Below are 288,358 nucleotides of genomic sequence, written 5' to 3'. Positions count from 1 at the left end.
TTCGTGTACATATTGTCAATATATCATTTTATTACTTCAAAAAAAAAAAAAATGTAGAAAATTCAGGGGAGGCAGTTGCCTCCCCTGCCTCATAGGTAGTTACGGCCCTGTATTGTCTTATTCTTTGTTAGCTGTTATTGGGCTTTTAGTTTTTTTGTTATCTGTTATTGTGATAATGTATTTTCTGTTAACTGTTATTGAAAATTGGAATGTTAGCATTTTTTTTTATAGTCAATATTCGGTATAAATTGAAGATCATTGGACATTGGGGTCTACCACTACTAATATGTTTGTCCCGTATTCAGAGAAGGATTCCATTGACATATACCCATCACAGAAGTGAGGTCCAGGACAATTCAAGTATATCTTACGATTATCCTTTGTAATAAATTCCATTTTTTATGAATGTGTATTTAGAATTATCTTAATTTTTTGTATGAGAATAATGTTCCTTGTTGCCCCTACGAACATATTAAATTAAAACAATTCTTAATATGACAAAAAGGAAAACATATGGCCAGGAATATCTGACAAGGATCTCAATTAAGGACTAGGTCCTAACAACCACTTAACCTTTTATATACTATGGTACATAGACTCAGCTCTGTGATTCTTTTCAAAGCAGAACCAAATGCATTGTACAATGAAAGTTCCAATCATGTACTTGCGTCCGAAGCTGCACATAAGTTAACTCATTAAAAACAAAGATTTATTTCGTTTCAAGCCATTGCTCCCTACTAAACTATGTATTCTATTTACTAGTACACTTGGTACATGTACAATCAAAAACCTGATAAAAAATTGTTCAAATTAGGCCTTTGAAAAAGTGGAATAAATTGCTTTTGGAGTGTCAAAATTCGTTCGAAGTACTTGATAAATTGCATGCTTATAATTGGTGCTTTTGATTTTTCTACCCTATATACCACTTTGCCTCATAGTCTTATTAAGAAAAATTCACACACCTCATTAGATGGTCATTTAGAAAAAATCAGAATATTCAAACTCTTTTGGGTCATTTTTTTTTATTAGCAACAAAGGATGCTTCAGTCAATATATATAAACAATACACCAACGTTTCATGAGAACTGCTGAAAGCATTTTATAGTTATTTTTGAAAACTAGAAAATACCACCTTTTTGTAATGAATAAAATCCCTTAACTCAATAACATAAAATCTAAAATTAATAAAAATCGAAAGGGAGTTTACAACAATAGATATAAACATTTCAGCAAAGTTTTATGAGAACTGTTGAAAACATTTTTGTGTTAATGTCTGAAAACTGGAAAATCCCCCCTTTTTAATTAATAAAACCCGTTAACTCGGAAACGTAAAATCTAAAATTTATAAAAATTGAAAGTGACCTCATGTTAATAGATATAAACAATTCACCAAAATTCCTTGCTTTGTGAAAGCATTTTTGAAATATTATCAGAAAACTGGAAAAAAAACACAAATTTTATTGAATAAAAACCCATTACCCAGAAACTTAAAATCTAAAATTTATAAAAAAAAAAAAAAAAAAAAAAAAAAAAAGGAGCTTACGTCAATAGATATAAACAATTTCCCAAAGTTTAATGCAAATTGGTTAAAGAGTTTTTGAGTTAATGTCCTACATGTTGAGAACAGACGGACAACAGTATACCATAATACGTTCCGTTAACGAGCGTATAAAAAATATTATAATATATTGAGTTGTAATTTAAACACATTCTAGATACATAAATTAATACTAAAAACATAGTCATAGAAAATGGAATGCATTACAAAGGATTATAGCCGTAATAAGAAATACTGATTTGTCAAAGACCATATTATTTTAATATTTCATTTACTGTTATCTGTTTTTGTCCATTTTAATTCCTTGTTATCTGTTTTTGTCCATTTTAATTCCTTGTTATCTGTTATGAGCCAAATCAATTTGCTGTTTTGCTGTTATTGGGACCCCCCTTGCCCCCCCTCTTTACTATATGTAATGGTATTTATTGGGTTGGTAGAGGTCAACATGGCTTGCTTTACCTTTCCTTACAAGTTTAATTATCAATGATTATTTTGTATACTTATATATCATTTCTTTTTTGTTTTGTTTTGTTTATAATATGTGTTATTCTTTTTGTAGAGGTCAACATGGTTTGCTCTACACTTTTACTGAAATGCTAAAGTTAAAAAGAGTATATTTTATTCAATTTTGGGTGTTTTTTATTGAGGTCAACATGGCTTGCTCAATTTTCTAATTCTGGAGTTCCTAAGTTGAATACAGAGTCCTCGGTTGGAGATCCCTCTTGGGATTTGTGGCACTTTTTCAACCCCACCTTTGCTTATTAAAGTCATTGTCATTTATGCAGTACTATTATAATTGTTAAGATGTAAGTTGCATTTTAAATTAATTTCTGAATAAATGACATTTTACTCAACTTGTATTTTATTTACAGCAAACATAGCTCAGACTCTTTGATCTTGGTCATTTATACAAGGTTTTCTCGTTGTTATCTGTGTCAAGGAACATTAGCTGACAAAATAACATTTATTGTAAATAAAAAATTTTGGCTGGAATTTCCGATAATATTGATTTTATTAATGCCATGTGTGTAGAAGGCATTTCTTTGTTTAAGTATATCAACATGAGGTCAAGGACTACATCATGTTCAATGCATGATCATCTAATTACATTATCTGATTGGTCAGTTCTTAAAATCGGTAATTAATATCAAATTTCTACATGTGCTTGGACATGCGGTCATTCGCCTTTGTTTTGGGAGAAAGAAAAGATCGTTTTGAATTTATCTGAAAGCCCTCCCATTTCCCTCCCTTTTAAGTGTTATTAAATAGGACATTTATTTTTTTCTTTAAACATGAATTAATTACAATATTCATGTATACTTGTTTATATAACTTGTATATACATATGTTGGTGAGTTAATTTTTCAACTCACTTTTATTTTTGTCATTTTTATGATGTTTATTTTGTTACGGTGTGGCACTTTTTCAACCCCACCTTTGCTTATTAAAGTCATTGTCATTTATGCAGTACTATTATAATTGTTAAGATGTAAGTTGCATTTTAAATTAATTTCTGAATAAATGACATTTTACTCAACTTGTATTTTATTAACAGCAAACATAGCTCAGACTCTTTGATCTTGGTCATTTATACAAGGTTTTCTCGTTGTTATCTGTGTCAAGGAACATTAGCTGACAAAATTCTATTCACTTATACTAAAGTTATGGTGCGAAAACCAAGAATAATGCTTATTTGGGCCCCTTATTCCTAAACTGTTGGGACCTCAACTCCCATAATCAATCCCAACCTTCCTTTTGTGGTCATAAACCTTGTGTTTCAATTTCATTGATTTCTATTTACTTATATTAAAGTTATTGTGCGAAAACCAAGAATAATGCTTATTTGGGCCCTTTATTGGCCCCTAATTCCTAAACTGTTGGGACCAAACTCCCAAAATCAATCCCAACCTTCCTTTTGTGGTTATAAACCTTGTGTCAAAATTTCATAGATTTCTATTTACTTACACTAAAGTTATAGTGCGAAAACCAAGAAAATGCTTATTTGGGCCCTTTTTGGCCCGTAATTCCTAAAATGTTTGGACCAAAACTCCCAAAATCAATCCCAACCTTCCTTTTGTGGTCATAAACCTTGTGTTCAAATTTCAGATTTCTATTCACTTTTACTAAAGTTAAGAGTCGAAAACTAAAAGTATTCGGAAGACGACGACACAGACGACGACGCCAACGTGATAGCAATATATACGACCTTTTCAATTTTTGTGGTCGTATAAAAACTGCAATTAACCCATTGTTCTATTGTTAGCCATGTCGGCCATCTTGTTTTGTATGTGGAGTTGTGGGAAACATTTTTTAAACTAGATAACCCAATAATGATTGTGCACAAGTAGTTGAATTTGGTCCAGTAATTTCAGAGGAGACAATTTTTATAAAATTTAACAAAAACAACCCAGCTGAGCCAAAAAGTGATAACAATACCATAACAATACCTCATGTTTTGGGCACAGTGAGCTTAAAACAGGTTAAACATACAATACATATAATGAAAATGGTTAACAGCGATTTCTTAAGATCATGTCTTAATTAATTCAGCTGGTAACCAATAATTGTGTCGGATGTTACAGGTTGGACTAATCAGGAAGAATGAACAAGGGGAAACTGCCAGCTACTGCTCACTGGATATATCCCTGTTGCAAGTGGATAATTTTAGTAGTGTTAAAATATGAAGTTGTTGAGCATTGAATCTGAAGATGCATTACACTGTATAGCTGACTAATATAAACCTTGAAACCAATTTCAGAAATCCTAATAATGTAGTTCCTGAGAAAGATGGACAACAAATATTCATGAGACAGATGGACTGACAGAGACAGATGTAAAACAGTTTCCCCCAGTTTTGTTAAGCAGGGTACGATTAACTAAACAACATTAAAGGGTATGCTTCATTTCATTGTTGGTCATTATTGTTTAAAATACTTCATCAGAAGATCTCCATTCATTGTTTATTCATAAAGTAAATAGAATTGTGAACCAGGTGCTCCGCAGGGCGCAGCTTTATACGACCGCAGAGGTCGAACCCTGAACAGTTGGGGCAAGTATGGACAAAACATTCAAGCGTGATACAGCTCTGAATTTGGATTGTGATCAAATTTTTGACATTACATGTTTTTTTTTACACAAAACCAATGTCAAGATTTTACAAATCAATTAAAGATTTCTTCTTCAAACTTTTTAAATCTAAAATTAAATAGTTGACACAGCATAGGTTTCTGACACAGAATGAATGTGGTCTAATGAACTTAAAAGTTTTTTTTTGCCTTTGAGCAATTCACTATGCTGTTGAATATTAATCCTCTCAAAAAAATGTTTGAAGAAATTTTCTTTTTATTTATGAAATCTGAAATGAGAAAAATTTAAACCCCCACCCCCTTTTTCACATCCCCGTTTCCCTTTTTCAAAAACTGATATCAATTCAAATTTCTAATGGAGTTTGCAACAATAACTACTCTTTTAAATACATCATAAAATATTAAAATGTAAAATAAAGTGCTTGTTATCACTGAATGGTAAAGATTGGTTGGTAGTAAAAGTGAATATACATTGTTTATTGTATAAAACAATAAAAAAAACTTCATCAGCAACATTTTATCTTGGCAAATTTCCAATGAAGTTATTTACATAAAGTTATTGGCAAATAAAAATAGAAAATGACATCATAGTCATGTCTGGCAAATTTCCAACATATATTATCAACTACTATTCTATACAAAGAAAGATAACTCCAATTGAAAATTAATTGCTATTGCACAATATTGTGCAATTAGATATTTCTTGCTATTGTGCAATATTGTGCAATTGAAGATTTCTTGCTATTGAACAATACTTGATATGGAATCCTGATTTGGACCAACTTGAATGAAAACTGGGCCCATAATCAAAAATCAAAGTACATATTTAGATAAAGCATATCAAATAAGCCCAAGAATTTAATTTTTGTTAAAATCAAACTTAGTTTAATTTTGGACCCTTTGGACCTTAATATAGACCAATTTGAAAACTGGACCAAAAATTAAGAATCTACATACACAGTTAGATTTGGCATATCAAAGAACCCACTTATTCAATTTTTGATGAAATCAAACAAAGTTTAATTTTGGACCCCCATTTGGACCAACTTGAAAACTAGGCCAATAATTAAAAATCTAAGTACATTTTTAAATTCAGCATATCAAAGAACCCCAAGGATTCAATTTTTGTTAAAATCAAACTAAGTTTAATTTTGGACCCTTTGGACCTTAATGTAGACCAATTTGAAAACGGGACCAAAAATTAAGAATCTACATACATAGTTAGATTCGGCATATCAAAGAACCCTAATTATTCTATTTTTGATGAAGTCACACAAAGTTCAATTTTGGACCCTTAGGGCCCCTTATTCCTAAACTGTTTGGACCAAAACTCCCAAAATCAAACCCAACCTTCCTTTTATGGTAATAAACCTTGTGTTTAAATTTCATAGATTTCTATTTACTTATACTAAAGTTATGGTGCAAAAACCAAAAATAATGCTTATTTGGGCCCCTTTTTGGCCCTTAATTCATAAACTGTTGTGACCTCAACTCCAAAAATCAATCCCAACCTTCCTTTTGTGGTCATAAACCTTGTGTTAAAATTTCATTGATTTCTATTTACTTATACTAAAGTTATTGTGCGAAAACCAAGAATAATGCTTATTTGGGCCCTTTTTTGGCCCTTAATTCCTAAACTGTTGGAACCAAAACTCCCAAAATCAATCCCAACCTTCCTTTTGTGGTCATAAACCTTGTGTCAAAATTTCATAGATTTCTATTCACTTAAACTAAAGTTATAGTGCGAAAACCAAGAAAATGCTTATTTGGGCCCTTTTTGGCCTCAATTCCTAAAATGTTGGGACCAAAACTCCCAAAATCAATCCCAACCTTCCTTTTGTGGTCATAAACCTTGTGTTAAAATTTCATTGATTTCTATTCACTTTTACTAAAGTTAGAGTGCGAAAACTAAAAGTATTCGGATGACGACGACGACGCAGATGACAACGTGATAGCAATATACGACCAAAAAATTAAAATTTTGCGGTCGTATAAAAACAGACTATAATTGCTCATTGTTGAAGACTGCACAGTGACCAATAGTTGTTATTTTCTACGTCATAATGACATTTGGTCTCTGGTGAAAAGTTGTCTTATTGGCAATCATACCACATCTTCTTATTTTAACAAGAGTGCACACGCTGAAATGTCTCGCCTTCTATACTAATCATTGATATTATGTTGATAGTCCTAAGTATAAAGCTAAGCTTTATTACAACTGTCACATAAACTTAACATTAACCAAGATAACTAAACAAAGTCCAATGAACCTTGAAAAAGAGGTCCAGGTCAGATGAACCATGCCAGGCAGACAGGTACAGCTAACAATGCTTCTATACAACATATATAGTTGACACATTACTTATAGTTTAAGAAAAATAGACCAAAACACAAAAACTTAACACTGTGCAATGAACCGTGAAAATGAGGTCACGGTTAAATAAAATCAGCTCGACTGACATAAAGATCATAAAATATTTCCATACACCAAATATAGTTGACCTATGGCATATAGCATTAGATAAAAAGACCAAAACTCAAAAACTTAACTTTGACCACTGAACCATGAAAATGAGGTCAAGGTCACATGTCAACTGCCCGCTAGACATGTACACTTAACAATCATTCCATACAACAAATATAGTAGACCTATTGCATATGGTATGAGAAAAACAGACCAAAACACAAAAATTTAACTATAACCACTGAACCATGAAAATGAGGTCAAGGTCAGATGACACCTGCCAATTGGACATGTACACCTTACTGTCCTTCCATACACCGAATATACTAGCCCTATTGCTTATAGTATCTGAGATATGGACTTGACCACCAAAACTTAACCTTGTTCACTGATCCATGAAATGAGGTTGAGGTCAAGTGAAAACTGTCTGACAGACACGAGGACCTTGCAAGGTACGCACATATTAAATATAGTTATCCTATTACTCATAATAAGAGAGAATTCAACATTACAAAAAATTTGAACATTTTTTTCAAGTGGTCACTGAACCATGAAAATGAGGTCAAGGACATTGGACATGTGACTGACGGAAACTTCGTAACATGAAGCATCTATATACAAAGTATGAAGCATCCAGGTCTTCCACCTTCTAAAATATAAAGTTTTTAAGAAGTGAGCTAACACCGCCGCCGTAGCCGCCGTAGCCGCCGCCGCCGGATCACTATCCCTATGTCGAGCTTTCTGCAACAAAAGTTGCAGGCTCGACAATAAAAAGTATGTAAAATCTAAGATCAGATAAAAAAAATCAGCAATCTCTCTTTATTTGACCTTTCAATATAATACAGGCATAACATCACATATAAATAACAACTATCATAATTATACATGTAAAATATCCCACATCTATAACAAATATTAATTTTCTTATATAACAAACATAACAAGACAAATTCACAAATTGTTACAATCATTTGCATTGCTATATTTTAAATTGTCTTTCACTCTTATAAACATCTGTCAACAACAATAAAGACATCATGGTTAAGAACTTAAAAGAATAAGAATAAAATACATGAAAGATTATAACACAGATATACAATCGTAAGCTAATAACATTGTACTTCCATTTAAAATAAAAATAAAAGAATTGTGTATCAATAGGACACATACGATCCAGCTAGTAAATTTGCACATGAGTCGATGTTCAAATTTAAACCTATTGACATTTTGTTTTCTTTGACAATAAATGATATTAACTTTGTTTCTGTATGTTTTTTACATTAAAGTTTGCTCATGGATTTTGTGTCCTCTCATTGTTAAAAAACAAACAGTAATGGACGACTCAAGAACAGCGGAAATGAAGCCACCTTAATTCAAAATAATATCTGTATGCAGCTTTTTACAGAACTGCAATAATTAATCACACTTTTGTCCATTTTTCAAAAATCACAATAAATGCACACAATAATTTCTGAATTAACAGTAAATAGCAATGAGACAGCAGCTCATCAACACAAAGTAAGCATAGTAAAACTAGACATATACAAGTAAACAGACAGTATTCTATGGTGGATAAATCAGATCATGAGATGGCAAGATCCAATTAACCTTTAAAAGTCTAAACAAGGTGTGAATAAATTGAGAAATGGATAAATTTCTAGTTCCAAATATTTTTCTGTCGATACAATTATTGTTTTATTTTTTATAAAATCTTGACAAAATATTTACTTCGACTATTTGACAAAAATACAAAAATTTCAAAAAATTTGAACCACACAATTTGTCTGAAAAATTTCATTGGATACATAGCAATTTGGAAAACACTAATTTTGATCCTTGAGAAGCTTAATATTTCGGTAGCAATAGATTGTGTTTAAAATATTTATCTGATTTTACAGAGTTATCTCCCTGTAGTGTTATGTAACACTTTAAGATATATGTTTTTCTCATCTCTTTATCTATCATTCATTTATCTCTTTTGTTTTGTCTTTCAGCAGTGACCCCTGGTGATCTATTTAGGAAAAGTTGTGTTTATGTGCTGTCATTGCCACCCGTTTTTTTTTTATTTACAAAACTATGAACTATAACATACAACTCTTCATTTCAAACAAATACATGCATATAAATCAAAAACCATATAACAACATAATATATATAACTCTGTCTTCAGCACCAATAAAATTTAAATAAGATAAAAAAAAATAATATACAATTAGTTCTAAAAGTCTATTAAATCATCCCTATACAATTGATATAATTATTTTTACTCCTTAATAATCTCGTATTAGGTGGAATCAAACACCTTGACGAAAGTTAATTTGGTTTGTTTAATTTTCATAATATTTTAACAAAATATCGACTTTTACTCTGACTAAAATATAAAAGTTGAACCACATACTTTATCTGAAAAATTCATTGGATATATAGCAAGTTTGATAAACATTAATTTTGATCATTATTATTTCCTTAAGAATAGAATGTGATTAAAACGTTCAGCTGATTCTTACAGAGTTATCTCCCTGTAGTGTTATTTACCACCTTAAGTCTATACTATATCAAGGGTCTAGAACTTGTATTCACACGATTTCTTTCATTAAAGTGTGATATTCAGGTTCAAAGTTTATGTTTACAAGTGGCTTGGTAGTGAAGCAAAGATGTTTATGTAGTAACTATAAATATGGAATGTTTCAAAAGTGTTTGTTACTATGTAAAATATTGATGTTAGTCTGACAGTCATGAAATTGCTTATCAATCTAACCCCATATGAAAACAAACATTTACTCAGGATACTTCATGAATTATATGTTTTTTAACAAATTACTTTTTAATAAAAGAGATTTTTCATATGACAGTATGCAATGATAATGATGCACTGTCAGACAAACAGGGCACACTCTACTATTGTTTGTGCAACTAAATTAACTGTTTACAAAATATAATTTAAGTAACTGATATTGCAATGCTACAATAATTATATTAAATAACATTTCATTTTATCTATCATTAAAACTCATTCATATTACAAGATTCTCGTTTATCAAATTGTTTATGTAACCAAATGTTACTTATATGTATTGCCTTGATTGATCTATATTATAAACTCCTTACTCAGAATAGTGAGTGTCATGGATATAATCCAGACAGGGTGAAATGTAAAACTTTAACACTCATATTTCTTGCTCAGATTCAGAATAATGTGTCATGGTGGAACAACTTGTCTTCCTGCAGATTTTTACTTGGTTGGCTAGCAGGTTGGATAAATCAATCATTCTACTACAAGAAGTGTTCATCTTCATATTGCAAACATGCTATTCTCCTGAAAATGGCTGAAAATTTGCCCAACTAGATGTGACACATCCACCTATTTCATGACCCAAAACATATAAAAAGTAAATATATTATTATTTCAAAGATCCACTTTCAACAGCTTTGATTAATTCTTTCTTTCTTTTTTCTTCCAATACTGCCTTAGCTGTGTCTTCCTTTGCTTTTTTAAGAATTGCAGCACCCTCTGGTGTCAAGATCTTATTGGCTAATTCAACTCCTGCTGCCATGATAGCATCTAATGCATTGTGGGATATGTCTGTGTGTTCTGCTATTGATATGTATTGGTTTACTCCTTTTGTTGTACGAATCTGAAAAAAGTTTTTAAAAAAATGTATAAGATTTTATACTCTAAATAACTGTACTATATTTACATAAACAAGAAAGGAGTGTGACTTGTAAATGACTAAAAAATTCATTAGTATATGAAAAATAAAACTTAAGATTGATTAATTGGTGTTTGCTTTACGCCACATGAGAACAAAAAGGCTATATTGCGGCGAGAGCTTATTCATATTTATAACTTATGAATAAAAGCATGGATGATTGAAAAAATGCAATGATGCAGTACTACCATAAAGATAATAAATAGTAGTTTATTCACTAACTTATTGAAATTACACCTGCTGTAACATATCATACAGTTGTCATTTTTGTATTAAAGTACAATGTACTATTCTTTATTTTTCACAAGGACCAAATAAATGTCCTTCTTTGTGCATAATTTTAAATTTAAAAAAGTCAACAATCATTTAATATTCTTTTAAGATATACACAATAAAATAAATCCTGGTTACTAGCTACATGTTCATCTTTTCTACTGATATAATAACTAGAATCATGCAAATAAACAGAAGAAAAAGTCTTATATAAGCTCGTCATACAAATATGACACTTTTTTAAGACCACAAAACAGCACTCACAAATTTTCAAAAGTTGGCAGGTATGCACTTGTGTCATTCTAAATGACAACCTCAGTGTTTGCTTTTGAAATAGACTGATACAAATTTCAAACAATTTATATGGAATATATTCATAATTTGAATGATGCATTCTACAGTTGATGATGTCAGTTTTTAATGATAACACTTTACATAAGTAGATAAAAAGTATAATGTGTCCATGAGAAAAGTGAATGACAAATTCAGCATTATTTCCAATTATAAAGGATCACAACTTGAGAATATTGAAAACAACTCCAAATTCAAACTTGATCTGTCTTTGGTCCTAATTAAAATTGCATATGAGTTTCATAACATTTGGTTGAGGCATTATACAGTAAGTGAAAGGAAACCTATTGTGGGACATACAAACCATAACAACATTCTGACAGAATTTTGTGTAGGAGCTTTAAAAAAAATTGTTTAAGACCCTACCATGAAACTTTACATTCAGCTAAGAGTAGATAAAATAACCAATAGTTGGTATACGTATTAGAATAGTATCCTACCTTTTTCTTTGGAGGTTCTATGATTTCAGACAGATCTCTTTCAACACTGTCCTGAACACATTGTGTACCATCAACACTGAATACACCACCTGTTATAGACAACTGAAATAAACAAAGTAGGCATTAAGATAAGATAACCTGTTTTTTTTCTTTTATGAATTGAACTCGTTGTTTATCTGAAATAAGCTACAGATATTTTTGTGTATCTGTGAAATTTGGGTAAAAATTTTGATAACTAATGTAAAAGCAATCATAAATGCAATTATTTCGGCAAATTATTTTCTCCTTTGCTTTCCGTAAATCATATAACAATATAAGTTAAATCAAAGTGCTTAAAAGCACTGAATGTTAAAGATTGTTTCAAATTGTCAGTGGGAAGTACTATTAAAAATTGCTTTGGTTGTAGTTGATTTAACAGCTATTCTAGACCAAGGATGATTTAACAGCTATTCTAGACAAAGGAAGATAACTCTAATTTTTTAAGATGAGGTTAATAATGACATAATTTATATTTTTAGAACATATACTAGATTCCTGCACCTTGGAAAAGTTATGTAATTTTTTTGTCAACAAGTGTAACATCATTTTGTGCCTTCAATATCTGAGCATATATAACATCAATAAATTTCTGGAAATGCTTATGGATAGGATGGATAGGATGTTATAATCAAGGCACTATATTTTGTGTATCAAGAAAGAAGTGATCAGCCTTGGAACTGTTAGATATTAGGTCAGTCCCATAAGGTTTTGATTGCATTTCATGCAATCTTTACCTAAAAAAAATCGTAATGTTATGAATTCAACATAAACTCCAAACAATTTTTTAAAGATAAAAATGCATGTAATATTCTCCAAATAATAACAAATCAAAGTGCTTTTGAACACTTAAAGGTACAGATTGCTATATTTTTAAATTTTTGCGAAATTTGATATTGAATTGTATTTAGCTAGGCAAATTATGAATTTGAAATGGAGTTATCTGCCTTTGCTCACGATTGTACATTTGTAGATAAACCTATTCTAATAGGCGAGCGCCAAAACAAGGATTCGAAGGTTTTTAATGCACCTACCTAACACACGGCTATATGATGTTTCATTTGAAAGGTGTTTTATCGTACATTCAGAATTGCCTGGTCGTCAAATTATGAAATGGTCACATTTTTCTAAAAATGGCAAAAAGGGGGGAAAAATTATAGGTCACAATTTGACGATATTGTTCGAAAAATGCAGTTTAAAAACAAATTCATCTGCAATATAATAGGAAATATATCATTTGATTAACTCTAGTCATTCTATTTTTTTGTTTCTGAAATAAAATTTAAAAAGAAAGTGTTTAAAATGAAAAATTCTCGTATTTTTGTGAAAATCTTAATTTTTACGGGTATTGACGCAAAACACTCCGTGATATTTAATTTTGCATCGAAAACACACAAATTCTATTGATTTTATATATTGATAACATATAACTAGTTTTTTAAGCTCTAATGTCTCTCCTAGCATGTTTTTCATACCGACAAAATATTGATAAAACTATATTAAAACATATCGTAAAACTACTTTAAGCGCATATTCACTATGTTTACAGCACAGTTAAAAATTTATGTTATTTTGGTCTCCTGTTAGTTCGACAGTTATAAATACATTATTAATTAATTTTCTTAAGCTTGAAAACCAATTCAAGGTTGAGCAAGGTATGTTTTACCAATATCATCACATACTGAACTGCTGGTAGAGTTATTACAAAAACACAAAATTAATAATATTATACATATTTACATTGAATAACAGTGAGGCAAATAAAACTTTATGTTGCCCCTTTGCTCAAATGCTCTTTCGCTATTAGTCACTGGTATCGTTTTCATCTTCATCATCGTCATCGTCATTTATTTGATCTTCGAGGTCGATGTCCTCTTTAGAATATATATTTTGGCAGGTATCACTACCCTGACATGGACAACGCTCAGCGCAAGACATCGGCTGCTCTAGGCAAATACATGACTTGCTACATATATATTTCCTCTTGCAAGAACATATTACATCTTGCAGGACATCGAACGTTATCATGCCTAGAAAGAAGGCTGGATTCGGGTCATGAGAACTCTTTTTCCATCCGTATTCATAAGGACACAAAGGATTTGGGTGATCGAGATGTGAGGACATCCAAATTTTCGTTTGAAGAAATGACCGCAAAACATGTTCTTTGAATGAAGATTCGCTTGGTGGCAATCACAACAAACTTGTGTCTTTGCATGTTGCATTTAAGTCGGCCTCATAAATTGACTTACATCTAGAAATTGATAATGAGGGTCGGTTGAAAACAAAACTTTACGATTAAAGAGATGATTTCAGCTTTCCAATTGTGAACTTTCCACTTCTAAGTAGCAACACTCTAGCAGCACCTGCATACGGGGTATATATCTCCACATTGATACAATATTCCCGTGCTTGCATTTCCTATCATGATTTTCTTGATAGAGGGTTGCTGCTCAAAAGGAAGCTTTTAAACCAAGAGTTTCAAATGGTGAAGTTGAAATCATCCCTTCGTAAATTTTACGGCCGCCATGTATTACGAGTTGGTTGACCGTTATGGAATAACCGTTTCACAAATGATATTGGATATTTAGGTTTCGTCGTAACTACAATCCCCTTCCCTTTCGTGAATGTGACCTACCGAATTAGACTATTTACCGGATTTCTTATCACATAAGAAACACGACGGGTGCCACATGTGGAGCAGGATCTGCTTACCCTCCTGGAGCACCTGAGATCACCCCTAGTTTTTGGTAGGGTTCGTGTTGTTTATTCTTTAGTTTTTTATGTTGTGTCATGTGTACTTTTGTTTGTCTGTTTGTCGTTTTCTTTTTTAGCCATGGCGTTGTCAGTTTGTTTTAGATTTATGAGTTTGACTGTCTCTCTGGTATCTTTCGTCCCTCTTTTGCAAGTTTAACACGTTACTGGTATAAGTCAATATGTAATGAAGTGAACTTGTCTTTTGGGTCATACAGGATTGATATAAGCTCTCTGGTTGCTGACAATGTGGAAAATCAATTTTGTCAAAGTTTTGGAGATTTGTAAACTTACTCAGAGATTTTCTCACCAACTTGAATACAGTCTTTTTGCCAAACCCAACTATAGCGGAAATGGTATCATAACCAGTTAAAGCATGAACTGCAGGGAGAATGTTAGCTAGTAAAGGTGAAAGAGATTTACTTTACTCACGGATTGGTATGTACCTTCTACAGTCCCTAAGAGAATTAGTTGACCCCGTCAAAACCCACATTTGTTCAGTCGACACAAGGACCTTGACATAATGAACACAGAGCACAAGCACATCTGTATCAAAACACTTGACTATGATTCGTTCCCTTCTATTCAACTGCTAAATTTTATCAGAGTGTATAACATGAAGCAAGATTCTTGTGTCTGCTTCTTCGTGCGAACAGAAAAGGTCTGGGAGACCGATTTCATGCTCATTAGATAGTTGTCGCACTATTGGGATTGGGAAATGCACCGGCAAGACCTAAACATTTATTTTTCTCCTGGAACATATCAGACAAATTGCTGCTCAGATAATCACCAAGGAAAGTAATCAGAGCTTGCTTGTTTTTGTTGTTTGATAACTGGAACAGTTTGGCCTTCGGCGATATGATAACCTTTTTGTGTAGTGTTGTTGCCGACCGTCTATGTCGCTCTGTTGATTTTATGGAGTGTTCAGTGTCATAGCGATTAAAGACATCAACAACCTTGTCTGAAAATCGGAAGCATGATTGTACCTGCATAATGTAAGATTTGGCCAAGTCTACAAATGTGGAGATCCTTTTAACATCAAATGACTGAACTGAGCTCATGCCATCTCTTATTAGTACCGTATCACTGTGGTCGAATGGAGGAATGTTAGGGACTGATCCTACTACAGTTTCCAATTCATGGGCAAGATCAGACTTATTTGTCTTCTTCATAGTTCCATCGTCATGAAATAATGCAGTGGGACAAATTGGATATGACAACACAGTTTCTACCGATACGTCATCTTTACATTTAGTTAGAGACAGTACACGTCTAAACACAAACTCGGGATTCAAATGACCTTTTACAACTTGCCCAGATTTGCATTTTACTTGTACTTTGGGGTTCATATCTTCAAAGGTCTCTAGTCCTGATCTTTGAATGGGATAGTTAATGCTACTTGCCTTGTCTGTTGATAGAGATGACTCAACAAATATCTTAATTATAGTTCTTCCAGTTTTAACTGATTTTAACAGTGAATCTTCAATATCGTTATTAATGCTTAAAATGATGTTTCGGTAACACATATAGGAATATTTTTTTAGTAATATGTTAAAACACGACTTGTATTTTGGCAACTCAAATGTTCTTGTGCATATTAGATACTCGATTTATATAAATTTTGAGCGTCTGGGATAAACACGATACAGATCCGGAATACCGTTTGATAATGCAGATTTTAGAGAAGTCGGCAAACATTTATTATCCATCATTAATCTTCCATGTGTGTCGCAATCTTTTCAAGGTATATGGAATGTATACAAATAAAACATATTAGAGTTTTAATAAATCATTGACACTGACAATCTGAAAAAATATTGGGTTTTTTTACATTTTAGGGTTGGTCTGACAAATTCCTCTGAATTAACTAATTTTGCATAAAATCTTTTTTTTTTGATTCGATGTCTTTTTAGAATGTAGTCAAAGCTATCTTAGATAAAAATGAATCATATATTTACAACAATATCGATATATTCAATGTTAAATGTCACTGTATAATCCAAAGTATTTCGACATGTCTGTGTTCTCGTGAGATTTGCAAGAAACGTGACCATAGGGAACTTTGACGACCACCCAATTCGTATGCACGAGAAGTTTTTCTTTCGATTGATACAAAAATTAGCTGTGTGTTAGATAGGTGCATTAAAAACCTAAACGAGATGCTTTTTCTCAAATCGGCGCTCGCCTATAATAAAACATTTATACACCATTGATTTCTAATAAAATTATTAATAAAAAAAAATAGTTTTCTTGACAATTACAGTCTTTCATATACACATCACTTGTAAATATCAAGTCAGTACCATAAGGGTTATGATCGCAGTTCATGAAAAAATTCAAAATTGATAAAATTCCAAATAATTTCAACATCATGCATACTGAAAGATATTTTTTTTACTCTCATCCTATAAACTTTAAATATCAAAATGCATACTAAAAGATATTTTTTGTACTCTCATCCTCCAGACTTTAAATATGAAAAATGTTAATGTAACATTTTGTTTAACTGACTAAAATAAGTTTATTAAGTTTTAGGATGAGATATGGAATACAGATTTGTTTTATACTTTATGTGTCATGATTTATTGAGAGTTTTACCTTTGAATCTTTTATTTCTGTACAAACAGCTACAGGTACACTACAACCTCCTTCCTGTAAAACAGAGAACAACTTATCAAAATAATTTCAAACACATAATTGTATTTACTAATAGGATCGCATTACAAATATTTCATTCAACAAATTGTTATTATCATGATTAATCTTAGAAAAAAGTCATCTTTTTTAATATGTTCTTTTATCAGTTCTCTTTTGCATCAGGGCTATTCCAGGAAAAAAATGTATGGGGGGTTGGAAGGCACATTATATTAATAATACATGGGTGATGGGTATCATAGCAACTTTTCACACTATAATTATCAATCACAAATGTCTGGGTGGTGGGTGCTGACAAAAACTGCCTTCCAACACCCCCCCCCCCCCCCCCCCTACATTTTTTTCTGGAATAGCCCTCATTAAAAATCAATGCTTTAAAAATGTAATGGAGAATTTACTTTAAACTTCTTTTTTCTCTTGCTAGGCATCAAACAATGCTTATGTTAACTAATTTTTTTAATAATGGTATATTACAAATGATGAATTTTTCAATACAAACTTTTAATTTGCCATTGAATATTGATTTTTTCAAATGTTAGAAGCTTCAACCTGAACAGCACAAATAAGAAGGAAAAATTATGCATGCATGCTCATTGTTGAAAGCCGAAAACTGTGACCTATAGTTATTAATTTCTGTGTCAATTTTCTCTCGTGTGAAAAATTGTCTCATTTGCAATCATACCACATCTTCATACTTAAAAAGTCTTTTATATGTGAATAGCTGAACATGTTTAAATTTTTCTATTGAGTAGGGAAAAAAGAGGCCTCTTAAAGATGCAAAACATAAATGTGCAATGTCCTATTGTTACTATTAAAAACTATTCTATTGATAATTTATTTACCAGAGTTCTTAGGAAAGCCCTTTCAGCAATACATGCCATGGTTGTATCTGGGTCATGTATATGTGCCAGTAGGTTAAGTGTATCTGTGTCGTCTGCTCTACATTCAACAGCCTTGGCTCCCTGACTTACAGCATACATACAGACATCAGCAGATAAAATCTGTAATCAAAGAAATTAACTTTATATCAACAGAACTATTTTTTTCACAAAAAAATCATTGGTACATGTCACTTCTGACAATTACTGTGCTTCCCATACATATAAATAGGAAGATGTGGTATAATTGCTAATGAAACAACTCTCCACAAGAGTCAAATGAAACAGACATTAACAACTATAGGTCACTGTGCGGCCTTCAACAATGAGCAAAGCCCATATCGCATAGTCAGCTATAAAAGGCAGTTTAGTATCAAAAGTACTGTATAGGATTTGAAAAAATGCCAGTTCAATGCAGATTTAACTGTCTCAAATGCAGTTTTATGGCAGTGTTCTCCCCAGGATTTTTGGATAGCGCTTAATTTTCGACAATTCTCAGTAACTTTGTCGCGGGGCACCGTTTGTTTGTTCTTGATTTGTTATGTGTTTTTCTTAAATTATTCTATTGATGTTTTCTCTTGTAATGATGTCCTCATCATGCTCATGGAAGTTACCCCTTTGTTTGTTAATGTTATTGTCTGGATATAGAAGAGTATTTTTTCTCCATTGTAAATTCATATAATCCTCATATTATCTGTGTATAAACCCAAGGAGAAGTCTTTTTCAATGATGGGTCTAAACCAGACTGCCTATGTGAAGATTTCTTAGCACTAACAGGTGATGTTGCATAACATGTAGGACCAACAATAAAGTCATTGTCAGCTTCTGTGTTTGGTTTTGTAACTCACTGTAGCAGTGTACTGTTAACTTTACAACGTTTGACAGGAATTGATTTTTTTTAGCATAATGACTTCTCATTTTTTTTACCATAACGTTTTATAAATTATAATATTCAAATGGTTTCATCCAAGCTGGACATCAAGAAAGTGAATTTCTCCAGTCGTATCATCTTCAGGTTTGTTTTTCTAATCATATTCTCTCAAATGGTTTTCAAATGGTAAATTTCATTACTGTAGAATTGCTGACTAAACAATTATTAGTTCAAATAGGTGATAATTTTCAGGGTTCGTATGGTTAGTAAACCTGGCAAATTGTAACAAAACCCCTGTAATTGATCATTTTTTTTAAATCATCATTTGTTTAAAGTTCGTAAAACAAGTTTATGAGTGTCGTTGGGAAATGCTGTCAATTTTTTTTTTATCTCATTTCATTTATATATATATGCCTCTATATATTCTTTTAATTAATAAAATTGATGTCACTGTTGAAATCTTTGTTCATTTTGATCTTAAAGTCGCCATTTTGTAAACTTTTTTAGACTGGTCCAGTGGAGTTACTTAATACAATGTAAATAATTCATTCAGAAATAGTAAACCAGTCGATCACGTGATCTGAAGTGAAAAATAAGCAAAAATAAGCTGGAAATTTGAAAAAATAATGTGACGTGCTTGTTTTGGATAGCGCTGCGGTCAGTGCAATAGAACAGCGGGAAATTGTGATAGTGCTGAAAAGCGCAGCGCTTAAACGGCCTGGGGAGAACACTGTATGAGCAATGGTAAGTGTAGACTGTTACTCTATATTCTAACACTCATAAAATCTTCACATATACATGTATCATTAGTACAATCTCAGACAAATGTAAACTTGTTGCTAGTGACTCCAGCAGTTGACTATGAACTTATCGACAGACATAATCAAACCTTACATATCATTTAGAAATACAACATTATATGACCTGTAAGTAAAAAAATTATCAAGTGAGTATGTTTACTTAAATAAAGTTAATAAAACAAAAAGTATTTCTTAGATACATGTAATTAGTTTACTTCCAAACATTCATGCAAAAAAAAAGAAAATAATGTCCAGCACACTTTAAACTTATATTTGCACTCAGGATAAAGTAACATACATATAAATCATTTTTATTTAAATATCCTTTCACATTTAACTTTTAAAATTATTTATTTTAATACCTGTGATACTCTATCTTCCCAGCCCATCCTTACGAGTCCTGCTTCAGCTAAGATAATAGCATCATATTTTCCATCTTCATCTAGCTTTCTTAGTCTAGTATTCAGGTTACCTCTCTTCACAGAAGTTAAGTAAAATTTGATTTTTTGTTCTATTACAAATCTTTCAAAAATGTAAAATTTATTAATTTTTACAAAGAAAATATAGCACTATAGTACATATATATTTTATCACATTTTGGTCAATTTTACAATTTGTAAATTAATTTATTATATTCTTAGTAGTAAATAAAGATAAATTGTATGTGTAATACAATCAATGGCAAGCGTGCTGTATCAGCCACCCGTGATTATATCGATATCAGCAGGATTGCAAAAGCTTTATCACACCTTTAATCTGTATGACGTCACATCATCGATTGCAGTCACTGTTGCAAAAGCTTTATCAAATCCCAAATCTGTATGACGTCATGTCAAACCTATAATCTGTATGACGTAATTTCAAACCTCCTTATCTGTATGACGTTATGTTTCATAAAAAACATCTACTTGAGGTATATGTATACAATAAAGTGTATATGATATGACTTTTTCAATATCACACACCATATCAACCCTCAACCAATATAATCCCTTGAGCAGATCTAGAGCTCTTGGGATTATATTGGTGTCTCGGGTTGATACGGATTCGATATTGAAAAAGCCATATGATATTCTCTATTTATAATCTCTTCAAATAGCATTTCCAAAAATTAAATGTAAATTAGATAAATTTTGCTTCAATCTTCTAGGAAACTATATCTTAAAATGGATTTTACACTTTAATGCTTAACCTGTCAATTATAAATGTCAAAATATGTATACAGTGTAACCTGTTCAAGATAAAAACGATAAACAAAGGATACAATGCTCTCAAATGTCAGTCCTGGATATTTCCTCTGTAGCTGTGATTGTCTTCTTAATGAACTGGTCCCAATCACACTAAAATGATCAAATCAAATTACTGCATAATATTTAACATTTTATTCTAAAAATAAGCTTTTTAATCAGTCTGAACTTTTACTTCCTTCTATTTGAACAGTTACAAGGTATTATTTCTGTGTAACAAAATTAAATGTCTGCATCATATCCGATTATGTCTGCCACCCATATTTCTATCATTAATTACCAATTAATCCTAAAAATACAAAAATGCCCAAAATGTAGAAAAGTTTAAATAAATTATTCCATATATTTTCCAATTTAATTAAATTCAGATTTTGTGTCCATGCTTGTTTTAGGAGGATCTGACAACACCCAATTTCCTGTTTTTAAGGTGGTACTTAACACTACAGGGAGATAACTATGTAAAAATCAGCCAAACAATTTAATCCCCCTGTATTGTTAAGGAAATATTCAGCTTCTCAATGATCAAAATTATCGTTTGTCAAACTGCAATAAAACCAATGAAATTTTTCTTATAAAGTGTGTGGTTCAATTTTTTTGACATTTTTATATTTTTGTCAAAGGGTCAAAGTAAACATTTTGTCAAATTTTAAGAAAATTAATCAAGACAAATCAATTTTAGTCAAGATGTTGGGTACCACCTTAAAGATCTCGCTGAGGGCCTCAGGGAGGATTTGTTTATTGGAACAACTGTTTACCCTTTTTAAATTAGGAATTTATTATCATTATTAGTATTACCAAATTAATAATCCTCTTGCTTTGACGCACCTTTAAAATTTTGGAGGTAGAAATTTCATTGGCTGAGGTAAAAATCACTAGAATAAATAGGAAATTTTGGTTTGTTAGATCCTAGACACAGCTTCTGAATTTTAATTAGATTTGGAAATATATGAAATAATTTAAATTTAACTTTTTTCTAACAGTTTGGAAAATATATGAAATAGGTGAAATATACTTTGAAATCAAACTAAACACATGTCATCTAGTTTTACTTGAAATTCATTACACACCAGATATGTACCAGTATACAAAGAGGGATAACTCAAATATTCTTTGCAGTTAGATATTTACTGATATGCAGCATGCTCAATTTTTAATGTTTGATTATGAAATTCTAAATATTTTTTTTTTATTTCTAAATGATAAGTACTAACCTTCCATCTTTTAAATCTTGTATTTGTTTTCCTTTATGTTTAGGATGCATTACAACAGCATCATAAGGACTGTCTCGTCTGTAAAAAGTTGAAGAGAATGCTATTTAGTCATACTAGTGTACTATTCTCAAGATACTTATTCTTTATTTAACCTTAAAGAATAGGCTATATAATTAAATATCCTGTGATGTTTGTCACATTCTAATATTGTTCTATTAGTTTTATATATAAAACAATAGCAATTGTGGAATATCATACATATTTGGAACTTTCTTTTACAAATTACATGTAGTTGCAATTTTCATATATATTTTGAGAAATGATTCAAACGGAAACTTTGGCTATCTTTAGGTACAAAACTTTCTTTTTTTAAACTTTTTTTTATCATTGACAACATTATCAAGACTTCTGAACTTCCATTTTATTTTTGCCTTTCTCCATGTCACTCCTTCTAACATGTATAACAAGTAAAAAACCATGCATAGCCTACAGCCCAAATAAATGTTCTAAGTGAATCATCCCAAATAAGACATGATTTATATGTTTTACAAAGAATCTTATTTTCTATCTTGTTTAAATTGTTAATGACTTGTTTTACATATATTGTAACTATGCTGAACAAACTCTTTTGAAACTGAAAACTTGTATATGTTAATCTTTGCTGATAAATGTACTGTGATTTTTTAAGAAGTTTCAAAATAAATGCATGCAAAACCCAAATTAAGACTATAAAAAAAATGCCTATTGGTACTCAGACCCCTTGCATATATATTTTTTTCAATGTGTAACAAAATGACTCTTTTATAACTTAATGTCTCTGTTTATAACAGAATAATGAAAAATGCATAAAAATTAAGAATGGGAATGTGTCAAAGAGACAAAACAGAACAGCAGAAAACAGCCTAAGGCCACCAATGCGTCTTTAATACAGCCAGAAAATCCTGCACTCGGAGGTGTGCTTCAGCTTTATGCTACTTTCTATTACTGACTTTGCCCAGACTTACTTGCACACACTTCCTATCATCAATCCCTCAGGCAAGGTAGTGGGCAAGTCTTTCAATGAATGTACAACCATGTCAACTTGCTTGGTTTCTAAGGCAACTTCCAACTCTCTAGTGAAGAGATTCTTTTCTCCGATCTAAAATATAAATGTGAAACGTTACTAACAGAACTTGATGAACCAAAAAAAAAAAACCATCATATTTCTTATATATTTGAATCATTCAAGTCCAGTGGCTGATCAAGAAATTTTCCCACGGGGGATCACTGACTGCCATTTGAGGGGGGTTGCTCCAGTAATGGCTCAGTGTTCCTAGTTTTATTCAACCAAATTTTCCCCACAAAACAGGGGGGGGGGGGGGGCTGGTACCCTGGATCCCCTCCCCTAAATTCGCATCTGATGGTATATGGGCTATTCTAAATAATTTATTTATTTGATGTGCAGGTCTAAAAATACTCCAAACATCATGAACATACAAATTTTAGCTATAAATTTGACAAGAATATTGGTCTTTTATTTTTATATATTCTGTTACGAGTCTAGAATGCCTAGATTTTTTTTTTGTAATTATAACATGTATAAATACCATTTAAATTTTATAGTCATGTAAAAACTGGTTAAAACTGGTTAAGTTTCTTGATGGTTTACAGAGAAAGTATCTTATACATGGAATGTACATATATGAATGGTTCCTGGAGCACTTTATTGCCTTTCAATAATAATTATATATATAATAGATCTATAAATCATAACTGAATGTTTACAAGGAAGATAAACAAAAGTCTTAAATAACCTATATCATCCTGTCAACATAGAAATAAAGTTTGAAAATTAACAACAGCCTTCAGCAATAAAACTTTGACAATGATATTACATATATTCAAAATCAACATTTTTTTCTTCAATTTTCATATCTTACAATTTAATTTTTTCCAGTAACAAGATATTCTTTTATCTGTGCAAAACAATGACATTATAATATTTGAGTTGAAAATCAATGGTATTAATTTTAATGAAAGATTATATGTAACAGGTTTTCAAGAGGTTTCCTACTTTATCAATTTGTTATCTACTACGTCTTTATTGTCCTGATTGTTAACACTTAAATAATGAACCCTGGACCACTTATACATGTATTATAAATCAATTACATATATATATATATATATATATATATATATATATATATATATATATATATATATACATGTACATTTATACCTTTGATAAGGCGATATCCAGTATTTTGTCCCCAGTTGTAGACATGGACACTGAAAAATACGAAAATACAATTTAGTTCAAAACCTCTATATACATGATATAATATGAAGGAGATGTGGTGTAATGGCTAATGAGTTTAATAAATTAGACCATTGATCATCATGATATATGGAATACAAACATGTATGTTAGACAATAAGCTACAATGTATATATAGCATGCCTATTCAACCTTTAAATTCATTCCAAAAACAAGCTAAATGATTTTGTTGAAAAGAACAAGTCTTATATATAGTCTACCAATATGATAAGACAGGTGATTTTCATTAATCTTGATTTAAACTCTTCTGTTAAATTTATGCATGAACTTTTATAAACTAACAATGTAAGTCTGAATCTAAGTGCAATGTACAAAAATGTACATGTACATTGATGATAAATATGGTCCTTGTAAACATTTGGTACACTTTACAAGTTACACCAATAAAACCAAGTGTATCCTTATGTATTTGATATGAACATTTAGTGTGCAAAAAAGTATCAAATAAATGTTACAATTAAAATAAAACCACATTTCAAACGAATAGGTATTTTTGCATCTACTCTGTCAATTGCCATTAAAAAAATCTTTATCGCATAGGTGTAGCCATAAATAGAAAACAAATAACCTAATTCATTTCATTTTTTAAACAATTGTCTATTGGTCTATTCTGATACATAAGTCTACCTTACATTATGATTATGTTAGACTTTCAGATTTTTTCCTTACCTTTGCAGGCAGATTAAAATGGTTTATGTTGCTTTTGTTTTGTTTTTCTCAACAAAAATGAACACGATGAAAAGTTGATTTTGCCAAAGTAAAATCTAAGCATATTACAATTCTGAGCTTTGAAGCTTAAAGAACATACCATAGTAATGGAAATTGACGGAACTTTAATATAACTGTGCAACATCGAAATAAACTACATACATCATGTTCGTACAGTATTTGTTGTTAGATTTCCCCAAAATAATTTGTCAATTTATATATGAGTTACATACATTATGTACATGTGTTATCTTATTCTTAGTAAATATATAAGCAATTGCAGTGAATTATTTTGTTGTTTGTTTTCAGTTTTGTAATTTTTTTCACAAACTAAAAATATATTTTATTCCTTGTACCGTAAACAAAATTCAAATGTACACGTTGCAGATCTATATTTAGATTTAAATGACATTAACTATTGAAAAAGTCCTAGTTTTTAACTGAAATCTTTTTAATTCACATACAAGATTATCTTCTATTGTTAAAGTCGAGTCTTTAAAAGGCTTTCAATTGATACCTTTTACCTCTGAGGTAAATTGATGACGTACTTAAAATAAACAGCCAATATATATCAGTGTATACGTGTATATCCTTGTTTACAGTCCAGTGAATGTTTCAGTAGCTAGAATCAAAACATTTCCTTTAAATTATGCCATTAAATTGAAACTAACGGAAATCATGCTTTGTAACTTTTACACTTAATTTTCATATCACTTAAAATAAGGATATAGAAGTCTAATTTTCATTATACATGTTATATTAAACTTTTAAATTACCTACCAATTTCAAAATCAACATCCTGAGTGACTTTCTTCAAAGCGTCTATTACAGAGTTAGTCTGAATCAGGGCTAACTGAAATGACAGAAAAGTAAACATTTTTATACAAGATGGACATCGACATCACCAGGATGAGTTGATACATGGCCAAACATTCACTTAACATTAATGGCCTAATCTGTATGAAATGTGTGAAAACTTGAGTCTTAAATATAGATATACGAAGATGTGGTATGAGTGTCAATGAGACAACTCTCTATCCACAATGATCAAAGTCACAATTTGTAAAAAGTAAACAATTATAGACCTGTCAAAGTACAGCCTTCAACACCAAGCCTTTGCTCACACGGAACAACAAGCTATAAACATGATGAAGGGCTCCAAAAATGACTAGTGTAAGACCATGTTAGGTTCTTAATTTTGCGGACCTCTATAGCCACATTTTTGTAAATGGTCTATTTAGTTCATCTACAGTGATCATTTTGATCCCTATACAGTTAAAGCTGAGGTTGTGAGTTCAACACCTCTCTTGGTCAGTGGTTTTGATCTTAATCAACTACATGTAAGATTGCAAGTCACTGTGGAAGGTCATGGTTCTCTTGAGTGCTCTGGCTTCCTCTACCAAGAAACACTGGCTTTAATTAATATGAACACCAAGACACTGAATGGGGGCCGGCACTCAAACTTTTCTGCAGAGATTTGTTTATCGTTATGTGGGAAAACTATTATATATAAAACTTATATAACTTTATATACAAGCAAAAATATCAATACGTAACAATATGAATAAAATTGAGAATGGAAATGGGGAATGTGTCAAAGAGACAACAACCCGACCATAGAGAAGACAACAGCAGAAGGTCACCAACAGGTCTTCAATGTAGCAAGAAATATATTATAAACATTTGATATTATAGAAGTAGAAATATACATCATTATAAGGCTTTCCTGAATTAGGAAGTTATTTCTACAATTACTTTTAACCATTCATGCTTGGCTATTGTCAGAAAACTGCAGAAATGTTTTATTTTACATACATTAAAGTATTACTAATGAGATAATGAGTGGGACTTTTTAACAGATTTCAGTTTTTATTGGTAGAGAAAGCCAGAGTCTGTACAGCATGTACAGAAAACCACCAACCTTCTGCAGGAAAACTGACAATCCTCTTCTATAATGCTTAGATTCAAGAACATACATTCCACTTGCAGTGTTTGATTTCACAACCTCAGGCTATATACATGTATGTTAAAAATAAACTATGTAAAAGTTATTTAACATCTTGGAAGAAACTGAAGTATCAAACAATTAACTCTGAAACAGGGAAGCTGAATTATCAATATACCTGCAGTTAATCAATAATCATGATATGTTTTATTTTTTCACCAAACTACATGTAACTTCCATAATCATGATAATACAAGGTTTCAAATTCTGACAATATGACCAGCAATGACCAGATGACAAAATCTTTTTGGTTGGACACACTTTTAAAAAGTAACTGATGTAAATAATAGCCAAGCAACTCTGCCATTTATCAGAAAAAAATGTCTTTTTAACCACCTGATCTCAGATGATTAAAAATGTAACATGCTGCTTACAGATTTTTGTATGTCTTCATGACAGACATGACACACCTACGGAAATCATATACACATGTTAACATGATTACTGTAACATTTTGATACAAACTGGTTAAAATGTTAACTTTACATGAAATACAATTTAACTATGTCATGTACATGATGTATGTATTTTTCTAGCAATTGCCATTTTAAAATAGCAAAAAAAAGTAATTCTTCAAAACTACAAGAATGTTCTTATATGAACATAAATATATAAGACCACTATAAAATGTCAATCAATTATTACAAGTCAAAGAACAACATGTCACATAACAATCAATCAAACACAGAAGTATTGTAAAATATTATACAATTGACCTGCAGCTCTAGGGTTCTTCAATATGTGTGTCATTTACAAATTTTGAAACTGCAGGAAAGAAAGTTAAAAAGGATCCAATAGCATGAAAAACATGTGTCCATGTAGTACTGTAAATTTAGAAATTATTGCATGCATTTATTATTGCAATTTTTTCATTTTTGTCTATAATGCCATTTTTATTTTTGCATCATTGAGAAAAATTATGTTTAATTCTGATAAAAAAATCAATAATAAAAACCTCACAATATTTCTGAATTTACAGTACGTAAATGCATGAATTTGAGTGAGACTACCCCCTCTCAATTACTCAAAATGGGGACCAACTGTCATCATTATTTCTAAAATTTTCTATAACACTTTGCTAATATTTTGAAAAGTTCTGGGCTAGGTCTTTGTCTAGAGGACAAGCTATATATAGCTAGCCACCATTTAATGGTAGACATGGTAGATAAGATTTGATTCAAGCTTATGTTTTTGCTTATTGATAACACTACATGCAAATAATTGTGGACTGAAGCACATATCTTTTGTATGTGTCATTATATAATATGTGGAATGATATCAAGAAATCAAAATAAATACAAACTACAAATGAAATGTAAATTGGTTAAAGGTATATACATGAATGATATAAAAATTCATGTTAAAAATTGATAAATAAATATATTGCACCTGTCCTAAGTCAGGAATCTGATGTACAGTAGTTGTCGTTTGTTTATGTAATATATACGTGTTTCTCGTTTCTCGTTTTGTTTATATAGATTAGACCGTTGGTTTTCCCGTTTGAATGGTTTTACACTAGTAATTTTGGGGCCCTTTATAGCTTGTTGTTCGGTGTGAGCCAAGGCTCCGTGTTGAAGGCCGTACTTTAACCTATAATGGTTTACTTTTTAAATTGTTATTTGTATGGAGAGTTGTCTCATTGGCACTCACACCACATCTTCCTATATCTATATACATGATATAGGAAGATGTGGCTATGAGACTGATGCTCTTCATCCAAATAACAATTAATAAAAGTAACAATATAGGTCAATGTACTGCCTTCAACATAGAGCCTTGGCTCACACCGAACAAAAAGCTATAAAGGGCCTCAAAAATTACTAGTGTAAAACCATTCAAACGGGAAAACCAACGGTCTAATACATTTGAAAACTGCCAATGATACTTGGTATTAAACCTAATGACAAAAGGAATTCCAAAACTTCTTAGGTATTTACATTACTAAAATTGATCAATCATGTCAGTGCCTTTCTTCTACTGTTGCCTTAGTATTTTTAAATTTACAAAACATTAAATACATGTACATTTGTACATGAGCATAATGAGTGAATTACTGGTTTTAAAATGTCTTCAGTGTGCTTCTTTTGAAATCTGTTTTACATTTTTATGATGGTAACCATGGTAACATACATTTTTAGCTTTAAATGTACATAGTATGCAAATCAGGACATTTGAAAGCAGTTTTTTTTTTAAGAAGATGGATGTGGACCTTCATTTGAATAAATGATTGAGATAAAGCGCTTGATCATGACAATTAAGACACAAAAAATTCTTAACACATATATATATTGTATAAACAAGTACTGTAGGTATGTTAGGGAGCTACCATTTGATTTTTAGGGGGGGGGGGGGGGGGGGGGGGGGGGCTAGGATGAAATTTGAAAAAAATAGGCAGAATGAGACACTTGCAAAAAAAAAAAGTCAGGACGACAATTTAGGTAAAAAAAAAGTCAGGATAAACTTTAAAAAAAAAGGCAGGACCGAACAGAGTGAAAAATAAAAAGGCAGGACAGAGATTACAACTAAAAAAAAAAGCAGGACAAAATTTTTCATCCTAGCCCCCTCATAAAAATCAAATGGTAGCTCCCTTAGGTGTTACGTCAGATTTATGGATTTAGTCTTGAATTCATATTAGTGACAAAATGTAAATAAATGTACCAGTATGTACATGTAATTAATACTCTTTTGGTACTTTATACAAGGCTTATGGAATCTTTTTTTCAAAACATCCAAAACAATTTAATGTTTTATTTGTAAACCGCTTTCTGATGCAATTAAAAGGTAATTAGTACACAGTACATGCATATCAAATTGTTAGGGATACAAAAGCAATTAATAATGCATTGGGCTATAAATTACACTAAACAAAAGGAGATGGAGCTTATCATTTTTCTCAAAAATATATATATGTAATCTAAAGCTATGAGATGAGGCTTAAATTAAAATATTGTTTGTTTGCCCTTTACCGACCGACCCTATCAATTCGTTCCGCCTGAAAATCTTTTATTTGTATTTACCAGCAAGATTTTATTTTATTTTATTTTTTCGTTCCTACCAAAAATCTTATATTTGTATTTCCCGCTCAAAACTTTTTTACCGGAATCCTCGGGTTTTATCTTTACGTATAAGGTCCAGTCCGTTTGGTATCACCTGAGCGTTTGACATGAACACTTGTATTTGAAGTTTCAAAGCATTTGTTTGAAATCGATGTTGAACGCTTTCTGAAATCATGATATGAAGTACGTTACTCTGTACCTATAAACTTAAAGAGCAGGGTTCATTTACAAAAAAGTTCGTTTGATACAAAAGTATTAACGTGTGTACAAACTAATTTGTAAACGGACGTTGTATTCTATGTATGGGTGGCCTTTTGTGATCCGCATATCAGAATGATTATGTTAACGATGCCGCTAAATTATTTATATCTGACATGAACCAAAAGTGACAAAACCCTGTAAAGTGGAGAATATCTGGCAGTAAAATCGCCAAGTTTTCCATACAGATCATTTGTAAATGTGATGCAAAATACGTGACAATTGAGTTTTAAGTCTTATAGCATTTTTATTGGAAAAAAAGGCACACACGAAATTTGTAACACTCTAGCCGGGACTTTTCTACTAGTAATATATGTCTGCCCGGACATTATCTTACCAGTACAAAGTTATCTCTTATATTTTTTTTTTCAAAACTAATAGTCCCAGCAGAAAACTTATTTGCAAAAACAAAACGGACAAAAAAATGACATTATGCAGATTTTGTATCTATAAAATAAAATATTTTACCTACCTGCCTACTAATGACAAATAATATACCGAGCCAAGTTATTTTTTTGGGGAAAAAAATAAAATATTTTACCTACCTACCTACCCTGTTTCAAAACATAGGGTCGGAAAAGGGCAAACAAACAATATTTTAATTTAGGCCTGATAGCCATTGGCCCAAGTAAACAACTCTCCGTCAGAATTCCAAAACCTCCATTTTTCTAATAACATGAGTAAGGAGAATATGGAAAGTTAATGTTTACAGAGGCAAAAAACATATTGTAGATTTCTGTACATGTGTAATCCATTTTGATATAATAATTATTACTTTTTGATTTTTAAAAGCATTCCATTTCCTTACATTTAAATTTTTGTACATCAACATGATGAATCTCCAACCAAGAAAAAAATTCTCCATGACATAATTATACAAGAGTGCACACACTGAAATGTCTCGCCTTCTTTACTAATCATTGATATTATGTTGAAAGTCCTAAGTATAAAGCTTTATTACAACTGTCACATAAACTTAAGCTAAACAAAGACCAATGAACCATGAAAATGAGGTCAAGGTCAGATGAACCATGCCAGACAGACATGTACAGCTAACAAAGCTTCCATACAACAAATATAGTTGACCTATTACTTATAGTTTAAGAAAAATAGACCAAAACACAAAAACTTAACACTGTGCAATGAACCGTGCAATTGAGGTCATGGTCAAATAAACCTGCGGGACTGACATATAGATCATAATATATTTCCATACATCAAATATAGCTGACCTTTGGCATATAATATTAGATAAAAAGACCAAAACTTAAAAACTTAACTTTGACCACTGAACCATGAAAATGAGGTCAAGGTCACATGACATCTGCCCACTAGACATGCACACCTTACAATCATTCCATACAACAAATATAGTAGACCTATTGCATAAAGTATGAGAAAAACAGACCAAAACACAAAAACTTAACTATAACCACTGAACCATGAAAATGAGGTCAAGGTCAGATGACACCTGCCAGTTGGACATGTACACCTTCCAGTCCTTCCATACACCAAATATACTAGCCCTATTGCTTATAGTATCTGAGATATGGACTTGACCACCAAAACTTAACCTTGTTCACTGATCCATGAAATGAGGTCGAGGTCAAGTGAAAACTGTCTGACGGGCATGAGGACCTTGCAAGGTACGCACATACCAAATATAGTTATCCTATTACTTATAATAAGAGAGAATTCAACATTACAAAAATTCTTAACTTTTTTTTCAAGTGGTCACTGAACCATGAAAATGAGGTCAAGGACATTGGACATGTGACTGACGGAAACTTCGTAACATGAGGCATCTATATACAAAGTATGAAGCATCCAGGTCTTTCACCTTCTAAAATATAAACCTTTTAAGAAGTTAGCTAACGCCGCCGCCGTAGCCGCCGTAGCCGCCGCCGGATCACTATCCCTATGTCGAGCTTTCTGCAACAAAAGTTGCAGGCTCGACAAAAATACTGTTTTAGTTAACATGCTTAACATATACATGTTTTAAAAACATTTGTAAAAAATTTGATTTTTTTTTTAAACAGACTTCAATAGATATTTTAAAATCCTTATATTACATGTATTAAAACATTTTTACTTGGGTTGATTTTCAATGACACTTTCAAGGTTTTAGAATGGCTGCAAAATCTTGATGTGGAATGAAATCATGTAAATAAAACTTTACTACAGTACATACATGTACAATGTTTATATACATGTATGTCTGTTTACATCTGTTGACAAACACAGAAACAGCTATGGATCAGATGTCTTACACTTTGGAACACTATTCAAGCACTTTAATTACAAAGAACAACACAAACGCTATATAAATATTACAGAGGAATAAAGTGTGTACATTCTGGGAACAGTATATCTAACACAATATATATGTTCCTGGTACATTTGAACATCTGAAAGAGGTGAAAGCATATTCACTGATACATACATGTACATGTATGTACATTTGTACATCCTGTTCACAACCGGTTTTCTTTTATAGTTAAGTAATGTCGAATGCCTAAATGGAGAATGTGTTGATATATGTTGCTTGTTCCACATGTGTTTCTTATGATAAAAAAAATTGGTTATTTCCCTATCAATATCCGTCAATACCGAACAAGTTCACTAAATTCTCCATGACGTAACAAATCGTGACCTCTGAGTCTGAGTCTTAATTTTTCTCTGTGTTATGTAAAATTACTTTTTAATTATCAATTTATTGTCTCAATTCATATGAAAGTCTGATTTCTATCTTAAATATCTAGATCCTTACCTGACTTTTCCTGGAACCAACTCGGAAAGTTTTTCTGTTTGACATATTACAAGACATTCCTCTGATAACGTCTGTTGACATTCAATAACAATACACGTGTGGCTTACTTTGTTGGAAAAGTCCGAGATATTCCGCGGTGAGTAAATTCCGTATATATTGTTAAATTGTGTATCTGAACATTTTCAACTTGTTGTACTTATTTACATGTTCTAAGTGTATATTTGCAGTGATGAGACATATAAAAGTTAACGGATTTCATTATATTAAGATTTGCTTCCATGATAAATGATGACAATGTTAAAAGTCAAATTCAGATTTCTTTTACCGTTACCGATTTTGGTTTAAATTTTATCATTCGGGTTTCTCTGATATTTACCATTCAAAGTAGAATGAGAATTGCGCGAAAGTTTTTTTTCAATAACTTGGTGCAGACTAGTTTCAAACTAATTGTCAGTCGTAATAGTTCATTCCAAATGGAAGCTAAAAACAGAGGAAAAGCCGCTGCAGCAAAGGCAGCTGTTGACAATCACGTGAAGGTTAAATATTTTCTAACTTGGCAATTACTGCAACAACGAAAAATACCTCTCAGTCTCAATAATTATTAGCTTCTTCTGCTTCTGCCAGGTAATGGCCACAATCAACGGAATGATTATACTTCCATGGTTTGGTTTGCATATTCGACCACCCCCCTCCCCCCAAAATTCAGCTTTGTCATCGAGGCTTTAAAGGCCTCCACTGACGCTGCTGATACGAATCCGGGTCCGTCCGCCCTGATTCTGGTTCGCCCTAGTTTCTGTTCGCCCTAATACCTGTTTGCCCTGAGTCCGTTCGCCCTGATTTTATTTTTAAGTATAGTGTTGCGTTGTGTGTATACAATTGAATGTGTTGAAGTCGGTCTACAATTTCGCCGAATATTTACGATGTACAGTGGCGGACACACATTTATTTCCTAAACAAATATTTAAAAGCACTAAATAGAATTACTATTAGTGAAACAAATACCAAAAACACAGTCACATTGCTGTACATTGATCACTTGTCATCAGTGTTTTTACCCATCCTTTTTTTTGTTTTTTTTTCTTTATTTCAAACTGAATTTTACCCATCCATGAAGCTGACTATTTTATTTGAGAAAAATGTTATTCTCATTATTAATCCATCAAAGACAATTTATATAACAATCTGACAGTGATATCAAAGGTTTCAAATGACACCTACTCAGCAATCAAAATTCAATCAACAGTATTATTTAAAGTAATTATAAAATAAAGTGTAACAATTATGCAGCCAAGACTTTTATTTAACATGTTTAATTAATATAAATTTGGCAAATGTCCTGTATTTAACTTTTAATAGATATACATAAATTTTGATAAATTTTAATATATATATATTTCGTTCATTGATGTAACATATGGACCATAATTTGCTATTGGGCTCCGTTTCCTATAACTATAGAAAAGTGATAAAATGTGAATTACTGTAAGAAAAGTTGTAACTACATCTAAAGGTGCCATTATTTTTATCAACATACAAGTGTATGCTACTCTTCCCTAGAAAAAAAAATGAAATATACGAATTTCAAAGATTCTACAACCGTATTTTTGTGACGTTTCTCGCGTTACTTTTTGCTTCCGAAGAGCATAACGCTGACTGATTTATAGATAATCGTCACCGGCAAATTCGTAACTTTTGCTTTCAAATAACAAAGAACATCGACCTATAAGAATAGTGAGAAGAAAATGCCGAGAACTATAAGTATTTATGTAGCAGATGTAAGAACAGTGGCATGATTTTTGTGTCCGATTTCGTAACGCAAATTTTAGATGATGTAATCTGCTTTGTTGTAATAGAATTCTTAAAAACAATATGCAAATATGAACTCTCGCGAGATGTTCAAACAGGTACATCAGAGATGATTTACATTCTTGTTTTGATCTTCGTAATAATTAAGTAAGAAAATGACGTTATCGTTATGCGTTACATTTCACACGAAACAGAAGTACAGTTATTTATTAAAATTGTTTTTGTCCTTAAGTTCTAATCATTTCCGGTCATACGTGAAACATGTGACTAACATGTGATAACTCCATTACGGCCGGATGTACGAAATACTAGGTCTAAACATTGTTTTTGTTTCCAACGGGATGTTAGCAAACATAATCTGTAGACTTGTTTCGTCTTGTGTAAAAGAGGAAAATACAATTGTCAAAGAGATTGCGCCGGTGGTCTGTTATTTTTCCTATGTGCATAATGTTACATACGATCCTGTGTGAAAATAAATGCCCAATGACTTGACAAAATCGATTTCATATTTGACAGACGTTAGAACACACTTCGTTTCCCGATAATGACGTGAAGAGTCCTTGGAAAAATCAATCGAAATTACGTCTCTTATCATTGTACCAATGCTCGTTGGATTGATTTAACTTCAGCAGTAAATATTACTGGATATTTTAGGTGAATAAATATAATTTAATAAAAAATACATGTTAATATACCGTTACACTTGGAATGTACAAAGTTGGCATCTTTGTCACAGTTTTAATTAATATTTTTTATTCATGTTCTGCAAACACTTATCAGAAACGCAATAAACTTGTCAAAGGAGAAGTAAACTTTTACCATGCATGACTTGAAAGGAAGTACTTTATTGATTTTAGCCCACTAAAGTAGGTTAAAATGTGGAAACCATGTAGATGGTGTACAGGTCACAAGTATCACATTGTGCCTATTTTAAAGATTTTAATTCCAAGTTAAAAGTTTTTTTCTTTACTGGGTTTAAAGAATGTTACATTGCCAATGATTTGGAATAAATTGTATATAACTGGAATATCAAAACCAAATATAAATACATTTTTTTGGCTTAAACATCAAGATACAACGATTATGGTATCCTGTATCAATGAAGAAAATATGGAAAATTCTGAATAAATTGTACTAATATTGTTTTCAAAACAAGCACATATTTAGGAGTTTTATAATACTGTTACATTTAAGATGGATTTTAAGAAAAAGTATACTGTTCAGATTATTTTAAGCAGATTTTGCAATAAAATAAAACTAAAAAAATGCTTTCGGTTTCTTATGGTTTCCTGTCAGGTTTAAAAAAAACTTTAATATAACATTGAAAATAGATTTTAAATACTAACATGAAGCAAGTAACACTAGTAATGGTGTTTATTTATGCCTTTTGAATTATATTGTGCAAAATAAAGAAAATAAAGATTGGTTTCCTGTTTGGTTTCATGTCACATAAACGGTGAATCAAAATGTATTAATTTTTTCTCGAAAAACTCAATTGTTCCATTCATACTATTCTAACACCAACACAACCCACAAAATAAAAGTTAAAATTTTAGAACTTATAAAAAAGGATACAAAAAGAAACCAAAGGCCGAATACCAAATTATGGTCCATATACATATCATAAATAAATATAGGGCGAACGAACCCAGGGCGAACGGACTATCAGGGCGAACAAACTCAGTGCAAACGAACCTAGGGTGAACATGTAATCAGGGCGAACGATCCCGATACCTGCTGATACGACCCCATGAGGAAGAGCGTTCCAATCCCGGATGGTTCTTGGGAAGAATGAGTGTTTTTGGTAATCACAGGATACTGATGGTACTTGAAAGGATTTATCATGCATGTTTCGTGTCATTCTTTTCGGTGGTATTAGACTTTCTTCCTTTGCCATTGCCACTTTGTTGTTTTCTATTTTGTATAGCATTGTGAGTCTGGCTTCTTTCCTTATTTGTTCTAAGGATTTTCATTTCAGATGTTGTAGCATCAAGTAAACACTGGAGTGGTTATGATGTTTGTAGGTACGTAGCGAGCTCCTCTTCTTTGTACCAAGTCTGTCAGTCTCTGTCTTAAGGTATGGATCCCATACTGGACTGGCATATTTTACAATTGGACGTACCAATGTTTTATAGGCATTCTCCTTCGCTGTAGTTGATCCTATATTTAAATTTCTTTTTAGGAAACCATTGAATTGTTCGATTTGCCTTACTATACTTGAACAGTTGAAGAACTATCATAATATCTATCCAACAATGTTCTCGTTAAAGCACATAAAGTAAACAGCATGATTTTATGTCTAAACAAGCTTTGCATGAACCTGTGTGTCTAAAGAAAGCTTCATGATGGTAATAACACTAGTTAAGTTTTGTTATCATCATAATTATTAGTCAGAGGTTTTGCCAGACAAGCTGGGGCCATGCATATCCAGCCATTTAAAAAAGGGGGTTCCCAACCCAGGATAAAGGTGGGGTTCCAAACATAGAATCCCATTCAAATCCATTGATCGTCCAAAAAAAGGGGGGTTCCAAGAAAGAAGATACAAGTACATGTAATGATGAAACAACTTGACTAAACAACGAATGACTGTGGTCTATGTGCCATGTCAAGTTAGAATTTTGTTTCAAAATAATGATTTTTTAACTGGTAGGGGACTGTGTATTTCCATGCAATACTCACAGAATTCTTGTTATATTGGCTTCATAGTTATTAAAATAAAATGCATACAGGTATGTATTTACAAGGATTTGTATAGTAGGATTTGTATAGTAAGATCCAAATCCTTGTTATTTTTTTATTATAAAAATAAAACAATGTTATGGTGTTAACCCATCTTTTCAATATTTTGAAATTTGAAACTTAATTTATAAAGAGCAGTTCTTTACAAGGATAACATTTTTCTTTGCAATACACAAGTTGATATATATGTTTTGTTAATGCAATTGCGAGAATGTGTGTGTGTATGTGTGTGTGTATGTGTGTGTGTTTTCTTTTCCCCTTTTTATTATAATGTTAACATGCAAATAATATATATTCACAGTAGAAGAAAAAAAATGTAGTCAATTTTTTGTTGTATATATTAAACCCCTTAACACCATAGTCAGGTGGTGATGTAAAGGGATTGTAAAAGCCTGACTACTGAAAAACAAATAAAAAAAAAAAAAAAAAAATCTTTTCAATATTTTACAGACATCTCAAGTTGTGGGTATAGGAAGTGGATCCACCATTGTATTTGCTGTACAAAGAATAGGTAAGGTCATGAAGGTTGAACCTATGATATCAAAAATAAGATGTGGTATGATTGCCAATGAGACAACTCTGCACAAGAGACCAAATGACACAGAAATCAACAACTATAGGCCCCATACGGCCTTAAACAATGAGTAAAGCCCATACCACATAGTTAGTTATAAACGACCTCAAATGACAAATGTAAAACAATTCAAAACAAGTAAATATAATCATGATAATAGTGGCCTAATTAATGAACAATCAAATGAACAGAAAAAAAACCAAATATGTGACACAGCAACAAAGGACAACATCTAAATTACAGGCTCTTGACTTTGGTCAGGCACATTCATGCATGCAGAATGTGGCAGGATTAAACATGTTGGCTTGATCCCAACCCTTTCCCCACCTAGGACAGTGGTGTAACAGTACAACATAAGAACGAACTATAAAAAATTTCTGAACATTACATGCTGAAAAAAAAATTGTTAGACAGGTAGGAATTTTGTTTAGCCCTAAAATTTGTTTTCATTGAGTCTGGGAACAACATTGTGACTTTAACAGTGTTTAAACAAAAATGGTCAAAAAAACTTTAGGGAAGGGGATAGAAATTAGGGTTGGTAAGGGGTACAGTAAAGACACATACTTTTTTTGCTTGGCCTAAATATTATTGTTCTTAAGAACACACAATAAAAATTTATTCTTATTAGGTACATGTCTCAATTTTTTTCCAGCTGAAAGAGTAAAAGAAGAAGGATTATCAGTTATATGTATACCTACCTCATTCCAGGTTTGTGATTATCATGATTATCAGTTATATGTATACCTACCTCATTCCCGGTTTGTGATTATTATGATTATCAGTTATTTGTATACCTACCTCATTCCAGGTTTGTGATTATCATGATTATCAGTTATATGTATACCTACCTCATTCCAGGTTTGTATTTATTATGATTATCAGTTATTTGTATACCTAACTCATTCCAGGTTTGTGATTATCATGATTATCAGTTATATGTATACCTACCTCATTCCCGGTTTGTGATTATTATGATTATCAGTTATTTGTATACCTACCTCATTCCAGGTTTGTGATTATCATGATTATCAGTTATATGTATACCTACCTCATTCCAGGTTTGTATTTATTATGATTATCAGTTATTTGTATACCTAACTCATTCCAGGTTTGTGATTATCATGATTATCAGTTATATGTTTTCCTACCTCATTCCAGGTTTGTGATTATCAGGCTTATCAGTTATTTGTATACCTACCTCATTCCAGGTTTGTGATTATCATGATTATCAGTTATATGTATACCTACCTCATTCTAGGTTTGTGTTTATTATGATTATCAGTTATTTGTATTCCTACCTCATTCCAGGTTTGTGATTATTATGATTATCAGTTATTTGTATACCTACCTCATTCCAGGTTTGTTATTTATCATGATTAACGGTTATATGTATACCTACCTCATTCCAGGTTTGTGATTATCATGATTATTAGTTATTTGTATACCTACCTCATTCCAGGTTTGTGATTATTATGATTATCAGTTATTTGTTTTCCTACCTCATTCCAGGTTTGTGATTATCAGGCTTATCAGTTATTTGTATACCTACCTCATTCCAGGTTTGTGATTATCATGATTATCAGTTATATGTATACCTACCTCATTCTAGGTTTGTGTTTATTATGATTATCAGTTATTTGTATTCCTACCTCATTCCAGGTTTGTGATTATTATGATTATCAGTTATTTGTATACCTACCTCATTCCAGGTTTGTGATTATCATGATTATCAGTTATTTGTATACCTACCTCATTCCAGGTTTGTGATTACTATGATTATCGGTTATTTGTATACCTACCTCATTCCAGGTTTGTGATTACTATGATTATTGGTTATTTGTATACCTACCTCATTCCAGGTTTGTGATTACTATGATTATCGGTTATTTGTATAACTACCTCATTCCAGGTTTGTTATTACTATGATTATCAGTTATTTGTATACCTACCTCATTCCAGGTTTGTGATTACTATGATTATCGGTTATTTGTATACCTACCTCATTCCAGGTTTGTGATTACTATGATTATCGGTTATTTGTATACCTACCTCATTCCAGATTTGTGATTATCATGATTATCAGTTATTTGTATACCTACCTCATTCCAGGTTTGTGATTATTATGATTATCAGTTATATGTATACCTACCTCATTCCAGGTTTGTGATTACTATGATTATCGGTTATTTGTATACCAACCTCATTCCAGGTTTGTGATTACTATGATTATCGGTTATTTGTATAACTACCTCATTCCAGGTTTGTGATTACTATGATTATCGGTTATTTGTATACCTACCTAATTCCAGGTTTGTGATTATCATGATTATCAGTTATTTGTATACCTACCTCATTCCAGGTTTGTGATTATTATGATTATCAGTTATATGTATACCTACCTCATTCCAGGTTTGTGATTACTATGATTATCAGGTTTGTGATTACTATGATTATCGGTTATTTGTATACCTACCTCATTCCAGGTTTGTTATTATCAGGATTATCAGTTATTTGTATACCTACCTCATTCCAGGTTTGTTATTATCATGATTATCGGTAAAATAAACAGTTTGTATTTCAACAGATATAACCATGATCATAGAACTGAGAATATTTAATCAGTCTTCTTGTTTTTTGAACTTAACATATTCTTTTACTTGAGCAATATTTTAAATTAACTTCAATATTTTAACACTTTAGGACAACACAGTATGAACTAGCCAGTTAAAATAAAATTATTGAAGGCCTATATGTATATATGAGCATGATAATTTTTGGGGCAATTCCAATTTGTATTTTAAATTTTAGTATTACATTTTTTCACCATAGTTGAGAACTAGGTTTGAAATAATAGTATATGGTAAGTTAAGTTAAGTGAGGAAAAATCTCTGCTCTAATGATTTTTATTACTGAGGGTGTGGATGGGTTTACACAATAGAGAGCAATGTGAAACACATATGAAGAAGAGAGAAAAATGGGCAAACAAAATAAACAATAGAGAATAATTGGGTACTGAAATATAAAGAATAACTGCAAATATTAAAGAACTGGGTAAAATATATGTAATGCTTACAGAAAACAACAAGGTCTAGAATAAAATTTGAAGTTTTTGACCGGAACTTACATTATTTTTCTTTTTGCATCTTTTTATTATGATCGATACATTTGAATATGTAACACAAAAAAAACAAAAAATTAAAGCTCTTGAAGCGATTAAGATTTGTTAAAATTAAACTTTTAAAAGGATTATACATTGCAATCAAAAGAAAAGGAAGATTAAAAAGTTTTTATGTTTTAAGTTTCCCTTAATAAAAAAATGAATGATCTCTATAGTTTTAACATGGTTAGGCATTATATTCGTGATTATTTTTGCCCAAGCTATAGTGAGGGCTACATTACAATGAATAAATGCCTAAAAAAAAACTACAAAAAACCTTAGCTTGCATCAATTATTTTGATTCTGATTAGGACAATTACAGTAAGTCTATGTATGATGTGTATAAGTGTAGAGCGTTTGCGTAGGCTCTTCCATAAACCTCCTTGTCAGTTTTTATCTTTTTAGTTAGTTCGAACAACTGGTTAATTGTGCAAAATTGTAATGTTAAAATTCAAAATTTAAAACAGAAATTAACAAATTTATTAACAATAACAATAGTTGTGTCACAATATAACAGAAAGTTCTAATTTAACGTTTTCAACTTTGGAGGTCTAGTTTAATTGAACAGCTAACATGAAACTTTGCTGTATCTAGGTCAAATATGTCAATTGCGAATTGCAACCCATTGTGGTCATTGAATGTGTATAAGTAACAACATGTGCACCATTTTTATTGTTTTAAGTTAATGAAATATATTAAATGCATGCCAATTTGATAAAATTTATTTTTCTGCAGAAAATATACGCAAATATGGGCAAACAAATTTTATTGGATTTTCGAGCCTGGGTTTGTCTACATATCATATTAGAATACTTGATCAAAAACCACAAACAAATTTACCTAATAACATGAATAAAGGCAACTATACAGTATGTTTCCATGTATTTTAAATGCACAGGTGGAAATTTCTGAGCCACAGGAGATTCAGAAAATTTACAAAAAGTGTTCTTATTTCAGTGACCATGAGATTTTAAACTAATTTTCATTTACATAAATGCACACTATCTGGTATATATAAACTGTTATGCCTTTCTTCATGTTCTTATTACAAAATCTTTAATCAAAGATTTGTTTTCAGTGTTGTTTTTTTTTTATTGATAGGCTAGACAGTTGATACAAGAGAATGGCTTAACACTAGGAAGTCTTGATAGAAATCCAAAGGTAAATGTAGGTTCTAGGGTTATGATTTCCTGATTGGATCTGTATGATCTATCTTTGTATGTTTTTGAAAGCGATGAGCTAACTTGGTATATTTTTTCTCAATGAAGGATGTTCAATGTTCAACTAGGTTTTTAAAAGACTGATATATATATTTTTTTTTTTATAGATTCTACCAGTGCATGTATGGTGATAAGATATTTATTCACTTGAGACAGTTTAATTTTCAAATTTAAAATGGGGAGGGGGGAGCTTGCCAAGTGTTTTAAATATTTAAAATTTAACTGTTGAGAGTAGATAAATATCGTATTAAACGAGATTTGGTTGTGGAATTTGTTTCTTCTTTGATTTTCCAACAATAGGCAGTCAAATTTTTTCCTTCTTTTTGAATAATCTGCAAAAAGGTGTGTTCTTCAATGTGACATCATCAGACATGGTGACCTTTTTTTCATGCCGTCACAATAGGAAATTCAGAGGAAAGCAAGAAAATTTGACGTAATAATCGGATTTTAACCAATGAAGTACTGAGATCAAACAAACCACATGTTGATGATTTTTATACGACCGCAAAAATTTTTTGGTCATATATCAGGGCTCATGCTACCTTCGCCCAAGTCGCCTTCCTGACCGTCACTTCGCTTTCCTTGACCCCCAAAAGCGAAAACAAGTTTGCCCTGTTCTTGACGATACTCGCTTTCAGTCACTTCCGTCATCGGACATTTTCAATTTTTACCAAGTTGATAAAACATCAATATTTTATTGATAATTAAAGAAAATTCAGACATACAATTCATTATCTTTAGAAAAGAGGTTGAAGCATTGTCTTCACAGTGTGTAGCAGGTTATTTGATAACCAGATGCTCCACAGGGCGCAGCTTTATACAACCGCAGAGGTTGAACCCTGAACGGTTGGGGCAAGTATGGACACAACATTCATGCTGGATTCAGCTCTAAATTTGGATTGTGATTAAATAGTTGACACAGCATAGGTTTTTGACACAGAATGAATGTGGTCTAATGAACTTAAAATATTTTCTTTGCCTTTGAGCAATTCACTATGCTTTTGAATATTAATCCTCTCAAAAAAATGTTTGAAGAAAGTTTCTTTTTATTTATGAAATCTGAAATGAGAAAAATTTAACCCCCCCCCCCCCCCATTTTTTTTACATCCCCCTTTCCCTTTTTCCAAAACTGATCTCAATTCAAATTTCTAATGGAGTTTGCAACAATAACTACTCATTTAAATACATCATAAAATATTAAAAATGTAAAATAAAGTGCTTTTTATCACTGAATGGTAAAGATTGTTTTAATTTATCAGTTGGTAGTAAAAGTGAATATACATTGTATATTGTATAAAACAATGATTTAAGTTGATTCAACTTCTATTCTGGACAAAGAAAAATAACTCCAATTGAAAATTTCTTGCTATTGCACAATATTGTGCAATTAGATATTTCTTGCTATTGTGCAATACTGTGCAATTGAACATATTTACTATTGCACAATACTGTGCAATTAAAGAATTCTTGCTATTGCGCAATACCGTGCAATTGAAAATTTCTTGCTATTGCACAATACTGTGCAATTGAAGATTTCTTGCTGTTGCTGAATACTGTGCAATTGAAAATTTCTTGCTATTGCACAATACTTAATATAATAATTTTGGATCCTGATTTGAACCAACTTGAAAACTGGGCCCATAATCAATAAATAGCATCAGTAAATCACAGTTATGTCATCCATGTGAATAACGTTTCAACAACTAAGGGAAGAAACTCAGGAATACTGCTTCAACAACTAAGGGAGCAAACTCACGAATACTGCTTCAACAACTAAGGGAGCAAACTTACGAATACTGCTTCAACAACTAAGGGAGCAAACTTACGAATACTGCTTCAACAACTAAGGGAGCAAACTCACGAATACTGCTTCAACAACTAAGGGAGCAAACTCACAAATACTGCTTCAACAACTAAGGGAGCAAACTCACGAATGATGCTTCAACAACTAATGCAGCAAATTCGTTCTATAATGTCACTTGTAGATATTGGTTCAATTATTCCTTAAACATTATAATGAACAGAAACTTGTTTTATTTAAGAATTGAATGCTTCTTTTTGTAACTTCATTGGGGTGTAAAAGCGTTGACCGAAGTACATTTTGTATGAAGCGCGGAAGCGCTTCATACAAAAAATGTGGGCACGGTCAATGCTTTTACAACCCTATGAAGTTACAAAAAGAAGCATTCAATACTTATAATTACATTTTTTTTAGCAATGATCATGAAAACACGAATTTTATTATTGTTTTATTTAATTCACCTGTGCACTTTATTGTGGGATCACGTGTTATCATGAATGAAAAGTTTTATTGAGCAATGCAATTGCTTACGGAATAACACGTGATGTACAGTTAGCCAATCAGAATAAAGTATCATAATGAAACATACATCTAATGTAATTATATCTTATAAGACTTTAACAGAAGTAAATCTTTTGAATCTGTTGATGAAATTTCTTATGGTATGATGGTGGACTGCAAAGATGGATTTTGTGAAGATTGTACCGACATTTTTCTTTATCACTTTTTTACAGATTGACGTAGCTATAGATGGTGCCGATGAAGTAGACAAAGATTTAAATTGTATAAAAGGAGGAGGGGCTTGTCAAACACAGGAAAAAATTGTAGCATCAAATGCCAAAGAATTCTATATTATAGCTGATATTTGGTATGTATTTTATAGAAAGTAGTTATAAATATCCTCATTATCAGGCTGGAAAAAAGGCTTGCATTCAGTATCAAAATCAACACATTATAACATTACCTTTAGGGAGTTCGCTTCTCAGTTTCAAAGTAATTAACTTTTCAAAACACTAGTTTATATAGATAGGGGATTAATAAAGGAATCAAAAGAGCAATACAAATAAATAGGTCACCGTGCTTGTTTTCGAGATAAAAGCCATTGAAATTTTGGCGGGGAAATATTCTCTCTTGACTTTTCATAGCTTTATCATTGACAAGTTGAAGTTCTCAAAAACTGTTAAAAAGTAATTAAAATTTTCGAAGACTTTTACAGATGGCTTATTATACATGTAAAAGATTTACAAAAAGAAAAATGGGGGTCACCGGGCAAATTTTTTTAATGCATTCAAAAAGATCAAAACGGAGGATTCCGAAAATCTGACAAAACATCTAAAATATGACAAGCCAGCTTCCTTAAAGCATTTGTAATTTGTTGAACATTGGACTTCGTTAATCACGGGTATCCAAGAAACCTATGAAAATTGGTATGTGACAAATAATAATGAATCCACAGTACATTGTATAACAACGTCCTATGGACTCTGGTGGATAGTTGTCTTACAGCCATGATAGCTGCGTTCATAGGCAATCATATCTCATCTCCTTATTTTTATTTCTCATATCCAGTGTTAACAGTTGAACCTGTAAAGCAACATGCTTAATGTCATAGGTGGCAATTATTAGATTGATATGTCAAGGCCTCTTAATTTATTGCTTTACTATTCTGTATGATTTTTTTTTTCATCAATAGACTAACAGTGACCTATAGCTGTTTACAGCAACATCCTTTTGGACTGATAGCTGCATTATCTTTTGATCTTAAAGAACAGAGCCTGTTATGACAAGATTATCAACTGACTATGGGAAATCAAATGTTTTTACAACAGATTGACAGAGATCAAATGTTTTTACAACAGATTGACAGAGATCAAATGTTTTTACAACAGATTGGCAGAGATCAAATGTTTTTACAACAGATTGGCAGAGATCAAATGTTTTTACAACAGATTGACAGAGATCAAATGTTTTTATCTGGTGGTGGCTCCATTTCCGAATTCTGTCATGCGTTGGTTGGATGAACCAGGGATGGATCCATCCAATTTTAAATGGGAGGTTCCAACCATATGTTCAACTTCAAAAGCATTGATTGTTGAAAAAAGGATGTGTTCCATATAGCCTCCATTCCTAGAAATAATTACTGTAAATTCAGAAATTATTGCAATGTTTTTATTCATACAAATTTTTCTGATTATCAAAAAATCACAAAAATTAAATCATATTTTACAAATGTTTAAGTCTAAAATGACAAAATCGCAATAATAAATGCATGCATTAATTTCTGAAATTTACAGAAGAAAATGTGAAAAATATTCATATCTATATATTATAACATTCTAGTTTTGAAGAATGGAAGATAAAAATGAGATCTCTGGTATCTTTCGTCCCTCTTTTCCTACTTGTATTCTGTTTTATGATATTATTTCAGTATTCTGTTTTATGATATTATTTCAGTAAACAATCAAAAGAACTAGGTACAACATGGAAACAAGGTATACCAATAGAAGTAATCCCATCAGCTTATAGACCAGTGCAGTTAACACTAGAGGAAAAGTTAGGTGGACAGGCTAATCTTAGAATGGCAGTCAAGAAAGCAGTATGTATTTAGTACTAGCCTACTGATAGAATGAAGGACATGTATTAGTATAGAATAGCACAATGTTTAATGTGACTGTCATACAAGTGAAAGATTGAGCTAGCTATAAAACCAGGTTAAATCAACCATTTTCTACATAAGAAAATGCTGGTACCAAGTCAGAAATATGACAGTTATTATCCATTTGTTCAATGTGTATGAACTTTTGATTTTTCCATTTGATTACAAACTTTCCGTTTTGAATTTTCCTCGAAGTTCATGCATTTTTTAATTCCAAATAAACCAATTATAGATGTAACTGCAAAATGTAGAAAAAACATGTGCTAAAATACACAGTGTTTATCTTTTCCATTGAAGTTATTTTTTCATTTTGAATTTGTTATGCAGATACTTTTACAGCTAACCATACCAAAGAGGATCATATGGGTTTTGCTCATTGTTGAAGACTGAACCTTGATCTTGAGTTTTTGTCACGCCTTGACGGAGTCAAAAAGCAAGACATAGATAGGTATGCTGTTTCCGGCGACAGCAGCGATGGTGTCAACAATGTATTAGTTTGTGATTAGGTCTAGTTTATGGTGAACCACAAGTGATAGGTCAATCATATTTGGCATGCAGTTGTATAAACATTGGAACATTGCATTTCCATGGAGATTATTTGGCCCTGCCACCTCAGTCATGGTCTATTGACTTTGAAACTTTTGCTTATTTTACATGTATTAACCAAAAGTGATAGGTCAATGATATTTAGTATGCAGTTGTATAAGAATTGGCATATCTCATTTCCATGGAGATAATTTGGCCCTCTTAGTCATGGTCTATTGACTTAGAAAATTTTTCTTAGTTATCATGTATTAGTTTGTGATTAGGTCAGTTCAAGAGGAACCATTAGTGGTAGGCCAATGTTAATTGGTATTCAGTTGTATAAGCATTGGCACATCTCATTTCCATGGAGAGTATTTGGCCTCGCCCCTCAGTCACAGTCTATAATGACTTTGAAAATTATCTTAGTTCACATGTATTAGTTTATGATTAAATCAGTTTAAGATAAACTGCTAATGTTAAGTCAATGTCATTTGGTATGCAAATTTATTGGCATTTGCAAGTATTGTTTCCATGGAGATTATATAGCCCCACCCCCTCTTCATGGTTCATTGACTTTGAAACTTTTACAGTTTAAAAGTTAATGTTTGTATTTAGTTTGGGAATGACTTATAATAAGTCAGTGGTATTTGGTATGCAGTTGTATTAGCATTGGCACATCTCATTTACATGAAGATTATTTAGCCATGTAACTCAGTCATGGTTCATTGACTTTGAATATTTGCATAACTTGTGTAAGATGTTAAAGTATTGCTATTTTGATTTCAACATTTGCATAATCAAAATTACAAAAAGGCAAGACATATCTCTGTGATAACAGTTTATTTTACATTTTCATCTATTGGTCTCAGTTTGAAAGTTGTCTCATTGGCAATCCTACCCCATCTCCTTATTCTTTATTCTAAATCAAATTAACTGCACCAGTTGCGATAATATTTCAAATTTTCAGTCAGACAATCTTTATATTAACTTTTAAAAATCTCTTCAAAAATGGGCAAAAAATATAATGTACCCATTTTCATTCATTATATTATTTAAGATGGTACAAAACACCTTCTTGACTAAAGTTAATTTATCTCGTTTAATTTTTATAAAATATTGAAAAAATAATAACTTTGACCCTTTAACAAAAATATAAAAATTTCAAAAGAATTGAGCCACACTCTTTATGGGAAAATTTCGTTGGATATATAGCAGTTGGACAAACACTAATTTTGATCATTGAGAAGCTTAATATTTCCTTTACAATAGAATGTGACTAAAGAATTCAGCTTTTATTTACAGAGCTATCTCCCTGTAGTGTTACGTAGTACACTTTAATGTTCATATTTACAGAAAATAAACTGTTTTTATTTTATTACTTCTAAAGGTATATTTTATTTTGTTGCAGTAATTAAAACACGTGGTCTGGTTAAAGAGGTAGACCTAGGTTAAGGGAAATAACTCTTAAAATCATCAGTATGTTTGTGTCAACCATTTTCACAAATATATTCTAAGCTTCTAGGTTACAGATATTATTTCCAATCTGTTTCAGGTAAATGCTTAAAATACATTGATGAAACTTTACTTTTACAAACGCAAAACTGATAAGAATTATCTCCCTGAACCAAGGTTCACCACTTAATTTATATATTTATTGGTTTCAAACCTGTTATTTTTTAGGGTCCTGTAGTAACAGACAATGGTAACTTTGTGATAGATTGGCAATTCCAATCATTACCACAGGACTGGAATCAAATAAATCAACAAATTGTGCTCATACCAGGTTTGTTGTTTTAGTTATTGTTAACCAACTGATTTTTGGGTATACTTTTACACTTTCTAGTCCACTTCATAGCTATTTAATTTCATGATTTTCTAATTTACTTGTTGTAGTTTAAGGGGGCTTGCGGGTCTAAATCATCTTTGTTGAGCCTGCAACTTTTGTTGCAGAAAGCTCATAGGGATAGTGATCCGGCGGCAGGGGCGACAGCGTAAGTTAACTTCTCAAAAGCTTTATATTTTAGAAGGTAGAAGACCTGGATCCTTATACTATGTATATAGATGCCTCATGTGACAAACTTTCTGTCGGTCACATGTCCCATGTCCTTGACCTCATTTTCAAAAAAGTTAAGATTTTTTGTAATGTTAAATTCTCTTCACTATAAGTAATAGAATAACTATATTTAGTATGTGCGTACCTTGCAAGGTCCTCATGCCCGTCAGACAGTTTTCACTTGATCTTGACCTAATTTCATAGATCAGTGAACAAGGTTAAGTTTTGGTGTTCAAGTCAATATCTAAGATACTATAAGTAATAGGTCTAGTATGTTCAGTGTATGGAAGGGCTGTGAGGTGTACATGTCCAACTGGCAGGTTTCATCTGACCGTGACCTCATTTTCATGGTCCAGTGGTTATAGTTAAGTTTTTGTGTTTTGGTCTGTTTTTCTCATACTATACGCAATAGGTCTACTATATTTGGTTTATAGAATTTAGAACTGTTAGGTGTCATCCGACCTTGACCTCATTTATATGGTTCAGTGGTCAAAGTTAAAAATTTTGAGTTTTGGTCTTTTTTTCTAATACAATATGCAATAGGTCAACTATATTAGGTGTATGGAAATATTTTATGATCTATATGTCAGTCAGGCAGGTTTTATTTCACCTTGACCTGGATCTTTTTCACAGTTCATTGCTAAGTATTTGTGTTTTGGTGTTTCGTGTGCACTCTTGTTTTTATTTAACATGTTTAATATAGGATTTCGCTATATTTTTCTATAAATGAACTTTATCTTATACTTAATAGAAAAATAAAATAAAAAAAATGGGTCACCGTTCATTTACGCTCACAATCTGCCTTCGAAAGAAGCATACATTTTTGTAAAGGTACTTTTTTTCTGTTGAACTAATAGAGGTATATTGAAATAAAAAAGAACTTAATTACAGAAATCACCCAAATTTTACAATAGTTTAGTTTTAGTACAGCTTTTTATACGACCGCAAAATTTGAAAAAATTTTCGTCGTATATTGCTATCAAGTTGGCGTCGGCGTCGTCGTCGTCGTCGTCCGAATACTTTTAGTTTTCGCACTCTAACTTTAGTAAAAGTGAATGGAAATCTATGAAATTTTAACACAAGGTTTATGACCACAAAAGGAAGGTTGGTATTGATTTTGGGAGTTTTGGTCCCAACATTTTAGGAATTAGGGGCCAAAAAGGGCCCAAATAAGCATTTTCTTGGTTTTCGCACTATAACTTTAGATTAAGTTAATAGAAATCTATGAAATTTTGACACAAGGTTTATGACCACAAAAGAACGGTTATGATTGATTGTGGGAGTTTTGGTTTCAACAGTTTAGGAATTAGGGGCCAAAAAAGGGCCCAAATAAGCATTATTCTTGGTTTTCGCACAATAACTTTAGTTTAAGTAAATAAAAATCAATGAAATTTAAACACAATGTTAATGACTACAAAAGGAAGGTTGGTATAGATTTTGGGAGTTTAGGTCCCAACAGTTTAGAATTAGGGGCCAAAAAGGGACCCAAATAAGCATTTTTCTTGGTTTTCGCACCATAACGTTAGTATAAGTAAATAGAAATCTATGAAATTTAAACACAAGGTTTATGACCATAAAAGGAAGGTTGGTATTGATTTTGGGAGTTTTGGTCCCAACAGAATAAGGGGCCCAAAGGGTCCAAAATTAAACTTTGTTTGATTTCATCAAAATTGAATAATTGGGGTTCTTTGATATGCCGAATCTAACTGTCATGACTGTGTATGTAGATTCTTAACTTTTGGTCCCGTTTTCAAATTGGTCTACATTAAGGTCCAAAGGGTCCAAAATTAAACTTAGTTTGATTTTGACAAAAAATGAATCAGTTAGGTTCTTTGATATGCTGAATCTAAAAATGTACTTAGATTCTTGATTATTGGCCCAGTTTTCAAGTTGGTCCAAATCGGGGTCCAAAATTAAACTTTGTTTGATTTCATCAAAAATTGAATAAATGGGGTTCTTTGATATACCAAATCTAACTGTGTATGTAGATTCTTCATTTTTGGTCCTGTTTTCAAATTGGTCTACACTAAAGTCCAAAGGGTACAAAATTAAACTTAGTCTGATTTTAACAAAAATTGAAATCTTGGGGTTCTTTGATATGCTGAATCCAAAAATGTACTTAGATTTTTTATTATGGGCCCAGTTTTCAAGTTGGTCCAAATCAGGATCTAAAATTATTATATTAAGTATTGTGCAATAGCAAGTCTTTTCAATTGCACAGTATTGCGCAATGGCAAGAAATATCTAATTGCACAATATTGTGAAATAGCAATTTTTTTTTTAATTAGAGTTATCTTTCTTTGTCCAGAAAAGTAAGCAAGAAATATCTAATTGCAAAATATTGTGCAATAGCAAGATTTTTTTTTAATTGGAGTTATCTTTCTTTGTCCAGAATCAACTTAAATCTTTGTTATATACAATATACAATGTATATTCACTTTTTACTACCAACTGATAAATTAAAATAATCTTTACCATTCAGTGATAACAAGCAGTTTTTTTACATCTTAATATTTTATGATGTATTTAAATGAGTAGTTATTGTTGCAAACAAACTCCATTAGAAATTTTAATTGAGATTAGTTTTGGAATAAGGGAAAGGGGGATGTGATTAAAAAAATTGGGTTCATTTTTTCTCATTTGAAATTTCATAAATAAAAAAGAAAATTTCTTCAAACATTTTTTTGAGAGGATTAATATTCAACAGCATAGTGAATTGCTCTAAGAGAAAACAAAAATTTTAAGTTCATTAGAACACATTCATTCTGTGTCAGAAACCTATGCTGTGTCAACTATTTAATCACAATCCAAATTTAGAGCTGAATCCAGCTTGAATGTTGTGTCCATACTTGCCCCAACCGTTCAGGGTTCAACCTCTGCGGTCGTATAAAGCTACGCCCTGCGGAGCATCTGGTTGAAAATTATGATGAATAATATAGGTCACCGATGAGTTGAAAAAAAGATATTTCAATTTTAAAGGGAAAATTCACGATTTTTTACTTATGGTTTAAATATGTTCATTATGACATAATATATATATTCACAAAGTTTTATCGCTATATGTGCAGTAATAAAGGAGAAATTCAATAATTAATGAAAAAATATCAACTACTTCCTGTAGGTCGTGACGTTTTCTCCTGATTTTTGCATGCCGGGATTTAAAATACAATCATTAAAAGTCTTGGTTTTTAATCATATTTTAACGTAATCGTAAGCGCGCCGATGACTTATGCTTTATCTAATAACCATCCGATAATAAGAAGATAAAACGCACAGACGTTCAATTGTACTCATTCGTGAGATAAATTATCTATGTTAAACGTATATATTCGAATAATTTTTGTAGACAACACAAAAAGTTATAAATTTATTTTTAATAAATGCATTTTCGGACTGATAAGGTGAACAAATTAAAGTACAATAATCTGTAAAGACAATATGTTGGTGTACTATTATTGACCTTTTACTATCTCTGCTATGGCTAGGTTTATACGATGTGTGTATTCACGGTTCTGTGGCAATACTCGTAGATGGCTTGTTGAAAGGTAAATTGTTATTTGCACTTCGGTATTTAACCACGCCTCTAGGGCACACCTTGCCAGGTGTGACTGTCTATTCGGATCAGTGGTAGCATTTAATACACACATTAAAAATACATATTCAAGTTGGTGACAAATAAAAATTGGTCGCCGTGGAATTATTTAATTACATTTGGTGCTATTATTTATTTGAATTCAAATAAGTTAATTTACTAAGAAATACACAATTTTCGGTTAAAGACGGGAAACTTAATTCATATGTCAGAATGAAATGATATACAAGTCTTGTCCTTGATTTATGTCTCACAAAAAAGGGGGACTTAGAAATTAGAAATAGCTTTACTAAATCATTTTTATTTGTCTTTATTAGGCGAAAAAATGTACGAGAACACTTACATTTAGACTTTTGAAAGCCATGTATTAATTAATATATGAAACTATCTGAAGATAACTCTACCGAAGCGGAATATAATATGTACGAATAAAGAAAAAAATATTTTTGTAATGGAATCGAAAAATTACGAATAGATATTCAAACCAAATTTATTCATAATGGGGAACGTCCTTATTAAAATCTGAGACAACTATAATAATCGTCGTCTCCCAACGTATATATATACTTAAATAACTATTTGATCAACGATGTTTAAAATTAAAAGACAACGAATTTAATGTTATCTTTCCCTATTTTTGAATGTTATTATAAACCCTGTTCAACTTGCAAAAATACCCCTAAAGCGGACAAATATCCGACAAGCAGTTTATTCTTTAAATTGCTGTCATTGAACATCAAGAAAGAAAATAAATCCCGAAATTGATACTCAATAGTTTTCCTAGAAAATATTCACATTCCTTGGGGATTATTAGTGTACGTCCAGTTGCATATATTTTACATGAATGTTGGAACAATTGTGATGATGACGAATTTCGTCCTTTATTCGAGAACAATTTAATTGATATATAAATCTGTGAGTTTACTATGTTCTTAACTTCGATGAACCAAAGCAAGTTATAAATTGACCTGTATTTAAATCAAATTGTTTCTTTTTTTTCTTCTTCTTCTTTTGGTATACAATAGTCTATCGAATTCGTTGATTACATACTGTTGGCATACATGGACTAGTCTATTTACAAAACTTTTACCACAATTTACACAAAATGTATGTTTCTTTCTTATGTTCAATGTATACATGTATACATATTTTAAATTGCGCTACTGACTATAGTTCCGTAACTTTCTACCAGGCGTATGTATACACGAATCGTCGACAAGTGCGCACATTTTTTTAGATCAATAATTCTGGTATGTTCCAATCTGTCCTAAACTATTGACAACGAGTATATATTACATTTTCCCAAATTAACCCTTGGAAAAATATGTAAATAGATTTGTATTTCTTCAATTATTTTTTTTTGTATTATTTTTTTTTTATAAATAATATTCTTTACACCAGAAATGTTACTTATAAACAAGCGTATGAGTTCAGTAATGACTAGTATATTATATCACTTTCGGACACGCAAGACAAAAATGTATATTATACATGCACCTGATAGTTCAAAATGGAAAGTTATAAGTAACGGTCGTGTACACTGATCAATACCTACAGAAGTGAAACGATGCATGAACTTGCAAGCCCGCCGGACAGGAAATCGATTGAATACCTGGACGTGTCACCTTACACCCCTTCCAATACCTTTGGGAGTAATACCTTTAGCCATGCTGGTGATCAGATAAGGGAAGATCCGAATTTATTTAAATAAAGTTTATTACTTGAAAGAATTATGAACGAATTAGATTTTCGAAAACAATTTCCACGGAACACTTATTTATCATTTTATGATTTGAACTTTGACTTTTTAACTAATTACAATATTTTCAGTTTAAAAATAACAGACTATATGGTTATTTAAAAATATAAGACCATTTTCCGTTTCAAGTTAGTCAGTCAGATAAAACAACCGTACGATTGACAAGATATCGACACGCAATTACGACTACATCGTTTACTGTAGTTTTGTTCCTTTGTGGTTTATTGACATATCGGGATTTTTCATCGGAGAAGGTGACAAGATGGCGGAGAGTAGAGAACTGATACTCAAAATTTAAAATCGATGGTGATCTCTTATTAAGCGGAATAAAACTTTAATATCTATAAATTTGAGCATATTTATACAGAATGGACATAATATCAATTTTTGATTTTTTTGCGAAGTTTCCCTTTAATGTTAAAAAATGGCATTTTTGCACCAAAGGGAGATAATTTGGAGTTTTTTCAATGATATCTACATTTTAAAAGTAATCTGGGGCCAACACAAATTGATTTTTTTAAATGATTTTTGTACCATATGATAAAATAACAACTACTAAAGATAAAAAGTAAAATTTGTAATGAAAAATAAACGTTTAATTTTTTTCTGAAATTTCTATACCCTCAAGCCTCCTTATTTGCGTCATTTATCTACTTCGGAAAATTTTATTTCTATTGATTAGGATTGTTATTTTTCCCATCTGACAAAAGTCTTGGTTTTCTCAAGGAACTGTGGATTAATTATTATTCAAGGGATACTAATTTTCCTGGTCTTTGTGGGTAAGAGTGGACAGTGAATTTAAAAGGTTCAAAGAGGCATGAATTATGTACATGCTTGTATGTATGTGCAGACTTTGGCAAAACCATGAAAAAAAAAAATCCTAGAAAATACAAATTTTCCTGAATCCTCAAAAGTTGCTACCCACGAAAAAATGGATGAATTCACAGTACTCCTGCTACCTCTGACTTTCATGATATAATACACAGTAAATTTAACCCATACAATAAATTGATCGAAATTCTGTGCAGCAAGACATATATGTTTTATTTTCTGTTTCCTCTAAAAACATGGCCGCCATGGCTAAAATTGAACATAGGGGTAAAATGCAGCTTAGAGCAAATCTGATATGAAGTAAAAGTGTTCATTAGGTGTCAAGTTCTATCAGCCACTAAATGTGTAATTTTAAGGAAATTTTGAAGTTTTTAGTTATTATCTGGAATATTATTAATGATAAAGATAAACTGTAAACAGCAAAAATGTTCAGCAAAGAAAGGTCTACAAAAGTTCAGATGACCAAAATTGTCAATCGACCCCTTAAGGAGTTACTGCCCTTTAAAGACAATTTTTCTAGTGTGCTTGCTTTAATACTGCTGAATCAATTTCAGCAAAACTTAGGCTGAATGGCTTTCAGAATATCTAGTATAAATTTTGTATTTTATTTCCTTGTACGTCAAGAAACATAGTCACTATGACTAAAATGGAACTTAAGGGGTAAAATACATTTTTTTTTCGCTTTTGAAGAGAATATGACAGATACAAAGAACATTTAAAGGGAATTTTTTAGACACTCTTTGATAAATATTGAAAAAAAAAAATTATCATTGTGAAAAGATTTTAAGCAAAAAGTAACAGGTGAGCGATTCAGGCTCTTTTTAGCTCACCTGGCCCGAAGCGCCAAGTGAGCTTTTCCCATCACTTTGCGTCCGGCGTCGGCGTCCGTCGTCGTTAACTTTTACAAAAATCTTCTCCTCTGAAACTGCTGGGCCAAATTAAACCAAACTTGGCCACAATCATCATTGGGGTATCTAGTTTAAAAAATGTGTGGCGTGACCCCGCCAACCAACCAAGATGGCTGCCATGGCTAAAAATAGAACATAGGGGTAAAATGCAGTTTTTGGCTTATAACTCAAAAACCAAAGCATTAAGAGCAAATCTGACACGGGGTAAAATTGTTTATCAGGTCAAGATCTATCTGCCCTGAAATTTTCAGATGAATCAGACAACCCGTTGTTGGGTTGCTGCCCCTGAATATGTAATTTTAAGGAAATTTTGCTGTTTTTGGTTATTATCTTGAATATTGTTATAGATAAAGATAAACTGTAAACCGCAATAATGTTCAGCAAAGTAAGATTTACAAATAAGTCAACATGACCGAAATGGTCAGTTGACCACTTTAGGAGTTATTGCCCTTTATAGTCTATTTTTAACCATTTTTCGTAAATTTTAGTAATCTTGTAGAAAAATCTTCTCCTCTGAAACTACTGGGCCAAATTTAACCAAACTTGGCCATAATCATCATTGGGGTATCTAGTTTAAAAAATGTGTCCGGTGACCCCGCCAACCAACCAAGATGGCCGCCATGGCTAAAAATAGAACATAGGGGTAAAATGCAGTTTTTGGCTTATAACTCAAAAACCAAAGCATCAAGAGCAAATCTGACACGGAGTAAAATTGTTCATCAGGTTAAGATCTATCTACCCTGACATTTTCAGATGAATCGGACATTCCGTTTGTTGGGTTGCTGCCCCTGAAATGGTAATTTTAAGGAAATTTTGCTGTTTTTAGCTCACCTGGCCTAAAAGGCCATGTGAGCTTTTCTCATCACTTGGCGTCCGTCGTCGTCGTCGTCTGTCGTCGTTAACAATTTTTCAAACATCTTCTCCTCTGAAACTACTGAATGGATTTGAATGAAACTTAAAATGATTGTTCCTAAGATTATCCTGCACAAAGTGTGTGCTTCGATTTTTGATCGGTCAAAAAACATGGCCGCCCTTACTTAAAATAGAACGTAGGGGTCAAATGCAGTTTTTGGCTTATATCTCAAAAACGGACGCATTTAGAGCAAATCTGTCTGGGGTAAAAATGTTCATTAGGTCAAGATCTATCAGCCCAGAAATTTTCAGATGAATCAAACAAACCATTGTTGGGTTGCTGCCACTTAATTGGTAATTTTAAGGAAATTTTGCAGTTTTTGGTCATTATCTTGAATATTATTATAGATGAAGATAAACTGTAAACAGCAAAAATGATCAGCAAAGTAAGATCTACAAATAGGTTAATATGACCAAAATTGTCAATTGACCCCTTAAGGGGTAAATGTCCTTTAAAAATTAATGACAATTTTTCACAATTTGTTCATCATATTTGCTAACTTTAAAAAATCTTCTCCTCTGAAACTACTGAATGGATTTGGATGAAACTTAGCATGGTAGTTCCTTAGATTATCCTGCACAAAGTGTGTGCTTCGATTTTTGATCCGTCAAAAAACATGGCCGCCCTTACTTTTAATAGAACATAGGGGTCAAATGCAGTTTTTGGCTTATATCTCAAAAACGGAAGCATTTAGAGCATGGGGTAAAAATGTTCATTAGGTCAAGATCTATCAGCCCTGAAATTTTCAGACGATTCAAACAAACCATTGTTGGGTTGCTGCCACTTAATTGGTAATTTTAAGGAAATTTTGCAGTTTTTGGTCATTATCTTGAATATCATTATAGATAAAGATAAACTGTAAACAGCAAAAATGATCAGCAAAGTAAGATCTACAAATAGGTTAATATGACCAAAATTGTCAATTGACCCCTTAAGGGGTAAATGTCCTTTAATGACAATTTTTCACAATTTGTTCATCTAACTTCATCATATTTGCTAACTTTAAAAAATCTTCTCCTCTGAAACTACTGAATGGATTTGGATGAAACTTAGCATGATAGTTCCTTAGATTATCCTGCACAAAGTGTATGCTTCGATTTTTTATCCGTCAAAAAACACGGCCGCCCTTACTTTAAATAGAACATAGGGGTCAAATGCAGTTTTTGGCTTATATCTCAAAAATGGAAGCATTTAGAGCAAATCTGACATGGGGTAAAAATGTTCATTAGGTCAAGATCTATCAGCCCTGAAATTTTCAGACGAATCAAACAAACCATTGTTGGGTTGCTGCCACTTAATTGGTAATTTTAAGGAAATTTTGCAGTTTTTGGTCATTATCTTGAATATCATTATAGATAAAGATAAACTGTAAACAGCAAAAATGATCAGCAAAATAAGATCTACAAATAAGTTAAATATGACCAAAATTGTCAATTGACCCCTTAAGTCATATATATTTGTAATATTGAAGAATTGTTAGCTGTACATGTTTGCCTGGCATGGTTCAATATGTTCAATAAGGCATTGTTTACCAGGTGAGCGATTCAGGCTCTTGAGAGCCTCTTGTTGGTTATTATCTTGAATATTATTATAGATAGAGATAAACTGTAAACAGCAATAATGTTCAGCAAAGTAAGATCTACAAATAAGTCAACGAGACCAAAATGGTCAGTTGACCACTTTAGGAGTTATTGCCCTTTATAGTCAATTTTTAACCATTTTTCGTATATCGTAGTAATCTTTTAGAAAAATCTTCTCTGAAACTACTGGGCCAAATTTAACCAAACTTAGCCATAATCATCATTGGGGTATCTAGTTAAAAAAATGTGTCCGGTAAATCGGCCAACAAACCAAGACGGCCGCCATGGCTAAAAATAAAACATGGGGGTAAAATGCAGTTTTTGGCATATAACTCAAAACCCAAAGCATAAAGAGCAAATCTGACAGGAAGTAAAGTTGTTGATCAGGTCACGATCTATCTGCCCTGGAATTTTCAGATGAATCGGATAATCGGTTGTTAGGTTGCTGCCCCTGAATTGGTAATTTTGAGGAAATTTTGCTGTTTTTTTTGTTATTATCTTGAATATTATTATAGATAGAGATAAACTGTTAACAGCAATAATGTACAGCAAAGTAAGAACTAAAAATAAGTCACTTTGACCAAAATAGTCAATTGACACCCTAAGGAGTTATCGCCCTTCATAGTCAATTTTTAACAATTTTCTTAGAATTTGAAGATTTTCAATAACATTTTCCACAGAAAGTACTGTTACAGATAGAGATAATTGTAAGCAGCAAGAATGTTTAGTAAAGTAAGATCTACAAACACATCACCATCACCAAAACACAATTTTGTCATGAATCCATCTGTGTCCATTGTTTAATATTCACATAGACCAAGGTGAGCGACACAGGCTCTTTAGAGCCTCTAGTTATTTATTCCCCTGAGAAGGTACAAGTTAAATGAGTTAAGTTGTATTTGCTTGGTTTATAACTAAACCAAAACATAGCAAGAAGCAGAAATTACAATATTGTAATAATTACCGAATTTTGACTGGATTTGATATTTTTCAACAGGTTTCCTATTTAGTTTTTGACAGGTTACCTAATCTGTGGTAGGACAATATCCGACATCCTCGCACTCTGTCAACTAACAGCAACTTAAAGAAGTGAAATCAAGATTACAATCTGACAGTAAAATTTTTGGGGAAAATTAACTGTTTGGTGTTAATGATACATGACAAGATCAAGAAAAAACAGTAAAGATCAGTAAACTTTCCCCCAAAAGTTGCACTGATTGTTTGTTGGATGTTACTTCCTTTGGTTATTTTTACTTGACCGAGTATCAGGATGTTCTACCACATAGTAGGTAACTTGTCAAAAAATTATATAATCCGGAGTCAAAAGTCGGTAATATGAAAAAACGTCTTTCTTAAGACAAATTTTATGTTTCCTTTGCAAAACCCTTACTCCCATACAAGTGCTACCATTATTGTTAGTACCATTGATGAGGGCCCTCATGGGGTTTTTGATTATGTGATTACTTGGCCGTTTTTTTAATGATTATTTGATTATTAAGCCAAATATTTCATGATTATTTGATTACCTAGGACTGTATTTTTAGTTTATGATTATTTGATTACTAAAGATAAGCAAATATTTAATGATTATGTGATTATATTGCGTAAAAAATGGTGATTATGTGATTACTAGGACCCCCCCCCCCATGAGGGGCCTCATTGATGATCTATATTTTTCAAGTTGCAATCAGCAAATTATAATTTACACAAATGTTGTATGTTTTTCAAACTACATAACAGACTGATTCCAAGACAATGACTCAATACAGAGGGCCGTAAAGGGGGGATCTTTACAGAAGAATGTGAAATAAAATTGCCATTTCACGTTGAATGAACAATTAAAAATTTCTTCCACATTGATGTTTTTTAACCAATGTCACAAAACATGGTGAATAATGAAACATTTTTTCGGCTGCATGTGAAATTTAAATGACAAAACATGTTGCCAAAAATAACCCTTTACCACCCACAATACAGTTACAAGATGTGTAAATTATCATTCTAATATGACATCCTTATTATGCTTTGTAAACAAAGCCGTGTTCTAATGAGCACAAAATATGTTTGACACATGCACACGAACTTACTGTTTATATTAACTTTATTTCCATCGTTATCCTTTAAAATATATACATTTAAGCAGCTAACATAAACTTTTATTATATATTTTTATGAAACAACATATACTCACCCTGCTCACAGTTTTTAAACTTATCAAATATGAACTGCAATGCACAGACTCCTTGTCAAGGAGGAAACAGGAACAGCCAAACATTTTTATGGTAATTTCACATGCTTCGACCTATACAAATACTGTATTTGTCCTATAAGAATTGAAATAATTCCTTCATGTCATGCTCTATGCTCATTTTAACATGGGTAGGCATTATATTTGACCAAATTTTACACCTCGCTAACGCTCAGTGTAAAATATCGACAAATATAATGCCTACCCATGTTAAAATGAGCATAGAGCATGACATGAAGGAATTATTTCTTTAATTAGTTAATTGCCTTTAGTCTTGTAGCTTATTTTTTTTTCCAGGTGTATTAGATACAGGACTATTTATTAACATGGCCAAGAAGGCATATTTTGGTAGAGAAGATGGAAGCTTGGTGGAACAAACAAAATAATATCAAAACATAAAATAATAGGAGATTATAGTGATTATAGATTGAGCTGTTAATTCTTGAAGATTATATTATTATCTAGGCAGTGTTAAACACAAAAACTGTATCAAAATCCTGGCCAGTATGATGCAATACAAATGCACAGTTTTAAACTGTCATCAATGACTAATATTTGTACTAAAAATATGATTTTATAAATAAAAATAATCATGACTAATTAAACACGTCTTGTTGTTCAAGACAGAAATATATCTTTTATGAATGCAGGTATGCAACTACCTATATTTTGTGCTGAAGAATAATAAATTTTATACTATTTAAAGATAACATTGATAGTCTTAATTAATTAAAGGCTGTTCGGTTATTTTTGGGTAAAGATTTCATTAAATGCAATCAAAATCCTATGTTAATGACTTGATATTTAAATCTTTCAAAGCTTATCACTACCTTTTTGATACACAAAAAAAGTGCATTCATCAAAACATTCTATACATATATATATATGCTCAGATGTTCAAGTCACAAAACATTGTAACACCTGTCAAGAGAATGACAGTACATTTGCAAGGTGCAGGAATCTAAATTAATATCTGTTCAAAATATAAATGATGTCACTATTAAAACCATCTTTAAAAATTGGGAGTTATCGCCCATTTTCCAGAATTGAAGTTGAATCAACTACAACCAATGCTTTATGCAATATAATATATATTAATTTTACTTCCCACTGATAAATTAAAACAATCTTTACATTTTTAGCTCACCTGGCCGAAAGGCCAAGTGAGCTTTTCTCATCACTTGGCGTCCGGCGTCCGGCGTCCGGCGTCGTCCTGCGTTAACTTTTACAAAAATCTTCTCCTCTGAAACTACTGGGCCAAATTTAACCAAACTTGGCCATAATCATCATTGGGGTATCTAGTTTTAAAAATGTTTCCGGTAACTTGGCCAACAAACCAAGATGGCCGCCATGGCTAAAAATAGAACATGGGGGTAAAATGCAGTTTTTAGCTTATAACTCAAAAACCAAAGCATTTAGAGCAAATCTGACAGGAATTAAAACTGTTCATCAGGTCAAGATCTATCTGCCTTGAAATTTTCAGATGAATCGGACATTCTGTTGTTGGGTTGCTGCCCCTGAAATGGTAATTTTGAGGAAATTTTGCTGTTTTTGGTTATTATCTTGAATATTATTATAGATAGAGATAAATGTAAACAGCAATAATGTTCAGCAAAGTAAGATCTACAAATAAGTCAACATGACCAAAATGGTCAGTTGACCACTTTAGGAGTTATTGCCCTTTATAGTCAATTTTTAACCATTTTTGGTAAATCTTAGTAATCTTTTAGAAAAATCTTCTCCTCTGAAACTACTGGGCCAAATTTAATCAAACTTAGCCATAATCATCATTTGGGTATTTAGTTAAAAAAATGTGTCCGGTAACTTGGCCAACAAACCAAGATGGCCGCCATGGCTAAAAATAGAACATGGGGGTAAAATGTAGTTTTTGGCTTATAACTCAAAAACCAAAGCATTAAGAGCAAATCTGACAAGGTATTAAAATTGTTCATCAGGTCAAGATCTATCTGCCCTGAAATTTTCAGATGAATCGGACATTCCGTTGTTGGGTTGCTGCCCCTGAAGTGGTAATTTTAAGGAAATTTTGCTGTTTTTGGTTATTATCTTGAATATTATTATAGATAGAGATAAACTGTAAACAGCAATAATGTTCAGAAAAGTAAGATCTACAAATAAGTCAACATGACCTAAATGGTCAGTTGACCAATTTAGAAGTTATTGCCCTTTATAGTCAATTTTTAACCATTTTTTGTAAATCTTAGTAATCTTTTAGAAAAATCTTCTCTGAAACTACTGGGCCAAATTTAACCAAACTTAGCCATAATCATCATTGGGGTATCTAGTTAAAAAAATGTGTCCGGTAACTTGGCCAACAAACCAAGATGGCCGCCATGGCTGAAAATAGAACATGGGGGTAAAATGCAGTTTTTGGCTTATAACTCAAAAACCAAAGCATTAAGAGCAAATCTGACGGGAAGTAAAATTGTTGATCAGGTCACGATCTATCTGCCCTGGAATTTTCAGATGAATCGGAGAATCGGTTGTTAGGTTGCTGCCCCTGAATGGGTAATTTTGAGGAAATTTTGCTGTTTTTTTGTTATTATCTTGAATATTATTATAGATAGAGATAAACTGTAAACAGCAATAATGTACAGCAAAGTAAGAACTAAAAATAAGTCAGTATGACCAAAATAGTCAATTGACCCCCTAAGGAGTTATTGCCCTTCATAGTCAATTTTAACAATTTTCTTAAAATTTGAAGATTTTCAATAACATTTTCCACAGAAAGGACTGTTATAGATAGAGATAATTGTAAGCAGCAAGAATGTTTAGTAAAGTAAGATCTACAAACACATAACCATCACCAAAACACAATTTTGTCATGAATCCATCTGTGTCCATTGTTTAATATGCACATAGACCAAGGTGAGCGACACAGGCTCTTTAGAGCCTCTAGTTCTAAGATGCTACCCCACCCCCGAAATACCTGTTCTGTTAATTGAAGCTAGTCATAATTGATGTCGTTATTAAAGCCATCTTTTAAAATCTACAATGCCTAAGATTTCTTTGGCAACAATTATTTTGACAAATGCTAGGTACATTTACAAGACAAGTTTTATATTATGTGTCTGTAATAGACATGTAAGCACATCCCACCCCCAAAACAAAAAAACAACCCTTTATCGGATCCAAGATATGCAATAATTTAAAAATGTATCCTGCACTCATTCAGTATATTAAAATTTTAGCTCCCCTGGCCTCATCACTTGGTGTCTGACGTTGTCTTCTGTTAACTTTTATGAAAATCTCCTTAAAACTCCTGGGCCAAATTTAACCAAACTTTGCCTCAATCATCATGATATTTTGGTATCTAGTTTTGAAAATGTGACTGTTGATCTCATTTGCCAACCACTGAGATGGCCGACATTGCTAAAAATAGAACATAGGGATAAACTGCAAGTTTTTTCTCTAATTTGAAAACCATTATATATACAGAAAATCTGATAGTGCAAGAATGTTCAGAATGTTTAGCTTTACCAATTGTCCACAAAAATCTTAATTGACTTCTTATAGCAGTTATTTCTATTAAATGACAAACTAAACCATTTTTCAAGTTTGCCTTTTATTTTGAAAGCTATAATAGACAGAGAAAGACTTCAAATTTAAAAAATATTCAAGACAAGTTGTACACAAGTCAAACATGGTCAAAATCATCAGTTGACTCCTTATTAGAGTTATTGCCCTTTGACGACGATTTTTACCGTTTTTAGCTCACCTGGCCCGAAGGGCCAAGTGAGCTTTTCCCATCACTTTGCGTCCGGCGTCCGTCGTCCTGCGTCCGTCGTCGTCCGTCGTCGTCCTGCGTCCGTCGTCGTTAACTTTTACAAAAATCTTCTCCTCTGAAACTACTGGGCCAAATTAAACCAAACTTGGCCACAATCATCATTGGGGTATCTAGTTTAAAAAATGTGTGGCGTGACCCGGTCAACCAACCAAGATGGCCGCCACGGCTAAAAATAGAACATAGGGGTAAAATGCAGTTTTTGGCTTATAACTCAAAAACCAAAGCATTTAGAGCAAATCTGACATGGGGTAAAAATGATTATCAGGTCAAGATCTATCTGCCCTGAAATTTTCAGATGAATCGGTCAATCGGTTGTTGGGTTGCTGCCCCTAAATTGGTAATTTTGAGGAAATTTTGCTGTTTTTGGTTATTATCTTGAATATTATTATAGATAGAGATAAACTGTAAACAGCAATAATGTTCCACCGCTAAAAATAGAACATAGGGGTAAAATGCAGTTTTTGGCTTATAACTCAAAAACCAAAGCATTTTGAGGAAATCTGACATGGGATAAAAATGTTTATCAGGTCAAGATCTATCTGCCCTGAAATTTTCAGATGAATCGGTCAATCGGTTGTTGGGTTGCTGCCCCTGAATTGGTAATTTTGAGGAAATTTTGCTGTTTTTGGTTATTATCTTGAATATTATTATAGATAAAGATAAATTGTAAACAGCAATAATGTTCAGCAAAGTAAGATCTACAAATAAGTCAACATGACCAAAATGGTCAGTTGACCCCTTTAGGAGTTATTGCCCTTTATAGTCAATCTTTAACCATTTTTCATAAATCTAAGTAATCTTTTACAAAATCTCCACTGAAACTACTAGGCCACAATCATCTTTGGGGTATCTAGTTTGAAAAATGTGTCCGATGACCTGGCCATTCAACCAAGATGGCCGCCACGGCTAAAAATAGAACATAGGGGTAAAATGCAGTTTTTGGCTTATAACTATGAATTCAAAGCATCTAGAGCAAATCTGACAAGAAGTTAAATTGTTAATCAAGTCAATATCTATCTGCCCTGAATTTTTCAGATGAATTGGACAACTGGTTGTTGGGTTGCTGCCCTCCAATTGGTAATTTTTAAAGAAATTTTGCCGTTTTTGGTTATCTTGAATACTATTATAGATAGCGATAAACTGTAAACAGCAATAATGTTCAGCAAAGTAAGATCTACAAATAAGTCAACATGACCTAAATGGTCAATTGACCCCTTAAGGAGTTATTGCCCTTTATAGTCAATTTTTAACAATTTTCATTAATTTGGTAAATATATGTAAATTTTTACCAAATATAGTTCTCTGTTACTAATGGGCAAAGTTCATTATAGATATAATTGTAAGAAGCAAAATCGTTCAGTAAAGTAAGAACTTCAAACACATCACCATCACCAAAATACAATTTTGTCATGAATCCATTTGTGTCCTTTGTTTAATATGCACATAGACCAAGGTGAGCGACACAGGCTCTTTAGAGCCTCTAGTTTTATGTGCTTTTACCTTTTAAAAAAAAATTAAAATAGATATTTTGAATTTAAATGAGAAAATTTTAGCAAACCAAGATCTACAATTAAGACAATATGGAGGAAATAGTTGAACTACTCCTTTTTAGCTCACCTGGCCCGAAGGGCCAAGTGAGCTTTTCCCATCACTTGGCGTCCGGCGTCCGGCGTCCAGCGTTAACTTTTACAAAAATCTTCTCCTCTGAAACTACTGGGCCAAATTTAACCAAACTTGGCCACAATCATCATTGGGGTATCTAGTTTAAAAAATGTGTCTGGTGAACCGTCAAACCAACCAAGATGGCCGCCATGGCTAAAAATAGAACATAGGGGTAAAATGTGGTTTTTGGCTTATAACTCAAAAACCAAAGCATTTAGAGCAAATCTGACATGGTGTAATATTGTTCATCAGGTCAAGATCCAGCTGCCCTGAAATTTTCAGATGAATCGGACATTTCGTTGTTGGGTTGCTGCCCCTGAAATGGTAATTTTAAGGAAATTTTGCTGTTTTTGGTTATTATCTTGAATATTGTTATAGATAGAGATAAACTGTAAACAGCAATAATGTTCAGCAAAGTAAGATCTACAAATAAGTCAACATGACCAAAATGGTCAGCTGACCACTTTAGGAGTTATTGCCCTTTATAGTCAATTTTTAACCATTTTTCGTAAATCTTAGTAATCTTTTAGAAAAATCTTCTCCTCTGAAACTACTGGGCCAAATTTAACCAAACTTGGCCATAATCATCATTGGGGTATCTAGTTAAAAAAATGTGTCCGGTGACCCGGCCAACTAACCAAGATGGCCGCCATGGCTAAAAATAGAACATAGGGGTAAAATGCAGTTTTTGGCTTATAACTCAAAAACCAAAGCATTAAGGGGCAATCTGACGGTAGTAAAATTGTTCATCAGGTCACGATCTATCTGCCCTGAAATTTTCAGATTAATCGGACATTCTGTTGTTGGGTTGCTGCCCCTGAAATGGTAATTTTAAGGAAATTTTGCTGTTTTTGGTTATTATCTTGAATATTATTATAGATAGAGATAAACTGTAAACAGCAATAATGTTCAGCAAAGTAAGATCTACAAATAAGTCAACTTGACCAAAATGGTCAGTTGACCACTTTAGGTGTTATTGCCTTTTATAGGCAATTTTTAACCATTTTTCGTAAATCTTAGTAATCTTTTAGAAAAATCTTCTCCTCTGAAACTACTGTGCCAAATTTAACCAAACTTGGCCATAATCATTATTGGGGTATCTTGTTAAAAAAATGTGTCCGGTAACTCGGCCAACAAACCAAGATGGCCGTTATGGCTAAAAATAAAACATTGGGGTAAAATGCAGTTTTTGGCTTATAACTCAAAAACCAAAGCATTAAGAGCAAATCTGAGAGGCAGTGAAATTGTTGATCAGGTCACGATCTATCTGCCCTGGAATTTTCAGATGAATCGGATAATCGGTTGTTAGGTTGCTGCCCCTGAATTGGTAATTTTGAGGAAATTTTGCTGTTTTTTTTGTTATTATCTTGAATATTATTATAGATAGAGATAAACTGTAAACAGCAAGAATGTACAGCAAAGTAAGAACTAAAAATAAGTCAGTATGACCAAAATAGTCAATTGACCCCCTAAGGAGTTATTGCCCTTCATAGTCAATTTTTATACGACCGCAAAATTTGAAAAATTTTTCGTCGTATATTGCTATCACGTTGGCGTCGTCGTCGTCGTCCGGCGTCCGAATACTTTTAGTTTTCGCACTCTAACTTTAGTAAAAGTGAATGGAAATCTATGAAATTTTAACACAAGGTTTATGACCACAAAAGGAAGGTTGGTATTGATTTTGGGAGTTTTGGTCCCAACATTTTAGGAATTAGGGGCCAAAAAGGGCCCAAATAAGCATTTTCTTGGTTTTCGCACTATAACTTTAGTTAAAGTTAATAGAAATCTATGAAATTTTGACACAAGGTTTATGACCACAAAAGAACGGTTGGGATTGATTTTGGGAGTTTAGGTTTCAACAGTTTAGGAATTAGGGGCCAAAAAAGGGCCCAAATAAGCATTATTCTTGGTTTTCGCACAATAACTTTAGTTTAAGTAAATAGAAATCAATGAAATTTAAACACAATGTTAATGACTACAAAAGGAAGGTTGGTATTGATTTTGGGAGTTTAGGTCCCAACAGTTTAGGAATTAGGGGCCAAAAAGGGACCCAAATAAGCATTTTTCTTGGTTTTCGCACCATAACGTTAGTATAAGTAAATAGAAATCTATGAAATTTAAACACAAGGTTTATGACCATAAAAGGAAGGTTGGTATTGATTTTGGGAGTTTTGGTCCCAACAGAATAAGGGGCCCAAAGGGTCCAAAATTAAACTTTGTTTGATTTCATCAAAATTGAATAATTGGGGTTCTTTGATATGCCGAATCTAACTGTCATGACTGTGTATGTAGATTCTTAACTTTTGGTCCTGTTTTCAAATTGGTCTACATTAAGGTCCAAAGGGTCCAAAATTAAACTTAGTTTGATTTTGACAAAAAATGAATCAGTTAGGTTCTTTGATATGCTGAATCTAAAAATGTACTGAGATTCTTGATTATTGGCCCAGTTTTCAAGTTGGTCCAAATCGGGGTCCAAAATTAAACTTTGTTTGATTTCATCAAAAATTGAATAAATGGGGTTCTTTGATATACCAAATCTAACTGTGTATGTAGATTCTTCATTTTTGGTCCTGTTTTCAAATTGGTCTACACTAAAGTCCAAAGGGTCCAAAATTAAACTTAGTCTGATTTCAACAAAAATTGAAATCTTGGGGTTCTTTGATATGCTGAATCCAAAAATGTACTTAGATTTTTTATTATGGCCCCAGTTTTCAAGTTGGTCCAAATCAGGATCTAAAATTATTATATTAAGTATTGTGCAATAGCAAGTCTTTTCAATTGCACAGTATTGCACAATGGCAAGAAATATCTAATTGCACAATATTGTGAAATAGCAAATTTTTTTTTAATTAGAGTTATCTTTCTTTGTCCAGAATAGTAAGCAAGAAATATCTAATTGCAAAATATTGTGCAATAGCAAGATTTTTTTTTAATTGGAGTTATCTTTCTTTGTCCAGAATCAACTTAAATCTTTGTTATATACAATATACAATGTATATTCACTTTTTACTACCAACTGATAAATTATAATAAATAACATTCAGTGATAACAAGCAGTTTTTTTTACATCTTAATATTTTATGATGTATTTAAATGAGTAGTTATTGTTGCAAACTCCATTAGAAATTTTAATTGAGATTAGTTTTGGAATAAGGGAAAGGGGGATGTGATTAAAAAAATTGGGTTCAATTTTTCTCATTTGAAATTTCATAAATATAAAAGAAAATTTCTTCAAACATTTTTATGCCCCACCTACGATAGTAGAGGGGCATTATGTTTTCTGGTCTGTGCGTCCGTCTGTCCGTCCGTCTGTCCGTTCGTTCGTCCGTCCGTTCGTCTGTCCGTCTGTCCCGCTTCAGGTTAAAGTTTTTGGTCAAGGTAGTTTTAGATGAAGTTTAAGTCCAATCGACTTCAAACTTAGTACACATGTCCCCTATGATATGATCTTTCTAATTTTAATGCCAAATTAGAGTTTTTACCCCAATTTCACGGTCCACTGAACATGGAAAATGACAGTGCGAGTGGGGCATTCGTGTACTGAGGACACATTCTTGTTTTGAGAGGATTGATATTCAACAGCATAGTGAATTGCTCTAAGAGAAAACAAAAATTTTAAGTTCATTAGAACACATTCATTCTGTGTCAGAAACCTATGCTGTGTCAACTATTTAATCACAATCCAAATTTAGAGCTGAATCCAGCTTGAATGTTGTGTCCATACTTGCCCCAACCGTTCAGGGTTCAACCTCTGCGGTCGTATAAAGCTACGCCCTGCGGAGCATCTGGTTAACAATTTTCTTAAAATTTGAAGATTTTCAATAACATTTTCCACAGAAAGTACTGTTATAGATAGAGATAATTGTAAGCAGCAAGAATGTTTAGTAAAGTAAGATCTACAAACACATCACCATCACCAAAACACAATTTTGTCATGAATCGATCCGTGTCCATTGTTTAATATTCACATAGACCAAGGTGAGCGACACAGGCTCTTAAGAGCCTCTAGTTTAGCTCACCTGGCCCGAAGGGCCAAGTGAGCTTTTCTCATCACTTGGCATCCGTCGTCCGTCGTCGTCCGTCGTCCGTCATCCGTCGTCGTCGTCGTCCGTCGTCGTTAACTTTTAGAAAAATCTTCTCCTCTGAAACTACTGGGCCAAATCAAACCAAACTTGGCCACAATCATCATTGGGGTATCTAGTTTAAAAAATGTGTGGCGTGACCCGGTCAACCAACCAAGATGGCCGCCACGGCTAAAAATAGAACATAGGGGTAAAATGCAGTTTTTGGCTTATAACTCAAAAACCAAAGCATTTAGAGCAAATCTGACATGGGGTAAAAATGTTTATCAGGACAAGATCTATCTGCCCTGACATTTTCAGATGAATCGGTCAATCGGTTGTTGGGTTGCTGCCCCTGAATTGGTAATTTTGAGGAAATTTTGCTGTTTTTAGCTCACCTGGCCCGAAGGGCCAAGTGAGCTTTTCCCATCACTTTGCGTCCGTCGTCCGTCGTCGTCCTGCGTCCGTCGTCGTTAACTTTTACAAAAATCTTCTCCTCTGAAACTACTAAGCCAAATTTAATCAAACTTGGCCACAATCATCATTGGGGTATCTAGTTTAAAAAATGTGTCCGGTGACCCCGCCAACCAACCAAGATGGCCGCCATGGCTAAAAATAGAACATAGGGGTAAAATGCAGTTTTTGGCTTATAACTCAAAAACCAAAGCATTTAGAGCAAATCTGACATGGATTAAATTGTTTATCAGGTCAAGATCTATCTGCCCTGAAATTTTCAGATGAATCGGACAACCCGTTGATGGGTTGCTGCCCCTGAATTGGTAATTTTATGGAAATTTTGCTGTTTTTGGTTATTATCTTGAATGTTATTATAGATAGAGATAAACTGTAAACAGCAATAATGTTCAGCAAAGTAAGATTTACAAATAAGTCAACATGACCGAAATGGTCAGTTGACCCCTTAAGGAGTTATTGCCCTTTATAGTAAATTTTTAACCATTTTTCGTAAATCTTAGTAATCTTTTACAAAAATCTTCTCCTCTGAAAGTACTGGGCTAAATTAATCCAAACTTGGCCATAATCATCTTTAGGGTATGTAGTTTAAAAAATGTGTCCGGTGACCCGGCCATCCAACCAAGATGGCTGCCACGGCTAAATATAGGACATAGGGGTAAAATGCAGTTTTTGGCTTATAACTCAAAAATCAAAGCATTTAGAGCAAATCTGACAATAATGTTCAGCAAAGTAAGATTTACAAATAAGTCAACATGACTGAAATGGTCAGTTGACCCCTTTAGGAGTTATTGCCCTTTATAGTCAATTTTTAACCATTTTTCGTAAATCTTAGTAATATTTTACAAAAATCTTCTCCTCTGAAACTACTAAGCCAAATTTAATCAACTTGGCCACAATCATCATTGGGGTATCTAGTTTAAAAAATGTGTCCAGTGACCCTACTGAAACTACTGGGCTAAATTAATCCAAACTTGGCCACAATCATCTTTAGGGTATGTAGTTTAAAAAATGTGTCCGGTGACCCGGCCATCCAACCAAGACGGCTGCCACGGCTAAATATAGGACATAGGGGTAAAATGCAGTTTTTGGCTTATAACTCAAAAATCAAAGCATTTAGAGCAAATCTGACAATAATGTTCAGCAAAGTAAGATTTACAAATAAGTCAACATGACTGAAATGGTCAGTTGACCCCTTTAGGAGTTATTGCCCTTTATAGTCAATTTTTAACCATTTTTCGTAAATCTTAGTAATATTTTACAAAAATCTTCTCCTCTGAAACTACTAAGCCAAATTTAATCAACTTGGCCACAATCATCATTGGGGTATCTAGTTTAAAAAATGTGTCCAGTGACCCTACTGAAACTACTGGGCTAAATTAATCCAAACTTGGCCACAATCATCTTTAGGGTATGTAGTTTAAAAAATGTGTCCGGTGACCCGGCCATCCAACCAAGACGGCTGCCACGGCTAAATATAGGACATAGGGGTAAAATGCAGTTTTTGGCTTATAACTCAAAAATCAAAGCATTTAGAGCAAATCTGACAATAATGTTCAGCAAAGTAAGATTTACAAATAAGTCAACATGACTGAAATGGTCAGTTGACCCCTTTAGGAGTTATTGCCCTTTATAGTCAATTTTTAACCATTTTTCGTAAATCTTAGTAATATTTTACAAAAATCTTCTCTGAAACTACTAAGCCAAATTTAATCAAACTTGGCCACAATCATCATTGGGGTATCTAGTTTAAAAAAATGTGTCCGGTGACCCCGCCAACCAACCAAGATGGCCGCCATGGCTAAAAATAGAACATAGGGGTAAAATGCAGTTTTTGGCTTATAACTCAAAACCCAAAGCATTTAGAACAAATCTGACATGGGGTAAAATTGTTTATCAGTTCAAGATCTATCTGCCCTGAAATTTTCAGATGAATCGGACAACCCGTTGTTGGGTTGCTGGCCCTGAATTAGTAATTTTAAGGAAATTTTTCTTTTTTTGGTTATTATCATGAATATTATTATAGACAGAGATAAACTGTAAACAGCAATAATGTTCACCAAAGTAAGATTTACAAATAAGTCAACATGACTGAAATGGTCAGTTGACCCCTTTAGGAGTTATTGCCCTTTATAGTAAATGTTTAACCATTTTTCGTAAATCTTAGTAAACTTTTACAAAAATCTTCTCCTCTGAAACTACTGGGCCAAATTAATCCAAACTTGGCCACAATCATCTTTTGGGTTAGTAGTATTTTGAAAAATGTGTCCGGTGACCCGGCCATCCTACCAAGATGGCCGCTATGGCTAAAAATAGAACATGGGGTAAAATGCAGTTTTTGGCTTATAACTCAAAACCCAAAGCATTTAGAGCAAATCTGACATGGGGTAAAATTGTTTATCAGGTCAACATTTATCTGCTCTGAAATTTTTAGATGAATCGGACAACCCGTTGTTGGGTTGCTGACCCTGAATTGTTAGTTGGAAATTTTGCTGTTTTTGGTCATTATCTTGAATATTATTATTGATAGAGATAAACTGTAAACAACAATAATGTTCAGCAAAGTAAGATTTACAAATTAGTCAACATGACCGAAATGGTCAATTGAACCCCTTAGGAGTTATTGTTCTTTATAGTCAATTTTTAACAATTTTCATAAAATTTGTAAATTTTTACTAACATTTTCCACTGAAACTAATGGGCCAAGTTCATTATAGATAGAGATAATTTTAAGCAGCAAGAATGTTCAGTAAAGTAAGATGTACAAACACATCACCATCACCAAAACACAATTTTGTCATGAATCCATCTGCTTCCTTTAATATTCACATAGACCAAGGTGAGCGACACAGGCTCTTTAGAGCCTCTAGTTGGTTATTATCTTGAATATTGTTATAGATAGAGAGAAACTGTAAACAGCAATAATGTTCAGCAAAGTAAGATCTACAAATAAGTCAACATGACCAAAATGGTCAGTTGACCCGTTTAGGAGTTATTGCCCTTTATAGTCAATTTTTAACCATTTTTCGTTAATTAAAGTAATCTTTTACAAAAATCTTCTCCTCTGAAACTACTGGGCCAAATTAATCCAAACTTGGCCACAATCATCTTTGGGGTATCTAGTTTAAAAAATGTGTGGCGTGACCTGGTCAACCAACCAAGATGGCCGCCACGGCTAAAAATAGAACAAAGGGGTAAAATGCAGTTTTTGGCTTATAACTCAAAAACCAAAGCATTTTGAGGAAATCTGACGGGATAAAAATGTTTATCAGGTCAAGATCTATCTGCCCTGAAATTTTCAGATGAATCAGTCAATCGGTTGTTGGGTTGCTGCCCCTGAATTGGTAATTTTGAGGAAATTTTGCTGTTTTTGGTTATTATCTTGAATATTATTATATTTATAGTGTTTAAAATATAAATTAACTATTAAAAGATGTTTTTTTCATTAAAAATTTATATTTCTTCATTTAATATATATATATTAGAAGTTTAGGATTTTTTTTTTTTAATTTGATCGTATCCCTTGTTCTCATTTCCTAGAATAAACCTACTTTAAAGTATTGGTTTTGAATTAATATTTAAGAAATTTATAAAACTAAAAGTAAAAATATTACTTGATACAAGAATAAAGACCATGTTTTCAGTGTCATGAGTTTCAGTCATCATATTTGTTGGACTTTGTTGTTTAAAAGTTTTTTGTGGTAATAAGATATAGCAAACAGGAAGTCGTCAGAATACTTCCTTTTTTGGTGGGAATCTTGAAGGTACAGTATTAAATGGAAGAGTTTGCTCAAGTTTAAGACTATAATTGGGACACACAAACTGCTTTGTATTTTCAGATATAATATAGATGAATAGGATCAATATAGTTATAGGAAAAATCTGATTAGCCTGCTAGCATTCTAAATTTAGAATGTAAATAAGCCCAAAATAAAAATGACCATGAAAGGGAGGAAAACATTATTTTGCTGTTAATATTTATTTAACTGTGTGATCATACACCTAATTTATCTAATTTGCAAACACTTTTACTCTCAATGTTTTGCATGCATGTTCTCAACAATGATCAATGATGATGTCAAGAAAACATTCTTGTTAAAGAGAAGGATGAAGCTAAAAACAAGTTTTCAATGGAAATATTAAATTCATTAAAAATATTTAAACCATATGTGTTTTGTTTGTTGGAATGAGTACTGATATACTTTATTTGTAGTTCTATAGAATAAAAATTGAAACATTTTATTATTGATTAAATCAGGAACATTTTTATTGACAGGACTCGGAACAACCTATTTATAGCAGATTCTATGTCCTTTCACAGTTAATAAATCATGACAAGAAACTGAAACTGGCGTGTAAAATATGTTCTCTCTATTATCTGAATTATTTCTAAAAATATCAATAAAATGTCATTCAACTTATGTAATAAATGATGCAAGTGTATCTCACTTGAGGGGGGATAGGGGGGTCCTGATCTCGAAATCCCGGGTTTAAAAACACGAAATCCAGGGCTTAAAAATATGGAATCCAAAAAAAAAGAATTCCCGGATCCCGAAAGGGTCAATCCCGAAATCCCGAGCTTAAAAACACCTGATCCCGGAGTCCCGATAAAGGTCCTATCCCCCCCTCTCACTTGTGGTTTGTCACTTCAAATTTGTCATAATAGCATTCATGTCATCAGAATGCAAATGGGGAAATAAAAAAATTGTGCCTATGTCATTGCCAATTTCTCAAACCATTAAAAGTGGGTCTCACTCTGGTCTAAGCATGACACAGGATTGACATTTTTTTGTAAGCGTGACAAATGAATGGCAATTAAATTCAACAATTGTGGTTTTTACCCACCATTTTTATGGCCCCGTAACGAAGTCTGTAATTTTGTCTTTCTGTAATTCCATCATTCCGCAACAAACCATTATACGTTTTGTTTTGCTCCACTAATTTTTTGCCGAAATTTCAGGCTTTGGACTTTGAGAAATTGTTGAAAATCACAGTTATGCTGACTGTTTTTCTAAACGCCTTCAGATATGGGGCTGATTTTTGGTATGTTAGTTAACTATGACAGTTACAGATCACGTTTAAGTTTCGCTCTGCTCCACTAATTTTTGTTGAAAAAATGGGCTGTGGACTTTGAGAAATTGTTGAAAATCACAGTTCTACAGACTTTTATTCTAAACGCCTTCAGATATTTGGCTGATTTTTGGTATGTGAGTTACTCATGATGAGTTACAGATCTATTTTAAGTTTTGTTCTGCTCCACTAGTTTTTGCCGAAACTACGGGCTTTGGACTTTGAGAAATTGTTCAAAATCACTGTTATACAAACTTTTTTTCTAAACAACTTCAGATATGGGGCTGATTTTTGGTACATGTATGTTAGTTAACTATGATAAGTAACAGATCAAGTATAAGTTTCGCTCCGCTCCACTAATATTTGCGAAATTATGGGCTTTAGACTTTGAGAAATTGTTGAAAATCACAGATATACAGACTTTTTTTCTAAACGCCTTCAGATATGGGGCTGATTTTTGGTATGTGAGTTACATGTAACCATGATGAGTTACAAAAATGTAGAGGTCAAGCTCAAGTTTTGTTCCGCGCTGCTAAGTTTTGCTGAAATTACGGGCTTTGGACTTTGATAGATTATTGAAAATCACAGTTATACAGATTTTTTCTCCATTCCCCTCCAAATTTTGAGCTGAATTTTGGTATGTGAGGCTACCATCATGTTTGTGTCCACATGTGTTTATATTGAAATTGCAGATTTTTCAACTTTTTGGGACGAGGCCATTCGTGTTGCTTTGACACATCTGCTATCAGTTAATACAAGTTTGGTGACTATTTTTAGGCTCTGCCCCTTGGTCATGGTCCAGTGACTTTGAATGAAGTAGCAATTTATATTAAGTTAGTTTGATAAGAGCTACATGTGATAGATCAAATTCAATGATATTTTGTATGAGGTTGCAAATCTATCATTACACAATGCTATTATGACAAGACTTTGAATTAGTAAAATTTGAAGTGTAACTTAATTAGATTAAACAAATTTACAAGAACAAAACTGTCTTGATCACAAATTTGTATTGCTTATTTAAGATGTCAACTTCAAACTTATGTATACATACATATGAATGAAGAATTTTTAAAGGTTTAAACTGAGTTTTACTCTTTATTAGTGTAAGTGCATAAGTGTTATCTCATTTAATTGAAACTTTGTTTACTTAATTTAAAAAGATAGTTATGATAAATTACATGTACATGGTAGATGGAATTTTCAACAATACTGCTATATTAAATATATAGGAATGCACCAGTAGTATCAATTTCTCAAACCTTTTTATAAGACCCCAAAAATTTTAAGTTTTTGGTCGTATATTGCTATCACGTTGGCATCGTCGTTGTCGTCGTCATCCGAATACTTTTAGTCTTCGCACTCTAACTGTAGTAAAAGTGAATAGAAATATATGAAATTTAAACTGAAGGTTTATGACCACACAAGGAAGGTTGGGATTGATTTTGAGAGTTTTGTTCCCAATAAATAGGAATTAGGGGCCAAAAAGGGCCCAAATAAGCATTTTCTTGGTTTTCGCACTATAACTTTAGTTTAAGTATATATAAAATAGAAATTATGAAATTTTGACACAAGGTTTATGACCACAAAAGGCAGGTAGGGATTGATTTTGGGAGTTTTTGTTCTAATTGTTTAGGAAAAAGGGGCCAAAAAAGGGCCCAGATAAGCATTATTCTTGGTTTTTGCACAATAACTTTTGTATAAGTGTATAGAAATCAATGAAATTTAAAAACAAGGTTTATGAACACAAAAGGAAGGTTGGGAGTTAAGATCCCAACAGTTTAGGAATGAGGGGCCAAAAAGGGGCCCAAATAAGCATTTTTCTTGGTTTTCGCAACATAACTTTAGTATAAGTTAATAGAAATCTATGAAATTTAAACACAAGGTTTATGACCATAAGAGGAAGGTTGGGATTGATTTTTGGAGTTTTGGTTTAACAGTTTGGGAATAAGGGGCCCAAAGGGTCCAAAACTAAACTTTGTTTGATTCATTAAAAATTGAATAATTGGGGTTCTTTAATATGCTGAATCTAACTGTGTATGTAGATTCTTAAATTTTGGTCCCGTTTTCAAATTGGTCTACATTAAGGTCCAAAGGGTCCAAAATTAAACTTAGTTTGATTTTAACAAAAATTGAATCCTTGGGGTTCTTTGATTTGCTGAATCTAAAAATGTACTTAGATTTTTTATTATTGGCCCAGTTTTCAAGTTGGTCCAGATCAGGGTCCAAAATTTAACTTTGTTTGATTTCATCAAAAATTGAATAATTGGGGTTCTTTGATATGCCAAATCTAACTGTGTTAGTAGATTCTTAATTTTTGGTCCCGTTTTCAAATTGGTCTTCATTAAGGTTCAAAGGGTTCAAAATTAAACTAAGTTTGATTTTAACAAAAAATAAATTCGTGGGCTTCTTTGATATGCTGAATCTAAACATGTACTTAGATTTTTGATTATGAGCAAAGTTTTCAAGTCCAAATCAGGATTCAAAATTATTATATTAAGTATTGTGCAATAGCAAGAAATTTTCAATTGCACAGTATTCAGCAATAGCAAGAAACTTCAATTGTACAGTATTGTGCAATAGCAAGATATTTTCAATTGCACCGTATTGTTCAATAGCAAGAAATCTTCAATTGACAGTATTGGGCAATAGCAAGAAATATCTAATTGCACAATATTTCGCAATAGCAATCAATTTTCAATTGGAGTTATCTTTCTTTGTCCAGAATAGATATTTGTGCAATAGCAAGATATTTTCAATATTCTTTGAAAATGTGAGTTATCTTTCTTTGTCCAGAATAGAAGTTGAATCAACTTAAATCATTGTTTTATACAATATACAATGTATTTTCACTTTTACTACCAACTGATAAATTAAAACAATCTTTACCATTCAGTGATAACAAGCACTTTTTTTTACATTTTAATATTTTATGATGTATTTAAATAAGCAGTTATTGTTGCAAACTCCATTAGAAGTTTGAATTGAGATCAGTTTCGGAATAAGGGAAAGGGGGATGTGAAAACAAAATTGGGGGGGGGGTCAATTTTTCTCATTTCAGATTTCATAAATAAAAAAGAAAATTTCTTCAAACATTTTTTTGAGAGGATTAATATTCAACAGCATAGTGAATTGCTCAAAGGCAAAATTTTTTTTTTAAGTGCATTAGACCACATTCATTCTGTGTCAGAAACCTATGCTGTGTGAACTATTTAATCACAATCCAAATTTAGAGCTGAATCCAGCTTGAATGTTGTGTCCATACTTTCCCCAACCGTTCAGGGTTCAACCTCTGCAGTCGTATAAAGCTGCGCCCTGAGCATCTGGTTTGTTATATGCAAATAAAAACACACCACATCAATATTGATCATGATTTAAAAAAAAGGGCATAACAACTTTCCCTTATTTAACCAAAGGCAACATGTTTATCAATTAACTATTATTGCACTTTGATATATTATTTTATCCAACTCCACTGTAAATGAAGCATATATATATAAGTATATCTATAAAAAAAAACAAGTGACTACTTTACGACAGAAAACACATATGATAATCATGATATATATAAAGGTACTTATGTCTACGGTACCCCAATCATATTAGCTCTCATTATGTAATTATTAATGTAGTCTTTCTTTTTTCACATTATGCAATTTATAACATTTTGTCCTCATTATTGTACATTGTTTGCATATGTATTTATAGATTTTTAAAGATGCCAAGAAGAAAAAATTGGAGGGCAGCTGAGGCTAAACGTGGTGTGAAAAACCCAAAGAAACAGAGACTGACGGACTTGACTGGGGATACTGGCCCCATTAACAGTACTAGAATTGACCTTGACATGGGTGATACTGACACCCTCAACAACAGTATCTCAAATAACATGGGGGATACTGACCTCCACTCAATAATAAACAACAGTAACGCAAATAACATGGGGGATACTGACCTCCACACAAATATAAACAACAGTAACTTGAATCTACTTGAACAATGTGAATTGAATGAACTTGAAATATCTGAACTGAATATATCTGAATTGAATAAACTTGAAAAATCTGAATTGAATAAACATGAACAATCTCAATTGAATAAACATGAACAATCTGAATTGAATCAAAACAGTAACAATAACTGTGCAAATCAAAACAGTAACAATAACTGTGCAAATCAAAACAGTAACAACAACTGTGCAAATCAAAACAGTGACAATAACTGTGTTAAAGAAACTTGTCACATACAAACAGATATTCTGTCAAATGAATCAAACAATAGTTATGCCAAAAAAGATTCTCATTGTTTTATCCAAACTAATCTGTTACAAGACCGAAATGACCAATTTAAAACTAATTCAGAACAAGGAGTATCAAAATATTACAATTCTTTTAATGCAAACTTTATTAAATTTGGAACTTTATCCCAGTATGCCACAAAATTTGCTGATCAAAGCAGGGGAAACCAATGTACTTGTAATTGCTTAGTTTTCTTATCACTCTCTACTTTAAATTTTGATTCAAACACACTGAACCTGGATTACATTTTGAATAAAGGTGATGAAATTTACAAGAAGCATGTTCAAGAATTAACAACACAGGGATTATTTAAAAATATGCTCTTAAATTTTGATGAAATTCCTTTCAAAATAGAAATTCCTGAAGGGATTTTTATAATTAACAAACAAAATATTCTGTTTGGAATAGCTTTACAGTACCAAGAGTTGACTGGATTTCTCTCATTACAAGAAGCAATTCAAAATTGTATTAAGCAGTCAAACAAATTTCTTATAATGATTGGAGCCATATGTTCAGCAGTTTATTATTATAATCATACATACTATTTTTTTGACACTCATTCTCATTCAGAATGTGCACTGAATAATCCATTAGATTCCTCTGGCAAAAGTATTTTGATTGGATTTGCTGACTTACATGACCTCCTCAGTTACTTGTATGCTTTTTACACAAGTTTACAAATTGATTTAGACTCTCAGTATGAAATTTTACCTGTGTGTATCAGTAGTAAAGATACCGACAAAGATGTGACCAAGCAGATTAAGAATTACTTTGAGGATCAGAAACTAAGGAACACAAAACAAAAAAAAGTTTCCTACCAGTATATGAAAGTACCCAAGTTTGTATATATGAAATACTACATGCAAAAAAGAAAAAAAAAAAAACAATTCAAGGAAAAAGAATTAAATGCAAAAAGATATTCAAGAAAAGATAAGAATTATAGAAAAGCAGAAGCACATAGAAAGAAGTCTCAGAGAGATGATTCTGATATAAGACAGAAAGAGAGACAAAGAGAACTTGCTTCTAAAAGAGAGGCTAGAAAGAATGAAGATTTCAAAAAAACAGAACTTGCTGCTAAAAGAGAGGCTAGAAAGAATGAAGATTTCAAAAAAACAGAACTTGCTGCTAAAAGAGAGGCTAGAAAGAATGAAGATTTCCAAAAAACAGAACTTGCTGCTAAAAGAGAAGCTAGAAAGGATAAAAATTATAGAACGGCTGAAGCAGAAAGTAAAAAGTCTCAAAGAGACAATCCTGACATAAGACAAATGGAAAGACAAAGAGAAACTGCTGCTAAACGAGAAGTAAGAAAGGATACAAGTTATAGAAGGGCTGAAGCAGAAAGTAAGAAGTCTCAAAGAAATAATCCTGACATAAGACAAATGGAAAGACAAAGAGAAACTGCTGCTAAACGAGAAGTAAGAAAGGATACAAATTATAGAAGGGCTGAAGCAGAAAGTAAGAAGTCTCAAAGAGATAATCCTGATTTAAGACGAATGGAAAGACAAAGAGAATTTGTTGCTAAAAGAGAGGCTAGAAAGAATGAAGATTTCAATAGAAGAGAACTTGCTGCTAAAAGAGAGGCTAGAAAGAATGAAAATTTCAAAAGAAATGAAACAGAAAAGAAAAAAATTGTGAGACAAGATGAAAACTACAGAAAACAGGAGTCAAAACGAGACTTCCACAGAAAACAAGAATATAGATCACATCCAGAAAATTTAGAAAATGAGCGTTTGAAGAAACAAAGTTCAAGACAGAAAAACCGAGATATAGACAGATGTTATGAAAAGACAGTCAAAAGTACTAAAAGAAAAAACATTGATTTTACAGATCATGAAAAAGACCTCAAAAAGAAAAGAACTCACGGTATAACCCTTGATACCTGCATAAGAAATTTTAAAACAAAAATTAATCAAGGTCCTACATATATATGTACTTCATGTCATCAAACTTGGTTTTGTGATTCTGTAGTTAATGCTAAAACTATTAAAATGAATACTCCTGCTAACATGTCTCATTGTTTTACTAATTTTAAATCTGTACAGCACATAGAATGGATATGCCACACTTGTCTAAATGCAATTAAAAGACAAAAAATACCTCGCGTTTTGCAATAGCAAATAAGATGGGATTTCCTCAAAAACCAAAAGAATTAAATTTATATCCTTTAGAAGAGAGACTGTTATCATTAAGAATTCCTTTTATGCAGATTCGACAGTTGCCTAGAGGTGGACAGTTATCAGTTAAAGGCAATGTTGTAAATGTGCCTGTTGAAGTTCAACCTACAATAAATTCTCTTCCACATACAATAGAGAAATCAGGTACAATATCAGTTAAATTGAAGAAAAAGCTTGAATTCAAAAAATGTGATTTTAGTGAAAATGTCAGACCATTTGCTGTCATTTGTGCATTACATTATTTAATGAGAACAAGTGAGTTGTACAAGTCTTCTGGGATTGAAATAAATGATGATTGGATTACCGAAATAGCAAAAATAAATGAAGAAGAAACACAAAATTTAAACAATAGTACAGAACAAGAGGATAACCAAGATGAAAATGATTCAGACGATGACTCCGATCATTTCAGTGAAGTAGATGAAAGTGAAACACATGTTGGAAACACAGATACACTGTTAGATCACATTCCAGACGACAATCCACTATGTGATTCAGGTTTAACTTTTGCTCCTGGTGAAGGTCAACGACCAATTAGTCTCTACAGTGATCCTGATGCAGAGTACTTATCTTTTCCAACTATATTTTGTGGTCAAAGGAGACCAGATAACAAAGAAAGGTCTGTTTCTGTTCACTATACTGATATTGTTAAATGGGAACTAAGGTCCATGGATAGGAGAGTAGAACAGTCTGTACCAAACATTTTTTTTAAGTTAAAGAAAATTCAGTTAAAAAACATAAGTGATAAGGTCAATCTTGCTCTGAGAAGGTGTCAATCAGAAGGAAAACAATGGACAGCAAAAGATGTACTGAATCCTAACACTGTGAATGATCTTGTAAGATTGGATGAAGGTTATTATATCTTTAGAAGTTTAAGAAATTCTCCAGTATACCTTGAAAAGAGGAAGAAAGATTTGTTTGCAATGATCAGACAGTTGGGACTTCCAACATGGTTTGGCTCTCTTTCATCTGCAGACACTAATTGGAAAGATTTGTTACGAATTCTTGGCAAATTAAATGATGGCAAAGAATATACTGACAATGAATTGGAAAAAATGGATTGGCATCAGAAATCTAAACTTGTTCAGAAAGACCCTGTGACATGCTCTAGATATTTTGATTATCGTGTCCAACAGTTTATTAACTTGGTGTTGAAAAGTGATCATGATCCTATTGGAAAATTGACAGATTTTTTTTATAGAGTTGAATTTCAACAGAGAGGTTCACCACATATTCATATCTTGATTTGGATTGAAAATGCACCAGTATATGAAAGTAATTCAAATGAAGATGTTGTAGCATTTATTGATAGATATGTCTCCTGTTCACTTTCAGAAAATGACACTAGTTTAGTCAATTTACAAGTTCATAAACATTCTAAAACATGCAGAAAAAAAGGTCACCCAATTTGTCGTTTTGGTTTTCCCATTCCACCTATGAAAGCAACAGTAATGTTAGAGCCTTTGAAAGAAAATGATGACATAGAAAAGTACAAAGCTATATATAAAGAAATACAAAACGAAATTAATACACTTCACAATTCTGAAGATATAGACCAGATGACATATGACATGTTTTTAGATGATGTGTTACACATGAATGATGAAAATTACATTAAGGCCATAAGAAGCAACTTGAGTGGTCCAAAAGTTTTTCTCAAACGAAAACCATCTGAAGTCCGTGTTAATGGTTACATGAAAACTGTGTTGATAGCCTGGCAAGCAAATCATGATTTACAGTTTGTTTTAGATGCATTTGCATGTGCAGTGTATATTGTTTCATATATAAGCAAGTCACAAAAAGGTATGAGTGCATTACTAAACCAAGCAGCAAAAGAAGCACGACAGGGAAATTTAGACTTGAAGCATCAAGTAAGGCATATCGGGAATTACTTTTCAAATTCTGTTGAAACAAGTGCACAAGAAGCAACATACTTAACACTACAGATGCCTTTAACAAAAGCTACAAGACAAGTTGTCTTCATTAACACATCTCCACAACACAAAAGAACTTTCCTCCTCAAGCAATCATCAGCCCTAGAAAAACTAGACCCAGACTCTACTGAAATAGAATCAGACAATGATATTAAAAGATACTCGCATAGATCAAAACAACTGGAGAACTGGTGTCTAGCAGACTATGTATCTCAGCTTGAATTGCAGTATCCTAAAACTTCAGAGTCCTCAGATGATCATGAAACAGAACAGCAAGATCATGAATCTGAAAGTGAAAATGAAGAGGCAAATGCAGATGTTATAGAAGAAATCAATAACAAAATCGACATAACCCTGAAGAATGGTATTCGAATATATCAAAGAAAAACACACAAGGTTATAAGATATGTTAAATACAATTACAAGACTGACTCTGAAAACTTCTACAGAGAACGCTTAATGTTATTTTATCCATGGAGAAATGAACTTTCAGATTTGCAATGTGGACATGAAACATTCGAAAAAATGTACTTGACTGTTGCAAGACTATTAGAAAAGAAAGCTAAGCAATATGAAGGAAAAGTAATGGATCTAGAGAAAGCTATAGAAGAGGCAGAAAATGATTGTAATGAGAATGATCAAATAGCACCTGCCATACAGCAAGTAGAAATGGAAGATGCTGAAATAGGCCCAACAGAATCTGAACAATATGTTCATTTCAATCCTGATAGACCAACAGAACATAGACTGTATGATATGTCACGTGAAGTTGGAATAGAAGCAAGAACAGTAGAATTGACAAATCATGCCAACAGAATAAGTGAGAGTGATTATTTTGCATTGATAAGATCCTTGAATAAGAAACAGTGGGAATTTTTCAAACATGTTGTCACATGGGTTAAAACAAAACATGAACCATTTTATACATTTTTGACAGGTGGAGCAGGATGTGGAAAATCTGTAGTTGTCAGAACAATATTTCAAGCTTTACACAGACACTTATGTTCTATTGAAGGTGAGGACCCTGACGATATAAGAATTCTTCTTTGTGCTCCTACTGGAAAGGCAGCTTACAATATAAATGGTCTGACCATTCACAATGCTTTCCAGATACAACCAAATAAAGGACTTGACCAGTCACTGTCATGTGATGTTCTCAATACACTCAGAATGAAATACAGAAATTTGTCTCTGATTTTGATTGATGAAATTTTAATGGTTGGAAACAAAATGTTCTCTTTACTGGAGAGAAGGCTGAAAAAAATCAAGGGAAGCAACTGTTCATTTGGTGGCGTGAGTATCATAGCTATTGGGGACTTTTTCCAACTCCAACTTGTATTTGACAGCTGGATTTTCAATGATCTAAGCAAAGGATTAACAGCATTAGCTCCTAATTACTGGAAATTATTATTTTCTTTTCATGAACTAACTGAAATAATGAGACAAAAAGATGATTTGGAATTTGCTCAATTACTAAATAGGGTGAGACAAAATCAGCTGACTGAAAATGATTTTGCAGTTTTAAATACAAGAACTGTTTCAATCAGTGATCCAAGATACAGATCTAATGCTACTCATTTGTTTGTTGAAAATGCTTTAGTGGATAATTTTAATTTGCAATACATATCTAAATTAGGCTCACAAGGTTAAAGTTACAGCAGTTGACACAGTTTGTGGGGATTTACCAGCATCTGTAAAAACAAAATTACTTAGTTCTTTACCAGAAAAACAGTCTGATACAGCAAACCTTGCAAAGGAAGTAGTATTAGCAATTGGGATGAAATATGATCTTACAGCTAATATTGAAGTCACTGATGGTCTCACAAATGGTTCAACTTGTGAACTTAAATTGATAGAGTGCAAAACGAAATCTATAAGACCAAGTATCATATGGGTTAAATTTGAGGATGCCAGAATTGGTGCTAACAATAGAAGAAAATATTCACACTTGTTTGGAAAAGATGTTGAAATTACATGGACTCCAATGTTTGACATCAAAAGGTCATTTACTTATAAATATAAGACCTTTGAAAGAATTCAATTTCCTCTTCGTCCAGCAGCCGGAAAAACAATTCATAAATCGCAAGGAGATACATTACAAGAAGTTGTTGTTAGTCTGAAATCAAAACGTAAAGGGAAAATTCCACATATTCACTATGTTGCGCTAAGCAGAGTAACATCTTTAACTGGATTACAGATATTAGATCTCAATCAACAAGCAATAGCTGTAGCAGAGTGTGTTCGACAAGAATTACACAGACTAAGGACAGATGCAACTCTACAGTTGTGCTTTAAGCCATTGTATAATTTATCAAGTAACTATTTAAAGTCGTTTTCAACAACTCAAGGTCATTGCATGCTCACTTTAATGATATAAAATCAGACCCTAACATCTTGGATGCTGATGTTATTGGTATTGCTGAATCAAGACTTGTATCAACAGATGAAAATGAGGATTTTCATGTACCTGGTTTTGAACCACCAGTTCGATTAGACCAAAAGCAAACAAACTTTAATACAAGACCACCTCATGGATTGGTATTATATTATCGAAATAATTGTATTCTTCACAATACAGTCACTTTCTCAACTCCATCGTTAGAGTTTGTTATAGCAGACATAATATCACCCAGCAAAGGTCTTTTTCAGATTGTCTTTGTTTACAAGGCACCAAACTGCAAATTGCAACAACTAAAAGATACTTTCCTTGCAAACCTTCTTCCTGATGTGTATTTAAGACTTCCAAAAATTATCATAATGGGAGACTTTAATATTGATTTAAACACTGGGAACACTTCTTTTTTAAAGTTCATGAGAGATTCATTTTGCTGTTCACAAATTGTGTCTAAACCTACTACATCTTCTGGTACATTGTTGGACTTAATTTTCCTAAATTTTGATATTAAGGTAAACTTTGAAACAGATGTTCTTGATTCCTATTGGTCAGATCATAAAGTTATATATGTAGCCATTGAAACACAATGATTCAGTATAATGATTATTTTATATGCCAAAACCAGCTTTGTTTGAAACAATGAAAATTAAACCCGCTTAAAAACATGACACATTTGCGGTTGCTGAAAATGCAACCTCAAATGTGCAGGAGTGGTTTTAAAGGAAAATGGGTTTCCACACTCCAACATATTTGCCTTTTCACAAGTAGGAATAGAAATGAGATGGCTTCAAGACTCCTGATATCCAGTTTTACCTGTATAGAAGAAAGCTTCTTTACAAAGCTTTCTTCTTTATAGGTACACTGGATTAACGGTAGCAGAGGTAAATAAATTTGAAACTGTGTTGCTTTGACTTCCATAAAGCAGAAAGGCCCTTGGTGATTGGTCAACCATTTTGCTATGGAAGAAAAGTAGAATTCCATTCATTTCAAGTCAGTAATGATTGGAGACATCAAATTTTAGATCCTCTACTACCTGAATGCTCATTGTATCAGTGGAGAGTTGTGTGCACTTCGCATGTGAACACTCCTGATATTTACTTGTTATTAACATGATTAATGTATATGTATATAATTCTTGAAATATTTGTTTTTGAATACAATCAAAAGCCATTGCTTAAATATAGATATAAAAGGGAGTTTTGAAGACCACAAGTTCCATGCCTCATTTCTCTTCCTAGAAATAATTAGATTTAACTGGCTGTTTGATGAACTAAGATTAAATAATCAAAATGTTTATGAATGTTGAGATCCTTGCTGTTATTTCAATTATGTCTTATTCTAAGTACAGGTTTACCAAAATGTGTAAATCATTAATTTATGCAAAGGGTTAAATGTTGTAAAAAAATATCAAATATTGCATTAATTTGTCATTCTACTCAACTATGTGGTTGCTTATCCATTTGATAAATATGTAGAAGTCATTTATAAAACAGAAACTAATGAACAATTCATGATAACATTTGCTTCATAGAGATGAAATTTGTGAACATTTGATTAATAGAGAAAAAATTTGTGACATTTGCCTATTAGAGAAGAATTTGTGAACATTTGCTTAATAGAGCAGAAATTTGTGACATTTGCCTGTTAGAGAAGAATTTGTGAACATTTGCTTAATAGAGCAGAAATTTGCGACAATTGCCTATTAGAAAAGAATTTGTGAACATTTGCTTAATAGAGCAGAAATTTGTGACAATTGCCTATTAGAGAAGAATTTGTGAACACTTGCATAATAGAGCAGAAATTTGTGAACATTTGCTTAATAGAGCAAAAATTTTTGAACATTTGCTTAAAAGAGCAGAAATTTGTGAAAATTTGCTTAATAGAGAAGAAATTTGAGAACATTTAATGATGGTTTTATAATAAGCCAATGTAAAGAAATTCAGTAAACTCACTGCTGAAGAAAAGAATTATATAGATTGTTTCAGTTGTTCTTATATTAACATCATACAACAATTAATAAACATATGGAGTAAACTCTAGAATCTTACATTAAAGCAAATCCACCAGAACTGATCTGAATAAAGTTTAAAACAGAAATACTATGGACTATAACTCAGTATACCATGAATAGAAAGGAAACATAAATGACAATTACTTTGACATATAGTTGTTAAATGCTCAAGAGAAAATAAATTATATATAGAATCTAGACTCTTAAATTGAAAAAAACTGTTGAATATTCTTCTTGACAAGTCTTTACAAATTAACTTCAAGTCATTTTGAAGGTCAAGCTATGGAAACAATAATCATATCATGATATAATTGCTGTGTTGCTTTTTATATATACTGTTTTTACTGTCATATTTTGACTTTGAAAATGTGTTGTTATAGAATGTAAATATTGTGCTATAAGTGAACTGTTTTAATGCACATATATATAAAAAAAAAATGTATAAGACAATGAATATTATAATGCATTATCGAAGTATTTGATGTGTTCAAATTTTTCATAATAAACAATTAAATTTGATGTCTTTCAATATTTTTCACACCCCATTCATTTTTTTAATTGATAAGAACAAAACCTTCAGTCAAAAAGAGAAAAAAAAATGAGTTGGAGACAAACATGGTCACAACCCAAAATGACAAACAAATAGCAGCTTCACACATGTTAGAACTACTATAAAGGTATTCTCTATTTAAGCTAGCAAAAACTTAGTTCTCTGTGTCTACCTTCTTGTTCAATTCAAGTAATACCTATTCATTTTGAATCTTAATTTAAAGGTCAGGTCACCACTCATAAAGGATTATAATCTTGGGTCCAGTAAAAAGATTGATCTGTTGTCCTTCTACATAATGATCAGTAACTTTGCTGTCATAACCAATTGAACAACTTATATATGATGAACATGTCAAAATCAATTTTAAGTTTCCTTGATGATTCTTGACCAGTAATAATAGCGTCTGGGGTATATACAAAATGTAGTCCTGGTATCGATGATGAGTTTATATAGAACAAATATATAGATATGTATATCAATGAGCATGATGAGAAAACAACACAATACTTGAAAAGTATGTTTTAGACTTCAAAACTGAAAATAACAAACTAGTTGAAAGTAGTTCAATCACAAAAACGATTAGATTTTGGTTCACAAAGTTTTCTTTAACAAAAAGTTATTTCATGCAACAATTGTCAACAAAAAATTTAAGGTGAGCGACACAGGGTCCTTGGACCCTCTAGTTGGAGTTATTGCCCTTTAATGACAATTGTTTTACCATTTTTGGGTATCTTTACCTAATATGATAAATTTTGCTTTCAAATAAGAGACAAAACTTGCATTTTACCCCTATGTTATAATAGATAAATAGACAGATAGATGATCAGCGAGGCAGATATTTTTAGGCTGCAGTCTTGTAATTGACTGCTCCATAGGCTTGCATGCAAAACAGCTGATCTTTGAAAATAAAAAAATAAAAAATGCTACATAGAAAAACAATTTCATGTTCATATCATGTATGCACTAATGTAAAATTGTGATTTAATCGGAAAAAAGGGGTCTTGCCACGAAGAATAAAAAGTTACGCAATCCTGAAGTCAAAACATTTTTTTTCTACTTTCTGTTTGCTATTTTTACTAGGCCGCACCACTTTCAGTAAACATGATATCCTTACACTTTCCTGGATTGATATCCCCAAAAAGATGCAAGATTTTTTTTAAAGTCTATATATATATGTTTCAATTCAGCATAATCCTATAATCAAACAGAAAAAATTGAGTTCAGAAAAAAATTCAGAAAAAAATGTACTATTTTGTTTCCCTCCATGTTTTGAGTTGTAATGCAAGACTGGTACCTTTAGTCAAATTTAGCTTATATACATGTATTATTAGAAGACTGTCACTCTGTATAAGAGTGATTGCCATTGACCTCTTGTGTTTTGAGCAAACACTAAAGAAGATGGAGAGAAACTAAACCGACTAAAGATCAGCAATCCAAAATCAACAGAAAAGAGATTTTTGTAATGGATCATATTCTTGTCTACAATGTTAATGAGCCTCTAGTTAAAATATGCACATGGACCAAGATGAGCGACACATGATCTTTATAGCCTCTGGTTTCTTCAAAAAAGGATAATGTCGAAAATTTATAGAGGAACTATAAGGACAAACTATGTTAAATGGGGTCTTAAATTTTTAAAGAAGAAACTAGATGGACATATCATTTCAATTACAATTAATATTTTGTGAAAAGCACAACATTGGAATTAACGCATCCTGATATAATAAATAAAAATAGTGGCAATTTACAAAGGTAATAGCTTTAAACATTAGGAGCAGTTTGCAGAAGACCTGGACAGTTAATAATGTATTTTATACTGCACTCGTTCTATATATTTCTATGTCATATACAGTCACTGACCTGATATCACTTTTCCTCATGAATATTTAAATAGAAATTGTCGAAATTATGTTTAATTATTCATACGACCTCTTCAACCTGTTCTTGTTTTCAATGTAAACAATGATGCGTTTAACGACGCAAACTTGTTTCTTTTGCAATTTCCGGGAAAAACATATTTCACTTTTTAATTATTTTTTGTTTGCAACCTATAAATCATTATGTTTTATGTTTATTGTTGATATTTTAGTCTGCAACGAATTCGTTCACCATTGATTGCGGTAATGATGTACATTTCACTGTTTCATCGTGTTTTATATTTCTCCGTCTGTGTGATGAGGCCTTTTTAAATGGTTTTTTTCCCCAATATTTAAATCAAAAAAATAAAATTAACACAATAAACAACAATTGAAAATGTTTTTTTTTAGATTGCAGTATAAAGACAATAATAGTGCATTGACTTGACATATCAACGATATAAGGATATTTATACTGCAATCAGCTATTTTACTATATAGATAAAGCTATACGTATTTATATAAACGTTAGCTTTATACGTCAATGACCTCAACTCACCTATAAGCCCCGCCTACTTACAACGTCACGTCACAACCATGACAACGTGTAGTAACAATGGTCAAACTTTTCTGAATTTAAACCTGTTATGTCTTCAAATTGGTAATTTATATGTACCATGTTTATCAAATGTAATTAATTAAATTCATTTTCCCTTTCTAATTCCTTAAATTGTCAATGCTTACCGCCTAGACTACGCTCATAAGGAAATACCCCAAAATGGTACCCCAAGGGGGAAATTCCAAACACTTTTTTTTAATAATATTTGTTTCATATTTTTATTATTTTTTTAATTTTTTTATCGATTTCAGTATAAAAACAATAAACGTATAGTGTCTTGAAATATGAAGTTTATTTGTATTCGACACGAAACGGGAAAATACTCGGTAGAACCTCGCATTTTCCCGTTTCTAAGCCTCATACAAATAAATTTCATAAATTTAAGACACTATACGTATATTGTCTAAATAATACTTCCATTTTTACACAAGGTTTATGACCATAAAAGGAAGGTTGGGTTTGATTTTGGGAGTTTTGGTCCCAACAGTTTAGGAATAAGGGGCCCAAAGGGTCCAAAATTAAACTTTATTTGATTTCATCAAAAATTGAAAAATTGGGGTTCTTTGATATGCCAAATCTAACTGTGTATGTAGATTCTTAATTTTTGGTCCCGTTTTCAAATTGGTCTACATTAAAGTCCAAAGGGTCCAAAATTAAACTAAGTTTGATTTTAACAAAAATTGAATTCTTGGGCTTTTTTGATATGCTGAATCTAAACATGTACTTAGATTTTTGATTATGGGCCCAGTTTTCAAGTTGGTTTAAATCAGGATCCAAAAGTATTATATTAAGTATTGTGCAATAGCAAGACATTTTCCATTGCTCAGTATTCAGCAATAGCAAGAAATCTTCAATTGCACATTATTGTGCAATAGCAAGAAATCTTCAATTGCACAGTATTGTGCAATAGCAAATATTTTCAATAGCACAGTATTGCGCAATAGCAAGAAAAATCTAATTGCACACTATTGGGCAATAGCAAGAAATTTTCAATTGGAGTTATCTTTCTTTTTCCAGAATAGTAGTTGAATCAACTTAAATCATTGTTTTAAACAATATACAATGTATATTCACTTTTACTACCAACTGATAAATTAAAACAATCTTTACCATTCAGTGATAACAAGCACTTTATTTTACATTTTAAAATTTTATGATGTATTTAAATGAGTAGTTATTGTTGCAAACTCCATTAGAAATTTGAATTGAGATCAGTTAAAGGGGGGGGGGAGGTGGGGGGTTAAACATTTCTCATTTCAGATTTCCTAAATAGAAAGAAAATTTCTTCAAACATTTTTTTGAGAGGATTAAGATATTGCTCAAAGGCAAAAAAAATATTTTAAGTTCATTAGACCACATTCATTATGTGTCAGAAACGTATGATGTGTCAACTATTTAATCACAATCCAAATTTAGGGCTGAATCCAGCTTGAATGTTGTGTCCATACTTGCCCCAATCGTTCAGGGTTCAACCTCTGCGGTCGTATAAAGAAAATATGATCCTTTCTATAAATAAAGTGGGATTCTGTCAAACGTTTTATTTTGTGTTGAATAACTCTTAATCATGTTTTGGTTAGTGTATAGCTATAACTTTGTTTCATTGACTTGTTTCAAAACAACTAAGTGAGATTCTGACTACGTTTTTTTTTTGGTGTGTTGAATAAATTTCATCATGTTTTGGTTATAATAGAATGAAATTCAAAACAGTGTGGCTGTGGCCATTGATTGACACATTAAATTCATCCATTGACTGGGACAATTTAGGTGAACGTTTGTATGTAACGACCATTGCTTACTGTGTACTTTTTAAAGACACTTAAACTATGGGGTCACCAAAGGTCCTCAACACCTTAATAAAGTATTTCGAAAAATTAATCGGGAATAACACGATGTTTTGATTTATATCAATTGTATAAATCAAAACATAAAGGTTATTCCTGATTAATTTTTCGAATTATTTTATAATTAAAGGCGTTAAGAAACCTTTGGTGACCCCACAGTTTAAATGTCTATCGTAGGTACGTCGTGAACAGTGGTCGTTACAGACACATGTTCACGTAAATTGTCCCAGTCAATGCGGGATGAATTTAATGTGTCAATCAATGGCCACAGCCACACTGTTTTGAATTTCATTCTAGTGTATTGCTATACATGTACGTATTTTATTGTTTAATTGTTTCAGATCAAAGTTACCAAGCTGTCAAAAACAATTATCTTTTTGTGTTTTTCCTTTAAAATCTTCAATACTCATACCAAGCTATATATACATTCAATATTTACACCAAAGCAATTTAAAACAACAATCATGATTTCCAATTATTCAACTGGAATGTGAATTAAAATTGGGCGCGAACGTGTAGAGTGCGAACGGACCTTGGGTGCGAACGTGCGAGGTGCGAAAGTGTATTGGGCGCGAACGGACCTGATACCCGCCCGACGGAGCATCTGGTTTTTAAACCGTTATAAATAGAGAAAATCTGAAAGAAAAAAATATGTTCAGAATAATGAGCTCTACCAATTGTCCATATATATATCAAAACTGTTAGACAAATTCTTATAGGAGTAATTGCCCATAAAGCCCCGGGCACAACAGATCGTACGATTTTTGGTCGTGGAAGATTTATAAAATAATTGTCGTGTAAAACGTCAAAAAAATATTTCGAGCGGTCACATCAGCTACGACATGTTCACGAACGTTCCACGATGAGTACAAGACAGAAAAAAAATTGTAATTGTACTGTCGTGGGTTTGTCCCAAGGCGGTCGTGTGACAGTCGTGCGATAATCGTACGACAATCGTGAGTTGTTTGGGGCTATTTTTTTAGGTTTTCATGTCATGGAATGCGCGTATTACTGTCGTGCCACTGTGGTGCGACTCTCAGCAAAAGCTCTTGAAACAGTCCAGGCTCCATCCTCATGAATCCAACAAAATCACCGGTAGATTCCCGCTCTAACTCTTGCATCAGTGTACTATACTTCCCAAACATCAGGCGCCGTTCGATCTTGGCCTAACCCACCAACGTTGGGCGTTTTGTTGGTTCCTTTACTGTTCATGGGCTCGAATCAACACTAACAAGACCATATTTTGCTCTTGTTCGAGTCCGGCAAGGCGCCTATTCAGCAGAGATAAGCATAATCGTTCTGACGGAATAGCCATCATCTTTAAACGGTTGACGGTATGTTTTTCCAAACATTCATTCCCGCCGAATTGTATCCTTCTAAATAAAACGAAAACATGTTGCCCGACAACGGAACCACTGTCGTACGACAGACAATCAATGTTGTACGAGCATCGTACGAAATTTGGTATTCGTGAGACAATCGTGCGACTGTATCACGAGTGTCTTGCGACAGTTGTAAGATTGTCGCACGACAGTCATGTGACGCCGATTATTCGATTAAAATGGTTTATGTTGATACCCACGACAATATGTTTATCGCAAGACAGTAGCACCACGACGGTTGTAAGACACCTTCACGACAGCCACAAGACAGTGACACGACAAAATATCGTAGAGCCAAAAAGGTGCATGTCAAATTTTCGTTCAACGACACACGACAGCGCCACGATGTTCAAAATATCGTACGACTGTCGTGCGATTGTCGTACGACGACCACAGATGACCCGCGATTTGACTAAATTCCATGTCGTGGCTCTGCATAGATGTGTCGTGGGTTCGTTGTGACCAGGGCTTAAATGACTTTTACGAAAAAAAAATCATTTTTGCTGTTTATCATGAAAACAATGATATTTAGAGAGACATTTTTTCTGTTTTGTCTCATTATGATAGATAAAAAAACACTCTAAATCACAAAAATGATCAGCAAGGCAAGATCTATTAATAAGTCACAGAAACTGAACAGACTAAAAGATCAGTAATACAAGATCAACAAAATAGAGAGTTTTGTCATGGTCTATGCTCGTCTACAATGTTTGAAAGTGTGCCTGGTTTGATAATCCCATAGACCAAGGTAAGCGACACAGGCTCTTTAAAGCCTTTAGTTTTCATTGCTGCTATTTTCAATATAAAAGGCTTTATAAATCACTATCTTCATACATTCATGAATCTGATTTAACTCTAGACTATTGTAGTCGATTTCACAAAAAAAAACTTGTTTAAGTCATGAACAAATCAGTATACTTACGATCAATCTTAGTCGTAAGGTTTTTTCGTGAAATCGACTCCTGGGTACGACATAAAAAAGATTCCAGTATCATCAAACACTGGAACTAATTAGATATAGGAAGATGAGTGGTATGAGTGCCAATGAGACAACTCTCTATCCAAGTCACAATTTATAAAAGTAAACCATAAAAGATCAAGATACGGTTTTCAACACAGAGCCTTGGCTCACACCGAAAAGCTAACTATAAAGGGCCCCAAAAAATACTAGTGTAAAACCATTCGAACGGGAAAACCAACAGTCTAATCTATATAAAAACGAGATTGAAAAACTTATGAACCACATCAACAAACGACAACTATACTGAACATCACATTCCTGACTTAGGACAGGTGCAAACAATTGCAGTGGGATTAAACATTTTAATGGTACCAAACCTTCTCACTTATCTGAAACAATAGTGTAACATCACAACATAGAAAGATACACTATAAAATATCAACTGGAATGACTTAACTCAATAAAAAAAAAACGTAGTAACATAAACGAAACCTTGATGTAGAAGATGTGAAGTAACTCTCATCCATTGCAACGTGCACGTGCATCGATATTTCGGGTAATCTCGTTTAACAGTAAAACACCACTAAACATCGACATAGACATCAAGACAGAATTAACACGAACACGTATGGAACGCCAAAGCTGCCTTACATGTACTTATTTCTATATATGCACATACTTGTCTATATATGCACATACTTTTTCTATATATGCACATACTTTTTCCATATATGCACATACTTGTCTATATATGCACATGCTTTGTCTATATATGCACATGCTTTGTCTACATATGCATATACTTTTTCTTTATACTTTGTCTATAAATGCCCATATTTTTTCTTCATACTTTTTCTATATATGCACATACTTTTTTAAATTATCATACCCCACCCCCTCCCATTTACGGTATAGATCGCAACTTTTACCTTACATTGTGTTTTGTGTTACATGTATTTTATTCAATGTTTCGGGTTATTTTAGGAGATTTTTCAGGGCAACCCTCCTCAGATCTAGGCCATCCCGTAGGTCAACCGAGTTTGTCGATTCCAGATATATTTGTTTAAAACCAGGGTACAGGTTTAGGAATGAGGGGCCAAAATAAGCATTTTTGTCGTTTTCAGTCAATAACTTGATTTTAAGTTTATAAATCTCTCTGAAATTATACCACAAGTTTCCATACTACGAAGGGATGGTTACGGGGGCTTATGGCTCAAATCATTTAGCAATTAGGGGCAAAAAAGGGGGAAACAAGGGTTTTTCTGGGTAAAGGACAATTTAGACCATTTAAAGCAGTGTAAGGGAGGTAATCCAATTACAATTCAAAGAATCTGTTATATATGTTTGATTACCTCCCTTACACTCCCTGAGCATTATGTATTAAGAAATGATGATTGTCTATAAATGTGTAGCTGTAAATTAATTTTGAGAGGTTACTATTAATTAATATTAATTTTAACCATGACTGTATGTCATTTTATATCTTAATATGTTATGATGTATTTAATTAGTTATCAAAGGTACCAGGATTATAATTTAAAACGCCAGACGCGTGTTTCGTCTACACAAGACTCGTCAGTGACGCTCATATCAAAATAGTTGTAAAGCCAAACAAGTACAAAGTTGAAGAGCACTGAGGACCAAAAATTCCCCAAAGTTGTGCCAAATACGGCTAAGGTAATCTATTCCTGGGATCAAAAAATCCTTATGTAGTTTTTCGAAAAAATCAAAGTTTTGTAACAGGAAATTTATAAAAATGACCATATAATTGATATTCATGTCAACACCAAAGTGCTGACTACTGGGCTGGTGATACCCTCGGGGACGAAACGTCTACCAGCAGTGGCATCGACCCAGTGGTGTAAATAGTTATCAAAGGTACCAGGATTATAATTTGAAACGCCAGACGCGCGTTTCGTCTACATAAGACTCATCAGTAACGCTCAGATCAAAATAGTTGTAAAGCCAAACAAGTATAAAGTTGAAGAGCACTGAGGACCAAAAATTCCAAAAAGTTGTGCCAAATACGGCTAAGGTAATCTATTCCTGGGATAAGAAAATCCTTAGTTTTTCGAAAAATTCAAAGTTGTGTAACAGGTAATTCATAAAAATGACCATAATTGATATTCATGTCAACATCGAAGTGCTGGCTACTGGGCTGGTGATGAGTAGTTATTGTGGCCAACTCCATTAGAAATTTGAATTGAGATTATTTTTGGAATAAGGGAAAGAGGGAGGTGGGTGTAAAATATTTCTCATTTTTCAGATTTCAGAAATTAAAAAGAATTTTCTTCAAAGATTTTTGGGGGAGATTAATATTCAACAGCAAAGTGTATTGCTCAAAAGCGCAATATTTTTTTTAGTTTATTAGACGACATTCATTCTGTGTCAGAAACCTTTTCTGTGTCAACTATTTAATCACAATCCAAATTCAGAGCTGTGGCAATCTTGAATGGTGTGTCAATACTTGCCGCAACTGTTCAGGGTTCGACCTCTGCGGTCGTATAAAGCTGTGCACTGCGGATCATCTGGTTTTTATTTGTTTTTAATCTTTTACAAAATCTTCTCCTCTGAAACTACTAGACCAAATTTAACCATACTTGGCCACAATCATTACTAGGGTATATAGTTTTTAAAATATATTTAATGACCCCGAGTGCCAACCATGATGGCCGATATGGCTGAAAATAGAACATATGGTAAAATGCAGATTTTTGGCTTACATCTCTGAAACTAAAGTATTTAGAGCAAATCAGACATGGGTAAAAATGTTCATCAGGTTAAGATCTATCTGTCCTGAAATTTTCAAATAAATCAGACAAGTCGTTGTAGGGTTGCTGCCTCTGAATTGGTATTTTTAAGGAAATTTTGCAGTTTTTGGTTATTATCTTGAATACTAAATTATAGATAGATATAAACTGTAAACATCAATAATGTTCAGCAAAGTAGGATCTTCAAATAAGTCAGCTTGACCAAAATGGTCAATTGACCTCATAAGGAGTTGCCCTTTAAAATCAAATTTTTACAAAATATAAAAAAGATGTGGTATGATTGCCAATGAGACAACTATCCACAAAAGACCAAAATGACACAGACATTAACAACTATAGGTCACCGTACGGCCTTCAACAATGAGCAAAGCCCATACCGCATAGTCAGCTATAATAGGCCCCGATAAGACAATGTAAAACAATTCAAACGAGAAAACTAACGGCCTTATATGACTTATATATGTAAAAAAATGAAAAGTCTTCTATAACAACTGAGAAAAATTTAAGCAAACTTGGCCACAATCAGCACTGTGATATCTAGTTTAAAAAATGTGTCCGATGACCCTGCCTGCCAATCAATATGGCAGACATGGTTAAAAATAAAACTTAGGGGGAAAATGCAGTTTTTTTTTCATTTTTATCTCTAAACCTAAAGCAAAAGTATTACGAAATATTTCATGCATCAATTGATTTTTTTTTAATTTACTGCAAACATTAACCGTTTTCACAAATCAGTTTCAAATGCTTGTAATGCGGTAATCTTGATGATAAATGATGAACAAATCACGTGGGGTTGTTATTTAATACAAGACGCATTTGGAGTATTTAGTCAAATAGATTCTTTGATTGGCGACTTGCCAGAGGAAAGTAAACGATGGTGTTCCTGCTCCGTTCATCCAGAGACATATAATACATATATTATATGTCTATATGTCTCTGGTTCATCTAATAACCGCACGCTTTGCCAAAAAAAAAAACCAAAAAAAACGAAAAAGTATTGCCTATAAACTAGTTTACGCCCGCCACAACCTGTATTTGACTGTCCCAGAATGTGATAGTCTCGATCATCCAGACGCTCCATATGCATATGTAGTGTTGGCTGTAAGAACGATAACTCTGGTGCATCGAGACTAAGAATGTGACTGTCCCAAGTTTAGGAACCTGTAATTTAGTGGTGATGGTTGTTTGTTGTGTTACATTTGTTTTTCGTTCATTATTTTGTACATAAATAATACCGTTTATTTTCTCGTTTGAATTGTTTTACATTTGTCATTTCGAGGCTAAAAGTACATAAAACACATGAACACAAAACTGGAGTAAACTCAGGTGCATTTAAAAGGTGAGCGTTTCCTGCTCAATTCAGATAGAACAATCAATTACCTTAAGGTTCATCATAAGGAATTGAAAAATATGGCCGTGTTTACACCTCCAAAATTACTATGAGTACAGACAAACTGGTACATCCAGGAAAGTTTTAAGGCATGGCAGGAACAAGATATATAAAAGTTATATGAAGTCTACGTTTCAGAAAATTAAAACCTTACCTGGATTTTGATGTTCATTTTTTTCCAGTCTGCAGAAGATAGCAAAATAAACAAACACCCGAGTTTCATTTGATACGGTCCACTAAGTTACACAGTTTAAACCTGTTAAATCACCTATTGTTTACAGGTGTCTATTGTCCATCTATTGTCCATTTAAATCAATACTACTCACAACATTGATTATATGAGGGGAGCTTCTCAATCGTTTTCACTACTTAGTTAATTTTTGCACCTTCTGCAGGAACGAAAAAAAATGAATAGCAAAATCTAGAAAAGTTTATAATTTTCTAAAACACAAAATGCATTTAAAATTTATATATCTAGTTCCTGCCATCCCTAAAAACTGTTGCAGGTGTATAGGTTAGTCTGTACTCAGAGTAAAATCTGGGGTGTAAATACGGCCATTTTAGCCAAAAGGTTATGATGAACCTTAACATGTTGTTTTTTTTATTTTTCAATATGATTTTTAAGTGCTATTTAAGTTTTACAACACTGATATCTGTTATGAAATCAAAGTTTGTGTTAACTATTATCAGAACTTAATTTTGCTTTTTTCTGTTTTTGCCAAAATCGAAAAACGAGAAACACTTATGAACTACATCAACAAACGATAACTGTATATATCTATAAACAAATACACGTACACGTGCTTAAAATACATGAATCACATGGTCCATCATGTGTATTTGTTGATGTCTTTTAACAAAACATTTACCATTGTCCCGAATTAAACCCTACTATTGTTATACCGGTATAACAGGTTTAAAGTTAAAACTTATGCTGCACGATTTTTAAACGCGGGAAAGTTTTCTTTTGTTTAATTCGGTATATATAACATTGAATCTCACATTTGAAATTCATTTGAATTGGGGGAGACGCAGCTTTATTTGCAAACGAACCAACGAACGTTTGAAATTTAAAGTTGTCTTGGCAAACAGAAAACAGAATGGTGAAGATTAGCATGGGTAATTACGAAAATAGACTTTTTAATTTGTATCCATGTGATAGTTTTCGCTTTTTACAAGTGAATTTAATAGTTCGTTCTTATATTGTTCTTTTACACTATGCTTCCTGTTTAGGGGAGGGTTGAAATCCCGCTTAGGCAGTAACCATTTGATTTTCGGGGGGGGGGGGGGGGGGGGGGGCTATGGGTTTTTTTTTCTGGACAAATTTTTCTTTTTCGCCTACGCCGAAAAACAAGCTATTTTTTTCGCGACAGGTCAAAAACAATTTTTTTCTTTCAATTTTAGCATTACATATAGTGGCAGCTGAGGGTGAAACAAACAATTTTTTTTTCTCAGAATCAAAAACAAATTATTTTTTTCTCAAAAAACTGGAAACGAACTTTTTTTTCCAAAAAAAAACCATAGCCCCCCCCCCCCCCCCCTCAGAAAATCAAATGGTTGCTGCCTTACATGTTTAACCCGCCATATTATGTTTGCATGTGCCTGTCCCAAGTTAGGAGCCTGTAATTCAGTGGTTGCCATTTGTTGCTGTGTTACATATTTATTTTTGTAATAATTTTTTGTACATTTAAGATTTATGTACCATTGTGTATATTCAGCAGTAATATATGAAAAATTTATAGAAAATGTACCGCCTTTCACTTTGTACTTCCATATTTGGCAATTCGGTGCTTAAACGGTAGAGAATTATTGCATTCAGCGCCAGCAATGATTTCCTTGGAACAAGTTTACAACTCTCGAGGCCTGTTTTTTTTTATACTCAAACTAGACTAGTAACTGGTTAAAATCAACATGCATTAACATATTATAGCTTAAACCTTAAACACGTTAAAAGGGAGAACAAAAACGCAACGGTTAAAGAAAATGTTTAGGCTATAAACCATTTTGAAAATATACTGAGTGCCAATGAAAACGCAACACTTTTGTTTTTCAAAAAAGTCCGATAATTTTTATTTATTTTATATTAGAACTTTGTAAAGTTGGTTGGAAATGACTTTAAAGACAATTGTCGACAACTTTACGGTTGGGTAATTTTTGGAACAAATGCGAAGTAAGGGTTATTTTGAACGGACATAAACCGAGTTCACCGCTTTTCAATATACGCACCATTTTCACGATTTTGTCATTTAAATCTTGGCTAATGTCATGAATTTTCCCGCCCTTATTGTAAGGAAACTGAAATAAACATCTGAGTAAATGCCAGGACTTTCTGACAACCAGCGACATGCAGTTTCCGGCATGATCCAATGAAGCCTTTCACAGCATACAATTTCGAGAAGACTGTAGCCTCTACAATAACCAAAATCATCCACAAATTCAACAAAAATGGATCAGTTAATGATAAGCCACATCCCGGGGTTCAAAAAGCAAGAAACACTCAGCAAAACCGATACATTTGGTCTTTAACATATCCGATATCGACTCTGATGGATGTCCAAAGGTCACGAGAGTTCAATGGTAGTCACGGTAGATTCTCTGAAGCAATTTCAGTAAAGCACCATTTGCGCAGAAATTCAACAGTTAAAGAGCACCACAGCCGACATCTTAACGGCCGTGTGGCGTAAACATCGAATTCTGTAGACCAAAAATCATTCATTATGTACCAAAAATCGTCAGTGGTGGTTACATACACGTTTGGCACCCGCCTTGGCCAAAAGTCATGCGTTTCGCCAGATTTAGGTCCGATAGAGCAAATTTTGCATCAGATTTGACATGGTTTAGACGATGAAAACCACCACCAATATCAAAAAGTCAGCTTGAGTTTGCTTTGCAGGATAAGTGGAATAACATTCCTCGAGATCACATTAAACGTCCGGGATGATCAATTCCGCGGCGCTGTCGAGATTGCGCTGCACAACAGGGTTGTAACATTTTTTGTTAGGACTGTGATTTGATGATTCGACATTGGATGTTTCGTTTATCTATTGCGCCCGAAAGATGACAATGAAACATTTTTGTTTGATATCGATCTATTGTTAGAATTGTTAATTTTCAAGAACAATTCATTTTGAAAGATCATGATTTCTAATATAAATTTTATTTTTCAAAAACCAAGTGTTGCGTTTTCATTGGCACTCAGTATTGGTTAAAACAGAACGAGTTTTTTCTTCAAAAAGTAGTAATTTAAAAGTAGTTTAGCAGTTTTTGAATACTGCACTAAGGCTGTGCTTCGAATGGCCAAGCTATGGAAATGTATTTTCAATGTAAAACTTTTACCGCGAATGACCAGTATAAAGAACTTTAAACTCTTAACTTTGTTAAGGTTCCTTATCGTTATGTAAAAATAATTTAAATATTATTGTAAACATGAACACATGTTCACAATATAACAACAAACCCATGTGCTACCGATAGTTTATAAGTACATAGAGATGGATCATTTTATACATATACCAAGGGGAAACTTCGTGCAAACTTTTATTCTTTTCTTTTTTCATTGCATTCAACAGAAATGAGTTTTGTGGCAAATAGAATAAATAAAATAACGATCTGTAGAAAAAATAAAGCTTTACGAAACAATATATGTATGTACAAAAGGCCCATCTCTATCATTAGTTATCTTTACCGTTTTTATACTATTGTATTTTGTAATTTCGTAATGCACATGGCTACAGAAGAGGTCATTAACCTTAATTATATCGTTAGTTTTCCGCCTTTAAATTGTTTTACATTTGTGATTTCTGAGCCTTCTATATCTGACTATGTGGTATGTGCTTTGTTCATTGTTGAAGACCGTATGGTGATTTCGCCACCCGCTGCAAGGAAACAAAAAAAATTTTTAGTAGATAAATCCACAAATTGTTTTTTTTTTATCTTATCAAGACACAAAATGAAATTTGTATATATCTAGGTGCTGCCATGCTTTAAAACTGCTATCGCTCAGGGTAAAATCAGTGATTATATATTCAAGCCCTAACGAATTATTTCTTAATTAACGGCCTGTTTATCGCGGACTACGCGTTAGACCCCAACATAAACTGTCGCACAAAAAGAAATATTCACATAAACATTTCATCAATATACAAGCAACTACTAATTTGAAATTAGTTGGCTGATTGCAGGATAAAAGCTTATTTTTAACTGACCTGGTCAATTAAGCTTTTCTCATCACTTTGCGTCCGTCGTCGTCTGTCGTAAACTTTTTAAAAAATCTTCTCTGAAACACTTATGTGCCAAATTTAAGCAAACTTTACCACAATCATCATTGGGGTATCTTGATTAAAAGTGTGTCCGATGACCCGACCAACCAAGCAAGATGGCTAAAAATAGAACCTAGGGGTAAAATGTAGATTTTGGCTTATATATATATACACCTGGAAAAAAGTGTTGCAACACCAAATTGAAATTGAAATTAAAAAAACATTTTTTATTTTTTTGTGATATAATTTGGTAAAATAGAACTACTTAAACATTATTTAAGTATCACCTGAGTTTAATCAATAAATATCGACTCGGTAAGTTTTTATTCGCACATGCAGTTACTGTACCCGTAAACAGCAAAACAGATGTTTTCATCCTCATTGTTTTCAACACTTTAAATAACCAAGTTGTTAAAGTTATGTGATTGACACCTTGTAATGGGTCCTCGACAACTCTAAACTGCAGCAAGATGACAGATTATCAGCATGAGAGAAGCAAGGATGTCGCTGTAACAACTGCAATCATTGTTGGTCATCACCATTCCACTATAAGTCGTTTTAAGAATAAAAAATGGCACTAAACGATGTTAAAGATCTTCCGAGATAAAGAAGACCCCCTATACCATTTACTAGGGAAAATCAAGCATAATAAAGGTTGGTCATAAGGAAATCCATTGCATACAATACAATCCCAAAAAGAGAGTGGTGGGCATACAGAAGCCTTTTAGCAAGAACTGTTCGAGATCGACTCATCGCTACTGGTTATCGTGCGATAAGACCATTTCGGAGACCTTTGCTAACGAACAGACACACAGTTTTCCGTATCCAATGCAGTGCAAAGCTCGCTTAAGTTGAAAATTAGCATCGTGGAGGAAGATTCATTGTTCCAATAGAATTCGGGTCATCTTCCTTAGACGGATTGTAGCCCAGATTTGAACCATATCGAGCATATATTGGACACTATTGGGCGGAAAGTGCGCGAAAGGACACCCCAGTTTAAACACATCATGAAATAAACAATGCACTTCATCAGAAATTGTTGCTGCTACCTTAGCAACAAATTAGTGGATTTTTGGCAGGAATCAAAAGACGTTAAGATGCAGTTATCCGTTTGAATGGAGCCTGCGCACAAAGTACTATTTTTTTGGCGTATAACGACCAACCATGATGTGAACAGTCATCTGAAGATTAATTTTGAAATGTCTGACATTGAAAAGTTCGACAACAGCCAAAGTTGTAAAATGCATTTTTTTGCACAAAAAACACTTCATTTTGTTATTAAAATTGTGGTTATGTAAATCATTTTTTTTCAAACATTTTTTGTTCGTTTCAATGCCAATGTTATCATAAACTATGTTTCAATAATATTATACAAATATCTTATTATATATCATCCAACAAAAGAGGCTGATTTTTCAAATTTTGAAAAATCAAGGTGTTGCAATACTTTTTTCCATGTGTATATATCTGAAACCGAAGCATTAGAGCTTTCTTACAAATTGACGAAAGGTACGAACGAACGTAAAGGGAGCACGTATTTCATTTCCACAATAACAGTTAAAAGAGTCTTTGTTTTATCCAGTAAAACAACATTCTTTTCTAAATCAAGTTTATTTTTCAAAAATAATGATATCGTAAATAATACACGATTTTAATATAATCAAACAGAGAAAAATAATGTCAAATACACTTACGTCCGATACGTTACTGACGTAAACCACGAGTACACACATTTCCGCGGGATTTTTTTTAAGCACGAGTTTCACGATTAACATTTCAATGGCATTATTGAAGTACGTTAGTCTAAATTTAACGACAAGATTCAAATCTATTTTTATTTTTTATAGTAAACTTTCAGCAAATTGTCAAAGTTGAATATCGAGATTTGCTAAAATAAATTATGCTACAATGTTTTTAAAAAGAAATGTTAAATAAATCTAGAAAAACAGATTTTGTATATCAAGAAAATAAATCTACAATTTTGTTGATTTTATAATGACGATTTAACAGTACACATGTTTGGAAGATAGACGCAAAGTTGTCACTTATCGTCCAGTGGCTAATATTTCATGAATGTTCAGGACAATAGGCAAAACGTAATTATACACTAAAACAACCCTTCCATTGCTCCGGTGTATCATATATACACATTAAGGGGGGAGCAATGAATATTACCAGGGGAGAGGCAATGATTCAAAAGTTATTAAACGAGCACCAGCATATGGCATAGTTTGAAGATCATCTTATTTTCTTCATTTTCATTTTATTATTTTGAGCGTTGTAAATTTTGAATCAAGGAAGTATTTGTGCTTTGATTTTTCTCATTTTCTGTAAGGGAAAAAGACAATGTATTTGCTTTGACATTTTTTTTTAAGGTTAAACAGTGCAACATTGTAATATTGAAGAGGGCCGGTTTTTAGTCTATTAGGGGAAATGCTTTCGTCTGACTACTCTATATTTAGGATATTTTGAAGTGTTATCTCCTCCGACCTGGTGGTATCTATTATAACCTATCGTACGTCCCGAAATCCTAAATATATCCCAAGAAAAACTCAATTTAATAAGTGTCGTTGCATGTAGGATAATTGTCCGAAGTTCCAAGACTATTATTTAAATATGTCAAAAGAAAGGATCCCTTAAACGAATCTTACGTATGATTCGTCAAGCATACGTACCTTTCGTCAATTTGTAAGAAAGCTCTACTAAGAGCAAATCTGACATGGGGGTAAACGTGTATCAGGTCACGATCTATCGGTCCTGAAATTTTCATACAAATCGGACAATCCGTTGGTGGGTTACTTAGTGCCCCTAAATTGGCCATTTTAAGGAAATTTAGCAGTTTTTGGTTATCTTGAATATTATTATAAATAGAGATAGAATGAAATTCAAAACAGTGTGGCTGTGGCCATTGATTGACACATTAAATTCATCCATTGACTGGGACAATTTAGTGAACGTTTGTATGTAACAACTACTGCTCACTATGTACTTTTTAAAGACACCTAAACTATGGGGTCACCAAAGATTCTCAACACCTTAATAAAGTAATTCGAAAAACTAATCAGAAATAACACTATGTTTTGATTTATATCAATTATATAAATCAAAACATAAAGGTTATTCCTGATTAATTTTTTGAATTATTTTATAATTAAAGGCGTTAAGAAATCTTTGGTGACCCCACAGTTTAAATGTCTATCGATGGTACGTCGTGAACAGTGGTCGTTACAGACAAACGTTCACATAAATTGTCCCAGTCAATGGATGAATTTAATGTGTCAATCAATGGCCACAGCCACACTGTTTTGAATTTCATTCTAAACTGAACAGTGAGAATGTTCAGCAAAGTAAATTCTACAAAAGTCATAAAGACCAAAATGGTCAATTGACCCCTTAAAGGAGCACTAGCTACGAGATGTATAAAAAATCCAATGTCTTTTTTTATTTGCCCAATCAGTAATGAAATGCAAATAGTGAAATAATATTTAGCTTTTAGCAGCCAGTATGGTTCAATTTTGTCAAAATAAGCAAAAAAAACCATTGATTTTGAATTATTCACTTGCAACCCTTATTGAATCCGCATTCATGTGAACTTCAATTTAACCCCTTAGATTGAGATGGATAACACGTGAATTGTATGTGTATAGTTATTTAAATGAAAAGAATGTCAACATTGAAAGTGAAACAAAGGTAAATCATTTGATTGACTGATTCGATCCACAAAATATCATGCTTATGCAGGTAAAACGATGATAAATATTTATTTTTCATCTAGAAAATGAAATTCAATAGACATAAAATAATCCAACAGCACGAGTTTGTTTAATCTATTTATATCTTTGTTTATGTTTACAACGCTTATTTGGTCATCGGATGAAATTAAAGGTCAACTCGATAAATAGTTAGATGGCGTCTTGACTAAATTACACACGAAACGAAGCTACGTCTTTTCATGCACGTTGTTTATTTTAGACTTGATAGTTTGGATGAATGTTTTACATTGTTATAAATAAAATATATGAATTTGATGAAAATCGGTGAACATGAATTTGACAGCTAGTCATTTATTATCCTTTATAGTAACTGTAAATTTTTATAATCTTATAATTACAATATCTTCTCCTCTGAAACTACCAAGACAAATTTAACCATGACCCGACCAAGCAAGATGGCTAAAAATGGAACCTAGGGGTAAAATGTAGATTTTGGCTTATATATATATATATCTGAAACCAAAGCATTTAGAGCAAATCTGACATGGGGGGGGGGGGGGGGGGGGGTAAACGTGTATCAGGTCACGTTCTATCGGTCCTGAAATTTTCATACAAATCGGACAAACCTTGGGCCCTGTATTAGTAATTTTACGGAAAGAAATTTTGCAGTTTTTGGTTATTTATCTTGAATTTTATTACAGATAGTTGATCTCTATGTTCAGCAAAGTAAGATCTCAATCTACAAATAAGCCAAATTGACCCTATTAAGGAGTTATTGCCCTTAGTCAAAAATTTTCATAAATCTTTGTTATCTTTAACAAAAGACTTCTCCTGAAACAACTGAGCCAAATTAGATAAACTTTGTCACAATAATGGTATAGAGTTTTAAAAATGTGCCAAATTAAATAAACTTGGTCACAATAATGGTATCGAGTTTAAAAAATGTGTCTGATGACCCTACATGCCAACCAACTTAGGGGGAAAATGTCTGAAACTAAAGCAAAAGTATAACGGTTGCATTGTTTCATGCATCAATTGTAAATTAAAATATCATTTGAGCGACACAGGCTACTTGGAGCCTCTAGTTTTTGTATGCCCCACCTACGATAGTAGAGGGGCATTATGTTTTCTGGTCTGTGCCTCCGTCCGTCTGTGCGTCCGTGCGTCCGTTCGTCCGTTCAGGTTAAAGTTTTTGGTCAAGGTAGTTTTTGATGAAGCTGAAGTCCAATCAACTAGTAACTTAGTACACTTGTTGCTTATGATATGATCTTTCTAATTTTAAAGCCAAATTAGACTTTTGACCCCAATTTCACGGTCCACTGAACATAGAAAATGAAAGTGGGAGTTTCAGGTTAAAGTTTTTGGTCAAGGTAGTTTTTGATGAAGCTGAAGTCCAATCAATTTGAAACTTAGTACACATGTTCCTTATGATATGATCTTTCTTATTTTAAAACAAAATTAAACTTTTGACCCCATTTTCATGGTCCACTGAACATAGAAATTAAAAGTGCGAGTTTCAGGTTAAAGTTTTTAGTCAAGGTAGTTTTTGATGAAGCTGAAGTCCAATCAACTTGTTTATTCCTAAATCATTTATTCATTTAATCAAATTCATTTTACTTATATCATTTCAGAGTTGGTATCCAAATGGTCTTTCTTGGTAACTCTATTGATGTTATTTTCCTCACCTAGCCACAGCCTTTCTCCGGATCAAAAACAACAAGTTACTGCTGGCCTTGAACTCGGAAAAGGGATAGCGGAAATGCTTGAAAAGAAGGAATTCAGAAACTCTTTAACAAAGATCGCAAAAAATATTGGTCCCTACCTTGGCGCATTGGGTCCATTTATAGGGGTCGTCATGGCGTTCATTCCATCAGAGTCTGATGAGTTGGCTTACATGAAAACTATGATGAGGAATATCGACAATCGTTTGGATCAATTTGATAATCGATTTGACGACGTCGAACGATTGATTCAGTGGAATACCGTTGAAATCAACTTTGGGCAACTAGAACAAAGGATCAAGGCAGTTTCGCACCAGTTAGAATATGTATATTCTGTTCCGTCGGCTGCTGTGCCAAACCGGAAGCTAATATTTATTGATAATTATGATAGTGATTATCAGAATAGTGGCTTAAAATTATATCAAGCCATCGTCGAACAGCATGAAATCCAAAAACAATTAGGTACTCAAGTTTTGAGTTATACCGAAAATGACCGAGCGAAGACGCAAATATTTCTACTCGGTGTAATGCAACTTCTCTTGCAAGCTGTAAAAGTTGAATTGGGCTATCTTCTAGTAAAACAATTTACACACAATGCAAATTTTATGACGGCTGATTGGGAAAATAAAATAAAACAAGTGAAAGTAAAGTTCGATCAAATAGACAACCAGTGCACAAATGCATATCACTCCCAATCCGGAAAGGATATCGACGCATACGCTGCTTCTAATAGTGGTCAGACAAGTAGTCAATTTGCCGCTGGACTATTCAATCTCCTTGCCGGGAAATACTACTGGAGGCACTGGATTGTTCTCGCCTATAACCCCATAAGTGGTAGTAACCTTCATTATGTAGGGGTTAGTGGAGGACACATAAAATTTAGAAAAAATGGAAGAAACATTGTAGTGGGTAGTGTGGACAAGAGCCGTGCAGTCATGGGTAAAACACAAGCTGAGAATAATATGAAGGGTCAAGCCGAGACGAAAAGAGTTTGTAATTTTTGGAATCGATGCTGGTATACACTTAAATCTGCATCAGAAATTTTTAATTCCATAAGTAGAAGCGGTTCCTCATTTTTTAGTGTCGTAAGAAATTCGAATAATGCTAATTTTCATTACCACTCTAGCAGAGCAAAATTCGTCCAAAGATCTTATTTTCATCTCATGATGTGGGGTTGAAAGATTTAAGGTTGAACTCACGGCAAAGTGCTATTGTCACTCCCTGATCAAATAAATATTTAGAATTCAATTTATTGTTTGTTATAACCATGTCCATAATTTTGAAATGACCAGGTATGTTTTGGTATGCATTGCCACGTGTGAATTTACTGAAAAGTTAACATTTCTCGTTTTTTATTGAATTATAAGACCGATGGTTTTCCTGTTTGAACTGTTTAACACGAGTCAGTTTGGGGCACTTCTATAGCTTGCTGTTCAATGTGAGCCAAGACTCACTGTTGATGGTCGTTCTTTGACCTATAATGGTTTACTTTTTACACAACGTTACTTGGATGGAGAATTGTCTCATTGGCACTCATACCCCATCTGATTTCTGTTTGTAGGATATGAAAAAAGGGAGCTGAGTTATGATCGCCAATGAGACAATATCCACTAGTCTACAATACCATTATTTATATTTTTTTAAAATTCTCCTTATATAGTTTTGAAAATTCATTCATAAAATTAGGCTTGTGTACAATAGAATGAAATTCAAAACAGTGTGGCTGTGGCCATTGATTGACACATTAAATTTATCCATTGACTGGGACAATTTACGTGAACGTTTGTCTGTAACGACCAATGCTCACTATGTACTTTTTAAAGACACTTAAACAAGTGAGAGTCCGTAAAAGATATATAAAGAGATGTGATATTATTGCCAATGAGACAACTACCCGCCAGAGTCGAAATGACCTAGATGTATGCAAAAAAAGTTCACAACACGGATTCAACAATGAGCAAAATCCATGCCGTATAGTCGCTGACAGTCAGTCGATCGAGGTTTGTGTTTTCACTTGTTTATAGAAATATGTGGCACAATTGCCAATGAGAACTAAACAACAGAGTCCATGACGATGATTTAAGTAATGGGTTGAGATACTTGTTTATAGAAATATGTGGTACAATTGCCAATGAGAACTAAGCAAGAGTCCATGACGATGATATAAGTAATGGGTTGAGATACCATTTTGGTCAACACAGGCTTGCTCTGTTTGATGGGATGAAGGAATGACAAACAAATATGTATGAATTGAAAACCGTCATTTATTATTTCAGTTCCAAAATGTTCCTATCACTTTCTATCTGCAAAATGAAGCGCCTAATAGAGCTTTCTTACAATTTGACGAAAGGTACGAACGAACGTAAAGGGAGCACGTATTTCATTTCTACAATAACAATTTAGAGTCTTTGTTTTATCCGGTAAAACAGCGTTCTTTTCTAGATCAAATTTATCTTTCAAAAATAAGCATATCGCAAATAATATACGCTTTAAATTAAGAAAACAAAGAAAAATAGTGTCAAATACACTTACGTCCGATACGTTACTTGCGTATAAAACCACGAGTACACGCATTTCTGCGGGAATAGTTTAAGCACGAGTTTCACAATTAAAATTTTAATTGCATTATTGAAGTACGTTAGTCTATATTTAACGACAAGATTCACATTTATTTTTATTTTTTATATTACACTATCAGCAAATTGTCAACGTGGGATATCGAGATTTGCAAAACAATGATGTTTTTTTTTCCTTTTCTTAGTTTTTCAATCGCAATCTATCACACCTTAGGTCACAGTTGTGGCCCTTTCTATAGTACCGCCTAGTTTACCAAAAAATATTTTTTAATAAAAATTAGCATATACTGTAATATACTGTACTCACATCGCCACCGAAAATAATGTACCATTGGCCTGGTTCTCTGTTTCTTTTCTTTGAAATAATATATAACTGCATACTAACATTGAGTTATCTACGTTTGCACTAAAGAAGTACTAGTTGTACATTTGCATTTAGAGTTAACAGAACTAAACATATTATAAAATTAAATGGTCATATTCCAGTTAGTGGAAGTTAGTTTAAAGTTTTAAAAAAACATTTTTTTTCACTTCCCTTCATCCGATAGTTTATTCTAAAAAAAAAATCAAAAATCTTAGAACTTAATGAATGGAACCATTTCTAATAAAATGTGAAGGTTGTTCCCATTGGAACTTTTAAAATACAGCTTGGTTAGTAATGAATAAGTATACGACCGCAATTATTTTTTTTGTAATCGTATAATGATATGATGTCGTCGTCTGCGTCATCAGAATACCCATTTGGTGTCCGGACAATAACTTTAGTTTAAGTGAATGGATCTCTATGAAATTTAAGAAGGTTCAATACCACAAAAGGAAGGTTGGGATTGATTTTTGGGTTATGGTCCCAAAGATTTCGGAATAATAGGCCCAAATAAGCATTGTTGTAGTTTCGAGTCAATAACTTGTGATTAAGTGTATCAAGCCAATTATAAATTTAAATGTGCAGTTATAACCGATTCGATTGGTCATCCTGATCAACATGAAGTTCGATTTGTCATCCTGATCAACATGAAGTTCGATTGGTCATCCTTGTCGACATTAAGTTCGATTGGTCATCCTAATCGACATTAAGTTCGATTGGTCATCCTAATCGACAGTTCGATTGGTCATCCTAATCGACATGAAGTTCGATTGGTCATCCTAATCGACATGAAGTTCGATTGGTCATCCTAATCGACATGAAGTTCGATTGGTCATCCTAATCGACATGAAGTTCGATTGGTCATCCTAATCGACATGAAGTTCGATTGGTCATCCTAATCGACACGAAGTTCGATTGGTCATCCTGATCGACATGAAGTTCGATTGGTCATCCTGATCGACATGAAGTTCGATTGGTCATCCTAATCGACATGAAGTTCGATTGGTCATCCTGATCGATATGAAGCAAAAACGACAAAACAAAAAGTATTAGCATTAACTTAAAGCAAGTACAATTCCAGTAGACTCGCCGTTTGGTGAAGATTATTTTTTCTTAAAATTAAGAATGAAAATGGGGAATGTGTCGATAGACAATACCCTAACCTACGCGCAGAAACAGTCCCAAGGCGACCAATTGGTCTTTCATACAGGGTTTCAACTGCTCCATAAACAAAAATTTGAACTAGTTTGATAAAAATGAACGTCACGCTAAAATCGAAAGGATTTAAATGAACTAAAATTTAAAAAAAACTAAAGTAAAAGACTTTTAAAACAGGCCATTTATCTGCATGTATGCTTCAAAAAGTTAGTTTAGTGTTAATTAAATTTGCACATTTAGATGAAATACCGAATTGTAGTAAACGTCTTATCTATAAAACCATATTAATCCAACATTTTCTACATAAACCTGACTTGGTACAAGCATTTTCATATAACAGTTGTATCCATTCGTTTGTGTTTGGGTTTTTAATATTGCCCGTTGCTTACCATTTATAATTTTCCGCGGAGTTCTGGGTTTTTATTTTTACTATTAAAGAAAGTAAATGATTATATCGTGCAAACATAATGACGATTGTTGACCTTTTTATATTTTTAATTTTATGCCGTTTGGTCATTTAGCTCTTTTTGACCTCTGATGAAGTTGGCTATGTACTGGGCGTTTTTGATGAAGGTTTATACAGAAAAGGGTTTTACAGGCGCATGAAATCAATTAAGTGTTCATTTTTTGAAGGAAATTCAAATGGTGCATTAAAAAACATACCAATTATTTTTAATTTACAGTTCTTCATATGGGATAGTCATACATGCTAATGTAAGATGCCTATTGCTGTTCATGTCCATACATCGAGGTCTAAATTGCAAACAATAAACTTAACATGGTCTTGGGTAAAAATAATGGTACCCGAAAACGAATTTTTATAATGGTTGTCATATTTAGCTCACCTGGCCCGAGGGCCAAGTGAGCTTTTCTCATCACTTTGCGTCTGTCGTCGTCGTCCGTCGTCGTCAACTTTTACAAAAATCTTCTCCTCTGAAACTACTTGGCCACAATCATCATTGGGGTATCTAGTTTAAAAAATTTGTCCGGTGATCCGCATTTAGAAGAATCTAACTGAGAAAAATTGTTTATCAGGTCAAGATCTATCTGCTCTGAAATTTTCAGATGAATCGGAGAACCCGTTGTTGGGTTGCTGCCCCTAAATTGGTAATTTTAAGGAAATTTTGCTCTTTTTGGTTATTATTTTGAATATTATTATAGATAGTGGTAAACTGTGAACAGCAAAATTGTTCAGCAAAGTAAGATCTACAAATTAGTCAACATGATCAAAATGGTCAATTGACCCCTTAAGGAGTTATTGCCCTTTATATTCATTTTTTTACAATTTTTCGTAAATTTTTGTAATCTTTTACAAAAACCTTCTCCTCTGAAAATACTAAGGCAAATTTAACCAAACTTGTCCACAATCATAATTAGGGTATGTAGTTTCAAAAATGTGCCCGATGACCCGGCCAGCCAACCAAGATGGCCGCCATGGCTAAAAATAGAACATAGCGGTAAAATATAGATTTTGGCTTATAACTCTGAAACCAAAGCATTTAGAGCAAATCTGACATCGGTTAAAATGTTTATCAAATCGAGATCTATCTGTCCTGCAATTTTCAGATGAATCGGACAAGCCGTTGTTGGGTTACTACCCCTTAATTGGTAATGTTAAGGAAATTTTGCCGTTTTTGGTTATTATCTTGAATATTATTATAGATAGAGATATATGGGTAAATTCAGTTTAAAATCTCCCATTGACTTTAATGGTAATCTATAGATGGAATTAAATTCATACCTGATTTACCTTTAGAAATTGGAAACTTTCATATAACATTCATGAAAGTACAAATGTAGCCCTATCTTTTGCACTAATAAAAACATAGGGTCATGCGGCATTTTTGGGCATTCACATGGCCTTGTTTACAAACAATGTAGATTCGCACTGAATTCCTATACTGACCCCCATTACTTTTCAACCCTGTAGGAAAAAAATTTAGTACATTCAGCATTTATTTTTTTATTTTTTTCAACTCTAGTTTTGACCCATCTGTCAAAAAATATTTATTACAAACATTATCAACCAATCAGAAGAGCATATGACTTCAGTGTTATACAGAAAGCTCCCCTAAATGGGCGGTCCCTGATGACGTATATTTATTTACTGAATTTCCCCTAAACTGTACAGCAAAGTAAGATCTACAAATAAGTCAAATGACCAAAATGGTCAGTTGATCCCTTCAGGAGTTATTGCCCTTTATAGTCAATTTTACCAATTTTTCTTAAATTTTTGTACCTTTTACAAAAATCTTCTCTGGAACTATTAAGACAAAATGTAACCAAACTTCTCCACAATCGTCATAAGAGTATCTAGTTTAAAAAATGTGTCCGATGACCCTGCCCGCGAACCAAGATGGCAGACATGGCTAAAAATAGTACATAGGGTAAAATGCAGTTTTTGGTTTAATATATCTCTGAAACTGAAGCATTTAGAGCAAATCTGACTGGTGGCAAAATGTTTATCACTTGTAGATATATCTGCCTTGAAATTTTCAGACAAATCCGACAACCAGTTGTTGGGTTGCTGCCCCTGAGTTAGTAATTTTATGGAAATTTTGCAGTTTTTTGCTATTATCTTAGATATCATTATAGTATCTAATGATATCTTATACTATAAATTATGATTTAACCTTATTTTACATGATTTCCAAAGCATTAGTCAATTCAGGTGAGCGACACAGGCTCTTTAGAGCCTCTGCTGTGTTACATAGATATAGGAAGATGTGGTATGAGTGCCAATGAGACAGCTCTCTATCCAAGTTACAATTTATAAAAGTAAATCATTGATGATCAATGTACGGTCTTCAACACGGAGCCTTGGCTCACACCGAACATCAAGCTTAAAAGAGCCACAAAATTACTAATGTACGAAAACAATTTAAATGGGAAACACAACGGTCTAATCTACTAGTCTATATAAAAAAATAGAACCTAGAAATGCGTATGAACCACATCAACAAACGACAACTAGTGAACATCAGATTCCTGACTTGGGACAGGTGCAAACAATTGCGGCGGGTTGTAATGGTACCAAACCCTCACCCTTATCTGAAACAATAGTGTAACATCACGACATAGAAAGACACACTATAATAATCAATTGGAATATATTTGTTTTCGTTCAATTTTTTTTACATTTATTAGGCCATACGTTTTCTTGTTTGAATTGTTTTACATCTGTGACCATGGACCCTTTTATATAGCCGACTATGCTATGTGAGCTTTGCTCATTGTTGAAGACCCTAATTTCCGCACAAAAAAAACAAAAAGAGGTTGATATTTTTAGAGCATTAATTTGCATCTCTGCCCTTGGCGACTGCTGTTGTAGGGAAAACTCCTAAAATTGGCATTATTTTCCTCGAAAAGGGAACGTTAAGTACATTTTTTTTTATGTTCAGGCGTGTTTCAGTTGACTTATTTATCTTTATATTAAAATTCAAAATAGTTTTTGCGTGTAATATACGGTTATTGGTCTCCATCCTCTGAAAACTTTAAGTCTGCCCTTTCACGAAATATTTCATCAGATTTTTTTCTTTTAGTGGTTTTGTAATTTCGAAAGTTCCCCTAGACAACCAAAAAAAACAGTAGTTTTAAGTCGACTAAAGGCCTAAACGTTCATCAAATTATACTTGATAGCTAGAAGATACGTTTGTCTTTTAACAAAACTAATAAATGAACGTAATGATGCTTTGTGGATACTTTATCGGGTTTTAAAATAGTTTCATGGTATAAGAATAACGAAAAATTACCAAGCAAGATCTATTGTACCACACATGCACTTTTCTCTGAAAATTTCAATGTTACACCATGAGCTGCGTTAGATAGAAATTGACCTCATGCAAATTAATATCAATGCACATGTCGGTTAACTTATATCCGGTTGAAAAAATCTCAATGTATAGTCTGCACTGTTTTAACATTGAGTTAACATAAAAAAACAAAACTTCAAACAGACCTAACTTCAAACAGACCTAACTTCAAACACACCTAACTTCAAACAGACCAAACTTTAAACAGACTAAACTTCAAACAGACCTAACTTCAAACAGACCAAACTTCATACAGACCCAACTTCAAACAGACCTAACTTCTATCTTTTATTTCATATTTGAACGTTCCAAAATTAATCAAAGATACATGTATACATGTACTTGAATAAGGTCGAGTTCTATCAGACTCAGCCCAAGTCATTTAGCATATACATATATAAAATAATGGAATCTGAAGCGATATGTTGTGACAATTACTTTTTATTTATACGTTTTCAAGCCTCTAATCATAAATTGAAAACTTATGCAAATGGTGTTTTTAAATGAAACACTTCGTAATTGAAAAGAAAATTGTCGTTTTATTTGTTTCTACTAACTTTTAAAATTTTTGTTACTATAGTAAACATTACATTAAGCATATATCGCCTTCTCTAACTAAGAGCTTCGATTCTTTTGTTCTATTTCAACTGGGTTTCCGCCTGATTGCTTGTCATACAAGTGAAGTTCCCCATTATTTCACTAATATATCTAACATTTAATACACGCAGGCTTGACAATGTAGATAATCTAGTAAATTGAAACATTCCTCCAATGATGGAGAGAGTCTATTGTTGAAAAAAGAGGGACGAAAGATACCAAAGGGACAGTAAAACTCATAAATCTTCTCAAAAGTCGGTAATTTAAACCTTACAAATTTCTATAATTTGAATGTTTGAATGGTTTTGCATAACTTTACATGTATACATGTACATTGTATGTTTCAGTTCACTTTTCGCTGTTGATTTTAACCTGCTAGCTACTTTCAATTTGATAATAAGTTTTTCTTACCTTAGTTTTGTTTTAAAATGTAAGAACTGTATGCCTTGTTCCACTTATTTATACGTGCACATGTGTATTCCTATTATCATCAATGCCTCTCCCAAGGACATTTTACTTATGGGGGCATGAAATTAATCAGAAAACATTGGAAGCAAAACGCTGTACCTTAGTCATAGAAGGAGGTTTGAGATCTCACAAAACATATTTTACAACGCCGCATTATTTTGCCTGTCCCAAGTTAGGAGTCTCTTGCCTTTGTTATAAAGTGCCACGCGGGTTATTCAGTGTGCAACCACTTTCTGATGTTATTTCTTCATAGACAGAAAAAAATATTACAGTCATTCCTTGAATGAGTACTTTGTAAAATAACTTATTCTGTCAGCATGCATTAATAGTTTTATGCGATTTTAAATGATGTATTTCGACAATATTTTAATTGTCAGAATTTGTACATGTTATGTTGAAGCTGTTTCTTTTTTCGCGTGCAAGTCAGTTAATCTTTTTGTACAAGGTAACATTATCATAAAATGCAGAATAGATGCCATCAAAAACATTCCTCCTCCAAGATAAAAAGATGCGTCATAATTTCCTGTGGCTTGCAGAATCATTCCTGAAAAATTTCCAAATAAGAATGAGTTATTGTATCATTGCGTGTTTTCTCCCAAGTCTGTTAATATCAATGTAGCGTCATTAAAAAATTATAACAATTCAATAATATTTTTATCAAATTTGTAGGTGCGTAGGGTTTGATATCTTTTTTATTTTGTGTTTTGTCCAGTGTGATGTATTGTGTGTCCAATTGGATTGGTTGCTTTCACGATGCTGTTACGTCCTCATTACGCTTCTACGACGATCCCGCTACGATTATACCTCGTTCTCACCGCGTTTATTCTGCGACCTCACTACGCTTATCAAGATCTCTCTACGCTCATCACGTTCTCACTACGACCATACCACGAGTTATCCGATTGCAACACAATCTTACCACGCGTCTACTGCGATTGTAGCACGTTCTAACCACGATTATACTATGTTCATACCGCGATCTTACTAAGTTCTCAGCAAAAACATGTTCCATATAAATACAGATCAATTCCTTCTATTTCTGATTAATACATAGATTTAGGGAGCTACCATTTGATTTTTATGGGGGGGGGGGCTAGGATGAAAATTTTTGTCCTGCATTTTTTTTAGTTGTAATCTCTGTCCTGCATTTTTATTTTTCACTCTATTCGGTCCTGCTTTTTTTTTTTTTTTTTAGTTTATCCTGACTTTTTTTACATAAATTGTCATCCTGACTTTTTTTTTTCCAAGTGTCTCATCCTGCCTTTTTTTTTTACTCAAAACTCCTGTCCTGCCTATTTTTTTCAAATTTTATCCTAGCCCCCCTATAAAAATCAAATGGTAGCTCCCTTAGCGGAAACAATACAGTCATGCCACGAAAATCTACTAAAATACGTGGGCGTGGTGGTAGGGGTTGATGTTATAGCCGGGTAAAATGGCTATTCGACTAAATGTAAATCAAGAAGGAAGATTCGCTCCCTAAACTTTTATTTCAGCAGTCCGGCAAGACCGAACAACAAACTCCAAACTAAATGTAATGTAACATACAAACAATAACAATATATAAGCACAATCAATTAAAGGATTAAGAAAATTAACAGATGACAAATAAGAAATGACAATAGATTAAAAGCGTAATTAGTGTCCGACACGTATTTGTAAATTGTAGTCCAAACTGTCACAGAGAATAAATAATGAAATAAATAGAGTAAATGCATTTAAGACCTTTGTCCAAGATTATGACACATAATCCGTGTAAAACACTTATGCCTAAATTTACGACAAAGTCTAGAATAATAAAATAAATGCAAAACCTAAATATAGATTAAAACAATTAAATATTGTCTAAAAAACTAATTTCATTGCACTGTCCAAATTGTCCGGTCATATATTCCCGCGGCCTCTGAAGACACGTCCCGGGTCTTAATATCATATTCAACTGAAATTGTTCCTAAAGTTTCTTCTGTGATTGTAGCGTCCTCTGTAACGATAGTTTTGATTTGAATTATCTTCTCTTGTATTTTTCCGAATATTGTCCAGTTCGTCTTCTAGTGTTGTAATGCGATTCAACATACGTTCTTTGTCGCGCTGTAATTGATATTGCTGGTCGATGGCTTTACATCTTTGATCGTATATCCGAGAATAAGCTTCTTTAAGATCCGTATTGCGTTCCTGTAATTTTTCCATTTCTTTTTGGTCATCTGCGTTTTGTTTTTTAAGTTTTTCTAAATTGCTAACGACACTGGAATGCTTTTGATTTATATCTTTGAACTTTTTCTCATAATGCACACTTTTAATTTCAAATTTAACTCTCTCTGAATGCACTCGGTCGTGCCTGAGTCTTACGTTGTCAATGAATTCTTTATCATAATTTAAGGTTGGAAAGAAATCCATCAGTTCTATTGTATTCAGTTCCGCATAAGGAAATATCGACATAGCTTTCTGTTCTTTGAATAGTCTCATTCTTTCTGCGTCACGACGTAATTTCGATTTCGATTTAACTTTGACTACTTTCACGTCCGGTTGTCTGTGAAAATCACACATTCTGGCGTAATGTCCAAAATTTCTGCACTTATAGCAAAATGACGTTTTTGCTATTATACATTGTTCAAAATGAAATTGGTTGTTAATAGTTTTTCCACAAAACTTACATAGGCAGTTGTCCATATGTTGAAAGTTTCTTGTCTGACAGGTAGTTCCATGATCAGGCATCTGGTATCTCCAGTCGCGGTCAAAATTTCTGGTTCTCCGAATATCAATTTTTTTCTGTTTGCTGGGGGATCAGCTTCACAGGTAGAACAAGGTATCCGAAAGATGCGTTGCCCGTACGTCCTAACACCAGATATAGCCGGGTAAAATGGCTATTCGACTAAATGTAAATCAAGAAGGAAGATTCGCTCCTTAAACTTTTATTTCAGCAGTCCGGCAAGACCGAACAACAAACTCCAAACTAAATGTAATGTAACATACAAACAATAACAATATATATATAAGCACAATCAATTAAAGGATTAAGAAAATTAACAGATGACAAATAAGAAATGACAATAGATTAAAAGCGTAATTAGTGTCCGACACGTATTTGTAAATTGTAGTCCAAACTGTCACAGAGAATAAATAATGAAATAAATAGAGAAAATGCATTTAAGACCTTTGTCCAAGATTATGACACATAATCCGTGTAAAACACTTATGCCTAAATTTACGACAAAGTCTAGAATAATAAAATAATTGCAAAACCTAAATATACATTAAAACAATTAAATATTGTCTAAAAAACTAATTTCATTGCACTGTCCAAATTGTCCGGTCATAATGTCATGAGAGGCAGAGGGAGCTCTGATAGTAACGAATCCTGATCAAGCAGAGATGTCGGACCGACCAATCCAACCTAAATTACAATCTATGATCGCTGGTCCCTAAAGCTCAAATGACGATATTTTAGTGAACAATTTATAAAAGTGAACCATTTTAGGCTATGGTATGGCCTTCAACACGGAGCCTTGGCTCACACCGAACACAAGCTATAAAGGGCCCCAAAAATACTAGTGTAAAACCATTCAAACGGGAAAACCAACGGTCTAATCTATATAAAAACGAGAAGCATGGTTGTGCCGTTAGAGAAAATGGACAAGAAGTCTAATTAAATACAGACAAACAAAACCTGGAGAGATTTTATATATTTTATGTGAAAATGACGATTAGAATGATGGTCGTAGTATGAACGTAGTCAGGACGTAAGAAGGGCGTGATGAGGACGGCAAGGGCGTGCTAGAATCGTATTATAGTCTTCAACAGCGTGGTGTTAACGTGGTATAGTCGTAGTGGAAGCGTAGTTGGGTCGCGGTGAGAGCGTGATGGTCGTAGTGAGGTCGTAATAACGTCGCTGTGAGATCGTAGCGCAGTCTTTTGGAAAAGAATCACGCTTTCGCTACGCTCTCGCTACGACGGTACAGTGACCTTTGCGATCTTATTACGACCTTACTGCGCTCTCACTACGCTCCTACTACGACCTGATTTCGCCACGACCGCACCACGATGTTCAAAGTTGGCCACGCTCATCACGATCTTGAAGACCTCACCACGACCGTGATACGACCTTACTGCGATCTACACGATCTTACTACGATTTCTCAAAATTTTCATTTTTTTTCACAGATCGTAGTGTGATCGTGGCCTAGTGGGACTGCGGTATTACATGTAGCATTAACAATTGGTTCATGCATTCTTCCATTTGCTTTCGATAATTGTTTTGACTATGCTACATGTATGAACACAATCTAAAGGACTATGGGTAGTTTTATTGTACGTAAACCAAAATGAAAATGACTTTTTGTCATTGGTTGAAATTCCATTGTTATAGACGTTTTTAACCAATAGACCACTTTCGAGTTCATCCGTCACCGGAAAAAACTCGTCAATTAGGCGCGCCTTTGTGACGTCATTTACCAGATAGAGGGGGTCGCCTGTATCCCTGCACTATCAACGTTCATCAAGCGTCTAAGTGATCGTCATTATGCAGGGTAAACTAGAAGTAATTTTTGTTTCGTAGGTACTTAAGCACAATTCCCTAATGACAGCAGTGCTGATTGTCAATTATGAGAATTTAGTTTGTCGAATAAATCGTGCAATATAGCATTATAATTTTCCAACCACTCGCTAAACATTGGAATGGAAGTGACGATGCCTCTAAACGCACGAATGATGTTCACTAAAACCAGAGTATTTGACGGAAATGCATCGAACTCGAAAGTTGTCTATTACGACGTTTTGGTGTACACTTTTGAATTTTTTTTCAGAATGCATTAGATTCTGAAACATATGATAATCTTCCATTTATCACATGGAAGATAAGATTTGTTAACCCTTTTTTTCAATCTCCCATCCAGAGTCATCGGTCCTTGATCTCTCAGATAACTCTGCATGGGAGATTGTACATATAGCAGAGATTGAGAGAGAGAGAGCAAGGACCGATAGCTCTGCGTGGGAGATTGCCCCTTTTCAGGATTCAGATGAAAGAATTCGTTTTGCATATGAACTTTTTTCTCAGTTTTTTTCGGTTGCTGATCAGATGCAATTTCATTTCTTTTTCTGTTTAAGTACTTTTGAAAATGACAAGAGCTTTGCTCATTGTTGAAGCTGTACGGTGACATATAGCTGTAAATTTCTGTGTCATTTTGGTCTCCTGTGAAGAGTTGTCTCATTGACAATCATACCACATCTTTATTTATATATATGTATATAAATCAAAATAACATTATAACATCTTTAATATATTTCAAGATACTGTGAATTCATTATTTTTCGTTGGATACCAATGTTCGTGGATTCCCGTGAGTATAACTTATTACGAATTTTCTATAGGAATGTATACAGTCTTTGCCAAAACAACGAAATTAAATATCCACGAAACTGCAATTTTTCCTCAAATCACGAAAATTGGTACCCACGATTTTTTTTGGTCCTACCTGCTAATAGAGGTCCAATAACTGATGCTATTCCTCGAGCCACACCTAGTAATCCGAATGAGTTAGCTAATCGTTCAACCCCCAGTAAATCACACAGTATTATAGGTGCAAGTGATACATATGTAGCTGAAAATATCATAAAACACTGCATTGAATTATAGTTAAACGGTTCATTCCATGATAAGGCGTCGGTATACTAGTATATCTAGTAGTGATATATCAAATTCATGTATGATATAATTTACTACTGTGACGATACATACTTTATAAATATAATGATTGCAACACATAGATTATTGGAACATTATTTTCACCTTAAGCATCACTGGAGAGCGATTAATTGTCCAAACAGCTCCCGATGTGGTAAACGTGGTATCATTAATATTGTTAGATAAGGAACAAGCCTATAGTAGTGTCAAAAGCCATCGTAAATCAGCCATACACTAGAAGCAACAAGATGGTACTATCGCTCACATTGCATCTTTGCATTTAATTCTGAAAATGCAAAACTATGTTCTCTAGTGAAATACTACATCGTTCATATATATTTTTTTGAAACAGGATAGATCTTTGATGATTCAGTTCTTGTCAAAAGATACCTTAGTTTTTGAAACAGAACATTATTATTTAGTATTACACTATGTTTTTTGAAACAGGACACATATTTGATGATACAGTCCTTTTCAAAAGATACCTCATGTTTTTGAAACAGAACATTTTTATTTAGTAATACAATGATATGTGTTTTGAAACAGGATACGTATTTGATGATTCAGGCCTTGTCAAAAGATACCTTAGTTTTGAAACAGAACATTATTAATTAGTAATACAATGATATGTGTTTTGAAACAGGCCTTGTTTTTTTTGTACTGGTATGGATAGAAACCCCATATTGACAGAAACAAGTGCCTGTGAATATATCGCTTTAATAAACTGCGCATGTATGTAGAAGGAATGATGAAGGAAGTGATCATCATAAGCTCTTCAATTTCGCCTTTGGTTGGTCATACAACCTTTTATATTCGAGCGTTTAATTGTACACTGAATACACTTTAAATGACCAGTTGTTTTTTTTATATTTATAAACCTTTACTTCATATATATTCATCTGAGCTCATGTTTTTAAAACTAGAATTTTTGCAAATCTTCTCTTTTTAACATTTTGAATTATTTCAGCCATTATAAAGCTTTTCCTTCACCAAGACATTGGTGGCCTAAGTCGTATTATGCACAAATTGTCGGAATTTCGACTTGCAATGCTCTTTAACTTCGTGCTTGATTTGGCCTTCCATTTTATCTATTCGTGCGCTACTGACGAGTGTTATGTAGACGAAAAGTGCGTTTGGCCAAAGCAGTGTGCCTTATCAAACATGTAGTTGTAACGAATTTCCAGTTGAAATCAATAACTTTCATGCGTTGAAAAAAAATGTTTAAATATAGTAACATAAAATTATTCAACATACCTACACATAACCCAAATACTACTCCGAATACCACCAGGAGAGAATATTTTGTACAAAGAGGCTGCAAAAATAGTGCTACGGCCGCTATAAAAAGAGCAATATTATTTAACACCAGAGCATTGACCTTCTTCATGTTAGCTAAAACTCCGGACAGTATTCGACCAATTATGTTCATGACACCTAAATAATTAAAAAAAAAACCAATTTATGGAATATACATAATTATAACATAAATTGAACGTATAATTTATGTAATTTATAAAACACATTTGATATTAGGAAATATTACTAGATGCTGAGACAAATGCTGTTATCAATCTCGTGTTGTTATCTTTATACATCGAAGAAATACATTTTTTTTAATTTAATTTCATATTTAAGGTGGTATGGGAGTCTAAAATAAAAATGATAGAATTTGTTCATACTTTGCCAAAACGTTGTATCTATTGATACATGTTGAAAAATATAATAAAAATGATAGGTCACCGCGCATTTTCTCAAGCTACAGGACGGGACAAAATGACACATTTTGTATGGATTATACAGGAAAAAACACCATTTTGTGATTAGAAACTAAACAAAATGATAGAATTGTGAAATACTTCAGGAATAGATAGCTTTCAGACACTGCTTTGAGAATATCAAAAGAAAAGATAGGGTCACCGTACGTCTTTTCCGGCTAAAATACAAAATAGGAAAATTCCATACAGAATTCTCCAAAAAATGCACTTTATTAGAGTTACCTCCCCTTAAAATGCCAATTTAAAAATAAAATAAAAACAACCAAAAATAATTAACATTTGCAAATATATCAATATTTAGAAGTTATATTCTTATAAATTGGTACTTTTAAATGAAAATGTACATTAAACATCTGCATTCCTGCATCAAATTTTGCTAACTTGATTGAAAATCTGGACCTTTGATTCTCTGTTTTTTACAATCTAAGATGGAGAAAGACACCCATACCACCTTAAGACTATATCGATATGGTTTATAAAAAACCTTCATTCGCCTTCATTTTGTATAGAAAATGCTATTCGTGTATATCAATGAATTATCAGTCTTTAATTTGTCTTTGCTGGTTTAGTGTACTGTATTTTTGTATTTTAGTCTTTTGTTCTATTGCCATGGCATTGTCGGTTTATTTTCGACTTATGAGTTTTATTGTCCGTTTGATATGTTTCGCCTCTCTTTTATAAAATCATGGTCCTAAACTTATTCTACGTTCGTTACAGAAAACCATTAACGTACTGATGTTTACTTCCCGGCTCATGACTAGAAAATGTTTCCAAATAAATTGATATGGAATTTTCTTTTATCGAAGCATATAAAAAAACGTTTAATGTTTTTATAACCTTTTGTTTCTTCATATATTTTTGTATTTTCAATTTTTCTTTGTTTTTAGTTTATACATTTTTTTAAAATATTTTTATTTAAGATCTTTACAAATAAACTCATCATAGATAGATGCCAGGATTAAAATTTTATATTTACGCCAGACGCGCGTTTCGTCTACAAAAGACTCATCAGTGACGCTCGAATCAAAAAATGTTTAAAAGGCAAAAATAAAGTACGAAGTTGAAGAGCATTGAACACCAAAAGTCTTATTTCCGAACAACTAAACTACTTACCTATCACAGAAAGTAATATTGCAGCTTCTGTACTTGGTATTCCTAACATTAGAGCTCTATCCACTAGGTACATAAACGGGATATAATATGCCGCAGCGCCGAATATATTACCTATACATATCAACACAAATGAAGCGTTGCCTAAAAGTGAAAAGTCAAAAACTTCAGTGAACACTTCTGTTATACAAGACGTAAGAACATAACATTTACTTGAATACGTTTTTTGTTGAAGAAAAGTAGAAAGGATTGACGTATTGCTGTGCATTATATTTGGCAAGGATCTGAATGGTTTATTATATGTCACACTCCCCTCACCAATTTCATCACCTGCTATAATTGAATTATTATCATATTGCGTCATGTCATCCAAAGATTTCGTAATTCGTCCGTTTTTCGGTGTTTTCTGCTCCTTTTTGCTTTGAGGTTGCGCGACTTGAAGAAAAGGTCTAGATTCCTCTCCCAACTTTCCTCTTTCATTTTCTTCAACTACCTCAACTACTTCATCGTAAATATGATCCGAGTCACATTCGACTTCTTTTTGTTTCAGTTTAAGTGGTCTTATAAGCATTCCACAAACAGCGCCATTTAAAATTATACCCGCCATTATCATCAATATGTTTCTCCAATCATAAATTTCTGATAGAAATTCCAAGAAAGGTGAAAATATAAAAGTTCCTATCCCGGAACCACAAACGGCAATGCCCGTTGCTATAGGTCTCTTTTTGTCAAAGTATAAACCCACACTTACAATTGAAGGTAGATACATCATTCCAAAACCTAAACCTGAAGAAAAAAATGTATGAGTTATTTCAAAATATTTTCCTAAGAAAAAAAGCAAAGTTATATCTTATTACACAAATGTATGATGGATACTTATTTGCAACTCCCCCTTACCATTTTGTTACCCAAAACAAGCAGACTAAAAAGTCAAGTCAGTTTTATGACTGACCCATATGAAATGTGTAAAGTGCTAAACAAATTATAAACGATACTTGAGACAGTCCCAATATTCAGTCTTGAAAGATTGCAACTAATACATTGTACGTATGATGTTGATTTGTATATAATATCTATTATTTACTTCATGCAATCGGTAACTGTTTTAGATGTTCTAATGGTACATGTACATTGAACATGTTGTATGTATGTTTGGTTTTTTTTTTTTTTTGCTTTTTTACTTTGAAAGTCTGCTATATACTTATATACACTGAATGATTTAACTAGTTTTTATTTGGATGCATTTACTGTATAATTTTCACGTATCATATTTTTTAAAGTAGCAATTTTTACAAAATAACACCACCAAATTATGAAACTCCAAATGTTGGCTTCGCTCTCATCTCATATCGAATTTAAAGACCCCATATATATCGTATTAGGTCACTTACCTACTTTGTAACTTATAGTACTTAATTAATATCATTAGCCGTACAATTTACCTCCAATAACACCATATGTTACTATCAATATATCTAGGTTTGGACTAAAGGATCCTATGATAACACCAGCTGCAGCTATAAGACTTCCTGCTATAGAAACCATGCGGCATCCAAACTTGTTCACTAATCCACTTGCAAATGGGCCTAAAATGACAACGCGAAAAGTACTAATTCTCTATAACCTTCATCTGGATACTTGTTACTATAGATCTGTCATATTAATAGTTATCAAAGGTACCAGGAATATAATTAAATACGCCAGACGTGCGTTTCGTCTTTAAAAGACTCACGCTCAGTTCAAAATAGTTATACAGCCAAACAAGTACAAAGTTGAAGAATATTCATGGGTTTCATCTTCTTCAATACCTTTAAAAACTGCAAACTTCACGATGAAAAAGGGGATTTTTTCACAAATTTTAATTCATAAATTTTCCATGATGATGTCTTTGTCCAGGGTTTTTGTGTTGTAACTCTTGTTTTGTTTATCTATACTTTTGTGTTATAGTTATTGTATGCTATTTTGTTTTTTCGCTCTTTATTTCTTTCATCTTTAGATGTAACATTTAAATGAATTAAAACAAAAGCATCAAAACATTACAAAACATATTTGCTTCACAACAGATATGTTTTACTTGCCATCGAATTCTGCTTTTATTTGTGTTTGCGTACACGACTACTATTTTTGTTTGTTTGTTATTTTTCATTATGATTGTTAAGATTGAGTCCTTAATATTATGACTGTAACTGAACTATTGACCTATTCCAGTGATTGTATATTGTCTTCATGATAGTTGAGGTCCATGTGTTCTTCTTAACTGGGTTGTTCACACACCAACTTGCCTCCTGCAGGTCATACTATCGTAGCATATGCTTAAGTATTGGTAGATTTCTATCAATTAGCTAAGAAACTCGAACCTTAGACGAGGTGTACGCAGTACTCTACAAACCAAAACCACTGCAATATTTTTCCAGACAGATATTGATGAGTTACATCTTGCATAAATAGCTGGTGGTAGCTACTTTAAAACACCTCTGCTATTTGCCACCCAAACAAAGATTGAAACATAGATGTTTCGGTATCGTTCTATTTGCTTTTTTTTTTAGATAAATTTCCCCAAATGTCTAAGGGAGGATTTCCATGAGAAATCATGGAAATCATAACTAATATTTCCGTCAAAGTAGTCTTCTTATGATTAGTATATATACCTACCCGTACACATGTACGTGCCAATCATTACCGATCCAACTAGAGACACTTTACTCTTGGAGGCCTGGAAGTAATCTGCAAATTTTGGTAGTAATACACCATAAGCTAATCCTATCCCGTCCACTAGAATATTGCACATGAGTGAACTGGATACCACGACCCATCCCCACCCACCGTCGGGGGACTTCGGCAATGTCTTCATCTTCTTGCTGTTCAGGTTTAAAATGTTCTCCTTGTCAGATAAACATAAACCTTGAATCACGTAATATATTAAGTGTACACAAAATGAAAGACCATACTAATAATACAGGTAAGTCAATTTGTTTGGTTTAAATTTTTATCATAGAGATAGTACAATACTGTCTACCCTTAGTTAACCTGTTTAAAACGAATATGAAAACATAATGACACTTACCTATATTTACTGTTGAGAACTATATTATTCAAGGCAGACGAATCCGATGTTTAAAATTGAGATAAGGAATGCAAAATTTTAAGTCGTAGAAAGACGAGCATCGATATATAGCATTAAGAAGGAAAAAGAACCTCAACAGTTTCCACAACTTAAATAAAAAATTGAAAACAACACGTTTGATAATTTCTTGCCTCCGAAGCGCTATATTGGATTTACCTTCATCAGGAACGCTCAAAGCCAAACATTTGAAATCCAAAGATGTATAAATACCGAAACCGTTGAAGAGCTATATGTCAAAAAACCTAAAATAAATAGCCAAATCCATCTAAAGCCAACTTTGCTTGAGGGAGTTGAAACCTTAGTTTCTTAATAATATCAATTTTATAAACGGACAATTTTAGTAAAGTTTGTTATATCACTACTGAGCTGATGATACCCTCGGGGACTGATAGTCCACCAGCATAGGTATCGACCCAGTGGTGACAACACGTTTAATAATTTCTTGCGTCCGAAGCGCTTTTCTGGATTTGCCTTCATCAGGAACGCTCAAAGCCAAACATTTGAAATCCGAAGATGTATAAGTACCGAAACCGTTGAAGAGCTATATGTCAAAAATAATGTAATAAATGACACAATCGAAATCCATCAACGACTAGATGTAAATTATGTTGCCATAGAAGAACAAACAATTGCTGCTTACCTAGTTGTTTAAGTCATATCATTAATGAGAAGAAAAATTTAACGAAAAGTAGCGTCCGCAAAATACATTTAAAAAAGAGAGGACTTTATCTTGTCAATTATAAATACTTAGTTCAATATCCAAAACCATAATTCAAGAATAATTACGAAAGCCCTGGAATATCGTTTCATCGGCAGATATATAGTCAATTAGCATGTGTATTTTTACATTTTTTGTATCTTCGCTAGCCAAGGGTTACGATCCACTCCCGTTCTCAAGAAGAGAACGGGAGTGGATCGTAATCTTTAGCTAGCGAATATGCAATTTTTTGTCACAATAACAAAATTGAAATAATATCATTTGTCGTTTACTGATTCCTTGTCCGGATTTGGTTATACTTTTTTTTTTATCCTTTTTGGTTTATAGCACTTCGTATTTCAATAAGCTTTGGATATCTAAATATTTTGGCTTCGGGGTAACTGACGATTTAATGATTGTCGAAATGCGCATCTGGTGCAGAACAACTAGCATTGTTTATGGTATTGCTATTATTGGGTCGATACCTCTGCTGGTGTACTATCACCAGCCTAATAGTCAGTACTTCGGTACTGGCATGAAAATTCGGATTTTATCTATAAATTTGCTGTTATAAAATTTAGAAATTATTTTAAACCAAGGAATATATAATTCCCTCAAGCAAAGCTTTTATTCCATGTCCAGCTTCGGCTATACTTTTGTTTTAATCCTTTTCTTAGTTATAGTTCTTCGTCTTTTTAATAAGTTTTGGATTTTCAAATATTTTGGACTCCAGTATCACTGAAGGGACATTTATCAAGGAGACATTGAATTTCAAATGCGCGCGCATCTGGTGCAGGTAAAACCTGTGAACCTATTATGTTGTAAAGCATATTTTTTTTATCCTGTCTGTTCTTAAAACAATTTCACATCTTTATATCACAAAATAATGTTGAAAGTAAGTACACAGTATTAATGAAAAGAATGAGGGGGGATAGGACCTTTATCGGGACTCCGGGATCGGGTGTTTTTAAGCTAGGGATTTCGGGATTGACCCTTTCGGGATCCAGGATTTTTTTTTCTCGAATTTCGGGACCTCGGGATTTCCTGTTTTTAAGCTCGGGATTTCGGGATTTCTTGTTTTTAAGCCTGGGATTTCGGGATCAGGACCCCTCCTATCCCCCCTCAAGAATGCAATTATCTGTATTACACTGTATAATTAGAGAAGAAGATGCCAATAACATCAACGGTAGCAATTGTACTGTACCAGATGCGTATTTTGACAGTTGATGTCTCTTGTGTGAAGCTAGAGGCCATACCATTTATTTGAAAACCAAAACATAATTCAAACGTTGAAAGAGCTTATTTAACAAAAACAGACTAAGTATATTCGAGTACCGATAGGGGACCTGAGTTTTACATGTGAGATACACGTTCCAAACTTTCATAACAAATTTTGATCAAGCAATATCTGTACTGGTTACTGTGTTGGTTACACTCATTGACAAATCGAACGGCACAGATAAAGACCCAGTGGTAGAAATAACATTAACAAAACCTATTTTACAGCATCAGATGAAAATAAATGGATTTTCTTTGGTGTATTCGGGGCTTAACAATTAAAAGTCATCAACCTAAAACAAACCGTGAAAAGGATATCCAACCAAAAAGATATCCGGACAAACTTAGTGAGCTTCGTGAATGAGAAATATTCTTTAATGAGAAGCACTCAAAAAAGTATATACTTCTCACATTTTTCTCTTTTTTGAAAGTCACTTTCATTGTAAATTTAACTTAATTTTTTTCCTTTTTTTTTTCATTATGTAGAAAATTTCAAGAATTCTATGTTTTTCTTTACCTCTATGTAAATGTCTTGGTAGCTTTTATTCCTTGGATTTTTCGTCTGTAATTACATAATTAACACAAATTTAAACCAAGTACTTAAACTTGATTATTACATTACAAAACTACGGTGGCAGAATGCGGCCATGAAAGAAAAAAAAATTATGTTGTTCCCTCAAGATACTATGTCGTTCCCTCAAGATGCTATGTCGTTCCAACAAGATAGTTATCTCGTTCCCTCAAGATACTATGTCGTTCCCTCAAGATACTATGTCGTTCCCTCAAGATAGTTATCTCGTTCCCTCAAGATACTATGTCGTTCCATCAAGATGTTATGTTGTTCCCTCAAGATAGTTATCTCGTTCCCTCAAGATGCTATGTCGTTCCCTCAAGATATTATGTCGTTCCCTCAAGATGTTATGTTGTTCCATCAAGATAGTTATCTCGTTCCCTCAAGATACTATGTCGTTCCCTCAAGATGTTATGTTGTTCCCTCAAGATGTTATGACGTTCCCTCAAGACACTATGTTGTTCCCTCAAGATAATTATCTCGTTCCCTCAAGATTTTAAAATTGTATTGATATATTATTCATTTCGCCCTTCGAAGCGGAACTGTAGACGTGGCCAGATCCCAAAAGTAGAATATTTGCATAATAATAATGATATAATAATTCTGTATTTAAAGAGAATAACTGAGAGGGGATAGGAGGGGTCCTGATCCAGAAATCCCGGGCTTAAAAACACGAAATCTCGAAATCCCGAATTTAAATAAAGTAAATCCCGACGCCCCGTAATCCGAAAAAAAGAATTCCCGGATCCGAAAGGGCCAATCCCGAAATCCCGAGCTTAAAAACACCCGATCCCGGAGTCCCAGTAAAGGTAGCACTCCACAGTTAGATGTGTAGTTTCGCATTTTGGCCCCTGAGGATTTTTCAAATATAAGAGCTAGTGTGCAATAAAATTCATTTTTGGATAGCTGAGTATTGAAATAGCCTTCGTATTGGGTTTATATGAACATCAAGATCATATAATGTATGTAATATAGGCTGTTTTCTGTATGACAGTCCGTATTTGTATGTCCATACCATACATTGGTCCGGCAATTTTGTAATGTTTTTTTCCAACTTTTTGTCGCACGAACTTTGTGATTAGATTTTACGAAAAAATTAGGCGAAAGACATCCATTTTTTATTAGATCATTAGGAAGATTTATGAAAACATTGTCTAAAAAGGTATCACTCAAAGGCATTGAAATTCTAGTTTGATCAAAATTTTGGGGGGATATGTGACATGCATGTTTACCCCCTTTTTGCAATATTTTATGGTAAATAAATGCAGAATGTTGCCATGGATACACAGAAAAGGAATTATTTTTCACCCTTTTAACATTTAAAAATTAAATCTAAGGAAGATACTGATTACATACATATGCACATGTACAACACAAACAGTTAGGTTAATGTATTAGAAATCCAGGAATAGGAGATGATAAAACATTTTGTGGCTCATTTTTAATTTAATTTTCCTGCATTGTTCCGCATTTGATAAAAAAAAAAAGTGAATTGAAAGTAACTCCACGTCTTTACTCCACCGTTTCGAAGTTGGAAATAAAGAATAAATCAATATAATTGTATTGCTATGTTGAGGGAACGAGATAACTATCTTGAGGGAACGACATAGTATCTTGAGGGAACGAGATAACTATCTTGAGGGAACGACATAGTATCTTGAGGGAACGAGATAACTATCTTGTGGGAACGACATATCATCTTGAGGGAACGACATAGTATCTTGAGGGAACAACATAACATCTTGAGGGAACGACATAGTATCTTGAGGGAACGAGATAACTATCTTGTGGGAACGACATATCATCTTGAGGGAACGACATAGTATCTTGAGGGAACAACATAACATCTTGAGGGAACGACATAGTATCTTGAGGGAACGAGATAATTATCTTGAGGGAACGAGATAACTATCTTGAGGGAACGACATAGTATCTTGAGGGAACGACATAGTATCTTGAGGGAACGAGATAACTATCTTGAGGGAACTACATAGTATCTTGAGGGAACGAGATAACTATCTTGTGGGAACGACATAGCATCTTGAGGGAACGACATAGTATCTTGAGGGAACAACATATTTTTTTTTCTTTCATGGCCGCATTCTGCCACCGTACAAAACTACGGTGGCAGAATGCGGCCATGAAAGAAAAAAAAATTATGTTGTTCCCTCAAGATACTATGTCGTTCCCTCAAGATGCTATGTCGTTCCCACAAGATAGTTATCTCGTTCCCTCAAGATACTATGTCGTTCCCTCAAAATAATTATCTCGTTCCCTCGAGATAGTTATCTCGTTCCCTCAAGATACTATGTCGTTCCCTCAAGATGTTATGTTCTTCCCTCAAGATAGTTATCTCGTTCCCTCAAGATACTATGTCGTTCCCTCAAGATGCTATGTCGTTCCCACAAGATAGTTATCTCGTTCCCTCAAGATACTATGTCGTTCCCTCAAGATAGTTATCTCGTTCCCTCAAGATACTATGTCGTTCCCTCAAGATACTATGTCGTTCCCTCAAGATGTTATGTTGTTCCCTCAAGATAGTTATCTCGTTCCCTCAAGATACTATGTCGTTCCCTCAAGATGTTATGTTGTTCCCTCAAGATAGTTATCTCGTTCCATCAAGATACTATGTCGTTCCGTCAAGATGTTATGTTGTTCCCTCAAGATAGTTATCTCGTTCCGTCAAGATATTATGTCGTTCCCTCAAGATACTATGTCGTTCTCTCAAGATGTTATGTTGTTCCCTCAAGATAGTTATCTCGTTCCCTCAAGATACTATGTCGTTCCCTCAAGATGTTATGTTTTTCCCGCAAGATAGTTATCTCGTTCCCTCAAGATACTATGTCGTTCCCTCAAGATGTTATGTTGTTTCCTCAAGATAGTTATCTCGTTCCGTCAAGGTACCATGTCGTTCCCTCAAGATACTATGTCGTTCCCTCAAGATGTTATGTTGTTCCCTCAAGATAGTTATCTCGTTCCCTCAAGATACTATGTCGTTCCCTCAAGATGTTATGTTGTTCCCTCAAGATAGTTATCTCGTTCCCTCAAGATAGTTATTTCGTTTCCTCAAGATAGTTATCGAAATGAATCATATATCAATACAATTTTAAAATATTGAGGGAACGAGATAACTATCTTTAGGGAACAACATAACATTTTGAGGGAACGACATAGTATCTTGAGGGAACGACATAGTGTCTTGATGGAACGAGATAACTATCTTGTGGGAACGACATAGCATATTGAGGGAACGACATAGTATCTTGAGGGAACAACATAATTTTTTTTTCTTTCATGGCCGCATTCTGCCACCGTATCATTACGGTGGCAGAATGCGGCCATGAAAGAAAAAAAAATTATGTTGTTCCCTCAAGATACTATGTCGTTCCCTCAAGATGCTATGTCGTTCCCACAAGATAGTTATCTCGTTCCCTCAAGATACTATGTCGTTCCCTCAAGATACAATGTCGTTCCCTCAAGATAGTTATCTCGTTCCCTCAAGATACTATGTCGTTCCCTCAAGATGTTATGTTGTTCCCTCAAGATAGTTATCTCGTTCCCTCAAGATACTATGTCGTTCCCTCAAGATACTATGTCGTTCCCTCAAGATACTATGTCGTTCCCTCAAGATAGTTATCTCGTTCCCTCAAGATACTATGTCGTTCCCTCAAGATGTTATGTTGTTCCCTCAAGATAGTTATCTCGTTCCCTCAAGATACTATGTCGTTCACTCAAGATGTTATGTTGTTCCCTCAAGATGCTATGTTGTTCCCTCAAGATACTACGTTGTTCCCTCAAGATAGTTATCTCGTTCCCTCAAGATTTTAAAATTGTATTGATATATGATTCATTTCGCCCTTCGAAGCGGAACTGTAGACGTGGCCAGATCCCAAAAGTAGAATATTTGCATAATAATAATGATATAATAATTCTGTTTTTAAAGAGAATAACTGAGTGGGGATAGGAGGGGTCCTGATCCAGAAATCCCGGGCTTAAAAACACGAAATCTCGAAATCTCGAATTTAAATTAAGTAAATCCCGACGTCCCGTAATCCGAAAAAAAGAATTCCCGGATCCGAAAGGGTCAATCCCGAAATCCCGAGCTTAAAAACACCCGATCCCGGAGTCCCAGTAAAGGTAGCACTCCACAGTTAGATGTGTAGTTTCGCATTTTGGCCCTTGAGGATTTTTCAAATATAAGAGCTAGTGTGCAATAAAATTCATTTTTGGATAGCTGAGTATTAAAATAGCCTTCGTATTGGGTTTATATGAACATCAAGATGATATAATGTATTTAATATAAGCTTTTTTCTGTATGACAGCCCGTATTTGTATGTCCATACCATACATTGGTCCGGCAATTTTTGTAATGTTTTTCCAACTTTTTGTCGCACGAACTTTGTGATTAGATTTTACGAAAAAATTAGGCGAAAGACAACCATTTTTTATTTAATCATTAGGAAGATTTATGAAAACAGTGTCTAACAAGAATGTGTCCTCAGTACACGAATGCCCCACTCGCACTATCATTTTCCATGTTCAGTGGACCGTGAAATTTGGGTAAAAAACTCTAATTTGGCATTAAAATTAGAAAGATCATATCATAGGGGACATGTGTACTAAGTTTGAAGTCGATTGGACTTAAACTTCATCAAAAACTACCTTGACCAAAAACTTTTACCTGAAGCGGGACAGACGGACGGACGAACGGACAGACGGACGGACGGACGCACAGACCAGAAAACATAATGCCCCTCTACTATCGTAGGTGGGGCATAAAAAGGTATCACTCAAAAGCATTGAAATTCTAGTTTGATCCAAATTTTGGGGGGATATGTGACATGCATGTTTATCCCTTTTTGCAATATTTTATTTTAATGCAATATTTTATTTCAATGCAGAAATTCATTATCACTGGACTAGTATATATTTGTTTAGGGGCCAGCTGAAGGACGCCTCCGGGTGCGGGAATTTCTCGCTACATTGAAGACCTGTTGGTGACCCTCTGCTGTTGTTTTTTATTTGGTCGGGTTGTTGTCTCTTTGACACATTCCCCATTTCCATTCTCAATTTTAGAATATGCCATGGATACACAGAAAAGGAATTATTTTTCACCCTTTTAACATTTGAAAATTAAATCTAAGGAAGAAACTGATTACATACATATGCACATGTACAACACAAACAGTTAGGTTAATGTATTAGAAATCCAGGAATAGGAGATGATAAAACATTTTATGGCTCATTTTTAATTTTATTTTCTAAGAGGGTGGTAAAGGGTTATTTTCGTGCAACGTTTTCGGCCTTTTCATTTTACGTATTTTCGTGATTTGGTGTTTTATTTCTCGTTTTCTCGTGTTTGGTTCGATGTGCGTGCTTCGTATTTCCCCTTATTTATTTTCCGTGTTTCGTGTCGGTGCTCTTAATTTCTCGTTCTTGCATTGTTCCGCATTTGATTAAAAAGTGAATTGGAAGTAACTCCACGTCTTTACTCCACCGTTTCGAAGTTGGGAATAAAGAATAAATCAATATAATTGTATTGCTATGTTGAGGGAACGAGATAAATATCTTGAGGGAACGACATAGTATCTTGAGGGAACGAGATAACTATCTTGAGGGAACGACATAGTATCTTGAGGGAACGAGATAACTATCTTGTGGGAACGACATATCATCTTGAGGGAACGACATAGTATCTTGAGGGAACAACATAACATCTTGAGGGAACGAGATAATTATCTTGAGGGAACGAGATAACTATCTTGAGGGAACGACATAGTATCTTGAGGGAACGAGATAACTATCTTGAGGGAACGACATAGTATCTTGAGGGAACGAGATAACTATCTTGTGGGAACGACATAGCATCTTGAGGGAACGACATAGTATCTTGAGGGAACAACATAAAATTTTTTTCTTTCATGGCCGCATTCTGCCACCGTACAAAACTAACACACGGCTCCGGGTGCGGAATTTTTTCGTTGTTGTTCCATTGGTGGCCTTCGGCTGCTTTCTGCTCTTTGTTCAGGTTGTTGTCTTTTTGACACATTCCCCATTTCCATTCAAAAAAAAATTATTTGCTAAAAGGAAATGTACTTTCCACCAAATTCTGATTTATTTATGTTTGCATACACGACTTTTGCTGGTTGAATATTTTTGCTATTCATTAATATGGCAGAACAAATATTGGTAGTGTTTCATGATTCAGCATGAGAACAACTCGAAACGTACAAGATGTGTAAGCAGTATTCCTTAAGTGAGCTACCATTTGATTTTTATGGGGGGGCTAGGATGAAAAATTTTGTCCTGCATTTTTTTTTAGCTGTAATCTCTGTCCTGCCTTTTTATTTTTCACTCTAATCGGTCCTGCCTTTTTTTTTTTAGTTTATCCTGACTTTTTTTTACCTAAATTGTCGTCATGACTTTTTTTTTGCAACTGTCACATCCTGCCTTTTTTTTTACTCAAAACTCCTGTCCTGCCTATTTTTTTCAAATTTCATCCTAGCCCCCTCATAAAAATCAAATGGTAGCTCTCTAAATCATCGACTACTGCACTATTATTTAAGATATATATTGGCGAGTAACATATTGCACAAGTAGCTGGTGTTATCTGCATCCGATTTTTCATGACAGTACCGAATTACTGGTCACTGGGATGGAGACACTAACTAGCAAGTAGACCAGCATAGGTATCAACATAGTGGTTGTAATAACATCAAGGCTACCAATTGTCACTGCAGCAGATGCCAATGAATTTCTTCAATGATGCCCGGACCCACAAACAATTAAAAGTCCTAAAATTAATACAAATGTTAAACGCATATTAAACCAGGAAGGACTAAACGTGTAGCCAAATCCGGAAACGGAATAAGCACTTCGCGAGAGAGAGAGATACATTCCTAAATAGGTGGAAAACAAAAACAATTTATGTTCAATATAACTAACCGATGAAAACAACAACAAACAAACTACAGATTATATTCAGGTTAAGTGACAGCTATATATATTTAATGAAAACGTGATGCTGAAATTGGTATAACAGACAGGTGGACGCATTACTGGACCCCACCCCACAATTGTGTCTAAATGGAAGTTGGATAGCAAATAAAATAAAATTGGTTTTATTAAAAAAAAAAAAAAGATAACGATGTAGTAAAATGTTTACAAATATCAATATAAATAATAACAAATATTAGCATTCTTCGTCTTCCTCGTATGTCTCTTTTACAACTGCTTCCGGTTTGCCAGCGTCGTTACGACGTTTTATAAAAGGTAAATGTAACATTAAATGTAATAATGCTCCAACGAAAAACATTCCACCACCAAAATAGAACGAGGCATCATAATTTCCAGTAGCTTGAAAAACAGCTCCTGAAATAGAAAATTTATTCATATCGCAATTAAGTTAAGAATACATATGCATATTTTTAGAAGCTGTTTTAGTATACCAAACCATCATAAATAGTTGTTGTTGAAACTATGTCATATGATGACCATCATGGGAATTAAACTATAAATTCTACAATTAACACCCCTCGTTTTCCAACAAATAGTACGGCTTTGATGGTACATTTTTGAAATGGGGGAATAACTCATTTGGATAAATATAACAATCGATTCATAACTAGAGCATAAAAGAAATGAAACAGCTTTTATCAATAAAGAATCGAACAAAAGTGCAAAAATTAGCACGCCGCATTAACTCTTATCGCTGTTTTTGTCCTTGAAAATTGTGTTATCTGTAATACTATACATATATTTTCCTTGTCTAGTTTCGAGGTCTATTATCAAGTCTTTGTTTACATAAAGTATTTGTTTTAAGGACATTAATATCTCGTTTGCACTGATGTTGAGTTTTATATCTACCTTTAGAATCACCAAAACTATCGCGTACAAATATAACAATAGTCATAATACCGCGGTAGTCCCTGATAGAATAGCCCTAAGCTCTCTGCTCTTGGCAATAATTGTCCAAACTTTTCAAAGTCATTCTACGAATCGAGCAGTCCTAAATGACTCAAATAAAAACAATGTGTGTTATATACACTTAAGAATTGTTTAGTCCTATATGAATTCAGGAAAGGTTCACTAAATTTTATACCGTAACGGTGTAAATGCATTGACCTTATGATCTTTGAGAATGTGTTTTTGTCGAGTTTTATCTGTTGTGTCGTGAAAGAAAATGCTCCTGAAATATACCCTTGAAATTTATTCCTTCGCTTCAATCAATAATTGTTGATTTGTACCCAAAATATTTCATTCGACACCGAGTTTGAGCGTTCTTTATGAGGGTTTATTGGGGAAAGAACTTCGGACACATCATCAACACATACACGTGATTTGTACTCGGCTCAAAAAAATGTAACAGTTTCTAAACCTTGAACGAATAGCTGCTATGTTATTAGACAATGTATAGTTATATTTCATGTAAGAGATATTTAGATACAAGTATCGATAAGTAAAAGTAAACGTTAAAGTAGGACAAGGATGCATATGTATAATAGGTCTGTTATTTTTTCATGTTTGATTTTTTTATAAACAAAAATATTTTTATTTTCAAATCAGAACACATTTGCAGTAGATAAATATAATTATAATATTTCAGAACGTTTTATAGAAAATAATACATGTTGTCTTTAACAAACGACAACCAGAACATATCTTTGGTGAGTTTTTTAACCACTGCTCGATGCCACCCCTGTTTGACGAGTCATCCCGAGGGTATCAACAGCCTGTTTGTGCTGACCAGTGATTTTTTAAACAGATTTTCTATTCAATAAAGTGTAAATGCTCTTCTAACGCCAGACATACATATCTTAAACTTGATTTTTTTTAGAATTTAGAGTTTGTAAGGCTCTCTGATTGATTTGACCTACTAACTGTTTTGTAGAGTATTACAGCCGATTACATTGAGTGTGTAGGCAAAGGTAATATCTTTTGTTAACTTGCTTGCTAGCTGAACCGTAAAGTCATTATTAGGTTAGGTAAACTACCCTCCTTTAAGAGTAGACGAGTCCGATAGATAATCAATCTATCTGTCTGTTGGACTAGGCTATTTCGAAAAAATGACTTCACGGTTCAGCTAACAAGCAAGCTAACCAAAGATTTTAGCTTTGCCTACACACTCAATGAAATCGTCTGTAATGACTTGTATTGCGTACATAAAAAGGAAAAGGTCAGATAACAAAAGTATAAGCTTTGTGTCTTGAACTAGTACATATATTAAACGGCTATTATAGTAGAAAAATGTATATAATTTTTTAACCGATATGCATTTTTTTGGTTTATATTTTGAGAGTTTTTTGTATGCAACTCGTACAATTCAAGATATGATCAGAAGACAGATCATGCGTTTTCAAAGAGGCATAACTCAGATCCTTATAAGTGAAAAAGGTTTACTAGTATTGTTAGTCGGCTGTTCTCTTTGTAACAGGCACCAAATAAAAAAACCAAAGACGAGAATGAAAATGAATAAAAATGATGCCTGAATGATATTCAAATTGAACAGGGTAATACATTGAATTCAATCATTATGTATTCCTGCTGCAGAATTTATTAAGACAGTTTTCCTATTCCCTTTCAAACAGTTTAAAGCATATTCTGAATTCCTATATAACGAGCATATCAATTTCCAATGTAGTGTTTTTTATAACTGTACTTACTTGAAATGATACAACCCTATGTACTGATAGATATGTAGTTTAGTTTTATTATGTAATTTTTTGGTATACAACAGTTCCAAAACTTATAAACCGACAACTGTTGGGACATATTTAATTCAGTACCATAGGTAATAAAGAAAGAACGAAAGAAAGAAAGACAAAGAAAGAACGAAAGAAAGAAAGAAAGAAAGAAAGAAAGAAAGAACGAAAGAAAGAAAGAAAACTGAGATATACTGCACTAGATATTAGATATCTATCAGAATCAGTTCTAGGATAGAACTGTCAAAGGTTTGGTAAACAGTTCGTAAACTTATAAACCGACAACAAAAATAAAACGGAATTAGCCCAGTAGTCAGCACTAAATCAGCACTTTTTGTGCTGACGTGCATTATCATTGATATGGTTATATTTATAAATTACCTGTTTACAAAATTTTGAATTTTTGAAATACTAAGGCTTTTCTACCTCAGGCATAGATTACCTTAGCTGTATGTGGCAAAACTTTTAGGAACTTTAGTCCTTAATGCTCTTCAACTTCGTAGTGTACTTATTTGACCTTTTTAATTTTTTTTGGATTCGAGCGTCACTGATGAGTCTTTTGTAGACGAAACGCGCGTCTGGCGTATATACAAAATTTAGTTCTGTTATCTATGATGAGTTTATTTACTAACAATTTGATAAATAAAAGCACCAGTAGTATACCGCTGTTCGAAAGTCATAAATCGATTGAGAGAAAACAAATCCAGGTTACAACACTAGCAAATCCGGGTTACAATATTAACAAATCCGGGTTACAACATTAACAATACTACATAATCCTAAAAATTTAATAACAATATCCGATGATATTTTGTTTGAAATGATGAAGATATAATCGAAAACATGAAGCAAACATAAAGACGAAGAAAGAAAGTCTTTAACCGTGTTTGATTTACATCTTTAGAGTTTTCCCATGCAGTTTGCAAAGACAAAAAAAGAAATATTGAAGATATATACATATTGTAATTAATCTAACAATCTGAACAGTTGTGCAAAGATATGTTGAGGATATAGAGCCGACAAAAGAAGTAAAAAAAAAGATTTTCCGTTTAAGGTTTAGCTATTTGAAGTGTTTATTGTCGGGAATGAATAAAGAAAGAAAGAAAGAAAGAAAGAAAACTGAACAATACTGCTCTAGATATCAGAATCAGTTATAGAATAGAACTGTTAGAATTGTCCTAGTTTAGATTTTTAGAATGTGACAAAAACGTTTATACATACTATTTTGAAACACTTCTCCTTACATTTCATTAACAAATTTAAGGACTGATTTAATTGTGTTTATATGTCATCATTATGTGCAGTTTCTGAGGGTTTCTGCTGACCTGTTTTTAATTGAACTTTTCATGCATGCAACGACAGAGGATGCAATTTAAAGATTTAACTTTAAGTTCTTTACTTTTAAACCAATGTAATATCCTGATTTTAAGAAAGATAAATTAATTGTTGGTTCATGTTTGTCATATTTGTTTATTTAAGGACAATATTTGCTGAAACTCCTTCGAAATAACGACTTGAATAAGTGAACAACATATTTCAGATTTCTTATTCATATATTTGTCTATACCTGCTGCTGGTGGTCCTGCTATGCCAGCTATTCCACGAGCAAGAGTTAACAGACCAAAAGCATTAGCAAGTCGATGTAGTCCCAGTAAATCACACAGTATGATAGATGTTAAAGATATAAATGCAGCTGCAATAATAAAGAAATATTTAAATAGTTTTTTAGGCTTGACTTTTCAAGCTATAAAATGCAAACTTTTTTCAAAAACAAATGAAACCTTTAACAAATATAAATTACAACTTATCAGTAGTGTTTATGTCGATTTATACATGACCACATTGAAGTACATCTGATTAAGAATTGCAACATATTTCGAAATAAATTTAAAGCTAAACTATTTATTGTTCAATATATGATCGAGGTATAAAAACAAACCACATTTAACAAATAGACATGAAATTTGGTCCATACAGCGACGAGATCTTGCATATACCGCATTGTATACTTTAATGAAACAACAGACCAACAACAAAATCTCTGCTCCGATTACTTAAATTACTTTAGTCATCTTAGATATCTTAAAAGCATGATCTTACCTACACTCAAACCGAATATAACACTGAAGGCTACCAGTGCAGGATATACTGTACACAGTGGCTGCAGAAATAAAGTCACAGATGCTATCAAAAGGGCTATATTATTTACAACTAAAGCATCGACGTTCTTCAGATTGGCTATCATTCCTGACAGAAGTCGTCCAATTGTATTAGTAATGCCTATGAAATAAACAAGTAAGAGTAATTCCAAGTATTTTATCAGCTTTTTTAGTTGTTTTAAGTAAAAACAAGTAAGAGTTATTACAACCTATTTATCAGCTTTTTTAGTTGTTTTAAGTAAAAACAAGTACTAAGAAATAATTAAAACAAAATTCAACAAGAAAATATGTACAATCATGTTTGTATTTTTGCGGTCTTCCTAGCGTTTATTTACCTTCTCTACACTTTATTTTTCTCAGTTTTGTGAATTCAAATTTGTTAACTTTGAATTAACTTTGCTAGTATAAAATCTATTTCATCTTTTTTTTTAAACAAAATCAGAAGCTACTTATAAGTACAATTACACTTCGATAATCGAAAAACAGATTGTACTTACATATGTTTTTGTAAAAGCAAAATACATACTGTATGGCACAATCATAAGCAATTAAAGTTCGTTTACTGTGCTCACTCGTCAAACAAAGCTTTATATTATTATTCCCAACTCAAGAAATATTTTACAATGGAAAAAAAACCAGAAATGAACGACCCGCATTTAGACGTCACATATTGTTATATCAATTATCTGTTTTTTGACATTGTGAAATATCATTTGGAGAAAAAATAATATGAAGACTTGTTCGGCGAGAGAGCACAGCAAACGAACTAAAACTGCTTATAACAATATTTGAGGTCTCAATGCTGGTCGTTGATTTCTTTATTCTTTAATATTTAGACCATTTTTCTCTTTTCTTTATCTATTTTGCCCAATATTCTGTATAGTATATATGTTAACACCCCATTATTCTTTTTTCTTAATTTATTTGTCTTCATTCTCTTTTTGGATTATTCTCTATTCTGTAAACCCCATCCAGAAACTCATCAGGGATACCTTTTTAACATGCGGAATATAAATATTTTAAACAAAATACAGAATAACGTGACAACATGAACATCTCCCTTTTCAGAAATCGTCATACAATTCGAGAAACAGCTATAATCTTTTGTCATTGATTTTGAACTACTGGTATGTCTGGTATGTAAATTACCTACCAATTATAGAAAGAAGAAAAGCTGCCTGTGTATTCGATATTCCTAATATAAGTGCTCTATCGACCAAGAAATAAAATGGAATAAAAAATCCAGTACATGCAAATATATTTCCGATACAAAGCAATAAAAATGGAATGTTTAGCAATAAAGAGAAATCTAACATTTCTTTAAATATCTTGAGAATGGAGTCTGGCAAACAAGTACATCTGTCCCAGAATGTGACTCTTTGTGAGTACGTTGATTGGATCGAATATACTGAATGTGCATGTAAAAGATTCGGATGTGAGTGGAACTGTGGAATGTACAACATACTCCCACTGTATATAATGTCATGTACTTTAACTTGCTTCATTCGATCGCGATAAGCCGTGTGTTCAGACCTCTGAAACTGTGACAAATCATTCAATGAACTTGATCGTCTATTCATCCGAGGAACATTTTGATTCCGTTCAACCTGAATAAAGGGTTGGACTTCCCGAATGTGAATTCCTTCTTTAGAAAACTCTTCGTTTACAGTATCACTATAGATGTCTGTTTCGATTTCAGGTTTTTTCTCGTCGAATTTCGTTACATCGGAGTTAGCATCAGAACTTGAGTCAAGCCTTTTCTTGTCAAGTTTAATTCCTGAATCTGAGCTAATATCAGATGAACTTTCCAACATATTTTGGTTATTCTTTGGTTTAATTGGTCTCATCAACATCCCACAAACTGCCCCATTTAGGATTATTCCAGCCATAATTCGAAGCAAGTTTCGCCAGTCGTAAACTTCTGACAAATATTCCAATAACGGCGAGAATATGAAAGTACCTATCCCGGAACCACACACGGCAATACCTGTTGCAAGGGGGCGCCTTTTGTCAAAGTAATATCCCACACTTACAATTGAGGGTAGGTACACCATTCCAAAACCGAACCCTGAAAATATAATTCCAAATTAGTCAAATAAATATTACAGGCATTTTTTTGTGCAATTGTTGTGTATCCCTTATCCCTTTTGTCGTTTTTTCTTGTAATTACTATTGTTTATTGCTTCAATTATAAGTCTATTTGTTTGATTTTTGTATGCCTATGTTCTCTATTGTTTTCTGATCTTTTCTAATTTCATAAATGGTATAGTGGTAAAGCTACAGTGTTTTTATTTATAGAAATAGAGTTGTCTGAACATGTAAACATTGGCTTTTACCCTTAAGAACTAACACTCTTTCCTCCGATAACCCCACAAGTCAGAATGCGTATATTGAGAACCTTTTTAGCGACAACACCATTAGTCAGTGCGTTTAAATGGAGAATCTTACCTCCAATTATACTACATATTAGTATAAATACATCGAGACTCTTACTTCTAATAAAACCATATATTAGTATGAGTATATCGAGATTCTAACTTCAAATAATAACATATATATTAGTATAAGTATATCGAGACTCTAACTTCCAATAAAACCCTATATAAGTATGAGTATATCGAAACTCCAACTTCCAATTGAATAAAACCATACATTAGTATAGGTATATCGAGACTCTTACTTTCACAACAAAACCATATATTAATATGAGTATATCTCGACTCTAATCTCATATATAACCATACATTAGTATAGTATATCGAGACTCTAACCTGAGATATAACAATATATTAGCATGAGTATATCAAGACTCTAACCTCAGATATAACCATATATTAGTAGGAGTATATCAAGACTTTAACCTCAGATATAACCATACACTAGTTTGAGTATATCGAGACTCTAACTTTCAATAAAACCATATATTAGTATAAATATATCGAGACTCTAAGTTTCAATAAAACCATATATTGGTATATATATCGAGACTCTAACTTCCAATAAAACCATATATAAGTATAAGTATACCGAAACTCTAACTTCCAACAAAACCATCTAATCGTAATTCTAACCTCCCATTACACCATAGGTCTTTATAAGTATATCGAGATTCTAACTTCACCGGTGTGACTTACCTCCAATAACACCATATGTCAAAATAAGTACATCAAGATTTGGACTGAATGATCCGACAATAAAACCAACGGCAGCCACTATACTTCCTGCGATTGTAACAGGACGACATCCAAACTTGTTCACCAACGCACTGACTATTGGACCTGAATTTGAAATATATAATTAAATTGTATTATACTTCTTGATATTCCATAAAAAATAAGATCTTTTAAGTACAGAACTCCATTGCAAAGTTACATTTTAGTGTTGTGTTTCTGATGTGTGGTAGTTATCCTCTTATATTTTATGTGTTTCCCTCAGTTTTAGTTTGTAACTAAGACTTGGTTTTTTTTTCAACTGATTTTTGAATTTCGAACAGCGGTTTACTACTGTTGCCTTCATATATTTCCTATTTGTATTTTCTTTTATAATTTGTTTTGGGGTAAGTGTGATCTTTTTTAATTTACATTTTCCTGTTTACTTCATCCATTTTCACTCTCAAGCAGCGGACAAAATTTGATTGGAGTTTATTAATTCTTTGTATATTTTTTTCCCCGATAATTCAAATATGATGCGCTGTTCTTTTTACACAATGCACCTTGATTTTTTGTCTTTTAAAAATGACGAAAGAGTGCTATACATATTTTTTTTATGTAAAGGTATCAGTAATTTGTTTTGAAATCTCTGCAAAATATATCATTGCTTATATATGTGTTCTTGTTTTTATTTGTACTGTATTCGTTATTTAGGGTTGTTTTTTTTTAACATTGTCATATAATCGGGATGTTTTACTAACCGTAAACAAGGATCAACCAACCATGATTCTTTTATAAATGTACAGTATCATGGCCGTTATTAACACATAGTCCATTTTTATGTATGTTGGCGTTTGTTTTTTTGTAAAAAGTCAGTGTTTCTGTAGTTCCGGTTATTTCCTCTTGTTAGTTGATGTGTTTCCCTCGGTTTTTGTTTGTGACCCAACTATGTTTCAGTTGAATCGATTTATGAATATCGAACAGCGGTATACTAGTACTAATATTGTCCTTATCGAAAGTATAGGGACGAACTATTGACTGCGCGTAAATTCGTGCGAGATATTCATGGTGTTATGTCAAACAACTTTATTAGGGACGTTAGCCAATCAAAAAAGTGAGTCACATGCTTATAGGCTTTACTTATATAGTTTATCATTGTCCGATATCAGGGTTATTCACACCATTTGTAAACAAATAACTGAATTGAGAAGTAATATGGTCATTGGCTATTCAGATAAAAATAGGATTATTTCATAATCATATGATTAATCAAAGCTGATATGTCTCATTTATTTTCATATAATGGATATTTTATTTTTATATATGTTTATGTTGACCATTTTATATGATTAATTCTAGCTGAAGGACGCCCACGGGTGCGGGAATTTCTCGCTACATTGAAGACCTGTTGGTGACCTTCTGCTGCTGTTTTTTTCTATGGTCGGGTTGTTGTCTCTTTGGCACATTCCCCATTTCCATTCTCAATTTTATTGTATTATTAAACGCAGATTTGGAATGAGAATAGAGTACACGTAAGTGTAAATATTATGAATTTCTAAATACTCATCAAATATTTTATAATAAACGCGCGCTTTATGCTTGCATATGACTCACCATTGATGTTAAGATTCAAACAGTTTGAATTTTAAATCAAATCAAAGTCATAGAGCATTAAAACCTATAATCAAAAGTTGTGATAAATACGGTTTCAGGAATATTCAGCTTGGGAAAGGTGGGGTAGAAAACGTTAGTGATTCAAATAATTCATGAAATTATAAACAGTAAATTTACAGAAATATGAGCATATCAACACATAAGTATTCTTATTTTGATATTTCGATATGCGCGTCACTGATGAGTCTTATGTAGACGAAACGCGCGTCTGGCGTACTAAATTATAATCCTGGTACCTTTGATAACTATTGGGCTTACATATCTTAAATCATTCAGTAGCGCAGATCTTTGCACGTATGTTTTTAAATATTTCTATACTAACTTATATTCCCTTTCATGGATAAAAATTCCTATTAGTCACTAGCAATGATTGTATAGTAAGATAAGTTTTCAAATGATGCCCAATAAACTTCATCTCATTAATATTATCTAATCCACCTTTATCTTAATTTTTTAAATTCTATATGCATTTGATCTAGATCTGATCAGTTTGACCAAGCGTTCATTTTGACTATATGTAATTTCCAGTCATATCCAGTCATAGGTCAATCTTCTGATTTTCTATTTAAAGTTACACAGAAACAGATTCGATGACTACCTTGTCGATTAAGAAAGTATATCACTCCCTATATTGATGTTTTTGTTGCTTTAAAATACACTAACAGTCAATGGCCATATAACAAAACAAACCAAGTAGCGATAACTTAAATTATAACAGTGTGTTATTTTTCGTTTGATGTGTTTAAGCGTATGTTTTTGTCGTTTAAATTTTTCTCAGAGTTCAGTATTTTTGTGATATTAGTTTCTACTTCATATTTTCGTTCTTAAACATCTTTTCTGCATCTGAAATTTGGATTTCAATTGAAACCGATGAGTTACATTTAAGTAGAAAAAGACACAGGTCATTTAGCTGCTAGAATTATTTATGCAATAATAGATAAATTAAATACAGTTTAATAAAAAGAAACAGATGTCCCAAATCTTTAAAAATACTACCAAGATATATTTAGCAAATGCTTCATATAAATACACATTGGCATTCCAAACTATACAGAAATTTAGTATACAGAACGAAACAAATATTAAGAAGGTTTAATATCTAAGATAAAATGATAAAAAAAAAACCTCTTTAATATCAAGAGTATTTCAAGAAAAATGAAGCTGCTGTAATAATGAAACATTATACCTGCACATAAATACATTCCTATCAGCAACGATCCAACCAGGGATACTTTACTCTTGGAGGTCTGGAAGTATTCTGCAAATTTAGGTAACAGTACACCATAGGCAAGTCCTATACCGTCTACTAGAATGTTGCACATCAGTGAACTGAACACCACGACCCAACCCCATCCTCCGTCCGGAGGCTTAGCAGTTATAGGTTCGTCTACTTTTTTTCTATTCAGATTTGTTCCTTCATTCTTCTCTCCTTTAGAGATTTTATCCATGTAGTGTTCTTATTTACTGAAAGAAAATGTATACCAGTTTTGATAACCTCTGTTTAAAGTTTCATAAATTTCATACAATTTATATACGGATAGAAAGTAAATAGTTTATGATGTACTTATGGGTGCAATAGTCGTGATAACGTGAACATTTATAGATAACCGTTTTCTGTCATAGCCATATCACAACCACCGATTAAGCTGTCATAGTTTCATCCCATGAATTGTTTATTTGATGACAAAGAATATTGCAGTCTCTAAACACCAACCTCAAGAATTCCAAGTAATTAAAAGAATAAACAAAATTTACAATTGTATTGTACGATGTTGTTTAATATAGTTTACATGTTTAAGCTATGAAATTGTCAAAGGTTTTCGAAAATTGGAAAATAAAGAGGGAATTACATGTCTCAAATGAATTGTTTTGAGCATCAATTGCTATGTTTGTAATTTTCCTGTGCATATAATATATAATGGTTATCATTAAAAAAAAAGTTGACATAATATGGCTTGCTATGTTTGTTTCTTAACTTTTTTGGCTCTGATTTTATAATATTTTGACTTTCCAAACTTTGAATTCAGTCTCACGCAAGCCTGGTAATGTATATCTGGAAAATATGAATACTCCGAACATAAAACGTTTCCATAAGTGCATACATCTAAATTCAAATGAATGCAAAGAATTCAAAATTCAATTCACGTATATCGGAGTGTATGATAAACAAAATATCCTTTGAATTTCGTTTTTGTCAAAGACGTGTTGGATTTAAGCTACAATCAACCATATAATATTGTTTATTTTTATTATTACTTTATCATTTTTAAATGCAAACGTATATCCGAATAAGTCGAATGCGTTTTCAAGAACTTGCTTACCTTGTGGTCGCAGTCGTTTAGAATGATATAAAGTTCACTAATGATGTAGACACCATAAATATGTTACAATTTTGATTGTCATGAGGGCTACCTTAAAATAAACCCATTGAGATAGATACATAAACTTAGACGACGCAAGACCGAAAACCAAACAGTTTCTGCTGTGCATGTATCCACGAATCTACAAGAATCAAATTATGAACATTGCGTAAGACAGCTGTTTTCCAGTTGGTCCGTTGATTGATATAGTCGAACGTTTGGTTTTACCAGGTTTTATGGACTTCGTCCATTTCTAATTTATAGTATTTCTATTACCTTGTGGTCGCAGTCGTTTATATATATCTACATTCAAATGAATACAAACTAACAAAGAATTAAAAATTCAAATTCACCTACATCGGAGTGTATCGTTTGAATTTCGTATTTGTCAAAGACGTGGTGTTCGTTTGTTTTCTCTTATTTTTGAGTGTAAATTGACATTGCAATAAGACGTGTCACGGTACTTGTCTATCCCAAATTCGTGTATTTGGTTTTGATGTTATATTTGTTATTCTCGTGGGATTTTGTCTGATGCTTGGTCCGTTTCTGTGTGTGTTAGTTACATTGTAGTTTTGTGTCGTTATTCTCCTCTTATATTTATGCGTTTCCGTCAGTTTTAGTTTGTTACCCCGATTTTGTTTTTATCCATGGATTTATGAGTTTGAACAGCGGTATACTACTGTTGCCTTTATTTACCGCTGAATTCGATACTTTTGTAAACACATCTTGTACTTGTATTATATCATAGTTCTTTTACAACTTTAAACTAAAAATGAATGGTCTAATTTTATGATTTATTAAAAAAAATTAATTGCTTTTTAGAACACGGTATTTCAAATCGTAATTTTTCTTTACCTTTTCGTAACAACTATAGATAATACCACCATGAACAGTGATGTGTATTCCAATATAACATGCAGTAATAATGCTACATCATAGATTGTATCAGATACGCTGATAATATACACACCGAGATACTTTGTCCAGAACAAATACTTCAATTATGTGTTGTTATCCATTTCACTTTCCAAATCGTAAAAAAATAACAGGTTTCGTTTTCATAAAAACATATTTGGTTATATTACTAACAATACGTTTTCCTAGTAAAAATTAAACACACAGGTGCAATATCCTTTTTCTGTCAAATTCATTTAATTTGTTTAATGTACATCAATAACATTACGTTGAGTATCTGTGAAAAACATCTTCCGTAAAACATACATGTATCATATGAATAAAACTAAATGAAAACATGATATCCTCTTTTGTAGTAAAATTTGTTTTGAATCATAAGATTTAATTAATCTAAGTACATAAGTAGATTATTATGAAAACCAACAAACTGTAAGTCACTGACTCCGTTTCATGCTTATTAATATATATATAAATACGACCATTTAACCAACTGACTATGAATTATGACCGATTGCACATTACAATACTAGATTCTCTATAATTCTTCATATCTTAAAACTGACTTAAGTAGATACTTTTCTCTGCTGCATATACATATCCAAAAGATTAATTACATACATGTATATTTATATCATCTTTATTTTACGGATGTTCTGGGCCGACACGCTTCACTTTATGGTTATTTGGTTGATTGAATGTCTTGAGTCTTAAAAGGTTGCATAGTTTATCATGTTTTGTATTGTTGACCATAACAACAATAATATAATTTCAAATCGGTAAAAATGAGAAGTTGATCGGACGACCCTGTAAACGTTGAACAGGAGTTTAATTTTGACTAGTACAAAAAACGTAAAAATACTAAACTCCGAGGAAAATTCAAGACAGAATGTCCCTAATCAAATGGCAAAAATTAAAAGCACAAACACATCAAACGAATGTACAATATACATGTATATTGCACACTATTTTAAAAGTGTTTTTGTTCACATAACTTAAGGGCATACGATACAGTTTTGAACCTGTATTTACAAGTTGATGAAAATTTGCATATAGGCTATTTTTTACCTGATTAAATCAAATATGTCATAAGAAATATACCTGCCACTTTTTGAGTAAAATGAGGTCGAAATTTTGTATATTTGCTCAAAATTCAGATTTGTGTCCGTATTTTCTTTTTCGAAAGAACGACGTAATTTTTTGCTTTAAAAGATAAACACAAATTGTTTTTTGTTAAATAATCGGTAATTTCTGTATTTTATAAGTATCATTAAAAATTATGCAATTTTAATTCCGAAATAACTCTATATTTATCAAATGTTCATGAATAGAGGAAAAAATGTCAATTTTTGCTGCATGTTTATTAAAATTTAAAAAAATGCGCTATTTACAGTTTTATAAAATTTGGGTCACATAATCTCCTTGCAAAATGAAACAAATTGCTATTTTAAAAAATAGGGGTCCATGCACTCGTTTTCAAATTAAATCAGTTTGAATGATAAAAATCAGTCGAAAATGTATCTTTTCCCGATATGTCATAGTTTGACGTCGAAAAAATAACATTTTACGTTAGCAACGTCATTACCTTCCCTGTAACTGTATCGTATGCCCTTAAGATCAAGGTACAGTAAATAGGCTTCATTTTGGATACAACTTTGGCTTTTTAAACTAAAACTGAAAACCATTAAAGAAAAACGTTATCTCTTTTTTTTCTCAAAATTTTATACTATATGAATATATATAAATAGTTTGAAAACATTTGAATAGATCAGATATCGGCGAAATACCTTCGTAGTTCTCTTCAAATGAGATCTTCAATTTAAATCTATAAATTTTCATCTTCGTTCTTCGTTTGGCCTTTTTAATATTTTATTCGCTCGTTACTGATAAGTGTTTTGCGATACGAAACGAGCTTCTGGTGTACAAAATGTAATCCTTGTATGTACGATGAGATTATAGTCATAGGGTCAGCGAAAAACGAAGTTGGTGACCCCATGATTATCATTATGATTGAAAGGGGGAAAAAAACCTATGTATCTGAATTAAGATACTATTACTGTATTACCAAAACAAGCGAACCTACTTATCTATCTACTGATTGTCGTTAATGTATGTTTTTAAATAAACGATCCTTTCTAAAACAATAACCATGGTAAAAGAACTTGACAGAGTTTACAATATAATTAAACAGTGCATGGACTTTGATTAAAATTTAACTAATACTATGAAGATATAACATAGAATGAATCAAATTATAAGACAACTTAGTCAGTATAAGCATCATGGAATAACTGTAGCTGTTCAAAGTAACCACATAACAATAATGTCATGGTTAATGAACACTTCTTATCAAAGTTTTGGAATTCTGTACTGATTCGTCTGACAGTTATATTGACGGCTTCCATCGTCGAAGTCTTAGGCTTATACCATATATGAAAAGAGGAGTTGTTTACAGTTTTACATATTCAGTTCAAAATACGTGTATCCGGCCAGATGGTAAGAAACTGTCAAATGAAAACCTACCTGTTGCATTCAAATATAATTTTCTTCGTTATATTATTCCCAAATGGAGCAAATATTCTAAAATATTATTTCCACTCCAACAAATATCACAGTATTTGTCACGAACTGAATAGTATAGAATAATTGTTTCGACAGAAACAACTATTATGGCATTATTTATAACAAAGCTTCCAGGGGAACAGAATTGTGAATAAAAGCTTAGTCCAGGTTAAATGCAGGTCATTATAAGACGTTCAAAAAGTAATATATGGAAAGAAAGTTGCATTTGCAAAAACTAGACGTTATAAACTAATTAATAATCAATGTCCGCAAACACGAACATTAGATTTGTGGAATTAAATGACAGTCAACACAAAGAAAACAGATGGTTTATTACAGCAAATGTTAAAACTGGCATATGCATGTAGGCAAGATGAAATTTGAATGGGAAAAAGTATTATTACAAAATTACCAGCTCCAAGGAAATATCAGAACGGAAAGTCCCTTATCAAATGGAAAAATCAAAGGCCAAAACACAGCTAACGAATGGAAAACAACTGTCATAACTGACTTGCAAAATGGATACCATAATCAATCAAAAACGAAAGTGTTAAATCCAAATTAAAACTGTATTCCCTTCCCTTAAGTCAACTCGAGATATCACGAGATATGCTCCGACATTGATTTTTCATCAACGAAAATAAAAAAAAAACATACCAAGAAGACATTGAAAAACATCATTCGAAGAAAGAAAGATAATTCCCGTATAAAAGAAAAAACGACGAATAGAAAAGCAACAGCTCACAAGATACTACATAGAAAACTAAGGATACATAGGATACTTAGGCATACAAGTGTTGTTTGCTTAACTTACGAAATTATGAAGAAGGAAAAGCTTAATTTAATCTCGCCAATCGCTAGAAAGCACATGATGTTGCTACACATGAGAAGTAAACTATGGAAGTGTAAAACATTTGGGTCAGATTGAAACGTTAAGCTTGAACATATACACAATATATCGACTTCATTTGAATTGAGCTCCTTTCACAAAACTGCTCCACAGAGTTCTGAGGAAAACGACTGGAATTGTAAGGTTTACAATCTCCACGATTATCTGATACAATATGTCTCACAGCTTTTCCATGTTCAACTCACATCTGACATGCTTTCACAGTCTTATATTATTAAGTACTAGAAAAGGGTTCTTATCTGTAATTTTACAGGTTGTATCTGATTCCCTTTTGTTACATTTTGACTGCGTGTGGATTTTTAAGACGGTTGATACATGTATTACATGACAATTCTACCCCGTCAACGCCTCCGCTGTAGCTCCTTTTTGAATTGCCTGACATTTTGTCTGTTATCTTGATCTGAATTTAGCTTCTTGATTGATTTATGAAAACATCGGTAAACAGCTGTCGACAAAATTTATGTCATTCATTATGTTATATACTTATGTTCAAAAGTAAAATAACAAAAATACCGGGCTCCGATAAAAATTAAAACGGAATGGCCGTAATCATTTGCCAAAATTAAAAGCCAACTAATTCAAACGAATGGATAACAACTGTCATATTCCTGACTTGGTACAAGCATTTTTTATGCAGAAAATGGTGGCTTAAGACTGTAAAATGCAGATCTTTGACATTCTTCAGAAGAAAAATTCAAAATGGTATTTTACCTTACACAGTTTATACACCTTCAAGTTTTTGATTCACTAACAAACTTTTCAGATTGTACAAACACTTGTAATTTTATTTATTTGCTTCATTATAAGACCGTTTTATATATTAAATATGCAAAACAAAAATATGAAAAAGGTCGAATTTAGTAGTTTGTTTGTTATTGCTAAGGTTGTATCAGTGTCGTTTTTAAACCAGACCTTAATTTTTAGAACCCTTTTATATGACCTCCCCGACAGGCGCTTTACTTAAAGCCGAAATAGCATTCTCATTTATATAAAAATATGAAAGAACATGTAACTCTACTGGACGAAAATGAAACTATATTTCAGAAACAGCATTTTGTTTTACCCTGATCTTGATACCACAGAGAAATGTTCTCCCAGCCTCATCCCTTTTAGATAAAAATGCTTAATATTTCAGTTATTTCTCCTATCTTCATCCTACCTTATTTAAGTCCAATTTCAAGTCAGTAAACTGATAAACTAATATTACAAATGATTAAATAAATTTTATTTGCAGTGTCTATATTTATAACCTATTCATACTTAACTTTATTTGGTTTTCCATGTATACATGTCGTATTGATTTGGAGAAAATGATTGCTTTACACAATTACAGTTATATAAAGTTAAAATTAAAATACATGTAATACTAGAAAAAGAAATAAACGGAGAACAAAGACACCAATGTTATGACTTAACAAAACACAATACACATAAAAGGTACCTGATCAATCAGGTCAACATGTATGACAAGAGCTTTACAAATGGTTTTAAAGTGCATTTAGGTCATGGCTGTCTTGTTCTGATTATTTTTCTTTCAATTCGTATTTGAAGAAGTATTGCAACGGGAATTTTCAACAGTTCAAAAGCCAAAGAGCTACATTGTTGATACAATTTTGGATAAATTTTAAACCAGGTTCAACCCACCATTTTTTCTTTAAAATGTCCTGTACCAAGTCAAGAATATGGCAGTTGTTATCAATTAGTTCGTATCTGTTGTGTTTGTTTTTGTTGTACTTCAGTGTTCCTGTTGTTCTTTTATTTTTCTCTTATAATTGATGGGTTACCCTCGGTTTTAGTTTGTAACTCAGATTTGTCTTGTCTCAATATTTTTATGACTTTTGAACACTTGTATACTACTGTTGCCTTTATTTTTGCATGTTTTAAAAATTGTCTGCTTTCCATTTTCCCAAAGGGAAAGGTTCGTATGCCATTTGAATAATGCCATATAAGTACAGCTTATTTGTTTAAATCATAAAACATATCATTTTGTTGTAAAATAAATTCAAATCACTCACCGGCTGGATGTCACACTAATAGAAAAAAAGATCATCAAAGATACTCGGCCAGTAATTTTTAAGGTCAAACGAACGTTTGGTAAAAAAAAACTTTCTCATCGGTGGCACTAGAATAAAAATGTCAAAATGCCAGGTAAAGTATGACGTTTAAGAGCACTGATGGCCACAAATTTCGAAAGGAAGAGGCATAACAAACTCTTTTGGAGTATAGGGTCTAAATCCCTCTATAAAATGGAATTCTTCTCAAGTGGGTGCCACATCATGTTAATTAATGTTTTGATGTATTCAATTTACCAATATTAATATCAAATAATATAAGGAAATTTCATTCGAATTTAAGCTATGATAGGGAAATCATCAACTGTTCAATAGCATTACCAAATAGTTACAGATTAATATGGAAAATGCATTAAAGCCACCAAAAAGAGTTTTGGCTAAGAATAAAAATTATAATCCAGTGAATAATTTTGAAAAAGGATGGTTGAACTGGTCAGCTTATTGACAAAGCGTTGTATTCTATCGATTTGACCTCAGATGACCATATAAGCGATGTAAACATAAATAAAGATATGAATAGATTAAACCAACACGTGCAATTGGATTTTTATAGGTCTGTTTGATTTTATTTTATAGATTAAAAATAGATGTTTCTCATTGCTTTTAACCGTATAAGGATGATTTTATGTGCATCGAATTAGTAATCAAATGATTTACCGTAGTTTCACTTTCATTGTTGACATTCTTTTTTTTTTACATAACTTGTACACTTACAATGCATGCGTTGTCAATCTCTAGCTAGGGGTTAAATTGAAGTTCACATGAATATGGATTTAAAGAAGTCGACTCATTCACTTGCAAGTGAATAACTAATTAGCAATGTTTCTTAGCGTAATTTGACAAAATTGAACTTTTTTTGCTGCAAAAAGCGAATTGTTATTTCACTATTTCACTTTCATTATTGATTGAACAAAAAAAATCTAACTTTAGATTTTTTATATATCTCGTGGCTAGTGCCCCTTTAAGAAAGAAAGTAATAAGAATAACAGATGAGTTATAACGATCTTTAATGCAATTGCAAGTGTGATAGTGTATCATGAACTTCTAAAGGCTGGTTTGGTTAAACGTATTTAAAAATTACACACAAACATATATACTAATTCAGGGGCGTAGCTAGAAAGAAACGATGTGCAAGCAACTACCGCAAAATTTTGGGACCCTTTTATGCAGGAAAATGTTGTTTTTTTTTTGGTTTTCGGTCATAGGACAGTTGAAAGAGGAGCTACATGTAGATAGGACTTATAAACAATTTATGAATATAAAACTATCCATAAAGCTTCTGAATAGAGTAAATCATGATTAATTGAAAACATAAACTACACATTTTTTTTATACAGAATTTACTCAAAATTGTCCAAAGTCTGCTCTTCGGGTCTAGGCAGAAACGAGCTTCTCTATTTATTTGTCAATATTCACACTGCAATCCCGATGAATATGCAGTAATGCTAGCGATGATAACCTGCCATTGTTCATTGTTGATCGTACATTTGATTTGAACAGACGTAGTACACTGATAAATCTCCACGGTAGCACTCGCGAGATGTTATAAACCAGTGTACGTGCTCGCCATCGAGCGACCTCCAAATTGAATTCGTCAAAATTACATACCAGGTCAGTTTCGTATGTCTCAGACAATGTTGAGATTTGTTCGTTTGTTATATTTCCTACAACACGAGGTCCTCGGAGGAAGCAGATACGGCACAAAGAAGCAATTTTCTGAAAATACCAGACGCGACTCCACTCTCCAGTTCCATTATCATATGGTCTATAAACGCAAAATATAATGAGTCTTTCCAAAACTGTTTTGGCGTGTTTGCAGGATGCGTGGCTCTAGTTGTCCGTCGAACACATCGCCGTGGCATAATTTCAACGATATCGAAGGGTTCTGATACATTTAACGCCGATTGGTACATCTCATTCCAAACAGATAAACCGTACTCTGTAAAATGTGATCCGAAACTACATGTATTAGACTGAGTATAACAAATTCAAATCTTGTAAAACAGATACAAGTTACTGTCCGATTTGTCATGCATGATCTCCAATGAAACTTCTATTTTGAAACCAAATGCCGTTATTTAATGACATTTCATCAATTAAAAAAGTGACAACATATGTGTTTCCTTTAAAATTTCCTTTATAAATTTTTAATTTTGCAATAATTTTTTTGCATGCCGAACCGATGTGCACACAACTGCGTGTTAGCGTATAGGGAGCTACTATTTAAATGTTTTATCTTTGTTAACATTCATTTGCTTTATGAAATATTTGTCCTAATATGTATTAATAAATATTGAATCATGAATATTTCTGTCTAGACAATGCACATTTAAATGATTTATCAAAATATTACGATCATGTATATATACAACGTACATATTCTATTTATACTATACATATATATAATATTTTTAGAATTAAAAAAACCCATTTATTCCCAAAATAACTTCAAATAATTACACATTTTTCTTTTTATCAAAGACAAGGACAGGTGTCAATCTGAGAGTGACTATTCACAAAAGTGTGTGTTTCTTTGTTAAGTCGAACTATTTTGGCCGTCAGACAAACGTTTCGTCCACAAAAGACTCATCGGTGGCACTCGAATCAAAACGTCAAAATGTAAAATATAGAGTACGACATTTGAGACCATTGAGGACCAAACTTTGATAAATACTCCAGTATGGATTTCCTCGTAAATGTTTGATTATATTTCATCATAAATAGTTGAAGTTTAAATATGAACAAAGTGCATACGATTTTGAAACGTTTTATACAAATGTCTTTTGTTTTATATTTTATGTTTTTAGTGCCAAAACAACGCGGTGATAAATGAACTGAAACTACCGACTCATTTATTCAATAGTTTTTTTTTTATTTCATAAACGTTTGACATAGAATTTAACATTTCTGTTATTCATTGCTTCAGAGAAATAACCCATGTCACAGAATAGAATTGTTGTTTTCGGAAAATCTGCCTTAAAGTTACTCGAATGTACAAAACTGCAACTTAAACAAATAGGAGTAATTTTGATTTACCTCCCTTGGCTAGTTATTATATCGTTTCCATATATAGGTTGATTTATTAGGAATTTATTTGTCTCGGTTTCCAATTTCGAATGTGTCCAATTTCTGATGGAACTTGATATTCCGCTGGATTCGTAGAAGATATACGAAAAGGTATCTATTTGGCCTTTAAAGGTAGCACAACAGAAACACTTTTTTTCACTATGATCATTCATTTTATTTCGGAGACAAAATTAAGTTTCATATTCCTTTGGATGATTCCGTAGGAGTCTTTTTACTCAAAGAACCGTTTCTTCAATTGTAGAAAGTGAAATTTTGTTTTGAAAAGTTTATCTTTGCTGGTTCCTCCTAACAGAAGTTTCAATGAAACTTTGTAATAAACATTGTCATACCATCTATTCCTGTTGGAACAAATATTCTTGACCATTTATTTCGTAAGGAATATATACTGTAATATTTATTCCTGTGGAAATAATATTCCAGAAAATGTTTTGCCTTTTTGAACTTATATTATGAAGGAACTTCTATTCCGTGACAGACGTTTCGTCCCCGAGGGTATAACTAGACTAGTAGTCAGCACTTCGATGTTGACATGAGTATCAATATTATTGTCATTTTCATAATTTACTGTTTACAAAGATACGGACTTTCTTATCCCAGTCATAGATTACCGTAACCGTACTTGGCACATCTTTTAGGAATTTCGGGTCATAAATGTTCTTCAACTTTGTACTTGTTTTGGCTTTCTAAATTTTGATCTGAATGTCCCTGATGAGTCTTGTGTAAATGAAACGCGCGTCTGGCGTATCAAGTTATAAGCCTGGTACCTTTGTTAACCATTTTGGAAAGTCGTATATTTGTGTGAAACCCAGCATACATACCGCTAAGGATTAAAACGTCATATTATAATGATATAACTATTTGGAAACATGACCATTATTTCATAAATAAAAAACACCGCCTGACCTGTGCCTTCTGGATTTACGAGGACATATTCTGTATTGTTTACCATTTATCTTTAATACGATGGTTGGCATTAGTGCACATTGAATCGAAAAGAGTAATAATATATTATATTCATTAATTCATAATACTAAGTTACTTAGAAATTGAAAATATTCCTCTTACTGAAATAACTTTTTTGAAAGCTCTCAGAAAATAAAAATATACATACATACAGACTGCATAAACAATGTGTACTTGCACTAACGACCTTAGAACTTGCATCTATCTCTTATAATAAAGCGTAAATGTTACAAAGTTTATCGACCATTATGAATAATGAATAAATACTATGTGATAGTAACAGGCTGTACGGTCAGTTCGGATTAGTTATTGTAGTATGATTAACTAATGAACAAATAATTTTTAAGAGGTCACATGTATAGCATCGAAAAACAAAAGATAATATACAAATCTGAAGCTAACAATTCATGTTTAAATGGTTTTACACTAGTAATTTTTGGGGCTCTTTATAGCTTGCTGTTCGGTGTGAGTCAAATCTCCGTGTTGAAGACCGTACTTTGACCTTTATGGTTTTTATTTTGCAAATCGTGACTTAGATGGAGAGTTGTCTCATTGGCACTCATACCATATCTTCATATATCCATGAGCAAAAACAACTACATTAATGATTTGTAAATGTGATATTAATCCCTAAAGTAATTATAGAATTGCATCGTATCAAATTTTAAAAACTTTATCTATCTGGTACTAACAATTTGCAACAGTATATTTTTTCATCTTAAAAAAATTCAATTAGGAGCTTCGAGAACAAGAAAAGACTGAAATTCAGAGATTTTCCAAAAATACTCAGTATAAATGGACAAAAAAACTCGAAATATAATAAAATCTTAAGTTTCCGCATACATACTATGTAGACTGTTTTCCAGGCATAGATTACCTTAGCCGTATTTGGCACAACTTTTTGGAATTTTGGATCCTCAATGATTTTCAACTTTGCACTTGTTTGGCTTTATAAATATTTTGATATGAGCGTCACTGATGAGTCTTATGAAGACGAAACGCGCGTCTGGCGTACTAAATTATAATCCTGGTACTTTTGATAACTATTTACACCACTGTGTCGATGTCACTGCTGGTGGACGTCTCGTCCCCGAGGGTATCACCAGCCCAGTAGTCAACACTTCATTGTTGACATGAATATCAATAATGTGGTCATTTTAATAAAATTCCTGTTACAAAACTTTGAATTTTTCGAAAAACTAAGGATTTTCTTATCCCAGGCATAGATTACCTTAGCCGTATTTGGCACAACTTTTTGGAATTTGGATCCTCAATGCTCTTCAATTTTGTACTTGTTTGGCTTTATAAATATTTTGATATGAGCGTCACTGATGAGTCTTATGAAGACGAAACGCGCGTATGGCGTTCTAAATTATAATCCTGGTATCTTTGATAACTATTTGTATGTTTATTTTTCTTCTTTGTCTGTCTTTCTCTGGCTCATTCTTTGTTATTGGCCCTTGATAGGTTCTCTATGTTCATGATTTATAGGTTACACAAACCCACCATCAGCTGATATGATGAGAAAGAGAAAAAGATATATCTCACTGTGTACATTCATTTTATTTCTTATTGTTGAGGCACATTAGCTTTTTTTCTGTCTTTACATCTACAATTGTGAATGATTTTTTAGTCGCATAACGAATGATGCATACATAACTTGACTGTACATTTTCGGGGTTCATTGTATTGTTTTTAATACTTTTACGCTTGTATGTAAATAGATTGATTTAAGTTGATAAAAATGACATTTATATTATGCTACCATATTAATCCATAGAATTATAACATTCAATATGAATTACATTATACAATATTAGATAAGATTTTGCATGATTGCCAATGAGACAAAACTATCGAACACCCGAAATGGCCTTGATTTACACAACTAAAGGTCACCAACTGACATTCAACAGTGAGCAAACCCATGCCGTAAAGTCATGTATAAACGGTCCCAACATGACTAAATGTGACACAACTTCAACGAAAAACCAAATATGTTTATATTCTATCATAATTATGCATAATATATTATACTTCAGTAAAAAAGGTAGAAATCAAAACAGATAATATATAGTAGTCCGTCGTTCAATGGCTTAAGCCAAAGAAGCATAACTTAAACGTTTAGACCTCGGATTTCTTTCTCGCAGGATAACTATATAACGATATTGAGCAAATGTATGTTAGTCACGTGATTCTATAAACACATCACGTGACCTAACAAATGTGATTTACGATGTAAGACTAGAGTTCTAAATTCTCCTTTGTGCAAATAAAGAATATCATTTATCCAGTGTGCTATGCTCATGCTATGTTCAATTCTTTCCTTTGTACGTCCTTTTTAATGCATGGAAAATGTAACACCATGTGACAGACTGCACTCAATAAGTACATTCCTCCCCCAAGGTAAAATGAAGCATCATAGTTATTTGTTGCTTGGAAAACTGCACCTGCAAAACAAGACTACATGTTAACTTTCAAAAATTAATAATTTATACATGTACTGGGATGTGGTATGCCCACATTCACTGAGACAAAAATCCATCAGAATACAAAGTACGTGACATAAGCAATTATAGATCATTGGAATGATCACTGATGCCTTAAAACTGAAAACAATATTTGATATTCTAGTCTTAAATTATGCAAACACTGTCATAGTCTGATTAAACATGTATTTTAATTGCACAGATACAAAACGTGAAATAAATGGCTAAACGGAATTGTATAAATATTTATATTTCAACTATTTTACATAGATGTTTGAAATTTAAAGGGAAAATTTGTTGTTTCAACCACTTGATCATTGCAGCAAATTGTTCGTTAAAATATATAGTCAAATTAAACAAATTTGAAAATACAATGGAATTTTGTAGATGAAATTTTAACCATATGATAAACGAATTGTATTTTGCCTTCTAACTTACCTGCTAAAGGCGGACCGTATATGCCTGACACACCTCTTGCTAATATGAGTAGACCAAAACCATTCGACAGTTTACCAATTCCAAGGAGATCACATATTATAGGAGAAGTCAGGGAAATATATGCAGCTGCAAATACAAAGATAAACTTTTTCGGTCGACCTAATTTTTGTAAACAAACGGACATTCCAAAGTCACGAAAACGACATACCAACGAAGGAAGATAATTCAATCAGTCAATGCAGGGAATAAGTTTTGGTTATCGTTCAAACGATGTGATTCCAAACCCTAGATAAAATTATGCAGGGTATATTAGGTATGTTTTATAACAATCGAAGAATCTTTAACATGGCGGCGATGAATTCAGGTGAAAATGCGGGAAACCTTTAGAAAAATTGTAACAAGAACACCTAACTATACTGAAATAATTTATTGGTCTATACAAATATAATTGAAGTGCGAAACGAGCACCTGACGAGACGACTCTCTAAACATCAGTCGTCGCGTTGTCTCCTAAAGCAGGTGTCTTATGGCGGACAGAGAAGTTATGTTGGCCAAAATGTTATACCTCAGTCAACCGTTGAAGTATGTTAAAAGAAGATAATAAGATAAACACAGTGATCGGCTGACTATAAAGGTGTTAGTTTACACACATATATATGGTTATGTATCTGTATATCTTGGAATGTTTTTTTTTCTCTTACTTATCCTCTTTCAAAATTGGTAAGCAACTTATTGGAAACATTGTATAACGACAGCGCACCAAACTCTAGAAGAACATTTGAAACCACTTATGGGTCCATTTTCTTTTTAAATTGTGAAACAATTTCAATGAAAACCATTAACTTTCATTAGAATGACTGTATGCTCTAATTGTAGATGTGATTTGACATGTACTGATCTAAAAAAAAAAATGTCAACAACATATTATTATCATTATTTAGCCCGGTTTGTCCGAAATGTACCAATCCAAAACAAAGTAAACAATTAAATATTATTAGTGTTGTTATGCTCTGTATGTTCGACATTCTTAAATCTAAAACAATGGAAACAAAACATCATTGTTGTTGAAAACAGCTGTATTACATTAAGCATTGGATATGTTGGAACACTCATTCGAAAAATAGATTCTCTCAGAAATTGTAAGATGTATAAATACAGTTAGGGACAGTTCTTTCAAAAACAATTCTAAAGGCGACGCAGGACTGCTTTCGGTTACTGGCAGTTCATGTCAGATTTGATTTTTAGAAGGGATTGAAGTACGCATCGAGATTTACGTGGATAAAATGGCACACGCTATATTCAAAGATAAATTTCCACTGACCATTAAAATTCCCCATTCACTTCTTCAACTCTTATATAGGCAAGCTTGTTATTGTAAAATTTGTGTTCGTCCTTAATATGTCGGTAATATTGACCACCTCGTGTTTCCATACACTAATCGGTCGACATTATCAAAATAAATGCTATTGATGTTAACTTACCTATACATAAACCATATATGACAGAAAATCCAACCAGCATTGCATAGGTTGTACAAAGTGGCTCCATAAACAAGACGACAGCGCTTAGTACTAGCATTGCATTGTTCAGAATTAATGGATTGACAAAACTGAGATCAGCGAGAAATCCACTCAGGACCCTTCCTATGGTGTTGGTGATTCCTGTATGAAAGATAATTTAGAAAATGGATACTCAATTGTTAATCTCTTTATCCATTTCTATAATTCATAATCAACTTCAGCATTTTAGCTGAAAAACATCTATGGAACAATATAAATAAACATATGCAAGTACTCTCAGATCAGTACTTAGTATCTTTTTGTTGTTTGGATATACAAGTACCCGGCCGCGTCCACTCTGTGTTTTTGTTAGATGTATTTCTATGTGTATCCATCTGTTGAGTTTTTTGTACATAAATTATACCTTTAGTTTTCTCGTTTGAATTGTTTTACATTTGTCATTCCAAGGCCTTTTATAGATGACTATGTGGTATGAGCTTTGCTCATTGTTGAAGGCCGAACGATAAAACCTATTGTTCTTTATTTCTGTGTCATTTGGTCTCTTGTGTAGAGTTTTCTCATTGACAATCATACCACATCTTCTTTTATATATATACGTTATAATCATTTTTCTTTGTTAATATTCCTATTTATTAAACTGTTGTCAACACGTTATATCACGAAACCGGTAGAACTGCTCACAGGGAACACCAGTTTAAGCGCTCCATTTTCAGTGTTAATTTTTCTTTCCCGCATGAGTGTGGATTAGCATTGGGCCATTCCAGTTAATATCTGCTAAAGGGGGATGGATGGTCCTTTCTGAGGTGTGTAAAATTTATACATCTTAGGGGTGTAATTTTTATTTTTTTCATCTGACACGTACACTTATACGCAAAAGGGTCTTGCAGCAGTAAATAATTAAAAACAATTACATCTTAGGGGTTACAAAAATACCTATTTCAGATCTTAGGGGTGCTTTGAAGTGTAGACAGTTTCGTATCATGCATTATCTGGTATTGTATTTAAAATTCTGATAGGTACAATCCTTGCAGTAAAAAATTCTGATAGGTCATTTTTTTCCATGAAAGCCCATCCACCCAATATGAACAGAAACTCTACATCTGATAGGTCTTAATTTATAGATCTGATAGGTAGTTTTTATGATGTTTTTTTCTGATAGGTATGAAAACAAATCTCCCCATCCATCCCAACTGTCAGAAATTAACTGGAATGGCTCATTGCGGTTCAGACACACATAGCAGGAGACGTTCACCCTGTCGAAGCACCCGAACACTGCTTCTTTCAAGTATGTCATGGGATACCCATAGCTATTTTTGTGTGTGTTTTAGCCTCAATTTGAATGATCTTCGTGGTTTGATTATCATGATTATTGTGTAAACAGATTTTTGCTCTAGACTTTTCGATGTGCAATTATGCTTAGTATTTCTGTGAATGTTAAGAAAAAAAGACTTATCATTTTAATCTTAATCATTTGCAGGTTTTGGGCGAAATTATTCTTTAAAGCCAACTTGGTTTTCTAATAGAATAATTAAAAATAATTATTACCCATTATTGAGAGCAGGAAAGCAGCATTAGAACTAGAAATACCCAGTTGTACAGCCCTGTCCACTATGTAACTAAATGGAATAAAATATCCAGTACACGCAAAAACGTTTCCTATAAACAACATGAAAAACGAGAATTTCAACATTAATGAAAAGTCTAACATTTCCTTGAGAATATCAGTCACAGTTTTGGGCAGGCATGTACATTTGTCCCAAAGTGAAGATCTCTCTGGTTCGTCTATTCCCGGAATAGATGTTATACTGGCTACATAACTATGGACATTAGGTTGAGATCTAAATTGTGGTATTCTATCTATACTTCCACTGTAGAAAATATCTTTCTTGTACATTGGTCTTGCAAAGTCTATTCTGTGTTGCATCACTGAGGGTTGCGAATCAGCTCTACTTCGGGTTGTCCTAGGAATAATTTCTTTTATTATCAAAGGCTGGTATGTCTCTTTCATATTTGAATTGCTTTCATTACTTTTAGTGCTTACAAAATGAACTTCCGGTAAAGACCCTCTGTCGTTAGTAATTTCCCTTATAGATGGGTCTTTGCTTAGCAAATCTGTCATTATTTTTCTTTCATAAACATCTGGATCCGATTCTGTCCTTTGACGATTTTCCTCAGACATTTGTTTTGCATGATTATTTAGTGTATCGTTCTTACTTCGCTTTCTGGGTTTTACTTTCAGTGGTCGCATTAACATTCCACACACAACACCGTTTAAAATGATTCCAGAGTGGATAAAAAGTAAGTTTCTCCAACCATACAGCCCCAACAAATAGTCATTTAACGGTGAGAATACAAATGTCCCAATTCCGGAACCACACATTGCGATTCCCGTAGCAAGCGCACGTCTCTTCTCGAAATAAAAACCGACTGTTACAATAGATGGCAAGTAGATCAAACCAAAACCAAGACCTGTAAAACATAAATAATACGTGCACAGAATTACAATTTTACATATACATGTATACTACATTAGTTTACAGAAGGTTTTCATTTTTTTTGCACAATCCGTTTTGTATAATTTGCTAAAATGTATGCCTCGTGCTGTTACAAACTTTCATATCGTAAGTAAATCGATAACCATTTTGAAACGAAAGCAACTATCGATACACTGTAAGTGAAATTTAAATCTGTGTAGTGGTTGAATGAAAGATTTTCATTTTTTTTAAACTTTGCTTTAATAATTAAAATATTGAAAAACGTAATGCTATATAGATTTATTTTGTCTAAATATAAAATTCTAATGCATTTTGTAAGTTTTAAGCAAAAAGAAAGCAGGCGACGTTACTTCTGAATTTGATCGCTAAAGCTTGTTCACTTGTGTTTTGAAACGTACAAACAATCTGGCTCAACCGTGAATGTGAGACCCATACATTTGTACTTATCCACTGGCTTTTTTCAAATCAGGACAGCTAAGGGAGCTACCATTTGATTTTTATGGGGGGGGGGGGGGGGGGGGGGCTCGGATGAAATTTGAAAAAAATAGGCAGGACAGGAGTTTTGAGTAAAAAAAAAAAGGCAGGATGAGACACTTGCAAAAAAAAGAAGTCAGGACGACAATTTAGGTAAAAAAAGTCAGGATAAACTAAAAAAAAAAGGCAGGACCGAACAGAGTGAAAAATAAAAATGCAGGACAGAGATTACAACTAAAAAAAATGCAGGACAACATTTTTCATCCTAGCCCCCCCATAAAAATCAAATGGTAGCTCCCTAATTTCAAAATAAATGTAATCATGGTAATTATCCTTTTCTTTTATATAGATATATATATGTATCAAATGAACTATTTCATAGTTTCTAGACTACTTAAAATTTCAAGATTATGCCATCCATTTATTCTTGAAGATTGTGCTATCCATTTACTTGACTGTGTGTGCATTATAATTTGCCCTTTATTTGTCTTTTGGCGACCGTACTTTCGTCAAAATCTTGAAATGAGTTTCAAACACAGTTCCGATTTGACAACGACAAAACGAGCTGATCCATATATTACTTTTTTACATATAATTATGATACTAGTATCTGATTTCTTTAATTGTTGCAAATATATGCATATTGTCAAAAGCTAATCAAGACATTAATGTTTTCTAATTGTCATATACGTGTAAAAACTATTAGGTTGATGTCTTTGTCTATGCTTTTTAACAGATATAGTGGAACTTTTAATACCAGATTTTTTAAACTATGTTTAAAAGCCAATATATTTAAAAAAAAAATAATAATAAGTGTTAAAAAAGGGTAGAATGATCAAGTTTTGCCAAAGTATGCATATTATTTAGCTCACTGGAGGTTTTTATTTTATAAGGAATCCTTATTACATCTTTCTGAAATTCTATGCAATTATCAAACAAACAGACTATACAGTATGAGTTTTTCTCATTGTTAAAGATCGTATGTTTGCATATAATTGCTAACATCTACTTTACTTGAACTTTGGTGAATATTTGTTTCATTAGAAATCATATCATATCTCATTATTTTTATAAAATTGTGAAAGAAATTGTGTCTTGTAATTTTGTTAAACGATGTGTGTTAGAAATGTTACCTCCAAGAACTCCATATGTTAATATAAGTATGTTTAGGTTAGGAGCGAAGGATCCTAATAAAAACCCAACTGAGGCTATTATACTTCCTGCAATTGTGACCGGACGACAACCAAATTTATTCACAAGACCACTGGCTATGGGACCTACAAACATAACAATATTTTCTATTTGTATGATATTCCGTTTTAGCAAAAATAATGAGCAAAATAAATTATTGCTTAAAAAAAAGTACTATATAGCATTTGCACTTTTATAATTCGATCTATTCTTTTGATTGAGAGTTGCGAAAATGAAGTCTATATCTATCAAAAGTAACGTTATCATAACTGTATTTTTTTATGTTTAAACTTGTAATTCTGGACTGTTGTGACAATACTTTGTCATACTACTATGTCTTTTTTTCTTTACCCATCTGAGTGAAATTTGCAAATAAGATTAGAAAACATTAAATATTTTCATAAAGAAAATCGACTCTATTAATTCAAGTACTAGTAGTTTATATTTTCTCGTGACATGGAAGTACTATGTAAGTCAATATAGTACTTCCATGCTCATGACTATCTATTTTTATGTTATTAACATTTTCTCATCGTTTATTTCTGTAGACGTTTGTACTTAGTACGCATTTTAAAGATCTTTAAAGGTCTGTGAACCATACAGATTAGTACGTGACTCCTTGCAAAAGTATGTGTCCTAGTATAGTAACGTTTTATCAAACATTAAATAGAGTCCTACCTGCACAGGTCAAGGTTGTTAAATCAGAGTGCATTGTCATTTAGTATGCGTAAATATAAAGATGCTAAAATTAATATAATCGAACCAAAAATCGTATTTCGAACAATTGAAATGAAATAGCGTGTATAATAATTCACACTGACAATTTGTTTGTTCGTTTATTGCATTCAACATATATTTACTCGTTTGAATTGTTTTAAATTTGTCATTTCGGGACCTTTTTATAGTTTACTATGTGATATAAGTTTTGCTCATTGTTGAAGGCTGTACAATGACCTATATTTGTTAACCTCTAAGTCAGTTGTTCTCTGACAGAGATCTGTCTAATTGGTAATCATACCACATTTTCGTTTTTTTATTGAAACAACTCCTTTTGATTTGATTTTTTGTTCTTTTGATTAACGTTTTAGTACATGTACAATAATATTTACCTGAACACAAATATACACCAAACAATAGAGAACCAACTAAAGAAACTTTTCCTTTCGATTCCTCAAAATGTTCGGCAAATACTGGCAGCAGAACACCAAAGGTGTAACCAATTCCATCGACAATAAAGCTACAAACTAGCGATGCAAATGTTACCATCCATCCCCACCCCCCGTCTGGGGGTGTCGGGATTAGATCCTCATCATCTAAGTCCTCGTTATAGTTCTTCTCTTTTTCTTCCATATTTGTATGCACAAACTACGTATATTAATTTTGATCACGGCATCTATTTACATACTTGGTCGAGTGAAAGTAAAAACTCTAGTAAAAGGAAAAAATAAAACATGGTTTAAAAAATGACATTAGCTTTCATGACTATGCTTATTTTGTAATAATTGATAATCTTATCAGCCCACCTATCACATACATTTTGATTATTTTTAAACACCCATTATAAATAAAGGTATTTTTCAAATACTTGTGTGCCAATTGAATTATATAACTTATCTGTTATACTTGTGATTGCAAAATAGGTTATAAATTCTTCAGTATCACAGATACATTAAAATCATCCGGAGATATCACACACACAATGCACTCATAAATTAGCTTTTACATTTCAATTGTAATTTTGTATTTACGATCTTCTTATATTTAAAGCACTAATTTTCCCACCATGAACTTAAAAAATGTGTCTGAAATCTGTACCAGGTTAAGGTGACAACATGCCAAGTACAGCTGTCCATATAAGGTTTTCATAATTATTAAATATATACTTAAGTGCCCGGAACGTATTACATAATTCATTTTAGAACACGCTGCACTTGGGAACATTATTTAGATATCATCTATATTCTAAAAGTATCCCATGACTGAATCCAATTATACTATCAACTGCATATATTATAAACAGAACACGTGAGAGGGCTGGCTGTTTACTCTGACTGATTTTAAATTTCAAATTTACCACGTAGAGATTTTGTTTGATTCACTCGTTTTAACAAAGAAACACCCGCAGTGCCTATATAATCTGAAAATCTTGTTTAATATAAAATTTCAGAAGCTTAAAATTGTTTTTTTTAATGGACTGGCTGTAAAGGAAACCGTTTGTGTATTAGTGATGAAGACTTTTAATTTTGTTGACAATTAATGTCAGATGATGGAAAACAATATTTTGCTCACATTTCAATCTATAATAAATTTCTGAAATAACCGAGACCTTAATAGAACAAATTACATGAAAATCAATTGTGGTCTGTTTCGACCCAATGCACGTTACTTGTCAAAGATTGGTAAAGATCTTAATACGAAACTTTCATTTCATTTATTATGCATGATTATTGATCTACTGAACCAAAAATCAACAAAGTCCTTATCTTTTCCTAATAAGCATTTTCAACTAAGTTTATCCATGGTGGACAAGGTTTACAAGATATCATCTGGAAACCAAAGTTCTGACATAGCCCTTTGATTTTTTGACCTAGTGACATCTACAACATTATGGGATTTTTTTCCAGTCATGAAACTACACGGTATGGAAAAAATATTTTGAGTATTAACTTACCCCATTACTTACAGTTAGTTAAAACATATTTAAATCTGTGTATATTCCCTTATATATATATATCCACACTACAGATTATCCGAGTTCAATGATCGTTTATGCTGTTGACTGTATGCATTGTCAATGATATATGAACATAACAGGAAACATAAAAAGCTGGGTGCTTTTATACTGCAATATGTCATTTACCTTAGTAAAAAGGTCAATTGTAATTGTATATTCAAATATTGCATATTATGATTCTCTTTATTATTTAATCCTATTTGGTCTGGTGACATAATTTGACGCGAAATCATATAATCAAATATGATACAAGAGTCGTTTGTGAAGTGATTCATTTAAACACTTCTTTGATGTGTATTGGTAACTTCTAACACGCCATCTTAAAGTAAACCTTTACACAATTAGTAGTTTCAAATTTATAAGTTTTTAAAATGACAAGAAAGAATTTTAACAGACGATATTTGAGATAGATCGTGGTAAACGATAAAACAGCTAGACGAGTGTTCCCATACAAGTACATGATAACTAAAACGTGACATACAAAATAGAGCAATAAGCATAAATTACCCTAGATATGTTTTACTCTTGAAATTGTCTTTTGAAAGATTTTAAAATATTGAGATTAACAAAAAAATATTAATTATAAAATACCCTAGTTAGCACATACCTGCAGCTGTTGGTTTCGACAGTCTTATCAAAATGTGTAGATGTCTACCGTAGCTGAGTCATACCAAAATGTGTAGATGTCAACCGTAGCTGAAAGTAAACATGCATAACCAAGTGACTATGTGCCTTAGAAAATTGTATGGGCTAAGATTATTAGACTTAAAATCCATCAAGTGAAAAGAAATTTAAAGTATAAAATCATTTAAAATAACATATTTAGTCGAACTTGTCTTGAATATTCTCTGAGGAATATTTGATGTACATGCAGCTGTGGTTCTTTCAAGGACATAACCACACTTTTCAACAACACTGATATTTACAACTTTTTTTTAAATATATGTAATTGCGTTGTCACATTTCAACATTTTATCAGCTATCTTTCTTACTTTTTTGCTTTTGGCAGCTAACTAAGTTTCTGTGATTTAGTTTAAAGTAACGTAGGCAGTGGGAACATTATATGACGTTTTTACTAACCAGTAACTCCTTTTACGCCTCAACTTTATCACTTTTACCATTAATTATATTAAAATTTAAATTCTACAGTTTTCGAGAAATAGACATTATAGTTCATAATGTGCATTTATTTGAAAATATGAGGTCGTGTAGCATTTTTCTCTATACCTTCATTTTTTGGCATATCAAGAGTACACTTGCAAGAGATGTTGCATGATTTCCTTGATATTTAGTAGAAAAGGTTTAAACTCTCCCTACACTTAGTGCATATTTATACATCCTGCAAAACCAAACGGACGCACCTCTTCAGTGATGGTTTAATTGTCAGATGTTTAAAAGTCCAAGTGACCATTTTAAAATACTTTAGATTAGAATTGTATTGGGACCATTTAAACTTACAAGCTCAGGTACAAACAGAAATAAATTGACATCGTGAGATGCACGATTTTTATCAATCAGACAGCAACCCAAAAAAATGGGGGGGGGGGGGGGAACAATAATACATCTCAAGTATTCTTGATCAACAACAGAAACATGTCTAAATAAGATGACAAGCTTCAAACAGTTCTGTACATGTAGTGAAAAGAGTTTGCACTGCTTACCAAATATCTGACATTGAAAACAAATTCTTACAGAAAAAAAACATTTAATTAAAAAATTACCTACTGAATAAGCTAAAACTACCATCATTAGAGACTAGACGGGAAATAAAAAGGCTTTGCTTGTTTCACAAAGTTTTGCATATTAATAAAATAGTCATAAATATTCCATATTATGTAGAACAACAAGGCAGGACAACACGGCAATACCACCAAAGTAAATTTAGAATCCTTCAAATTTTAACAAACACCTTTAAATACAGCTTCTTTCCACGTACCATCAAAGACTGGAATACCTTATCAATAAGACTGTTAAATATAGAAGATGCAGAGGCATTCAAGAACAGCCTCACATCTTATTTAACAGAGTAGTCACGCAACAAACATTTGATTTTAATATCACATGTAAATATGTTTTTAATGAGCACCATATTGAATGACTTAATTAGTACTTGCGTGATGGGTCTTAGACCCTTTGCATTTCAACGATGTAGATGTAGATGTACCTAAGACAACCACCAAGGAGGCTCCTGATTGGACCAAAATTACCTAGTAAGTGCATGCTTAATTTTGATGTCAGTGGTTGTCATCACTTTAATGTGGCGGATCCCTTTTTATTCTGCGTTGGACACCCTTTTTTTTAAAATGGCTGGATCCGCCCCTGCTTTACTTTAAGCAAAGCTTTAATTCTATACAATATCTAACATGCTGTTTGTGCAAAGAAAAATATTTCTCGCATTTTCAAGTCGGGAATAAATAGATATAGTTGCTGGAAGGTAGTGTGTAGATCGGGGTAAAAGGCGGGAAATTTGAACTGTCACTGGAATATGAAGTTATGGTGGATAGGGACAGACGTGCTTTGAAAAAACGTGCAACCTAAGCAGGACATATATTGCGATGCTGTTATCATGGTTCTTAAACTGGTAGAATCTCTCTGTTTTCTCATTCTCTCTTATAAAAGACATTGGAATAAACGTCCCCATTCCGATTGGACGTGGCTGTGAACTTATACATCCCGCACAAGTCAAACGAACGTCACTCTTTTTTTTTACCTGAGCACTTTATTGTGATCTATTGTGGAAGCTCGTATCATAATGAATGTTACATTTTATTTTAAAAATAAGGTTAATTTCCAAATGACACGAGATTGCTGTTAGCAAATCAAAAGAACGTTTTGCATGTAATGTTATTATTTAAGAATTGAATGCTTCTTTTTCTAACTTCATTGGGGGTGTAAAAGCGTTGACCGAAGTACATTTTGGAAGCGCTTCATTCTAAAAATGTGCGCACGGTCAACGTTTTTAGAACCCAATGAAGTTACTAAAAGAAGCATTCAATACTTATAATTGCATTTTTTAGCTAGGATCACGAAAACACGATTTTTATTAAGTTTTTATTCACTTTATTGTGGGACCTCGTGTCATCATAAAGGATAAATTTTATTGTGTAATGAAGTTGCTTTACGAATAACGCGAGATTGCAGAGTAGCCAATCAGAATCACGTATTATAATGAAACATACAACTAATGTTATTATTTCAAAATGAAATGTAACTTTCAAGATGACACGAGCTTCCACAATAACCTGCACAGGTAAAAAAAAAATGAAAAACTTGAAAGAAATCGAATTTTCAAGATCATAGCTAAAAAAAAGTAATGATAAGTATTGAATGGTACTTTCAGTAATTTTTAAGGGTTGCAAAAACAGTTGACCGTGCGCACATTTTAATAATGCTTCCGCTCTTCATACAAAATGTAGTGTGGTCAATGGTTTTGCACCCCAAGTATTTACAAAAAGAAACATTCAATTCTTAAGTATTTTAAAGTTTTCCTGTTAAAGCCCAACGTTCTAACAGTTAAAATAATTTGCTGATGTCATTCCTTTCGGTTCTCGTGAAAATGAAACAGATGGTTTATTCTTTCCGGCTTTGTGTACAAAAATTACATGAGTCATCGTTTCTTTTTTTTTTTTAAATAAAAGAAATAACTTATGTACTTAAGTTTTCGACCTTCACCTTGCAATCTTATGTTTTCTAAAAAAAATTAAAAATAGATACACTTGTATGAATGATTTCTTGAAGTCCTTGAAAAATAAAACAAATGACGTATGTACTTAACTTATAAGCCTTCATCTATCTATCGTATGTTTTCTAAAAATGGATACGTGTATTATTAATTTCTTTGATCAAATTAAGTGCACGAGCACAATAATTGTCATAATAATTACAATTGAATGTGTCCGATCTTTGTGAAATTTTAACGTCATATTCTTTTGCGTGTACTGTCCGAAGGTTTGTGTGACCGATTTGGCAGTTTCTGAAAACAGTTTTATTATCAGTTTGGGGGTACAACAACAATTATTTTTCAATTAATTAATATTCAACGTATTGCTATTTGCTTTGAGTTTTAAAGAACCCAATTAAGAGTCGCTCGATAACTCAGTGCACTTAATTTTTAACCGGATTTTTGTGACAAAAATGTCGGTTATTGATTTGGGGATGTACGGCGGGCGGTCGGTCGGTCGGTCGGGCGGGCGGACGACAAACAAATATTGTCCGTGCATTTACTCATGAACCGTTCAACCAAAGCTTCCCAAATTTTAATATGTTGTTACTGACAACAAAATGAAGGTCAAGTTCAAGAATGACGATTTTGACTTTTACCGTTCAGGAGTTATGGTTCTTGAAAGATTGAAAAATGGCGTTTCCAGTTGTGTCCGTGCATTTACGCATAAACTGTTCAACCAAAGCTTCCCAAATTTTAATATGTTGTTACTGATGAAAAAATGGAGGTCAAGTTCAAGAATGACGATTTTGACTTTTACCGTTCAGGAGTTATGGTTCTTGAAAGATTGAAAAATGGCGTTTCCAGTTGTGTCCGTGCATTTACGCATGAACTGTTCAATCAAAGCTTCCCAAATTTTAATATGTTGTTACTGATGACAAAATGGAGGTCAAGTTCAAGAATGACGATTTTGACTTTTACCGTTCAGGAGTTATGGTTCTTGAAAGAATGAAAAATGGCGTTTCCAGTCATGTCCGTGCATTTACTCATGAACTGTTCAACCAAAGCTTTTCAAATATTATTATGTTGTTACCGATGACAAAATGGAGGTCAAGTTTAATAATGTCGATTTTGACTTTTACCGTTCAGGAGTTATGGTTCTTGAAAGATTGCAAAATGGCGTTTCCATTCGTGTCCGTGCATTTATGCATGAACTGTTCAATCAAAGCTTCCCAAATTTTAATATGTTGTTACTGATGACAAAATGGAGGTCAAGTTCAAGAATGACGATTTTGACTTTTACCGTTTAGGAGTTATGGTTCTTGAAAGAATGAAAAATGGCGTTTCCAGTCATGTCCGTGTATTTACTCACGAACTGTTCAACCAAAGCTTTTCAAATTTTATTATGTTGTTACTGATGACAAAATGGAGGTCAAGTTTAATAATGTCGATTTTGACTTTCACCGTTCAGGAGTTATGATTCTTGAAAGATAAAAAAAATGGCGTTTCCATTCATGTTGTTGCATTTACTCATGCACCATTCAACCTTAGCTCTTTCAATTTTTAATATGTTGATACTGATGACAAAATGCAGATCAAATTTGATATTTACGATTTTCACTTTCACTGTTCATCAGTTATGGTTCTTGTGATATTGCCAGGACACAAATAAATGTTAATAAATCCGGTTTGCTGTCGTTGTGACAGCCTCTTGTTAGTTATTTTTGTGATTAAATGTTACGTGAATTTTTTTTTTTAAATCAATCTGTAATTAAAGGGGGGTCTGAGTGGAATAGAGAATAATAGGGGAAAAGTGCAAAATAAAACAAAGAAGAAGAAAATTTGTCAAAAATAAACAAAAAGGAAACAAGGGTGAAAATAAATAAATGATAGAGAATAATGGTCTAAGAATTTCGAAGTTAGTTAAAGAATAGAGAAATGGCGGATCCCTCCTAATTATTCGCCTCATAACGTCCTTTCATGTTTGAAGTACACGCCTATCTTACAAATCTGATGTCAATAAGATATTACCCGTAGTTTGGATTTTTTTTCAAATTTAATTCTGGATACGAAACACGTGGTTGTACAGGTTCATATATTTATATGTGTGTCACATAAATATTGAACACGAAATTTATTTTGATTGACAAATGTTTTGATTTTTTCTCAGCAAGGAATGACAATAACCTGCATGTTCGGATGTTTTAAGCGGATTATTTGGATAATGAATTCAACATTGGCGTCTACTAAAAACTAGTCTGGTTTATTTACATTTTCAAATGTCCATAAAAGGAAAACTTAACCTTTTTATCGACTGAATTAGGGTTGAAATAAATTCATACGTAATTGTTACAGGAATGTTGCATTGCTAATGCTTGTAAATAATACATGTGTTTGACATTTTCATTTAAGAATTGAAGACCTCTGAAAAAAGTGCGCACGGTCAACGCTTTTAAAACCCTATAACGTTACTAAAAGAAGTATTCAATTCAAATTCAAATTCTTATTATTACCTTTTTGCTAGTATCATTAAACCCGATTCCCTTCAAGTTTTTCATCTATTTATATGTGGCCTTTATTTCGGAAGCTCTTGTCAAAATGTATGTTGCATTTAATTTCTGAATGCAGGTTAATTACAGAATGACGCGAAATTGCTGTTAGCTAATCAAAATAACGTATTTTATGAAACATTCATGTAAAGTAAATATTGATATTAACTTAACTAGAAGATGACCGATAGTTTCCCTGCGCTCTAAGACTGTTCATGTTTAAGGGGTACCAGTTGGGCGATAGATATCTCATAGTCAGATCCCTAATATTGTTCAATAATATACCAGTAATAAGTATTACAGATGTGACGTATTCGAGCAGATGAAAATATACAATAAAAAAGTTATGATATTTCAATAATTCGAGAGCAATCAAGAACCTATAAACAAGATTCGTGTGTACTACTTATCCTACCTTTATGTAGATCTCAGCTTCTGTAAGCTCGTCTGTGTAATTATCATTACCACAGTGAAGGATATCCTCACAAAATCTAAACGTATGGGAAAATCATTACATATATATTTTAAGTTCAATATTCAAGGACGCTGATAAATAGATACCAATTACTTTTACAGACATTACGTATAACAGCAATTACCGTGGTGTTATATAACACTCTGATAACATGTTGGGTTTGCTTAAACATATTATTGTTGGGACCTAAATTAGAGAAATTTTAAACAGTGTAGCGTTTCTTTTCTCATAATTGCTAAGGAGTTGTATTATTATTTATACTTAATTCTTTATAACCCAATAAATTTGATTTGCCCGATTGTTGTTGAGCTGCTATCTCATTGACATTTAATCTTATCTCAAAACAATTTACCCCTACCCCCCTAAACCACCACGGGAGGGTGGGGAAATGAATAATTGTAATTTTGAAACTCCTCTGACGTTAAATATAATCCTTGAAAAAAGATGAGCGTCCGGTTGGCTAAGCGGAATGTACAAGTACGCATCCACGACTGGTCACAATGGGGACGTTAAATCTTGGCATTTTGTGAACTCTCGCAACAACTCTTTGTGCGTAGAATTTTGCTAGGAAATTCTGTCTCCATCTAAATTTATCCTAATTTTTAAGTGGCAGCCGAAATTTCCCATACCTTCTTTGTGCAGTGTACTCTGTTACATGAGCTACCCATTGTGCCGAGTTATTGTTAATTTGTTCTCGTCCTGAACATACATAAACTATTTGCCACTAGATATAACGACTAACAATCGATCAGTTATATTAACTTTTGTATAGTGTAGATTAAAACTATAATAAAAAGTGTGTAGGCCTGACAAGGTTATGTAGGCTTTTTCTTGGTTGCCTTTTGGAGAGGATACCATCTACTTTTAAGAAAACTGATAGTTCTGTGGGCTTTGGGGCAGATGGTGCTTTATATGTGTTTACTAATGATGAAATGGTAAATCCAAGGTATTTAGTTTATGTAATATGCTCAAGGTTACGGCCATGTAAAGTGAAATTTTACTAAGATGGACCTCTCTTCTTGGGGTTTTGGGTACGCAACATTTATAAGTATGGAAATTCGTGATCCATATCGATTCCCATTAAGCCAGTTTGCTGTTGTCCCTTTACTAGGTGTGCGGCATCTGATAAGACTGATGTTGTCAAGCAATGAATAGTGTCATCAGCAAACTGTCCTACGGTTGACTGAATCTCCAAAAGCATGTCGTTTATATAAAAAAAAAATAGCTTCAAGGAAAATTCTAATGGGAAAGTCACTCATCAAGTAGCAAAATCAAAAGCTCAGACTCATCAAATGAATTGAAAACAATATGCATAGCCCTTACTTGGTACAGGCAAAAGTAGGGGGTGATAGGACGGAACCTTGTGGTATGCGGGACTCTACAGGTATGGCAAAATGTGTCACCTTCCACTAATTTACTAATGTCGGTGTTCTTTCATTCAGAAAATGCTTGATCTTTTGTAAGGAAATGCTTTATCCACTATTTTAATTTCGTTGTACGTTAACAATTGGCCGTTTCATAGTCTATTGCATCCTGGGTAATATTTTCAAAAGCGTACAACCAAAGTGTTTTGATTGGTTTAAAACGTTATCAACAATGGAAATTCAACCAATGACGTAACGTTATTTTCACTTTGGGGTACGAACAATGAAATTACCCATGATGCTTTAGATTCTGAAACGGCCAATTAACTTCGAATACAAAGTATAAATTACATTTTGACGACATGTGTACAAGAACTGTATTGTAAAAAATAATTGAAAATATATCGAAACATGGAACCTTTGTGCATAAACTTCGTCTGGTCTGATTTGTTAAATATCTGAGATCTATAAACAGATAAATGGGGATAAATAGAAATTGTTCAGAAAACTAAAATCTTTTACGTCTTTAGAAATACGGGTAATCTTTTAAATGTGCAATAAAGGAAGGAAAATTATTAGTCATGTTACAACCAGGTGTATTTTACTGTTAAATCTCTTTAAACCTGGTAAAAAATATAAATAATTTCTTTATTACCTCGGAAACAATGAAGTTTGGTATAACCATTACCCCATTAGATGTTGAAACCAAATACTACAGAGTTGAAGATAATTAAAAACCAAACATTTTAAAATGTGCTGCAAACGGCTATGGAAATATATGCATGAGGTAGAAAAACCCATTTTATAAACAGAAAATCAACGTATCAATGTATTTCTTGTCAACACAAAATTGATGGCGTCAGGGTTTTTGAAACCATTAAGGAATATACATGCATTAGAAGTGGCATCGATCTCATGGCATGGTAGTTAACGCTCATCAAATATACCAGGCTTGCAATAAGGTTCGCCAATAAACTCATCATAGATACCAGGATAAAAAAATTATATTTACGCCAGACGCGCGTTTCTTCTACAAAAGACTCATCAGTGACTCTCGAATCAAAAGATGTTTAAAAGGCCAAATAAGTACAAAGTTGAACATGTTGACGCATCGCACGTTTCGTCTACATTAGTCTTGGTGTCCCTAGAATAAAAACAGTGGGAATGCAAAATCCAATACGAAGTCGAATAGCACCAAAAACCCCAAAACATACAGCTATGGTCATTTATGCCTGTGGGTAAATTTAGGTCTCCAAATATTTGAATATACGTATATGGTAAAAAGCTTTCGTAATACATTGCTAAAATCTACCCTGAAGCAAGTGGAACATCTTTGAGAATCAAACTTCAAACAGTTTTGCCAAATACAGCTATGTTAATCTATTGCTGGGGGTAGGAACTCATTTGATCAACCATGGACTTCAATTGTTTCAAAAAGTAACTTTTTATATGTATTCATGGACAATTTGTTTAAAAAAAAAAGAATATAAGCAAGTGTATAGTTTCTTTCTCATATATATTAAAAATATTTCTAAAAGCATATCATGGAATTGTTATTTTCGAGGTAAAAATGATTGATCGTCAATGAAAACTCCATGTAAATTGGTTCCATGAACCTGACATAATTATTGCTTGATTCATCCTCTTTAGCTGTCTATCATTGCAAAGGTATCATGTTATATAATATGTATTTTTTTAAACAATACTTTATTCTCTTACCAAATTTCGTTGAGCATTCTAATTTCATCGACTCATTAATGTTTTAAATCACATGCAATGTTTTTTCAATAAATTTTTTACCACGTGGTAGATCGTGGTTTGTCATTACGTCGTCTAATCTTTTAATTACCAAACGTGACTTATTCCCGATTGTGACTGTTTTGCTGAGTGTGTATTCGCATTACTATAAGACGTGTTACGGTACTTATCTATCCCAAATTTATGTATTTAGTTTGATGATATATTTGTAATTTTCATCGGATTTTGTCAAATTGGTTGACGTCTTTTCTATTAATTTCATGTGTTATGGTAAAGAAAATTAATCGCCGCCTTCATTCATTAATTTTGATTTTGTTCAACGTAATCTACGATTTTTATGTTTAAAGTTAGATTCAAAACAAACCGGACATATATATTATATAGTTAGTTGCTATCAATTAGTATTGCAATGTGCATTGTGTTTTAATGTAATATCAGTATTTAGTTCTATTATAATCTTAAGTCAATCCTATTTCTATCTTATTTTTTAGATATAATTTTTCAAATATGACGTCATTTTGGTGTTGTTTCAGAAATTCAAATGTCTGCGTAACGTAATATTGTGCCTTTTCACCACTTCGTATGTGACGTCATTGTTATGACTTTTTGCGTTCAGGCCTGGACTGAGTCAGGTGTGTCTATTTTCTGTGTTGGTCTTCAATGTATTATGTATTCGGGTTTTCTTTTCTGTAATTAGTTAAGACGTCAGTTTAATCATGTAAATCTTTTATATTCATTTGATAAAATTTACTGTTTGCAATAGCATAAATTGTTCTATATAATAAGGATGTTCTTATCACAAGCAGAAAACCCTAACAATGCCATCAAAGTGCGAGGTTTGGCATGCCACAAAACCAGGTTCAACCCACCATTTTTTTTCTGAAAAAATGTCCTGTACCAAGTCAGGAAAATGGCCATTGTTATATCATAGTTCGTTTCTGTGTGTTTAATATTTTTACGTTGTGTCGTTTGTTTTCTCCTATATTTGAGTGTGAATTCACATTACTATAAGACGTGTCACGGTACTTTTCTATCCCAAATTCATGTATTTGGTTTTGATGTTATATTGGTTATTCTCATCGGACTTTGTCTAATGCTTAGTCCGTTGCTGTATGTGTTACATTTTAATGTTGTGTCGTTGTTCTCCTCTAATATTTAATGCGTTTCCCTCAGTTTTAGTTTGTTACCCCGATTTTGTTTTTTGTCCATAGATTTATGAGCTTCGAACAACGGTATACTACTGTTGCCTTTATTTATGGTACAACTTTTAAACTAAAGTTGCTACATAAACAACCACCAATGTGTTAAATATGAATTACAAAAGGATCATTAAATCTGTGACCGGAAATAATAAACTTTATAAAAGAGTGAATCAGCTGTGTCCTAACATATTAGCACTACAGACAAATAACTTTGACATTAAACTCCCTTTCATTTATTTCTTGAAGGCAAAAATTAAAATCACAAAAACTCAGAGGAAAATTCACAACGGAGAGTCCCTAATCAAATGATAACACATCAAACGAATGGACAACAACTGTCATATTCCTGACTTGGAACAGGCATTTTCAAATTTAGAAAATTGTGTATCGAACCTGGTCTTAAAGGCTAAACCTCTTACTTGTACGACAGTCGTATCAATTTCCATTATATTGATAATGATGCGTGAACAAAATGTCAAAAAATGTGGTACTAAAACAACAAGGACCCCAACAAAAAATTAACCTTAGACCGATTCAGATATCTTTTACGACCTGTTTGGTTATTTAAGCTATTAACTGTTTCAGTACCTAGACATCCTTGGCTTTCAAATATTCTGCTTAGAGCTTTCCGGATGAATGTAAATACAGAAAAGCTCTTCTTTGAAATTAATTAAGCGCTAGTGATTAAAACTATGCAGCCACCCATGTTTTAAAGACGAACTACTACATGATCATTAAATCAGTGATCTGCAATCATTACATTAAAATCACTTGTGTCCCAACATATTTAACACTGCAGTCAAATAAGTTTGAAATAAAACTCTCTATTAATCATTTCTGATACAAAAAAGTCTGGGAAAAGCAAGCACTTATAAATTATAATATACGAATTACTTACCCTCAATATATACTGATACATGTCGTGTTATCCCTTTCACTAATTCGTCACACTATGTCTTAACTTTTCACTTTCATCCTGTACATGTTACGAAAATTGATTTATTCTGGTTGATATATACATGCAAACATGGCAAATGAAATGAAGAAAATGTAATATATAAAACCTTTATATAATGATCAACGTGCATAGATAATATCAGCTGTTACTTGACAGAACATCCATATCATAATTTTATTTTTGTTCTTAATGCAACACACATTTATGTATATAAAAAGTTTTGTTAATCAATTTTCGTGGTGTTGATCTTTAATATTTTAGGTAACTGTAATATATAGATTTTCCTTGAACTAGATTTAATAATGAAATACAGTCAAACCTGTTTTAAGAGACCACTTAAGGGAGAGCAAAAACTCTTGAGACATGTGGTCTTTTTAATATAGGTTCAATTTATATGAAATATACTACAGGGGGATCTAAAATTGGTGGTCTTTAAACACAGTTTTTTGTTTGTTAATGCAAGTGGTATCTTAATATAAAAAAGAAGATGTGGTATGATTGCCAATGAGACAACTATCCACAAAAGACCAAAATGACACAGACATTAACAACTATAGGTCACCGTACGGCCTTCAAGCAGGTTTGACTGTACATATAAAAAATACTACTTGCAACATACATTTATGTATATTAAGAGAGTATTATTAATGTTGATTTTTACTATTTTAGGAATATTTAATATATATGTTTACCTTAAATTTTATGTAAAAATGGAATCCATATGAAAATACAACGACGAAATACATTAAAAGGTAGTTATAACAGATAAAAGTTAAACATATATCATTTCATTATTCCTTTCACCAATAACATAATGTTCGATTTAAAATAGAGGTTCCATCACTGTTTTAATCACCTTTACTATATGCAAAGGATGAAAAGACATATCATTAATTGAATTGAAACTTAATAAGTGTAGATTTTTTTCTTGAAGCCTTGATATTTACAATTAAAATAGATGAAAAGTAGAGATTTGATGACGATTGACAAAAATCGTTTAAATATATTAGATATTCAGGAGCTTGCAGCAGCTACTGAGACTTTGTAAAACGTTACCAGTGTCTGAGTAGAAAGTTGATGAACCAGGGGTAAATCAAAGAACGTCTTGTCCTTTTAAAATAAAATTATTGGAAGATACCAAGACCTTGTTAATTATTCTGATTCAACTTAACAAATAATACACGAAGGTCTTGAAGTATAGATTCTAGATCCTAACATTGTTTATCGTCTAAATAACGTGTGATATAATATTGTTTTATTTGTCTTCATAAATTATTACTTTCACTGTTTATTCCATTTTTGCCCATATCCATTTCACTCGGAACTTTTATATCCCCGTCACTGTGTTATTGTGCTATACTATTTTTTGTATTCTTGTCTTTCTTTATTGTCTTTATGCCTTTTAGTTTATCTTTGTTGACATATTTGCATGTTTTCATAGTGATTAAGGTTATAAAACAATGCTGACTTTGTACCCCTATTTTTGAAATTTTTACCTATTTTGTCTGTTTATTTTGTTCAAACATCGTTATCAATATAAAGGAATTCAATGCGACTGTCATACAAGATGGTTTAATCCACTATTTTCTACGTTAGGAAAATGCCTGTACCAAAATGTGACAGTTGTTATCAATCCGTTAGAAGTGTTTGAGTTTTTTATTTACCCATATGCTTCAGGACTTTCCGTTTAGAATTTTCCTTTGGGTTCGGTATTTTTTGTTTTCTACTTTTTCGGTTTTCATCGTTTACGACATTATTGCAACCTAAGGGTCATTGTTGGCGACAAAATACTAGCTGTCAACCTTAAAGGGGCACCTTTGTTTCTTTCTTGCATTTTGTAGTATTTCCGTTGCTCAATGTTTCCGTTTGGGGTTTTAATGACTGCTGCGAGTCTTTTGTGTTTTTTTTTTCTTTTTACGAAATCTTGCACACCTTTCTCTAGGTTTTTGTATTTAGGTTGCCCTCTTGGTATATTTTTTTCTCATAGAAAGTGGTATTCCTAAATAATTCCTGTACAAAATAACCTTAGTCGTGAAGGTTACTTAGGTAACTGGCTACGATTCCCTCTTAACAAAATGAGCTGAATATGGTATCTGTTTGATTTACATATTTTTTTTTAAATGTCGGACATTATTTCGGACCGTTTTCTCTATAGCTGTTACACTTATTTCACATAAGTTTTAATTTCAAATATATCTCGTACAAATCATGTTTTTCCTCTACTATTTGCATTTGCAATTATCATGAATTTTTGCACAATTTTTTTCAAACTTGATTGATAGCTTTTCACATAAATCAGGGGTTTCAACTCCATCTTCTATAGCTATCTTACCTCTAGAGTTGTTAGATCTCTAATCTCTTTTGAATGTCAAGAATTAAAAACATTTATACATCGCTGAATGCCATAATAAAATTAACGGTACTAATTTTCTTGCACCAGATGCACATTTCGACAATACATATCTCTTCAGTGATGCTCCTGGCCAAAATATTTGAAATCCAAAGTTTAAATAAAAGATGAAGAGCTATAATCCAAAAGGTCCAAAAAGTATAGCCAAATCCGTTGAAGAAATCAGAGCTTTGCATGAGGGAGATACATTCCTTAATTTATAATAATTTCTATCATTTTGTAACAGCAAATTTTAATAACACAAAAAATCTATAACTCTATACCCTCAACAGTCAAGTTTTAATCAATAACAGAAGCTCTTCGAACAATGAAATTTCGTATGTTTTAGTTTGATTTCATGACTCAACAAAAATCTTTTGACTTTGACTTTTTAGTCATATAGCTCTTGTACTGTTTCAGTTCTTATACATCCTTGCCTTAATACTGTTCGGCTTTGAACGTTTCTGATGAATTCAGATCCTGAGAAGCATTTCGGACGCATAAAATTTATTAAGTTTTTTATACAATTTTCTACCTTTACATCATTCTCACAATTGTCGCGAACAGTTATTGTACCTTGTGAAAAATATATCATACAACTGCTTTCATTTAAAGTCTTTTGAGAAAGCTTTGTTCCTTAAATATAGAGATGATCACAAAACGGATATGTGCTTAACAGCAATATGATATTTTAAGTAGCATTAGTAGATAGATAAATTCTGTTAAAAAGGATATATTTTATTAAAAAGAACGTTTGAAAATATGCAAGATATTTTTCTCCTACATTTTTTATTACAATAATAAAATAAAATATATCGCAAAAGTCAACATTTTATAATTAAAAAAATGTATTTCTTATATTACAAATGACATTTAGTATGATACCAAAGATAAGCTTGGCATTGTTCAATAGCTAAAACTAAACATTTTATAAATATACAAATAGTAGACTTTTCAACATTTAATGCAAAAAATAAGTTTTTTTCTTGTATAAGTCTTTGAATGATGATAAATGTGGATTAAAGATCGTATGCAGTTTTTGTGTAAGCGATGATTAATAAACACAGATATTTCTACGAACTCCTGTATATAAATAATTATTCACTAAAAGTCAAATTCCATTTAAACAAAATATAAGAAATACCAAATGCTCCATATTGTGTACATCATACTAAGACAGTTCTACTGTTCTTTATAATCATATCGACATCTCTTGTAGTCACAGGAAAAAAACATAATGACTACATATCCTGCTCCAATGTGTTTAAATGTTTTATGCATGCCACGCAAGAATATATTAAAACTGGTGATAGATGTATATATCTACGAACTGACCAAATATATAAAAACGCAATAAATATAAGAATTTCAAATATATACATGAACTATAAATAAAGATATACTATATTTGTAAATGCATCATAAATTCAAAGGAAGAAACTTACTAGACGATTTGTCTCATTAAAAAAGCAAGAAATGGATATCACCCGTAATAAAAATGAATCATCATTGTTTTAGTGGGATAAGTGGTCAGACTTAAAATTGATAATTATCAATGAAGCCAATATCTACTTTATAATATGGTATTCATATTCACAGTCGTATACGAGCCGAGAATACATTAGACAATAACTTATATCCAGTCAATTTAAGTACAGATTATAAAACTTTGAACTGTTCGAAATAGTAAGGTTTTTTCTACCCCGGGAATTTATTACCTTAGATATATTTGACAAAACCCTTCGGACTATTGTGATCTAATTGGTCTTTAACTTCGTACTTTATTTAGCCCCTTAACTTTTGTTTGTTTTGAACGTCACTGTCATTGTTTAGAAAACATGCGTCTGACATTCACAATTATATTTCAGATAGTTTTCGATTTATGAGTTGGACTGTCCTTCTGGTATCTTTCGTCCCTCTTTTATAAGCCTGGTGGTATCTTTGATCAGTTTTGTCTACATCCGACTTGAATTTCTACTCTCCACTCCAAGCAATGGTCAGAAGATAAACCAATACTTCTCGTCTTTAAATATTCGAAATAATTCAGTAAAGCATGCATTGTTTATGATATAGTATTGTTTTATGTGACTTATATTTGGTATTTTAAAAAGTCTGAAGAACCAAACTATATATAGTGTACCTATTAAATCGTCTTTTATAATTGATGTTGTATAAATATTGAGTTAACATGATTGACTTAGAAAGTATAGATTTGTTTACATAATCCATAACTATTGAATAATTGTTTTGTTGTCATTTATTTTTCTTTCATTAAATAAAGATTTCATTTCACAGAAGAATAAAAAAAATTGACATATTTATATATAAGATTGGGAAGGAAAACACAGCTATAACAAATAGCTTATAAATAATCATATTGTTAAAAATAATAAAAACACATCATATAGTGTCCTTATAAATAAAAAGCTTTGCAAAAGGAAACAATAAAACACATTTATACAAATGTAAAATGAAAACATCCTTTCGGATAAATATATATACCATATTATTCAAATTCAACATTATATAAATATGTGCATATATACTATTCTTGCTTACATGTTATCCTTCCAATTATCATACAAATTCTAAATAGAATATACACATGCATAACTCAACTCATGTACAAAATACACACAAACATGTATATTTATTTACAATAAAATATATTCATATTCGTATTGTAGTTCTAGCTGAACTAAGGTAAACAACTTAAAAATATTCAATTGAAGAATTATTGCAACTTACAATTATAAAATTAAAAGGAACATTAACTAAGAACTGATATATCTTGATAAAATTTCAAAGTATAGGATCTAAATATGTGAAAAAGATACAAACATCATGATTCAAATAGTATTGTCATTACAATCATGAAGCAAAAACTCATCTTTGATTATAAATAACAAATATGAACATTAATTGGCATTTACTGCATTGCACGGACAAATATGAAAATAATACGAATACATGAAATAATGCTTACTAAAATTGAAACAAAGAACAAACAAATGCAAGTTTCTTAATTGTGAATTGAAGCCTATTTTTAAAACAGATTACATATATTCCAAACGCCTTACACATTTAAAGAATTATATGTGTTACTAATGTAAGGGGGCTCATCTCCTTACTTTAGCAATTCTATTTAAACAATCAGTTCAATTCACATTACTGCCTATTCATCGGAGACAATTATTGTTATCAAATGCATTTAAAACAGGAAAAAGTAATTAATTAAAACATTAATACTGCAAAGCATTGCTCGCTGACATCTGATTGAATGTATGATTGTAAAGCATGTAGGAAACGTGCTTATATAATATAAATAAAGTTAAAAGACAATTCAGCACGAATAAAATAAAAAAAACAAGCTATTCTCTATATCTTCATTTAAACCACATTCTAGTGAAAACTGGATTAATAAAGAAACAATGATAATTATAAAATATCAGTAATAAAATCGTTCCTCGGGAGACAATTGACAAAGAAATTGAGAAAAGTAAAATTAATGAATTGGAATTATAATCTATACCGCCACTGGCTCTTCTGAAGGATCGTCCGCCATAAAGTCCATTTCTGTGTCATGTGTTAATGTATTGTTACGTTTAACACACGGTAAGTGTAACGCTAAATGGAATAAAGTTCCTACTAAAAACATTCCACCTCCAAAATAGAAAGATGCATCATAACTGCCAGTCAATTGAAATACATAGCCTGCAAAATATAATTATTTTGATTCAGAACTTTATAATCGACTTTTTTTACTTTTTAAAAATGCAGTTATCATTGGTAAGGTAAAACCAGGGATTTAATTCTTCCCTTATTTCAACAGGTTTAGTTTTACTTTAAAGTAATTTTGAGATAACAATGTTAATATAAACTCATCATAGATACCAGGACTAAATTTAGTATATGACAAATATTAATGTCATTTGACTTCTAATATCGCTAAAGGAAAAGGAAACTAAATTAAAAAAAAAAAGTAAATAATCATCGCGCTTTCGCTATTCACGCGTGAAAAATAACGAGAAACTAATGCTTTTGTGATTAAACTATAAGACTTAAAATATTCTACCAACCTGCCGAAGGGGGGCCATATATACCAGCAATACCACGGCATAATGTCAGCAAACCAAAAGCATTTGTCAGCTTACTGAGGCCCAGTAGGTCACATAAGATAATCGATGTCAGTGAGATGTAAGCAGCTATAAATAAAACATTTAAATTTGTAGAATATGCACCAAATAAAAACTAGTGTGTCTGCGAGTGTACTTTTGTTCACGTATGGACTCGTGTTGTCGTTTCAGTGTCTTTACAAACTTAACTTCCAATAGAGCCGATAAACACTGGTTTTGTAAAACAATTTCCTCTTAAAAGGCTGTCTCTATCCCACATAAAGGAATGAAAAACTTTATGAGATGCTTTGTTTAAACATATTTTATTGTCCAAAAAAATAACAATAGGATTAGATACAAGGTTTGCAACTTAGAAAGTCTTCTCTGCTGATGACCCCCCCCCTCCCTTCCAAAAAAAAAAGTTGTATGGATAAAACAAACAGAAGTTACAAAATCGCACTCTTTGGTTGAAATGCTGGGAAAATTCCAACAAATTATAATTAGGGGTTTTGAAGAAGTTGCAGATATCAAATGGGTACTCTCAACCAATAAAATATGGTAATACTAATGGAAGATTATCAGATTTTCATCAAATTTAATCAGGGGTAAAAAGATTTGGATTACAAGCCCACGTAATTCTTAAAAAACTCCGAAATAATGAAACATGATGTGCAAATGTTATCCTGTACAGACAGAGATCAAACACATATTAGTCAAGACGTGCTAAGACACTTACTAGCTGGAACAAATTTTTTTCAAACGTTACATCCCTTTTTCATTTATCTGAATTCAACTTAAAAAAACGATAACAATCGAACCTCATTCATAGATTCCTAAATTTTCAACTCCCAACGTGAAATACACCTTAGACGGATTTTGTCTTTATTAATACATGTAATATGTCCCTTTTAGTCATATCGTTCTTCGACTGCTTCGGTTCTTACACATTTTAGGCTTTCAAATATTCGGCTTTGGGCCTTCCTAATGAGGGTAAATCCAGACGAAATTAGATAGAATCATCAATTTTTTTCTATTTGTTCAGAAGTAGTTATGAATACAAAAGTGGAACTCACGTACAAACTTAAAAACCAATAAAAAAAAATCTGTGTCATGTTGGTCTCTTGTGGACAGTTGTCTCATTGGCAATCATACCACATCTTCTTTTTTTCTATATATCATTTCCAGCAAAATGTGTTTAATACAAAATATGACTTACAAACACACAATCCATAGACAACTGAGAATACAATCAACAGTTCATATGTTGTACATAGTGGCTGGAGGAACAGACTGATTGAACTGATAATAAGGGCCACGTTGTTGATTACAAGAGCATCGACGTTCTTCATGTCAGCCAACAGACCTGCTAAAATTCGACCAATGGTATTGGCAATACCTGAAATTAATGTATAACCATATCTATGGAGTAGAAGAAAAAAGTAGTTACTAGTTGAAAGGAAGGATTTGTATAGTAAGTATCAAAGCTTTCGTTCTGTCGAAATATAGAATTGAAAATGGAAATGGAGAAAGAATGAGAAGATAGAGATATTTAGTTTTTGTCGTTGGTTGTTGCCTATCAAAAAAACATTTTCGTTTATTGTTTTGTACATAAATAATACCTTTAGGTTTTTTTAAAATCTTCTTGAGAGGGGAACTCTTAATGCTTATTTAATGGTATAGAATTGATCATTGTTGAAGTTCGTTTGGTGACATATAATTGTTTTGATCTATAATGTGTAGTCGTATCATTAACAAAACAAAATCTTTTTTTGTATTTTATATATGACACGATATTCTTTAAAATAAAATGTTCTATTTCTTACATATTGATAAAATGAGTGTCCTTGTCTAGAAATATCTTTAAAACTAAAAGTTTGAGAGATATTGTGTTGATGGGTTGATTTTTTTAGTAAAAGTTAAATTTTATGACGGTAATATAATTCAATACATTTAAGTTGTGCTCACAATAATGTGTGTATATGTGTCTACGCAAAAACTTCTATATTCATGTAGCTCATTTCAAGAAAAACTTTCTTCAGTCTTTGTGGTAAGTGTTGCCTCATTGCCAACCATACCACATCTTTTTGTTTATTATCAATATTTACTCAGAATGATTATAACTGTTATATTTTGCATACTTACCGATAACTGAAAGAAGGAAAGCTGCTTCTGTACCGGGGACTCCTAAGCGCTGAGCCCGGTCAACGAGGAATGTGAAAGGAACATAAAATCCTGACATGGCAAATAAATTTCCCAGACATAACAAAGCAAAGTTTAAATCTAACAATAAGGAAAAGTCCAACATTTCTTTTAATGTGTCTACGACAGATTTTGGCAAACATGTGCAGTGATCCCATACTGATGTTTTTGGAACCTCTGACACACCTGGAATTGATGTAATACTAGTTACATAGCTATCAATATTGGGTTGAGAACGAAATTGAGGGATATGAACGATACTTCCGCTGTAAAATATGTCTTTTTTATACAATGGTCTAGCAAAGTCGTCTTTATGAGCAACAATATCTCGATATGATCCTATCCTCATTTGTGAACCAGCAGGTGGGTGCAGTTTTGGCTTTTTCTCCTTAACTTTCGTGTAGCCATTTTCTATCAATGGTTGAACTTCGTAAGCAGCAATAGCTATTCCATTGGATGGCCGATTTACTTGTATATCTGGTTGCGATTCTTTTGTATTGTCGTCTACAGAAACTGTCACCTTCTTATCTGTATTAGACGTCTGCGATCTGATGGACGATCTGATGGACGACTCTGCATTGGGCACAGACTCGTTGGGGGATAGTATGATTTTTGGAGTACCGGTTGGACTACTGGGATTGCTTTCTGGGTTTCCTTTGACAAAAAATTCACTCGGAACTGACCAAATGTCTGATTCCTCTTCGTTCAATTTATTTTCTCTCATAAGTTTTGCCTCTCTCAATTTGGCAAATGTTTTGAGGTCTTGAACACTAGACTCTGACTCCGTTGTGATTCTCCTGTTTCTTTGAGCTTTGACCTTGAAATGATGGCGCATTTCATCCTTGTCATCCTCGGTTATCACCTTTTTCACTTTCTTTTTTGGCTCTAACGGTCTCATTAACATTGCACAAACGAGACAATTCAGAATAATTCCGGCTTGTAAGAATAATAAGTTTCTCCAGTCAAAGACTTTCAACAAGTAATCATTCAGCGGAGAGAAAATAAAGGTACCAATACCTGAGCCACATACTGCAATACCTGTAGCTACAGCTCTCCTCTTCTCAAAATAGTAGCCAACACTTACAATAGATGGTAAATATATCATTCCAAAACCAAGACCTGAAAATGTCAAATCAAGTAAGCATAACTAATCTAACAGGCATAATAACATTTTTGAATAACAGCAGGTTAACTCTAGTATCGAAATACAAAAGCGAAAACAATCAAACATTAACCTGTACAGTATAGTTATCTAAAGATGATTATTATAAATAAAAATATAGATATCAAATTCATGCTGAAAATTTGTCCATTGTCTTTTTGCAACTTAAAACAATAGAAAAGTAGTTCCATACTGTAAAACTTCAAAATATTTTTGTAGTATTACTTTTTTTGTTAAATAAACAGTATAACAATCAGGATATAGATTTGTGTATTCAATAAGAAAATAATTGTTTCAGCATCTTTAAAGATAAAACAAATCTATATTAAAATTAACACAATCTTAAGGTTATAGTAACTTGCAGTAATAAGTATTTTTCAATAAAAATAGATTAATAAAAATATCCAATATTAACCTCCAAAAACACCGTAGAATAATATAAGTAAATCTAAATTTGGAGCAAATGATCCCAACATGAATCCTGCACATGCGACAATACTTCCTGTGAAAGCGACTGCTCGGCATCCAAATTTATTGACAAGCCCGCTCACTATCGGTCCTACAAAACAGACAAGAAATTTAAAACTTCCAGAATCGGTTATCTCTTAGTCTGCCTATGCAGTATTGCGACATGAAACATAACAAATATACTACACGACCATATGTGATATCATAGCTGCCTTTAAACCAGTAGTGTTTCTGCTTAAAATAAAGCGTAGAAACTTGATTTGTTATAGGAAAGACTCTTATTTCAGGTTATTATTGCCACATTTGAATCTTTTTATGTAACATTTTATCTTTGGCTGATAGAACCGTTGACAGTTGTGAAAAAAATACATGCTATTCATTTACTTTGTACATAGCCATTGAAAAGTTGGATTGAACAGAAACACTTAGTAGTTGTTTAGATATTATGGAAAACCGAAAAAAAATCTCAACAACAAAAAAGCACCTCTGACGTATATACTAAATTTAGTCCTGGTATCTATGATGAGTTTATCTGCTACTCAGACTTTATTCAACGTCACCAGTGTCTGAGTAGAAAGTTGACGAACCAGAGGTATGTAAAAGAAAGTCTCGTCCTTTTGTAAAAAGGTTCATCTAAAAATACCAGGACCTTTTTGATAATCATTCCGAATAACTTTCATAAATAATACACGATGGGCTTGAAGTATTGGATCTGGGTACTGGCATTGTTAATAGTCTTAAAAACGTGTTATATTATTCTTTTATTTGTCTTTATGAATATTACTTTTACTTTTTTTCTTTGTGACATTTTTCTTTGATTATATTTTCCCCATATAGTGATTAAAATTATAACACAATGTTGACCGATTTACCCCTATTTTTGACATTTTTACCTATAATGTCTGTTTGTTTGGTTCACACATCGTTGTCAATATAATGGAATATATGTGGAAGGATGATATACAAGTGAGAGGTTTAGATAGCTATAAAACCAAGTTTATTCCACCATTTTTTACATAACAAAATAACTATACCAAGTCTGCAATATGATAGTTTCTTTCCGTTCGTTTGGTGTGTTTGAGCTCTTGATTTTGCCATTTGACTACAGACTTTCAGTTTTGAATAATCCTCGGAGTTCGTAATTTTTGTTTTATAACTATTTTTTCAATAAACCTAAAAATCAAAATCCAACTCGAAAGTTAAGATTGAGTCCCTTCTTAATTTTTATAAGAATGTACTAGCATACAATGGCGCTCAACAATATGATTAACAAGACAAACTTTTACATCATCGGATTTCAAATGATTGGATTTCAGCGTTCCTGATGAAGGTTAATCCAGCGCTTCGGACGCAAGAAATTATTAAACGTGTTCCTTTCAATTATTATACATTTTAATTCATTATTAGACCGTAATATCATATTCGAAATTGATATACATAAATGTATTGTCTTGTATCATAAGAATCAATTTAAATTACCTGCACACAGGTAAACTCCACATAACAGGGACCCAACCAAAGCAACTTTGCTGTTGGGTGCTGAGAAATAATCAGCGAATATTGGCAGCAGTACTCCAAAGGCATATCCAATACCGTCCACGATGATGTTACAAACCAACGAAGCTAAGACTATCATCCAGCCCCATCCGCCATCTGGGGGTGTCGGGATGAAATCCTCCAAATCCCCTTCATCAAGAGACTCCTCCGACTCCACTCGCTTAACTTCAAGAACTTTACCATTTTCCGTCATTTTTTTCCTAAGGACTTAATTGTCCTCGCTTATAGATGAATGTCCACTGTGGAAACATAAGAAATATTAACAATAATATATTTTACGACATAAACAAAAACATTATTACCGGCCGAATAGTGTTATTGTCTATATTTACTGTATGAATTACCATGCCAGTGTGAAGGTTGCAAATAATTAAGTACAACCTTCATTGCGATCAAATGATGCGTATATGTATTTATATATTTACTTGTAGTGCTTCTTGGTTCTTAATCTGCTAGTAATTGAGTTTAGCGTTGAGATCTCGAGGTTGAGATAGCTATGAGAGTTTTAATTATTTCTAAACCACGTTAAAAAATATTAGTTATCTTGGTGTAATCAGGGGTGTACAGAATTTTACACCCCTGATTACACCAAGATAACGAATTTATTTCTTATGAACATTTCCTTAACTCATTTTGAAACCAGGATGTAAAATTGAAAAAATGGTAATGAAAAATTTACAGTGTAACATTTTTTTCAATGTCCTTGTTGCTGCGCATTGTAAAATACTTTTTACTTAATTTTTGGAAAAAGTCAGAAACATTTTTTTTCTTTGAGTTTTCCGGGAAAAAAATTTTTAAATATTTTTTAAAATTTTTTGGAAATTTTTTTTTTTTTTTTAAATTTAAACATTTTATTTTGATTATTTTTTTTTTTTGAATTTTTTTTTTTTTTTTTTTTTTTTTATCTTGGCAAAAAAAATAAAAAATTCTGAAATTTTTGGCAAAATTTTATTTATCCCGGGGTGAACCAGGGTAGGGTGTTATTTACACCGGGGTAATTAACCAATCAGATTGCAGTATTTTTGCTGCATAAGAAATAATATCGTTTCCTATACAGTTTACCTGACTAGGAATCAACATTACTATAATGTACTTCTTGCTATCCGTTCTCGCGGGGAAATTGAACAAAATAAAATTCACAACTGACTGACAAATAAATGTTTTATTGATGATGTTATTGGAAACCGATCTAGAAAGGAAATCTGGCGAAAATAGTAAATTATTTTTCAATATTGCCGTGAGAACAGATTGTGATTAGTAAATCAAAACGCGTTAGTTTGTATGCTTCCAATAATATTTTGAAGTGCGGTGTACTAAGACTATATATCTGTGTTGATAGGCATACTAAAAAGCATTCCATCAGCGATAAACTTAATACTCTATTAGCTTTAAACCGAATGTCCTTGAAGGACTAAAAATATATAAAACATAAATCTTATGTAAAATGCATTTAGTATGTCACTGACTTAGATACAAAACAATCTGTCACGTGATTTTATCCTACCACATACCTAAATAAATCTTGTTTTGGTCTGGCGGTCTTCAAGTGCCCTTCATTCTGAATAAATGACCGCAAAACCTCTGAAATAGATAGCAAATGTTTACTGTCCATGTTGTTTACGTATAGTTCCACAGCGGTCAAGGCAAATATATTCATATGTTGACAGTTGTAAAGCATTAAAAGCTTCCTACACATATCAACAACAAGATAATACACCATACTTATATTATGTATATATATTTGTTTATTTATTAACCAAAACTGACAGGCATAAGTTCTTATCTCGGACTTCTGATGATTTTGGACTCTTTAGTCATTGTCCTAGTGTGTACAAACGATCCACAAAAAGAAACTACACTCGGAAGATCCACTTGTATTAAACTAATACACTTGAACATTATCCTATTAATGTGAAGTGCTAGCTATCGAGTGGCATATTACTCAGTCGCTTAATACAATTTTGTAATAATATGTGTCATTACTTTTAAATAAATATTATAATTCATAGTCACATATTTGGATAATCTTTGGACTCCGCCTTCGTAGTAAGCATAGTATTCTAGATCTAATCTACCATACAGGTGCAACTGATAAAATTCTCAATCGAAGAGATGGTTCTCTAATAGAACTATATCTGTTTATATTTTAGTTCAAGGGTGGGGGATGGAAACTCAAACAGATTGCAATGAACGCCAAATTCCCTCAAATATAAAAGAGATGTAGTAGATTGCCAATGAGATGTAACTATTCACCAAAGTCCAAATAAAGTGATGTAAGCAACTATAACAACTATCTCAAAGTGAACCCCAAAAATCATTCAGATAAAGAAATGAAATAGAAGGTACAAAAGTACATCGTGTCAGTAAAAATCGGTGAATGTTTCAAAATATTCTGTCCAGCGATTAGGGATCAGTTGTGGGTAAAAAAATTCGGACGGAAAGGCAAACAGAGGAACGAACGCACGAAAAGACAGACGGACTCCCCGGCGCTATATACATACAACCTGCTTTAAAAAGCGGAAGTAAACTAATATCTCATAAAATCTAACAGTATCTGAAAGTACTTTAACAGAATTAACCACCAAGTCATCATATACTCGAATATCAGTCGAGGTACTTCCGATTAGATTCCATGCAGTAGAATAACGGTAAAATAAATAGTCTTTATCTGTTCCATAAAAAACTACTGAAGTACAGAAATGTGTGTTAGTTGTTCTGATGAATGAATAGTAAGATACAATCTTGACAATTTAGAACAGAAATGTTAGTTGTAATGTTACTATGACTTTTACACATAGTAAATTTGGCAACATTAGATATGAGACAAAAGCCTTACTCTGAAGAAATTTTACCCACATAAAATCTTTGTTTTAGATTATTATTATTCCTTGTTCATTTCCGTTTTTAAATTCCCTTGGAGTTCGATATTGTTGTAATTTTTTAATGGATGTATAATACCTTTGGTTTTCTAATTAAAGTGGTATAAAGAGGAGGTCTCCATTCAACAGAAAAGCGATGTACTAATATACTAAAACCTGATTGGTATTACCCCCCCCCCCCCCCCCCACCCCCAATAATACTATAGACGAAATATTCGAAACATTAACTAGTAATTTAACCTATGTCTTTAAGCTGAAAATAAAGATGTAATTGCATTTCAAGTAGTTATGCCGGGAACAGGTTGCGGCGCATGGTATAGCAGTATACGAAAGGAGATCCTGATAGTCTAAAGATGATATAGTATAATTTGTCAAACAGGACAAATTGCCGAGAGCGAAGGATTGGTATCTGAAAGTGAACGCATTGCCGCAGTCGCATTAACAGGGGCACATCTTAGCGACAAGGAAGAACATTAACTATAGTTTAAACTAAAGAGGTACGTGAAAGTCATATCCATCTTTAAAAATAGTTAAGCAGCATTACATGTCAGTTAACGAGTATGTTTAATGAGGCATGAATTGAAGGAAATGAATTAGCACTATTTATATATATAACAAACGATTCCTTAAAAAAAAAGAACCATTTATTAATTCAACTACGAAGAAACTATTTAGATGGAGCTAAACAAATTAAGCGAAAATCTTTACCTTTGAAATCAATCAGTACCGTTAACGTTCAAAATGCACGCGGGTTTATATGCACATCCTCTCAGATTAAAAATAAAGCAGAAACGCGTAAAAAGATGACATGTGATCGTTGAAATGTAAAATGCCAAGTTCGATCGAACAGATGCAAGGACGAGTGTAGACAAATATTTCAAAATTGATAATCTTCGAGTTTTCTGATAAAATGATAGACAATTGATGAAAATTAAATGAACTCATTTAAGATACTAGTACCAGGCTTAAAATGTTGTACGCGAGATGATCGTTTCATCTACAAAATACTCTTTGGCAAAGCGCGAATCTCAAGTTAAAAAGGCCAAATTAAGTACGAAGAAGAATAGCCTTGAAGACTCAAAATTCAATAAGGTTGCCACATACAGATAGGGGTAAAAAAAAAAAAATTAAGTTATCAATTTAAATGTGGTAATATTTACAAATTCAACAATAACGAAATATATATATATATATATAGACGAGTTAATAGACTCAATTGTTGCAACGTCTGTCAAGCATAATGCAAATTGAAATGTTTTGGGATGGCCAGTGTAGACCAGATTAAGTGAATGCACTCTGAGTTAGTTATCATGGATACTCTGATTTTCCGCGGGAAAAAAATAAGATGCCGGTGTAATTTCGAAGTCGAGAAGTATCTATAAATGCCAGAGGCGGATTTATGGGCGCAGGGTGCCAGCCTCCATCTTTGTTTTTCGTTATTGTATTATATAGGGAATCACTGAGCCATCGCTGGAGTGGCCCCTCTTATGGCAGTGCCCACCCTTTTTTATGAAAATTTCGGGATCCGCCACTGACTGCAGAAAGCTAAAACAACTTTCGACGTTTTCTGTTATATGAAACAAATCTGTACCTCATTTGTATGTCCGCAATTGAATGGTAAACTTCCCTTTTCTCTAGTTTGAACAAGTGTTTTTTGAATTTTTAGAATATGTTCATGTACTCATGCATTTATGTATTTACTGCCAGTTTTTCAAGAAAGTTTGTCAGTTTATTTTAGACTTATGAGATCGAATGTCCCTTTGGTATCGTTTTCCAAGTAATACTATTCGTTTTATTCTTGACGTTCGAGTATCCTTTGAAATACATAATAAGATTTAGATATATTAACATAATGCAGGTTTATATATACATGATAAGGTAAGCTATTAAACATTATAATTGTTGGACGACGATCAGTAAAATAATCATAAATGACAAAGTATTAATAAAATAAATGGAGAATGTGACCATGGGACACAGATGAGGCCTCCGCTTACATTTAACGTTATACATTGACACTACCCAAATTCGAACTTGATCAGTGTGCTGTGGTAATAAGCCTTGTGTATAAGTTTCAAGTATAAGTTGTGGCAAAATTAAGCTAGAGAACAATTGCGTACGGACGGACAGTGGTATCCTCCGGTTACGTCGGGGGCAAACAAAATAATATGTAAATTATGGTTTAAAATGGAAATGTTAACGTTAGAACAAACTATTACTTATGCATTAACAAAAGTCACACGAATTTAAGTCACATGGATTTAATCTGTTGTAATTGTGTAAAAGAAGACCAAACAATTCAATCCAAATTGCGTGTCTAAATTTCATATTTACTGACCCCCTTGTACTTAAAAGGTCATAATGGTCACTTGTCAAGATAGGTGTCGAAAAACGACACTGATTGACGTGTAGTGTATCAGCTATCAATCCGAGGACCTACATCTTTAATTGTATAAGCAGATAACTGTCATATTTGTCCTGAACTAAGTCAAGTTTTAAGGTAAATGTGTACGTTGTAGTGAGATAAGATATGACCGTGTTGTCCTTAGACCTGTAATACATTGATGTAGACCCAGGGGTGTTTGCTTTCTTTAATCTCGTAGGCAGGGCTATTCATGATTATTATTTGAAAGCATAATAGCATTATGTAATTGAAATCGAATACTTATAAATACTTAATTATGTCATTAAATTACAGCGAACTATAAATTAATATAGTTAACCCTGTTTAAATATTACAGTGATTTGTTTGTCGACTTAGTTCGGTAAAATGTTCAATACTAGCATCTTGAAGCATAGGTACTTGGGGACAGGACAATTTTTTTAGCCGTCCCCCTTTTTTCCAAAATCCGTTATGTTTTTGTTTTTCATTAATTTCAATTATTTTCGCGTTTTACTGTCTTAAAAAGAAATTATTTCACAAATTGCTGTGTCTCTTTTTCTACACAAGAGATGAACATGAACAATAAATTCGCTCCGACTTGAGCCTTTTTAATGGATTTTAAGGATGCATATTTTCCACATGTTTCTTTTTAATTTTTGAATCATATGTTTATGTTAAGATATGAACCAGTTTGGGATTCTTCATTTCCAGTGTGTTTATGGAGAATAATTTGTGTACACATTTTGAATAGTTAATGCAATTCCCAGATTGAGATATAAAGAATTTACAAATACAAAAGCAACACTAGGAAAGGCAAATCGGCGAGATGCATCTTTAACCAAAGTCAAAAGCTGACTAAACATATTCATTGCGTCCTTGTATACCTATAATGATATTGCGTACGTTTTAGAAAACGTCATCCATATAGGCCTAAACGTGCATTTTTATAATGTGTATGTACATGTAAATTTAGATTAATAGGACACTGACCCTAATGTGAGACAGTTTGTATCCTTGATGAATTATCAGCAAACTCTGAGTAAATATTTATATATCATAGGTTATCTTTAAATAGATAGAATATATTTCGGACTAGTCTTTAGGTGTGAACAGATATAGATATAGAGCAACTTCACACGTTTCCCCCTTGGAAATTCTTTGCTACGGGCCTGGGGGTCAAAGTTGTTTTCTCTCCTCTTTAACTACAAAATAAGAGAACCACTTTGACCTCTTTGTCCTAAATAGATTAGTACATCCATGTAACCTCACTTGTCCTATTATGCATACATGTACTCGTTTTCCGTGCGTTCTGCTATAAAGGCGCGAGACTTAGTCGAGTGTGTCAATGATTTGATAAACTATGGATAATTCAGAATGAATTTAACTGTTCCATTTATTTGGGGAACAAACCCATAAACGGTTCTTTAGATTCTCAAATGGCACATTAACTCCGGAAATATGCAATCTCTAGACCTTGACATATTATGCAAAAATGTCAATCAATATGCTTAAATTTCGAATATTGAAAAAATAGGGCCTACCTGACAACCAAATGGTCATCCCAATTAATACACGTTAGTCTAATATTAAATCTTGGAATCTTATTCCAAAGCTATGTTTAAAATCTGATCAAGTGAAAGTCAGGTGATTGCACTAACAAACGTGATGCTGTATTAGTCACATTGTAACACCATCAGGAATATTGATTAAATAAGTACGCGTAATAAATTGATCTAGATTAAATCATTATTCGATATTTTTTCATCTACCTCTTCATTATGCAATGTTACCAGGTATCACGCCATCATTGCTTGATGGTATCATGCATGATTCGCTTCAAAAACAAAACTACATACGTAAACTACAAACAGGATATAGCCATCGTTACAGAAAAAAAGACGTCCAAACAATGTGGGACCATAGATATAATAGTCATAGATCTATGGCTAGTATATCTATGGTGGGACTGAAAGGGTTGTTCTGCCGTGTAATTTAAAACAATAGTGCGACATAGTTAGTACGAAAAAAAATCAAACTGAATAATCCGGAAAAAAGTGGATCTGCAACAATAGGTATAACAGGATTTGGATTTAAAAATCATGCTTTTCTTTTCGGTCAACGATTTCAGAATTGTTATGCACTAACAAATAATAGAAAGGGCATCAAGTACTCATTTTTTCTGCAAAATCAAAGTTTATTAAACGTAAAAGCAGTTTAATAATCTAATCTAATAAATTAATATTTTGTGTTCAAACTAATTCAAAAACTAATATTACGCACGATTTATTTAAATACATGTAACTTCAAAACGATTAAAGAAGTTTGGTATTATGTTATTTATGATTACTTCACGCTTAACTTTGATTATTCTTGCTTACTCACGTCATCCAATTATACATTTCACGTTCCGGTCGAGACCAGATTTTGCTGACTATAGAAAATGTCCTAATGGATCTTAATAAATCTTCTTTTTTTTAAATAGAATACAACTACATGTTTTAGTTTAACGCACCTCCGTTTCGTTTGATCCTTTAATTTCTAAAATTAAACAACATGTAACGAACAACAGGACTAAATTACCTAAACTTCTCCGAAAAAAACAAAACTCTAATCCGCATTGAAATTTTGCTTGACTGCATTTTTCGCAAATCTTGACAGAACACCCAACTAACTCTGCAGTTGCCGTTTTATATTAAACATGATTGTCCTTTGTAAAACTCTAATTCAATTTCACGAAGAATCATCACACAAATAAGAAAAGCAACAGTTTTGTAAATTTGTAAAGAAAATAAAAGGTCACAAGTTCATCATCTCTCATCCGTCCCCAAATTAATTTGAATAATGAATGCTTACCAATCCAACAGGAGGGTTATCTCCTTCTGACCACTATAAAGGATTTAGGCCGTGTACAATTTAAGAATATTTTAAAAGTAAATAACCGATTATACGTAAACAAACATATATGCTTTAAAACGACAGACCATTGAAGATTAAAATTTCTACAAACTATTACATGCTATAGTGACGCCACATATAATAAGTCTCTTCGTTCAAAATATCCCAAGACTTTGAACCTATATTAATCGTTAAAAGGGAAGTTTTTAAAATTGATGACACCATTTCTTTTTCAGAATTTTGTTATCACTAATTTGTTATTTTACATACTCAGACTGCAATATTTTTTGAAAGTTTCAATTATTTTTAGTTAAAATTATAATTTCTCCTTGACATTGTGGATACTTTTGAAAAGTACAGTTATACAGTTTATAATTACGGAACACAGACTGGTTGTCAATCTATTAATAAAAGTTGATGACATATATATGGACCAACAAATCAATATTGATAAATTAGTAAGCAAAATCGAATACGATCGAAATATATTATGTAATCAGTACCTGGAATTTCTGCTGACAATCAATATTTGTCAGAATATTTGAAAAGGAAGTAATGTATGCATGTTTGGTCAACATGGTCAAGTGGATATCGATATGGTGTAATCACTTCAAATTCAATAAATTACACAAATTCCGATATGAAATTTGTTTTTGGACCGTTGCCAGGATACAAAATTAATAAACTGTAGCAAATGAATTATTATTAATCTATACCAACAGATAAAAGATCGTTGTTTATTTAAATAAATTATTGCAAACACCTCCATTGAAATGCTTTGAATACATGTACAGTTACCTTTTGAAAAGACGAAAAAAATGTGGCTCAGTGTGTCAAGGCAATGTTAATATTTGTATAACTTTAACTTCTTGTCTTGAATATGTATTTAATTAGCCACTGGACGTTAAACAGCCATCCGTCATCATCATCATCATCCATTGTGAATAATGGTGTTTTCGTGTAAAATATGTGTTTATTTGACCTAAATTCAGCTAACGAAAAAGAAAACAAGAACACATGTTTAAATAAAATTTACAAAATATTTATCCGGTTCAATTAAGACACTATATGCTTACCTTGACTATTTGATCACCAAAATTTAATGACAATGTGTAAAATCTCGGAATAAAGACATTATTCGTACGCTGCATCAGCTGATCAATGATATAAATAGAACAATTGATCTATATTCACACCGAGGCACTTCCGACGGGAAATTCCTCTTTATTCATACCGCCCTTGTTCACAAGATCAATTCTTTTTAAGTGTGATTCATACGGGATACGTAGGTCGTCGAATCAAAGCTTTATGTCCATACAAAAAGAGGGTTTTTGCTTTGTCAACAAAAAGTAAATGTTCATACGTTACTGTCGTATTAAGAGATGACCGTAATTCTTTTGATCTTAACCCTTAATTTATATTTATACTATACAAGTGAGGTTAACGATTTCACACTCATAGGAGTCAAGGTCTCACTGTTGCTGTGTAGTTCAATCTCAGAGAGTTGAACGACCGCGATGTTCAGTTTAAGTTCGAGGGCGAAAAAGAATTTTCATCATTTTAAATTCATATGCAAAAGACATAATTAATGTTAATCTCCAAAATGTACCGTGGCAAAGAAAAGACGGAAAACATAGGCTACAAAAAAAGATGTGATGCTATGATTACCAATGAGACAACTCTCCACAAGAGACCAAATGACACAGGAATTGACAGCTATAGGTCACCGTACTACGGCCTTCAACATGAGTAAAGCCCATACCGCATAGTCAGTCTGTGCCGGAAAGGCCCCGAAATCAAAAATGTAAAATAATTCAAACCAGAAAACTTACGGCTTAAAATTGTACAAAAAAATGAACGAAAACGAAATATGTAACACAGCAACAATTGAACAGCAACGACTGAATTACAAGCTCCTGACTTGGGACAGACACATACATACAGAATGTGGCGGATGTAAGCGGGATCCCAACCATCTCCCTAACTTGGAACAGGGATGTAACTGTACATCATAAGAACGAACTATAAAAGTAAGTTGAAAAAAGCTTAACTCTGTAGATACAAATAGACATACATATAATAAAAACATAGAGAGAACGTGACCTGTAAAGACTAAATGTGCAGACAGTATTAAGAAATTCCAAAATTGCCGCCATTGTCATGGAAACGGGGGAAAGTCGAAACATTTGAGCATATGTGAAATACATATGTAAAAGTTGCATTTTCTAAGAGAATATTTCACCAAACCCAATATAATCTATATGAGTATGTATAAACATGACATGTGCCTATGTGGCATCTGTCTTTAAAAGATGCACCAAACTGAATGAAACTTACAAAACTGTATGTGTGTTGTTTGACTTTTTAATTTTCAACAAAATGACTGCCGTTACCATATGGCAATTAAGGCGAAGAAGGGTGCTATCCGCTTTTACTCCCAGTTGTAAATCTAGGTTCTTTCCTTTTCCTTTTTTATTATTTGGCATTTGACTGTCCATACGAACTCAACATTTATATTGTCTATGCAAATTCGAAATTTGTGAATTAATACCATGAAATGACTATTTTAGATGTGGTATGATTGCCAATGAGACAACTGTCCACAGGAGACCAAAATAACACAGACATTAACAACTATAGGTCACCGTACAGCCTTCAACAATAAGCAACTATGCTGTTTAATGGTTCATTATGGAGATCAAATTAAGACACACATATAAGGGTTGTTTTAGGTCTAGAAATGTATGATCACCCCGAGACTTTAGCACTATCTAGCAAACCCTCATTTTCTAGTGATAGCTCAAATTGATAGCCCGTTATCTCGGTCTAACTTCATCGCAAAACCGAAAAATTGAACATATTAAATGGTTATTTTTATCAAAGGAAAGCCTTTATGGGTGTCAACCAATCAAATTAGGAAAGCCCTTTACCAAAATTAAAATGAATAATAGAAGCATGATAACCTCTAAAAATGTGGTTTTTACACTAGTAATTTTGGGGCCCTTGATAGCTGTTGTTCGGTGTGAGCCAAGGCTCCGCGTTGAAGGCCGTACATTGACCTATAATGGTTTACTTTTATATATTGTTATTTGGATGGAGAGTTGTCTCATTGGCACTCACACCACATCTTCCTATATCTATGTACAGATTTTGTGATTAATTTTGTTAGGAAAGATCATGTATGTTTTGTGCACGACTATTTACATTTACGGGACTTTCCAATTCAGATACATAACAAAATGAAAGGCGAAATCTGCCGAATATGAATAAAGGTACATTTCGTCGAAGAGATGGCTAATATTATAGGAAGGTGAATTGGCTGTCTTTTGAAAAATGTCCTCCAAGCGGGGTAACACACGCCAAGAAATCCTCGCTTAAAAATCCGTTAAACCTCCTACGGCACCCATTAGTAGTTTAAGATTTGATTTCATTCAACAAATTAATTTATGATCTTCATGTATGTGTCGCTTAGAACATGGCCATATACCAAATGACCAATATCAAGCATCATGTAATTTGGTCCATGGGATATTTGCAGAATTCCAACGGAGGCATTTTTATAGCCTATGTTTGAAATTAAATTATAATGTATGAGGTCTGTTTTCCACATTTATGTTTCTTTGTTCTTCGCTAATTTCTTTTTCCTTGTCAAAAATGTGGCAAAGAACTTACCGTAATACATATTTGATGTATTCTTTACCATTAATATTTGGATGTTTTTTTAAGAAATGAACGGCAATATAAGGTACAGTCCGCACCTTTATCACCGTTATAATCCCAAAATAGTGATTAGAACATTTACGGGTGTAAACCCGCTAGACTGAAATATAGGTCAGAAAGATTATCTATAGTTGCAATTCAAGTGATATCAACCAAAAGATGCATTTAAATTATTTAAATACTAAAATGTACTAATACACTCCCATTTTCATTCTATGAGGGTTTTGATGGGGTTTATAGAATAGAGAATAATGGACAAAAAGCACAGAATAAATTACAAAGAATTATTGGGTTTTAAAGTGTGGAGGACAAAGATAATAGGCAAAATGATTAACATTTTTTTTTCTTCTTCTAAATATGAAAAAAAAATATTAAAAGAAATGTGAGACCTTCATCCAGACTCCTCAATTGGCCGTTTCAGAATCTAAAGCATCATGGGTAATTTCATTGTTCGTACCCCAAAGTGAAAATAACGTTACGTCATTGGTTGAATTTCCATTGTTTATAACGTTTTAAACCAATCAAAACGCTTTGGTGTACGCTTTTGAAAATATTACAAGGATGCATTTGATTATGAAACGGCCAAATTGGCACCAGTATGGCATATTAGTCCAGTCAATATATGATTTGACCTCAAAGAAATTGCAACAGAAACTATTTTTGGTGTTTTAGAAAGAAAAATGTTGTAGAAATAAGATCAAATAACATATCAAAAGTCTTCTAAAATCTGATGAGTGGAAAACCTGTAATTTAAGCAAAATCTTAATGCCGTTTTTGTTAATCCTGTGGTGGCACATGCATGTTTTCTAATGCGTGTTTGATATAAAGGAAAGATAAAATTAATGTATTAAAATATTTCAAGGTCATCACGTACATATGTGATTGTGCCTACATCATCATAAATCGAAAGAAAACTTACTTCGGTAGATATGAACAATTAACCAATGTTTTATGAAAATGATAGTGTCCGAAGTGTTAAAGACAGACGGACAGGCAAACAACGGTATACAATGAATACGTCACATATAAACGGCCGTATAAAAAAAACCTTAAGGGCATACGATACAGTTACAGGGGAGGTAATGACGTTGCTAGTCTGTTTCCCGGCCGTTATTGAAATTCTTGACAATATTTGTATATTCCGAAGGCATACTGAATGTTTTACGGAGGGGACCAACCTATGACGTTGCTAACGTAAAATTTTATTTTCGCGACGTCAAACTGTGACATATCGGGAAAAGATGCATTTTTCGACTGATTTTTATCATTCAAACTGATTTAATTTGAAAATGAATGCATGGACCCTTATTTTTGAAAACGACATTTTGTTTCATTTTGCAGGGAGATTATGTGGACCAAATTTCATAAAACTGTAAATAGTGCATTTTTTTTTAATTTTGATAAATATACAGCAAAAGATTACATTTTTTTCTCAATTCATGACCATTTGATAAATATGAGTTATTTCTGAATAAAAAATGCATAAATATTTAGGATACTTATAAAATACAGAAATTACAAATTATTTAACAAAAAAACAATTCGTGTTTATCTTTCAAAACAAGAAAGTTATGACTTTCTTTCGAAAGGAAAAATACGGCCACAAATCCAAATTTTGAGCAAAAAAAAAAATCGACCTCATTTAACTCAAAAAGTAGCACATGAAGGAATATTTTTTATTACATATTTAGTTTAATCAGGCAAAATATAGCCTGTATGGAAATTTTCATTAAACTGTAAATACGGGATAAAAACTGTATCGTATGCCCTTAATATTGAAAATGAGGTCGTGGACAGACATTACCTGCAAGACTGACATGTACCCCTTACAAACATTCCATACACCACATATAGTCGCCATGCAACTTATATAATAGTATCTGAGAAACGGACATAATCAGGCAACTCAACTTTGATCACAGATCAATAAAATGAGGCCGAGGTCAGTTGAGCTCTTTCAGAAGGATATGTAGACGTTGCAAGATTCCCATACACCAAATATAGTAGGAAACTCACATGACAAAATGCCATATTTTTTCCGATGCAGTCACCACTGAACCATGCAAATGAGGCCATTGAGTGACAATAGACATATGACAGACCAAAACTTTGTAACATAGTTTATCTGCATATAACCGTGAAGCAAAGTGTCTTCTACCTCTGAAATATAAAGCTTTATATACAATGTAATTAAATACAATAGTTGACATAGCCACCGTCTTCGCTGGAAAGTAATCCTTATATGTCTCACGTACTACGTACGACAGACAAAAAACTGGAATGAATGATTGAAATCTTCAAAATAATTGGTTGTTGTTATCTTTACATCACGTGTCAAATATTTTATGCTTATCCTGAGCGAGAACAAAATGATTTTAAAGGGTTGGAAATTCAAATAAAGTGAAACATAAAATTATTGTATAAAAATAAGGACAAAAGTGTTGATTTTTTTATAAATGAGTTTAATAAGTATATCGAATACACGTCTCCTTTCCGACCAGACGTGGCTGCTTATTTATACATCCCACATCCAATCTGACGTAGCTACGTATTTATACATCCAACATCCGAACTGACGTAACTACGTATTTATACATGCCACATTCAAACTGACGTAGCTTCGTTTTTATACAGCCCGCATCCACTCTGACGTAGCTATGTATTTAAATATCCCTTATCAATACTGACGTAGCTACGTATTTATACATCTCACATCCATACTGACGTAGCTACGTATTTATATATTCCACATGCGAACTGACGCAGCTAAGTTAATGATGCTGAGAATGGTAAAACAAACTGGGCGTCAAATGTTCGTACCTTGTTAAATGATCTTGTATATAATTTTTTATGGTATAATCAAGAAAATGTAATTTTTCATATCATGTTTTTAAACTACGCCTCTATGATCAGTTTACACAAAGCAAGCGTTCTAGTATGTTGGATTGTGAAAAATGGATATTTTGAAAATGTTCAAAATTGACTTGTTTGGAAAAATATGATTTTCTTTTTGATGTCAATGTTAGACTCTCAACACAACTTAGATGTGGTTCACTTAAACTCAACATTGAAACTGGTAGATATAATAATGTGCCTCGTAATGAGAGACTGTCAATGTTGTAATATGAAAGCTATTGAAAATGAATATCATTTTGTAATGATTTGTCCAGCCTATAGACATTTGCGCTTAAGATTTTTGCCTAAATATTACTGTTCTTGGCCTAATATGTCAAAATATTTATCACTTATTAAAACATGTTCAAGAACTCTGGTATTACAACTTTGTTGTTTGTTAAATGAAAACTGGAAACTACGGTCACAACTGATAAAGTTTATAATATATGGTACTATTTGTTTAATATGTTGGTTTTTTAGCTCACTTGGCCCAAAGGGTCAAGTGAGCTTTTCTCATCACTTGGCGTCCGTCGTCGTCTGTAAACTTTTACAAAAATCTTCTCCTCTGCAAATACTGGACCAAATTTAACCAAACTTGGCCATAATCATTACTGGGGTATCTAGTTCAAAAAATGTGTCCGATGACCCGGCCAGCCAACCAAGATGGCCACCATGGCTTAAACTAGAACAAGGGGTAAAATGTAGATTTTGGCTTATAACTCTGAAACCAAAGCATTTAGAGCAAATCTGACATGGGTAATATAGTTTATCAAATCAAGATTTATCTGCCCTGAAATTTTCAGATGAATCAGACAACTGGTTGATGGGTTGCTGCCCCTGAATTGGTAATTTTAAGGAAATTTTGCCGTTTTTGGTTATTATCTTGAATATTATTATAGATAGAGATAAACTTAAAAAAGCAAGAATGTTCAGCAAAGTAAGATCTACAAATAAGTCAAGATGAGCAAAATGGTCAATTGACCCCTTTAGGAGTTATTGTCCTTTATAGTCAATTTTAACAATTTTCATAAACTTTGTAAATTTTGCTAAATTTTTACAAAATGTTTTTCTCTTTAACTACTGGACAAAGGGCATTGTAGATAGATATATTGATCACAGCGAGTGTTCAGAAAAATATAATCTACAAACACACATCACAATCACCAAAACACAATTTTGTCATGAATCCGTGTCCTGTTTAATATGCACATAGATCAAGGTGAGCGACACAGGCTCTTTAGAGCCACTAGTTCTTTTTTGTTATTTCTTTGCTTTCTGTTTTCATTTATATTATGTCACTTACTATATTATATATGTTGTTGATGCTATAGCATTATATTATATGCTGATTTGCAATAAACTTATTACAATTGTGTGTTCAAAGTCATTGCATGGAAGATAAAGGATTACAAATTTAAGATGCAGTTTTACTTTAATCAAGGTAAAAAGAACCATAATTGTTACTCGTTATTTTAATTTTAATGAAAGAAACTTTTAATTGTCCAAATTTTTTTTAGATTAAAAGATTGATTAGTAGGATGTTAAAAATATGTTTGAAAACTAATTACAAACTATTTAGTTAAATTGGGCGTATTACGTTTCCGCAAATTTAGCAAAAATCCAGTTTTATGTTTCTGCATTTTTGTGCTTTACTTTTCCAATAAAAAATAAATACTACATTTCTGCATTTTTACCTGTACTTCACCTGTAAAAAAATGGTAATAATGATATATAAGACTTTATTTTATTATAGTATTTTTTCTTGACTTATTATGATAATATGATTCCTTCAACATATATATATATATATATACAACTCGTCTAAACCTCAACCCAACAATGTTAGATCTGTTAATTTGCTATCGCAAATTTTTGGTTCTTCCCTCGCCAGGATTCTAACCCATGCTACTGTGATATCATGACACCAAATCGCCTGCACTGCAGCCGTCCCGCTAGACCACACGACCACCTGGGCTCTCAAAAAAGAGCTTTCGCTGGCCGTGTGTTACCTTTCCTCGCCAGTTTTAATCTAGCGGCGTACTACAGTACATGATATATAAGGCATGAAGATGTTATTGTTACAGATCAGCTAAATTATCTATAGTGAAGAATCCTACAATATATATACATGTAGCTGTTAATTCCTGTGTCATTTAGCCTCTTTCGGGAGAGTTGTCTCATTGACATCATACCAAACCCTGTCATTATCTTTACTGTGCCTGTCCCAAGTCAGGAGCCTGTAGTTTAGTGGTTGTTATTGGTACACGTCTCTACTCATATTTGATATTTTGTAAAACGTTTTGTTATGTATAATTTGACATTTTGGTTTTTAGTTTGAATTGTTTTACACTTTTCATGTCGGGACTTTTTAGACGACTTAACAGTATCGTGTTTTGTCATTGATGAAGGCCTGAATGTTGCCTATGATTTCTTACATCCACTTCACACTGATTTGAACTCCTGTGAAATATTTGTGAAGCAGGACAGACGAACAGACCAGATAACATAATGCCCATAAATGAGACATAAAAAACAATATTTCTCATATCTTTTTTTTTTTTTTTTTTTGAACAAAATAGCAAAAACATATTGCCAAAATTAACTTTCCTTAATAATAAAGCAAGCACAGTTTGTTGAGTAAATAATGGGCACTAAAAGTGATTCAAATAAAAGGCTATGTATCTGGACCTCTATACATTACAATTGTACTTATCTGCTATAGTTATAAACTAATACTTTCTTTGCATCTGGTTCAAAAGACACCTTGCCCTACATAACTATATTTCCAGTCTGGTAGGAGAATCAATAAAAACAAAGTAAGTCCATTTTAAATACCATAATTTGTAAATTTTATTTTTAGTATTCAATTGCTAAAGGAGACCATTCATTGTTCGAAAACACAAAAAATATAAAACTATATACAACAAATAAATATATGTGTGTATGTAAATGTATAAAATGTAAACAATGGTAACAGTAGATAGATAATAGCTATGAATGATTGAGGTTTATTTCACATTTCAAGACATCATCTCACAAAGTTTTACATTTCTTAAATTATGAAATAATTTTGCATTGAAAAAATCCTCATTTTATGCATGAAGGACACAGATGATTAGAGGCTAACATGTGGGTTCAAGTCAATCTACATGAAGACTGTTTGACGAAAAATAAAAATACTTTTGAAATTTTATCAAATATAAGGTAAATAATAGTAGTTTACCCTGTAATTTTTTATGGCACAAATACAAATGTTATGGTAACAGTATGAAAACTGACCCTTTAACAAAATATGAATATGTTCCAACCCTTAATGATCAGATATGTTTGTTTATATAATTTTCAGTTTGTTACACATGACCCTGTGAAATGATGTCCTTGTATCAATGAACAATGTAATTATAGCACATCTCTGGTTGCTTTCAACGACTGTACATTTTTACACTTCATCGTGATCGTAATTACATATTTACAATTAAAAATATATTCTGGTAATGTTTTACATCAAAATAACAATTTCCTTTTTTTTTTTTAAATCAAACCTCTTATCCAATCAAAATCTGTTTGTAAATTCATTAAGACTTTTGAATCAAAATTCTAACTTCTAAACAATTAAATACAGAAACCATACTGTCCAGAACTATTAGTAGAACTACTACAACAATTGCATCCTAATATTAGTTTCTACATATATGGTCAGAACATGATTGACAAACAGTCTTTCATTGGGAAATAAACATTTGCAAATTGATTTAGGCGACTGCATAAAATTATTGCATAGAAGTATAATATGTCATGTCACCAGTTTGTTAACAAAAACATGTTTTGTATCATTTTTGGAAACAATCTAATAAATCAAAGACAAAACAAAATATTATCTCTTATCTTCTCAAATATTTTATCTAATCTCATTAGAAGGCCTTTAGTTAATCACATCAAAATGCTCAGTCTTCAAAATCTTTAACACCTCATGGTACCCAAAGTTCAAATATGGTTCTGTAAGTATATTCTGGAACATGATTAGTAACAAATCTTGATTTTATTAATTCAACATAGTTTTTTAAGAGTTATAAATTAAAGAAAAATAATACCCCTTTTTCATATTACAAACCAATTGAATATAGAATTTTATAATATCAATGATACATAGAACACATTGTGGAGATTTGTCAATAATTCTGTTCCAATACAATATTATTTACTCTCTAGATAATATCTCTGTTTCAGAACAATATCACAGTAAGCTAGTTCTATAGGATTTCCTTTTATTTAGTATCATGGCACAATTTTTCTAACATTCCATATTCTGATTAAATTTTTGTTTACGGTCATTCTTGATATTTATTTTATACCAGCTCTAAGTCATGGAGTTATTTTTTCCCGTGGTCAGCAAACAATCGTCCTAGTTCAGATATTTACGGCATTTCTTTGACCCACAAGTACATGGAATTTTGACTTCTTCTATTGGGAACTTGTAGTCATAAGTGAGTTCCTCTCCTTTGTTTATTCTGTAAAATTTAATATATCATTAAGAAGGTGCAACATAATTTTTTTGGGATATTTGTTCATAAATGTGAAATAGATTACATTTTAAAATAGTGATTTAATAGTTGGTACATTTTAAAATAGTGATTTAATAGCCAACTAGAGACAAAATGACATGGATGTGGACAACTTCAGATCACGACAGGGCCTTTAACATACCCATACTACATTGTATATATATAAATGACCATACCTAAAGCAAGCTATAATGAATGCTTTGAATTGTTAAATTCTTGTGTACAATTTGGAAATTAGTATGGCGTTCATTATCACTGGACTAGTATATATTTGTTTAGGGGCCAGCTGAGGGACACCTCCGGGTGCGGGAATTTCTCGCTACATTGAAGACCTGTTGGTGACCCTCTGCTGTTGTTTTTTATTTGGTCGGGTTGTTGTCTCTTTGACACATTCCCCATTTCCATTCTCAATTTTATTATTTGAATTGTTAAAACATAGTAGAGTAAAACACCAAAATATTGGGCATGAAAAAGTTACTTTATCTCTTTGTATAGTGTTATTTTCATTTACAGCAACCACAAAATAACACTTTACACATGAAAAAAGTACTAAACAGTGCAAAATGTCGTTTTTTCACTTTTTTTAGAATTAAAATATGACCTTTTTTGCTAAAATCAACCTATGTGGTTTCCATGGCAACCGGAATATTTCGGAACAATTTGTTGCCTGTTATTGCCTTTAGGTAAGGTACTGACTATTACATAAAAGTTTCATCAAAATCTGAGACCATGTGTGCCAGACCCTATTAGAATTTCTTTGGTGGTTACAGAGAATTGCTCTTAACAAGGACATAATGCATTTACATTATGACCTATAACTAACAAAGTTAGGAAACAACCTTTGAAGGGACATCCTATTTATTTTAAAATTAAGTTGTAGTCTGATAGTGAAACAAATCCCAAGGGTTGAATTGTAATTCAACCTATGCAGTTCTCGTATGTGTAGTACATTCTTCTTTATTATTTCATTTTGAATTAAGCCGTAGCCATTTCAAAATATAGAAATTAACAAATTAAGTAATTTTTGTAATAGCTGGTACCAGATGATATAAAACATAAGTGTCCTTATACTCACTGTCTCATGGCAAAGATAACTATATGTTTCTTCCCTTCAACCTGGATCACTTTGGAATAACAGTTAGGCTGCAAAATAATCATAAAAAATAATTCAATATATAAGGGTATAAGAACATTAGTTGTTCAACCTGCTTGTCAAATGCGTTTTGTTAAAATGTACTTTTTCACTCTTTTGGAAAATTTTGTTTGTGCTGTATTTAGACCCTTCTACAACGAAAATTGTGATTTTTATCCAATGCAATCATAGGTTTGAACATTGTTTTCAATTTAGACTTGTAAATATATATATATATGTTTTTTTAGCATGTCAACTTTTGGAAAATTTCAGAAGAAAAAATTGTAATTATCAATAAACAATTTTTTTGTTTATCTATAAGTCTTGCATTTTTGAGATAACCATATTATATTTACCTCACACGAGTGGTTAATGAATCTTGCTGCACTTCCATGTAGAGTAGCATCAACAACATCAGCATCATCAATACGGAACATGTAACATCCAATACCCTACAAACATAAAAGAATATTACAGAACTCACCACATACTTTCCGCATGTTCAAATACATTATACAAGGACACTGAATCTTTGACATGAATTTAACACACACAATACCTCTTATAGTTGGAAAAAGTTGTGATTGTAGCAAAATTAGAGCTTCCCATATATAACAAATTAAACCAACTTGCAAGATCTCACTTTTACTGTTTTTGTCATTAGTCAATAATTTTTTTCCTGTTTTTGTCATTCATTCAATAGTTAAAATGTGAAAGCAGGAAAAAATCCATCAATTGATTTAAGATGTAATATTTCTGAACTAATGAATTAAGAAACACAGTGAACAAACATACCTTGCCCTCATAATACTTTTCTCTCTTATCTGTCAGTGAACCACGGATTACTTCCCCTGAGTATTCTATTATCATCTCACCAGCATCAATTTTTCTCTTGCAATATAAACCTCTGCCATGGATATGTGATCTAAAATTATAAATCACAAATCAGAGATAAATAATCTTATTGAGATATGTGCCTATATAACGTGACAGTCAGACCAGATGAATTCTCCTAACAAGATATGAAATAAATGGGTCACAGATGATTCCCCCCATGCATATCATAGAGTTATAAAGGGACATAACTCTAGAACAATTATTCACCAAAATTTAAACATGATCTGTCTTATGGGAAAAAGCATTGTGTACAAGTTTCCTTACATTTGGTTGAGACAAACTAAAGTTAGAAAACAGAAACCAACTTTGGTACGTACAGAACGACAAGGGTAAAACTTAATACCCCCTTCGCTACGGCAAGTTCATAAAAAAATATTAAAAGATGAACCTTATTACTGTGAAACTGAATAGTATTTGAATTTAAAGATATCCATTTATATTTGATAGATTTGCTAGATATATTTCACTAATAACTTACCTGTATACTCCAACAGCCTCTCTAGCATGTTCCTTCAGCTTACGGAACCTCATTGCCATTGGCAAGTCCATACTGGTAGCTCTCCTGAAATAATTATATTCATCAACTTTATACATATTATATATAGATTGTTGCATCCAGCGGAAAAACTTTATGCATATTCAGGACGATTTTTTTTTAGATCAAAATATCATAAACCTGTTAATTAGGTTATTTCATCTAGGTATGACCTCATCTGTATTATGCCAATGAAATCTTTCACTCAATCAAATTAATCAATAAGGAATTGTCTCAAATATCAAGTATAAGTTTTCCTTTCCCTTTAAAGTTATATTTGTTTAACAAAGTGGATATTATGAAATCAAATAAAACATTTAATTGCTTTTGATTCAATGAAAGAAAGCAGAAAATATATCTTATTTCATAAACTAGTACATTACCCTGTGAACTTTTAAATTAGAATACATTCTGCCAACTTCATTAATTTCACAAATTAATATTTTTTGGCAATTCGAAATCTTATTCTTTTCCCCATAAGTTTTGCAATGTGTCAGTACTTTATAATATTTAAAACTACTGTGGATTCATTATTATTTGTTGGACACTAATTTTGTTAGTACAGTGAAACCACGATTTTAAATGTTCAACAAATTTCAAATGTTCCATCAGAATAAATACTGACTTATAAAGTAAAACCATGAAATCAAACAGTCAAGAGAATGCAAGTTGTCCTCAATCCATGAAAATAACAAGAATGTGTCCATAGTACACGAATGCCCCACTCGCACTATCATTTTCTATGTTCAGTGGACCGTGAAATTGGGGTCAAAACTTTAATTTGGAATTAAAATTAGAAAGATCATATCATAGGGAACATGTGTACTAAGTTTCAAGTTGATGTAACTTTAACTTCATCAAAAACTACCTTGACCAAAAACTTTAACCTGAACTTCGCACTATCATTTTCTATGTTCAGTGGACCATGAAATTGGGGTCAAAACTATAATTTGGCATTAAAATTAGAAAGATCATATCATGGGGAACAAGTGTACTAAGTTTCAAGTTGATTGGACTTCAACTTCTTCAAAAACTACCTTGACCAAAAACTTTAACCTGAAGCGGACGGATGAACGGAGGCACAGACCAGAAAACATAATGCCCCTCTACTATCGTAGGTGGGGCATAAAAATAGTATCATGAACACCACAAAGATTTAGAAATGCCAATACTTTAACATTTAAACTGAACAAACCTCTGTGATTTAAGATTCATTTCACTGTTAGCATCTGACAAATCCATTTCTGGCAGTCTTCTGTACTGAGACATGAGGAAACTGAAGATATCAAACTCTTTACGTGATTGGTATGGTTCTGATCTGATGGATCCTGTTGGGTTCACTACAGGTTCCTGTAATATAAAAGACATTTAAAAAAAACATCAAAATTATTTTCTTGATCAGTTAACAATAACAACATAAAAACGGGTGGTAAAGGGTTATTTTCGTGCAGCGTGATCGCCGTTTTTGATTTGACATTCAACATGTTTTTACTTTTTGATTTGACGTTCAGTCGTGCAAGACAGATGCCTCGTTCAACATGTTCTGCTTATTTAATTTTACGTGCATCACGATTTTCAAATGCTTATTTTGTGTGCTCGGTATTTTTCAAATTAATTTATAACACTAGACAGGGATTGTCAAGAAAAAATTGATAGAATTTTTTTTTTCAGGCCGAAAGGCCTATGATGTTGTTCCTTTATTTGCATTTTAAAAGTTCAGAAGATTGTTAAATACTTTTCTAAAAGCCATAAATCATTTATATCATAAATGTGTTTACTTTAAAATAGGGAATATTATGTAAAACGAAGTTTATATATACTAGAGGGCAGTGACTCAGTCACAAAAGATTCACATCAAAGTCTTTATTTTTCGTGAAACGTTCATAACAGAAATTATTTCTCTTTCGATGTCTTGTTTCACGATTTTTCCATGGAAGCACCCCACTTTACCACCCTCATAAAAGTCTACAGCATTTGAGGTTATTGATCTGATTCTGCTTACAGACTACCAATCTTCCCCATAACAGCAGTATGACAAATAAATTTTTATTTATATACCACATGAATAGGGTATTATCATACCCAGCTTAATCTCATCTTGAAAGTATCAAATTATTCAAAGACTGGGGGTTCAAAGAGAATTATAAGTAACATTTTTTACAGACTATTCAGTTTAAAAACTTGAATTACATTGTATAGCGCTTAGTTCCCCTCGTGTCTACATAGACACGCATGATGATTCTTTCACAGATTCTTCTTCAAATATATATAACCATCATTTAAAACCACTAAGAACTTTCTCTTAATCTTTTGCTTTATACCTCAAAACAGGAAAAACTATAGAACTATACAATTGTATCAATGTCTACAGCAGGTTACATATATTTATTTCAAAGGACAATTATATTGCTTTAAAGACCTATTACCTCTTCATCCTCAGTGAGAGTATACTGTTGATATCTGAACTTGTAGTTACGACATAACTGTGCTCCATATAACTGTTCTAACAGGTACAGTACAGCATTGTGGTTCACTCCAAACATATTTACTCCATGTACACCTGAAATGGATTTTACAGAGTTACATGATTTTCCTTCGGTCAATATATCTGACGTAACTTTTTGTCAGCGTTGAAAGGCTGATATTTTCATCATATTCCTTCAGATTGATCATTTTTTTTCCATCTTTTAAAACTTCTATCCCTAATAATGGTAAGGTATTTATCTATATTTTTTATATTTCATCACCAGCATATCAATTATATTTGAAAAATAATTTTTTTTCCCCGACGTAGTCAGTATAGTTTCGGTTTGTGCCTTTTGAACTTAAGGACGCTTAACTATGGCAACAGAATACACATGCTCGAAAATCCTTTCTGTGATTGGACAAAATGCTGTCATGGTGGGTGATTTGGTTGTGTTTGAAAAAACGTGAACTATATCGTGAGGGCTATTCCAGTAAAAATTATCCAGGGGGGGTGGAACGCCACTTATTTTTTGACCCCCCACCTATGGAAAAGATTAAAAAAATACACCCCCACCTAGAACATGTATTTTCTTCCAAGACCCCCTACCTAGAGAAAAAAAAATAAAAGTTAGCTAGTTTTTTAAAGTATACAAAAATGTTGCATCCTGTCAAATAAATGTAAAATTTGTTGGTTTATCTATTTCAGTGCATCCAAAAAGGGGGGGCCCCCCCTAAATCCGCCTCTGGTCTCAATGGCAATCATACCACATCTTCTTTTTTATACTAGCTATGTTGCTATTAAAATATAAAATGAAACATGTAACAATGTTATGGAGCAGCAGACGACAGATGTAACATGACGGCAATAGCTCACAGTGACCAAAAAAGGGGGGTGCGATTTTAATTATGGCCAATTTTATTTTTAAAACTGTCAATAACATTTTCAGGTACGACATATTCTTCAGGTGGGGAAACTGGTTGACACCAAACATTTGATGTTTCAGAGTTTAGTTTGAGCCATAAAATATTTTTGGTAGGCACAATGTAATTCTTTTTTTTATTTTTTGTATTTCTTATATACATTTTTTTTTTCAATAGGCAAATGTTAAGGTAGATGATATACTCTCCTGTGTAACAAGGCCATATTTTTCCGCAAAAATTAGGCCATTTTTTTCCTTCAATACCACCCACGCAACATGCGCAATAAAAATCTAATTGTCTGTGCCAAATATAAATATTTTTTTATGGACCGCATAGTTTGGATGTCACCCACACATATTTTTTTGTGGGGAGACGGTATACAAGGGAGAGGGTACTTGAAGTTGTTATAAACTGTATGCAATAAAATATTATTTGGGACAAAAATTGCAAAGAATTGGCCAGTCCACCTTATTAAGGACATATTCTTTGCAAGGAAAGAGATTTAAGTACAACAAATTCTGCCATTCCAATTTCAATGAATATACAATAACTTCTTCCAACCACAACAATATTTAAGTTAACCTTTATTTACAATGTTTAAACTGGTACTGTTGCCTTGTTCATGTTCATGTTGGTTTTTTTTACATTAAATTTGGGTCTTCGTCGATACCATACTTATTCCAGACGTTCCGTATCAGAGGACATTTCAGGCAATTCCTCTGCACTTCTTGTATCATTATATCTTCATCACGGTGACAAGAATAACAGTATAGAGTACCATTAATTCATAGAACAAAACAACAAATCGCTGAAGAAGTCATGTTTACAAAATGTCAAAATGAGCCAAAGACCAAAAAATGACAAGGACAGTTAAGCGTCTTTTATGGAGACAAAAACTATATTCCTAAAAAGTCTTTGGGGTTCTTCAATCGAAATAATAGCAAGCTAAACTAAATGAGATTATTATAAGGGCTAAATCTCGTCTGTACTAGCCAAATTTAACAAATTTAAAGTTGTTTATAAAAAAGATATATATCGTGAATGATGGTTAATTACGTTTTTCGGGTTATCAGTTAGACCGCATTGTTTTATTATTACAAAATAGAAAAACACCCGAGACGTGAAATCGCATGGTTCTATTATCATAGGTAAACATCCGAGACGTCCCAAAAATATATAGGTGCTCCTATTATTGGAGGAACATTACACAGTTGTGTACACACACATGGCGGCATGGAACACGATCGGAAATTCATTTGACGATATCTAAACGTTTCGAAACGAAGTGAAAACTATCGTGCGCCACGTGGGCGCTTACATTTGTCACTGTATGCGCCATTTCTTGTCAATATGCGCTATAGGCGCAGGGGGCACGTCCTTCCCTATCACTGGTTTGACAAGAACACAAACGGACGCTTAAAATTAGTGGTCTGCCAACTTTATTTGCAGTCGGATGACCTTTTCAGGAGAATCTTCCTTCATAACAGGGGGAACAATATGTTTAACCTATCATTCAGAAACCCCCCACCAACAGAAATGAATTTAAATCGGGACCACCAACCTCCAGAATACAATTATGTTGATAACCCCCCACCTATGGAAAAAAATATCATCGGCGTTCCGCCCCTCCTAGGTAAATTTTACTGGAATAGCCCTGATGGAAAGCAAGTGAAAAACTATAAACATTTGAACTAGATCTTACAAAGATTTATATTTTTATTAAAATAATTGTTTCTCCAATAGCTCTTTGCATCCGTGACAGCTGTTTATTCGGGACAATTATATAATGTTTAATGTAAACTTTGTTGTACGAATGTACACGACTTTTAGAACGCACCTACGCATGTGAGATTTCCGCGGGGTTTTGGTGAATGTAAACAGAAAGATACGAGGACCGAGAATACTGAACACAAACATAGAAAAAGTTATTTAAATGGTATCTTTGTGCTTCTGAAGGTTATCGAAATGATAGTTTTAAACATATACCGGTACTCAAATTTAAATATGTTGGATACCTTTTTTAAAGATAGTTCTTGTTTTAAATATTTGTGTAAAAAGTCAAGGACATAAGCATATAAAATTTAATGCATTGTAAAATAAAGTATCCATTTCCTTCCCAAATACTGGAAAAGACCAAACATTTTCCTTAACCAATGCACAACTTAGTAAATGGTACAGAAATCATGTTATCATGTACAAACATATCAAACCTTACTTACTTGCACAAGATAAATGTTTCAACCTTGCAGTCGTTCTAGCATCCTGTACTCTTTCTGTAACTTGCTGCCAAGCTTCTGAAAAACGAAAATGCAAATTGCTTTGAACAGATGATAAAAATTGAACTTGCATGAAGAGTTTCCAAGTTTTATAAAAAATTGAGAATGGAAATAGGGGATGTATCAAAGAGACAACAATCTGATCAGAGCAGAAAAAAGTGTAAGACCACCAATGGGTCTTCAGCACACCGAGAACAATCTCACACCTAGAGTTGGCCGTCAGCTTTAAATATAAGAAAATGTGGTAGGAGTGCCAGTGAGACAACTTTCCATCCAAGTAACAACTTGTAGAAGTAAGAGGTCAAAGTACGATCTTAAACACGGAGCCAACAGTCTAATCTGTATAAAAAAAGAGAAACAAGAACCACTTATAAACCATTTCAACAAACGATTATTACTGAACATTAGATTTCTGATGTTCATTTTAAAATTTAAAGCCACAGTCATGTTTACTCTTCAACAGTCAATCTTTTTACTAACCTTCCATGGTTTCTGCTTTACAACTGAATCCATCATCACTGGTGATCTCAAACATAAGGTGGGCTCCATCTTTATCTTTCCTCTCAGCCTTTTCCTGAACTCGCTGTTGGTGTTCCATAAAGCTAGACATTGAGGATTCTGTCACTTCCTCTTCCAAGGCTGGCTGAGGCAAGGATGTCACCTCTTTTGGACCATGGATAATAGGATGGGCGGATCTTCCTGCAAATTATATTGTAGAGAATAAGTATTTATGTAAGAAGAAAACATATTTCGTCCAGTGATAGATTAAAAGTTCATTAAACCATAAAAGTACATTCAGAAAAAAATAAAATCGGTTGAGAAGACAAATAATTGAGTTAGTTTGGTCTGAAATGCCTTTCCCAAGTCATAGATATTCTGATTTGCATGATGTTTGAGATTTCGATTTTGCCACTTGATATTTCAAGGGACTTTCCATTCTAAATTTTCTTGGAGTTTGGTATTTTTGTAATTTTACGTGTATTCATTATTGGTATTTCATCAGCATGTGAAACAGGAAAATGTTTGCATATGGCAAATTTTGAAGGACATCCACAAAAATATTCTGATACACAGTAAATGTATGCAAGGGTTTAATTTTCTTATGGTTATTCCAGGAAAACATGTATGAGTGTTTTGGAAGCCACAATATTTTTTTTTCTGTGTGAATTAACAGGGATGAAGTCATTCTATTACAATTCAAATATAAACTTTGAGTAGAGTATTAAACACAATTTGTCCATATTGCCTCATACATTTTTTCTTGGTGTATATGTTATTCAACTTACCTCCTGCATGTGGTTTGCTGATGTTAGACTTTCTAGGTGTTTTCTTCTTCAAATTTTTATCCTTGGGTTTTCTCCCTCTTCGTTTGAAGTATTCATGACCAGTTTGTGTAGTCTGCTGCATGCTGTCGGACATCTTTGGTTTAGGGGATCCATCTTTCACCAATTTTCTCATATAAACTTTAGACAGTAGGCCTTGAACAGTCCCATTCTTCTCTTGGTAGGTTGATATCATAGGCTTTTTGAAAGAATTTCCTGACAAGTTGATTGGATTGATGGCAGGTCTTTTGCGATTCACAATCATTGGCTTAACCAATGTCTTTTTCTGAATGGTACCATCAGGTTTTTTCACAAATGAGGTCATGACCTTGGGTTGCACTGATATGGAAGATATTGGTCTGTCTGGTAATGGTAACCTTCTAATCAGCTCCTGCATATTTCTAGGCAATATTGAATTTTTAGAATAGCTATGATGATTTAAGTTTCTCTGCCTGCTTAAGAGAGATGACAATACTTGGTTTGATTTTGAAGGAGAGACCTCATTAGAAGATAGTTTTGATACTAGGTGACTATCCAAAGCATCTTTAATGGCAGATGAAATTGTCATTTGTTTGCCTGAAGAATCAGGAACATTTCCTGGTGCTTTCCATGGAGTGAACTGATCATTTTGGGACATTGGTACTATAGGTTGTATTGCTGGAACTCTTGGTAGCTGGTTGTTCGCACCACTCGTATTCACGGGACTTGAATTGGTCGAGGGAACACGGTGTGCCGATACTGTGACAGAATATGTTCCACTCTGAATCTGACCGCCGCCCAGTTTGTTCAACAATGCTGTATGATCCTGAAGGACTGTTGGATCTGTAGTCAAGGCAACCGGTTTGCCATCCACAAATATGCGTACAATAGTGTTGGGTTTGGCACCCCCTTGTTTCTGTTGAGGTAGAACTAAAGGCAATGTTGACTGGGGGAGACTTACTGGAGATGTTGATGGTGGACGACTTACTGCTAGTGATGAAGATGGACGATTAAGTTGGCTAAGTGGTGATGGCTGCAGACTATCAGGAGATGATGATGCTGATTGAATGGATACTTTTGGTATAATTAATTTAGACTGAAGACCTGCTTCCATCAACTGTGTCAAAGGAATAAGTTTACTATTAGCTGGTGGTTTTTTCACGTGGTCAGTTACAAGAGTTGTTGGCCTTTGTTGGTTTTGTGGAAGGTTATATATAGGAGTTTGCTTAATTCCACACTGACCTACACTGTGGTATGAACCAGGTGATAAATCTGGTGTCCTTGATAATACAGGACTTTTATTTGGTGTAGATACAGGAGTTATTGGACTTTGGTTCTGTGGTTGCGTGGGTAAGTTAAATACTGGAGTATGCTGACCAGAACTGCTGTATGAACCTGATGGAGTTGTGACTGGACTCGGAATAGCTGGTGTATTTATTTGAGAAGTCTGCTGTGTTTCAGGTGTTTTTCCATTGTTAGCAGACTCATTCAATATCATTTGTTGCAGAACCTGTCTCTGATGAATTGGTCCTGCTGCCATTGATGTTTCCATAATCATTCTGTTAATGTGCAGATTCATGTCAAAGGGAGCTGGAACTGGTCTCTCAGCACTTACATGTGATATGTCCATCTGTGCCGACATAGCTTGTGTTAATGGTATTATAGCTGGGGTTGATCTACTATGCATTTGCTGTATTTGTTGTATGGCATGTGGCATGTTCTGTTGAAGTTGTTGGAATGCTGTCAGTGAATGTGCTGGATTACTGACTAAATTAGGATTATGGATACCAATTAATGAGGGTGTCATCAAGGGAGGAGGTCCTCTAACAGATGGCTGCTGAGACTGACCAAACTCTGTCGCAGGTTTTATTGCATTGTAAGAACCACCATTTCCAATATTTAACTTTGGTGGAGAACCCTTGTTTAGCAACTGGAAAATGTTCCTTTCATCAGTAGAATGCCCTGAGGAATGACGAGACCTTGGTGAACTGGTACCTATTCCAACATCTCGACTGTGTTTCAACTCCTCTGAAGCCCTTCTAGCCTGAATTGACTGTTGAGGAGATTCTCTTTTTGTTTCATTCAATGATTTTCTAATTAAGTCATAACGAGGGGCCTGAACATTTGATGGCTTTTCCTTTAATAATTCCTGAAAGGAACTGGCACTTCGCCCAGTTTTTGTGTCAGTCACAGGTTCATTTTTGGGTGGAGTTTTTTCTTTCTGTGCCAAGAACTGAGACAATGCTTTGACTGCAGGAGAAGATTTCAAAGAGGCAACATTACTTTCATCTTCAAATGATTTTCTCGGTGTCTTCTCACGTCTCCTTATTACTTTATTATATTTGGGTTTTGCTTCTCTCACAGGTTGATCATCGTCATCATCATCAATAACAAGAGGTCTTGCAGCAGAACCTAACATTTCAGATACAGTCTTGACAGATGAACTTTGGTCATCTTTACAATGGGAATTGTCAACAGAAACAGATGGAGTTTCAGTTGGCAATACATTTTTCTGTTCAGAATCTTTCACTTCTGGCGGCATTACATCCTTAGTTTCAATGACTTCTTTCTCAGGCTTTGCTTCAGTTGTGTCCATAACATACTCCTCGTCAAGGATTTCTTGTTTGATCTCTTTATCTAAAGCATCCTCTATTTCAGATATATCTTCGCTTTTCATGTCCTGATCTGAGAGAGTTGTAGTATCTGAATTTATTTCTGATTTTCCATCAACCTCTGTATCCAATGTATTTTCAACTTCAGCTTTAGTTTCAATTTTGTTGTCAACCTTACTACATATATCTGACTTAGTATCAGAATCACTTTGGACATCTTTATTGCTGCAGATTTCCTCAGATTTGCTGTCAGTTTCACTTTCTATTTCTTGTTTATTCTTAATTTCTTTCTCATCACTTTTTCTTACTTCTGTGCTATCAAACATGTCACTTTTATCGTCTTCTTTGTCATCTTTACTGCTAATCTTGTCCTCCTTTTCATCACAAACTTCTTCTTTTGATTCAGAATGATCATGCTTCTCTAGATCAACCTCTATATCAGATTTAAAACCTAAAGGCTTCTTCCTTGGTCTACCTCTTTTGCGGTTTATTTGTTTTTCCAGACTAGCTAATTTCTCCATGTTTTCTAACTCTTGATCATTAGCCGACTTGTCTAAATCTTTAGAAGACGATGAAGCACTGCTAACTCTTCTCTTAGAAACAGATTTCATGTTCATAGACTCTGAATCGGTAAAGTGACGTCTCCTTTGAGTCTGAGCTGATGATTTACGAGACATTAATTGCAAAGATCGTCTGGAAATTTTAGAGGAACTGAGTAGACTCTGTTTTGTATTGTAATTGAGGCTTGTTTTCTTGAACAAATATTGCCTTGCATAAGGATTATCAGACACTTCTGAGCTGTCAAGGTGCCTTTTGGTTGCTATTAATCCATCACTTTTGGATCTCTGATGTTTCCTGTACTTGTCTCTAATGTTACTAATTTTAGACTGAACTAAAGATGACTTTGGGGGACGTCCTCTACCTCTAGGTGTAGACTGTTCAGACAACGGTGTACTGTCATTTGAACATTCACTTTTTTCTGTACTCTCCGACAGTTTGTGTAAAGGAGGTCTGCCTCTCTTTCTCTTTTCAGTGTCTTGTTCTGGACATGACAATTCTAGACTTTGCTGTGATGAACCCGACTTTATTTCAGGTGTTTTATGTAAAGGAGGTCTTCCCCTCTTTCTCTTTTCCTTATTTGCATCTGTAGTTAACTCTTCACTCTCCTGCATTGAATCTGAAAGTTCTTCTGTCTGTTCATCATCTTGAGGAGTAACAGCAACTTTTGGAGGTCTTCCTCTTCCTCTTTTAATCACTGTAGATGTGGTTAACTCTTCACTCTCCTGCATTGGATCTGAAAGTTCTTCAGACTGTTTGTCATCTAGAGGAGGAACAGCAACTTTTGGAGGTCTTCCTCTTCCTCTTTTAATCGCTGTAGTCCTTGAGGGGTTCTCTTTCAGATTAGAACTGGATGTCTTTAGTGGAATACTGCATCGTGATGGTGATAAGCGATCCAGTACGACTTTTGGAGACATGTTAAATCTTTGACCAGGCCTGCCAGGTTTCTTAGTGATCAATTTTCGTTCTTGTTCATCAACCTGACTAACGACAGTCTGTGCGATAGTTGTTCCTCTCATTGGGTATCGTCCTTCCCTAGAAGAAGGCTCCGGCTCGTCTTCCTCGTCTGTAGTACTACTAATATCAAAATCACAGCTACTAACATGTGTGTTATAACTCTCTTTTGTTCTATAATGTCGTTTACATGTTGGACATTTGAATGGCCCTTCTTCCCCTGGAGTGCTCTTCGCCAGACTCTCAGCTTTAATCTTTTCACTTAATTTGTCATGCAAAGGTTTCTCTTCCATCTGTGCTTCTTCATCACTGAATATTTGTCTGTGCCGTAATGGATAAGATTTTCGAGGCTGTTTCTCTCGCTTTGGTGAAGGGGTCCTTTCTAATCCTAATCCTTTGAGTATTTCCGTCTTTTGCTTTTCATTTTCGTCAGATTCAACAGATAAATTTAGAACTTCAAATACATTACGATCCTTTGATGGTGCACACTGGTGTGTATCTGTACTTTCAAGCTGAGGTCTACTTTCATTTTTGACATTTTCAACCTCATCTTCAGAACTTAATGAGATAACTTCTTTTATAGGAGAATCTACCTTAGGAATAAAATCACCAGTTTCTTCATGCAGTATATATGTCTCAGAGTTTCTCATAGCAAAATTTTTTGGTGGTTCATAAATGTCTTCTTTCAAGTCTACATTTGATGTACTGGTTTTTAATTTTTCATTTTCTGATACCATGTCTACACTATCAGTTTTCTGACCATCATCTATCTTCAACATTCTCTTAGCATTTTCTGTATCTTCTACGGAAACATTTAACTGTTCTTTCATTGGACTTTCTATGGTGAGAACTGGCATTAGTTCCACATCATCAATATTCTCTAGTGAACTCTCCTCTGAAGAACTATCAACTTTTTCTAGGATGGGACAATCTTTTTTTACTGCTTTATTCATCTTAGCATCTGTCACCATGACTTCTTCATCATCAGAAGCCAAATCTGTATTTGTCTGACATCCTATTTCACTTGACACAAAAGAAATACTTCCACTTTTCTCAGTTTCTGTATGACCGATGTCTTGTAACTCCTGACTGGTGACTTGTGAACCATTATCCTGTTCACTGCATGTCAAACCAGTTACAGGTTCTCCTTTTTCTGAAAAATAAAAAAACAACTGCTTTAATCTAAACATATTATACCCCAAGTATTCTGCCATTAAATATTAGATCACACTATTCAGGGACAAGTTGAAAAAAGTCGCTTTTCCCTGACCATCAAAAGCAATGTCTAGTCACCCGGGTATTTAATAAGTCCCTTTCATCATCATTTTTATGAGGTTGATGAAACAAAGTAAAAGCATTAACTTGGTATACTGCTCATGTTTTTTTTTTCTCCATTGGAACAACTTTTATGCAAGTAAATTGAAGTATTTACTTTCCCTACGTCACTTGTATCAATTTGAATTGGTTTACAATTTGTTGTCAGGCCTATTATAGCTTGGTATGTGTTTGCTCATTGTAGAAGGCTGTACAAGTCAGTAACAAGGTTATTTGCTAACATTTACATCATTTGGTCTCTGTTGGATAGTGGTCTCTTTCACAATCATACCACATCTCTTTTATCTTATATACATGCCTTTACATAGCTAAAGCAGAAGTACAAGCCTAATAGAGGGAAATATCCATTCAACAAGCATTAATACTAATAATAAAAGACAGTTGGATTGGTGATTGCTTTTCACTGCATCAGCAAAATTTTCTTAGTATCTATTATCAAGTACAAGATTGATATCTTTAAACAATATCTATAGGCATAGTTTAACATGTATATATAATATTAAAACAAAGCAAGCAAGCTAACTAAAGTCTTGCTCTACATGCTGTAGGAAATTAGCTGTAATATTAAAACTATCATGATTATGTAACAAGAAAAAATTACATTCTTTAGAGGATTATAGGACCAAATAAAACTAACCTTTTCAAGATATAATAATTTTCAGATTTACTTTTTATCACGGTCATAATTGTACTATTTATTACATTGTATATTGAACTAAATACTGTGGATTCATTAATATTCGTTGGATACCAATTTTCGTGGTTTTCGTGGGTACAGGTGAACCACGAATTCAAAAGTTGAACGAATTACAAATTCTCTACAGTGATATTGTTGTCTTTTTTCAAAACTACCTCTACCGTTTTTTATTGGGAAAAATGCATATTTTTTATTGAAATTGGGAAATATTATTCTAAACACATCTCTGATTTTTTGCTGACCTTTGCTGTCTTTTTTGCACTGTTTTTTCATGTATATTTTGGTTGTCAGACATTTTCAATCTGGTAGGTACTTTTCGGAGAGGGGAAAGAAACAGCAGCAATGATGGTACTTAATGCATTGAAAACCACATGTGTTACAAACACCATGATGATTCTGATCAGAAAACCGGATCTCAAAAGTGCTTTATAATATCAAAATAATAACATGAATACGATATTTACAAACATTACTACCAATGCCAATTACTGTTTGGGGAAAATGTAGACCTTTTTGGGAGGAATTTTAAGCCATTTTTTTTAGTAATTGGGAATTTTCTCTAGGGGAAAAGGCCGAATTTCGGCTATTAATTGAGGCAAACAATATCACTGCTCTATAGGCTTTATATACAGAGATTGGCAAAACCACGAAAATGCTGGTTTTCCTCAATCCACAGTATAAAGTAAAAACACAAAAATACTGAACTCAGAGGAAAATTCAAAAAGGAAAATCAAAAATCAAAAGGCAAAATCAAAAGTCCAAACACATCAAACAAATGGATAACAACTGTCATATTCCTGACTTGGTACAGGCATTTTCTAATGTAGAAAATGGTGGATTGAACCTGGTTTTATAGCTAGCTAAACCTCTCACTTGTATGACAGTCGCATCAAATTCCATTACATTGTCAACGATGCATGAACAAAACAAACATACTCAAAGAGTAAAAATGTCAAAAATAGGGGTACAACAGTCAATATTGTGTTATCATCTTAATATCACTACATAAACAACAAATGTAACAAAGTAGCACAAAAAGGCATACATCAAATTTAACATTCTCATTTTGCTTTTCTTATACGGCTGAATTTATCTATGTAAAGTCTACCCATAAATGAAAGAAGGTTTTCATTAGGCCTAAAAAAAAAAGATATGTGTTTCCAGTAACATCATTTTGAAAAATAGGGTCGGTAGGTCGGAATTCTTTTTTTTTTTTTTTTTTTTTTTTTTTATCATCGTAAATGAAATCCGGAAAATTATCATGGTTTTTCCAAGTCCGGATCCGTAATTAGTTTCAAAAACCGGAAGTGTGCCATTTGCAATGTTTTTGAAGCACGATGTGCAAATTTCTTGGATTTTAACCTGTTTGGAATACCTTTAGACATTAATAAAATGTTTTACTGGTTTTCTATGCAAGTAGAAGCAAGAGAGAAAAAATATTATGTCATCTATCAGAAGCCTGTGTCAAAAACGGGGTCGGTTGATACAATTTTTTTTTTTTTTTTTGAAGATCCAATAAAAAAGTTAGGGTCGGGGCTAAAAAACAGGGTCGGTCGGGTTACCGGAAACATCGATCTTTTTTTTCTCGGCCTTACTGGTGTAAAATTGCGCGTTTGAAATTCGCACAGGTAGACATAAAAATAATTTTGTCGTATGACGGCATACATAAATGCAGACTCACGTAAAGTAGATATAACAAAAAACAGACTTACAGTAAAAATAATAAATAAAATAATGGTGTGGTTCAAAGTATGACGGGACACATAAGTACAGTTTCACGTCAAATACGGCTGAATTTATCTATGTAAAGTCTACCCATATATGATAGAAGGTTTTCATTACTGGTGTAAAATTGCGCATTTGAAATTCGCACAGGTAGACATAAAAATAATTTTGTCGTATGACGGCATACATAAATGCAGACTCACCTAAAGTAGATATAACAAAAAACAGACTTACAGTAAAAATAATAAATAAAATAATGGTGTGGTTCAAAGTATGACGGGACACATAAGTACAGTTTCACGTCAAATATGGCTGAATTTATCTATGTAAAGTCTACCCATATATGATAGAAGGTTTTCATTACTGGTGTAAAATTGCGCGTTTGAAATTCGCACAGGTAGACATAAAAATAATTTTGTCGTATGACGGCATACATAAATGCAGACTCACGTAAAGTAGATATAACAAAACCCAGATTTAACAGTAAAAGTAATAATAATAAATAAAATAATGGTGTGGTTCAAAGTATGACGGGATACATAAGTACAGTTTCACGTCAAATGTATATCATAAAAAACAGACTAAACAGAAAAAGTAGTCTTATTGAATAAAATAGTTTAGTCATTCATAGTATGTCAAAATCCTTAAGTAAAAGTAATATCAATAAATGAAATAATTTTGCCGTTCAAAGTATGTGGTTTTACGTAACCACAGAGTCACTTCAAATGAATATCTAAAAAAGGCATATAAAAGAATACTATAATACGTAATTAAGATGATAACAAACGTCAGTACGCAAAATCTATACTTCAAGACCATCTTGTATTATTTGTGAAGTTGATACGGAATATTTATCAACAAGTTCTGGGTATCTTCCGATGAACTTTTTTTAGAAAAAGGACGAGACGTTCTTTGACATACCCCTGGTTCATCAATTTTGAGTATGAGATAATACTGTTATGTATTGTATTGCTGCATGGTTTGTGTTTAAATAAAAATGTGTACAAAATTTTTAAGGTCTTAATTAGAACAGCAAACAAACATTTGACAAATGAACCAATGCAAACAGGAAAAAGGGGAATTTTTACTACTTTCACAATTTCATAGTCACTGTAATTTGCCCACATGCAGTTTCCTAAATGATAAACAGGGTTATTTTGGGTGATATCTTATTAGTGGTTTATATACTATTAAAGTAAAGTTGAATATTAAATAATATTTTCACCCAATACAAACAACCTGAAGCTGTACATAAAATTACTCATAATGATAATTACCAATATTCTTCACATCGCAACTTGTTGACATTGTGGCTTGCATTTCTCCCGATTTTGATGTTGATTGGTCCAGTAGATTAATAGGCACTTCAGATAATTCTGTCCCAGGTGTATTCACCGTTTTATTCTTATCAGACTGAATTTGTTCATCTGAACTTTTCAACATTGGAACAACCAATGAAGGTTTTGTGATTTGTTGACTATTGTTCTCCACAGGAACTTCTGTGCCTTCAGAAATTGTTTGTACAGATAACTCTTGGCCACTTTTCACAATCTCTATTTTAGATGATAGTTTAATTGACCCGACTGTGCTTCCTGATTCAGATGAAGGCTGGTCATCTTTGAGAAGTTCACTATCAGTGCGACTGTTTCGTGTTACACTTAATTGATCAGCTTGTTTCTCTGGTTCATTGACCTGTTCCGAAATCATTTCAGAGTTTTTATTGACTTCAATTTCAGTGGAAACTTCACTGGAACTATTCTGAATTTCACTGCTATACTCTGCAATCATGGCATAATCCTCTTCAGTTAATTCCTGGCCTTCCTCAGTTATTACAATCAAAGCATTTTCTTCACCAGACAATTCGTTAATAAGAGGTTCTAAACTTTTGTCTAAATCAAAATTGTCAGTTTCCATGGGAGCTTCTTGTTTATCATTATCACAAGTGTCTACAGATTCAGGAACTTGAGGTAGATATTTTGGAGATGAACACAGTCGTGGGGGTGATATGAGACGTTCAGAAGAGTTTGACCTAGATCTTGGTAGCGTGGGAGCACTAGCTGGACGATCAGGAATAACTATTGTTGTCTTTCCACCAATCGTCCTTTCCTCGCTCTTCTGTCTGTTTCTTGCTGCAGCACTATTTAACCTATTTGCAATCTCTGCCAGGGGACTGTCATTGATGACTGCTACAGAAGGTGGACAGATCTTGATGATTGATTTATTTTGGTCTTTTGATTCATTTCTGTACTTTTCTGGATCTTTGTTAAGCAGGCGCAAAGTTGTTGGAGACAGCATTGACAAATTAACAGGCAATGGGTCATTTTTCCGCTTTTTATTTGGCGCTGGCCATGACGAACTTAGTGGACCTTCACTGTCTACCGACATTGATCGTGTCTTGTCAAGACTTGAGACAGATATTGTCCGTGAGGATTCATTGGAGCAAACAGAAGACTCGTCATCAGTCAACTCTATAATGCTAGCCCTCTTCCTAGCTTTTTGTGGAAACAGATCAATGCCTGGAAGATTGAGTTTTGACAAGGGGACATAATTTGGATGATTGACATCGTGAATGATAGTCATATCCATGATTGTGGCCTCAGGAGTCTTTGGAGTTTCAGGTCTGAATTCTGTGATCTTACAGGTATATACACATCTTTTCCTTGAGTGCTTGGTACTCCAATAAACTCTTGTGCAGCTGAAATGAAATACATTTTTTTTTTATTATTATCATTGCAAACAAATGGGCTTAAAAACTTTAAAAAAAACTAGAAGTCATTGTTAAGAAATAAATATGCTTTCAAAAATTTCTTACAAATCAAAGCTATCCAATATCAAATACAATAAAATAATGTTTTATTTATACAGTGCCTTGCAACTGAAAAGATTTAATATTGCTTTGTTGGTTTGCTGTCTAGCAGACAATTATCCCTTTCATAATGTAAATAGTCATGCATTCTTAAACATCTGTTCAAGATAAAACCTTACATACTGATTCCTGTAAATCATTTTCTGCTGTTGAAGACAACCTCTACATGTCTTTTTGATTTTGCTTTATTGTGTTGCAAGATTACTGTGAATAACACAAATATTTTAATGATTTTATTCTTGTGAATTCAGAAAACATCTGTTTTCCCCAAAAGAAAAACTTCAATTTTAAAATTTGTGGTTTGCAGTATTTCCTGAAATTAATCTTGCATTTTTGTTTAATTGTGTAACAACAGAAAGTAATACAAGATGCCAAATTCCTGAAAGCTATTGCAAAGATTATCTAAGATCTCTCTCTATACTTTTATGTTAACATAATTGTTTACACTTTTTAAACTAAAGATAGGTTGCAAACTTCACAGGAAGGTAATTGAACCAAATATAATCTCTTTGTAAGAACTTTTTATAAGCATGCATACCTGAATCCAACAGGAAGAAGTACACCTTTACAGTCAGATAAAGATGTCAAATATCCTAATGACTCTATTGTACAGGACCCTAAAAATAAACATGGTAGTGTTAATGGCTACATTTCAGACTTACAAACATTACAAATCGGATGAATTGCAAAGGTAATGAGAGTTTATATTCGAATGTGTAGACATGTGCTAAAATACTTTTTTTGAAGTCTTTCTTTTTTCTTTAAATTTCATAAAAGTGAATTCTTCCTTTCACCTGAATATGACATTAATAAATTTTGAAGAGACTTAATCTCTCCATCCTTCTCAAAATATTGACCTTGCAAATATGACACTGTGGATAATAAATCAGGTATTCAATAAATTTATCATCTCAAATTGTTATGCTAATTCTTTTATAGATTTTGACGAATGCATATTTACTAAAATACAACTCAAGTAATATAACATTCACTCTCTTAAGCAATAAAGTGAATCAATTTATATAAATAATATTTTATAATTTGAGTTGTTTAATTCACCTATAAGGATATTGATTTCAGCAGTAGTGAGACCCTTTGTCCAACTTTTCTTTGTGAATTTCATGCCTTCTCTATCAACACATACTCTTCTCATTACAGCAAACTCATCTTTCATAACAAGCTACAATTAAACATAAATAAAAATCTATCTGAATAGTAGCTGACAACAATTAACATTGTATACAAATATTCTTTTTCCAAACTCTTGAAGGGGCATTAGCTACTAGATATATAAAAATATCTAATGTATGATTTTTTTTGTTCAATCATTAATGAAAGTGAAATAGTGAAATAATATTTTGCTTTTAACAGCTAAAATGGTTCAATTTTGTTAAATTAAGCTTATAAACATTGATAATGAATTATTCACTTGCAAGTGATTAATTTGACCTCATTAAATCCATATTCATGTGAACTCCAATTTAACCCTGTAGAAATAGATAGAATAACGCATGCATTGCCCATGTATGGTTATTTAAGGGAAAAGAATGTCAACATCGAAAGTGAAACTAAGGTAAATAATTTGATTAATTGATTCGATCCACAAAAATCTTTCTTATAAAGGTAAAAACGACGATAAACATAAATTCATAATTTATAAATCTTAATCTATTTATATCTATGTTTATGTTTACATCGCTTATATGGTCATAGAAGGTCAACTCGATAGTTAAATAGATGGCGTCTAGGCTAAATTTCTTACGAAACAAAGCTATATCTCATTTAGACTATGTCCTGTGAATTGTTTATTTTATACTTTTGATAGTTTGGAAAAATGTTTTACATTGTTATAAATAAAATATTAGAATTTGAGTCAAATTGGTGAACATGAATTTGGCAGCTAGTGCCCCTTTATGTTCTGTCAGCATCAACATTGAAGAATTATTTGGTGTGGGCTGAGCTTAAAGCAATGAAGATAGTGACAGTTATAGCCAATCTATATCTTTTGGGTTCTTAATGTACAATAAAACACCCATTTGCAGGTTAAATTTGTGAATACACATGTTAAGGTCATTTCTACAACTGTTAGTGGTCATCTGGCAAGTTGTCATCTGGCAGACCTGGGAATTTATATTCCAATCTATTTTAATACAACAACGAATTGTTCAATGGAAATTAAATAAATTCAATATTAAATAAAACATACATAACTTTAAACTTGTATTGCCTAAAGAAGGAAATAGCAATAAAAAGAAGACTGAACTTGTTCATTCCAATTTCTAATCATCAAGCGTCGCAATAATATTTAAAGCCATGCTGTTGTCAATTAATTTTCAATTAATGAGTTTGAATGTCACTCTGTTATCTTTCACCCCTCTTTTTTAATGCCCTCAATAGTGCATCTACAAGATGGGATAAAAGCAGTGCCATTTATAAGAATGCATTTACCTCTCCATCAACTTTTTCCTTGTGTGGTGAACAGAATACTTTTTTATCATCCTGAAATAAACACCCGTCCATTCTAGCACACATAAAATGGTAATTGGCAGGACAACCTCTGGTACAGCATCCAACTGTAGCACCAGCTCTTTGACAAATATCACATTTCTGGAATAAAAAAGAAATATTTCAACATAAATGTTCCGTTCAAAAAATAATAATAATAGAACTGTTAGAAGTCACAAAAGTATATCCCCCACACTTTTAACAAATAAACAATAAAAATCAGGAAGCCTTCTACAACTGGATATATCTTATCCATATCTATTCCCTGTTGAGCATGAGCAGGTGATATCTCTTCAGAATTTTTGTTTATAGGGTTCAACCATAAAACATATGAAACAACACTCTCTCATGGGAGAATCTGTTGTCACCCTTAATAAGACCACACATTTCCCGGATCATATCAATTATCTACGGAATTCAAGAGGAGAATATTATTGAAGTATACAGACTAATCATTATATAATACAAGTACACTTATTTGGCTTGATTTCACTTTATTGATACCATTTCCAATGTTTAATGAGGAAGTTTCAATAAAATTAATTAAGCTTTGAAGTTCATTCAGTTTAACAATTTAAAGATTAAAAATTTCATCTGTCAGCAATATTTCTCATGTAGGGATTCAAAATGAGGAGTAATGAAATTTGGTTATAATACTTTGTACTTTTTGGTTGCCATGGCATGACAATCCTCAATAAAATGAAGACATATCTTAAAACATTCGAAATATTTGAGGATACATTGAATTTTTGTTTTATCATCATTTGCATCTATCAAAATAATTTGATTTGTTACTTTCATATTTTAAAATAATCTGATGCTATTTTCATATTTTAACTTGGGTGTATAAAAGACATCAGACATTTGCTTTTTGTTCACAGTTTTTCACTTCGCTCTTTGCACCTTTTCATTGTAAGTTCTTACCATCTTTTTGCCCCTTGACACAGCTTCATGAACATTCTGTAATGATCCATCTCGACCTTGTTCGTAAACCTCTGCTGACCACAAGGCACAGTTTATATGAACCCAATCATCTTGACCTGTGTACAACAACCTTCCCTCTCTCTAAAACAATAATACATATTAATATAAAAGACACATATATGTATATGTAATGTTTATGTGTGGAAAGCAAAAGAGAAAATCTCACAAAAGTGACATTCTTATCTATCTTTAAATGATGTTTTTGGAAAAGAATTTGAAATCTTACAAGTGTATGATTAGTACTCCTGAACTTTCTGTCTCCTGGTTCTAATTTTTTACCTCTAAATGGCAAAACATATTAAAAAGTGTCATTTTTTCAAAACATGAAAACTTTGAAAATTGACAAATAACCTTTTTTTTATCCTAAGGATTAGAAACAGATACAACTAAAATTCAGTAACCAAATCAAAAGATCTTGAATGTTATAACAGCTTTAAAAGTTATTTCTTTCTACCTCTTATTGTTTTTAATAATAACAAGATCTCCTATCTATTTGTATGAACTTACATTAGGATCAGCATCTCCATAATGCCAACAGAGTATACATCTCCTGGTGTCCTGTCCATCATCAGCCAGATCTGAGGATAAAACTTTCTCTCCCTCCTCTTCTGGATCAACTTCAAAGAAAATGAAATATATCATGTAATAATTTTCTCTGGATGAAAAGAGGATGTTGATTATTTTTTACAACAGATTATTAAAAGTTTAACAATTATTTAGCAACAAAGCATTTTCAATCCAAGAAAGGAGTACTTGGAATATACAACGTCCACTATGCAAAATTACATAATCAATGTATCATATATTGTGGATTCATTTATTTTTTGAGACAATATTAGTCAATTTTGAGTTGATGTAGATGAGAACCACATTTTCCCCTCACCCTTACCTATTGTTAGAACTTTCTTAACAGGTGTGTCTAAAACTTTCTTGAATGGTGATGGCTGGGGTGAAGATGGCAGACTTTCTCTCTCTAACCACTGGGCATAGGTATGGTCTTCAAACGGTGGAATTACAGCATCGGGCAACATGTTTCTGAAATAAATATGGATATTCAGTATAACACGGTGTGCTAATCTTAAATGGATCAAACATTCACATGAACACCTTCTATTACCTATGAGTTTAAAATGCAAAGGGAAATAACTCAATCATAATTCTAAGGGCCATATAAATAGTTGTCACTATTACTTTGCAAGATTTAACAAGCAGGACTTTGAAAACTACATGTATCAGTGAAAGGTGATCAGTATAAAGAATATAATCTAAAATAGCGAAGACATGTGCAAGTATGAATTACTGGGAACTGTGACTAAATGTGAGTTCAGACACAACAAATCTAAGAACTTTTACACAAGTCCATAATTGATAACTTTTCGTTACATGCTGGAATATTGTATGATTATTTTCTATATAACTACATACTGAGGTAGACATCTGTTATGCTCCCACATCCTGCAGGCTTTAACGTTGTACCAGGGAAAACATTTCTCCATTTGCTGTAACAAGAATATAATTATTTTAGAAAAAGCTCTTCCTCTTTTTAATAATCTTTGGATTTTCAAATATTTTGGCCTCGATCATCAATGATATTGATTGTTAAAATGCGCATCTACAGTACAGGTAGGGACTTATTTTTATGGATGCCTTAATCCGTCTAGATGTCAGACTGGTCGGACAGTTGTCCCAGTGTAATAAACACCTGCTGTGCAATATCCAAAATCAATCTGTACCAGCTTGATTAGAATTAAATTTTACCTGTACAGATATATTAGTATTTATGGAGGATAGATAAATGTAAAATATTGTTTTGTATTCAAAGAGAAAGAATTAAAATTAAAATTAAATATAAGAAATAAAATTCAAATTAAATATAAGAATAAAAATTAAAATTGAATATAATTTTATTTTTTTTATAATTTGAAAATGAAATAAAGACGATTTTTAACAATATATTGTGTTGCCAATTATTTCAATAGTTTTGTGCCAATAAACTATTTTGTATTTGTATTTGTAAACCGTAAATATTTCATCTAATTCAAAATAATAAGCCTAATAACAACCAAGACTGTTTTCAATAGAAGTTTAAATCAAATTGTTGAGACTTCAATCTCGTAAATTATACGAGTTTTCGTTGATGGTTATATTATTTCCCGCTTTTAACGTCCTGTTCCTTTATATGTTATTATAAGAAACTCAATTTTAAGTATAAGGCCAACATATCGTATTTATGAAATATGTATAGGCATTGTGAATTAAGTTATTTTCCTTTTGATACAACTTTCCCCGTCGGAGCCTCTACATCTATTCACACCTGTCAATCATTTCTCGCAAGTGAAACATTTTGGTCAGACAGATCACTCGTGCTTTCTATTTTGACATATTTCCCGTTAATCTCTTTGAAAGTCAAACAATTGGTTTCCTTTAATACAATATTTATAACGCCGAGATCATATTTCGATTCCTATTTTTTTTATTTTATTTAAAATTGTTGACACTCGATATAAATATGCCTTTCTATTTTCATGTCTGAAATATTTTATGAAAATCGCCGGTGTTATAAATATATTTTACAAATTGTATCAAATCGATACACGAAAATCAAAGTTTAACCTTATATAGTTTATTGACTAAATGCACATTTATACCCCAATGGGGTTGAAGGCTAGTCGTACTAGTCATGATCAGCTGTCTTTACTTTTTCGTCGTACTTCTAGTCATTCTAAAGCTCGCGCAGTCAGTATGATTTTTTAAATAGATGTTGTATTATTTCCGAAGTTTAAAGGAGGTCTCCAAATAGATTATTTAAATGGGAATCCGGGAAATGACTGATAAAAATAAAACAAAAAATAGTTAAAGAAGACTAAATCGTGTTTTGATTATACATGTATGTAAATCGATTAAATTTCTATTCTGGTAAATCGATCAAGAGCCTCAAAACTAAAACACAATAAATGTCAATCATTCAACATCAAATTTAATCATGAATGAATTTTCCCACGGTCGGTCAGTAAGGTCACCTGTGTTTACTGTTACGACATTTCCCGCCATATAAAAATCTCGTGCAGTGGACAAAATCGATCTTTAATATCTTTTATTAGCATTCAATATTATTGCGAGTGGAGTCAAGTTAAAGTTCAACCACGTGCACACGCTGTTGATCACTGATATGTGTATCATGGAATTGTCTTTTCACGGCAATTTTTTCTTTTTAGATTGCTATAAAAAATATAACATACAAGTTTCCTTTTTTACATGGATTGTGCGTAAATTAATATTATGCAATTAAGTTCGGGATTTCGGGATTAACTCTTTCGGGATCTGGGAATTCTTTTTTCGCGATGTCGGGATTTAAATTTATTTGAATTCGGGACGTTTTTAAGCCCGGGATTTCGAGATCCGGACCCATTTTACCCCCTACCCCCAAATGCAGATCAATTATATTAATTTAGCATAATGAACAAACACGGAAATCTTAAAATAAACTTATGCCCGGGAAGAATCAATATTTTCTTCTAGTGTTATTATTTGCGTTCTATTTTAGTCATACAACACCAACTTTCGAACAATATTTGTTTACAGTAAAAAGTAAAAACTACAAAGAATCATCAAGCTACTAATAATATACAAGTGTTGCTCACTGTAATTATTTGTTATCTCGGAACTGACACAACAGACTGAATATTAAATACAAATTATAGAAATATTTTGCATGTGACCGCGTCAAACTCAAACGTATGCAGCAGCACTTGAGACAGCATTCTGCTAATCAATGGATTTACATGGAAAATAAATCAGTAAAATAAAAATAACCGTAAGCTTCAAGAAATAGAATACATGTAAAAATATATATGTTTAAAAAATTTATGCAAACAAATAAGAAAAAGATACCAAAAAAAAAAAAAAAAACCGAAAAGGAACATAAAATAAAAATAATTTTTAGGAACAAAGAAAATAAATATTAGCAGTTGAAATATCAAAACCATAATTAACAAAAATAGGCTATTTTTATTAAACAAAGTTTTCTCCAGTACTTCACCTGTAAAAATATTTTATGTCAAATACGATGTAGAACTAATATAATCAATAAAGTGACTGAGAGGTTAAAATTACAGGTAATCTGATTCTGAAATCAGTGAACCGTAATTCTAGCAACACGGATTAAGATGAAAGGACCATTCACACCTGGATCTGTTGTTTAATGAACATACTACCTACCATAAAAATGTCGGATTATTCATATCCGACTAGACGGATTAAGGCATCCATAAAAATAAGTCCTTACCCGTACTGTAGTTCCCAAATAATATACAATATTTTCACAATATTCTCATAAAGGATTGATTAAGTTCAACACAACAACATCTAAATCATAGCTACAATAAGTCTAAAGAATTTTATCTTTGCCATAAATCTATCTACTTTTTTCTGTGGCATATAAAACTTTACTTGGCTCTAAAAATGGCTACAAAACTGAATACTGTAATCAAAATTTAAATTTACGAGTTTACCTTTAAAAAAAATTTTTTTTACTCACTTTTACAAATATGGATCTAACAGAATTAATGGCTTTCTTCCTGACAACACTATTTTCTTCTGTATCTGTTAATGCTGACTCTATAATGAATGCTATGTCCTCACTGAATTCTTCCTGTAATAAACAAGTATTGACCGAGACATTGAATTGTCAAATAAAAAACTGTATTTCTATAATAAATATTTTATGGTGTATCATATTCATACGGGAAAAAAGTTTTTTTGTCTTTATTCTCTCATCTGTATAATTTGCAATTAGAGGTTCAAGTATGCAACCTTCATTATCAAATAAGAAGTTACAATTGTTATCCCCTACTTGTAAATTTAAGTATCAGAAAACAAGCGTCATCTCCCACAACTTATCACCTACCAAAGATAAAGCCATTCTGTTCTGTTGTTCCTGAGAAAAGTGTGAAAACATTTGTTGAACTAATGGACAATCAAGTTTTTGCAATGTAGCTTCGAACGGGGTAAAATATACTTGTATATTTTTTTTAGCTGTGGTTTAAACCGGTGAACATAAACCATCCAATAGTAAAAAGTACATTGGTTATAATATTACACTTCCCAAATTCAAGTATTTTTCTGTGAATTAAAATATAAATAAAATAAAAAAAACAGATCTTTACAAACTCAAACAAAAGAGCAACAGTTCTATCGACAGAGTACAGGTTATGTTGCTTATGGTCCAACAAGGACAAAGTTTTTAGCATTAAGCATTATCGTGAATAGTATTTGACTTAGATCATCAAATTTAAATAACAAGATCATTTATAAAGACTCAACTTACCACATTTATATAACCTCCGTCTATAATTTTTTGTCGGACTGTCATGAGATCTTTAGGATAATTCCTGGTAGGTACAACCTTTGGAATGGTTTCTGCTGCAAATCGTACCACAGCTCCTTTCTTTTCCGGTGTTTTATGTACTACAATGCTCTGACTACTACTAGCTAAACTTGAATTACTATCTACACTCAGTCGTATAGACTTTTCACTATGATTGTCTGTAGGAGTTTGTGTAGATATACACTGACCAACACTTGGTACAGCTTTTGATTCAGTCAATGTACTCTGACCAACACTTTGTAAAGCATTTGATTCGGCCAGTATACTTTGACCAACACTTAGTAATGCCTTCGATTCGGTCAATGTACTCTGACCAACACTTAGTACAGTGTTTGATTCGGCCAGTATACTCTGACCAACACTTGGTAATGCCATTGATTCAGTTGATCTACTTGGACTAGTATTTGGTAATGCTATTGATTCAGTAATATTCTGTAATGATTTGTCCTCAGAAATAGTCGCTGCACTAGATTGACAAGATTTCTGTTCTGTAGAAGTTACTGTACTTTGAATTGAATTTTGTTCAGGAATAGGTCCTGCAGTTTGTAATGATTTTTGTTCAATAATAGAGGCTACACTTGTTTGAACTAAATTTTGGTCAGTAGTCTGATCATGAATTGTACTTGTTTGATTTGATTGCTGTTCTGAAGATGCTCTGTTCTTCACTAAACCTTCTAAATTCTTAATAAATAATTCTACATCGGCAGTATTCTTTAAAACATAGGATTTACTGCCGTCTGGTTCATCTAACTGTTTTGTTATAGCAGAAATATCACTCTCAGAAACTTTATCACAGACATTAACAACCTTAGAATCACAGTTTAACAAAGAATTATCTCCCTTATTATCAGTTTCCATAGCAACAATTTCTCTTTTACTATCACTGTTATCAGAAGCTGCCACAGAAATATCTCTTTCACGGTTAGTCAAATAATTATTACTTTTTGCACTTGTATCCAATTTTAAAGTTTTGTCAGTTTCCATGGCAACAGAATTTGAATCAGAACTGACCTCCTTACTGGACAGGGAGTCATTACTACTTTCATCTACAATTATTTTATTTTCATTGTCAGGTTTCTGCAAAAGTTAATAAAACATATATTAAAAAAATATACATATCAAGGGTACATGCAAAGCAATTTAAAATGTCACACATGGAAATTTAAAACTGTAATTTTTTTTAAATGATACCCTTCACTTTATAAATGGATAATGTGTCCCATGCCCCACTTGCATAAACGTTATAAAGGAACATAACTCAAGAACCCTAAAAGTGGCACAACCCAAATTCAACCAGAATCTGTTTTTTAAGATAAATGCATTGTGTACAAGTCTTATAACATTTGGTTGAGGCATACTAAGTTGGATTTGATTTTTTTTCTATCTTTTGTGTTTTCCACACCACTTTTTGGCTATTTCTTTGCAGCCAGTTTGTTTTGGTGGTGGAAGTTGGAGTGCCAGAGAAAACCACCAAACTTTGATAAGAAAACTGACAATCCTAGTCAATTAAGATTGGAGTGGACTGCACCTACACGAGCGAGCAGGGTTTGAACTCACAACCTAAGTGTTGACTGGCTAGTGATAACAGTAGTAACTACTTAGATCTCTCGGTCACCGAAGCACTTAATCGAGTTGGAGATGAAACCAATTTGGGATGTACGTATAGATTAGTGCAACACTTAATGCCTCCTCTGCTGCACTGCATGCATAATAATTTAAATCATATTTATATTGTACAAATGAATGTTTTTAATGATTCAGACATACATGTAAGAATGAAAACTGAATAATTCTCTTTCTTTGGGATTCTTAACAAACTTTACACATCATAGCTTTGATTTTGCTCAGTTCAGTTCCCTTTGCACATAAATAAATTCAAAATAAATCAACAACTGAATAAATGTACAGCACCTTATCTTCTATTTCCAGGACTTTGGAACACTTGGCATGATAAATTGAGTAGAATATAGACTTAATCCCTGCTATAAAGTCATCCCGTAAAACTAGTTCCCAATGTCGAGTTCTGTGGCCTGCACACATCCGACAAATATAATGCACATCATCTGGTAAACATGATACTCGCTCATACATCTCGTCTGAAAAAATCAACAAGCTCAGTATTGATAATTAGATAAAGCCGTATGTGCTTCAATCTCATCTTTTTGAAGAATATCCCATACCCGTCCAAAAAGAGGAGCAAATTTTAACACAAGAAAATTGTTCTGAAAGTTTTGTGAATTTGAATTATTATAGAAAGAGCTCAACAGCCATTTTCCTTAATATATACAACTATTCACCTTTTAGAAGATGCTTATATATCTTAAACCATAATTATAGATTAAGGTTTCAATAAATCTGAAATATATATTTGAGTTAACAGTCATATCGTCCTGACTCGTATATATTTTTCCTCTATGTTTAAGCTATCTATAGCAAGGTCTCCACTTTCATATCATTGTCAGTTAATAGATTAATCAAAGGCAAAAATCCCAACTATCTCAACTTCTCAAAGACGTTAATCTGAATCTGGTGATTCATGCTACCAACCTTAAGAAAATCACTGTTTGAACTGCTAATTGTTTCAATCATTTTTTATATGTTATATGTGACACATACCTGAAAGCCCTTCACACATGGCATGGACCTAACTATCACATTTAACACATATCTGAAAGTCCTTCACATATGGCATGGACCAAACTATCACATTTAACACATACCTGAAAGCCCTTCACGCATGGCATGGACCCAACTATCACATTTAACACATACTTGAAAGCCCTCCACACATGGCATGGACCCAACTATCACATTTAACACATACCTGAAAGCCCTTCACACATGGCATGCACCCAACTATCACATTTAACACATACCTGAAAGCCCTCCACACATGGCCTAGACCCAACTATCACATTTAACACATACTTGAAAGCCCTCCACACACGACATGGACCCAACTATCACATTTAACACATACCTGAAAGCCCTTAACACATGGAATGCACTCAACTATCACATTCAACACATACCTGAAAGCCCTTCACACATGGCATGGACCCAACTATCACATTTAGCACACTGTACCATTTTACAATCCCAGTCGTCATCAGAATAACACTTATGACAAATTGGACAGAAATTTCCTGAAATGAAATTATACATAATTAAAAAAATAATGTTTAATACAAAAACTTGTTACTTGATCAACCACAAAATTTAGGTCACACCAATTTGACATAGTTTAAATCATCTGCCTTACATTCATCTACCATATGCCTTAACTCCCTCATAAATGATAATAAATCAATGCAGAAATATTAATTAAAACAAGAATGTGTCCATAGTACACGGATGCCCACTCACAGTATCATTTTCTATGTTCAGTGGGCCGTTATTTTGGGGTCAAAACTCCAATTTGGCATTAAAATTAGAAAGATCATAATATAATAGGGAACATGTGTACAAAGTTTCAAGCTGATTGGACTTCAACTTCATCAAAAACTACCTGCACTATCATTTTCTATGTTGAGTGGACCGTGAAATTGGGGTCAAAAATTTAATTTGGCATTTAAATTAGAAAGATCATAATATAATAGGGAACATGTGTCCTAAGGTTCAAGTTGATTGGACTTCAACTTCATCAAAAACTTTAACCTGAAGCAGGACAAACGGACGAACAGACCCATAAACCAGAAAACATAATGCCCCTTTACTATTGCATGTACAGTCGATTCCACTTAATCGCATACCGCTTAATAGCATAATTCGGTTAATTGCATAGTTTTCTCCTGCACAAAACCATTTCCCATTCATCTAATGTTAAATTGTCCGGTTATATGCATAGCTCTACAAGTGGCCTTTCGGTTTATTGCATAGAAAATTATTGCCGTCTAGATATGCTTTAATAGTTAAAACTGACGAGATTTTTGACCGGAAACGGTCATTTGGTAAGTATATTTTTCTTGAATGCATCCTTATTTTCGTTATTATTTCATATTTACTTTTGTGTTATTGAAATAAAGTTTTAAAACATTTTCTTTCGTGTTTATATTATGGAATTTGATTTAAAAATAAACCTCGATGTCTACACAGGTAAAGTTTCCCATGTTCTATTTTAAGCCTCGATGTCATAAAAATGTCAAACAGATAATTGTTGTAAAAACACTGACCATTCTACTTCAAAGGGTGTTAATAATTGATTGGATTTACAATTGTCCATAGATTCGATTGGGGTTAATTTTTAAAACAAAAACTCCTGCTAATTATGGATCATAACCAATGTGAACTCTATTGGGCTTGGGGTGATCTGTATTAATGTTAATATTATAGGGCATTTACATATGGTTAAAGAATTTTATACATCAATCATTTGTTTTTAATATTTTATGAAAAGAGCATTTACTTTTAATTATTATATTTTCTCAATTTCAACACTTGTGTCCAGCAATTAACCCGTACAGGGCCCCACCATTACTGCTTTGCATATACGAAACTAACAAGTTGTTACTTCAGTGCCCAACTGCATATCAACAGCAATTCATTACACATCTATTGTTAAAATAATTATAAACTGTGAAGTATTGTTTAAAAGTTTATTTTAATCAAAGCCTAACAATGTACATTGTACATATGGGTCATAGAAACAAATCTATTTTTAGAAGTTTATTTTCGTATCCCAGGTAAAGGAAAGTCTGAATGCAAATAAACTATAACGAAAATGTGTTTATAATCTTTATTTAAAGAAACAAAATAAAATAACACATATGACACTAGAGTAGACATAAAATTTTTATTAGAATAAATCAACATTCAGTATATTGTATGTGGATTACAGACGTTCATCTTTCTTCAGGGATTTCTTTTACTGATCTGTTCTATCGATGTTATTTGACTCTGTCATTTTGGCATTTCGGATATAAGCATACTCCGCTTTATTGCATAATTTTGTCTGACAAATAGGCTATGCAAATAACCGGAATCTACTGTATTGGCATAACAACCCAACAGAAGTAGTTTTCATGGAATCTCCTCATTTTTTTTAAACTCAAATAAAGGGAAATTGTAAACAAAAACTAAAAGTAAATAGATTTGAACATAACCTCATGTATGTTATTGCAATTCTTCTACTTTTGTTAATCTCAAATTGGAAACAGATATTCAGTTTAAAATAATGAATATATTATAGGGTTATTGCATGAATATTGGGGAATATCGTCCCGAGTAGAATTTTATATTGCACGAGCTTGCGAGTGCAATATATGTTCTACGAGGGACAATATTCCCTAATATTCATGAAATAACCCTTTTATTGTATAGCAATATAATATTTGAAAGTAAAAATTGGTTTAAACTAAGATTTAACCGTTGATGACGTCATGAATTCTGAAGATTTATTGCACTAGTGCAATATTAGAATTTATTGCACTCTTACTTTTGGTTACGTTCTGTGGGAAATATTATATTGCTATACAATAAAAGTTTATATCCATCTTTTTCAGTTGTCTTTATTATTGGTCATCTCGCAGGTAAATATACTGTGCAAGAGTTTTTCATTTTGTTTTTCTTTTCGGCAGAAGACATTTAAATAGGTAAATGATACCCACAAGACAGGTTTTCTGTGAGATTATCCTGCCTATGTATTGTTCATAATTATTCACCCTTGTTCCTATTTGAGCTCACCTTTGTCCATCAGCTGACCACAAACATGACACAGTTGGAAATCATAGGTCCATGTTGCATTGCTAGCAGATCCTGGAGTCGTAGCACCACAACTTTTACACTTTACACATTTTGTACAAATCTAAAATAAATATTAGATGGAATATTTAATACATATTATACAGTGGTGTGAAGACTTTGTACAGACTTCTTCATATCTATGTTAATGAAGCATTTGGTGTGTGTCTATGAATTCCATATATCTATTTTTTAAAAGGAAATAAAAGGTTTTAAATTTTGTTTACTATTATATTCTATCCCATAGCAATTCAATTACTAAAAGTTAACTGACCATGAAATCTAAGTCTGTTTTATATATACTGAATACATCTTAAATGTGCTGTTTGGATGAAGACTTTTATCAAGTGGCAAACAGCATTAGTTCACATCTACTAAGTGCCATTAAAAAAAAATTCAAATAAACACGTCTCAGCAAAAATATTGTCCAAACAGGTTCGATTTTGTAACAAGATAATAATATATTTTTACAACACAAGATATTTTATGACATCAAGATACTATTGCAAAAGAACTTGTATCATATGCTTACCCATATATTTTTCTTCTTTGAAGGTTTTGTAGGATAATTTGGACCTAAACATTCTGGATGGTAGGTATTCTAGAACTTTGACTTGTAACATATGCTTACCCATATATTTTTCTTCTTTGAAGGTTTTGTAGGATAATTTGGACCTAAACATTCTGGATGGTAGGTATTCTGACACTTATCACATTTCAATAGCTGTAAAACACAAGAATAAACATAAAGAGCTTAAGTATTGGAATTATTTATCTGTCCCCAAAATGAAAATATATGCAAGAAATTACATTAATTTAGAAGAATAGTGCTTGTTTTTCTAACTTCATTTAATGCACTACATAGTATGTTCTGAAAGGAAGCCATACCCCCAAAGGTTTTAAGTGTAAACATGGTTTAATTCACATTTATACATTTGAATATTACACAATTCTTGAAATGAAGATATTTTTTTTTAATTTTCCGATCATGTTTCGATTTGCAAATTGATGTCCAACAAGCCATAGCTGTTCATATTTTAACCCCCTCCCCCCTGTTGATAGCACAAAATAAAACATTTGTAAACTTTAAATTTAAAATGTAATTCTTTTAATGTAGTTATGACATTTTTAAAAGATTTACTGAAAAATGCAACAATGCTGACTTACATTTTTCTGTTGTCCACAGACAGTGCAAAACTGACATTTCCGACAAACCCAGTTCTCTAAATTATCTGACGATGGTTTTTCATTTTCATCTAAACAGAACTCATGAAAAGGTTCACAACAAACATTGCAGTAAAAAAACTGAAAGTAGAACAGTTAAATATACAGTTATGACACTTACCAACAACGACTAAAATTATGTTTAATCTAATATTCTTAAATAAGAATTTACTTTCTGTTTTAATAAAAAAAGATAATTATGAAAGAACCATTATCTTCCATATTCACAATATTATGATTTAAAAAATATTAATCAAACCAGTCAGAGAATACTCTTTAATGCAGAAAATGTTAAAATTTTGACAAATAAATTTATTTTCAAATGCAAATATAATAATCATAGAACTAACATGAATTCATTTTATTTGTTAGTTCTAATTTTACATGATGCTATATGCGTAAATGTAAATCACAAATTGTTCAACAAAAAATAAATGTCTTGCATGCAGAATTTGTCCATAGAAATATAATTTTCATCTATCTGTAGTTTTTTCCCTTTGAATTACCTCATGTTTTCCTGCACTTCCACAAAGAAAACAAAGAGTTCTACAGCATAATGGATTGGCCACTGTCAACGATACACCAAACTGCCAAGCTGACCACACATTGTAGATTTCCTGAAAATAATGACATTAAACAGTTTATACATATGTTACAAAGACAATGAATAGCAATATTATTCCTGAATATAATGATATAACATTCTTACCATACCTGTTTTTACGCACAAACATCTCTGTAAATACCCATTTTTTCTTATATTTACCCAAATAAACAACAACAAAAACAAATTGTAAACAAATAATAGCTTATTATTTGTATGTAGTCCATCAATGAAGTTAAGATTGATATAAGTAAACTTGGCAAACAGCACAAAACACTGGAACCATTTAATAATATATACAAGAGACCGTTGAATCTGCTTGCAGAAGGATAGACTCAATTATTAAATCAAAGTACCTTGAAATCAGCTTTGACACGATGCTGAGCCTGGTTTTCTGGTTGTAGACTTGACCACCGGATAGAAGTATTTCTATTTCGCTGAGTTAATGATAATTCATTTCTCCCTCCTGGCATTGGTGGTAACTGAAAATAGATGAAACATAAAACATGAAATAACATTGTGTAAGTTTAAAAATTTACTTTAGTATATTCATTTTAATGCCCATCATGTACATCCTTTTTTCTATTTATAAGCTATAATTTTTTTCATTGCAAATATAGTGTTATATTCTATTAAAGTTAAATATTGAATATATCCTTAATGGCTTATCTTTTTATCTGTGATGTAATTTTGAACTTTTTTTTGGAAGCATATATTCAGTGCCCTCCCAACTTTTATATACAAGTCATGATGTAATCTCCATTGTTATTTATGCTATCACTGCTCACTTTCATCTCTTACCTCCAGGTTAATATTTAGTTTATCAAGTGTTTAGAATAATTTTATTTGCGAGTCTTGCAGCCAGGTGTCCAACCAGAGTAACCTTGATCACTGCTTCAATATTTCCATTTTCCCCCCCCCCAAAATAGTGGTATCTTCTTTTTGTCTCTTGCCATCTACTTTAAGTTCTCTACTTTAATTTCTATCTCATTTATTGTATTCAGTATTTCATTTAAGAATTGAATGCTTCTTTTTGTAAATTTATTGGGGTGTAAAAGCGTTGACCGTGCGTACATTTTGTATGAAGCGCTTCATTCCAAAAATGTACGCACGGTCAACGCTTTTACAACCCTATAAAGTTACAAAAAGAAGCATTCAATACTTATAATTACATTTTTTAGCTATGATCATGAAAACACAAATTTTATATATTCTATTATTTAATTCGCCTGTGCACTTTATTGTTGGAGCACGTGTTATCATGAGTGAAAAGTTGTATTGAGCAATACAACTGCTTGCGGAATAACACGTGATGTGCAGTTAGCCAATCAGAATAAAATATTATAATGAAACATACATCTAATGTAATTATTTAACACTACAGTGGTTAAAATGCATATTACAAATACTAGTTCTTTTATCTTTGTGCTTTTACAAGACAAAATAGAAAACAGATTGTGAAAAAGGGCTATATTTTTTTCTTTTATTGTTTTGTGCATAAATTATGTCTTCTCCTTTAAATGATTTATACTTTATTTAGTATGCAGTATGGATTTTGCTCATTGTTGAAGGCTGTACTGAAACTAACAGTCATGATATGACAATTGGTCTCTGGTGGAGTTGTCTTAATGGCATTACCACTGCCTCTTCACTTACGACGAGTACAAGAACTTAGTATGTAATAAATACTCTACCTTGGTAGAAAGTCGACCAGTACTCTGTGATCTGGAAGCTCTTGAAATGTTTGATAACTGATGATGGGTGCCTTGTGAATTTCCACCAAACTGTAATTGACGACTAATGGCAGCTGGTGTTTTGTCTGACAAACCGTCATTATTGGCATCTGCTTCCTGATAGGTTGAGGAAGTTGTTCTGGTTTTCTGTCCAAATCTCCCTAACACATTAAGACAGGATTTACCAGTATTACCATTGTTGTTATTCATTTCAGAACTGTGTCCAGGATTACTGTTACCTTGCTGGTCATCTTTTAAAGCCACCAGTGCAGTACCAGCTTTATAGAAATGAGGACTTAAACAATTTTTCTTCCTGTTAAATTAGAAAATGCATACAATGTACATGTAATAACCATTTTTATCTGAAATCTTGTTGTAAAGTACAGTGTATATTTAGGCTTAGCTTGACTCATTCTTTTGAACTACAATTTCATTTATGAAGTCTACAGGTTGATTTTTACTAGTCTATTGGCAATGTCCATCTAACTCAGGAATTACTTTAAAACCTTTTTTACAGTTGGCTGTGATGAAGTGTTTTAATTACTCACTGGCATCTCATGTTAAGTAAGGTAAAGTATTGAGAACTTCAATGTGTCCATAGTATAGGAAAACCCAATCACACTATCATTTTCTATGTTCATTGGACTTTGAAATTGGGATTAAAAAATCTAATTTGGCATTAATATTGGAAAGATCATATATAGCATAGGGAACATTGTACTTGGTTTCAAGTTGATTGGTCTTCATCAAAAACTTTAATATGAAGCGGGACAGATGGATGGACGCACAGACCGAAAAATGTAATGCCCCTGTGTGGGGCATAAAAATTGGAAAAGTCAATTTATATTGCAGGATTTTAAACATAACTGTTACAACTCAATCTAGTCCATAAGCTTTAAAATCTGAAAATATACTTACATACATGCTTGTTTCATAACACCTCTCCCACCAAACTTAGGTTTATCTCTGAAAATTAATAAATAAGATAATGATAAAACAATAATTCAATAAAATTATTCCAAAAAAAAATTATGAACATAAATACTATATAATATAGATTAAAAATTTATTTACCAGACTGTTAACATAGAGATAAGTGTCACCTTTTGATAGTTAAATGTAAATGTTGAAATTAAATTACACCCAATAAATGGGGAATATGATGCCCCAACTTGCATGTATCATTATAAAGGGACATAACTCAGGAACTGTAAAAGTGATGCCACCCAAATTTGTACTCGATCCAAGTTTTGTAGTTATAGCTTCATAACATTTAATTTGGGCAAATTTGAGAAAGGAAACGAAAAATTTAGCAATTATTCCATTAGTAAAAGGGCATAACTCTAGAACTATAATAGTGACACTATATAAATTTAAACTTGATCTGTTTAGCATTATGTATAAGTATCAAAAAATTTGGTTGAGGCATACTAAAGTTCAAGAACAAAAAAGAAAAATTCAGCAATTTAACAATGTGCAAAGGGCATAACTCTAGATTTAGTAAAAGTGACGCCATCAATATTTAAACTTGATTTGTGTTTAGTGGTAATAAGCATTGTATTGAAGTTTCATAACATTTGTTGAGACAAACTAGTTACATGTACAGAACAGATACGAAAAATTCAGCAACTTTTCATTTGTGAAGGGGCATAACTCTTAGAACTGGTAAAGAGAAGCCACATGAATTCGAACTTGATCTATGTTTTGTGGTTATAAGCATTGTTTATAAGTTTCATAGCGTTTGGTGGAGGCAAACTCGAGTTAGAGAATGGAAACTTTCTATCAGTAAAGGGGCATGACTCTAGAAATGCCAACCAAATTCAAACTTGATTTGTGTTTTGTGCATCGTGTAGAAATTTAATAACATCTGGTTGAGGCCTACAGACAAGGGTAAAACTGTATGCCCCCGCTAAGACAGGCGCATAATTAAATTATGAGTGGTACCAGTACCACCCTACCCTAAAACAAAATAATTTTTCAAGCTATCAAATTTTATGAAATGTGTTTTTAATTCAAGAAGAAGACATTTTATTTCCAATTATGGGACCCAAAGGGCATAAACATTAAAACCCTCAATAATTTTAATTACAATATGAGATTAAAAAAAAAGGATTAATGAGATCTATTTAAGTTCTTAAAGAATATGTAGATAAAGAATCTATATATTTTTTTTAAAATCTAATGCATTTTGATGCAAGTGTGGTTGATGAAATAACAAACAGCTCAAAAAGAGAGATTTTTTTTTATAGATATCCATATATGTACATTGTATAATACACAACAAGTTGTATCACTTAAACATTATATAACAAGTAGCCAAAAAGAAAGTAAAAGTACATGATTATACAAGTTTGTACAGATGCTGCATAATCGTTAAAATCTGAGTTAATACTTATGGTATCATTCAGAAACTGCACCCAGTAGCTACAAGTATTGAGCGACTTAGTAGATTTTAAGATATTACTGTCACAAAATGCAGTATGAAAAGTTTAACACAATTACTAACAGGAAAGTTTCCAGAGAAAGCACTAACATGTATGTTGAGTACTACTCACTATGTACTAGAAGTGCGAACAATATAAAGTTGACCAACAGTTTTAAAACATTCAAAAGTGTATTGGTATTCAGCTGAGTGAACTGAACACAATAACTATTTTTCATTCTTTTACTAATTTAAATTTTAGCTAATTATTTTGCCTTTTTTCTTTCAGAATTAAATACAAAGAAGATGGAAAATATTTCAGCAAGAGCTTCAAGATTCAAGTACAAATGTAATGTGATTATAAAACTTCATGCAAAAACTTGGGTCAATGGCTGAGATTTTTTAAAACCCTTTCAATGCTACACAAAAAAGTAGAAAAATGGCTGCTGCTGCTTCATTTTTTTTGTGTTCATTCATAAGAACAGTATATTCCTTTTCAGACTTCTGTATCTTTTTAATTATAATAGATACAGAGAAAACTATTGCACGAAAAATGCAAAGGAGAGCATGAACTGTAATGTTAGGCAATTATTTCAGTAATTTTTTTATCAGGTTACCTGTATTTTCAGGTAATTAACAGGTAATAGGTGTAATTTATTACGTTTGTGTTGAGTTTTGAATAAAAACTACTTTTAGTCTTCATTTATTTTGTTGTTTTATCTGCTATATAATAGACACCAGTTGCTCAATTCTGTAGCGTATTGCACCATGCACAATGTATAATGTAATCATGAAACAAATAAATGGCTCAGTCTTCAAAATTTTCAGTCAACCTCCGTTTCCCCCCTTTTTTTAACGTCTCGTTATGACAGGGTTCTCGTTAAGGATTTTTGAAGGCTAGTCCAGGGACTTGTCATTTTTGGCCATGGTGAGTCCAACAGCCAGGAGAAGATATTTTATTGCAATATAATGTAATATTTTAGTCTCCATGGCCTAACAGAGCAATGAAATGACATTTGTATTTAACTGTATAGTTTATACAAAATATATCTATCTTGATGCATCTGTGAACTCACTAGTTTTGAAAATGATGAGTCCAGACAGATTTTGACGAGTCCAGGACTCATGGACTCACCTTAGTGAGAACACTGTGACCGATCAAATCATATTTCCCACTCGAATTCGCGGTATATGCCTTGTATAGTGTTGAAAGGGTTAAATAGTGAATTGATAAGCACCATCTGTTACAAAATGTATATTAAATTTGACTGAAACACAAAATAATAGATATAATTTCATGACTACTAATTAGTTTCAGACTAATCTGTCTGAGAATCTGTATTGATAATTGTCATTCAGATGGAATTCTCTACCAGAAGAAATCAGGTAGTTCTTACTTTAATTAATTCAAAATAAAAGTAATAATATAATCTTAATTTTTTCATTGCATATATATATGCTTGTGTACTTGATATTTCTGTGTGAACCAAAAATTAAGTTAACTTTGTTATAAAAAATTATCTCCCTTGGAATTTTCAATGAAATTCTAGTTTCTTTTTTTTTTTATTTATTTACATGATTAAAGTGTAATTTGAAAATTTGAAGACATAATAAGCAAGTTTTGCTGAATATAACCAAGATTTAATTTTCTTTTAAAATTATTAAAAGAAGACAATTTTCTTTGGTGCAATTCAGCTAATGTCAGATGAGTAATGTACCCCAATTGAGCAATCTGCATCGAAATCACATCCAACTTCTCGTCAGAATACCATATTTTATCATTTTTTTTAAAATGTGCATTAACAAAGTTTTGTGTAAGCTTACAGTACTAGCCTGATGCTTCAGACTTTAAATGGCTATCAATTGATGCATGCCTACTTAGCTTTTACTTAAGTTTATAAGTTTTTAAATTAAGAATAGCAGACTTAGCAATGGTTTTTATGATAATTAGTATATCTAAATTGGTGCTATTCTCTTGATTATACTCTATAGAGCTGAAATCAATCAATTAATACTCAATCATGACATGAAGGCGTTTCAAAAAAGAAAAAAGTGATTTCCTTATACCAGGAACTAACATGTAAAAACGCTTTTTTGAACATCATACGGTTTAGATTTTGATGTTAAAAGTTTGTTTATTCAATTTAATCGAAAAATATTTTGATTTTGGTTAACGATAACGTCATGCATCAGTAAATCTTGCATAGCCAGCAAAATTCGGTTAGATATCGATCCGCAATTGGAAGTTAATTGCACCGAATTTGCAACTTGACAACAGTGCAAACGCAATACGAGCTTAGACAATATCAAAATCTCTAGAACTGAGTTACTTACGACGACCTAGTTTTCATATTTTTGAAACAATAAGCATTTATCCAAACTGGAAAATTTTGGTGGCAAACATGCCATTAACTCAATGTCGAATTTGCGCTTGAAATTAGAGCTTTCTTTCAAACGCTTAGGCGACCAAGAAACGATCTGTTTACATTTCGTACAAAGTTTTAAGCAAAACGAATTTCAATCCAGTCCTAAATCACAGTTACAAAATTATTAAAAATGTTATTCAAGACAGTCTGACCTGTGAAAGGCAGAGTCTATTTAACAAATTTATCCTTTTTTAAAGAATAATAAAATATAGTAGATATATAGAGGAATATTATTTTGCATATATGATCAGAAACAACTAGAAGTAGAATGTTAACCAGGAATAGATAAATGATTTATACAAACATTCAAGAAAGAAGCAGAAATTTGAGGGAAAAGAAATACTTATTAAAAGAAAATTTATAAACATTTTCATCATCTACACATGCAATATGTGCTTGACCATTTCTCCTAAAGAACTCCCCCGCCGGTGCCCTCCGAAATAATAAATATTGAAAGAATCTCTTATCCAGAAGACATTTTTTCTGGCATTACTTTTGTAGTTAAGATAATAATTAATTCTGTAAGTTGTCAATACATTAATTTTGCTTTCAAATTTACTGTCCTATAATGTCATTTAGTGGCTTTCAAATATTCATGAAGGGTTTTCATTTTATGTTGCATATTTTTTTTCAGGATAGCTTTTGTAGCTTACCTTACAGTAAAAAAGTTTATTTAGTTTATTGCCTAAAGATGTTAGAATTGCACTATCTGGTCTTCTAGTAAGCAAACGCATAGGTGGATCCAGGGAGGCCCGCCCCCCCCCCCCCCTTTTCGTGGGAAAAATTTTGTTGATTATATAGGGAATCATTGAAGCATGACTGGAGCAGGCCCCCCCTTAGGAAAAGTTCTGGATCAGCCACTAAAACGGCATCTCTTTTCTTCAATCTGAGTATACATAGGTACAAGAAGATGTGGTATGAGTGCCAATGCGACAACTCTCCATCAAAGTCATAATTTGAAAAAGTTGAAGGTCAAAGTAGTCTTCAATACTTAGTCTTGGCTTGCACAGAATAGCAAGCTATAAAGGGCCCCAGATATAATGCTCAAGGGTCAACTTACTCAGTAGTGAGTTTTAATGATGAACCACCTCTGTTAAGGTGGAGAAATTAAGATGAAAGATATAATAGTGTTGTTGATTGAATCATAAGTATCTGTATCTATATAAACTAAGATAATCAGAAGTCATTATTTCTTCTCAGATTATATATAAAATACTGCATATTAAAGATATATGAAAAGGTAGGGTACTCATTTTCTCACATCCCTATCACAAAAAGATTCCAGTACATTCACCCTTGTCCTTTAAGATATCATGTCCCAGTTTAAATATGAAGCTTACACCTAAGATATTTGAGTGTGTAGTTAGTACAGAGAATTTACGACAGTAGAACCAGTTTTGATAAATACAGAAATATGGAGAATTTTCGAAAGGCATTCTTTTACCACCTGATTCATGTTTTGCCATTCAAACTTCTGAAATTTTCAACATAAATTCTCTACAAGTTTGATTATAAAATAACACTTTTATGATGTTCATCCTATAACTATGTCATTGCATGTCAAAGCTGTTAAATAATGTCTATAAGTAAAGCTTTAAATGTCTATGTTTTATCTGTCATAGCTGACCCAGTAGCATGTGCCAAGACTTTACTTAATGCAGCTTATGTATTTCATTTATCTCATCATCATGGAGCACATAGTGTATAGCAGGTTATTTTCGCAGATAAAACAAAATAGCCAAAATAAATTCCACCAAATTAAAAGTGTACATGCAAAGGTATTGATAAAAGTTTTGAATCGGCCAAAAGATTTTGTTTACCTTATGAATGAAAATGGTGAAATTTTACACCGGTGAAAAATTACTCGCTATACTGTAAGGTAATCCAGTCCCTTGATTTTCTGTGGAGTGTTCTCAAGACTTCAGTTTGTCTTAATCCCTTTTTTGTTTTGTTCATGGGTTATGGTTTTTGATGCTCCTCAGTTTCTTCCGCTGTTATGTTTACCTGAACTGTTGGGAGTCTCTCAAATTTATAAAGTTTAATGTGTTGTCTCTTAATTCTTGTAGCTGGCAATGTCCTGACCGCTTGCAATAAAAACTTCATAATATGGAAATATAGGGATTTGACTAAGACTGCTTGCTTGCAATGGAATGTTTAAATATTATGGGGACTTGAGTCTACTTGCTTGCAAAACTTCCTATTATGGGGACTTAACTCTGCTTCAGTGCTAACTTTCAACAAAACTTCATATTATGGGGACTTAACTCTGCTTCAGTGCTAACTTTCAAAAAACTTCATATTATAGGGACTTAACTCTGCTTCAGTGCTAACTTTCAACAAAACTTCATATCGTGGGGACTTAACTTTGCTTCAGTGCTAATTTTCAACAAAACTTCATATTATGGGGACTTAACTCTGCTTCAGTGCTAACTTTCAAAAAACCTCATATTATAGGGACTTAAGGTGGTAACTAACACTACAGGGAGATAACTCTGTAAAGTCAGCTAAACGTTTTAATAACGTTGTGTTGTAAAGGGAATGTTAAGCTTCTCAGTGATCAAAATTGGTGTTTGTCAAACTGCTATGTAACCAGTGAAATTTTTCTGACATAACGGTTGGTTCAAAATTTTTGAAATTTTTATATTTTTGTTAGAGGGTCAAAGTAAATACATTATCAAAATTTTATGAAAATTAAACGAGCCAAATTAATTTTAGTGAAAGTGTTGGGTACCACCTTAACTCTGCTTCAGTGCTAACTTTCAACAAAACTTCATATTATGGCGACTTAACTCTGCTTCAGTGCTAACTTTCAACAAAACTTCATATTATAGGGACTTAACTCTGCTTCAGTGCTAACTTTCAACAAAAATTCATATTATGTGGACATAACTCTGCTTCAGTGCTAACTTTCAACAAAACTTCATATTATGGGGACTTAACTCTACTTCAGTGCTAACTTTCAACAAAACTTCATATTATGGGGACTTAACTCTGATTGCTAGCTAAACTTCATTTTAAAAGGGGACTTCACTGTGCTTCAGTGCATGCTTGCAATCAAACTTCATTTTCATTTTATGTATGGGACTTCATTCTGCTAGCTTACAATAAAACGTTATATAGGCCATGGGACTTTACTCTGCTTAATGTTTTCTTGCAGTAACTTCATATTATAGGCCATTAACTCTGCTTGTCTGCAATGAAACTTCATAATACATGTATGGGGATTTCACACTGCTTGTCTGCAATGAACTTTTTCATATGGGGATTTCACACTACTTGTCTGCAATGAACTTCATAATATGGGGATTTCATACTGCTTGTCTGCAATGAAACTTCATAATATTGGGACTTCACTCTGCTTGCTTGCCAAAAAAAATTCATACTTTAGAAACTTGTGGCTATATCATATATTTTAAACTAGATTGGATTCCATAACATTAAGAATATTGATTTTAGCTTAAGCTACAACTCCCATATACATGATATATATGCAAATTTGACTTTGGACAGTTTTTGTAACTTGGTCAGTAATACTGCTGTTAGATCAAATGGCTACTGATGGTATGGTTCACAGAGCTACAAGTGCTTTGGTATTGGCATGATTCAAGTGATACATTTCTAAAGTAAATTTCCAGCTCATTAAATTATGATTCTAATGCAACAACGTTTGTAACGTTCATTTTGATTGGATAACGTCACTTTCTTACATGGCATCAATTGACAATTAATGCAATGGGACGTACGCGCAAGCACAAACGGCATATGACAGATTTTAAATACATGTTTTAACGTTGTTTTCTGTCAGTTTCATTAGAATGGAGATAACAATATTGTATTTTAAGCTCCGACGGCATCAATTTGGGATTTGATGGTCGCAAAAACCAGTTTACTGTCTCCGCTAACGCGTCGCCAGTAAACTTAATTTGCAACCATCAAATCCCCAATTAATGCCGTCAGAGCTTAAAATACAATACAGTTATCTCCTAATTGTTCTAAAGCTAAGGATTAAGCTCACTCATGAAAATAGACTTTGGATGTTTTATGCTGTTTTATGAATAGGTTATTTTGTTCGAGTGCTCTCCAGTGTTTAAACCGATCATGTATTAATTCCAATTGATAGTACATATTGTATTTTAAACCTCATGTGAAATTTTTAAGGCTATAATGTACTGCAAACACATGCTATAAATTTAAAACGTGCTGATATTGTTCTTTCAACAATTTAATCACAGAAGGGCTTCAAAGGCTCTTGACTTATGATTAAACCTACTTTCTGTAATGAAGAGAATGAAATCTGAAACCCAGTGAGATCGATGCTTTATTTTCCCATTTTCGATATAAACTTTGGATATTTTTTTTCTTGGTGTAAAATATCAGCTCTAAGTCATTAAACTTAAATATATTATTTTACAAATACTCAGACATGTCAGATATCAACCAAAATACTTGATTTGGTGTTTGAGTGCATATTTTGTACTTTAAGTTTATTCATACAGAGACCAGATGTTCAATGAAAAACATATCTACATGACAACTTACCTGTTCCCTTAATTTCTAGAAACTATCTAGACTAAATTTCTTGGTAACAGCCTCTAAATAATTTCTTTTACTGATTTATAGTTAGATTTGTTGTGTTGTTCTCCTTTTTAATAATCTGTCTCCGTATTATATTGTTTTACTAATATATACAGAATAATCGGTAGTTTCATTTTTGATACTGACTATATCATGTGGAATATCTAGACGAGCCTGTTAGGGGCAAGTTAAGATATTCCACATGATATAGTCAGTATCAATCAAAGAGCTGATAGCTCTGAAGTGGAAGAAGGTGAATAAAAGGTAACTTGAATTACCATAAAAGCAGCCCCACTAACCCAGGCTGCTTTGTTCCATTATCGTTATAATGTATTTTTTTTCTTCAAACAAAAAAAGGTCATAAGTACATGGATTTCCCATCCGTACAATCATTTTCTATGTTCAGTTGACTATGAAAATTAGGTAAAATCTTTAATTTGGCAGTAAAATTAAGAAGATCATATCATAAGGAACACATGTGTACTAAGTTTCAAGTTGATTGGATTTCAACTTCATCAAAAACTACCTCGACCCTAAACTTTATAACCAGAAGCAGGACGGACGGACAGACTAGAAAACATATTGCCCACAAATGGAGCTTAAAAAAGTAAGGCTCGTTACATACCCGCCAACTTTTGAAAGTTCCCAATTCCCATATGGGTTTTTCCTGCACAAATTTTTTTTTAAAGGTTACAATTTTTAGCGATGTATTTTGCACGATCTTGATTGTCTAGAAAAAGTGTCATATTTGTATGATTAACTAACATGCCTTTTTCTTAAGTCTGTTTGCATGATTCTAGTTTTAATTCGGTAGAAAAAATATACATGAAGCTAGCAGACCAGGGTTTATTTTCCAGAGTAAGAATATTAGATGCTTGTTGAAATTTCCAATTTTAAATTATGCACAAAGATGGACCTTAAACAGGTTGGGAACAACACTCCAAATGAGATTAACCTAACTGGAAGATCAGTATAACCCACTGTAAAAAATGAGCACCAAAAAAGTCATTTATATTCATATTATTTGATGAAACTTTACCCCAAGAACTATGCATCTATAAAGTACTGAATAGTCAAAACATGTCAAAAGAATTTTCTGTTGTTTCTAAACTTATATCTTTTTTAATAATTTGACCCCTCATTTAGAAAAGTTGTTCCAAATATGAATTTTCCCACTTTTGAGTTTAATAAAAATCTTCAAAATGTACTTTATTTTTTTTCAACAGTAAAATGACCCCTTGTTTTAGGGACAGTCCCTCATTTAAGGGACACCACTCATAATTGGGGTGGGGGTGGGGTGGGGGGTCCCAACCTAAATACAAAAATAAAATATGTTACAACCAGTATTATGTCAATAAATTGTCAATAAATTAGTGAAAAAATACTATTTACTATCTTTATCATGTTTTTGGTAGTACAGTAGACTCCGGCCAATGGGATACCCAGATTGTCAGCTAAAAATATCTGATTACCCGATATATTATGCAATAAGACGATGAATGTATATTCATTAAATATTCTACAATAATGAGTAGATCTATTGCTTAATATGTGAAAGGGCTGGAGGATTGATGGAGTGATTTTTATCATTAACATCACCACGATGTTTGTGAAATAAAATTATCAGCTGATTATGTAGCTAATGAATAAATTTGTTTCCACTTGCAGTTTTTAAATCCTATATTTATTAAAATCAATTAAATGTCCTGAAGTATTTATGTAAATTATTATCTTCCATCCATAGTTTGTCTTTACTTGTTTAGTAAACAAATTATTTACATTTTCACACAGGTAAACTAATTTGGCTATAAATAGATTAAAGCATGTCTGTGTAGAATCTCTTATCAAAAATCGTAATTGTTATAATTTTATTTCTTTAAATAATCAAATTTAAATTTATGAAAATATTCATGATTGATAAATTAGTATTGCTTGAAGTTTACGCTTTCAGAGACTATTTATGTTTAGGTCATGGTTCTTCACATAGTTGTAAACAAACCAATATGGCCGACACACGTGATTACCTTTGCACATGTGAAAAAAATATTTCTGACAAAAGTCAGATTTCTCTTGTCAAAAGGAATTTATATTTATATTGCAATACATTCTTCAGAAGGAGGTACATTGAGTTTCAATTATATTTCTTTTTCTATGAGCTTAGATTTTAATCACATTCTCCAAACAGCAATGTATTGCTCTTGTCAACTGAGTCTTGAATAATTTTATAAATAGATTCAAACCATTTGGAGTAGAAGGGCATCTAATTCACATGACAAAGGAAAACAATGAATTAAGACAACAATTTAATAAGAAATATATCCTTTTTATTTACAAAAAAACAAAATCTTCTTGTCTGCAGGATTGCAAATTCGTAACTTCAAGGGCGAACTTGTAAACAGGGCGAGTTGTCCCGATACCAAATTCACGCATGCGTAATACAAATATCTACAGTGTGACAAGTAAACAAATAACGTTCATGTGGATGAGATGAAATCTGATAATTTACATAAATAAAAGGGTCATATTTACGATAGTGATTGTTTTCAATCCTAATTTACAAATTAAATGATTCAGATGCCTAATCATGTGTAAAAATCGGTGTCAGGAATCTTAAGTTGTTATGAAATTGTAATACACGAAACGAATGCGGCATACGGAGGCTCAATGCCAAAGGTCAGCCCCTTAAGTCTTCAGAAGACTTGACGTCTTCTTCCACTAAAAACGAAACTACCTATTATTCTGTTTATCGGTAGTTATGACGTCACGCAATGTATTGCCTGATATTTTCAGTGATAAAGCCAGTACGTTGATACTCGAAAATATTAGGCAGTAAGATCAAAGGGAAAATATACGAATTTAATACCGATAATTGTAGTTCTTGCTTGGGACATTTATATAAGTTATTTTTGTTTGTTTGCTGTATTAAGCTAATACACTGATGTATAAAGATCAAGAATTCAAACCAGAACTTACCATACCTACCATTCAAAAACATTATATACTCTTAACCAACTAATTTTCACAAGCTATTCATTTTAAACGTCTTTCCGGATTTAAAAATAACCCAAATATAAATTGTCGCGAATATGTAACTAGAGGCTCTAAAGAGCCTGTGTCGCTCACCTTGGTCTATGTGAATATTAAACAAAGGAAGCAGATGGATTCATGACAAAATTGTGTTTTGGTGATTGTGATGTGTTGTACATCTTACTTTACTGAACATTCTTGCTGCTTACAATTATCTCTAATTATAGTGAACTTGGCCCAGTAGTTTCAGTAGAAAATATTAGTAAAAATTTATAAATTTTATGAAAATTGTAAAAAATTGACTATAAAGGACAATAACTCCTTAGGGGGTCAATTGACCATTTTGGTCATGTTGACTTATTTGTAAATCTTACTTTGCTGAACATTATTGCTGTTGACAGTTTATCTCTATCTATAATAATATTCAAGATAATAACCAAAAACAGCAAAATTTCCTTAAAATTACCAATTCAGGTGCAGCAACCCAACAACGGGTTGTCTGATTCATCTGAAAATTTCAGGGCAGATAGATCTTGACCTGATAAACAATTTTACCCATGTCAGATTTGCTCTAAATGCTTTGGTTTTTGAGTTATAAGCCAAAAACTGCATTTTACCCCTATGTTCTATTTTTAGCCATGGCGGCCATCTTGGTTGGTTGGACGGGTCACCAGACACAATTTTTAAACTAGATACCCTAATGATGATTGTGGCCAAGTTTGGTTTAATTTGGCTCTGTAGTTTCAGAGGAGAAGATTTTTGTAAAGGATTACTAAGATTTACGAAAAATTGTTAAAAATTGACTATAAAGGGCAATAACTCCTAAAGGGGTCAACTGACCATTTCGGTAATGTTGACTTATTTGTAAATCTTACTTTGCTGAACATTATTGCTGTTTACAGTTTATCTCTATCTATAATAATATTTTAGAAAATAACCAAAAACAGCAGAATTTCCTTAAAATTACCATTTCAGGGGCAGCAACCCAACAACAGGTTGTCCGATTCATCTGAAAATTTCAGGGCAGATAGATCTTGACCTGATAAACAATTTTACCCCACGTCAGATTTGCTCTAAATGCTTTGGTTTTTGAGTTATAAGCCAAAAACTGCATTTTACCCCTATGTTCTATTTTTAGCCATGGCGGCCATCTTGGTTAGTTGCACGGGTCGCCGGACACAATTTTTAAACTAAATACCCTTATGATGATTGTGGCCAAGTTTGGTTTAATTTGGCTCAGTAGTTTCAGAGGAGAAGATTTTTGTAAAAGTTAACGACGACGGACGACGACAGACGTCAAGTGATGGGAAAAGCTCACTTGGCCAGCTAAAAACAGGATTTTACTCATTTAAATAAGGGATGTCAACAAGTACTCGAGTACTCATGTATCGTTGGTAGTACCGAGTGTTGATTACCAAAATGATACCCAACTAGTTGGTCTCTTGTTAGAATGTCAATAGACAATGACCTAGTCCTAGGTAATAATGTTAAGGGTTTTGCAACCATTAGAAAAAGACTCACAATACATGTACATAAAAAACAAAATTTTTTCTTTCCCTTTTGTAAATGATTTACCGAGCAAGTACTCATTATCCCTCGGTAAATTCAACGAGTAATCGATAAGTAAATCTTCACGGAGTTGACATCCCTAATTTAAATACATCAATCAAATTTGAAAATCGTAAAATGGGCTAATGAGGGCCAAACACTAAATAAGTATCCCTGAGAATAAGTTGGTTTACAGTAGTCAGGAATACAAAGAAAAGATGCTTACAAGCAGTATCGACACTTTCCACAATCTGCTTTTAGACAGTTGACACATTTTCTGCACCTTAGTTTACGTTTGCTTTTTTTCATCATCAGGCTTCTTGGTTGGTGTGGTTGTGGTGTTGTTTTGTGTATTTTGATTTTAGGTATAACTTTGACAGGTGGTGACCTAATAAAAGTATCCTGTCCCTCCTCAGCATCCTGGATAATCTCTTCTATAGTTTTCTCATCATCTGAATACGCTATAGTAATAAACAGAATATAGGTTTAAATTAGTATTTCAAACATCTATGTTCTGTTGATATAACTTTTTAAAGACAAAATTTCTTCTACTAGACTTAAACAAGTTTTGGAAGGTTTAAAATTTTACTGGATTTATGAGAATTATCAATATTTAATTGTAAACCAATTTCAGGGAGGCCTGTCCCTTAAAAATAAAAGAGAACTCTGCCAGTGACTTCCCCCCACCATCTCAGAGTTTGTTTGTGTTACCACACATGGCCTGTGAGGACCAAACTCTGATGCCAAGTTTGAGAATATTAACCCAATTCCCTTTCAATACAATCTTTTAGTCATTAAAAGTCAGTAGATATAATAAAATTAGCCCCGCTCGGAATGGATTTTCCCAATATCTTAGGACAGACTGACCCATGTACAACTGCTGTTTCTATGCTTTTTGTGTAATAGTTTCTGGCATTATCAGACATTTTGATATGCATGTAATGATATTCTTCTAACCAAAATATAGATATGTATAAAATAGTCATGTCAAATCCAACAATTCAACAAGACCAACACATGCACAGATAGTTCCTGTAAATTTAAAAAGTACCATAAATCAGATACTAACTTTAGAATATATCAATGAATTATAACATTTAAGTTAGGAATTTTAAATGTTGGTGCATAATCACTTAGCTTTTAATTTTTTCTAAATGTTGCATGATGAATAACAATAAATAAAAACAAATAAATTAAATTCAAATTGTATATAATATGTAAGATATGGCAGTCTTAAAAGATATATATATATATATAAACGAGTCTAAATTGAAAACTACCTTTAAACCTATGATTGCGTTGGATAAAAACCGCAATTTTTATCTGTGTGCATGTAAAACAAATTTTGTTGTAGAAGGGTCTAAAAACAGAACAAACAACATTTTCCAAAAGACTAAAAAAGTGAAAAAGTATATTTAAACAAAATACAACTCGTCTAAACATCAACTCAACATTGTTAGATCTGTAAATTCGCTTTCGCATATGTATATATATATACAAGTATTTAAAGCAGTCGGTCACATTTTAAAGTTTTCAAAAAGTGGTGGTCCAAAGGCTTTGTCTACCAAAACTTTGCATAGAACTGTCATGATTTTTAAAAGAAATAAAAGTGAGGACCAGCAAACTTTCTTTGAAGACCATCATGGGATTTTTTTGAGACATTTAAAATGGTAAGATTGCCTTTTGGTTTAAACGTAACAAACATTTTTTTCTTGATTTATAAAAGTATATTGTTTGTAACTAGTAAAATAAGTAATAAAACACCTTTTTAATCCCACCTGCTTTGTCCAGTTCATCTTGCTTTAGTAATTTCTTCTTCTCTCCCTTGGGCAGGGCACTAAGTGTCAGTTCAGTCTGTGGAAATTTAGCTACAGTTTTACCAAGAACAACGGCTGCCTTCCTACATACATGTTTGATACGAGGACCTCTAACGTTAGATTGTGGTGAGGTATGACTTTCTGGTGAAGTCGTGACATCACTTTGATCACCTGCATCTGTTTGTTGAACAGGAGACGATGGAGAAGGGGGCTCATCTACAAAAAATACAAACAATTGATTTGTGTATAACACAGAAAGTTTAGTTTAGTCTTGTGAAAAAAATGTTACTGCATCGATCATTGTCCACATTGAGGTCTATCCAACTATACAAATCTCAAGACAATTAGTTACAAATCACAGAGTCAAAATTTAAATTAATAATTTCCTTTAACTGTTCAGCTTATCTATCTTTCATTATCACTGGTACTGCCCATCAAAATTTAAATAGAAGAAATCCAAGTATTAAGATACCCTCTCCCCACATAGCGATCAATCTGGAACAACCCTTCACACATCAGATGAAACCTAGGAAACTGGCAACAATTGTCCAGTTTTTTACATCTTCCACTTCTATTTGTGATTTAAGCAACATGCACGTAACAGAAAAGAATTGCTCTGACATATTCAAAATAATCTGACAGTATTGAGTTGTATTTGTAAAAAAAAAAAAAAAACTGGATTAAAAATGTGGTAAAAATAGATTTTCTGGAATGTGGTATATGATTTGGAATCTTCAATAAAGTAAAATCTAAAATAAGGAGCTTCCCTGTCCCTCCAACAGCCATTACATTGCCATTACATTGCCATTACATTACCATTACATTACCATTACATTACCATTACATTACATTTACATTACCATTACCATTACCATTCCATTACCATTACATTACCATTACATTACCATTATATTAATCATATATGTCAGCTGTGATAACATACCTAGATCCATAAGCTCCCCAACAGAAGTATGCATCATTTCTAAATATGTAGGCTGTTTCTTTTCTTCTTTCTTAAGCATTACCATGTCTTCAATTGACCTTGTTCCTTCCATACTTCTAAGTGGCGATTTTAAAGGACTCGTGTGTTTGACTCTAGGTTTTGATATTTTTATTCTGAATTTCGGAACTGGTTTCCCTGCTGATGTAAAATATACTGTACATGCCTTTCTGTATTTGCATGGTCTGCATAAAGATTTGTTTGGTATGGAATTGTCACATGTCCCTTCAAAGACAAAAAAAAATCAAAACTGATTAGAACAGATTATACTTTTATTAGAACATATTATTGAGACTGCATTCTTAATGTGAATAAAATGAAATAACAGCAGTTTATATAAAGTAAATAGAAGAAACCCATCTAACCCTGAAATTGAAACTTTGCCAGCAGTAATTCATAGTTGGAAGAGCCAGAAACCAGCATTTACATCAACAAATATTCTTTAAAACATTATAACAAACCCAAATTTAAAGTGCATGTAAGTACTGAAGGGTAAAGATTGCCTTAATTTATCAGTGGGAAGTAAAATTAAAGTTGATTCAACTTCAATTCTGAACAAAGGAAGATAATTCAAATTTGTAAAAATGACTAACTTTAAAACAGATATAATATATATAATATTCCTGCACCTTGTATCTTGAATTTCTCAAGTTACAACATGTCTTCCATTGATAAATTTTTAGTAATGTTCTGAACTTCATCGATATTTAGAATGTTATGATCAATGCACTATATTTTTTGTATCTGAAAAGTAATGAAAACCTTGGAAGATTTGTCAGAAAATTAGGGTTTTGATTGCATTTCAAGCATTTTTTTTACCCCAAACCAAAAATATAATTTTCATTAAACCTGCAAGGAATGACTAAATAAACTGCACTCCTATTCAGAAATAAATTTTTGGGACACAAATTTAGACCAAAACACTTAATCTGCATATTCCAGATTTGTAGAAGGGTGTTCGTAAAATGATCTGTGAATAGAAAGATATTGCCGTATTTACCTTTGTTTTGACAGGGTTCTTTTCCCAAGGCCGGATCCCGTTTATGCCATTTATAACAAGGATTACATATAGCACCTCTTATCATATTGTTTCTACTATTACTTGTTACTCCACAAACTTTACAGGAATATATTTTTTCTGAAAAAGAAAATAAAACCTCATTAGCAGATGATCAGCAGCATTATACTTATTTTAAAATACCTTATTCAATTCTCTAAATCATAAAACTTGCTTTGAATTTGTTATTAGGATCTATATGCATGGATCTAAATATATCATGCCTTTATTCGCAAGTGTCACAAGCGTCAGATAACTTTCAAACATAAGTTGTACAAATAATTTTTTGTTGGTAAGACAAAATAATTGCAGCACAGTCAGGTCGAAATGTCTTGTAGTACATGTAGTTGTTCACAAAAATGTATGATATTTAGCTGCCTAAATCAAGTGTAACCATGCTTAGATATTATTGCTTTGTCTTATCACCATCATCGTCTTTAAACCTTAAATATTGTACAGCTAACTTTTTCTTTTTAAATTAAAGATTTCTAAATCCCATTTGATCAGGGTAATTTTCATTAGTTTTATCCATTACCTGTGTTTTGATCTGGATCATTTTCAGGACCTTCTTTGTCCATGTAGGTCTGAGATCCTCCAGTATATGTAGAATAACCTAAATCAGACTCATATAATGATAATCTCTTCTTGTTTTTCTCCTCCCTTTTCATTTCTTTCTTCAATGATTTAGCTAATGCTGCCTTAGACCTATTGAGTGCTGCTCTATTTAGCTGTAATTTAGCTTTCCGTAGAATATTATGTCCACTTCTTTTAGTTGCCTCTACTTCAATGTTCTGCTGTGTAAGTGATCTGAATGGTGTGCTGCCAAATTTAGGGGGTGCCATTATTATTGGTGGTGACAATGTTGGAGAATGCAAACTTTGGCCAAGTTTTGATGGTGTTAAATGTACCTTCCTTGCCTCGTTGAAATCATTAGATCTAAAAGGACTTTTATATTCATTTTCTGTTCCTTCAACCATTTTTACTTTTTGACTTGGTCTTCTCTCTCTTTTACCTTCTGTAATCAATGGCTGGTCAAACAGACTAGCTTTTCTGTATATGCCTAGGAAAAAATGTTATAAAGTGCAATTTTAAGTTGATAGATTTATTTTCACACATGGATATTTTTTTTACATACAAATGTATATAAACAATGTTAGGTCAATGTCATAAAAATATAAACTTTTTTGTATGAGGCTGAGAAACTGTGGGAGAAAGTGTTCCATGATGAAATTGACATTGCACAAAATATAGCTGTGTTTATACTATGTTTAGGAAATTAAAAAAAACTATATATATATAGCTAGTTGCAGTATAAATGTAGTTACTTTTACAAACTGACTTGGATGGAGAGTTGTCTCATTGGCACTCATACTGCATCTTCTTTTATCTCTGTATAGTGTATACATGTGAATAACTATCTTCAAGATCTTAAAACTATAATTAGCATGCTAATATGTTCACAGACAAATAATCTAAAACATTGTCAAAGTTTAACATCTCAGTTAATGTTATCTTATGAGTACCTTTGTTGAAGACCTTCTCTATTGCTTTGTAACCATTATTTTCTTGAATTATATATATATGTCACAAAATGTTTGAATTAATGTCAATCTATTTAATATAAAAGTTTGTCTTTAATATAAAAACAGCCTGTTAGCCCCAGACTATTACAATGTTAGTTTGACTAATATTTGCCATGTTTGCATAGCTTTCTTTAGATACAAGAACAATATTGGATTATTGGTTTTGGATTTAGTGGTTGGAAAAGATTTTGGCAGAGATCAATTCACATATTAAACATGTACAATTTTACAAAAATCCATATAGGTATATTCTTACTTGGAGAAAATGAGCCAAATCCAGCAGTGCTTGGAAAGTCTGTCTGAATAGTAAGTTTGTCCATTTTTTTCTGTGATGATGGTGATGTAAAAGGTTGTTTAAAGCTTGATGTTAACGAAGTATCAAACAGATTTTCTTTCTTTTTCTTGGTTATTGGGCTAATTTCATCTTCTATGAATCTTTTGGTTGGTATAATGACTCTTGATGACCTTGAACTTTGTGTTGGTAATACAAACTGTTTTTTCTTCACTGTTTTTTTGTGTTTCTTAGCTGCAGGATCTTCTTTTCCTTTTTTAGCCTTGTCAAGTAAAGACTTTGCAATGTTTTTACTCCCTCTTTTTGCTATAGAACTAACAACTGTAAATTTTTTATCTCGTTCCTTCCTCTTTTTGAATGGCTTCAGACAGTACTGTTCTGGTGATTCGTTATCTATCTGCTCAAAAGAACTAGAAGGGGAACCTATGGGGACATATGATTTACGAGTCACAATATTTAAATACTTCGGAAGACCAACTCCAAATATCACTCTAGATCCCTTAAATCGTCCAGATAATCGGATTCTGTAACCTTGTTCATAAAATTTACGCATTTCAGGGGAGACAATCTTTGGCATTTTGTGGCAAGATGAAAGTGCATGCCTTGTTTCTGCTTGTGGTGTAATTAAATCTTTCCGCGACTTTATAACATAAGATTTAGTAGGTTTAGCAATTCCTTTGGTTAGTAAGTCTTTGTATGAACGACGAATCACTGTTTTTTGTCTATTCCTTGTCCTTTCAGACGTAGGTAAATTATCAATACTCTCCCTCTGTTTGGTAAACCTGGTTGATATGTATAGGGTTGATGTTGGACTAAAGCTAGTGTCAGGAGAAACGGTGGAAATAGGGGTTTCCTCTTCCTCTCCGTATAAGTCTGCCTCATATTTTGCCAGTTTCTTTTCAGCTGCTCTGACATCCTGAGCAGTAAACCCTTGAAACTCATCATCCTGAAAGCATATTTAATAATTTATTAAGAAAAGTCTAATCAATTAATCAGAATTCTCAGACAGCATGTCTTGATAAAAGTTTTATTAGTTAGTTTGTAATTATTATGCAACTATTAGCCATTAAATAACAAAATTTTCATTATGTGTACACATACTGTACATATAACTATAATCTATTATTCTAAATAGTTGGACAGAATTCTTTGGCCACTTTTAAATTAGTACAGTATACATATCCATAGGAGAGATCAAAGTTGGAAGGGTTATTGTATATTCAACATGCAGAGAGCATTATACTACAAGGCCATAATAAATAATAGGTTTGTTTGCCCAAACGCTACATACCCAGAAAAAAGCTGCCTACTCAAATTCTTTTATTGTCCTGATTTGAAGAAGTTTTTTTTAATCAAATAGGCATGATAAACATCTGATACTTAAATTTCTTTTTTTGAAAAAAAAGAAGAAAATGACTACCTACCTACCCACTGTCTCAACGTTTGGGTAGGGTTTGGGCAAACCAAAATATTTTTAAGTGTGGCCCAATAGTCTTCAGACTTAATATCCCTTTTCACTTCTGTTCTAGTACCATGAGTAATATGAACAACAAATTTATTTATTTTGAAAAAGATATTTATGTAGCTCCTTACAACAAAATTAATTTTATTAACTGTGTACGTTATTTTGTCCAAGCAAGGTCATAGTTGTCTCTCTAATTTTGTTTTGCATCTCACTCCCTCTTTTTTTATAAGTTTTGTATTTTTATTGTGTCACAGATCAAATTCATTAGTTCAGTTCCGTCACATGTATGTGTACAATGTACTTGTTTTATTGATTGAGTTAAGTCATTTCAATTGATATTTCATAGTGTGTTTTATGTTATATATGTTACACTATTATTTCAGGTTAGGTTGAAGGGTGGCACCTGTTATATCATTAACGTTTTAACATGCTGCATTTGTTTGCACCAGAATGTGTTAAGTCAGGAACCTGTTGTTCAGTGGTTGTCATTCATTAATCAGGTCATGAGATGTGGTTCATAAACATATAGATTAGACCATTAGTTTTCCTTGTTTGAATGGTTTTATGCTAATCATATTTGGGGCTCTTTAAAGCTTAATGTTTGGTGTAGAAGACTGTAAGAAATTGTGGTAAGAGTGCAATGAGACGTCTCTCTATCCAAGTCACAATATATAAAAAGTTAAACAATATATTGTGACTTGGATAGAGAGTCGTCTCATTGTACTTTGACCTTATATTATATTGTTTAACTTTTTATATATTGTGACTTGGATAGAGAGTCGTCTCATTGCACTCTTACCACAATTTCTTATAAATAAAGCCATATAGATATATATAGATCCATATAAATAGTGTTGCAAATATAAACATCACACACATTCAAAAGGACACTCCAGTGCATCAAGGGTTTTATTACCTGACAATTCTTAAAGGGAAACTTCGCAAAAAAATCAAAAATCTATATTATGTCCATTCTGTATAAAAATGCTCAAATTTATAGATATTAAAGTTTTATTCCGCTAAATAAGAGATCACCATCGATTTTAAATTTTGAGTATCAGTTCTCTACTCTCCGCCATCTTGTCACCTTCTCCGATGAAAAATCACGATATGTCAATAAACCACAAAGGAACAAAACTACAGTAAACGATGTAGTCGTAATTGCGTGTCGATATCTTGTCAATCGTACGGTTGTTTTATCTGACTGACTAACTTGATACGGAAAATGGTCTTATATTTTTAAATAACCATATAGTCTGTTATTTTTAAACTGATAATATTGTAATTAGTTAAAAAGTCAAAGTTCAAATCATAAAATGATAAATAAGTGTTCCGTGGAAATTGTTTTCGAAAATCTAATTCGTTCATAATTCTTTCAAGTAATAAACTTTATTTAAATAAATTCGGATCTTCCCTCATCTGATCACCAGCATGGCTAAAGGTATTACTCCCAAAGGTATTGGAAGGGGTGTAAGGTGACACGTCCAGGTATTCAATCGATTTCCTGTCCGGCGGGCTTGCAAGTTCATGCATCGTTTCACTTCTGTAGGTATTGATCAGTGTACACGACCGTTACTTATAACTTTCCATTTTGAACTATCAGGTGCATGTATAATATACATTTTTGTCTTGCGTGTCCGAAAGTGATATAATATACTAGTCATTACTGAACTCATACGCTTGTTTATAAATAACATTTCTGGTGTAAAGAATATTATTTATAAAAAAATAATAATACAAAAAAAAATAATTGAAGAAATACAAATCTATTTACATATTTTTCCAAGGGTTAATTTGGGAAAATGTAATATATACTCGTTGTCAATAGTTTAGGACAGATTGGAACATACCAGAATTATTGATCTAAAAAAATGTGCGCACTTGTCGACGATTCGTGTATACATACGCCTGGTAGAAAGTTACGGAACTATAGTCAGTAGCGCTATTTAAAATATGTATACATGTATACATTGAACATAAGAAAGAAACATACATTTTGTGTAAATTGTGGTAAAAGTTTTGTAAATAGACTAGTCCACGTATGCCAACAGTATGTAATCAACGAATTCGATAGACTATTGTATACCAAAAGAAGAAGAAGAAAAAAAAGAAACAATTTGATTTAAATACAGGTCAATTTATAACTTGCTTTGGTTCATCGAAGTTAAGAACATAGTAAACTCACAGATTTATATATCAATTAAATTGTTCTCGAATAAAGGACGAAATTCGTCATCATCACAATTGTTCCAACATTCATGTAAAATATATGCAACTGGACGTACACTAATAATCCCCAAGGAATGTGAATATTTTCTAGGAAAACTATTGAGTATCAATTTCGGGATTTATTTTCTTTCTTGATATTCAATGACAGCAATTTAAAGAATAAACTGCTTGTCGGATATTTGTCCGCTTTAGGGGTATTCTTGCAAGTTGAACAGACTTATAATAACATTCAAAAATAGGGAAAGATAACATTAAATTCGTTGTCTTTTAATTTTAAACATCGTTGATCAAATAGTTATTTAAGTATATATATACGTTGGGAGACGACGATTATTATAGTTGTCTCAGATTTTAATAAGGACGTTCCCGATTATGAATAAATTTGGTTGACGTTTATCACACTTGAAAAGAATATCTATTCGTAATTTTTCGATTCCATTACAAAAATATTTTTTTCTTTATTCGTACATATTATATTCCGCTTCGGTAGAGTTATCTTCAGATAGTTTCATATATTAATTAATACATGGCTTTCAAAAGTCTAAATGTAAGTGCTCTCGTACATTTTTTCGCCTAATAAAGACAAATAAAAATGATTTAGTAAAGCTATTTCTAATTTCTAAGTCCCCCTTTTTTATGAGACATAAATCAAGGACAAGACTTGTATATCATTTCATTCTGACATATGAATTAAGTTTCCCGTCTTTAACCGAAAATTGTGTATTTCTTAGTAAATTAACTTATTTGAATTCAAATAAATAATAGTACCAAATATAATTAAATAATTCCACGGCGACCAATTTTTATTTGTCACCAACTTGAATATGTATTTTTAATGTGTGTATTAAATGCTACCACTGATCCGAATCGGTGCATTACGTTTGCGCGCATTACCATTACATTTGCGCGCAAAAATCATTACGTTTGCGCGCAGCTTTCCATTACATTTGCGCGCATTTTTTTGGCAGGTAAACTCAGGTAAACTCAGGTAAAATACAGGTAATAATGCTTATTTATCTATTAATTTGTTCAATTATTTATAAGTATCAGTACCCCTTCCGTTAGTCTTAGTATGTTGTCTCTTTGACACATTCCCCATTTCCATTCTTAATGTTATCAAAAGGCACATATTTTGAAAGTATTCAATCAGTAATTTTTTAGGGAAAATACAGGTAATAATGCTTATTTATCTATTTTTTTGTTCAATTTTTTACAAGTATCGGTACCCTTCCTTTAGTATAAGTCTCATAAGGCGGGGAAAAAAAGAGATAAAACCGCAATTTTTTTTTGATTTGCAGACACAATTCAATAAGTCAAAGGTGTATGTAAAATTTTCAGAAAATCCGTGACATAGCCCATTCATATATTGTAACTTGACCTTAAGCTAGAACGGAGTTTTTACTTGCTTTTAGAATTCAATATGAACAGTTTATAATTTGACTGATAAACAAACTATTTTTAAAATTAATAATTGATTAATATGAAAATACAAAAAAAATATTTATTTATAACTTAATATAATTTTTATTTATATTTTACCTGAGATTACCTGTAAAATAAATGCGCGCAAATGTAATAAAAAGCTGCGCGCAAACGTAAAAAAATTTAATCCCTAAATGCGCGCAAACGTAGTGCGCCCATCCGAATAGACAGTCACACCTGGCGTGGTTAAATACCGAAGTGCAAATAACAATTTACCTTTCAACAAGCCATCTACGAGTATTGCCACGGAACCGTGAATACACACATCGTATAAACCTAGCCATAGCAGAGATAGTAAAAGGTCAATAATAGTACACCAACATATTGTCTTTACAGATTATTGTACTTTAATTTGTTCACCTTATCAGTCCGAAAATGCATTTATTAAAAATAAATTTATAACTTTTTGTGTTGTCTACAAAAATAATTCGAATATATACGTTTAACATAGATAATTTATCTCACGAATGAGTACAATTGAACGTCTGTGCGTTTTATCTTCTTATTATCGGATGGTTATTAGATAAAGCATACGTCATCGGCGCGCTTACGATTACGTTAAAATATGATTAAAAACCAAGACTTTTAATGATTGTATTTTAAATCCCGGCATGCAAAAATCAGGAGAAAACGTCACGACCTACAGGAAGTAGTTGATATTTTTTCATTAATTATTGAATTTCTCCTTTATTACTGCACATATAGCGATAAAACTTTGTGAATATATATATTATGTCATAATGAACATATTTAAACCATAAGTAAAAAATCGTGAATTTTCCCTTTAATGACAAATTTTCTATTTAGATGTCATCTCGCTAAAGAGTTTAAAATTAATAACTATGTTTAACTTTAAGGTTTCTATCCCAATGATTTCAAATTACAGACACCACAGATAAACAATGTACAGTAATAACTAAAGGTGTAATACCACCAAATCATAGTACGTCACATCCGGTTGTATACGAAAGTACATGTACATGTAGGTCTAAAAAAATATTCCTTTGAATTTGACAGTTGTAGGTAATTAATTCTACATTTTATTGCAGTAAAAACATTTCTGTGTCATAAACATATGTCTTGGGCATTTCAAAACACCATTATTTTTTATTTGGGATTTCTATAGAAAATTTTGTAATATTGAGGTTACATGGTGACTAAACCTTGTACACAGATAAAATAAGGGGAGAAATTTGATTGGTTAACTTAATTCCAATGATGGTTATTTTCTTATATCATGTATATGCAATGAAATGTTATGTGAATTTTTTTCTATAGTACTGGACAGGATAAAACTTTACTCATGCCAAGTATTTCTTTATTTGAAACAAAGATAAATTCTGCACATTTTTTTGAAAAGTGCAAATTTAACAGAGACTAATGGGGGAAAATCAATGGTGGTATTACACCTAAAGGACTACACAGCTGCATATCTAAAGTTATAAATTTGTTTCTAAAACAAAACAAAAACCACATTTCACCTAAGTCACTTGAAGTGGTAACCCAGGCCCTAATAGTAATCCAATAAATATCCTACATAGAATATGAAAGTTCTGAACATACTAGGACTAAGACTTGTAGTAAAAGGAATTATTCAAGTCATAAAGCAGGTCCACTTCAACTAGTAAGTAAACTAGACTTTTTACTAGTCTGAGATTACTCTGAGGTCCAACAGCTGTATTGCCAGATGGCCCAAGCTTTGTCTGGCAAAACAGTTGTTAGACAGAGGTCAGAGTAATCTCGGACTACTAGTAAACCAGTGCAGACATCCAAACATAAAAACTGTATACATGTACATTGTATATGCAACTCAGATTGTTTATCTTAGTAGACAACACTCTTCTTGTGTAAAAGGAGTAGGTCCGGTAAGGCCCCTTTTTGGCCCAAAAATATAACAGTTTTACAAAATTGTTAAAATGTAAACTTTTAGTTATTTATTTGACAGTTGAATGCTTCTGCTACATAAATATGGGCTGTTTTTGACAATACAATGCACATATATCGGGTTGTAGCACCATTAAGTCATGCTAAATTACTGAAATCTTCAAAATTCTATCATTTTAGTTAAATTTTAGACGGTTTCCGTGTAAAACGAAAGTGGCCGCATTCGTGTTCATCCTTAATATTGCAATGTAAGTTGTATTTTATGATAATACATAACATATATAAAGGTTGTGGATGAACACGGATGTGGCCACTTTCATTTTTGACAAAAACAATCTGAAAAGTGACGTTTTTTTTTGGCATATTTGAGAGATTTTTCATATTTGAGCTTCAATCGGATCGTTTTTAATGACTTAATCAGTTAAAATCTTTCACATAAACTAATTGAATCAAGTGAAATAGACACTTAAGTGTTTAAAAAGTGGTCAAAATCTTTCTTCAGATGAAACTGAAATTTGAGGCCAAAATGAGTCCTTACCGGACCTACTCCTTTAAAAATAATCTTCTTATAGTTGATCTAGTCTTTAGAAAATTCAAGTATGATGTCATATGTCCTGTTGTAGTGTGCGCCGTTAGCCACTAGTCCGATGCCCCAGACTAGTAAATATTGAATCGGACTACTGGAAATTTTCAAAATTTTATATAGTCATATAGGCACAAGTTTTGATATTTAGTTTCTGGACTAGTAGATGAAAAAGTTTTTGGCACAGACTGCTGTTGTAGTGTCAAAACTTTAAAAAGGGTGTTTTGAAACTTTTTTTTACATTGGAGCAGGATGAAATAAACAATTTTAATTTTAATAAAAATTAAACTTGATAAAAAGAAGATGTTCAGGTAAACAAGGTAAAAGTGTCAAGTTGTTTGTTACTACATTTGTACATATATCATGTATATTATTGAAGAAATCAGAAATGTCCATTGCCATTGACAAACTGTACATTGTCTTAACCTTTGAAAGACATCAATGACTTCAGAAATAGTCATGTAAACTAATGATGCTGGATAAGCCAATCAAAACACATATTTTCTGATTTCAATTTCATATCACTTTTTCATAACTATTAACTCTACAAGAGAAATATTTATTCAAGTGAGAAATATACCACAAGCCACATCCATAAGAGAAATTCAACTCTTTTTGAATATATAAACTATACTATTTAAAGTTTTGATGATTTCTCATTGGTGATATATCATTGCTTCTGACTTCCTGAGCTGTATTTATATTTGATTAAGGACTTTCCGTTTTGAATTTTCCTCAGAGTTTAGTATTTTACTTGTGATTTTAGTTTTTAAAAGCCAGCAAGCAATTTTACAAGCCAATGCTGTATGAATTGTGGTTAAGCATGAAGACTGCTTACATATATATTTTAAAATAGGACACTTTTACTGTATTACTTATATAATTATTTAATCTGCAAGTCATAAACTAACAGGAAAACTACAAAATTTGTTCTAAATTCTACATGAAAATTTAATGAGGTAATTCAAACAAAAAGACGAAGCAAATTTGTTCAATAGTTTTAGATCTCTTTGTTATCACTGTTATTTTGAATAAGTTAATATGTTTCAATAACAGACAAATATCAGTTCTGCCAACTTTTCATGAAGCAAATGCATGAGATTTGGCCAAAATGGAAAAGATCAAAGAGAAAAAAACAGATCAAAGGAAAATGACGCCAAAAAAGCATGAACATGCGTGAGACTTGACAGCCCTGCAAATATATATGCAACTGAAAAAATATCAGTCTATTATCTATAAAAAAGAATGGAACTAAAAAATAACACAGAATTAATCACTTGTATTTTTATTGATTTGAATGATGATGAGAGACTCAACTGCAAATGAATATCAACACTAAGATAATTTGTATACTTTCACAGTCTATAAATAAGACTGATGCAAGAAATGTACATTTCTTCAGCCATTTTGACTTGGTCTGTTTGAGAAAATGGATTATTACCTCTCCAAAAATGCCAATAATTCTGCAATTCGAAAGAATTGTTAGCAATATGTATATGCATGTGTTTTCTTATAGATTGTATTTTACTAGAATCTATATCTGAGAGCACGGAATTGCTTTCAATATATTAAATCTGACGAAATGTGTACGTTTGTAACGGTAAATATTATCGGTGGAAGCCATTTTGAATGAGTGAAATGTAACAAGTTTAGTTACCTCGTCAGATTCCCCGCATAGTTCTCTGAATTGTCGCAACCCTCTGTGGATATTAGCAACCCATGCTAACACAGGATCCTGGAAATTATCAGCCTCATCGGCACCATATCTAACACCTAATCGGCCAAATCTACAGCCGGGACGACCGGGGAACCTCAGTCGCGCCATATTGTAGGGAAATCCCAAGAGGTGGCGCTGTATGACCGACTTTTCAAACCAAAACAAACTTGAAAATTATCGTTTCTCGTTATTATTTTTATATTTTGCGTGAATCAGTGTAAAAATAAGTCTTCATAGTCGCAATCAAAATGTTGGATTTTCTACTGCAAATTAATAGCTTCTCATTATAAGAATTTTATTCAAGAACACTACCCGCCAAAATGTATCAGTGAAAAATGGCGCGAGATTTAAATGGGTATTTTACAGAGCACCTGTAAGTTTTTTTTCCCTGGAAGATTTTGATTCGATATAATAAAAAAGAGTTCCCGAAAGAATGAAGGACAACGAATTAATTGTACAGATGCATATTTCTGTTTGTCCGTGTAATTCAGAATAATCATACACACGAAAAATACAATCTGGGAACAGTATATATACTGGCACCCTCTTAGCCAGTCGAGTTTCAAATGGGTTCTTAGTGGCGGATCCAGAACTTTTCCTAATGGGGGGGGGGGGGGGGGGGGCGCTGACTGACCTAAAGGGGTGCCCACTCCAGTCATGCTTCAGTGATTCCCTATATAATCAACCAATTTTTTCCCACGAAAGGGGGACCCCTTGATCCGCCTATGGTTCTCGATTCCCTGTTGTTCCTTTTTTTTTTTTTTTTACATTTTTTGACGTGCAGATCTTTGAATGGGTCGTGTGGCTGTACTATTAACAAACAGGACAGCACATCCACATTTTACGGTAATGTCGATACTTATATTTTGGAATTGCACACTGAAGCTTATGGTTTTTTTTCTAATTTATTATTGTACGTCCACTGTCCATCGACCGTACATCGCCTTTGTACGTCCGTCAATATTCGTACGTCGCCTATATTGTCAACTTTCCTTTAAATTCAAAATCTTCTCCTCTCATGCTATATCTCTTAAACTGTAGCTGTTGTTGAAAAACCGATAGAATAGAAATGATCAGAATAACTTCTATCGTCACTGTAACTTTTAAAGAAATCTATCCACATGCAGCCCTTTTCACAAAAAATCTTAAAAAAGTGTAAAATGTATCGCAAGTTTAAAATATGCCTTAACAATTCAACCTCGAAATCAACTAAACATTTTTATCGTAAGATTAATTTTACACTAGATTTTTTGTGAAAAGGACTACTGTTTTTGGGGTATTGCTTCTGAAATAATAAATTTAACGATTTTGACATTTCCTTGCTATTGTTGAGCACTGAACGGTTAAGATTGCTTTGGGAATTTAAAATTATTTATAGGTAGGCAACTTATAAATTTGAGTTGGAGTTATCTTCCTTTGATCACGATTGATGTCCATCTGTACTGCATTGAACCTATTTTCATAACGTATAAATAAAATTGAGAATGGAAATGGGGAATGTGCCAAAGAGACAACAACCCGACCATAGAAAAAACAACAGCAGAAGGTCACCAACAGGTCTTCAATGTAGCGAGAAATTCCCGCACCTGGAGGCGTCCTTCAACTGGCCCCTAAACAAATATATACTAGTTCAGTGATAATGAACGCCATACTAATTTCCAAATTGTACACAAGAAACTAAAATTAAAATAATACAAGACTAACAAAGGCCAGAGGCTCCTGACTTGGGACAGGCGCAAAAATGCGGCCGGGTTAAACATGATTAAACTTTAGAAACTTTTTGAATTGTTTCACTTTGGTAACAGGAAAGAACTTGAATTTATTTGTTCCCTTTTTAAAATTGTAATTATTACCACATTTAACAATTGTTTGAATTACAGACATTAGTTCCTAGATCCTCTATGTGTGTTCTTTCATTTGAGCTATTAAAACACCGGTTCAAAAGACTTTTCTTTTTGGTTTTTACTATACCAAAAATTAGACATTTTCAGATAGTGTCTCATATTGATAACAAGTAAGAACCATTAGGGTTTTTAATGCATTTCGTGCAATTATGACCCCAAAAACTAAAGGAGCTAGAAAGGTTACATGTGTAAATTGCAAACATGATAAGCATGAAAAGTAAAAATTCTACCAGAAATATTTGGAAAACATATTCTTTTTTTTGAAGTAATTCCGTCTGGACATTGATTTTTTTTAGCTAGCTGTTGGTGGCTGTTAAGTACACTGAGCTATTCTTTTTAAAGTGTACATTGCAAAAGGTTCAGCACTACAAAATGTCTCTTCCCTGAAAAATGGAGTAATATTTGTCAGCCTGTGTTTGAGCAATTGTACGTGAAAAAACCTGGATCAGCATAAAAAATAAGATGTTAGACTTATAATAAAAATACCGAACTCCAAGGAAATTTGTTAACAAAAATTCCCTTATCAATTAGTAAAATCAAATGCTCGAGCACATTGAAGAATTTGAAACAACTTTCATATTCAAGATTTGAGTAACCTGAAAAGTTATCAGCATGTGAAGATCTAATTTTAATTCAACTTTTAAAACAATCTGTCTATCTAGGAGTTATTGCCCCTAGAATGTTGATTTTTATTTTTTGGCATTTCATTTCAATTGTCTCAAAACTTTAGGAGCCAGGTTGTAAGTGTATAAATATGCAAAAATGATCAGCACGACAAGATCTATAATTTAAAAAAAATCTGTTGATGTGTTTTTCAGTGAATTATTGCCCCCGACATACTTATAGTTACTTATAGTTGATTTC

General features: G+C 32.6%; 8 protein-coding genes and 1 pseudogene across 18 annotated transcripts; 3 read left to right on the top strand and 6 right to left on the bottom strand.

The window, feature by feature from the left end:
- Positions 1-10,358: 10,358 nt before the first annotated feature.
- Positions 10,359-33,660, bottom strand: LOC139524124 (porphobilinogen deaminase-like). The gene is made up of 11 exons (XM_071318706.1): positions 33,449-33,660; positions 26,140-26,212; positions 24,553-24,602; positions 23,336-23,469; positions 22,332-22,409; positions 21,138-21,213; positions 20,236-20,349; positions 18,167-18,325; positions 17,268-17,321; positions 11,883-11,984; positions 10,359-10,743 (listed from the first exon to the last, which is right to left on the bottom strand). The coding sequence occupies exons 1-11, from the start codon at positions 33,527-33,529 to the stop codon at positions 10,510-10,512; spliced, it is 1,155 nt and encodes a 384-aa protein (XP_071174807.1). The 5' UTR covers positions 33,530-33,660; the 3' UTR covers positions 10,359-10,509.
- A 142-nt stretch (positions 33,661-33,802) lies between these two features.
- On the top strand, positions 33,803-62,415 carry LOC139524127 (ribose-5-phosphate isomerase-like). Its single transcript, XM_071318707.1, has 8 exons — positions 33,803-33,984; positions 38,444-38,504; positions 39,220-39,275; positions 42,826-42,885; positions 45,480-45,613; positions 47,200-47,341; positions 49,607-49,709; positions 62,108-62,415. The coding sequence occupies exons 1-8, from the start codon at positions 33,838-33,840 to the stop codon at positions 62,194-62,196; spliced, it is 792 nt and encodes a 263-aa protein (XP_071174808.1). The 5' UTR covers positions 33,803-33,837; the 3' UTR covers positions 62,197-62,415.
- Positions 62,416-83,293: 20,878 nt separating this feature from the next.
- On the top strand, positions 83,294-87,656 carry LOC139525170 (uncharacterized). Its single transcript, XM_071320357.1, has 2 exons — positions 83,294-86,761; positions 86,916-87,656. Exons 1-2 carry the CDS (start codon positions 83,294-83,296, stop codon positions 87,654-87,656), a joined length of 4,209 nt encoding a protein of 1,402 aa, XP_071176458.1.
- A 14,358-nt stretch (positions 87,657-102,014) lies between these two features.
- LOC139524123 (uncharacterized) lies at positions 102,015-111,996 on the top strand (annotated as a pseudogene).
- Positions 111,997-119,953: 7,957 nt separating this feature from the next.
- Positions 119,954-131,246, bottom strand: LOC139524122 (monocarboxylate transporter 12-like). The gene is made up of 6 exons (XM_071318705.1): positions 130,935-131,246; positions 129,725-129,868; positions 128,286-129,068; positions 126,652-126,831; positions 125,189-125,314; positions 119,954-120,267 (listed from the first exon to the last, which is right to left on the bottom strand). The coding sequence occupies exons 1-6, from the start codon at positions 131,131-131,133 to the stop codon at positions 120,113-120,115; spliced, it is 1,587 nt and encodes a 528-aa protein (XP_071174806.1). The 5' UTR covers positions 131,134-131,246; the 3' UTR covers positions 119,954-120,112.
- Positions 131,247-141,057: 9,811 nt separating this feature from the next.
- LOC139524121 (monocarboxylate transporter 14-like) lies at positions 141,058-158,574 on the bottom strand. Of its 2 annotated transcripts, none has more exons than XM_071318704.1 (7): positions 158,539-158,574; positions 151,822-152,099; positions 148,947-149,090; positions 146,966-147,880; positions 145,754-145,933; positions 145,221-145,346; positions 141,058-141,323 (listed from the first exon to the last, which is right to left on the bottom strand). In XM_071318704.1, the coding sequence occupies exons 2-7, from the start codon at positions 152,081-152,083 to the stop codon at positions 141,145-141,147; spliced, it is 1,806 nt and encodes a 601-aa protein (XP_071174805.1). In that variant the 5' UTR covers positions 152,084-152,099; positions 158,539-158,574; the 3' UTR covers positions 141,058-141,144. The 2 variants fall into 2 exon arrangements, with proteins under 2 accessions (XP_071174805.1, XP_071174804.1); XM_071318703.1 differs by lacking the exon at positions 158,539-158,574 and adding an exon at positions 153,851-154,089.
- A 6,913-nt stretch (positions 158,575-165,487) lies between these two features.
- LOC139524120 (monocarboxylate transporter 5-like) lies at positions 165,488-187,075 on the bottom strand. 7 transcript variants are annotated; one of them, XM_071318700.1, is made up of 8 exons: positions 186,750-187,075; positions 175,450-175,502; positions 173,218-173,536; positions 172,051-172,194; positions 169,494-170,417; positions 167,910-168,089; positions 166,429-166,554; positions 165,488-165,951 (listed from the first exon to the last, which is right to left on the bottom strand). In XM_071318700.1, the coding sequence occupies exons 3-8, from the start codon at positions 173,456-173,458 to the stop codon at positions 165,806-165,808; spliced, it is 1,761 nt and encodes a 586-aa protein (XP_071174801.1). In that variant the 5' UTR covers positions 173,459-173,536; positions 175,450-175,502; positions 186,750-187,075; the 3' UTR covers positions 165,488-165,805. The 7 variants fall into 7 exon arrangements, with proteins under 7 accessions (XP_071174801.1, XP_071174800.1, XP_071174797.1 ...); XM_071318699.1 differs by lacking the exon at positions 186,750-187,075 and adding an exon at positions 181,468-181,544; XM_071318696.1 differs by lacking the exon at positions 186,750-187,075 and adding an exon at positions 181,468-181,519 and having other exon boundaries at positions 175,450-175,538.
- Positions 187,076-189,920: 2,845 nt separating this feature from the next.
- Positions 189,921-208,091, bottom strand: LOC139524105 (monocarboxylate transporter 14-like). 4 transcript variants are annotated; one of them, XM_071318674.1, is made up of 8 exons: positions 207,933-208,091; positions 200,211-200,280; positions 198,622-198,938; positions 197,090-197,233; positions 195,456-196,631; positions 194,530-194,709; positions 193,278-193,403; positions 189,921-192,912 (listed from the first exon to the last, which is right to left on the bottom strand). In XM_071318674.1, the coding sequence occupies exons 3-8, from the start codon at positions 198,890-198,892 to the stop codon at positions 192,725-192,727; spliced, it is 2,085 nt and encodes a 694-aa protein (XP_071174775.1). In that variant the 5' UTR covers positions 198,893-198,938; positions 200,211-200,280; positions 207,933-208,091; the 3' UTR covers positions 189,921-192,724. The 4 variants fall into 4 exon arrangements, with proteins under 4 accessions (XP_071174775.1, XP_071174778.1, XP_071174776.1 ...); XM_071318677.1 differs by having other exon boundaries at positions 207,655-207,966; XM_071318675.1 differs by lacking the exon at positions 207,933-208,091 and adding an exon at positions 206,815-206,870.
- An 8,205-nt stretch (positions 208,092-216,296) lies between these two features.
- On the bottom strand, positions 216,297-285,717 carry LOC139524119 (histone-lysine N-methyltransferase 2A-like). The gene is made up of 36 exons (XM_071318694.1): positions 285,531-285,717; positions 276,195-277,176; positions 274,891-275,415; positions 274,299-274,436; positions 273,242-273,523; positions 272,260-272,514; positions 270,708-270,942; positions 257,402-257,449; positions 256,445-256,796; positions 255,107-255,232; positions 254,653-254,763; positions 254,090-254,227; positions 253,554-253,646; positions 252,866-252,986; positions 250,216-250,329; positions 249,095-249,279; positions 247,124-248,260; positions 246,335-246,448; positions 243,223-243,296; positions 242,687-242,832; positions 242,305-242,414; positions 241,738-241,878; positions 240,757-240,915; positions 239,368-239,488; positions 238,847-238,925; positions 236,720-238,137; positions 227,547-232,838; positions 226,741-226,959; positions 226,204-226,278; positions 223,024-223,157; positions 221,793-221,947; positions 220,541-220,624; positions 219,961-220,090; positions 219,522-219,617; positions 219,109-219,176; positions 216,297-217,979 (listed from the first exon to the last, which is right to left on the bottom strand). The coding sequence occupies exons 1-36, from the start codon at positions 285,696-285,698 to the stop codon at positions 217,874-217,876; spliced, it is 13,731 nt and encodes a 4,576-aa protein (XP_071174795.1). The 5' UTR covers positions 285,699-285,717; the 3' UTR covers positions 216,297-217,873.
- Between the last annotated feature and the right edge of the window lie 2,641 nt (positions 285,718-288,358).

The sequence above is a fragment of the Mytilus edulis genome, chromosome 5 (assembly GCF_963676685.1).
Source record: "Mytilus edulis chromosome 5, xbMytEdul2.2, whole genome shotgun sequence".
Taxonomy (NCBI): Eukaryota; Metazoa; Mollusca; class Bivalvia; order Mytilida; family Mytilidae; genus Mytilus; species Mytilus edulis.
This window is presented reverse-complemented; position numbering and strand designations above follow the sequence as displayed.

What these genes read in the sequence shown, in the direction of transcription:
- LOC139524124 (XM_071318706.1), bottom strand. Translation starts at nt 33,529, where the DNA reads ATGTCAACAGACGTTATCAGAGGAATGTCTTGTAATATGTCAAACAGA. An exon ending in TTGGTTCCAGGAAAAGTCAG is followed by an intron (nt 26,213 to 33,448) that starts GTAAGGATCTAG and finishes CTGTCATTTCAG; the next exon opens with TTAGCCCTGATTCAGACTAA. An exon ending in TGGATATCGCCTTATCAAAG is followed by an intron (nt 23,470 to 24,552) that starts GTATAAATGTAC and finishes TTTATATTTTAG; the next exon opens with ATCGGAGAAAAGAATCTCTT.
- LOC139524127 (XM_071318707.1), top strand. Translation starts at nt 33,838, where the DNA reads ATGAGAATTGCGCGAAAGTTTTTTTTCAATAACTTGGTGCAGACTAGT. An exon ending in CTGTTGACAATCACGTGAAG is followed by an intron (nt 33,985 to 38,443) that starts GTTAAATATTTT and finishes AATATTTTACAG; the next exon opens with ACATCTCAAGTTGTGGGTAT. An exon ending in TATATTATAGCTGATATTTG is followed by an intron (nt 45,614 to 47,199) that starts GTATGTATTTTA and finishes ATATTATTTCAG; the next exon opens with TAAACAATCAAAAGAACTAG.
- LOC139525170 (XM_071320357.1), top strand. Translation starts at nt 83,294, where the DNA reads ATGGGATTTCCTCAAAAACCAAAAGAATTAAATTTATATCCTTTAGAA. An exon ending in TTGCTCAATTACTAAATAGG is followed by an intron (nt 86,762 to 86,915) that starts GTGAGACAAAAT and finishes TATCTAAATTAG; the next exon opens with GCTCACAAGGTTAAAGTTAC.
- LOC139524122 (XM_071318705.1), bottom strand. Translation starts at nt 131,133, where the DNA reads ATGAAGACATTGCCGAAGTCCCCCGACGGTGGGTGGGGATGGGTCGTG. An exon ending in AACATATGGTGTTATTGGAG is followed by an intron (nt 129,069 to 129,724) that starts GTAAATTGTACG and finishes TTTTTTCTTCAG; the next exon opens with GTTTAGGTTTTGGAATGATG. An exon ending in AATATTACTTTCTGTGATAG is followed by an intron (nt 126,832 to 128,285) that starts GTAAGTAGTTTA and finishes TTAATTATTTAG; the next exon opens with GTGTCATGAACATAATTGGT.
- LOC139524121 (XM_071318704.1), bottom strand. Translation starts at nt 152,083, where the DNA reads ATGGATAAAATCTCTAAAGGAGAGAAGAATGAAGGAACAAATCTGAAT. An exon ending in GACATATGGTGTTATTGGAG is followed by an intron (nt 147,881 to 148,946) that starts GTAAGTCACACC and finishes TTATATTTTCAG; the next exon opens with GGTTCGGTTTTGGAATGGTG. An exon ending in TTTTCTTCTTTCTATAATTG is followed by an intron (nt 145,934 to 146,965) that starts GTAGGTAATTTA and finishes TTTATTTCATAG; the next exon opens with GCATTACTAATACAATTGGA.
- LOC139524120 (XM_071318700.1), bottom strand. Translation starts at nt 173,458, where the DNA reads ATGGAAGAAAAAGAGAAGAACTATAACGAGGACTTAGATGATGAGGAT. An exon ending in TTTCCTGCTCTCAATAATGG is followed by an intron (nt 168,090 to 169,493) that starts GTAATAATTATT and finishes TCTTTCATACAG; the next exon opens with GAATCACCAACACCATAGGA. An exon ending in ATACGGTCCGCCTTTAGCAG is followed by an intron (nt 165,952 to 166,428) that starts GTAAGTTAGAAG and finishes CTTGTTTTGCAG; the next exon opens with GTGCAGTTTTCCAAGCAACA.
- LOC139524105 (XM_071318674.1), bottom strand. Translation starts at nt 198,892, where the DNA reads ATGACGGAAAATGGTAAAGTTCTTGAAGTTAAGCGAGTGGAGTCGGAG. An exon ending in TGGAGTTTACCTGTGTGCAG is followed by an intron (nt 197,234 to 198,621) that starts GTAATTTAAATT and finishes TCTGTTTTGTAG; the next exon opens with GACCGATAGTGAGCGGGCTT. An exon ending in TTTCCTTCTTTCAGTTATCG is followed by an intron (nt 194,710 to 195,455) that starts GTAAGTATGCAA and finishes CATTAATTTCAG; the next exon opens with GTATTGCCAATACCATTGGT.
- LOC139524119 (XM_071318694.1), bottom strand. Translation starts at nt 285,698, where the DNA reads ATGGCGCGACTGAGGTTCCCCGGTCGTCCCGGCTGTAGATTTGGCCGA. An exon ending in CTGGTCGACTTTCTACCAAG is followed by an intron (nt 255,233 to 256,444) that starts GTAGAGTATTTA and finishes ATCTATTTTCAG; the next exon opens with TTACCACCAATGCCAGGAGG. An exon ending in TCATTAACCACTCGTGTGAG is followed by an intron (nt 219,177 to 219,521) that starts GTAAATATAATA and finishes ATTATTTTGCAG; the next exon opens with CCTAACTGTTATTCCAAAGT.